Source organism: Prionailurus viverrinus, chromosome B4 (genome assembly GCF_022837055.1).
Source record: "Prionailurus viverrinus isolate Anna chromosome B4, UM_Priviv_1.0, whole genome shotgun sequence".
NCBI lineage: Eukaryota > Metazoa > Chordata > Mammalia > Carnivora > Felidae > Prionailurus > Prionailurus viverrinus.
In genome coordinates this window covers 111,595,199-111,883,556 of record NC_062567.1, presented here as the reverse complement: position 1 = coordinate 111,883,556, position 288,358 = coordinate 111,595,199, and the positions used below count along the sequence as shown (strand labels likewise).

Here is a 288,358-nt window from a genome sequence, read left to right as displayed (position 1 = left end):
TGATAATTTATGGATCTACAAGTAATCATACCTTGACTGCCACAGAAATAACTTTCTTCCCCATCTATTTTTCCCCTCCCTTCCTCTAATTAGAGCTCAGATTGCCCCAGTGGAAGTCATACAGATTGCGTTTCACATGAATAGCTCACCATGTAGCACAGTAATGACTCTGCACATGAGTGAATGAGTCAGGTGAACTTTTCTGCAAGTTTTCTTCCATCTCAGCACTGACATCCACATTTAATTTGTTGCCTTATATAACACAATCTGCTTTCAGCTCCAAATAAATGAAAAGGCACATTGCCAGTAAAAACCAGTCAGTGGAACCTGCTTTGCCCAACTCCTCATTGCAAGTCAATTGTTTCCTTATAGTTTATGTACATAGAGGGAAGCTGCTGGTATCTAAGATGTAAGGCATTCAGAAAATTGTTCAGGCAATGGATTCACGGTGTCTAGAATCTCCATGATTCAGTTTTCCACAAATGTTCTGTTAGGGGAAATGCTCACAGATCAGCAACTGTGTACTTTTGTTGGCAGCACAAACATTGCTGATGTGCACAATTCCAAATTGCAAGCAGTTTCCCAGTGGAAACAATGAAAACAGAATCACAGCACTAAACTGTTGGCAGGAAATTTTAGAGATAACTTAATCTCCCCCTTTGTTTTGGACACGATCCTGTTTTCAACTCTTTTGAATAGATAAAAGTCCACTCTATTTTAATAGGTCTTCATCACTAAATGCCTTCAAATATCCCTGTCCTTCAAAGTAGGGAGTAATTCCTTCTGTCTGGAGAAGACAGTATGGTTGCCTCGCCAAGAGCCTTTGCCTGATCTCTCCTGTCTTGTTAAGAACCAGTTTGAGGGGCTTGTCTCTATCTCTTCCCTACTTGTCAGGATTAAATTCTGGTCAGTCTGAGCTTGCCAGTGATTGGTTTGTAAAGGGCCAGTGACCCAGTTCTATGCAATAAAATGCAATGAGATGTCAGTTAGAGGGAGTTTCTGGGTAAGGTTTCCTTGCTCCTGGAAGGAAACTTATAGGAAAAGTAGTCCTTATTTCTGGCTGGGCATGATACTTGAGCTGCGGAAGCTCCCTTGCATCCATGAGGGGACCCAGCCAAAGACAAATCCATACAGTGATGATGGGAGAAGAGAGATCTGGGAAGAATCTGTATCTTTCATAATATTACTGAGCCACTGAATCACTCAGCTTGCAGCTAAACTACCCAGATTTCTTGCTATATGAGATAGTATATTTTCCTATTGTTTACATTGATGACTATAAATTGGTGTTTTTGGTGTCCAGAATTTTGCTGAAGTCTGACATTCAAATCTCCATGTTCATATAAAATCGTTCCAGAGTATGGAACAACATTTATATGAAACATTCAGAAAAAGGAATGGTGAACAGTAGGACCTACTTTGGGCTTCCCAAGACTGAGTGTGCCAAACTAAAGTCTTTTTTTTTTTTTTTTTGGATAGAATTAGTAGATTACATATCAGAGAAAGTCATGGACATCAAATACTTGATATCAGCAAACAGTAGATAAAATTGATTATAATATTTTGATCAACAAGTTGGGAAAATATTGGGGGAAGACACAGATGTTGAAGAAAGACAAGATGCTGAAGGAAGACAAGACTGGTCAGCAGGTCATGGCATTTTAAGGGTATGGTGAGAGGGCACCTGGCTGGCTCAGTAGGAAGAACATGTGACTCTAGATCTCAGGGTCATGAGTTTGAGGCCCACGTTGGGTGTAGAGATTCCTAAAAAAAAATAATAAACTTAAAAAAAGTAAAGGTACTGTGATAGATAACAAATAGGTGATGATACAGGCAATCAGCATGGAGGAGATTGACAAGTGTCAAGTGTCTAATACAAATGGCAGGGCATACTAAAAGATGGGCAGTGTGTGGGAATCAGGTACAAGTGACAATTGGAAACCTAAGTAGGCAAGAGCCGGCACCACTGAAAAATTGACAGGTTACAGGGTTCCCATTTTTGTGTTGGAGCTTGAGACAGGGTGGAGGGGTATATCTTTGTATGGGGACTTAGAGGCAAGTAGATGAAAAGATCGCAAGTTTAACTTTTTTTTTTTTTTTTAAACAGGTCTCCACTCATAGGATAATAGGAATTAAAAAGCAGCTTATCAAGGCAGTACTTTAAGAATAGGCCACATGGCAGAAGCCTACTTGTTACACCTTGGGTGAGGGCTAGTACTAGGAGAAAACATGACCCATGCTGAGTTCCAGAGTTTTGGTCTGGAGACCTTCCTAGGATTGTTCCTACACATATGGGGAGGCCAAGCCCACATATAGAAGTGAAATAAGTCGATAAGCCTCAGCTATAGAGAGAGTAAAGATACAAGGGGAAGGAAACAGGAAGTTGCTTTCCCCAAACATTGTTGGTTAATCAATGGATTCATATTGGCTTTGTGTGAAATCTCGTAACTATTTGTCTGAGAACTTTCGCCATGACCCTGATCTATTCAAATGTTTTTATCATGAACTTGAATGAAAACAAAGAAGATATGAAAATCAAATTTGTGGACAATACAAAGTTGAGGAAAAGTACTAATATATTGGACTCAATAATCAAAAAGTTGAGTGTAGTAGTTAAACCTGCATCTGGTTTAGTAGCTCCTAATGTGGCTTTTTTCAACTTCATAATAAAATACTTATGAAGACAAAAGAAAATTTGAAAAGTCACAATATAGTGTAGTGGGACCATATATACAAGGACTGACTCAATGTGAGTACCCAGAGGAATTTCCGTGAGTTGTGAGGCCAAAACAAAGTAAATGAAGGAGGGAGGTGTAAATATCATGTGCTCGTGTGGGGACCCAAGTTGCCTGAAAGGGGTTGTCTTGCTTCTGCTTCTGGCTCTGGATCAGAAGCCCCAGATCAATTCCAACCAGAAACATAGACCATTGCAGGGTTTTGCTCTGTGTGTGTGTGTGTGTGTGTGTGTGTGTGTGTGTGTGTGGCAGAGTTTAAATTTTTATCCTCTCCATATGGTGAGCCAGTTTTCTCCACATCATTTACCAACCAATTTATCTTCTCCCTATTAAGTGTTGATACCTCCTCTTTCATAGATCAAGATCCTGGGATCTGTTTCTGGACTCTATTCTGTCCCATTGTTTTATTATCTGTTCCTGTGCCATTGCTAAATTGCATGTTAATTACCTTGGTTTTATAATATATTTTAATATATGGTAGGGGAATTTCCCTTCCCCCCCCACTCTGCTCTTTTTTTCTGGGAAAAAAAAATCTTGAATTTTTTCTCATGTAAATTGAGCAAATACCCTCTAACCCCAAATTTTATTGAGATTTTGGTGGGAATGATATTAAAATCATAGACTGGTTTGGAGAGAATTAGAATCTTTGTAATGGTTAGGTTTCCCCACATGAGCATACCTTCTATTTCCCTTTATCCTTTAACTGTTACAGTACTGTGCTACTCAGTGTGTGGTCCGTGGCCCAGCTGCTTGAGTCTCTCACCTGTGAGGTTCTGAAATGTCAGCTCTTAGGCCCTGCCCCCAAACTAGAGAATCAGGATCTGCTTTTTAAACAAGATCCCCAGGTGATTTGCATATACATTAAAGTGTTAAAAATAATACTTTCAGGAACGCCTGGGTGGCTCAGTCAGTTAAGTGACTGATTCTTGGTTTCAGCTCCGGTCATGATCCCACGGTTAGTGAGTTGAAGCCCCACCTTGTGCTCTGTGCTGACAGCATGGAGCCTGCTTGGGATTCTCTCTGTCCCTATCTCTCTGCCCCTTCCCTGCTCATGCTCTCTCTCTCTCTCTCTCTCTCTCTCTCTCTCTCAAAATAAACTTCTTAAAAAATGTTTTTAAAATAGTACTTTTGTAGAAAGTACTTTTTAAAGATTTCTCCAAAATTTTGTGCATATTTGTTGGGTTAGTTCCTAGGTTAATACCATCAGAAAGATAGCAAGACCTTTTGCTGAGTTCTATTAACGATTTTCAGTAGTTTTTCTATCTAATCTCTTTTTGGTTTTCTGTGAATATTTATATCATCTGTAAATAAGGACAACTAAATCTCTTGACTGTCTGACCTTTATATCTTTATTCCTTTTCCTTTCTCTTGATTTATTTTATTGGCCAAGACTTATAATATCACATGTAAAGTAAGGGTGAGAAAAGGCACCCTAGTTTTATTCTCAACCCTAAAGGAAATGCTTCTAATATTTCTTCAATAAATATTAAAATCATTGCTGAGTTTTACTGGATAGACTTATCAGGTGATGGAACTTTTCTCTATTCCTAGTTTTCTGGACAACCTTTTTCAAAATTTCACAATTGATTTAAATATTGTTTTCTGCATGTATAAGAGAAAAGCATGTGATTTTTGTCCTTTGGTCCATTAACATGAGTCACATTGCTATTTCTGTCTTAGAACCATCCTTACATTCCTGGAATAAATCATACACTGTTATAATTCACCCTTCAACACTCTCTCTTTTATTAGGTCATGTAGAATAAAGCATGTAGCTTTTCATATTAATTAAATTGTAGGAGTAAAAGTGCAACGGAACTGAATTTTGCTGAAAAAGTATGTTCTCATTCTCTGCCTCTTTAATCAAAAGAACATGGGCCAAGACAGACACATAAAACTTCTCATGGAGATAAATTGCTCTTGTTTGTGAAGTCAGTAAACATTTGGAATAAAAGAATGAATACAATTGTTGCTTTTTTTTTCCTCCATGGTTTGCTTTCATAACCTGGATAAACTTTGCATTTAATCTATGGTTGAATGTCCTCACCCATCCCTCGCATGCAGCTAATTCCACCATGTGACAGAGTGGTTACCTTGTGGTCAAGTTCCTCCTTCACTCTTTGTATCAAAAGATGATGCCCATAACTTCAATGACCAACACTGTGTAGGTGCACAAAAGTCCCAGGCACAGCCATTTTATATATTGCTCCCGCAAGATCTTTGTAGCTAAAATTTCTGATTAATAAAGCCCAGTGTGCTTTATAGTTACATATGGAGTGGACTGAGGTCCCCTGATGTGTAACACACCAGGCCAGGATTGTCTGTGTTCTTGGCGCAAAGCATCTGAGCAAGGTGCTTGCAAGTCAGGCATCCATGGGTTCTTCTCTGTTGATTGATTGTGACAGTGCTTCTCCTCTATCCCCAGTTTATGAGTATCTGCTTGGGGCAGGGATTCTTTCAAGAATCCACTAGAAACTCTTTCCAGAAAAAAATGAAAAAAAGAAAAGAGGCACATTACTTCCAGAAGTTCACAGCCATGATTTCAAAGCCATGGTTTGAGTAGGAGTCTGTGGTCTATAGGTGAAAACTCTTGAGATAGAGCCAGAATAGGGGAGGAAAAAAAAAAAAAAGGCCGGAAACATCACAGTGTGGTTGACTTGACTTTCAAAAGAGTCACTCAAGGGAAATGCTCATTTTCTTGACAGTTCCAGTTTTGTAGGCAAGCAGTTCAGGTGACAGCTAAACTGAGTAGCAGCTTGCCAGGGATTTTGTGTTTGTGGTGTGGTGGAGTCTAAGGAGTGCAGAGGTGTGCAAGATCTTATCAGGCCTTTAGGCCCTTTGAGAAATTGTGCTAACAGCCAAAACCACGCATAACCTTTTGCAGATTTACTTTTGTACAAAGCTTCTAGAGTATAGTCATCACGAAGTATTCCTGAAAGGCTCGGCAAGGGCAGTGGACGACACTCAGAGCCTTCCCAGAACTGGGTATTGATTCTGACACCAGTTTCCTGGCCATTTGTTACATCCTGGGTTATGGACACATTCATGCATCTGCTTATTCATATGGTCATTCATTTACAAATATTCAATTGATACCACCATAAACCCAACCAGGCCCATTCCTGGTGAATTTTCATCTTCTCCTTTGCCAGGAAATGTACAATGAAAAAAGATATCCTTTGGGGTGAAGATTAGTTAAAGAAAAAGGAGTATTATTTTCATTTCACTGCCACAGCGTGAGTCTTCATGCAGAGGAGGAAACATGTTCTGGAGCAGAGCAGAGCAAGGGAGAAAAGTAAGATGAAAGGTCTGGCAATTAATTTTTATGTCTGACGTGCGTTGTGGTGGGAAGAATAAAATGACAAGGACATAGTGATTTTATACCTGATCCTAAGCTTAGATTTTAGATATTGAAGGCTTGTATACATTTTAAAATGAAACCAAAAAATATACAAGCAGAAAAGGGCACATCTTTCATTTGGGGAAACATAATAGAAGTGCCAAGACATATGCCCTCAATTCAATTTTAATAAAGCAAATTATACTTGAATCAAATCCATTTGTTGCTTCAAAGACCTGAAATAATTAAAGCCATTGAATGGGATATCCTACTATTTATAACGTAATGATTTATACTTTAAATTAACTTTAGAACGTGTGCTTATTTTATTTGGGCTCTGAAGAGTTTGCCTACCTTGGATGCAGAACAAAGCACTGCTAGAAACCACAGTTGCTTGACATATGATTACATAATAGAAAATCCCAGCAAGGTATGAATCTGATCCTGACTTTGATTTAGTCTTGTTTTGTTTGTCTTTAAATTAAAACCACATATAATTCTTAAATTAAGACTAACTTTTTTTTTTTCCCATTTTGGAAAGCTATTAGGAACAGCTTTTTCAGAACCAAAATATGAAGGAATCTAAGAAAGGACTGACCTTTTTCTCCTTCTCTAGAACCTTTAAAAATGTAAAAGTGAGATGTTATAGTCTCAATTAAGCTAATTGTTAACAGTTGCTAAACTGTAATACTGTTTATGTTGAATTTCTGCAAACATGGGAAGTCCTGACAAGAATAGGTTTTACGTAAGAAAAAAAAAGTATATATTGGAAATGGGGTATAGATTAGAACAATGCTATATATCATTCTCCTTGACCTGCTCTGTCTGAAACTGTAGGCACCAGCTATATGTGGCTATTGAGTGCTTGAAATGTAGTGTTGAGAAGGAAGAATCTTCTCCACCCCCTTAGGTTCAGTGACTGGGGACCTGCAGAATAAATTAACTAAAGACAAGTTAGCAGGATAAAAAGCAACAGAATTTGTATTATGGTTTATGTGCACAAGAGTTCCCATAAAGGAAGTGAAATTCAAAGAAGGGGTTACACTTGGGAGCTCATATACCATTTTAACAAAGGAAAGGGGGTTTGGACTTGAGGGACCATAAGTCATGGAGAAATGGCTAGGAAATATATGGGGGAACTAATGGAAGATAAGGGTTATCTTTGTAAGGCCTGTTGTTGTGAATTCATCTCTGTTATCTCCAGTGATAACAGTGGCTCTTCCCTTCCTGGCACAGGGAGGTGCCCATCTTTACAAAAGGAAATGTATACCCTTGCTTTTAGGCAGATAAAGGAGAACAGAGAACTCTTCCTGCATCTGTTGATTCCCAAGAGCCTTTAGTTCAAATAATCGTTATACCAAAGTGGCATATTTGGGGATAGCATATCCTGATTCCCTTCAGTAGCAAATCTGAATCCAGATGTACCATAAATGTAAAATACTACCAGAGACTTAGCCTGAAGAAAAAGAGAATGTAAGATATCTCACTAATAATTTTTATATCAATGACCTGCTGAAATGATAGTATTTTTTATACACTTGGCTAAATGAAATGTATCATTAAATTAATAATTTAATTTCATCTGTTTCTATTTTTTTTTGTAATGTGGTTACTACTACAACATTTAAAATGACATGGGTTTTGCATCATGTTACTATGAGACAGTGCTGTCCTGGACGTCAAGTTTAGGGTGTACTTGGATTTTAAGAGAGTGGCCTTTATTGCCAGACAGACAGCAGATGTTAACTTATTTACTAGAATGACAACAATTTATACTCACTTAAACAATGGGAAGACCTCCTAGGATGTTTAGAACAGCGGAGAGCATTTTTGTTGTGTTTGTTGTTTTAAACTTTCAATGATATATAGGTAGTCTATTTGGGGTGACACTTCCCATGTCCACTTCAAAGACAGCCGTCCATTCTTTAGAACATCAGCCAAGGACAGTAAATCCTGAGTTGAATGGTAGGGATGAAATTAAGTTAAACAGGAGGAGAATCTGATGAAATAAAAGTTGATTTAAGGGCTATTCCTGAGTGGCCAACTTTCATACAAGGAATGTGACCATTTATACAAACATAACACAGCAAACATAATGTCCCAGATCACATCAACCCGAGACACAGTGAGGGCATAAGATAACGGTAATGAAAAGAAAACTATTATTTTGCACAGGCCCCCATTGTCACCAATTCCTGGAATTTGGGGGAGTCTTTCTCGATGGCTCAAGATGGCCATGGAGATGGCTGTGAATGAAACCCAAGGAGTCTTTTTGTCCCACATTTTCTCTTGGCTCCTTGATTCTGAAATGGCTCCCAATCATTTCCAGGGATTTTGGGGACCAGAGACCAATGACCTGTGACCTCCAGTTCTGCACCTGCTCATAGGACATTGGTGGAGCTGATGTCACCTGCCATAGCTCTGCCCTCAGCAAACCTTAACAGCTTCTGTGTTCCCCGGGGTCCGCAGTCTTGAGCCTACCACAGCTCACCCCTCTGCACAAGAAACTAAAACCTTCCTGGTTTCTTTCCTTCCCTCTTTCCTGCGGGGAACACTGACCTTGGACTTAACTAGCTTGAGCCTGGGCAACAGACCTGATCCTACCATAAGTCTTTGTCCATCTTATGCTTATGTTTTGACAATGTTGAGTTTTACCTGGAGGTTAAGAAAGACCCTCACCCTTTTGTGTCAGGAAATGGTTTTCGCAAGAAACACCCCTCCCCATGTGACTTGCATGAGACTTCTGAAGCTCCCCCTTGCTTCCCTATCACAAGGCCAGACATAGAGCCCCCAAATTCTGACTCTTTGCCTCAGAAATGATTAGTTGAGCTTGTTCCCACTGATCAATCAGGACAAAGTGTTTGTCAACCAAACTTTGGTTAAGCTTCCCTCCCAGTCTCAGGTCCCTGAATCGTGGCCCATCCTGCAGCCCTTCCTTGAGGGCCCCTCCTTAAACTAGGCTGGCCTCAGGGTGGGACATTCTCTGACCCGCTATCCTTCCCTTACCCTTCACTTCCCCACACCCAGCTATTGTTTACCCTTCTCCCAGTAAGAGAGAAACACTTTTGGACTCTTTTTTTTTTTTAATTTTTTTTTTCAACGTTTATTTATTTTTGGGACAGAGAGAGACAGAGCATGAACAAGGGAGGGGCAGAGAGAGAGGGAGACACAGAATCGGAAACAGGCTCCAGGCTCTGAGCCATCAGCCCAGAGCCCGACGCGGGGCTCGAACTCCCGCACCGCGAGATCGTGACCTGGCTGAAGTCGGACGCTTAACCGACTGCGCCACCCAGGCGCCCCTGGACTAACTCTTGAGACACTTGCAGATCTTATGGTCAGAGCTTTCTCCCTATTGCAATAGTCCCTGCATGCTCCTTTGCAATAATCCTTTTGAATGAAGCCTCTCCTTCCCAAACCCGAATTTGTTTTTTGTTTGCCAGTTTTTATAGGTGGAGGAAGGATATACCACAGAGGAGGCCCAGCCCTGACGCTGACTCCCTTCAGAAACCAGTGGTTACTTGCCTTTGTTTACCTCCTATTAAGTTGGATCAATGTATTGTGACTAAAAAACAAGGATTTTGCTACATTTGCATACATTAAAAGGACTTCATAGATGTAACTCATCAGCAGCATGTGTCTGTAGCTAAGAATGGTGCAGTCAGGAAATCCTGGGCTCTGGGAAACTTGCCTGTCACCTGCCACAGCTGTGCAGCATGGCGACATCACCTTCCCAAGCCTTATTTTCACCCCAATACCAGACATAACCAAATGGTAGTCCCTGGGCGAGATTTAGCCTCAGATTTCCTTTATGTGCTCCATGTAGCATTGGAAATATCTCTTTTAATTAGTTACCACCATTTTTTGAAAATCAGGAGACTCATATAAATCTTCTAGCTTCTCTTGAAAAATAGGAGCTGGAAACGTTTGCATCTGTCCAAAGGGCAACAAGTCTTCTTAACCCACCTGCTTCTTCACTCATTTACATTGCCAGCCTGGTCTGTGGCCTTGAATTGTTAACCCTCGTCATGGCATGGAGCAAACGGTACTACTCTCATTTAGTTGTTTGGAGGTCAAAATAAGATAGAACATAACGTGTCTCCCAGTAAGGCCTCAGTAACTGGTGCCTCTCCATCTTTACTTGCTGGTATTTAGGCTTGTGGGCTTACATTGACTTTTCAGCATTTAAACAGATTTTCTACTTTGAATACATGGCTAATGGTTACAGATAACCACAAAAGAGGTTAGAAGCGCATCTGAGAGGAAGCAAATCCTTAGGAGAAAAGAAGCTAACTTCAGAATCTTGAAAATTTGTTTGAAACTTTTTTTTTTAAGATTTAAATCTTGGACTGTAGTTATATCTTCCAAATGAATCATTGAATCCATGAGATTGTTCATTGGTAGAATAGATGTTTTCCCTACACTGTGCCAAATATCTGATTTGATTGATTTTACAATTAAATTGAGGGAGGTGGCTGATTATTTTTGCAAACTCATTCCTTGTCCTTTATTGATTTGGCTTAAATTTTAGCCATCGAACATTACAGTAAAGCGACTAATCCACCTTGAACTGACAAAAGCAAAGACAGTCACCAGTTGAAAAGACCATGCATAATAAGACGCGTCACAGCTCTCACTCTCACGGAGTTTTGAGTCCAACTTTTCCTTGAAAATTTGCATCTGTTCACTGGAATATGAAGGCTAACATCCCTATCTTGACTTTAGCTCTGGGCCATCAAAGCTGCCTCAATTGATGCTGTTCATCTAGAGGGCTGAAAAGTTTTTACAAGAACTCACTTGCAGGTTCCATTTCCTTCCCTGGAGATTTCTTTGCAGATCCAAACCTTTAAGAGACTTCTCTCCCCTACCGGGCTCGCTTGTGCTTCCTACTAAGCCTACTGTGACCAACTGCGTATTTCAAAATTCTCAAGTGGTTCTTCCTCCCCCTAATGCTTGCGGAGCACTGACACCAGCGTCAGTTTCAAGAATGATGCACTTAGTTAAACAGCCGTCAGAAGAACACCCCCCTGCCCACCATTCAGAGTCTACAGACACCTCACACCAGGCCTTCAAGGCCCCATTTCTTGGCCCGAAGTGCAGGGTGGGATTTGGCAGAGGCCTGCCCACCTGGCCTCCCGGACTTGCAGCTTCTTCCAGCCTTGGGTTTCTCTTTCACAATACATATGAGATTCTCTTCTAGATGCTTCTCCTGGCCTGGCTTCTCTTCTTTGCTTTTGGAAAATGATGCCACTTCTTTTTCCCAGGGGAGGTCTTTGAATGCGTCCGGCATTTTCACAGATTTGCTTTCCTTCTTTTCTTAAACTTTGGTTATGGAGCAAAATGTTGCAAATTTAGGTGTTTCATTAGCTCTGGCTGAGCTGCCTCTCTGCTTGCTTTGTAAACTCTTTCTAGGACCCAATGAAAGTTTAGGCACTAACTTTGGTTTTTTGAAGTGAACTGGCACCCTCTATAGGCCAGTCTTTTCATAAGCATGAGAAACCACATCTGACAATGGAGTGTTCTGTTTCTACTGCCGGTGCCTAAAGCAAAAAAAAAAAAAAAAAAAAAAAAAAAATGCCTTTGTCAAAATTATCCGTGAAAATCCCTGAAATTATCAGCCGGTATAAAGGCCAAAAAAAACCTGGTTATTTTGCCTCTCTTTCAGTCTGGTGGCTGCTGCCCTTTACCTGAAGCAGTGACACTTCAATCGGGGAAGAAAGATGAGGTTAAATAAAGAGATAGTCTCTTTCTCCACCCCTCTTTTTGTCTGTCCTGCCCCCAATTTATTTTGAGAAGCTCATGGTCTCCAAGTCCCATTACAGTATATTCACTCGGCAATATTTTTACTGTCTACTGGGTGCTCACCACCCTTAAAGGCTCTAGCACAGAAAGATCCCTGCTTTCATGAGGCTTACATTCCAATAATGAGATGAGTAAGATTGACTTTGAAAAGAGATGCTTCTTTCAGAGAGCGATGAGGACTCTGACCTTGCTGTTTGCTTGCCTTGGCTGCGTTTCACTCCTGTGGTGGCTCTCGTCACCCTTTTCTCTTTTGCTAACACCGATGGCCACATCAAGCCTTTTCTCTGCTGCCTCCCTAGCTGTGGGAGCATCTTTCACACCCAGGTTTGAGATGGGCAAGGCTTCCTCAGTGGCTGCCTGAAAGGGCAGTAATAACCACTGGGAAATATGGGGAAGTATTAATAGCCCACTGGAAGATTTTGACCACCAGTGAGAGGCAAAAAATCAGAAATCCCTGCTGCGTAAATTCCTCTCCTCTCTTACCCTGCTCGCCTTCTAATGCCTTGCCTACATTGCCTTCACCTGGTAGCTTGTTAGAAATGCAGCAGACCTATGGAATCGAGTCTGTATTTTAACAAGATCCCTGGGAGATTCATATGCACACCAACATTTGAAAAGTGTTGCTGGAAGACATAGCTGTCCCATAAACAAAACAATACCAGCATCTAGACACATTCTCCCAAACGACCGAAAACCAAGGATAAAGCGAAATCTCCAAGGCAGCCAGAGAAAGGAGACATTTTACAGGGGATCAAAGATAAGAATTACAACAGTCTTCTTGTCAGAAGCTATACAAGCCAGAACACGGCACAGCGACATCTTTAATGTGCCGAGAGAACGAAACTGTCAAAAATATCTTTCAAAAATGAAAGATGAAGGCTTTTTTCCAACAAACAAAAAACCAAGAGAATGAGTTATAAGCAGTCCTATGCTCCTAAGAAATCTTAAAGGAAGTTCTTCAGATAGAAGTGATATTATATCAGCCAGGAACTTGGATCTGCACAGAGAAATAGTGCTAGAAATGAAGTGAATATGAACATTTAAGTTCTATTTTCTCAAAAATTGTAGCGGTTTACCGAAGAAAAATTAGTATCACCATACAATTGTATACAGCACATGTAAAGTAATATGAAGCACGATCGTAGCACAGAAGGTGGGAGGCGTGAATCGAGAGTGCATTGTTATAGGACATAATGTTATTTGAAGTTAGAGTGCAGTTAATTAAAGATCAACCAAATTGACCTAAATGACTTTGTAAAACACTTTCAAAAGAGAATACCTTTCAGCCATAACAGAAATAAACCAGACATTAATAACAGAAAGATCCTTTACAAATATTTGGAAATTAAACAACACGCTCCTTTAAAAAAAAAAAGCTTTTTAAATTAAAAAAAATCGCGTGTTTCTCTATTTTTTGGATTTTAATTTCAGAATAATTAACATAGTGTTATATTAGTGCCAGGTTAAACAACACACTTCTAAATAACTGCAATAATAAGCCTGAAAAAGGAAGTGATAAGGGAAATTACAAAATATTTTGAGTTAAATGAAAATGAAAAATGTTAGTGACATACAGTTAGTGGTATAGGGGAATGATTAAATTATACATCCCACCCATTTTCTGGCCACACACGCACACACATACACACACACACACCACCACCACCACCACCACCACCCCACCTCTCTGTTGGTTTCTAGGTCACTGCCTAGGTGCTTCTTTGTGGTAGAGAATCTAAGAAATAGGGTAAAGTAAAAAAAAAAAAACAACCAAAAAACAAGCAACAACAACAAAACCCTAAAAAAAAATTCCAAAAACGCTTGGTTGATAGCCACGATAGTAAACTGAGGCACAAACGAAGGAAAGTGTCAAGTAGAGTTCTGGTTTTTTTTAATTTATCTTATTTATTTCATTTTATTTTTTTATCAAGCGGAATTTTCTGAAATAGAGACAATGGAGAACATGAATCTGGGGGAAGCCTCTGTAGAGCACATAAGAGAATTTGGTGATTAAAAAGGTCTCTGAAGTGTATTTCAAAGAGTTTTGATGTATGTTAAAAGTATACCCTAACTTCAATATTTTATCAAAAGACTAAGCAAAGATTTAAATTTCGTTTGACTTTATTTTTCTGAAACCGGCTGTTTCACTGAATGTGACTCTGAGACAGGACCTCACGAGGCCCAGTACGGCCAGAAATAGGCCACCCTCCTCTCCTTCATCCATTTTACCAAGCAGCACTCTTCCTTCTTTTCCATTCTCCTCAGGTCTACAGATCGTTCTTTTGTCCTTTGTAATTTATGTTCTTCCTGAATGCCTCTCTGGATATTCATTTGTTTCCTTTCCTTTACAAGGAAAAGCCTTTATAAGGAAGAGGCCTCATGTACTCCCCTGCCCAGGGAGGATTAAATCCCTCAAGCCCTCTAGGAAGGGCCCTTGACATCTCACATTTAGTTTGAGAGTATACAACCTTTCATTTTCATCAGGCACCCGAGTCCCATACGACTTCCCTTCCCTGACCCCAGAAAATGATGAGCATGTGACCCAAATGAACCCGGGGAATTTGAATCCAGGACACAAAGACACACAGTTGGAAGGTGCCCCGGGCTGAGTCATTTTGCTGGCAGCCTCCACAATGTCCCTATTCCAGGAATTCCTGGTACTGCGATCCTTGGGGCTGTCCCGGTTTGTTTCTTTCTGAGACTGGTTTTCTTTTTCAAGTCTGCATTTTCCTGTATTACTCCAATCAGTTCTTTATTGCTCGAGTTAGCCAGCATCTGTTTCTGCTGTTTGCAAGCAAAGGATCATAATGTTATGTTGTCAAATGACAACATAAAAATGGTACTGGGTGCTGTGCCAGATTCTCTTGAAGTGATCCTGCTTGTGTTGATGCAGGCTGTGTAATGAATGACTCAGTGCGTCCACATATTCTGTTTTCTCCACATATTCTGCTATGACACCTCTGCTCTTAAGTGGACAATGTATTGGGACATCACTTATTCCTCACTTGGCGCAAACACATCATTTATGTTTTGAGTGCACATTTGTTCTTCATTGATTAGTCTATTGACACCATACGAAACCATTTGGATCATCAAAGTAAATGGCATCCCTCAGTTATAAAGCGGCCATTCAAATGATCCAGAGTATGTTTATATTAATTTTTTGACATTATCATTGAAAGGAAAGCACATCACTGAAAACACTTTAAAAAGGCTGTTGTGGTAGACCTGTACTTTATGTTGTATTTCAGACTTCATTTTTCTCCCTTCATTCTCAGTGGGGATCATGTTCACCCTTGACAGATGTCTGGTTGAGTTTCCTAAGCTTAAAAAGTTAACACACTGAGACACGAACAGAGAATTCACAAAAAAGGAAGCACAGTGGTCAAGAAGCCTAGGAAAATGTGTTTCATTTCAGTAAGATAAAGATGTTTAACGCATCAGTCATGATGGCCTAGGTAATGCTCGTCAACCCCAAATCACAGTGGCTTAAAACAACAGAGGTTTATTTTTTGCTCATATTTTTCATGGTTTAGCTGGAGCCTTTGTTCCATGCAATTTATTACATTGGCCTGTCCATATTAATCAGTTATTCGAAGGAGGCCAGTTTCTGGGATGTTACTGCTGGTAACCAATAGCCCAATCGAAAGAGGGCTCTGTAGGGTCTTGTGCTGGCAATGAAATACTCGGTCCAGAATGATATATATCATGTCTAGTCACAGCTCAGTGACCAGAACAGGTCACCTAACCTCAAAGGCCATGCAATTCAATCCTACTATGTGATCAGGGGGTGGGAAGTCAGAAATATTTGGTGTGCAGCATTAACAACTACAACAGGTAGCCAAAACAGTAATGAACCATTATTTGTCGGCTGTCAGATTGGTAACTTTATAAAAATAAATAAAACCTGGTCTCAGCAAGCATGTGGTAGCCGGTGCTCTCATACATCAGGAATGAAAGTTTGTGTACCATTTCTGAGGGAAATTTGACGGTACACACACACACACACACACACACACACACACAGAGTGTACATATACGTTACCTACAATTCCCACTAGGAATTTGACCTAGAGATAGTCACAATTGTGGAAAAGACAGATTTACAAAAACCTTCATTACAGCTTTGTGTGTAACAGTGGACAAATGGGAACAGCCCATAAATGCAACAACCCATAAATGCCACTGTCATGGCTGAAGAGCTTAGTTATAGCTGTACCGTACGTTATGCTTACCAAGCATCTGTAACTAAGCAGTATCTCTATTTTCTAAGGTGAAATGACTGAGCAGCCTATATACATTCAGTGTAACTGCTCACTGCTCTCTGCAAGTGGGAAAAAGTACCTCAGAGTTCTTCCTGTCTACCCTCCAGTGATCACAGCCCCTTCAGCAGAGCCTGTATGTGTGCTATTAGGACTCCAATTAGGGCTGGCCTTCCACGGGGAACTCAGTCTATTTTATAGCTTAGCTGTTCCCCATCCACAGAAGCTATGCTCCATTTCCCTTGAGGCTTATTTCTGCTCAGGACCAGGGAAGAGGTGGAAGTACAAACTCCATTCCCAGAGTCCCTTTAGTTGAGTTTTCCTTCCCTCCTGCTCTCTAGGGATTAGCAGAACACTCTGATCCTCTCACTTTGGTTCTCCCTCCCTCTCTTCTTCCTTTCTTCCTTCTTTCCTCTCCCTTCCTTCCCTATTTCCTTAAGAGAAACACTGAATGTTTTCAAGTTTCAGGCACCGTACCCTGTGCTAGGAATACCACAATAAATAAGATACTCTCTCTGCCCCCATGGAGCATTTTATCCATTAGGGAAAAGAAGAAAAAGAGGCAACTGCAATATGTCCCTGTGCTAGGCACCTGTGAGATCGCCCAGATAATCCCTGCCTCCTGCTAAATGCCCTTGTATAATCCCCTCTCCTGAGTGTTGCCTGGATTCAGTGATTTGCTTCTAACAAACAGAAAATATGGCAGAGATTAGGTGATAAACAGACTGGCTTCTGTCTCCCTCCATCCTCTCTCCCTCTCCCCCTGCTTTAGGGGAAGCCGATGCACTTGCTTCAGCACCGTGCGACACAGCCAGTGCCATTTGTCAGAAATAGAAGGCAATCGTAAAAACAATCACAAGGAAAACAGAACAATTATGTTCATCCTAACAAGACTGGAGAGATTGCCCACCCAAAGCTCTGAGGCTAAGACTCCCTGCTCCTCTCTGCGGCACTCCTGAGAGGTGGTGAAACTTTACTGGTACCAAACTGGAATTTTCTCTTTGATGTCATCAGGATTAAAGAGAACTGAAAAAGGAATCACGTGATTCCATTTTAGTTACTGCTGCATCCATACACTACTAACATTCACCTCTTGCTTGTGACACCCTGCGTGAGTCAGCTAAGACCCTCACCCACAAATACAGCTCAGTGCTCCTCAGCCAAGGAAAGCTGTGCACTTTTTTGTTTCGGTTTTTAATGTTTATTTATTTTGAGAAAGAGAGAGAGAGCAGGAAAGGGGCAGAGAGAGAGGGAGACACAGAATCTGAAGCGGGCTCCAGGCTCTGAGCTATTAGCACAGAGCCCCAATCAGGCTCGGACTCACAAACACCGAGATCATGACCTGAGCTGAAGTCCCACACTTAACTGACTGAACCACCCAGGCGCCCTGGAAAGCTGTGTTTTTAAGCCAGACCCAAGGCAGTTATTCTGTACCTGGGTGCATGGAGCAGTGGTGTCCCATGAGTTTTTATGGGGTGTTACCAGATTTTGATCAATACATAAAATAGATTTCCCCCCTCCAACTAAGGATATGTATTTTTATGTATGTATGAAGGCTCAGCAAAGTGAGTTGCTCTCCCTACTTAAAAAAAAAATCAGCTTTAAAACAAAAAACGAAAGAATCCTCACCTTTCTGTGGGAACTGTGAATTGGAACACTAGTCAGTACTATAACCCCCCAAAGGCTACATAGCAATAAAGGGTGACCCAGCAAATTGTAAAATAACTCAAGCCTTTTCAGTTTTCCAAAGCTTGCTTTAAAAGAACAAAAACAAAAACAAAAACATTCACCTCTTAATGCCTTTGAGCACACTGTCCAAACTTCTAGAATTCAAAGATATACCTAATCCTTCCACTTTAGGGCTGAGACCCTCCGCTAAGAATCAAGTCAAATTTCAACATTCTTGCAATAGGGGTTGTGTGCTTGTGGGAATGAATCCTTCTTATTCATTTGTTCTGTCACAGCAATAAAACATGACTAGTGATTTGTGGGGATAAAATTCTCTCTGAAATGCTTCCTAACAAGCAACTGCATTTTTTCTCTCTCTCTAAGATCTATGACAAAAAACACTTTGAACCTGTAAATGATTCGTTCCAAGTGACAACAGAAAATAACGTGTCCTAACGGAATAGTGTTTTTCCCTTCTCAGAATTTTGGAATATGCCTGATGTATTTTTAGACAAGGGAGATCAAACAGCATGGTCGTGCCCTGGAAATGCAGGGGTGGGGGAAGAGGAGGTGCAGGGCAACAGTTGGGGGTGCAGTTTCGTGCATAATAACAAAAGAAGGAGGCACAGGGTTAGAGAATTGTGATTTCTCCTCCAGTGCAGAACTGGGCCACGCTTGGGTGCCTGCAGTGAGCTTGGCAGAAAGTCACTTGCTTCCTCGAGCTGTTGTCGCACAGGACTTTCTGTCTACATTACTGTCTTAGTGAATGGCCTATTTTGTACACTAAATGCCACAGTAGTTCCACACATCCAAATGAGAGGAAATATGCTGACCTAAAATATGAAAATCTATTGAGATAGCACACTTGATTATTTTCTTGCTGAGGTTCTGATAGCGACACTTGCCTAGCAATCCCGAAATGATTTTAAATGAGTATCTAGCTTGGATTGAAATGTTTGAGTTCCAGACAGGAAAAAAATAAGTCATGAGAAGAGGCTGGAGAGGAGGGATTAGGGTAATGCTTTCTCTCTTAAGAAAGATTTGTGACTCCCTCATCCCTATCTTCTGCCCTCTAAGAAGGAACTTTACAGAAGCAAAAGGAGTCCTATTTGCTGGAAAGTACAAATCAATAACAATTACATTTAATTGGGACATTAATAACTAAGGAAAAAAGACAGCTTGCCATACTCTAGCCGGTCAGCCTCAGGGCATGCAGGACCTCAGTGTCTGGCTGGTGGGGAGCAAGTGAAGGCTCAACCAGGCTCAGGAACACCATTTGGCTGTGGCTCTGACCCCCACAGATGCTGGCTGGTGGTCCAAGTTAATGTTCAAAGGGGAGGAATAAAAAAATGTAATTGCATCCAATGCTGGTACCCAAGGGGGTCTAGTTGACAGGTGGAGCATTTCAGCAAAGGGCTCCACACACAGGGGATGCTTCAAGTTAGCAGGGAATTAATATCATACTTGCAGATGCTTTTAGAGTAAAACACCCACTTGCACCTTGGGAATCAGTGGAGAATCTCCAGACCCTCAGGAAGAGGAACAGCGAGGCTTGGCAGTGCTCTAGCAGAGTAGAGCTGGGGTTGAAATCAAGGCAAATTCAACTCCCACAGTGAGATTTAGGGAAATGTTATAACTCCGTGGGTGGACCCATCAAATGCATCACAGACGTTGGGTCTACAGAAAAACAACGATTTCTAGAACCCATCCACCTGCAAAAATGAGTCTGAGTTAGAATGTAGGAACTGATGTTAGTGTGACATAACAAAGGTACTTTGCCATCGCAAGTACTCATTGAAAGTGTGCTGAGGGGATAGCCCTGTACTGTATTTTATGAAAAGAAAGTATAAAAGAATTTCTAGAATCCCAAAAGGCCAATAAGCAAATGAAAGATGCTCAACCTTATTGGCAATCAGGGAAATGAGTTAAAACCACTATTAGGAGCATTTCAAACCCATCAGGTACATGAGAGCATCACTGCGGCGTCGCAAAAAAAATGAGAATTACCTAAACATTCATCAGTAGGTTGGGTATTTGACTCAGCAATAAATATTTATGGTAACTGAAACTTTGTATTCTAGTTTGCAATACAATGCTATAAAAATGCTATAAAGCGGTGAACATGAATGAACATGAACTACTGGAGAAAATTGAAAGCACACTTGTGAAACAAGTCATATATTTCTAGAGCAACACAAGCTTAAGTTATAGAGTGTATCTAAATACTCAAGTTAATTCCGAAAAGCACTGTATTCTTACTTCTAACGTAACACTTGCCAGATTCTATTGCACACTTTCATTTAGGCACCCAGTCACCCAATATGACAGCAAGGATTTTATTAAAGTATAATTGACAAAAAGCATTATATTCGTTTCAGGTGTACAGCATAATGACTTGATATTTGTATACATTGTGAAATGATCACAGCACTAAGTCTATTATTTACCATCCATCACCATGGGGAGTTACATAAAAATATTTGTCTTCTGATGAGAACTTTCAATATCTACTTTCTTAGCAACTTTCTTTTGTTTTGTTTTATGTCAAGTTTTCATTTCAATTCTAGTTAGTTAACATATAGTGAAATATTGGTTTCAGGAGTGTGAATTTAGTGATTCATCACTTGCATATAATACCCAGTGGTCCTCATGGCAAGTGCCCTCCTTAATGCCTATTACTCTCTTAGCAACTTTCCAATATGCAGTCCAATATTATTGACTATAGTCACCATGCAGTACATAACATCCCCATGACTTATTTATTTTATAATAGTATATTTGTACCTCTTGATCCCTTTCACCTATTTAGTCCTCCCCCTCCCCTGTAGCAGCCACCAATCTGTTCTCTGTATCTGTGAACAGCCACCAATCTGTTCTGTATTTTGTTGTTTTGTTTCTTTGTTTTGTTTTTCAGATTCCCCATATAATTGAAGTCATATGGTATTTGCCTTTCTCTGACTTAGTTCACTTAGCACACCATGCTGTTGCAAGGTCCATCCATCTATGGTGTTGCAAATGGCAAGATATTTGCAAGCGACATATCCAATAAGGGGTTAATATCCAAAATACATAAAGAACTGAAACAACTCAATAACAAAACAAAAAAAAAAACCCCAATCTGTTTAAAAAATGGGCAGAGGCTCTGAGTAGACATTTTTTCAAAGAAGACATCCAGATGGCTAACGGGCACATGAAAAGATGCTCAACATCACTCATCATCAGGGAAATACAAATTAAAACCCCCGTGAGATATCACCTCACACCTGTCAGAATGGCTACTATCAAAAGCACAAGAAGTAACGAGTGTTAGCAAGGATGTAGAGAAATGCAGTGTTTGGTGGGAATGTAAATTGGTGCAGCCACTATGGAAAATAGAGTGGAGGTTCCTCAAAAAGTTAAAAATAGGGGCACCTGGGTGGCCCAGTCAGTTGGTTTCAGCTCGGGTCATGATCCCAGGGTCATAGAGCCTGCTTACGATTTTCTCTCTCTCCCTCTGCCCCTCCCCTGCTCGTGTGCGTGTGTGTGCACGTGCCAAGTGCACGCTCTCTGTCTCTCAGAAAAAGTGGTTTTTAATTTAAAAATTAAAAATAGAACTACCATAAGATCCACTAATTTCACTTCTAAGTATTTATCTGAAGAAAATGAAAATACTAATTCAAAATGATACCTGTGCTGTTATGTCCATTGCAGCATTATTTACAATAGCAACATATAGAAACAACCTAACTGTCCATTAATGGATGAATGGATAGAGAAATTGTGAGACACACACACACACACACACACACAATAGAATACCACTCAGCCATAAAGAAATAAAATCTTGCCATTTGCAACAGTAAGTTTTTTGAAGACAGGAACCAAGCAGAATGCCTTTACAGAATGGATACTGAATAATGTTAGTGGGGAATGAATTAGTAAATGAATGAAGAGTTAAAGACACAAGTTGCAGGGTACCTGGTTGGCTCAGTAGGTTAAGCATCCGACTTAGGCTCAGGTCATGATCTCAGGGTTCTTGAGTTCCAGCTGGGTCTGGCTCTGTGCTGACAGCTCAGAGCCTGGAGCCTGCTTTGGATTCTCTCTCTCTCTCTCTCTCTCTCGCTCTGCCCCTCCCCTGCTCGGACTGTCTCTTTCTCTGTCTCTGAAAAAGAAATACACATTACAAAAAAAAAAAAAAAAAAGACACAAGTTGCTCAGCTGTCATCTCTTGGACCAAGGTCAAAACCATCATTGCTAATCTTTGGTTCCTGCTCCTCGTCCTGTCCAACCTGGCCTTTTCCTGGAGCCCCTGACTTTCCCTTCCCATGCTCTTACTGGACCAGTCAGGACAAGTTGGGAGAGCAATGATCTGTCCCCATTGCTCACTCTTCATCCACATTTTTCATCTCAGCTTGGATAGTCTGGATACCTTTAAGAGAACCTTGCAAATAGACTGTGCTGTTTCTATGATACGTATTTGTGTTTGTTTATGGGTTCTCATGTGCATGTGCATAAAATACAGGCCAAATGCATGGGCTGGATGTTGAATTTTCCCTCTACTGTATCACTTCTAATTTTAGGTACACTCAGAAAAGTCACACACAGAAAAATAAATGAAACATAAACACTGTGGCTACCCTCAGAGCACTTTGGTGGGCCTTCACTTTAAGAGGCATTTCAGGGACGTCTCTAGAATAAATCCAAAGTATAGCGTGTGCTAGGAGGGATGGAGGCCTTTAAAAATTCTAAAAAGGACAATAACAAAAAGAATGTTCAACGAGTATTTAAAGCAGGAAAAACAAGAAAAGGAATAAACCTACTGCCAAGGGAACATGAACAGATGGTACCAGAGAAAATGGAAAAAACCCACTTTTCCTTTGATTTTCCAAAGCAGCACTTCTCAAAGTGGGTTCCACAAGATGCTAGCTCTTTGATTTTGCAGGAAGAAGAGTTGCATGAGCAGATACATTTGGGAAACATTGGGAAAATACTCAGATTTCTTTACTGCAGGATTTTTTGAGTGCCTTAAGGTGCTACAACATTCTTTGAAGCCCTAAGGGAGGGATAGAGTCTTCACCGCCATTCAGATTTATGTAATAATTGACACTAGTGTTTTGTGGAACATACTTTGGAAAACAGTCTTTAAGGCAAAGAGAATGGTTTCTAACCAAAACTTGTAGAATAAACACTGCAAAGACAAAACTACATTAGGAAACTCCTTTTGTCTTTGAGGAAACTTTGAGAGACAGAAAAAGAGAACTTGACTGTTTTCAAAGATTTCAAATCTTTCAGTCCCCACAGATACATTCCAACTGCTAAAATTAGTTGTGAGGAGTAAAAGAAAAGGTTAAAATTTCTATTAGGTTGGAAATAACCAAGTCACATATCCAAAGAAAAGTTTTAAAAACTTGAGGCCAAAATACCATCTCCACTTAAGACTAAAATAGATTTTTATCCCATTGTGATTTTTCTATTTCAAGCAACAGAAACCAACAGTGACCATTTTAAGAAAAAAAAAAAAAAAGTGGATGAACTAGTGGGACTTTTACTGGGAAGAAAAATGAGAAACTAGAGACTCAGGCTTGAAATCAGGACAGGAATTAGGGATGCCGAGGGCACCAGAGCCTGAAGTACATGCTATCTTTTAAACTTGGCCATGGCTGAAATGAATTTCTTCAAATATTTCTTCCCATCAGTTACTCTGCTAAACATGCTAAAGTCCCAGAAGAGGGAGTCCGGTTGGAATCTGCCTCTTGGCCATGGGATTGCTGGCCACCAAGGATACATAAGTGGGAAGATGCATTACCTAACATAAAATGAACTGTTGGTAGAAAGAGAAAAATGAATAGTGAGTGGCTGAAAAGCAACAAATTCCTGCTTCATGTTTCCTAAGAACAAGCTATATTGAATTAACCTAATTGCCTGGGGTTGGTAAAACTCTGAAATGGCATAGAACTGTATCATTGATTCATTGTGTATGTTTAATTTATTCATTAACTTGTAAATATTCAATACTAACTAGGAAACACAAGGCACTTAAGCACACAAATCACATTAATCTCCTGCTTAAAACCTTCAATGGTTTACACTTAGGATAAAATACAAAATCCCTAATGTGGCCTCAAAGGCTCCAGAACATCTAGATCCCCGACTGTCTTCATCCCTGTCTGCTTGGCCCGGCCATTCCAACCTGTGCCCCCACCACCCGTGGGCCGCACGTCCCACACACTGTTGTGTCTGGCGGGCACTCTTTTCACTCAGGCCTGAATAACCTGAGTAACTCCTGAGTAACTTGGGCCTCAAGTTAAACACTGGTTCCTCAGAGAAGCTTTGCTAAACCCTCAGTCTGATTCTGTCTCTCCTGTTGTTCTGGCCCCTTGGAGCCCTGGATTCTTTGCTCATAACACAAATTGCATTCTCCTGTTTTTCCATGTAAGACTCTCTTCCTCAGAAGATGGCATATCTCCAAAATCCAAAGACCATCACCTAGTCTGTTCGGCTCTAAATATAATATCGATCACAGACCAGCGTCAAAGCAGTGTTGGCACACAGCAAATACTGTTCAATGAGGGTTCAGAAGTGGGTACGGACTCTATTTACATGGAGTCTGTGTTCTAGGGACGAACATTATGATGTCCACTAGAGGGTTGTAGAAAAAGTACCAAAGGAGCACCCTGAGAGAAGGTTACTTTGGCCATGAGGCAATTCCACGAGGTCTCTCTTCTGGTCCTTGAAGAGTTCTCCGAGAGGGTGAAGTGGGAGATAGAGAACACCGGGTGGCAGAGGCACAGAGGCGGGGAGGAAGGAGAAGGAAGTCTGACAGGTGTGGCCTTCAGCAGGGAGCCACGGGATTGTGGCTGTTGCCCACTCTGCAGTCGGTATCCAAGACTTGGATGAAAACAGAAAGGATGAAAACAGTCGGTTAAATGTCTGAGTCTTAATTTCAACTCAGCTCATGATCTCGCTGTTGTGAGATTGAGCCCTACGCAGAACCCTGTCAGTGCCGAGCCTACTTGGGAATTTCTCTCTTCTTATCTCTGCTCCTCCCTGCTCACATGCATGTGGGTACTCTCTCTCAAAATAAATAAACCTAAAAAAAAAAAAAGAATAATTATGAACTCTGCACATGACACAGAATTGGAAAGAATTATTAATATGCTATCTTGTCCCAAAATTGTTTTATCAGGTTTGCCTTAAAAATGCAGTCTACAAATAATCAGCAAAACTAAAAAGCAACCGACAGAACAAGAGAAGATATTTGCAAATGACTTATCAGATAAAGGGTTAGTATCCAAAATCTATAAAGAACTTACCAAACTCAACACCCAAAAAACTAATAATCCACTGAAGAAATGGGCAAAAGACATGAATAGACACTTCTCCAAAGAAGACATCCAGATGGCCAACCGACACATGAAAAAATGCTCAACATCACTCATCATCAGGGAACTACAAATCAAAACCACCAGGAGATACCACCTTACACCTGTCAGAATGGCTAACATTAACAACTTGGGCAACAACAGATGTTGGCAAGGATGTGGAGAAAGAGGATCTCTTTAGCATTGTTGGTGGCAATGCAAGCTGGTGCAGCCACTCTGGAAAACAGTGTGGAGGTTCCTCAAAAAACTAAAAATAGAACTACCCTACAACTTAGCAATTGCACTACTAGGCATTTATCCATGGGACACAGGTGTGCTGTTTCGAAGGGACACATGCACCCCCATGTTTATAGCAGCACTATCCACAATAGCCAAAGTATGGAAAGAGCCTAAATGTTCATCAATGGATGAATGGATAAAGAAAATGTGGTATATATACAATGGAGTGTTACTCAGCAATCAAAAAGAATGAAATCTTGCCATTTGCAACTATGTGGATGGAACTGGAGGGTATTATGCTAAGTGAAATTAATCAGTCAGAGAAAGACAAAAATCCTATGACTCCACTCATATGAGGACTTTAAGGGACAAAACAGATGAACATAAGGGAAGGGAAACAAAAATAATATAAAAACAAGGAGGGGGACAAAACAGAATAAACTCTGTGGAGTTGTATGGAGAACAAACTGAGGGTTACTGGAGGGGTTGTGGGAGGGGGGAATGGGCTAAATGGGTAAGGGGCACTAAGGAATCTACTCCTGAAATCATTGTTGCACTATATGCTAACTAATTTGGATGTAAATTTAAAAAAATAAAAAATAAAACAAGTTAAAAAAAATGACAGGCAGTTATAACAAATAGCTTTATGCGACATCATGTTCTCAACAAAAAAAGTCCTTACAATGAAAGCAATTTTTAGTCTTTACCATAATCCACTAGCCTAAGACCCCATATTTGCCCATAGCCGTAATTCCCAGTAAGGGACTCTTGCTTCTAAATTTATGAACCAAATAAAATCACTTTAAATCAATCTCCCCAATTCCCTATTCCTAACAATATCTGTATTTTCAAATGTGGGCCATTACACTGATCTATGGTTTAATGTTTTGTCAGACAGGAAAGTAGAGGGATAAGAGAACAGAGAAACTGAGGGTATCAGAACGAAAGTGAATAAAATGGAGATCTTACATTCCTTAATGGAACATTTGCTTTCTATTAACGAGTAGTGTCTTTGTGTTTAAATATATCTGTAACTTACTTCAAATGACTTGGAAAATGATGTTTCTAACAGAACAGATCAATGGCTTGATATTCTGGACTGTTGAATACGTTACAAAGCTAATTTGTGATGCCAGTGTTAAAAACAAAAACATAAAACCCAAATGCTTAAGATTTCTTTTTTCAACTCATATGCTGTCAGCCTTTCCGTTGTTACCATAACATGATTTTTATTAACTTCTTAATTTTCTTTCACTTGTACAATCAGTTCTAAATACCACGTTAAACACACTATCGAAAGACCATTAACCAATTGATGCTTACTCAGTTGTTAAAATGAATAAAAACCATTTTCCCTCTCCTCCCTCCATCTTTCCCTCACTTCCTCCTTTCCTCTCTTCTTCCACAAACATTTATTAAATTCTAATATGAGGCTGGAGCTCTACTAAGTGCACACATTTTGAATATCTAATACTTGGATTCAGGCGTATTTAACAGCTTTGTCCATGATGAACATGATTTAACATGATTCAATTGATCCATTACAGTACCCCTCCAGAAACCTCTCCTTCATGTTTAAACTTCTTATTGGAGTCTAGTCTGATGTAACAGAGTTGCCCCTACACACACACACACACACACACACACTCATCCATGGATAATGACTCATCACCATGCAGTTCTTGGTTAGTTTATTGTTCACTCCTCACTCCTCCTTTGGCTGAGAGCTGAATAAAAATGTACTCAGCTGACTCTTGAGTGAGTCAGTAAGCCTCCTTTTCATTTCCTAGTTAAGGCTGGAATAAGCAGTTCTCCACCCGCAATTCTAATTAAACCCACTAATTTAAAGAAAATACATGTAAACCTTAACATGTTAATTAGAATGGTTATAGGTTGTATCTAATAAAAAATGGGAATCTAACAAGTACAAAGTTCTGTGTATGACATATTAAACAAGACTGGGTGTATTTAATTCAACTGAATCACTGGAGACCTGCTTCCTTGTCCTCTGCTGTTTTTAGAAATGTTTTCCTTTCCTTGCTTAATTGTTTTTGATATTTATTTAGTAGACCACCGGGATCTTCTTGAGTAAGGACCAAAGACAAACATTTGTTAGCACTGTGCTTAATGTTCACCAACATCCCACTGACACATGCAAAAGTATCCTGGAGAGGATTATTTAAGTTTGAGTTTATCTCAATCATTTATTTTAAAATAAAGTAGGAAATTCTGTAGGTTTAGCAGAATTACTTTATAAAGCCAAGTTGAGGGTAAATGTTAATAGATTGGATGTAGATGGAAATTTTTCTGTTGATAGTAATTTAAAATACAGCCTCAGAGGTGTAGGAGATGAGTGAGAAGCAGCCCCATATTTTAATTTTTAAAAATTTTGTTTATTAGAGAGAGAGAGAGCATGGAAGTGGAGGAGAAAGGCATGGGGGGCGGGGGGAAGAGAGAGAGATCTTAGGCAAGGCTCCACACTCAGCACAGAGCCTGACTTGGAGCTCGTTCCCACAATGCTGGAATCATGACCTGAGCCGAAATCAAGGGTTGGATGCTCAACTGACTGAGCCACCCAGGTGCCCCACCTCCCATATTTTAAAGAAGGGTTCTCTATACATATACCCAGGCCTTATTATGAGTCTAGCAACCATCCCTCCACAGCCATTAGCAGAGAAAGCGAAAGATTCAGTTGGGAAGATGCATCTTTAGAGAGACTTCCCAACAAGAGAGAGCACAATAGCATTTCTTCCCTACATGCATGGGACATTGCTCTTCCAACCAGAGCCAAGAGACGGAGGCAGTGAGGGAGCCATGTAGCGAATTGTGAGTGCTAGCCAGACAAAAATGCTGGATTCTCACTCCTTGGCCAGATGCTTGCCAGGCTTAAGGAATGTGTACACCTGCCCTGTGCTGTTACAGGAGTGGAAGACAAGTGAGTTTTGGGGGAAGGTACTGAAGCTCCCCTGGAGTTTGAGGAGAATAGAGAGACAGTAGACTGGAGGCTGGCTGGAACTGCCCCTAGTGGCTGGATGAGGACATAGGGTTCTACCATTCAGCTGGATAAAAATATGCAATGTTTCTCATGGACCTAGGAGACAAGGTGGAGACTGTCTACCAAATAAGATAAAAGGGCAGGGAGAGAAATGGGGAGATTTGAATTAGATAAAAAATTAAAGTTAATTTAGGCCAGACTGGAATTTTCTACAGCTGAAAATGAGACTCTTTTCACATCTGAAAGTGACCCCAAAGGTAAGGGATCTGCCTGAAATGTCATTGGGGGCAGAGAAGGGAGATCTTATTTAAAGATAGCGGTGGGTGGGGGCACTGGGCTGGCTCAGACAGTAGAGCGTGCGACCCTTGATCTTGGGGTTGTAAGTTCGAGCCTCACATTAGGTGTAGAGATTACTTAAAATAATTTTCTTTAACTAAAAAAAATAAAATTAAGGCAGAGGGGGGAGTAGAAAAGCTGTTTACTGATTATAATCACTGACTCAGCACATTTAATGGAGCAGTACACAATTTATTTTAAAAGGAGACTTTTTTTTTTTAATTTTTTTTTCAACGTTTTTTATTTATTTTTGGGACAGAGAGAGACAGAGCATGAACGGGGGAGGGGCAGAGAGAGAGGGAGACACAGAATCGGAAAGAGGCTCCAGGCTCCGAGCCATCAGCCCAGAGCCTGACGCGGGGGGGCTCGAACTCACGGACCGCGAGATCGTGACCTGGCTGAAGTCGGACGCTTAACCGACTGTGCCACCCAGGCGCCCCTAAAAGGAGACTGTTAACACCACCTATGGAGTAATCTTGCCAAAATAAACAAACAAAAATTTTGAACCTGAGTTTAATCAAACGTCTTGAACCAACCACCAGATTATGGTAAAGATGGGAGATGAAAGAATGAGCTAATGACACCGGGAGGATGCCATCAGCCAACTGCAATTAGAAATACCACAAGACAGAACCTTTTGTATTTCACAAGTGTGATGATTGGGTGTTCAGCCACTGTGTGGGATGTGCTTCCTTCAAACCTTGTCATAACATAATTGGCACCTTACCCATCGGGGGCACCTGGGTGGCCCAGTCGGTTGAGCATTGGAGTTTGGCTCAGGTCATGATCTCAGGTTCGTGAGTTAGAGCCCACATCGGACTTGCTCATCAGCACAGAGCCCACTTTGGACCCTCAATCTCCCTCTATCTCAGCCCCTCCCCTGCTTGTGCTCTCTCAAAAATAAATAAAACATTAAAAAATTTTTTTTTAATTGGCACCTTATCCATCTGATGTGAAAAGAAAAAAAAAATCCCACAGGGACAAAATCCCCTTCTTCAACAAACACACAGTGTAAAAGAAAAAAAGAGAAGGGGGATTGTCATAAGGTAAAAGAGACCTAAGAGAATGTCTAAATATGTAATGTACACACTGTGTTTGAATTTTTATTTGACAACCGTAAAAAGATATTTGTGAGACAAACAGGGAAAGTTGAACTTGGATCGGAAATTAAATATATGAAGGAATTTTTGTGAATTTGAGAAGGCATGATAAGGCTATTATGTTTTTTTTCTTTTAAGTTCTCATGTACTAGAGAAACATTCTAAGGTATTTATAGGAGATGAGATATGATGTCTGAGATTCAGTTTTAAATACTCTAGGATAGGGGTACCAGGGTGGCTCAGTCAGTCAAGCGTTGACTCTTGGTTTTGGCTCGGGTCATGATCTCATGGTTCATGGGATTGAGCCTTATACTGACAGCACAGAGCCCCTCTGCTGCCAGCGTGGAACCTGCTTAGGATTCTCTCTCTCCCTCTCTCTCTCTGTCCCTCCCCTCCTTGTGCATGCTCTCTCACTCTTTCAAAATAACTAAATAAACTTCGGGGCGCCTGGGTGGCACAGTCGGTTAAGCGTCCGACTTCAGCCAGGTCACGATCTCGCGGTCCGGGAGTTCGAGCCCCGCATCGGGCTCTGGGCTGATGGCTCGGAGCCTGGAGCCTGTTTCCAATTCTGTGTCTCCCTCTCTCTCTGCCCCTCCCCCGTTCATGCTCTGTCTCTCTCTGTCCCAAAAATAAATAAACGTTGAAAAAAAAAATTAAAAAAAAAAAAACTAAATAAACTTAAAAAAAATTTTTAAATAAAGAAAATACCAGAATAAGAGAAAATAAAGTGAATTTGAGGAGAGGATTGATGAAAAAATAATGGTAGAATGGGAATAGTTATTGAAGCTAAGTGATGGGTACACGAATGCTTCATTATACCATTCTATTTTAGTACATGGAAAATTCTCCATGATGAAAAGATAAAAATTAAATTAAAAATCTGTTTAGATATCAATTTTTTTTAAAGGTCTGTGGTGTAGCAGAATGTAAACAGTTTAAATGCAGAAGTTCAACTTGGTTTTGAATGCTAGCTACAGCTGTTATGTGACCTTAGGCAAGCCACTTAACTTTCTAAGCCCCATTTTCCCCATCTGGAAAATGAGGAGAATAATAATGCCTATTATTATTGCTGCAAGGGTTTAATGAGATAATACACATAAAACTTAACAAAGTACAGGGTTTCTGCAAGTATTAGAGAAATTAGTAATCTCTGCAAGGAGGCACAGAGTAAGTGCAAATATTAGCTTAGTAAGATTTAATTTTCACTTCTCTCTCTGTTTCCCTTTTAAGCTACTATCTCTGGACCTATAGTCATCCTGTTACTTTTAAGTCTTAAAACTGCAGTGCTGAAGTGAAAATGTGCTTAGGAAGAAATCCTCAGAGGTAGAGAACTGGTTTTCTATCTCTTCACCTTGGAATACATCCAGACTTGACCTTTGATCATTTGGAGTTCTATTGATTGCAAACCAATTCTGAAGACTTCAGGGGGAACAAAAGATACAGGATCCAAGGACAATCTGGATGTGGGAGGGCAGACTGGGGGGAAGCTCAGGACCAGAAACTCTAGAGATCGGAGTAACATAAAGCCATAATGTCTAAATTTCTCAGGTCACTACAACTGGGATGAATGAACTTGAGTTATTTGAAGTCTCTGTATCACTTTGCTCAAGATTTTGGTTCAGAGACAGAGGGGCTGAGTGGAATGGTTTGGGTCACATACCCACCCATTGGTTGGAATGGGGAAGTGGACTGGCTACCACTAGCAACTGTATTTGGTGATGGAAGGATTGTTATCTGTGTCAGACTACTAGCTGTTTTGTAATAACCATTCTTCTGAAATAGGGCTTCTCTGGCTTTAGCTGGCTGGCTACCTGCTCAACACTTCACTTCCTAGCCGACCCCAAAAGCTCCAGGAGGCCACGTGACTAAGTTCTGGCCTATGGGATGAAAGTGAAAGTATGTGGTATGTCCACGTTCTGCCCTTTACAGAATTGGACATGTGCTCCTCCTTCCCGTGTGGCTGAAAGAAAGCGAGAACTGGAACAGCCACTGTGGGCCAAAGACAGGAGGAGGGCTATGAGATGTATTAAATAGAAATACCGGAGGCCCCATTAAATTTGAATTTCAGATAAACAAGGAATCCTTTTTTAAAAACCTAAGTATGTCCCATCCAACACTTGAAGACAGAGAAGCTCAATATAAATTGTTAAGTGAGAATAGAGCAGGGAGCTGAATAGTATGTATCCACCGGTTAATGACCTGTATGCTAGTGTATGTTTAGAAAAGAGTCATTTATGTTTAAATATGACCATTCGGATGGTGATATGAACAATGACTTAGAGAGGAAGGAGATGAAGAGAGGCAAGAGATAATGGTGGCCTAGACCAGTTGGCCACATTAAGAATGGAAAAGAGTAGACAGTTGGTGATACGTGGCGAATATACATACATGTGTTTTGAGAATATGCCATGTTATTACCAGTGGTTTTCACAGGGTAGGCAGAGTATAAAAATATGTGGGAATTTCACATTCTAAATCCTATACTCTTAATAGGAAAGATTAATATTTTTTGACTTCCTAGAAATAAGAAAAATTCTGTGCCATGAAAAGCTAGAAGAGGAATGCAAACTTGAGAAAATCAGTTGTAAAATATATTCTGGACAAAGGATTAATATTCCTAATATATAAAGTGCTCCTACAAATCCAAAGGACAGAGATTAACATACTAGTAGAAAATGAGCAAAAAACATGAAAAGTCACAAAAGAGGGGTGCCTGGGTGGCTCAGTCAGTTAAGCGTCTGACTATTGATTTCCGCTCAGGTCATGATCTCATGGTTAATGAGTTGGAGCTCCACGTTGGGCTCTCTGCTGACAGGTGGACCTGCTTGGGATTCATTCTCTCTCTCTCTCCCTCTCTCTCTGCCCTCCCCAACTCTCTCTCTCTCAAAATAAATAAATAAGCTTAAAAAACACACACAGAAAAGTCAAAAGAAATACACATTTCCAATAAACTGAGAACATTCTACCTTGTTAATCAGAACAGAAATTCATATGACAACTAGATAGTATTTTCCTCCTAAATTGGCTTTTTTTTTTTTTAAGGAACAATATCAATGTTGGTTATGCAATTTGCTTGAGTAAGATTATCAGAAAGTGGGATTTGGGAGTTTGGTTTGTCTACAGTGAAGTAACTTCCCGTGAGAAGTCCAAGGTTGTCCCCGCAGTAGGTCACACTTTGTGAATGGGATGACAGAGGCTGAGGAATCAGGAGATCACGATATCAGGTGGATTATCAATGTCTAATACAAGTAACAGCAACCATGTGTTATGGAGTATTGAAGATGTGCCATTCAAATGCTAAATGCTCACAAAATTCTATTAAAGGAGGTGCTAATGTCCTTCACATCTTACCAGGAAAAAAACCGTCTTAGAAAAATTAAGTAACCTGCTAGCTTTTCCACATTTACATAGGTAGCATATCTGAGATTTAAAGTACTTAACAACTCTTCACTCTTAACTACCACGCTGTACTTCATTCATGCATACAATATTAATTAAACATCAAGTATTAGACACTCCATTAGGAAATGTAAATACAGTGGTGAACAAAATCCTTCTCTTTGTGTAGCTGATCAGCTAGAGGGAACTAGAGAGAGTTAAGTAGGCAATTATAATATAGGGCCATATGCCTCGTACTGGCTCCTACCACCTCACAAGAGCGGATTGTTACAGCAGCATTATTCATAATCTCCCCAAAGTGGAAACAATCAATGTTCATCAACTGATAAATGGATGAATAAATGTTATCTATCCAAACAAAGAAATATTATTCAGTAATGAAGAGAAATGAAGTATTGATTTATGCTACAACATATAGGACATGTGCTAAGTAAAAGAAGACAGTCTCACACACACACACACGCACACACACACCATATTGTATGATTCCATTTATATGACATGTTCAGGAGAGGCAAATTTATAAAGAGAGAAAATAAATTAGTAGTTATTTAGGACTGGGACCGGAGGATGCTTGGAGGTTAGTGAGCGTTAGTAAGTACAAGGTTTAGTTTTGGGGAGATGAAAATGTTTTAAAATTATGGTGGTGGCAGTTGCACAAGTCTGAATATATTAAAACTGACGAATTGTCCATGTAAATGGGTGAATTGTATAATGTGCGAATTACATCTTAATAAGAGTTATTTTAGAACAAGCTGATTGTGAACATTTCTTCCCAACTTTTCTTTTTTTTTTTTTTTTAAATTTTTTTTTTTTTTCAACGTTTATTTATTTTTGGGACAGAGAGAGACAGAGCATGAACGGGGGATGGGCAGAGAGAGAGGGAGACACAGAATCCGAAACAGGCTCCAGGCTCTGAGCCATCAGCCCAGAGCCCGACGCGGGGCTCGAACTCACGGACCGCAAGATCGTGACCTGGCTGAAGTCGGACGCTTAACCGACTGCGCCACCCAGGCGCCCCCTTCCCAACTTTTCATTCAATGACATGTTGGTGGGAGTAAGGTTGCCAGATTTAGCGAGTAAAAATACAGGACAACCAGTTAAATTTGAATTTTGGATAAATAGCAAATACTTTTAAAATATAAGCATGTTCCATGCAATATTTGGGACATATTTATATCAAAAATTATTCCTTGTTTATCTGAAGTTCAGATTTAACTGGGTGTTCTGTGTTTTACCTTGCAACCCAGGTAGGAACACTGACACAACAGAAGCAAACTCTACAAATCAGACCCCACTCCCCCTCCCCAGAGAGCTAATTGTTAAGTATCTGCCAGCACACCACTGCCTAAACCATTAAAAAAAAAGAAAGACTAAAAGTCAAAAGATGTAAAAAATATATATACTAAGTAAATACTAACCAATACAAAGATAGTATGACTATATTCATATCAGACAAAATAGATTTTAAAGCAAAAAGCACTACAGTGATAAGGATAAACATATTGATGGAAGATTAACTTCATTGATATTAATAATTCAATAGCTATGGGCTTCATAGCATAGCTTTATTTTTTTAATTAAAAAAAATTTTTAATGTTTATTTATTTTTGGGAAAGAGAGAAAGAGCATGTACAGGGGAGGGGCAGAGAGAGAGGGAGACACAGAATCCAAAGCAGTCTCCAGGGTCTGAGCTGTCAGCAGAGAGGCCAACATGGGGTTTGAACTAATGAACTGTGAGACCATGACCCGAGCTGAAGTCAAACACTTAACCGACGGAGCCACCCAGGTGCCCAGACATAGCACAGCTTTAACATACATAAAGTGAAAGTTGCCAGGACTGCAAAGAAATTCAACAAATCCACAACCATAATGGGAGACTTTGATATATCTATATCAATAGTTATAAAAATAAACTTTAAAACAAAGGGGGACACCTGGGTGGCTCAGTTGGTTAAGTGTCTGACTCTTGATTTTGGCTCAGGTCATGATCTCATAGTTGTTGAGTTTGAGCCCCACGTCAGGCTCTGTGCTGACAGTGCAGAGCATGCTTGGGATTCTCTTTCCCTCTTTCTCTGCCCCTGCCCTGCTTGCTCTCTATCTCTCTCTCAAAATAAATAAAAATAAACTTAAAAAATAGTTAATAGGTCAGTCACAAAAGATATCAATAGAAATATAGAAGATTTGAAAAATATAACTAATAAGCTTGATCTAATAAACACATATAGACCCCATACCCAACAACTGAATTCCATAAATTCCTGCCAGGTACCCATACAACATTTATGTGAAAACTTACCAAGCCAAAAAACAAGTTTGAATAACATTTTTAAGAACTGGCATATGCAGACTCTATTCTCTAAATACAATGTGATTGAGTTAGGAATGCATGTGAAGAGATTTTTAAAAATCTTACATGTTTGGAAATGTTATAAACATACTTATTAAAGAAACACATGTTTCAGAGAAGAAATTGTAGTGGCAATTTAAAAATACTTAAACTTGGATGGTAATAAAAATATATATCGAACATGCTGGAAAGGAATTCTTAGAGGAAAATGCATAATGCTCCATGCTTACATTAGAAAGAAAAATGTACCAAAAGGTTAATGAGCTGCAGTAATCTCAAATCTATGAGACTGGAAGAGAAATCAAAAGAATAAAACCAAAGATAATGGGGAAAATGGAAATAAAAATGATAAATTAAAAGGAAAGAATGCACAAATGAACAAATTTAGGAAAAATGATTAAAATAATAAAAATTTGAATCGGCATTTTAAAATCTTCCCACGCATGAAAGGAAACCCACCAAGTCCAGACAATTTTATCCATGAGTTCTAACACACTTTCAAGGGATAGAAAATGAGGAGAAACAGTCCCTGACTCATTTTCTATAGGTAAGTATAATAGTGGTATCAAAAATAGACAAGTTCAGGGGCGTCTGGGTGGCTCAGTCAGTTGAATGTCAGACTTTGGCTCAGGTCTTGATTTCAGGGTTAGTGAGTTTGAACCCCAGGTCGGGCTTGTTGCTGTCAGTGCAGAGCCTTCTTTGTTCAGATCCTCTGTCCCCCTTTTTCTCTGTCCCTCCCTCGCTTATGCTCCCTTTCTCAAAAATAAACAAACATTCAAAAATATAGACAAGTTCAGTGTAAGAAATGCAATTTATAAGCCCTTGCACTTATGTACAGTGATGCCAGAATCCTACAAGAAAATATTAGCAAACTGAATACCATAAGACATAGATAATCAAACCATATGACTTTGCTAAGTTAATTATAAGAATGTTGGTTGGTTCAACATTAGACAATCAACTCGTGTGATTTGCCACATCAAGAGATTAAAGGAAATATGATTATTTCAATAGATAAAGAAAAAACATTCAATAAAGTTCAGTAACAATTCATGGTTTAAAAAGCGATCTTAACCTGATAATAAGTACCTTAAATAAAAAAGGCATAGAGCAAACAACATATTTTAATAGTAAAATCTTAAAGTCATACTTTTAAAATCAAGAATAAGACCAGGATGCTTGTCATTGATGCTTCTATGTAACATTACAGTGGAGGTCAAAGCAATCCACAAGATGAAGAAATAATGACTGGAATTCATTTTTAAAAACTGTCATTATTCACAAAGGAAAGGACACCCTATAAAGAAAACACAAACGTGGGGCGCCTGGATGGCGCAGTCGGTTAAGCGTCCGACTTCAGCCAGGTCACGATCTCGCGGTCCGTGAGTTCGAGCCCCGCGTCAGGCTCTGGGCTGATGGCTCAGAGCCTGGAGCCTGTTTCCGATTCTGTGTCTCCCTCTCTCTCTGCCCCTCCCCCGTTCATGCTCTGTCTCTCTCTGTCCCAAAAATAAATAAACGTTGAAAAAAAAAGTTAAAAAAAAAAAAAAGAAAGAAAACACAAACGTATGTGTTGATTTATTATTGGATATAATATGGGGGTCTTTAGATTTAAGTTCAAAACACAAAAGGATAGTTACATTTTGATACAGCAACTAGAATCAGAAAACGCAACAAAAATATATTTAAGAATAATTTTAACCAAAGATATAGAAGACCCTTTTGTAGGAAAGTGTTGATTTTACTGAATGGTATTAAAGTAGATCCAAATAAATGGAGAGATAAAACATGTTTATGGATTGAGGATCCATAATAATAATTTTGATATTTAGTTCTCCCAGAATTGATTAAGTTGATTGAAATCAATTTCGATTAAAATCTCAACAGAATTTTTTTGGTAGAATTTGTCGAAATGATTCTAAAATTTATATGAAGAGCAAAAGGCCAATACTAGCAAAGTGAGACTAAAACAAGATCAAGCTGATATCAAGACTTATTACAAAGTTGTAGTAATTATAATAATGTGAAACTGGCAAGAGACAGTAAATAGATCAATATAACAATATAGAAAACCACCTTCCCAAATTACATAGATGTTTACGTAAAAACCTGATGTCTGACAGTGCTGAAAATGTGCAGCAATGGGAGAAAGCAGAAACTATTCAATGAATGGTACAGGCACAACTGGTTATCCACATGGAAAAAAATTTTGAGAATTGGTTTTCTAGTTTAGGTCATAAAATCAGTTTCAGACTGACAAAGGAGTTCAATGTGAAAAACAAAGCTCTACAAACTAAGAAGGTAGTCTAATATCTTTATGACATCACCATAGAAAAGGATTTCTCAAACACATAAGGAGAAATATTAATAAATTTAAATTTATTAAAATTAAGATGTTTATTTGTTTAAAAATAAACTAGAGAGGGGCGCCTGGGTGGCTCGGTCAGTTGAGCGTCCGACTTCGGCTCAGGTCATGATCTCGCGGTCCGTGAGTTTGAGCCCCGCGTCGGGCTCTGTGCTGACAGCTCAGAGCCTGGAGCCTGTTTCGGATTCTGTGTCTCCTTCTCTCTCTGTTCCTCCCCTGTTCATGCTCTGTCTCTCTCTGTCTCAAAAATAAATAAACGTTAAAAAAATAAATAAATAAAAATAAGAATAAACTAGAGAGTGAAGAGACAAGCCACAATCTAAGAGAAGAAGATATTTATAACACGCATGACCAACAAAAATACTAACATTCAGAATATGGAAAAGAACAAGAGACATCAATAGGAATTTCACAGAAGACACTCAAATGTCAAAAAAAGGAAAGAAAAGAAAAAAAAAGAAAAAGTGCTCAATCTCCCTAAAAAAATGCATACTAGAGGCACGTGGGTGGCTCAGTTGGTTAAGCATCCAACTTCAGCTCAAGTCATGATCTCACAGTTCCTGAGTTCAAGCCCCACGTGGGGCTTTGTGCTGACAGCTCCAGAGTCTGGAGCCCTGCTTCGGATTCTATGTGTCCCCCTCTTTCTGTGCCCCTCCGTGCTCTCTCTATCTCTCAAATCAATCAATCAATCAATCACTCAATCAACTAACTTATCTCTCTCTCAAATAAATAAACTTTAAGATGTAAACAAAATGCAGACTAACACCATACTGATTCTCCTTTGGCCTGGCTCTAGATATACTACCTAGATTAGGAAGATTCCAACCCTTGGGGTCCTGTGAGCCATCATCACATCGAAAGCACTGGAATCACTGGGAGGCCATGGTCATGCGGGTGTCACGGCTTACCACAGGGTCAGTTATGACGAAAATTGCCAGGTTACTTTGGGAAAAGTGGTATGAGGCATCACCACCCCTGTGCCCGACTGTCGACCTCTGTGAGCCTTTACTTTGTCTTATATACTATTATGTTGGCAAACTATAGCCCATGGGTTAAATCTTGCCTGCTCCCTGTTTTTATACAGCTACAAACTAAGAATTGTTTTTACATTCTTAACTAGTTGAAAAAAAAAATGTATCGCACATGAAAACTCTATGAAATCTAAGTGTAGTGTCCACGAATGAAGTTTTATTAGAACACAGGCATGCCCGTTTCTATAGGTATTTTCTATGGCTGTTTCACATTGCAACAGCAGAGTTGCGTAGTTGACCCAGAGATGATATGACCTGCAAGGCCTAAAATATTTACTCTCCGGCTCTTGACAAAGAAATTTCTCCAATCCTTGCTATAAAGCTCATAAATGTTACACTTACAAATAAAATCATATCATAAATATATTAGCATTTAAAAAGTTATGAGAATTACTGCCTTACTTTGACAGATGCCTATAGGGGCTCCTGGGTGGCTTGGTCGGTTAAGCGTCCGGCTTGGGCTCAGGTCATGATCTTACAGTTCATGGGTTTGAGCCCCACATCAGGTTCTGCTGACACCTCAGAGTCTGGAAACTGCTTCAGATTCTATGTCTCTCTCTCTCTGTCCCTCCCAGCTCATGCTCTGTGTCTGTTTCTCAAAAATGAATAAACATTTAAAAAATTTTAAAAAGATGCCTAGAGACTAGAGATTTGATTTTACAAATCAGTCTTTATGCTAAAGACTGGATGAAATGTTGTATGTGTATGGGTTTTTTTGAGGGTTTAAGGAGCTGTTTAAGAGCCACATTTTCTATTATGATATGAAATAAGTCTACAACTGAGACAGCAAAATGTTTATACATAAAAAGATGGTCAACTTGGATTTATCTTGATAAATTGCTTCCTTTCATATAATTATCAAATGTTTTGCACTGAAGTGAGTTAATATATTATTGATAAAGTGATTTAAGATTATTTAGGTAATAGCCTAAAAAATATTATGCCAAAAATATTACCCCATTTTCAGAGACAATGCCAGCAAGGGAGATTAGTGGCTGGAAAATGTAGGGGATGAAAATTGTTTTTCCTCTACTCTCTTAAGTTCTGTGCCTAGAGCCCTGCAAACTGCAATGACCAAAGACAGATAAATAGAAAAATGTTTATTTTATATATGTATGAGAGTCCTCACAGAAATGAAGTGAAAGCCCCAAAGAGAAGATCAGACCCAAAGGCTTATATATTCTTTTAACAAAGAACAATATATTTGCGGAGAATTGACAAGACAAAGGAAAAGGGATTTGCGCTTCTAGGAAGAAGGAAGTAAGGGGATTTTGCAAACTGTGTCATGCAGACTCGTCAGGTAGCAGTCTCTGGTCTGGAGCTGTCTCCAGTGATTCAGAGTCCCAGGGATTAACAGTTGTTTTTCTCTTCCTGGTACAGGAGGAGACACCTCTACGAATGGCAATATTTGTCCTGCTTTTAGCTAGATGAGAGGAGGGCAGAGAGATTTCCCCCAAGACTGCAGTTCCTTAATTGCCTTCAATTCAGAATAGTCATTTTGCCAAAGTAGCATATTTTGGGGTGGCATGTTCTGGTCCTCTTCAACTACAAGTGGCTTCCTGAGACAGGATTTATCTTGGTGAGTTTTACAATCTGGATCTGCTCCCCTCCCCCGACCCCAGCCCTCTTCAGAGAGCACAGACATTTCTTCTCCACTTTGGAAATGAGAGGCAAACAGGTTTTCCCCAGATGCTCCTTATTTTTCTACTTCATCATATGTCGTTTCTATTAATCTTTGCATAGAAAGTTGGGCGGGGAATTTCCTCTATTCAAGCACTGCTATTAAGGGCTTGAGTATCTTTCAGGCATCCAGCTTAGTTTACTTTTTAATTTACCTTGGGCCTAGGTACATTTTTTCAGTTTTTCTCTTAAAATGGTTTGTGTTCTTAAGGCCAAAGTGAACCACAGCCTTCTTTGATTTTACTCATTTATTCATTCAAGGCATATGTTTGAATGCCTGTTATGTGCCAGGTACTGTTTTAGGGATTAGGGATACTATAATGTACAAAAGGGGGAAGATACACTACCTTTATATTTTAATGGAGGGAGTAGACGATAAACAAAATAAATACGTAAAACATGTACTGTAATAGTGACAAATGTTAACAATGACTGTAAGAGTAGATGGTAAATCGTAGAAAACGAGACAGTGATTGATGCAAATAATCCCTAAGTTTAGGGATATGCAAATAACCTTTGTCCCCTAGAGATTCAAATGATTTGTGTCAGGTAGAATACTACAACCCAAAGATTAGATTTATTGCCCAGTGGGGTGTTAGCCAATTTTTATGTCATTTAGTAATCTTATTCCAGCATTCCCCCCACCCCAGTGACTAGAAATACTTTGTATGTCTTACTCCTTTTTGAACCTGGGGTGTCATCTTTATGACTCTCATTAATGAGGTAAACAGCTCTTTGACTCTATATGTGCCCTCTGAGCATCATGGGCTTAACTTTCTGAAAATTCTATATTAAGATATAGAAGTGATTTATATAGCTCTGATTTGCCAACCATCTTTAAAAAAAGTTTTTTGGGGCGCCTGGGTGGCTCAGTCCGTTGAGCGTCCGACTTCAGCTCAGGTCACGATCTCGCGGTTCATGAGTTCGAGCCCCACGTCAGGCTCTGGGCTGATGGCTCAGAGCCTGGAGCCTGCTTGCGATTCTGTGTCTCCCTCTCTCTCTGACCCTCCCCCGTTCATGCTCTGTCTCTCTCTGTCTCAAAAATAAATAAACATTAAAAAAAATTTTTTTTTAAGTTTTTTTTTCATGCTTTATTTATTTTTGAGACAGAGAAAGACAGAGCATGAACGGGGGAGGGGCAGAGAGAGAGAGAGGCACACAGAATCCTCAGCAGGCTCCAGGCTCTGAGCTGTCAGTACAGAGCCCGAGATGGGGCTCGAACCCACAAACCATAAGATCATGACCTGAGCTGAAGTTGGACGCTTAACCAACTGAGCCACCCAGATGCCCTGACCAACCATCTTTAATGAGCAAACAAATAACTAAAATATATATGCTAAAAATATGTATGTTAAAAAAATAAAACTAGAAATAAAAAAACCTTATGGGTTGACTTTTAATATTCTCATGTTGATGGAATATTAGGCATTAAAAATGGAAATCCTGAAGACCATGGAGTTATAAGGGATGAAAGGTTCTGAGAATGTTTCAAAAATATGTAGTGTTAAGAGATACATGGAGGCATATTAAACTTTTTAAGTTTATTTGAGCAAAAATCCATTTGAATCTGGCAATGTCAAATGAGATGTGGTTAGCAGTGCTCTACCAACAGGAGTAGGGGGAAACTTACATAGATCGGGTGCAAGTGCAGGAGGAAAGCAAGGGAATTATTTGATTGGCTACAGCGTAAGCATTTGCCTTACTTGGAAAAGTCTATTTGGCTGTTTGTGATTAGATGTCCTTAGGTTTTGATTTCTTAATCTTGAAGCATTTCAGGTATAGGCTTTGGTTTGCTTGGGTAGGCTGCTGAGGTGTTAAAGTCACCTCATCAATGACCTCTTTGTTTAAGTAATTTAGGCAAATAAATAAAACATTTGAACCCTAGAATAATATCGGCTACTTCACTGGTATCTTATACCAATCCACTAGATATTGAAGTATTTGAAATCATTAGTAGTACAGGCTCTGGAGTTAGACTGTCTGCATCTGGAGTGCGTGGGCAGCTCAGTCGGTTGAGCGCCTGACTCTTGATTTTGGCTCAGGTCAAGATCCCAGGGTTGTGGGATGGAGCCCCCTGTAGGGCTTCACACTGAGCACGGAGCCTGCTTAGAATTCTCCACCCCCCTCTCCCTCTGACCCTCTCCCCAGCTCACGCATGCATGCTCTCTCTCTAAAATAAATAATAATAATAACATAAATAAACAAATAAATAAATAAATAAAAAAGACTGCCCACCTTCAACCACTGCTCAATCACTTCTTGGTTCGGAAAAGTTTATTTATTTATTTATTTATTTATAAAAATGTTTATGTATTTTGAGAGAAAGAAAGAGTGTGCCTGTGCCCATATGGAGCGATCAGGGGAGGGGCAGAGGAAGAGGGAGGGAGAATCCTGAGCAGACTCTGTGCTGTCAGCATGGAGCCTGATTTGGGGCTCCATCCCACGAACCTCAAGACCATGACAGGAACTGTTAATCAACTGAGCCATCCATGAACCCCTGGAAGAGTTATTTAATCTCTCTCAGTCTCGTAGGATTATCATGAGGAATAAATGAAGTAATGTAGGGAGTTCTGAGCAGTGCTAGTAAGTGCTCAATTCATGTTACCTGTAAGCTGTCTGTTGGGTTACTTTGTCCTTGAAAAGTTATGATACACAAAGCAATGTAGAACAAGTAAGTAACCATTGCAACTTTATTTAAAAACAATACACAGAGACACCCGGGTGGCTCAGTCCCTTGAGTGTTGGACTCTTGATTTTGGCTCAGGTTGTGGGACTGAGTCCCATACTGGGCTTCTGACTGAGCATGGAACCTTCTTTAGATTCTCTCTCTCTCTGTCTCTCCTTCTGTGTCCCCCACTCACACACTCTGTCTCTCAAATAAAAAATAAAATAAAATAAAATAAAATAAAATAAAATAAAATAAAATAAAATAAAAACAATACACAATGTTTGCAATGTTTAACAGAATGACATTTCTCAATATTGAAAAATTCTAGTTACCAAATCAAATCTTTCAAATCAATATGGATTCTCATCCATCCAAATAGTCCTCTATTTTATTTTTATTTTATAGAATAACAGAACATTTTACAACCACAATTAAATGTTGTTTTCTAGTCAAATCTATGTCTCAAGAAATAGTACTTTTTGGCATGAAAAAGAAACCTCCTAAACTAACTGTTACTTGAGTAAGCGGTTGGCAATACAAACGAAAGATGAGGCAAACATTTCTTTGGAGTGTTTATGAGTGAACCCACTTCTGCAAAATGTTAGCAGTTAATAATTTCCCAAACAGAATAAAATACATGCCCCAAATTAAATACAATAAAATGAAACAAAACAAAAATAGATACAGCTCCCTTTAGACGGTTGACATAATGATTCAAGCCAACGTACTAATTGGGTTCAGCAAATACTATGCAGGCTGGAAAAGTAACTTGGTCTTTTCAAGTGTCTTCAACTTTCCAGGTCACAGCAGAAGATACAACAGATCCCTTGATTCTATTCTACCTCCTGGTATTTGACACCCAGATTGTCAAAATCGAGGGACAGAAATCTTGATGTACTAACAATTCCTTTAACTTTCCATTTTAAAATTGCTCCACTAAGTTGGTGACACATTACCTTAAAAGTTTTCTTCCATATATAAAAGGATTTAAAGATGGTTTTTGTCGATTATTTCTCATCACAGGATGAAAGTATTTATTATTAGCTTTCAATTTGTTAAAAAGAAACAATGGGCCCCAAATAGTCACTTTTGCTAAGCCCTGCCAAGACTTAATACCTAACCTAATGGCAGTTCCAGCCTCTCCCAGGGGTGGAATTTTAATCCAATCAGTCTGGAATTTCCTGGTTAGCACCAATGAGGTAATCTGTCTGATGCATCCCTGCCTTCCTCTGGGGGAAGGTAACCCTGCTTGAAGCAATCCACTTTTAACTTCCTTGTCCCACCCTCCTTCTGCCCATAAAAACTTCCATTTTCTACAACTTGTGGAGAGCTCCCCTCTCTTTGCTATGTGGGGTGCTGCCTGCTTCTGAAGTCATTGCATAAAGCCAATTAGATCTTTAAAATTCAACTTAGCTGAATTTTTTTAAAAACAAATTTCATCTTAGGATGTTATAATCCAATTGTGTTATATGTAGTAGTTTCTTGAGTGAACTGTAGGGGAGGAAAAATAACTTTCCCTTCACCCTCTGAGTTGTTGGCTGAGACACCCTGTAATAAAAGGCAGATGAAGAGAAAAACAAATAGAACTGTATTAACATGTACCTTTGTGTACACATGAGAGAGAGATGCCAGGGAGAAATGAGCAGCTTCCCAAGGAGGCCTAAGCTGCCAGTTCAAAAACCATCTTCAGGGGCTCCTGGGTGGCTCAGTCAGTTAAGCATCCAACTCTTGATTTCGGCCCAGGTCGTGATCTCACTATGATAGGGGAAAATAGGATAGAATAGGCAGAGGGAGAAAGGATTGGCACCTGAGGTCCCTGGGTGGGGGAAGACATACATTTTGGAACTATGCTGGGAATGTCTGACTACAGCAAACTGCCTGAGCAGTTTGGGACCTTATCCCTGTTAAGAACATAACAGACACCACCTACTCCCCCTCAGGTTCCCCTCAGGAATTTGACAATCAAAATACCTAAACCATAAAACTTATGTTACATGAGGGATAGTAGGACCAGTCTGACTCCTCACACAATGGAGTCGAGCCAATCAGGAATGGACAACCCAGCACCTAGAGTTGTCAAGCCAGTAAGGGTGGGACCTGAGAAGGAACAAGGGGGAAGGAAGGGGGCGGTGACCAGAACCTTATAAAACAAGGACCCTTGCTTAGAGTCCTGGGACATTCACCTTCAAATGTCCCCTTTCTGTTAAGAGAGCTTTCCTACTAATTCTTTCTTTCTAATCTTATACTCTAATAAGCTTTTGCCTGCAGCTCACTTTATTTTGTGTCCACCTCTTCATTCTTTGAAGTGGTAAGACAATGAACCCTGGGTACTGAGGTAAAATATCCTGCAACACCACGGTTGTGAGATCTCCATGCCCTGAGTGGGGCTGCTTCAGATTCTCTCTCCCTCTCCCTCTGCCCTCCCCTGGTCACCCACTTTCTCTCTCTCTCTCTCTCTCTCTCTCTCTCTCTCAAAATGTCTCAAAATGACAAAACAAAAGAAAGCAAAACAAAACAAAACCCATCTTCAGCTAAAGATGAAAGAAAGGCAGACAGATGTGTTGGTTGCTGGTAGGTTGTGAGACTTAAGGGAGATGATTCATCTTCAGAAATACCAAATAAAAGCTGTGCTGTCTAGTTAACAGCAGGTTTACAACCTATTGGAAATATTGATGAACCCCCTCCTCCCCACAGTGGAGTCCCAAACCCTTAGACACTTTACTTCCTGATTCTTCCCCTCTCCTTTTTGAGGACTTATTTTTGTGGGCTTTACAATGAGCATGCACCAAAAAAACAAAGGGAGGAAGGAATTAAAGTCTCTGCATCACCTCAAGGAATGTACATTTGCTCCAATCAGACTACTTTTTGCCTTACGTGGGCACAGGTGTTGACTGGATTAATGCTGTAATCTCTAGTACTCAGCCAATGAGGAATGGGGGGGAGGGGCTTGCATGCTAGGAGATAAATTGTCTGCTGTAACTGCCCCAAGTGTGCCTGTCCCTCAGACACTTGCTCTTGTAAGAATGTTGATTAAAGCCTTGCTTCACTGTGCTCTAAGTCTCTGTGTCCATCCTTGGACTGGGTCGGTGGGCTTATTTCTCACTGGGTGGGGGAGGGAAGCCAGTTCTGGGAGGTAACCAGGAAAAGCCATATTCCCTCTTCCTGGTACTGAGAGAGGACACTCTTACAAATAGAGACTTCCTTACAAAATGATAACTTATACCCTTTTTACACAGCATCTCCATCGGCCACTTTTTTTTTTTTAAGTTTATTTATTTTTGAGAGAGACAGAGACAGTGTGAGGGAGGGGCAGAGAGGGAGCGAGACACAGAATCCCAAGCAGGCTCCACACTGCCAGCACGGAGCCCGATGCGGGGCTTGAACTCACAAATTGTAAGTTCATGACCTAAGCTGAAACCAAGAGCTTAACCAGCTGAGCCACTCAGGTGTTCCTGCATCAGCCACTTCTCAAAATAATCAGTTCTAAATAATCCTTCTGCCAAAGAGGTATAGTTTGGGGTGACAAATCCTGCTATCTATGAGAACAAAGTTCTCATCTGGATTTCAAGTTGAATGGGGCAAATTAACCATTGTTTTTGAAAGCCCCACCATGCTCCACACCTTGAGCAAGATGTATGAGGTTGAAGGGGATTGGAATATGCCGCTTGAGTGTATTAATTATTTTGAGCTAAAGGCAACTGAGAAATAGCAGAAAGAGCCAGAGACGTTGAAATAAATTTCTGGGCCCAAGATGGAGCTGCTTCTGTAGGGACCAGGGAGGGGTGGGGACTACCATGTAAGCAAATCAAAGCTCAGATAACCTTTCCAGTGGGAGCCCGACCAGACACATAGCATACCCAGTTAACTAGTCCCTTAATGCCAAGGCAACCATGGGCCTTCTCACTGAAATTGATGACATGGCCCCCACCAATCAGATATTTTCTTTTTTTTTTTTTAATAAATGAATTTTCTAAATTTTTTAAATTTTTATTTTTTTAATGTTTATTTATTTTTGAGAGAGAGACAGAGCATGAGTGAGGGAGGGGCAGAGAAAGAAGGAGACACAGAATCCCAAACAGGCTCCAGGCTCTGAGCTGTCAGCACAGAGCCTGACATGGGGCTCGAACTCAATGAACCGTGAGATCATGACCTGAGCCGAAGTTGGAAGTTCCACCGAAGTTGGAAGTTGGAAGAGCCACCCAGGTCCCCAGATGTTTTCTACTTGTCTCTTCCTGTTCTTTGTTCTTTATCCTATAAAAGCCTCTCGCCTTTTGCTCCATTTTGCCATTCTCTGAAACACTGTCCACTTAATGAAATGTTAAATAAAGTTCATTCATATAACCTGAATTGTCCAATTTATTTTATTTTTAAGGTTATTTATTTATTTCGAGGGAGAGAGAGAAAGCATGAGCAGGGGAGGGGCAGAGAGAGAAGGAGAGAATCTTAAGCAGACTTTTCATGCTGTCAGCACAGAGACGGACCTGGGGCTCCAACTCATGAACTTTGAGATAATGACCTGAGCTGAAATCAAGAGTTGAACACTTAACCGACTTAGCCACCCAGGTGCCCCAGCTTAAATTGTCTTCTTGAGTCATCTTTTTTTTTCAAGATGTTTAATGTTCTTAAAGCAATCTCTACACAATCTTGAACTCACAACACAAGATCAAGAGTTGCACACTCCACTGAGTCAGCCAGGCACCCCTTCAATCATCTTTTTAGCATCTTTTTCTGCCTAAAAGCAGGTTATAAACTTTCCTCCCGGTACCAGCTAAGGAAAGCTCTCTTTACTACTTGTTAAAAGATAAACTGAGGCTTATTAAAAATTTTAAGAGTTTATTTGAGCAAAGTTTATTAGCGTTGGGCAGTTCCAAATCAGAAGTGGTTAGCATTCTACTCACCTAGCCAAGGGCAAGACTTATGTTTCCTATTCTTGGGGAGCAAGAATTCCTGTCCCCTTCAAGAGCCTGCTAGCTGAACTAAGAATCAAATTGGCATGAGACAGATTAACATGAGAAAACCAAACTTAAAAGTGTTATATATGGGAAATCCACATAGACTTGGAAATTCCAAAGACAGGCAAATGAGGTGTGTTTGAGGAGGGGTAGGGGTCTGGGACTTCAAAGGGAAGGAATGCAATTCACAGGAAGATGAAAAAGAGTAAACATGTGGTAAACAAATATTTGCCCTGGGCTCCTGAAGGGCCACTCAGATAACATTCGTCTCTACTAATGGTTCTTATTCTGGAAAAGACCTCCAATTTACATTCTTCTAGGTGATTTAAGGAGGGGTAAAAGTTTCCTTGAGCCCTTGGGGTCTTGATTGCCTTTAGCTCAAAATAATCCACATGCTGAAGTGGCCTGTCTAGGGGCAGCCTGCCCTTTCCCCACCATTTATCTGCCCAAGAAACCAAAACTCTTTTCCCTTTGCATAGTCACTTCTCAAAGTCACCCTATATTAAAATGATACATAAGCCTGAAAATCCAACCGCTTCTTTGGGTTTTTCTCTCCCTCTTCTTCTTCCTCTTCCTCGTCCTCTTCCTCCTCCTTCTTGTCTTTTTTCCTTCATGAAGACCTTATGCACATATAAATGAGTATCAATAGAAATGGTCTGGTTCTTCTGTTAATCTTTTGTTACTTTACTTTGCACATCCTCAGGTAGTACTTAAGATGAGAAAGTAGAGGAAACGTTTTCTCAAAATAAATAAACATTAAAAAAGACAAGAAGAAAGGGTGCATGGGTGGCTCAGTTGGTTAAGCTTTTGACTCTTCATTTCGCTCAGGTCATTATCTCACAGTTGGTGAGATCGAGCCCTGTGTTGGGCTCTGTGCTGACGGTGTGGAGCCTGCTTGGGATTCTCTCTCTCCCTCTCCTTCTCTGCCCCTCCCCCCTGTTCCCTGCTTTCTCTCTCTGTCTCTCTTTGAAAATAAATAAATATACATTTAAAAAAAGAGAGAGAAGGGAAAGGGAAAGTTTTTCTTCTTCTACAAGGTAAAAAGGAGAGGAGATGGTATTTCCCCAAAGTTGCCTTTAATTTTCTCACCAGATTACTTTGTTTGCTTGTCCATTTTATATATTGACTGAAATCTGCCAAATGAAATGCATTTTTGGATCTCATTTTTTAGTCAACTAACCTGTAAAAAGCATTGTCCTTAAAGCATTTTTTAAAGGTGTACCTTGTATTTTTTATGTAATCTTGCAAGTGCTGATATTAAATATATGTAGAAGTGACAGCATGAATGAGGTGATTGCCCTAAATTATAAGGTTGATTTTTTTTTCTCCTGTAAAAAGAAAAGAGGTTTTTCTTTTTCTATTTTCTTTTTTGAAGTACAGGTAGATTTAGAGGAAGGAGAGAAAGTGTGTGAGAAAGAGCTCCTCTTCCACCCAGAATATTTTCTACATAATAATAATTTAACTATTAATAATAATAATATTAAGTAAAGTACTTTATCATCTCTCATTTCTTATTCATCCCACCTTTTCTGTGGCAAGGCATTTTCAGATTAGTATATTATAAAGGATCATTTATTTGAGTCCTGACAATAATATTCTACTTTAGATTTGCAGACAATTCTAAAGCAATTCATGCTCTTAAGCAATGTAGTGTTTGAAATAGATGGCCTCTGGAATCTTCTAGCACTGAGTTTCTATCAACTCATAAGGAGAGATGGAAGTGAGGTAGGTCTAAATTCTATACAACTTATCATTCTAATTATGCAGCCCAGGGAAGGCAACTGGCTGTCAAGAGACCTCGGGAAGTTCATTTACATTGGTAAATTTGCTGTGGTACAAGCTCTGAATCTTTGCTTTGCAGGCTCAGAACTTGAACTTTTGTCAGCACATTGAAAGTAAAGTTTTCTCTTGGCAAACTCATATTATCCAAGCTCACCGAGACTGAAATGTCATTTTATTAATTTACAGTGGGCAATAAAATATTCATGCAGATTGTTACGCTTGCATCAACAGGACTGGGGCATTTACTCTTTACAGACAACACTTCCTGGGAAGCCAATTATAATTGAAAAATTGGCAGGGGTGGGGAGGGGGTCTGTATTCAGAACAAGAGGAGGCAGTTGAAGGTTGATGTACCTTAGGGACAGACTTGCCCTGTAGCCTAGAGTGTTTTGAGACCGCCAGGGTCTCTTTTCCCCCAGAATAGGATTGAGTACAAAATTGGGGTGCACATAGGTTGTGTAGCTTAGTTGGGGGTATGTGGTGGGGATAAGAGTTGGGCATGAGTGGGAATTGGACAAAGGGAGGATGAACGTAGGGAACATTTCAAGCATATGTAATGACCAAGAGTAGGGGAAAGACTGATGAATCAGGAAACTGCAATAGTTCAGCATGCCTGAATTGTATAGTGCAAGGAAAATAATGTCAAGAGGTAAGAACTCAGAGGTAGCTGGAGCAAGAGCATGTGATGGCCTTGTAAGCCACAGTAAGGGATTTGAATCTGTATCCTCAAAATCATGGGGAACTCATGAAAAATTTTAAGCAAGGGAATAATGATGATCAGATTTGTGCTTTAGAAAGATCATTCCAGCAGCACTGTAGAGAATGAATTAGAAGAATGCAGACCAAAAACAGAGATAAGCTGGCATCTCAGGTTACAATGGAATGACTCAAAAAATGGGATGATGCGAGATAGAATTTGCAGGACTGGGGGGCACATGGGTGGCTCAGTTGGTTAAAGCGCCTGGCTCTTGATTTCGGCTCGGGTCATGATTTCCTGGTTCATGAGAGCCCCTGCGTGGGGCTCTGTGCTGGCAGCATGGAGCCTGTGTGGGATTTTCACTCTTCCTCTGTCTTTGCCTTCCCCCACTCACACTCTCTCTCTTTCTCTCAAAATAAATAAACGTTAAAAAAAAAAAAAGAATTTGCAGGAGTGGGTGATTAATTGAATATGGACAAAATAAAAAGGGAATAAAGAAGACAATTTCTGGCTTGAGCATGCCAGCACTGATACAGGAACCCTGGAGGTCACAGGAAATTAGATGAAATTGTGAGCAGAAGAGGCAGATGATGAGTCAGTTTAGAGTTTAGACATATTGAATTGAGCTTGAGGATTCTGTAGATTGAAGTGGATTTGTCTAGCAGGCTATTAAATATTTAAGCTTCATATTTAGAGGAGAAAGCCAGACTGCAGATTTGGGGATCACCAGCAAATAAATAGTATGTAATAGAAACCATAAGAATGTGTGGTGACCCATTGAGAAGATATAGGAGGTAGGTAATAATAATAATACCAATCACTCTTCTGGGTGCCTTCTGGCAACCTTCTTCCAGAGTTGAGTAGTTCTAGTACATGACTAGAGGCTTTGAGTCTGTTATGCCCAGAATTCGTGATCCCCAAAGACCACTAGGGAGCCGAGTCCGATGCAAAAGCAAAGAGCCTTTATTCGAGCTAGCTCGAGCTCAATCCCCTACCTGCACCGACGCAGCGGTGAGATACCAGGGAAAGAGCGCGAGTTTCAAAAGGACAAAGGTTTTATTGGGGCCTGGGGGCAGTTGGTGAGGTAATGGCTATGGCCTCAGCCGATTGGCTGGGGAGGGGTCCCGGGGAAGGGTCTGGCAGGTGAGGGAGGGTTTACTCAAGGGGAGGAGGTGTGGTCAAGGTGAAGGACACAGAACAAGATGGAGTCGGCTGGTGTAGGCCCGCCCTTTCAAGTCCGGGTTCATGACAAGATTTGTTTTCAAACAAGGCAACCTCTTGGAAGACTTATTGAGCTAACAATCACATAAAACAAAAACATTTCACTTGTGTTTGTTAAACAGCCTTAAAGTAGCTTCAGAAGTCACACAACAACTACTCATTTGGAGCAAGTCACTAAGTCCCGCCCACTTTCAAGGGAAGAATGAGAGCCTACCTTTTGGTGGGAGGAGTGTCAAATAATCTGCAGATATAGTTTAAAATCATTACAGTCAGAGAAAACATAGGCTACATGTTTTGGAGGCTTTACCCAGTAAGTTTACTATGAATAAGTAGCCTGAAATTTAATCCTTCCTTCCTTCCTTCCTTCCTTCCTTCCTTCAAAACTTATTTACAGAGATTGGCTACCATCTTGTCACAATAAAAAAATTCCAAATTGAAAGCACATATCTTTCTTTAAAAAAATTTTTTTAAACAATGCAAATTTATTATCTTATGGTTCTGGAGGCAAGACATCTACAGTTCACTAGACTTAAGTCAAAGGTGTCTTCAGGGGTTGATTCCCTCTGGAGACTCAAAGAGAGAATGTTTCTCTGCCTTTTCCAGCTTCTGGAGCCTGGCTGTACTCCTTGGCTCATGACCCCTTCCTCACATCATTCCAAGACAAGGAAACTGAAGGGAATCTGCGAATAACAAGCTGTTTTTTTTTCCTTTCCTTTTCTTGCTTCTATTCTACCTAAGACTTGCACCCCTGCCTTCCACATACCTTAATGTATGTCCTCCTTTTATTTTACTATTTTTTAATTTTTTCTTTCTTCCTTTCTTTCTTTCTTTCCTCTTTATGAAGGTCAAGAAGTTAAGGATTTCTTTGGACCCTTCCAGCCCAACAGACAGAATACGTACAGAGTGATCAGTTGAGGTCATCATGTACGTTTTCTAAGACCCCTGGCTCCAGAGCATAAGTGGCATATAGAGGACACCTGAGCAAGGGCTTGTTCGCTAAGTTCCCGGATGCCTGTGAGGACATGTGCCCCAGATCATCATCCTCCATAAAAGCCCTAGACCCCAAGCAAAGACGACATTCATTCTTTCTTTTCTGAGTCTCCCAGACATTCGTTCCCTCTGTATCTGCTCTCTCTCTTTAGGTCTTCAAAAAACTCTGCTCTCGCTTCCTGCTGGCTTACATTTGATTTCGATCCTGCATGCAGCCAAGGACCCCCCCTTGGCTGGTCCTGTGGGACGCCCCCCTCTCTGAGTCCTTGGACCCGGCCTGCTGGCATCAGTTCCAACCCCTTATTTCCGTTGTCACACATTCCACTTCCCCCTGTGTCTCAAATCTCTCTGATTTTTTTAATTGTGGTAAAATGTCCCTAACGTCAAATTTAGCATTTTAATTATTTTTAAGTGGCATACAATACATACACATCATTGGATAACCATTCCTACCATCTATTTCCAGAACTTTTTTTTTTAATTTTTTTTTTTAACATTTATTTATTTTTGAGACAGAGAGAGACAGAGCATGAACGGGGGAGGGGCAGAGAAAGAGGGAGACACAGAATCGGAAGAAGGCTCCAGGCTCTGAGCCATCAGCCCAGAGCCGGAGGCGGAGCTCGAACTCACGGACCGCGAGATCGTGACCTGAGCCGAAGTCGGCCGCCCCACCGACTGAGCCACCCAGGCGCCCCTATTTCCAGAACTTTTTAATTGAAAAGAGTTTTAAAATGTTGACCCTTATTATTATTATTATTATTATTTTGAGAGAGAGAGAGAGAAAGCAGAGAGCATAAGTGGGTGGAGGGCAAAGAGAGAGGGAGAGAGAGAATCCAAAGCAGGCTCCATGCCCGGTGCAGAGGCCGACAAGGAGCTGGATCCCACAACTGTGAGATAATGACCTGAGCTGAAAGCAAGAGTGGGATGCCTCACCGACTGAGTCACCCAGGCACCCTGACCATTATTTTTATCATTACCTTCAATGTGGTATATGGGAAGAATCAGAGCTTGGTAGGCATGGACAAGTTTCCAACTTCTGATCCTCAGTGAATTCACCTATGATACTTAGATAGAGTTGTAGACAGCATAAATGAGGTGTCTAGAACTAGGCCAGGCTCTTTGCTTTTAATAGTTTATTTAGATCTAGTGTATATGAACATATAGAATCTAGTTTATTTTCTTTTTTTTAAGATTTTTTTAAATTTTTTATTTTGAGAGAGAGAGAGAGAGCAGAAAGAGGGAGAGGGGCAAAGAGAGGAGAGAGAGAGACAGAGAGAGACAGAGAGAGAATCCAAGCAGGCTCCATGCTGTCATCACAGAGCCAGACATGGGGCTCGATCTCATAAACTGTGAAATCATGATCTGAGCTGAATCGAGCTGAAATCTGATGCTTAACCAACTGAGCCCCCTGGGCGCTCCAAATCTAGTTTATTTTCCAACAGTTCTCCAGAAGGAAGATAGCTCGACTCCTATTTAATGTGAGATCTTAACTGCCCGGCTTCCGGAGACTGAACTTGATCTGCTCGCTACGTCCACTGGCTCCCTTGCTCTTTGGCTCCTTGTTTGGCTGGACCAGTGGGAAGCACCTGCGGGAAATCCTGAAGGTGGAAGGGAGAGAGGACAGGACGTATACTTCCTTGGTATCCTCCCTTTCATGTCTAAGTGTTCTCTAAATATTCCTTTACTGAAGGTCACAGCTCCTGTCCTGCTGCCGCCAGTCTGTCGCATAGTTCTCCTTGAGTTCTGGTAACGGCTTCCTCCTCTTGCCCCTTTAGGCACTAGTCCAACTAGATCTGCGGGAACTCCTTCTGTTGCTAACAAAGGTGTGCTTTCCCATTTCTTACTGGTTTTCTCAACCTCTGACCATACCCATTTAAACAGTTCCCTCCTTCAAAATATTTTCTAATTTTTTTTTAATGTTTATTTATTTCTGCATGAGAGTGAGACAGAGCGTGAGCTGAGGAGGGGCAGAGAGGAAGACACAGAATCTGAAGCAGGCTCCAGGCTTTGAGCTGTCAGCACAGAGCCCGACGCAGGCCTTCAACTCGTGAACTGTGAGATCATGACCTGAGCTGAAGTCGGAAGCCCAACCGACTGAGCCACCCAGGTGCCTCCAAAATGTTTTCAATTACACTTTTTCTTTCTGGGCCCCTGATTGATATGTTCCTTTGTTTTTTTGTTTTTTGGTTTGTTTTTTTTTTTGTAACAAATCTTACTCAGAATTCTATTGTGCAAAAAAGATAAAAATGAAGCTGCATCAGCTGATGCAAGGGTGAATAATACAGGGCCTCAACTGCTTGCTTCTCCCCATCGACTGAGGTGACTTCTGAGAACTTAGGGTTTGGAGGGACACACTTAGGAAAACACTGGACTGAGAAAATCCAAGGAAATGCCAGCCCTGACCCATGTTTGGATGGCGTGTCTCTACCAAACTCATGAAATAAATTCACCTGACCTCACACACACACCCTTGGGAAACATGTGAGAGCACAGCTTTAGATCCTGGTTCCATTTCTACAAGGCATCCTCACTGTCTCTTATAGTAGTCCATGTGCCTTACTTATTACATTTGGTTAGCTGTTTCAGCGAGGGGGTCTACAGGTTGGTTTCTCAGTCTAAAGGCTGATAAGAATGATGATTTGGGGGTATCTCGGTGGCTCAGTTGGTGGTCTCTGACTCTTGATTTTGGCTCAGGTCACGATCTCACGGTTTGTGAGTCCCAGCTCTGTGGTGTCAGCCTCTCTGCGTGGACAGAGCTGAGCCTGCTTGGGATTTTCTCTCTTCGTCTCTCTCTGCCCCTCCCCTGCTTTCTCTCTCTCGCTCAAAAATATACAAATACATTTTTTTAAAAGTGATTATTTGGATTTGGCCTAACATCAATTTCACTTTGATTTACTATTGAATTTTTTCTTCAAATACACAATGTAGAGAATATTCACAAGATAAAAAAAAAAATAAGTTATCCTAGCTTGCCACTGTTTGCTTAGTTCCCAGAATGTGTGGTTTTGGAAAACCCATGCAGAACGAGAAGTCTACCAGGTCAGAAATCCCAACCATAAACTTTGGATTGGATGAACCATCTCAGCACTCAAGAGTTCTGCCCTGTTATCATAAATGGGAATTTTTGTTGTGCCACCTCTACGTGATCCCCTGGTTTGTTTCATTGTCCATGAACGTGTGGTTTAAATGCAATTGGCCATGGCCTATCACATATATATTAAGGGCGTCATTTTTATTACATCTTAAAATATAACTGTTATTTTGGATCTTCCCTAAACCTGCCTCCAAAGAAATTCAGTGGTGACCTGATACTTTTTTTGAGGTTAATCAAGTCAACTAGAATATGGAAAAAACCAACAGAGACTTCTGGAGAATTCACGTATCTCCCACGCTTTGGAAGTCCTTGCCTTTGCCTCCCTCCTCATGATCCCCTCAAAGGCTAAAAGAAGCACAACTTGAGAGTAGGCTTCAATTGGTTCAGTGCTGCTAATATAATTTGTTCAAAGTGAACAATTCAGTTAAGTTAAAAAAAAATCTAAAATCTACTTGATGACAAATAGCTGTCTGGTAGTCCTGTGTATATACCTTAGGATCTCTAAACTATTTTTGTCTTACATATACAAAGCCGTCATCTGCATTTTGCTTATTGTGTTGTGAATTTTCATGGGTTTTCTTTGCTTCTAATTGCAAATGAATTATTTGGTTGTCACATGTTAAATTGACAAGAAGAAAAATGTTTTAATTTACAGAGGGTCAGGAATAGGTTGTTTCCCAGAAACATTGGGAAATTTTCAAGAGTCAAGCAACATACATACATACTAAAGGAAAAGAAAAACGATGACCAAATAGGATTGAAAGATTATTGAACTGCTCTCAAGATTGTTGGATTTGGACCATATCTTCACAAGAAGGAAGATACTAGTTTGAGGTACCTTGTAAGGCAGCCGTTATAAGAATAATTGTATACCCTTCTATCTTAGTTTGCACTGCTGTAACAAAACTCTACCGAGCAGGTGTCAGAAATGTATCACTCACCGTTCTGGAGGCTGGAAGTCTGAGATGAGGGTGCCAGCATGGTTGGCTGAGGGCCATCTTTTGGACTGCAGACTTCTTGGATCTTCACATGGAGGAAGGGCCTAGAGAACTCTATGATTTCTTTTATAAGAACACTACTCTCATTCATGAAGCTTCCACCCTCATGACCTAATTACCTCTCAAAGGCCCTACCTACTAGTATCACCTTTGGGGGTTAGGATACATGTGAATTTTGGGTGGGGGCACAAACATTCAAACCATAGCCCCTTTCCTTCCTTTTTTCTTTTCCTCCCTCCTTTCCTCCATCTCCCTTTCCTTCCTTCCTCCCTTCCTTCCTCCTCTCTTCCCTTCCTCCTTCCCTTCTTTCAATCTTTCCTCCTTTCCATCTTTCTTCCCTTCCTTCCCTCCTTCCTCAACAAATATTTATTGAGCACTGTTTAAATTATTGAGGATTCAGCAGTGAACAAGAGTCAAGGTCCTTATACTCAGGGAACTTACATTCTTTGGGGAGACATAAATAGACAAACAAGAAAAGTCAGAAATGATAGGTTTTTTTTGCTATGCAGAGAAGTAAAATGGGTGATGTGATGGACTGGAGACCCATTAGAAGAAGTGATCCTTGAAGATATTTCTGAGGAGGTGACTTTTTTTTTTTAAAGCTTTCAACTTTTTTTTTTTTTTTGTAATATCTACACCCAGCATGGGGTTTGAACTTAGAACCTGAGATCAAGAGTCACATGTTCTTCTGACTGTGCCTGCCAGATGCCCCTGAGGAAGTGACTTATAAGGTGCAACATGAATGCCGTAAAGTTAGCCATAAGATCTCAGGGAACAACATTTCCTAAATCGGAACAGGTTGGCACAAAGGCAGGAATGACCTCTGCGCAATGGAAGAATAAAAGTTCAAAGTCTGGGGCATAGTAAACCAAGGGGAGACTGTTATAAATGGAAGACAGAGAAGCGGGCAGGGCCAGATGGACAGGGTGCGTGAGCCAGGATAAAGTCTTTGGATTTTATTGTGATTGTAATTGGAAGCTTCAATGAAGGAAGACAGTGACATTATTTGATTTGCATTTTAAAAAGTTGTTCCTAGTTGCTCTGTAGTTTATGGATGATAGGGAAGTCAAAGTGAAAACAGGGAGACTGACCAGGAAACTCTTACAGTGGTCTGGACAGGAGATGAAGGTGCTACAGACTAGGGTGATAATGGAAAGAAGTGGCAGATTTAGAATTAGCTTTGGAGGTAGACCTGTTGGGATTTTCCTTCAGATGGATTGACTGGCGGAAGGGGAAGTGATAAGATAAAGAGAGAACTCAAACTCCAAGATTTTGGGTTTGATCCACCCAAGTTCCTAGTGGAAGTATATAGAGAGACAAGAAAACTGGCAGAGAAACATTTTGATAATAAAAATGAAGCCGTTTTGTTTGGGCCATGTTAAGTTTGAGATGCTCATTAGACATCCAAGGAGAACTATGCAGATGGTTTGTTGTGGAGGTCTGGAAATCTGGGGAGAGGTCAGCGCAGGAGATATAGATTCGGGGATCTTTGGGCAGACAGATGAAATTTAAAGCCAGGAGACTGGTTGAGATCACTTCTAGGCTCTGTGGGACAGGTAAAAGGAGGGACCCTAGAACAGAGCAGGGACACTGTAACATTAAGTTATGCAGTAGAGAAGTCAAAGGAGTCTGGAAGGAACGGCCCTCAAGGAGAAAAGCCAGAAAGTGGATTGTCAAGGAAGCCAAGAGAATAAAATGATTTGAGGAGAGAGTAGTCAATTGTTCTCAGTGTCAGTAACAAAGTCAAAGCAATAAACTTGTCTGTGGATTTGGCAACAGGTAGGTCATTAGCATTAACATGAGTAGTCTCATTGGAGTAGGTGAGAAGGAGGCTTGATTGGAGTGAGTTAGGAAGAAAATACAAGGTAAGACAGTGAAACCACTATCGGTGTGATAGCCATTGTGGACAAAGACCAGAGAAGAGAAGGAAGGTGGGGAAAGGGTAGCAAGACTGCTGCCAGATCATGTTCAGTGACTCTCTGAGCTCTGTGGTATTTTCAGTTCATTTATTTATTTTGAGAGAGGGGGAGCACAGAGAGGGGCAGAGAGAGAGAGAATCCCAAGCAGGCTCCCAGCTGTAAGCACAGAGCCCAGAGCAGGACTTGGGGCTGGACTCAGGAACTGTGAGATCATGACCTGAGCCCAAATCGACAGTTGGATGCTCAACTGACTGAGCCACCCAGGTGCCCACGAGCTCTGTGGCTATTAATGTAAAATGAGCACAATAGCCCCTGTGGTACATTTGTGTGCACCTCTAACAACATTCAGCTCCTCCTGTGCAGCACATAGTAGATGGGTAGTTGGGTTTGGGTTCTGCTAGATGAAAACAGTGGAGGAAGTAGAGGGAGGTGAAGGTGTTAAGTATATTCATAAGGGGGTGGGGGTGGCTATGAAGCTGGATCGTGGCTTTAAGTTAGGTTTTGGTGGAAGTGAGGATGCTAGGGAAATGATTGATAGTTAGAAAGTGAGAGGAGCCAATGGAGTGAAGATCTTGACGGAGTCAAAGAATTAATGGAATATTAATGTAAGAGAGGTGAATAGATAGGGATTAGTGGCCAGAGAGAGTAAGCAGTTATGTGTGGGAAGATGCTAAATTAGTGAAGATTATTCTTACATTATTATGTCTCACCCAGTGTTTATTTACTTTTGAGCAATTACATTCTCTAGTGTATTATTCCAGTCAGATCATAAGCTGCAGGGGAGCACACAAACTTTTGAAAAATCCACCTAGCTGAGCAGATGAGTCTCTTATATTATTGTTATATTAATTACATAATAATTATATTATTATTATATTAATTATATGTTATTATTATATTAACTACATATTATAATATTATTATATTCCACAGGAGGGGCACCTGTCTGGTTCAGTCAGAATAGTGTAAGACTCTTGATCTCTGAGCTGTGAGTTCAAGCGCCACGTTAGGTATAGAGATTACTAAAAAAAAAAAAAAAAAAAAAGATTCTGCAGAATTCCAGTGTAGAAGGCCTTAGCATGTGACATTAACAAACAGCTTTAAACTAAATAAACTTTTGGAAAATAAACAAAAAAGAGAAACAAATGTCACTTAAAAAAAAGAAACTTGTTGGGAATGCAAGCTGGTGCAGCCACTCTGGAAAACAGTATGGAGGTTCCTCAAAAAACTAAAAATACAACTACCCTATGACCCAACAATTGCACTACTTGGCATTTATCCATGGGATACAGGTGTGCTGTTTTGAAGGGACACATACACCCCCATGTTTATAGCAGCACTACGAACAATAGCTAAAGTATGGAAAGAGCCCAAATGTCCATCGATGGATGAATGGATAAAGAAGATGTGGTGTATGTGTACACACACACACACACACACACACACACACACACACACAATGGCCTCTTACTCGGCAATCAAAAAGAATGATTGCAAAGTTGCCATTTGCAACTATGTGGATGGAACTGGAGGGTATTATGCTAAGTGAAATTAGTCAGTCAGAGAAAGACAAAAATCCTATGACTCCACTCATATGAGGACTTTAAGAGAAAAAACAGATCAACATAAGGGAAGGGAAACAAAAATAATATAAAAACAGGGAGGGGGACAAAACAGAAGAGACTCATAAATATGGAGAACAAACTGAGGGTAACTGAAGGGGTTGTGGGAGGGGGATGGGTAAGGGGCACTAAGGAATCTACTCCTGAAATCATTGTTGCATTGTATGCTAAGTAATTTGCATGTAAATTTTAAAAAAGAAAAAAGAAAATTAAAAAAAAAAAGAAAAAGGGTTAAATAAGAAAAAACAAAAAAATATATATGTTGATTTCACAACTACAAAAAACACTTGTTTCCTTTCTCTACTTACAACCCTTTTATTTTTTTAAGATTTTTTTATTTTTATTTTTAAGTAATCTCAACACCCAGCATGGGGCTTGAACCCACAACCCTGAGATCAAGAGTCACACACTCTACTGAATGTATCAGTCAGGAACCCCTACTTCTAACACTTCCAACACCCAATGTGCGGGGTTTTATTCCACACCAGGTAATTTGCCAGTTTTCTGGATAGCAGCTGGGTGTCTGTTGGGAAAATGAATAAAATTTTACACCACAAGATGGCTGATGGGACTAAAACAAGCTCTGGTCTCTAGTTTAGAGACCCCTCTTCCGGGTTCTTTTTGCCGTTTGCCGCGCAAGTGAAAACCCATCACAGATATGGAAGCTGACAACTATAAATTACCCTTCCCCCCTTCATTCGGGGCTCAGATCTTGGAGAAACGGTCTCCTCTGAGCCCGTTGGTGCTAAATAAATCTCCGATCCACCAAGATCTCCAAGTGCCGCTTGGTTTTTCCACCAGCGTTCCGGCTTGGTTCTGTAACATGTCCTACAATTTAATTCGATTCTGATACAAACTACCTGGAGCCCGTGCAGACCCTCCAGGTTCAGGGCTCAGTCCACAAGATTGCCCCCACTTCAGACACCATTCACAAGGCTCAGGTTGTCACCTTTACTTTGGACCAGTTGGCTATAAATTGGAGGTTCCCACAACACCCTCCTCAGGTTTGATAATTTGCTATAACAGCTCACAGATCTCAGGGAAACTCTTTACTTACCATTACTGATTTATTATAAAAGATGCAACTCAGGAACAGCCAAATGGAAGGGATTCGTAGGGCAAGCTATGGGGGAAGGGGGAGGGGTTCCCTCTTTGGGCATATCATTCTTCTAGTACCTTCGTGTGTTGGCTAACCTGGAAGCTCTCCTGGGTTTAGGATCTTTATAGAGGTTCTATTACATAGCTATGGTTGATTAAATCAATGACCATTAGTGATTAACTCTTTCAGTCCCTCTTTCCTACAGGAGGTGGGGGGGATGGGGGGCCTCAAAAATTGCAACCTTCTAATCATGCCTTGACCTTTCTGGAGATTAGCTCCTATGAGAAAGCTATCTAGGGACCCCAACCACCAGTCATCCCATTAGCACACAAAAAGACACTCAAGGGGCACCTGGGTGGCTCAGACCCTTGAGCATTCAATTCTTAATTCAGCTCAGGTCATGATTCCATGGTCCTGGGATTGGGCCCTGTGTTGGGCTCTGAGGTGAGCAGACTCAGTGTTCCATGCTGATTCATTCATTCATTCTCTCTCTCTCCCTCTGCACCTCTTCCCTGCTGGCTCTTGCTCTCTTTCAAGGGTCTTAGAAGCTTTGGTGTCAGGAATTAGGGTCAAAGATTAAATATTAGAACAAAAGATGCTTCTAGCATCCTGTCAGTCAGGAAATTACAAGGGTCTTACAAAGTCTGTGTCAGGATCTTGGTACAGAGACCAAGTATGTATTTATTATGCCACATAGTTTTATCACCCTATGTTGGTCAAAGTATTTCCCATGTTGTCTGAAAATAAAGCACCCTGTGTCTGGAAAGATGGAAAAGTGTGTGCTTTGCTATGTTTGTCTGGAAATATTTAAGTGCAATAATCAATAGTGATTAATAATGTATTAGTTTTAGGTGTGACTATTTTGTTGCACTATAGACACACACACTAAAACACAGAACATGTTTGGAATAGAAACATATTATATCATATGCTTTACACTTTAGAAAAAAACACTTTTACATTAACTCATTTGAAAATAGTATTTGCTGCATCTTTTCAAACAATCTGGAAGTACTTTCCAAAAACCACTCCATTCATTGCTTGGGTAGACAAGGTCAATTGCATTACTCCTTCTTTTCCTATTTAAATAATATTAAAGTTTTCTCTTCTTCTCAGGGTAAAACTTCTGAACCTCTTAGCTTGTGAATATTAGCAGAATGGTAGGACTCTGGAGCTGTGATTGTTGAGTTTAAATGATGACATGGTGCCTGGAAGTCAATTTGAAGTCCACGTCCTTGTTTTGGCACACTGTTTATCTGTGACCTTCTTATTTTTTCTTTATGAAACATACGCATTAATGTTGACTCAACTCATATACCTATTATTCGAATAGGACTTAAAATTCCTCAGGAGAATGGGCCACACATGTGCTTTAGAAAGACAAAGTGTATCATGTTAGCGACATCAGTCCATTAAATGTTGTTATGGTCCAGAAAGGAGAACCCTAAACTTCTCTTGCCAACTCAAATTCCAGTTTCTTCCTATCCTTTCTTCTGATTCTATACTTTCTCTTTGGCTGAAATTGGAAGCAAAAAGGGAGTAGAGAAAGGAAAGCAGGGGTTGAAGAGGAGGAGGAAAGCCCAACAGACAGGTTAATCCTGTCTGCGATTCTCTGCTTTCACCCAGGGGCTAAGCTCTTCCAGCAGAAATGAAGATGCAGTCCAGGCTCGGTCGAGACCAGGGTCACGTTGACAAATTTGACGAAGCAGCCTGAGTTTTGGTCGCAGGTGCGCACCCCGTAACCTCTTCACCCGCCGAGGTCTGGGACCACCCCAGGCCGCGGCCCAGGTCTCCCCATCCACCTCCCCGGCGGGCACGCGGTCGGCGCGCGGGCACGGCCTCTGACGGAGCGCGGGCGTGCGCTCGGCGGCCGCGGCGTCCCCTTGCCCGCCGGAAGGAGCGGCGGCGCCAGCGTCCTGCCGCCTGTCCGTCACGCAGCCGCCCACGCCGCCGTCGCTTCGGATTGGTCGCAGGCCGGGCCGGGCCCCTTAGGGCCCCGCCCCCCGCGGATGGACAGGCCGGGAGGGCGTGGCGCGACGGGCGGGTCCGCCCAGCTGTCAGTTACGGGGGCGGCCCGGCCGGCGGGCGGGCGCTCGCTGGCTACCTCGTCTCTCGCTCGCGCGCGCTCCCTCTCGCCGCCTGTGGGGAAGTCGGGGCCGCCCGAGCGGCTGCCGCCACCGCCTCGCCCCGACCTCCTCCCCGGTCCCTTCCCGGCTCAGTCTCTCCCGCCCGCGCACCCCCGAGTAGTGAGTGGTCCCGCGTAAGGTCCGGAGAGTCACCGCGGCGGCCCGGGTGGTGTTTAAACCATGTTTAGGAGGATTTTGCAGAGGGTAAGAGAGTGAAACCGTCTTTCCGGCAGCACGTGAGCGGGAGAGCCCGAGTCCGGGGCTGCGGGCGCCGCCGCCGAGCTGAGGAGCCCAGGCGGCGGCGTGGACGCCCCTCCTCAGCGCGGGCTCCTTCCTTCTGTAGGCCCCGCAGCCCCGGGAGGCGGTTAGGCCTCGGCCGTCCTCTCCGGGGGCGGGCCGCGAGGGCAGGGAGGGCGGGTGGGGCGGCGGCGGCGGGGCGGCAGGCCGGAGCCCGGGCCGGCGCCGAGTCCCCGGCGGCCCCGCGCGCCCAGGCCCGGCGCCGCGCTCCCGCGCGGGGCTGTCAGTGCGACGGGCGGCGGGGCGGGAGGGTGTGGTGCCGGCGCGTTCCTTCCAGCTCCGGGAATGGCAACGCAAAGGGAGTTAGTGCGTCCAGACGGGTGGAGAGCGCCCCGTGGGAGATCGCGGGAGGCTTGCTCAGCCTCTGCATCCTTCGCGCCCACCGCGCCCCCCAACTTTGCACGCACCTGCCACTCTCGGCTGGACAGTATTGCAGGGTAATGTGGTTAAACCCGGCCTAGCTCGGGCCCAATCGTGGTACCGACACTTACTGGCAAAGTCAGCTGAGGAAGAAGATATTACTCACTCTTGGAACCCCCGCCCCCCAACCCCCAATTAAAAATGCGTTTCCCCCTCTCAGCCCAGGACCCTTTTTGAGCTCTCCAAGAATAAATTCGCAGTAAGCCTTATCCAATGATATACGCATACTCCTTCACTTTCTGCCAGTGCTACTATCCCTATTGGAAATCTGGGGGGGGGGGGGGGGGAACAACAACAAAAACCCCTTAAGATATAAAAAATACGAACATTGGAAAGCTGTAGGTGTGTTGTTTAGAAATCAGTTCCTGGAATAATAATAGGGCATATTTTCCTACAAGAGTTACTGTACTCAAGTTTTTGTTTTGGATAGCTTTTTTTTTTTTTTTTTTGAAAGTGATGGGGGAGCGGTGCAACAAAATGTAAATGATTGAAAAGTTGGGGCCAAACTCATTAGATGGTTGCTGGGGAAGTAGCCTCACTAGTTCAAAGGACAAAAGAAATTAGTGCGTTTGTAGTATTCAGCCAAGGAATGTGCCAAAGACAGTTGAGTCATCCACTATATGGAAAGGGAGTGTTCTTGGCTCCTGCATAGCTTTGTGAAATGTTCAAGTCATGTGAAACTTGGTCATCCGTCTGGGGGAGAAATAGTTAACTTTTGAATCTACCACCCTGTATTGACATTTGATGATTTTCTGCAGTGGTTTTGTCAGAGTCTTTTAAAATCTTGATAAGCTGATGATTTTGGCAGTAGCAAGGGCATGCCCTTTACCCTTGCCCTCAGTTCCTGTGTTCAATAGTAAGGACATCTGTGCGTGATTTGCTTGTAGTACTTGGAGATTTTTCTTTTATGGGACCTGGAGGAACGGATTAGCTCATGCTTCAGATTGTGTTTCTGTCGTAGTTCCACATCTGAAAATTAGTTTGCCTATGGTCTGCTTTAAAGTTTATAAATAAAACAAAGTGTTTACTGACTTACCAGCAGCTTCTGGTAGGGTTGCCTGGCTGGCTCAGTCTGGGGAGCATGCGACTCTTGAGCTTGGGTTCAAGTTGTGAGTTCGAGCCCCATGTTGGGTGTAAAGATTACTTAAAAAAAAACAAAAGATTAATAAAAAAAAAGTATTCTGGCATTTATAGATTCGTTTTCAGAAATATGGAATACTTTCCAGTACTCTTGGTTTAATGTTGTTAAGCATTACCATCATATTAGGACTATTTTTATATAAAGACCACGTGTTGATACATACACATCAACTGTGACCGAAGTTTTAATTAAAACTGCAAAATTGGAATTTGTTCTGGTTATTACTGAGATGTGGTATAGAATCATCACATATGACTAAGTCAGTTGAAGACTGACTTTCTTAACCAAGGCATTATTGACATTTGTGACTGGATAATTCTTTGTTGTGCGGGGCTGTCCTTTGAATTCTAAGATGTTTAGGAGGATCCCTGGCTTCTCCTCACTTCAGACCAGTAGCACCCTTCCCCCATTCCCTTTCCCCTCGTGGCAACCAAAAATATCTCCGTACTTTACCATATTCCCCTACGGACAAAATTGCCCTTGATTGAGAGCCACTGTGTTAAATATGTATACTCTTTTATACGTATAAAATTTGAATTGTTTCTCAGTTACTTTTTGTTCCCTGTGTATTTATTGAGTGTCAGTAAATGTCAGACATATGCAAGGGGCTGGGATACACTTGATAAATGGGTCCTCCCTTTAAAACTCACAGCCAGATAGAGGATGTTGACCATTCAAAAGTAATTACAGAGTGCCCTGGGTGCCACTCTGGGTCAGGGTGTTGGGACCATCAGGAAAACTTCTGGTCGGAGGGCATATTCCTACAGTATATACTTTATTGACTCCACAGGTGGTATTCACTAACAAGTATAACTAGAATCTTTAAATTATGTAACATGGCAACCATTTTATTTTACCCCACCCTGATAATCTTATTTCTCATCGGAGGTGATAAGATATTAAGATGAAAGTTGCTAATTTAGGGATTTGTTTGAAATGGTCTCCATGCTTTAGCGTTCTCTTTTTAGATGACCTTTTCATTTTAACTGCTGTTATTTTCTTCTGAATAGTGTCCTTTAAAAAGCATTTTTAAAGAAGAAACAGACAATGTGCTTGCAGTCAGTTGTAACTCTGAGTCACTGAACATCACCAATAAGGTCCCAGGGTACTTTACAGAAAATGTTTCTGTTTTCTTCTTCCTTTTTCTTTTTTTGTTTCCATTAGCTTACTATAAGTTGTCTTTCTGAGGCTTGAAAGGGTCTGATTTAGAAAAAAAAATCTTTTTATGGTTGCTTCAACATGTATGTATTGACTATTTCGCTTAATGGTCCTTTGAAGAGAATTACGAATTTAAAGTGCTTGATGACCATGGGGTGTCTGGCTGGTTTAATTGGTGGAATATGCAATTCTTGATCTTGGGGTTGTAGGTTTGAGCTCCACGTTGGGTATAGAGATTCCTTAAAAATAAAATCTTAAAAAAAAATAATAAAGTGCTTGATGACCAGACAGATAGATGATCAGCATTTAGTACTTTAGGCAGTATGTAAACTTCGTTGCTATTTCTTTCTTAAGGAATTTACAGTGGTTTAGAGTATTAGATTTCCTTTTGCTGGTATATGCCAATAACATTGCTAAAGAAAAAAATGGACTTAAGTATTCTAGAATTGTAGAAATAAAAGGCTTCTTTTATGGTCAGCAGGTCTATTTGATTTTATTTTTATTTATTTTTTTTTATTTGATTTTAAAAATGAGGAAGTATAAACAGATTAAGTGATTTATCTAAGGGCAACACGGTTAGTAGATGTCAAAACTGAGCCAAGAGCCAGATTTTCCCAACTCAATCCATTTCTCTTTTTCTGGTACCTTGTTGCCCTTTCCACTACTCCTCAATTGATATGGTTAGCACTCTGCTAATCACAGTGGAAGATATTGGGAAAATATGAGACTTAACTTCTTCCTCAAGGATATGATTAAGTGCCAGAGAAATTGGTACAGACAATGAAGGCTGTAGTGGTACAGAAGAGGAAAGATCCGAATGATCCTGTGTGAGTGGGTAGTCTCCTTGGAGAAAATGAGCATGAGGTGGGGTTTTGGAGAATGTGTGTGTGTAGGAGAGGTCTTAGGAAGGTTTCTTTTTAGGAAGGAGTTACAGTATAAGTAAAGATGCAGAGATGGGAATGAGTTCATTCTTCCTCCTTCCTTTACATATTACTTTTCAGTAAGCAGATATTTGTAACACTTGGCTATGTGCTAGAAACTGGGGATACAGCAATGAATAAGATACAGTCCTTACACTCAAGTAGCTTACACCAAGTGACTTTTAGAGAGAAGAGATCTGTTTACAGCACGGAGAAATTGAGAGAGAAATTTACAAAGATAGTGTGACACCCCATTGTGGAGATGCTTGCTTTTCTAGCTCATCCCTGTTCAATGCAAATGTGAATTTCATATGTAATTTGAAGTTTCTAGTAGCCACATTTAAAGTAAGAAGAGGTGAAAAAAGATAAAGTAAAAAGAGGTGAAATTAATTTTAAAACATTTATTTTGACCATGTATCTAAAATATTCAATATAAAAATTATGATATATCTTACATTCTCCCTCTCTCTCTTTTTTAACTAGGTATCTGAAATCTGGTGTGTATTTTGTACTAACAGCAAAGCTCAATTTGTACTAATCATATTTCAATTATTCTATAACCCTATGTATTGGGTGGTGCCGTTTTAGTTGAATACATATTTAACTTTAAACTTTTTATTTGGAACTAGTTTCAAACTTACAAAAAGTTGCAAGAATAAAATAATAGGAACAAGGAACAGCTTTTTAAATTTTTTTTTCAAGTTTATTTATTTATTTTGAGACAGAGAGAGAGAAAGGACAGAGGAGGGGCAGAGAGAGAGGGAGAGTGAATCCCAAGCAGGCTTTCAGATGTGGGGCTTGAACTCACAAACTGTGAGATCATGACCTGGGCTGAGATTAAGAGTCAGATGCTTAACCTACTGAGCACCTAGGTGCCACTACAAGGAACATTTTTCTCACTTTCTTCTCTCTTCTTTTTCTTTTTTTTTTTTTTTTCTTCTCTGACTCATTTGAGGATCAGTTATGGTCTTTTACCTCTGAATACTTCAAGGAAGAATAGGGATATTTATTTACATAGCCACTGTATAGTTGCCAACTTCATAAATATACTTTGGTTCAGTTACTATCTATAATTCCAGTTTTGTCAGTTGATCTGGTATGTCCTTTGTAACATTTTGCCCTCACCAGTTTAGGGTCCAGTTAGGATTAGGTAGTATATTTAGTTGTCATATTGCTATAGTCTCTTTTTATCTGGAACATTTCCACAGCATTTGTTTGTATTTATGAAGAGTACAGATCCCCTCCTGCTTTTTTTCCCCCTACGCTGTTCTTCATGTTATGTTTATGTGATATTTTCTTGTGATTAGATTGAGATTATGCATTCTTGGCCAGGATGTTGCCTAGAAGATGTTGCCTCACATCTGGAGACCCAGGGTGTCTTTCTGTCCTCCGTAGGTGCTGTTAGATTTGATTACCTTGTCAAAGGTCAAGGTGTAGCCCATTTTTGACTGTATAATACTATTCTTTCTTTTGCCATTAGTAGGCATCTACTTATAAGACCCTGCAAATATCTTGCTCCTTATCAAAAATTTCCCTTAAATTTAGCATCCATTGTTCATTCTTTGTTGTTCATTGCCTATCTAGTCTTCACCATAATGACTGCAAAATGACGATTTTCCCACTCCAGCATTCCCTTCTCCTTCACCAATTGGTCATTGGGTTTCCCATTCCTCCTTCCCTCGCTCCCTCCCTCTCCATTTCCTTTCTGTCAGCTTCCTTTTTTCTTTACTAATTTCAGTTTTTAAAAATGGTTTATAACTCATCACTGTTCTTAATTATTTTGGTGCTCTAATTGTGTCAGATTTGAACAGTGGGAGCCCATTAGGGTGGCCCTGTGTCCTTTTGACATTCTCCAATAATTTTTTTTTAACCTCTTTGCTACTTTTTGGTATAACAGTGTATTCTAAGCTCATCCATTACTCTTTCCTAGCCCTGAAAATAGCCAATTCTCTGAGGAGCCCTGTGTCTTTTAGTGGGGATCCAGATCTGGGGTAACTTTTCTTCTTGTTTATTTCAGCAGACAAATCTGACATTTTGAACTTTATTCTGTAGGCATTATGAAATCAGTAAGATTTTATTAAGCAGGGGTGCCTGGCTGGCTCAGTTGTAAGAGCATGCAATACTTGGTCTTGGGGTTGTGAGTTCGAGCCCATGTTGGGTGTAGAGATTACAAAAATAAAATCTAAAAAAAAAAAAAAAAGGTTTTATTAAGCAGTGAAATATATCTGGTATGCAAGACAGGCAAAATTTTCCTCTACCTTCTTCGGGTGTGTCTGGCTGGGCCTAAGAATTTAACTGACATAAGGCAGACTAACAGGAGAAAAGCATGCAAGTTTTATTAAATTTTTGCATGTATATGAGAAGCTTCACAAGAGTATGAGGACCCAAAGAAGTGACCAGACCAGGTGTTTATACCTTGTAGACAAAGAAACAATACGTTTGTGAAGAATTGACAAGACAGTGGGTTTGGGTTAAGGGTAGTAAATGGTGAAGAAGTAGCCAAGAAGATAAAGCTTAGTTGAAGAGGTTTGTTTATGCAGATTTCTCAGTTCCAAATTCTCTGTGTCTACTGATGAGAAAATCTTTTTTCCTCCCGGTACAGCGAGGGTGCCTTTCACATGAGAGTTTTATCTCTTGCTTTCAAAAAGAAAAAAGAGGGTCAGAGTGTTCTTATACCTGCTGTTTTAGTGCCTTTAATTAAAGATAATCAATATGCTAACCTGGCATATTTTGGAATGACATTCTGGCTTTCTTCAGGCACAGAGTTGGGAGTTAAAAAGTTTGTGGAATGAGTATGAGAGGAATGTTTTAAGGAAGAGCAATTTGTCAGTGTTGCATGTGATGGATTAAAACCATAGGAGAGTATAGGTAGAGATGAGATAGGAGAGATTTTGATATTTTAGGCGCTCAGAAATTATAATTTACATTAGAATGACGACAGTGTGTGCAGAAAAAGGTAATGTATAGGGAAGACCTTTTGAACATATCTCTTCCTCACATGTCTGGTGTGGGCCCACTGTGTGGTGTGGGCCCACTGTGTGTTGTGGACACACTGGTGAGTAAAAGACATAAACCCCCGTGGAGCTTGGTGTAAGAGAAACTGTTCAAAAATCCCATAGCTATATGGTCATGTGGGTGAGTCTTAGGAAGGAAAAGCACAGGGAGCCCTAAGAGCATACAGCAAGAGGGACCTGATCTAAACTAAGATGTTAGGGAAGGCTTCCTAGATTGGTTACACATTTAAGTCTGATGCAGTTACTACTAATTTATGAAACACATTTTAAAAAGTGGTATTATTTTCTCTCTGTGGAGATTTATTTTTAGTGTGTTAAGAATAGCGATTGAGATACAAAAGAACCAGGGCTTGAACTAAGTTTTCTCTTCTTATCCTGGTGGTCTTTTGCTTGAGCTAAAGAGACAGTATAATTAGTGGTTAACAGTCTGAACTCTCGAGCCAGACTGTCTAGGGTGATATTGTTTCCTAGTTACTAGCTGAGTAGCTTTGGGCAAGTTACTTGATTTCTCTGTTTCCTTAATAATAATAGTACCTGTCTCATAGGGTTGTTGTGAGGGGGGACTGAATTAATACACGTAAACGTCTCTGACAGTATCTGGCACAGAGTAACTACCTCTCTATAAATGTTAGCTATTGCTGATGTTGGTATTTTGTTACTATATACTCCAGGTTCCTTCAAGGAACACTTTTCTTATCAATCTCCTTGTGTATGTGTGTGTATACATGTGTGTACAGTCATTCATCATACTATTGGGCATTTATTCTGTGCAAATTGCTGGGCTTGGGGATAAAAATTCTTGCGGAGTTTTAATGAGGGAGACAGATACTTAAATAATTACAAAGTAATTTGGAAGATGTTGGGGCACCTGGGTGGCTCAGTTGGTTAAGCCTCCAACTCTCAGTTTAGGCTCAGGTCATGATCTCACAGTTTGTGAGTTTGAGCTCCACATCGGGCTCTGGGCTGACAGTGCAGAGCCTCCTTGGGATTCTCTCTCTCTCTCTGTCTCTCTCTGTCTCTCTGTCTCTCTCTTCCTCTCTCTCTCTCTCTCTGTCCCTGACCTTCCCTGCTCATGTGTGCTCTCCCTCTTTCAAAATAAATAAATAAAAACTAAAAAAACCCACAATGTAATGTGCTAAGTGTTAATAGATACACAGAGGAAGAGTTTGTGAGCACAAAAGAAAGAGGAATTCTGTGAGGGGAGGGGTGGGTGGAGACTGTTGAAGGCCTTACTGATACTGGCAGTGACAGGCCAAGAGGAGCAAGGGAGAGAAGCCATCTTTAGAGACGGGGGCCAAGCAAATGCAAGATCATGAAATAGCCGAGCACAGCATTAGGGGAAGAGCCTTGGAATTTTTTAAATGATGAAATCTGTAATAAGGAAAACCCTCCAAAAATATTTTTTCCAGGTAATCTTTATAAAAAGTAAATTGGGTAAACCACTCTTTTGTCTAAAATCTGTTGGTGACTAATCACTGCCCACAGGAGATGTCCAAACTTTTTACTTTGGCACACAAGGCCCATAATGCTCTGATCCCTTTATAGGATTCCAGGCTCATCTCCATCTACTGCACATGCTCTGCCCCTGCCTTTCTCACCAGTTGTGTTTTCCACCAGTTGTGTTTACCCTGTTCTCTCATCCCTTCATACCTCTGTAGAAGTGCTTCGTTCTGCTCACAGTGTCCTACCATCACTTGTAGGCATTGCTCAGTTCAGATGACACTGGGACTTACTTGCCTGCTTTTTTTTTTTCCCTCCTCTTCTCCCAAAACATCCCATACCAATTAGGAGAACAGGCTTTTGGTATTAGACTATCATTTAAGGTCTGGGCTCCTCCACTCATGAGGGTGAGATCTTGCACAAAATTTCAGGCTCTCTGAGACCCAGTTGCTTTATCTGTAAATGGAGGATTTTATATACCTCAAGTGTTGTGGAAGGATTAAATGAAATAATGTTCATGAAGCACTCACCACAGTATCTAGCATTCGGTACACATTTAGTATTTAAGAGCTATTATACTTCAGGTCTCTAGAAAAATTTTTATGTTGTTTTTGTAATTTGTTTACTTGACTATTTGTCTACTAGACTTGAGCTCTCTTATGGTGGGGATTTTGTTTTCTTTTTTAGTGGGTAGGCTCTAAGTTAGTGTTTGATGCTTGGTGGTTTTTCACTAACATACTCTGACTACTTGGTGGCTGTGTAGAGAGGATGGCTACATTAGGGGAGAGACTGGCTAGAGAATAATACCTTTTTATTCCTAAAATTGCTGCACATTAGAATCATTTGGAATTCTTATCCAAATTCTTCCATTGAAACAGAATTTCTGGATCTCTAGTTTTCAGTTCAGGAGATGGTTAAAGCTTGAATTTAGACAATGGCTTTGGGGATAGAGAAAGAATATAATGATTTTCAAGAAAATTAAGGTGTAAAATTGATAGGGTTTTTTGGACTTGTGAGTAGTTTGGGTAACTGAGAGGATGATGGAATGGACTAAGGTAAAGAGTAGAGGAGGAAGAAGAGCAGGTTTGGGGAGGAAGATGAATGTGAACTAGAGGTGTGGCCATCCCAGTGGAGATGTTCACGAGGCAGGTGGAAATATAGGTCCAACACACAGGAGACAAGTGGAGGCAAGTATTAGATACGTACAGATGTTGTAGAGAAGTCAAATAAGTACAGAGAAGTGTCCACTGAATGGAACAGTTGAGTCATACCTAGTTCAGTTTCAGGAGAGTCATAGGGATAAATTGGGAAGTAAGGAAGTAGAAGCAGGGAGCACAGATTACTTCCTGAGGAATATAGAGTAGAGGAAGCAGAAACTAACTTAATATTAAACGCATGAATGAAATTTGTCATCCTTAGACCACATTCTAATAAATGATTTTATCTTATTTTAAAGGTTTAAAAAAATTTTTTTTAATGTTTATTTTTGAGACAGAGAGAGACAGAGCATGAACAGGGGAGGGGCAGAGAGAGAGGGAGACACAGAATCTGAAGCAGGATCCGGGCTCTGAGCTGTCAGCACAGAGCCCGACGCAGGCCTGAACTCACAGACCGTGAGATTGTGACCTGAGCCGAAGTTGGATGCTTAACAGACTGAGCCACCCAGGGACCCCTGTTTTTTTTGAGAGCGAGAGAGAGAAAGAGAAAGCACAAGTGGGGGAAGGGGCAGAGAGAGAGGAAGAGCAAGAGAATCCGAAGCAGGCTCCACACACACTGCCAGCGTGGAGCCCGATGTGTGGCTTGAATCCATGAACTGTGAGATCATGACCCAAGCCAAATTCAGTTGCTTAACCAACTGACCCACCCAGGTACCCCTAATGATTTTTATTTTCAAGAATTATAAACATCCTCAAATCAGTTTAAGTTGAAAGGGGGATTTATTGTAAAATTTCAAAGTGATCCATGAATAAGAATTGCTATACAGTTGGGTCTGAAGAGAATGGTGTCAGGGACAGAGGGAGTTTTTCTCTTTGCCTCACTTTTTCATGGACCACTGGCATCATTGTGTCTCTGTGTGCATCCTCCTCATTGCTGCCTACTCAGTATGCTCAAGACCCCAAATGGTCATCTGACCACACAGTTCTACTTACTTTTCACCTTAGTTTTGTGTAGCCAACTGACTCAGTGTCTCAATTCCCAAAATCCAAGAGAAGACTAAAATGTCCTCAGCATCTTTTCTTGTTGGGTTGTGCATAGGTCTCTGGCTGGCCAAAGGTGTTCATTGATGGTTTAGTCAACTGAGGCTGGAAGTGGAGTTGGTCATATGATACTTAGGACTGTTCCTTCTAAGAGTGGTATCATGAAACACACATTTTACATATCATTCTTCTAGAAATAAGCTTTACCATGGCTCTGAAATAGTGATAATAGTTATGATTAAGTTCATTTGGTTCTAGGAATAAAGGATCCATCAGCTTAGCTCAAAAATAGCATAGTAGTGGTTATAAGGATGCACTTGGCAATAAGATGGAATTTCGTAGAATTTCAAAACCAAACATTTAATATGGTGCTGAGCCTCTCAGACATTTTTACTGGAAGGCTTTGAAGGCTCTAAGGCAGTGCTATTTGGAACTTCATGACAGGGCTTTATAGATTATCACTCTAGAGTTGAGCTATTAAAGGACTCAGTAACTCTTCATATATTTGTGTCCCCTATATCTATCTACTTTTGATTTTGCTCTCAGCTAATTTTCTTACCCTCTATTCTAGTGTTTTGTTTTTTTTTTTCTTCATGGCTTCTACATACTCAGAGTCTATGGTCTTTTGAAACCTTAGCTGGTTTATAGCTTTGATTTGCTGAAGTCTTTCATGTACTTTTACTTTATCTCCTGACTACACTGTTTATCTACTTAGTGCCAGTTTATGTGGCTAATTGATCACTTTTCTTCATGGTTTGCAGTTCAAAGGCCTAATAAGCATGGAACTCAGCAGTAGTTCATTCTTGGTATTGGGGTGCTTTTTTTTTTTTCTTTTTTTCTTTTTCTTTTTCTTTTTTTTTTTTTGCCACGCGGCCATGTTATTGGCTGCTAGCTAGCTTGTGAATATTTGCTGTTTGGTCCAGGTGATCACATCTTTTGTCATGGCAGTAGACATGGGGTCATATAACCTGGCTGTCTTGGACTGTATTCTCAACCTGGACTATGGTAGGATAGTTTACTTTAGGATGGAACCGTAGCCATTGCCTGTACTATGATTGATTGACATATTTAATACAATAACATGAATAATTTAGTTGCACTGACATCTGTTTAAGTGTTGCATGGACTGTAGCAGTAGTTGAAATTTAAAACCACCCTTTCCCCCATCATTTCAGTTTCTAATATCAGACTATGGCTAAGTTTTACATAAATATGCTAATATAAAAGTTTTTAGAGTTTCATTGATACTTTATTTGGACTTTATTGGCTAAATAATATTTGGAAAATGTATTAAGAATTTCTGTCTTTATACAGTGCTATGTCAGAATACATTGTCTTGTGAGATGGATTAAATGGTAAATCATACTGAGTCAGATCTCTGATAAGGAAGTACGCATTTATTTTGTCCTGTGAGACATTTTTTTTAATTTAACCTCATATCTGCTTGTACCTTTTTTTTTTTTTTTTAATTTTTTTTTTTCAACGTTTATTTATCTTTGGGACAGAGAGAGACAGAGCATGAACGGGGGAGGGGCAGAGAGAGAGGGAGACATAGAATCGGAAACAGGCTCCAGCCTCTCAGCCATCAGCCCAGAGCCTGACGCGGGGCTCGAACTCACGGACCGTGAGATCGTGACCTGGCTGAAGTCGGACGCTTAACCGACTGCGCCACCCAGGCGCCCCTGCTTGTACCTTTTAAATATTTGAAGCAATGATCTAGTTTTGAAATAAAAATATTTAAAAATAATAAAATATGTTTCTGGTTATGAAAATAAACCATGTATATCATAGAAGTTTGAATATATCAGAAAAGGAAAAGTGAGAAGCAACAGGGCTATAGCATTGTGGATGGTTTAACATTAAGAGCACAAGCTTTGAAGTCAGATGGAATCCCAGCTTTATGCATTATTACATTAAAAAATACATTTTTTAATGTGTATTTTTGAGGGAGAGAGAGAGAGAGAGACAGTGTAAACAGGCAGGGGGCAGAGAGAGAGGGAGACAGAGAATCCGAAGCAGGCTCCGGGTTCTGAGGTGTCAACACAGAGCCCAATGTGGGACTCATACTTGCGAACTGTGAGATCATGACCTGTGCCGAAGTTGGACACTTAACTGACTGAGCCACCCAGCGCCCCAGTGTGTTATTATATTTGTAAGCTTAGCTGACAATTTATTTAACTTTTTTTTTTTTTTAACTTTTTTTTTTTTTTTTTTCAACATTTATTTATTTTTGGGACAGAGAGAGACAGAGCATGAACGGGGGAGGGGCAGAGAGAGAGGGAGACACAGAATCTGAAACAGGCTCCAGGCTCTGAGCCATCAGCCCAGAGCCTGACGCGGGGCTCGAACTCCCGGACCGCGAGATCCTGGCTGAAGTCGGACACTTAACCGACTGCGCCACCCAGGCGCCCCTATTTAACTTTTTTTAACTGTATTTCCCCCCTTGGCTAAATGGGAACAATCCCTTTGACTTTATTCAAGGATTGCTAAAAGCATTAAATGATATAGTGTAGACAAAGTGCTTGGCATTATGCCTGTCATAGAGGTTATATGTTAGCTGTTGTTAACAGAAAGATAGAATATTTCATTTAGCAGACGACCGATTGACATTTTTTTAGTATAAAATTCAAGTTTCTTACTTGTATCATTTTAAAAATGCAAATAATCTAGAAGAAGTGGATACTCTGAGCTTTACAATAAGATTCATGGGTTATTTTGATTTTGTTAAATTTTTGAGTATAAAAGCACCTGGGCAAGTAGAGAAATCCCTGAATTTGAATCAGAAGACTTGAGTTCATGTTCTCTATCTCTGCAGTCAGTGTGATCTTAGGCAAATCATGGAGTTTCTCTTGACTTCACTTTCCTTATCTGTCCACTGAGGGCATCATCACCTAGGCAATTTCTAAAGTGCTTTTCAGGGTAAGCCTGTTACTTGAAAACCAAAAGAGTACCAAGATTTTGAGTCTGCAGATCATTTGCAGCCCTGAGGTAGCATTTTAAGTGTTATATAACAAATCAAAATAACTTTTAACCTATTTTCTAGCATCTTTGCTAAGGAAAAAAAAAAAAAACCTGTCTTTAGAGCAAGAATTCAGTGATAAATTTTGATAACTCGTGTAAGGTTACTGTCACAGCACTGCCATGTAGTAGTTTCCAGAAGATAGTAGGTCCCCTTCTCTACTGAGATCTTCCTTGCCCCCAGCGTGTAGCCCTTTATAAGTATCTCAGATGCAAGTAAGGGACATTCATTGCAGTAGATGCTTTGATGCAGCACCTAGATCTTCCTTTAAGATGGAGTCACATTCCCCTAGCTGCCTGGAGTCATGGCTGCCGATGGCTCTTGGCTGCATCCTTCTCTGGGAGTTGCCCTAACAGAAAGAAGCTGCCTGATCCGAGATTATGTCCCTTTCCTGGAAATAGCCTGTACTTCATTACTGGTTGATGTGGAGAATACAAAGAATCCTCCTCTTGCCTTGGTTAGGGACTTCTGTGAAGGGCCATCCAGCTTTAGGACTCTTGGTGGGATTAACTAAGGCCACTGTTACAATTGTGCTACTGATTAGTACTTTCGTCTGCTTTCTCTGCCCTGTCATATTGCCCCTGTGCCCGTACAGGTGTTCTTGGGAGCACTGTCCAGTAAAACTGCTTGTAGTTTTCAGGGCCTCAGAGTCTGTTTCCTTGGGAGCCCAGATTATGAATCATCTGCTATTTGGATAGTGTGTCTTAGAGATTTTTGTGTCATAAAACATGATTATATTCAGGATGGATTTTAATTTTATTATCTTTGTGTTCTACTTCTTTAAACTGATCCTCTATAGATCTCTTAGAAAAGGAATCTGTAGTCAGTAGATTAGAATTTGTTAGATTCTAAAGTACCATGCAAGACCATTTGCTGGGATTTTGAGTGTAGCACACTGATGCTCTGTTCGGGAGGTTTTATTATCAGCACCATTCCCAGTTCCCTCAACAGATTTTAAGACTTAAAGAATGAAAAGTGGCTTCTTCTTTTTATTTTTGTAATGTTTATTTATTTTTGAGAGAAAGAGACCAGTGTGAGTGGGGTAAGGGCAGAGAGAGAGGGAGACACAGAATCTGAAGCACGCTTCAGGCTCCGAGCTGTCAGGATAGAGCCTGATGTGGGGCCTGAGCTCACGAACTGTGAGATCATGACCTGAGCTGAAGTTGGACGCTATCCAATTGAACCACCCAGGTGCCTTGAAAAGTGACCTCTTCTTAAAACTAGATTTTGAACCCTATTTTGGTATATTTTTGTGTCTGCCTATCTGTATTTTTTGAATCAAAACACCTGATACTCTAAATTTGTTTCAAATATATAGCTCAATTGTGATTATATGTTAGATATTTAAAAAATGTTGGATATTAAATACCTTTACTCCTTTACTTAATATTGACTTAATTGTATGATGTCTGTAAGCCCAATTTAGTTACTAATAACTTATCTGTAATTAGTTTTAATAGTCTCAGTCTCTTACTGATTTGACTGCCTTTTTCTTTTTCTTTTTGATTGGCTGCTTTTGAGAGATGTTAGTTTCACATAACCATTAATAACTGGTAAAAGTTTTAGAGTTTTGAAAATGTCCATAAGAAAGTAAAGTGTACATAGAGATTGGAAATATGGTTGATTGTTTCTGTGTTTTTCTTCCTGTTTATTTTGAGAGAGAGTGAGGGAGCACAGGGGAGGAGCAGAGAGAAAAAGAGAGAGAATCCCAAGCAGGCTCCTTGCTATCAGCACAGAGCCCCACATGGGAATTGATCTCATGGGCCGTGAGATCATGACCTGAGCCAAAAAGGAGCTGGAAGCTTAACTGACCGAACACCCAGGCGCCCCTGGACGTGCTTTTAAGTTAGCCAGTTTAGGACTCAAATGAATCATGGAATGAGAATTTTAGAGCTGGAAGGACCCGTGATCTTGTCCTGTCCCTGTAATTCTTCCTTGAAGAAGTTGAGATTAGAGAAATTGTCTTGATGGGGATCAGACAGATGACCAAGAAATATTTTGGTTAGTAGAGAGAATATTGAATTGGGACCTGGGAAACCTGTTTTAATTGCAACTTTACCATTACCAGAGTGATGTCAATCAAGTAAGCTTAGTTTCTAGGGCTAGTTTCATCATCTATGAAGTGATACAATTGGAATATAATTTCTGAGATGTTTTCCAACTTTTAAACTTTGTTTCTTGTCTTAATGATATGAATGACTACTATGTACAGTATATCTACCAAATGCTAGGCAGTGTTTTAAACATTTTAAGTGTATTATTTCATGTAATTCTTACAACAGTTCTGTGAGGCTGACATTATTAGTTCCACTTTACAAATGGGAATTTGGGGCTTAGAGAAGTTAAATAAGTCTACAAAGCTTCTTAGTGGGTAACTGGAATGAATGCAGATCTGTGAGACTCCGGCTTCTGTATTCTGAATCACTATTCCTAGATTTAGGTGGACTTTTGCTTTTGGAACACTTAATAGGCGCTGCTGAAAATAGGAGCCAGTTGCATTAGGTAAATATATGCTTCTGACACCCGTCTCTGGCATAGGGTAGTATTGCGTGTCAGTATGTTAGCCAGGAAAGACTTAGGATTCAGAAGTATATTGTGTGTTAGTACTTAGGAAATTTTGGAGAGGATTGAAATTAGATACAACCGGGGGATAGCCTCTTAGAAGCCCCTTTGAAAGACAAATTGAATAGGAATTGCACTCAATTTAGCATTAATAATTTAACAACATGAGTGATTGTATTTGCTTACTCATTAAAGTTGTAGGATGGTTCCAGGTTAGGTGGAATTGCTCACATTTCAGAAAATAGGAATTGTTCTCAGTTGAAAGCTGATGAAAATGAGTTAGTTAAATGTGGTATGTTGGCAAAGAAGCTTGCCATTTTTAAAAATTATTTATTAATTTATCTTAAGTAACCTCTCCACCCAGCATGGGGCTGGAACTCATGACCCCGAGATCAAGAGTCACACGCTCTACCGATTGAGCCAGCCAGATGTCCTGAGAAGCTTACTATTATTTTATGTGGTTGTATGATGGATAGAGAAGCTTCCGTGAAGTCATTGGTACCATAAGTTTTCTAGGTCATATTATTGCAAAAGTCTGAGTAAGCTTTCTTCCTTCAGGATATATTCTGTTTTAAGAAGGCAGAGAAATAAGAAGGAAGTTTCAGGACAAAAAAAAAAGTAATTAGCAAAAATGAATTATGAAACAAGTTTAAAGGTGTTAGAATTATAATGGAGATGAGAATAAAGAGTATTAGTGACCATTTTCAAGGTTGAAGACTTAGAGCAAGTAAGAAGGACTTAAGAGACAAGTTTTATGTGAAGTTTGAGGCTGACAGCCCGGAGTTAGAATTAGGAATACAGGAGGTGTGAAATGAAAAGTAGAAGGTCCCCTCCCTAGGGAACAGTGGTAATAGTGTCTTTGTATTTTCCCACAATTTTCTGACGCATATATCCATTAATATTATACAGATATGATCATAGTCTTCATATTGGCTTTGAATTTTTTTCACTTAATATAGTTTGGAGATCTTTAAGTACCAGCACTTTCAGAACTACTTCTTTTATTATTTGTTTGTTTTTAATAACTGCATTATATTCTATGGATTAGCAAAATATGGCTAGTCCCCTGTTCTTTCCTTTTACTCCCTAGGCTTCTTGGGCTTACTTAGGTCTGTTTACTAGGACTATTTTTGGCAAACTTGATAAAAGATTTTTTTGCTGGTGGTAGTAGGATTATGTAGTTATATCTTTGACTTGCTTACTTTTCTGGGAAGGTAAATCCCAGAAGAAAAGCCACCTCTACTCTGGAAAAATAAAGGATACAGAAATGGGGAAAATGTAGTTCTTGGGAGGTACAGCTTTTGTTTCCAGTGCTTTTGAGGATGGGGTCACTAGTTTTAAAACCTCTTGTGGGATGAAACTGTTGAAATGTTGATGGGTCAAAAATGAATTGCTAGTTTTATACAGTTCTTTATACTAAGTATGTAATTTAAAGGCTCTTTAACTTTTTCACCATTCAGCTCCTTTCTTTTTTTCTCAGATGCAGGAGTTGTCATCAGATCCAGATACCTGACTTTTATTTATAAATTCATGTCTCAAGCATACCATTTTGGGAAAGAATCTTACTATGTTTTTTAGAGTAGGGTAGATAATAGATGGTAGAATCGTTAACACATGAGAATCTTATGGATTTTAAATGAACACAATAAAGACAGACTCTGGATAAGTTTAGAACGTTTTAGAAGGTTACATTTTGGGAAAATGTGACAGGAATGTGGATCATCTATTGAGGTTTGCTTCTTTTTTCTTTTTTTCTTTTTAATATCAAGAAAAGTTTCACTGTAAAAGTAATTTGACTATGGATCTAAAATTCCGAAAAAAAAAAAAAATGAGCAACACCAAAACCAGAAAAACTAAAAACCAAAATATCCATAACTGTTTTGCTACAGAAATCATTATTTATATTTTGGGATATATATCCTTTGAATCTCTCATATAAATAGTTTTTGTACACAATTATAATTACAGTGTGTATGTTTTCTTTTTTTTCTGTGCAGCTTTTATAATCATTTTAATGGATGAATTTGAAAGTAGTATCACTTTTTCCTTACTTGGCATTTTATGTTAAGTATTTAATAGTTATGAATAGGATGTTTGCTTGTTGAGACAAATGTGTAGTGAATTGCTCTCAGTCTTGGGTGCTTACGGTGCATCTCAGTGGAGATGTCCAGCAGAGAAGCAGTATGGTTTAGTGATGATGAGCTGGTTTGCTCAAGTTAAAATCCTTTCTTGCATTAATTAGCCATGTGACTTTGGGCAAATTACTTATTTCCACACCTCATTTCTCTCGTGTGAAATGGAAATAATGATAGTATGTACCATTAATGTTTTTTTGCTGAGGATTATTAAGTTAGTTGTTGTGCTCTGAATCTTGCCCATTGTTTTACTAGATTTTCAGTTCCTTTAAGGTAACATCTAGATAGTAATGAATGATGATGTTATAGGAGAAAAAGAAGACCTTTAATCCTCCAGATTGTATGGAATCCTCCAGATTCCATCATTGGGATGGAATATCAAGTATTAGAGACAGATTGGTAATGGTTGGCATGGATGGCAGATGGATGGGCTGTGTTGATCTTTTTAGCAACCCTCAAATGATTGTAGTTTAGTTGGTGTAGTAGAGAGAGCAATGCAAGAGGAATCAGAAGATTAGCATTTTAGATTTTTTTTTTTTTAATTTATATTCAAGTTAGTTAACATACAGTGTAGTCTTGGCTTCAGGAGTCGAACCCAGTGATTCATCTCTTACATATGATACCTGGTGCTCATCTGAAAAGTGTGCTCCTTAATGCCCGTCACCCATTTAAAATCCCCCCACCCCCTTCCAGCAACTCTCAGCTTGTTCTCTGTATTTAAGAGTCTCTTATAGTTTGCCTCTCTCTGTTTTTATCTTAGTTTTCCTTCCTTTCCCCTAGTTCATCTGTTTGTTTTTTATATTCCATTGATGAGTGCAATCATACAGTATTTGTCTTTCTCTGACTGACTTATTTTGCTTAGCATAATACACTCTAGTTCCATCCACGTTGTTGCAAATAGCAAGATTTCATTCATTTTGATTGCTGAGTAATATTCAATTGTATATATATACACCACATCTTCTTTATCCTTTCATCCATTGATGGACATTTGGGCCCTTTCCACATTTTGGCTATTGTCAGTAGCACTGCTATAAACACTTGGGTGTATGTGCCCCTTCGATGCAGTGCTCCTGTATCCTTCGGATAAATATCTAGTAGTGCAATTCCTGGGTCATAGGGTAGTTCTGTTTTTAATTTTTTGAGGAACCTGCATACTGTTTTCCAGAGTGGCTGCACCAATTTGCATTCCCATCAACAGTGCAAAAGGGTTCTCCTTTCTCCACATTCTTGCCAACATCTGTTGTTGCCTGAGGTGTTAATTTTAGCCATTCTGACAGGTGTGAGGTATTATCTCATTGTGGTTTTGATTTGTATTTCCCTGATGATGAGTGATGTTGAGCATCTTTTCATGTGTCTGTTTGCCATCCGGATGTCTTCTTTGGAAAAGTGTCTATTCATGTTTTCTGCCCATTTCTTCTCTGGATTATTTATTTTTGGTGTGTGTGTTGAGTTTTGTAAGTTTTTTTATAGATTTTGGATACTAACCCTTTATCTGATATATATCATTTGCAAATATCTTCTCCCATTGCATAGTCTGCCTTTTAGTTCTGCTAATTGTTTCCTTCGCTGTGCAGAGAAGCTTTTTATCTTTTTTTTTTTTTTTAATTTTTTTTTTTTTTCAACGTTTATTTATTTTTGGGACAGAGAGAGACAGAGCATGAATGGGGGAGGGGCAGAGAGAGAGGGAGACACAGAATCGGAAACAGGCTCCAGGCTCTGAGCCATCAGCCCAGAGCCCGACGCGGGGCTCGAACTCACGGACCGTGAGATCGTGACCTGGCTGAGGTCGGACGCTTAACCGACTGCGCCACCCAGGCGCCCCGAGAAGCTTTTTATCTTGATGAGGTCCCAATAGTTCATTTTTGCTTTTGTTTCCATTGCCTCTGGAGATGTGTCAAGTAAGAAGTTGATGTGGCTGAGGTCAAAGATGTTGCTTCCTGTTTTCTTCTATAGGATTTTGATGGTTTCCTGTCTCACATTTAGGTCTTTCATCCATTTAGAATTTATTTTTGTGTGTGGTATAAGAAAGTGGTCCAGTTTCATTCTTGTGCATGTTGTTGCTGTCCAGTTCTCCCAGCACCATTTGCTAAAGAGACTGTCTTTTTTCCATTGGATGCTCTTTTCTGCTTTGCTGAAGATTAGTTGACCATACATTTGTGGGTCCATTTCTGGGTTCTCTGTTCTGTTCCGTTGGTCTCCGTGTCTGTTTTTGTGCCAGTACCAAACCATCTTCATGATTACAGCTTTGTAATATAGGTTAAAGTCTGGGATTGTGATGCCTCTAGCTTTGGTTTTCTTTTTCAACATTACCTTGGCTATTCGGCATCTTTTCTGGTTCCATACAAACTTTAGGATTGTTTGTTCTAGCTCTGTGAAGAATTTTGATGGGGATTGCATTGAATAAGTAGATTGCTTTGGGTAATACTGACATTTTAACAATATTTGTCCTTCCAATCCATGAGCATGGAATATTTTTCCATTTCTTTGTGTCTTCTTCAGTTTCTTCCATAAGCTTTCTAGTTTTTAGTGTACAGATCTTTTACCTCTTTGGTTAGGTGTATTCTTAGGTATTTTATGGTTTTTGGTGCTATTGTAAATAGGATCGATTCCTTGATACCTCTTTCTATTTTGCTTCATTATTGGTGTATAGAAATGCAACTGGTTTCTGTACATTGATTTTTTATATCCTGCAACTTTGCTGAATTCATGTATCAGCTCTAGCAGTTTTTTGGTGGAGTCTGTCAGGTTTTCCATGTAGAGTATCATGTCATTTGCAAAGAGTGGAAGTTTGATTTCTTTGCCAACTTGGATGCCTTTTATTTCTTTGTGTTGTCTGCCTGCTGAGGCTAGGACTTCTAACACCATGTTGAACAAAAGTGGTGAGAATGGACATCCCTGTTGTGTTCCTGATCTTAGGGGGAAAGCTCTCAGTTTTTCTCTAAGGTCTTCTTTCTGATTTTTGTTAACAGTACAATCTTGAGAAGTCTTTTAGCCACTTTGAATCTGTTTTCTCATCTCTAGAGATAACATTTACCCTTCCTCTCTCAGAGATGTCATTATGACTAAAGTGAGTTGAAGACTTAAGGCACTATATACAAATGTAAGCTTTTTATTAATTTAAAAAGACTAAAAATGAGAGAATGCATACAGAGACCTTGATACAGTATTGGGCACACTCTGCAATGAAGGATAGCTGCTAGTGGTATTTGTCTTCTCCTTTTATGTGTAAGGCTAGCCCTGTTTACTGTTTAGATTATTAAGTAGTTTATGAATATATTATTAATACCTACTTTGAATTTTTTTTCTCTCTTCTCTGTTTCAGACTCCTGGGAGAGTTGGCTCTCAAGGTTCTGATTTAGATTCATCAGCTGCTCCTATAAACACAGTGGATGTCAATAATGAAAGCTCTTCAGAGGTATGGAAATAATAATTTGGCAATAAAATTTGGTATTATTAAAGGAAAACGAGCAGAGGCTTGAAGTAGTGGTCAGTAATTTAAACTTTCGTAGGAAAGGTCTCATCCTTCTTACAAACTGAAATATGACTTTTGAGTCACACTTCTCGAAAAATACGGTGTTTAGTTCTAAGACTAAGAAAGTGTATATTAAAATTGAAAATTAATATTGTTAATTTGTCTTCATTGCTAATGTCATCTGAACTTAAGGAAGATTTTGACATCTGTTTATAAAAATTACCAATTAATTAGTGTTTGTACTGGCATGAACTACTGAGTTAATGAAAAATTAGATTAACTTATCTATAAAGTTTATACATTATTTGCTGTCTTTACAACTTTGCAAGAACTTTTATCTTTCATAGTTTATTAAAAAGTAATGGGGAAAGTAAGAAAGAACTCAATATTTTTGAGAAGTTAGCCTTAGTATTTGCTTTATTATGATTAATTATTTTTAACAAACATTGTTTGCTCATTATAGAAAAATGAGAAAAGGGAAGAGAAGAACATAAAAACCACCAATAATGTCCTTAAGATATGGATGCACTCACATTCTGCTCTGACAGTTTTTGTCACTTGCCCCTTTCTGGGCCCAGTTGTACTGCCTACCTAGTTCCCCTTTTCTGTGCTCCCCTTTCCACACCTGTTTGCTGGTGAGTCTGTTTTCTGTCTTGTGTATTTCTGGTTTTGTCTCTATGCATTCATCTCCCTGTTTTGCCTCTTTCTGGCCATCTGATTTCATGTATATGGGTATTAACCTTGAGAAGATCTAAAAGACCATGAAAGTGAGAATAAAAGTATCAGTTGAACTTTATTAAGAGCAAGTTTAATTGTTGACCTCAGTTGGATCAAAAAAAAAAAAAAAAGTCTCTAGTGCGTAGTGAGCAGTGCCTGGTGATCCTGCTGTATTTTCTTAGGGTCATTTTCCTACTCTTTGAGATAGTTTTACTGCCTTCTATATCCTCACATCTCTCATGTGTGCTACCCTCTCCCATCTTCCCTCAGTCACCTTCTATATCATAGGAAGTATTGGCTGAATGTCCAAAGCTATACTTGGCACCTCTGTTCTCTCTTTTTTTAGTACACAGAAAACAGTTCCTTTTCTTATCAAATTTCAATCCGTTCTCTTGTGCTCTGGATTCCATTCTCTCACATTCTCATTTTATTTTCTGTCCCTCCTGCCACTAGTTTTTACCCATGTCATGAATTATTCCTGTTGGCATATAATACTGCTCTAGAGGTTCATATGCCCAGTGCTTGGGTACATATTTGTCAAGGTCTTGGGTGATCTCTATCTCTCTCTCTGTCTCTCTCTCTCTGTCTCTTTCTATCAGTCTCTTTTTCAGTTTGTTTCCCTTTTACCTTGGCATCCCACTTTGTACAAACCCTAGGTTTTAACTCTGTGCCCTTAGCAGCCATCTATATGGAATTTGAAATGTCTCTGGGACTTTAAAGAAATAGTCAGAAGGGCACCTGGGTAGCTCAGTCCATTAAGCGTCCTACTCTTGATTTTGGTCCAGGTCATGATCTCACAGTTTGTGAGACTGGACCCATGTCAGGCTTGGTACTGACAGTGAAGAAGCTGCTTGGGATTGTTTCTCCCTTTCTCTCTGCCCCTCCCCTCCTCAAAATAAAAAACTTAAAAAAGAAATATAAATAAAGCAATGCCTTGCTTTATTCATATGATATTTATGTCATATTTTATTATTTAAGATAATGTGTAATATTGTCTTCGTATGGGCTGTTATAACAAAAGTGCTATAGACTCAGTGGCTTAAACAACAAACATTTACTTCTCAAGAGTTCTGGAGGTTGGGAAGTTCAAGATCAAGGCAGATTCTGTGTCTGGTGAGGGCCTGCTTCCTGGTTTATAGGTGGCCATCCTCATATTGCTGAAGCGGCAAGAGAGCTGTCTGAGATCTTTTACAAGGGCACTAATCACATTCCTGAGGGTTCCACCCTTCTGACCTAATCACCTCCCTAAAACCCCATCTCCTAATACCATCACATTGGGAGTTAGGATTTCAATATAACTTCAACATAATTCCAATATGAGGATACACATTCAGTTTATATCAGACATGTAATGTGTATAATATGTAATGTAATAAGTGATTTTTTATATCCTTTAGTTATCACCAGGATGGTTGTTCAGAGTATTTAGTATAATGAATCGCCAGAAGGAGATGTCTTTGTTCACTCTTTATGCCTTTCTAGTCTGGCTTCCATCCTTAGTACCCACTGAACTACTCATTGATGACCCACATTTTCCTGCTCCTTTGGCTAGAGAGGGCAGGTTTTTTTGTAAGCGCTCACTGAAGTTTCCAGGTTGCCAGCTTCTCCAGCACCCAGTCTGGAATATATGATGCAAAAGAAAACCCAGAGTATTCATCATTGTATCAGTGCTTGGATCCCAAGATCCTTAGCTGGTCTTCCTTCTCTTCACCTTTCAGAGTTTTCTTATGTTTGTTTTATATATAATGTCTAGGGATGTTAGGTGTGCTCAACAGGAAGAATAGGGAAAAGTGTATCTATTCCTTTCTGTCTGCAACTAGAAATCTGACCACTTTAAAAGTTGGATTATTTCTCTTTTTATTATTGAATTGTAAGAGTTATTTATCTACTCTGGGTGCAAGTCTTGTCGATAGTTTGATTGCCTCCTATTTGCCCTGTTGGCTAGGGAAGGATTCCTGTTCTGGGCTCACAGGGATGGCTGAACATAAACTAACCTGACACTGGACAGATGAAGTCAACAGCAGTTTATTATTCAAAAGACTCATGGCCCAGGAGGACACTGTATGCCATGAAGGGCCATATGAGGATTGGACTCGGGAACGAAATGAACAACCGCGGGCTGAGAGAGGCAAGGTTTATAGTATCAAGAGGATGAGGTGCCCCTTGGTTCCTGGAGCATATGATTGGCTTGTTAGAATAATTCTGTGGGCTGACAGGGAACTGAAACCTGCTGTTTAGGCATACGCAGGCTCTGTGAAGAGGAGGGGTGTTTGACTGCAGGCCCCTATCTGTGGGAGCAGAGTGGGGAGGGAACTTGTAGTTAGGCCACGTGAAGCTCTCCCCTCACCTGTTGACAAAGGAGTGCATAATACTGGGTCTCAATTTTCGACTTTACACCACAATCAGATATATGTGATGTTATGTTTTTTTCTTAGTCTGTGGTTTGCTTTTCATTTTGTTCATGGTGTCTTTCAAAGAGAAGTTTTTAATTTTGGTGAAGTCCAGTTTGTCAGCCTTTTCTCTTATGGATAGTGCTTTTTGGGTCGTTCTATGAATTTTTTTTGCCTAGCTCAGTGTCATAGAGGCTTTCTCCTATGTGTACCAATGGTACTTAAAAAAATTCATTTTAATGTGTATATTTAAGTCTGTGGTTTCTTTTAAAATATTGTGTATGGTATGGGAGAGTGGTTGAGGTTCATTTTTTCCATATGGATATGGAAACCACAGCTTTTTATATAGTTGTTTCAGTACTATTTGTTGAAATGTTACCTTTTCCTATTGAATTAAATTTTTGCTTTTGTGGGAAATCAATTGACCTTATATGTATGGTTCTGTTTCTTTATGCTCTTTGATCCAGGCATACAGATTTCCCGCTTTTAAGGTGTGCCAAGTTTTTTCTTATCTCTGGACATCTGTATGCTGATCCCCATGTCTTACCTGTTCTTTTACTTTTCTGCCTGGTCAATACCTTATTATCCTTAAGGTCTCATTACAGATAATTACTTTTTCAGTAAACTTCACTTGACTCACATGTAGGATAGATGCTTATTCCATGTGCTTCTGGGGAATTGTATTTCCTATCCTTTTGATAATGATTATTCTGAGATACACTTATTTATCAAATATCTATTGTTGTCAGACACTGTTCTGGATGCTGGAGATATGACAGTGAGTAAAATAGTCAACAATCTTTATCCTGGTAGGGGCACCTGGGTGGCTCAGTCGGTTAAGCGTCCGACTTCCACTCAGGTCATGATCTTGCCGTACGTGAGTTGGGCCCTGCATCTGGCTCTGTGCTGACAACTCAGAGCCTGGAGCCTGCTTTGGATTCTGTGTCTCCCTCTCTCTGCCCCTCCCCTGGTTGTGCTCTGTTTCTCTCTCTCTTCCTCTCTCAAAAATAAATAAACATTAAAAAAAAATCTTTATCCTGGTAAAGCTTATATTCTTGTAGGTGGAAATAGGCAAAAACCCCCAAAACATACGAAAACGGACAGAGAGAAACAACTGGTGTTATTGAGAAAAATAAAGCAGGGAAGGAGGCATAAGAAGTGTTTTGGGTGGTTGCAATTTCAAATAGGATTGTCAGGGAAGACTTCTCTGAGAAGGGCATAGCTCAGGAAGAACTGAAAGAAGTGAGGAAATGAGTCATGTGGGTTTCTGGAACAACCATGTTTCATTCACGTGGAACAAGTGGAAAGTCTCTGAGGTAGGAGCATGCTTGGCATGTTGAAAAACCAGCAGGGAGGCTAGTGTGGCTCCAGCACAGTGAGTGAAGAGAGTTTGGGTCTGTGAGCTAATCAGGTCCACCTTATGCAGGGCCTTTCAGACCTTTGTACAGACTTTGGTTTTTTTTGTTTTGTTTTGTTTTTTTTATTTATTTTTGGGACAGAGAGAGACAGAGCATGAACGGGGGAGGGGCAGAGAGAGAGGGAGACACAGAATCGGAAACAGGCTCCAGGCTCTGAGCCATCAGCCCAGAGCCCCACGCGGGGCTCGAACTCACGGACCGCAAGATCGTGACCTGGCTGAAGTCGGACGCTTAACCGACTGCGCCACCCAGGCGCCCCCAGACTTTGGTTTTTACTGCTGATGAGATGGGAAGCCATTGGAGAGTTCTGACAACGGAAGTGACAAAACTTGTTTACATCTTTATAGGATACATTCTCACTGCTGTGTGGAAAATAAACTGTTCGTGGAGTAAGGATAGAAGCAGAGAGGCCGTTGAAAGGCTGTTGCAGTGATCCCTGTGCGGTGTGAGACTGACTGCGACAGAGTAGTTAACAGTGGAGGTCCTGAGGGTCTAAATATAGTTTGAAGGTGGTTCTACTGGGATTTTCTTTTTTCTTTTTTTTTTTTTTTTTTAATTTTTTTAATGTTTATTTTATTTTTGAGACAGGGAGAGACAGCATGAACAGGGGAGGGTCAGAGAGAGAGGGAGACACAGAATCTGAAACAGGCTCCAGGCTCTGAGCTGTCAGCACAGAGCCCGACGCGGGGCTTGAACTCGCGGACCACGAGATCATGACCTGAGCCGAAGTCGGATGCTTAACCGACTGAACCACCCAGGCACCCCTCTACTGGCATTTTCTGATTAGTATGCTCTAAAATGTAATTACTTTCTTTCATAACTTTTTCAAGAAGCCTGTAAGCTTCCTGAGGATGGGACTTTGTGCCTTATTTTATCATTTTGTTCTCAGCACTGTAGAATAATGGCTGGAACACAGTAATCACACTCGGTACACACATTTTGAGTGAATGATTGAATATTGTATGTGGAAACTTACAGTGAAGAAACTAGTAAAGTCAAAGGCAGAACAAAGCTATCATGGCAAAAAAAATATGCAAATGATGCATTCCTTTAAGGAATTACTATTCTGTGGTTCCAGCACTTTGGACTGTGGTTGCCTAGAAGACAACTCTTTCATCAGTAAAAAGAGAAAACCACAAAGAAAGAATTCACGTTCCTCACTTTCATCCTCTGGCTAATCTCCTTTATTAAGGGTTGTTAACAAAAGGAATTAATGATATTAATCATTGCTAACATTTATTGAATGTTTTCTTTGTATCAGATGCTATGATAAGCACTTTGCATGTACTATCTCATTTAATTTTCATGAGACCCCCCCCCCCCCATGAAGTAGGTGTTACTGTTACCCCATTTCACCGATGAGGAAATTGAAGGTCATATAATCTACTAAGAGTGGTGTGAATCCAGGATTCGAAGCCTAGCTCTTAACTACTGCCCTGCCTGCCCTCCCACTTTGGGTCCTTATTTACAGTCATCCTCTCCTTTGTTATATCCTTAGTGACATTAGTGACTCAAGGAACATCTAAGTCTCCCAGTTTTTATGTTTTCAATGCCAGTGATCTTTATTAATTTTTTCTGGCTACTCAAGTTCATGGCAGTACCTTCCATCTTATGCAGTAGAATAGTTCACCTGAGATGTCAAAACTGTATCTTTCCAACTACCTGTCTTCTCAAAAACTTTCTCATGTTCTTACTACTTCTTTGGCCTTGCTGAATATTTCAGGTTTTTAATTCCTATCTTCTGGTCTTTCAACCTTTCCTGGCTTCATTTCCTTTCCTCTCTAACCATACATCTAATGACAGAATATTTATTGAACAATGCCTTATGACTAGACTAAGCATTTTATGTACTTCATGATAACTCTAGAGGAATAGGTACTAACATTAACCCCATTTTATAGATGAGGAAGTTGACGTTTAGCAAAGTAAAGTAACTTCCTTAAGTCATATAGTTAGCATTGGTTGAGTCTCAAATCCACATTATTTTTTACACAAAAACCCATGGCGTTTATAACCTATTGTCCTTCACTACACTCTCCATTTTATTCACTTTCCGATACTCTCAGTTCCTCTGTTCTCTTATCCCTCTACTTTCCTGTCTGACAAAACATTAAACTATAGATCAGTGTAATGGCCCACATTTGAAAATACAGATACTGTTAGGAATAGGGAATTGGGGAGATTGACATAAAATGGTTTTATTTGGTTCATAAATTTAGAAGGAAGAGTCCCCTACTGGGAATTACGGCTATGGGCAAATATGGGGTCTTAGGCTAGTGGATTATGGTAAAGACTAAAAATTGCTTTCATTGTAAGGACTTTTTTTGTTGAGAACATGATGTCGCATAAAGCTATTTGTTATAACTGCCTGTCATTTCTCGATCGAAAATAAAAGCTAACTTGCCAATAATGGCTCTTAGATAAGTAAGGACAGACTGTCATAAACAAAAAGAATAATAATATTCCAACTAAAGCAACTGGTAATTGTAAAAAAATTGAACCAATGGGAATTTCCAGCATAAGGATGGGAGCTACTTTTAGACGTCCTACTTTGGATAGATCTTTCAGTTTTTGTATATAGTTACTACTTGAAAATTTCCCTTATGTATACTAAAAAGAGATATACTAATTATTTTCCTGTTATGTCTGTTTTCATTGTCTGTATTTTGTTTTATAAATAACTTTTTATGTATATCCTCCTAAAAGTTGTTATTTCACAGGGTTTCATCTGTCCATTATGTATGAAAAGATGTATAACTGCTAGTGATTTGTCGGAGCATTACCAGCAAGTGCACGCTGAAAATGAAACAAGAGGACAGGAACTTCTTAATGACTCCAGTGTTACTGTGGGTCCTGTATATTTTGCTTTAGCAGCTTGGTTATGGGTTGCAGAATAGCTTTGTTTTTCCTTGCCTTGGTGTTGCTTAACTTTTTCTGCTACAAAGGGAATATGGATTGCTTTAATCATGCATGCTTAAAAGAAGGTTCAATAAGGAAAGCAGGCTTTTGGGAAGTTGGGTTCATTGCTCTTACTGTTTGCAGCTGTCTTTTTTGTGAATCTGTAAACAAATATAAAAGTTTAAGTTAATATTTTTGCATAAATTTTGCCATGAAATTCAAAATATAAAGTGAATGATGCCTGATTTCACCATTTGTAAGTTGTATCTTTATCATTTAGTTAATGTTTTATTAAAGCATATTTAAAAATGCTTTGGGTTAAAATGCTTTATACTCGTATATAGAAAGAGAACTTTGCATATTAATTGTTGCTGTTTTTATTTGAGAAAGTATCCAGCATTAGAGCCTGGATGTACCATTGTTTCAGTCTTTGTTGACTCCCTAGACTTGAGGAAGGTGACAAATGGCACATACTCATCATTAACAGTGTATCATCCAAATGTCTCTCTGTAGTGTGTGGGACGGCCCATATCTAAGGCTGAGGGTGGAAGCCAGTGAGGGCCAGTATTGCCCTTTTGCAGGCTGGAAAAAGTTTCTTAGATGATCTTGATCTCTTTCTTTTGAAAATCACTGCAATAATCTAAAAACAAAGAGAAACATAGCTTTTCTGATTCTTTTGCAAGTCTCACAAAAGAATGAAACTCCTTGTACCCAGAAAGACAAAAGAAAAAAAAAAGACATGTGTTTTTCTGTCTGGCAATTATATATATAAGAAAGGATTTCACCAAACATTCACTTATTTGGCATATTTGTAGTGTACTTCTTATGCATCATATATTTTGGTAAGTAAAGAATATAAAAAAAGATATGATCTCTATCCCAGGCAATTTCTGTGATAAATATTATTTGTAAAAAGAGTGCAGTGGTGATTCAACCTGAGGAGAACCCCAGAAAAGCTTTACTGGGGAACAGTTAAACCAGACATTTTCTAGGGTGATACGGGAAATGGGTGCAATATAGGAAGACACAACTGGTTAAACTAGCTAACTGGTGCAAGCAAAAAGAGAGACCTAAAAGATTCTTGGAGCTCTCCTTAGCATTTTACCACTTGTCTTTGCCAACTTTTCTTCTTTATGGGTTAGCCAAAATCAAAAGTGACAATATCACCTACTTGTCATTTAAATAAGAACTTTATTTTTAACTGAAAGAGCACTTGGTATAAGAAGGATACCATAAATATCAAGTTAAGGTAAGTTCTTTAGTGTATCTGAGAAAGGATTAGAGATCGCTTAATCTTAAGTAGAGTGTGTGTGTATGTCTGGGTGTGTGCATGTTTGGAAGTTGGTGAGAAATTTGGAATTATTAAGGGAAAAATGTAGCTGGCTGTTTTTAGCGTTTTACTGTTTACTAACAGCATTTTTGTGGAAGTTATCGATCTACCCTTGAAGGTGGTTGTGAAGAAATAGAGAAGCAGTTTCTTAATATCCACTATTAGTATTACAAAGCCCATGAATGAAAGATCATGCACTGTATTCAGGGGGCATCCCTCAGATATTCACTCTGAGCTTATGTTACTTTTATTATAAATGAGTGATGTGGTCTTGATAGGCTTTTTTCTTTATCCTTCCCATCTATGTCAGGCTAGCATTACTAGAAATAGCACTTGAATAATATTTTTAAAACATTTTTGTCTGCGTTTATTTATTCTGAGAGACAGAGTCTGCAAGTGGGGGAGGGACAGAGAGAGGGAGAGAGAGAGAATTCCAAGCAGGCTCTGCACCATCAGTGTGGAGCCCAACACAGGGCTCAAACTCACCAACCGCGAGATCATGACCTGAGCCGAGACCAAGAGTTGTGTGCTTAACCGACTGAGTCACCCAGGCGCCCCACTATGTGAATAATTTTAAGAAATGATTGTGGAAAGACAAAACAGGGTGTAAGAAAAAACTATAAACTGTGGGTCCAGACATTAAAGAGGCCAGAATTAATAGAGTAAAAGTCACCCGTTCAGTGATAAATATTTATGCATCTGAAACACCAAACAACAGTTTAGTATCTTCTATTTAAGAAGGTGAGAAAGTATATGTATTTTAGAAAGATTTATTTTTATTAGAAATGTTCCAAAATTAAAGTGTTATTTAAACATGGAAAATTCATTTAGGTGAATCATATGGAAAATTCACTTAGGTGAAATATTTCTATGATTAAATATATATTACTGAATTTCTAAAATTTCTCTTTAGGGATGAATCAGTTCTTTCTGGAGTATTAACCTGGTAATATTTAGAAGCTTTAAGAAGGTATGGCATACCTTAATGTGATCGTGAGCTTTCTTGGTATCTTTAGATATCTAGACCCAAAATCTGGAAGTAGAGACAATAGTCAAAAAGCCAAAGTTGTAAAGATTAAATAGTGTAATTGGTCTGTGGCTTCTCTGGCGAACATTCTGAAATTTGCCTTCTAGATACTAGTAGAAGCTGACATGCAAAAGAGAAATGACCGGCTAAATAGTATAGCTATTGCACTAAAAGCATGTTAACTATTGTGGTGCAACAGTTACTGAGTAGAAGTTATAAGAATGGCAAATTAGGTATAAAGTGGAGCCGTCCTAAAACATAATGGTAGATAATAGATGATTTTGAAGAAAGAGCATAACATGAGCTAGATTAACACATAGGCTGGGGACATTCATTCATTCAAAAGACAGTGCTGCGCATCAAATATCTCTGGAGCCTAATGGTGTCATTCAGATGTGCAAAGGTACATCCTGAGTACTTAGTACTACTACCTTTGCTTATTGCAGAGTTTCATAGGTGATCATTGCGTTCACTCACCTGTTGTGCCCCTGCCCTTCGCTCTACTTCTATGATCAGAACATACCTCTGTTTTCCAAATGCAGCACGTCTGTGTTTCAAACCTCTTTCCACACCTTTGTTAGAATGCCTCTCTTTTATTTCTGACAAGTGACTCCCACTCGTTCTTCAGTACCCAATTCCAGTGTCCAGTGTATATACACATACATATAACATAAATGAGTTTCTGTGTAGTTTTTGTAAAACACTAACTCCTGCAACAGACAGAGTTGGATTCTTTTTTTCCTGTGTTCCTATAGTTCCTTATATTTACTTATGTTATACCACTGTCTGGTAATGTTTGTCTACATATCAGTATTCCCTAGTACTCAGTGAGCCTTCATTCTGCTACATAATGTACATAAATAAATGAATATATGCTATTTGTATAGCACCCAATTAAGGAGAAGTTTCTTTATTTTTAAGTTTTTACTTGTTCGGAGTACTTATTACTTCACTCTATTCCTTGGAAAGTTTTATAACCTGCAAGATGTTAAAGCTCTTCTGTCTTTTTGCCAAATTCTGCCCTGCCAGGTTCATTCATATTTTTGTTTTTTTATTTTTATCTATTTTTTAAGTAGGCTCCATGCCCAATGTGAGGTTTTAACTCACGACCCTGAGATCAAGAGTCTCATGCTCTAACAACTGAGCCAGCCAGTCGTTAATTTATTTTATTCATATTTTAAAAATAAATATATAACATAGAAAATATAGAGTGTGTTCAAAAATACTACGGTAGCCATTAGGGAAACATGGATGAAAAGCTCCAGTGTGTTGTGTATTATAGGGAATGTAGAAACTTGACAAGCTACTAAGGGTAGTGCTGGAGGGAAAATCAGTATATGCAAAGGCCCGGAAATGTGGGATACCGTGGTGGGTTTGGAGAACGTAGGTAAATCTGAATAGTTGAAAGTGTCAGTATAGTTGTGGAGAGTGAGAGGTGCCCCAGCATCAGAGTGATTATTAGCTCATTGAGGAAATATTCATGTAGGACCTTGTATGCCATAACCATATAATTCTGAGAATATTTATAAGTGTTTAATATTTTATGGGTCTATTAATTTTAGGCTTTTATAGTGTTCATCTTAGGTTAGCAAAGAATTTACTGATTAGAATACTTCTCAAGCATTGTGGATACTCTGTGGTAATTATGAGTTATTTAATACAGTACCTTTTCCCTCAGTGATCAGAATGCTTTATATTCTTAATTTTTTGGTTATCATTACTAGGAAGTAGATTGGAACAGCTGTTATTTTACTAAGGGGATATCTAGAGAGAGGAGTGGGAATATGATGGCAGACTTCTCAACTAGTCTCCTAGGTTAGAACTTCTCAAATTAGAATTCTGTACTCTAGCCATCAATTTACTCAACCTAAAAGATAGTTGTAAGGGTTTTTTGTTTTTGTTTTTTTTTATATTTTGTAAACTTCAATCAGAATAGATGGTGATGTACTTTTGCACAATACCTGAATTTGGGCTTAACATCGTAAGTTACAATTTACTAATGGCACCATTGGTGTAAGACATTAGACCGTATTTCATAACATACAAATTGCTATTTTACAATATTCAACACAGTTTTGTAACCTTTTTCTCCCTCTTTCTATAGGGTTTCATATGTCCCCAGTGTATGAAATCACTTGGGTCTGCTGATGAACTTTTCAAACACTATGAGGTAGTTCATGATGCTGGTAATGATTCAAGTCATGGAGGAGAGGCTCTTGCTCTGAAGCGGTACAGTACAATTGCTTTGAAGTGTAATGCTATTGTGAATGCACGTGATCTTACCTCTTTCCTGTGTTAGGGCCTTGAGAGTGTGCTCACCATTCCTTGTCAGACTGACTCTTAGGTGAGGAGAACAGAATGTAAGAAGTTTGACAAGACTCAAGGAACAGAAAGAAGCCAGTGTTGCTTGAGCTGAGTGAATGAGCAGGAGAGTGTTAACACAGGGACTAGATTGTATAGATTGTATAGTCCTTGTTAATGAGTTTAGATTTTATGCTAACTACAATAGGAAGGTATTGATCCTTATGGTTAGTAATTTAATGGGAGATATTTTGTTTCTGGCCTAAGGCAGTTAATGATTATATCATTTCTGTGATAAAGTGCTTTTCCATTTATGAATGAGGAGCTTTCAGAATAAAATTATTTTTCTAAGGGTTATATATATATGCCAGTATACATAAAATTCTAAGCAGCTTTTTTTTTAAGAATTGCGAAAACTAGAAATTAATGTGCAGTCACTAGCCATGATTTATTAAGAGACCAGGTTGTTAGAGAACATTAATTATTAATTCCTTTTTTCTCCAATATATGTTTAGAGATGATTTGACACTACTTAGACAAGAGGTCCAAGACCTTCAGGCTTCACTTAAGGTAAGAGTAGAAATGATTACATTTGTGTATTTTCAGTGTTTCAGATAATAAATCTTTTGAAATTTAATTAAAAATCTTTTTCTTTTTCCTTAGGAAGAAAAATGGTACTCAGAAGAATTAAAGAAAGAATTAGAAAAATTTCAAGGGCTGCAACAGCAAGTAAATGCTTTTAAATACTTGAAGTGTGTTTATTAGATGTTTATTTTCATTGTTAAAAATAAGCATTTTGTAAGCAGGTGGCCTGATATAAATAACTTCCTAATGAATTTATCTGTATTTAATAGCCTACAGTGTATAGCCTTTGTAATTCTAATGAATGCAGACAAATATTTTGGAAGCTCAGGTGTTATTTCTTAAAGGTGCTCCATTAAGAATCAGTTACCTGTGGGTTTTTTTTTTTTTTTCTTAATACCAGGCTGCATTATTCTTATTTTCTGAAATATCCCTAAATGGTTAAAAAATACAGGTTCAGACAATAGTGAGATTCTTCAGAGCATCTGTGTTGTGACAAATGGGAGATCACTAAATTGTCTACTAGTAGGGAAAGAACTATTATTAACTGTTTACTGTTTATATTCTTTTTAAAAAAATTTTTTAAAGTTTACTTATTTTTGAGGGAGGGAAGGAGGGGGAGAGAGATAAAAAGAGAGAGAGAGAATCCCAAGCAGGCTCTGCACTCTCAGCATGGAGCCCGACATGAGCTTGATCTCGCCAATAGTGAGATCACGACTTGAGCCGAAATCAAGAGTCAGTTGCTCAACCGATTGAGCCACCCAGGCACCCCTGTTAATATTACTGAAGATTGTTTGAAAATATGGGGAAATGGTTGTATTAACAATTTTAGTTATTTTTTTAAACAGTATTGGGTTTTAAAAAACAGAATAAAGGTATTTATGTATATGTGTATGTATACACACAAACACACACAGCTTTATATAAAAATAATATATAGAAAAAACGAAAATCATGGGTAACAAAAGTGGTTACTTTGGAGTAAGATTCTGTTGATACATAATTTAATGTATTTTCTAAATGTCTTAACCAACTATGATTTTTATATTAAAATTATATTGGCTTTTGCACTACAATTACATGAAGGATCATAGAGTAATAAATTTTACTAAATGTAGTTTTCATTTGTAAGAATAAAGTGGATAACCTTCAATAATAGTTCTAATATTTTTATAAAGTAATTAGTGATCCTGTGGCCTGTTATCTTAGTACATTGTGACTCTCAGTCTATCTTTTTGCCTTTTTGTTTTTTCACCAAAAATTGTCATTTGGACTAGAAAAAAAAAATCCCTAATAAATGGATAACAAGATATTATTAGTCTTATTACTACTCAGCTTCTCTATTTGAGGCTGTGAAAGAGGTTTTTAGTAATCTAAAGTACTTAAAGTTCATTTACTCTGTTTTACATAAATGCCATTAACAAATAATCAAACATGTGCTGTATTATTTTTTTGTACTTGAAAACAGAGGAAATTGTTTACCACATTTGAGATGACTATTTCACATTTAATAAATTAAATTCTCCACAGTGCAAGGAGAAATTGCCTTGGTAGGAAATTTACCTTGGGGAAAATGTATTTAAAATATTGATGGTTCTTAGCAACCAATATGTCTAAATCTAATGTATAGGAAAATAAGTCAGATACACCAGGAGTTGCTTTATTAAACTCTTGAAGATATGTGTAATTCTTTAGAATGTGGAAATAATGACTTGGCAGTATAGTATTTTATTCCTAATGCACATAATAAATTAAACCTTATGGAATATATTCTTTATTTCTGCTTTTTTAAAAGATGATTTATAATCATGAATTAAAAATTTGTGCTTTTAATGCCAAACTTTATAGTAGTGATAGTTCGTGGCATGTTTTCACTTCTGCAGATTTTTATATATTAGGGTATTGAATCTTATTTGCTGACTTCAGTGTTGGCTTTAGAATCTATATTTATAATTATAATTTATATTATTTTAAAATCTTTACTGAATTTATAGAACTTAAGATGGTACCTACTATAAGATTCACAATAATTTAAATATATGTTAACATAAAAAAAATTCTTAGAACCAGTGACTGCAGCTAGATCATTATGCCAGTCTGCCTAATGGTACTTTAGAAATCTGGAACATTGTGAACAGACCAAAATTTAATCAGAATCTTGCTACTTACCTGATAGAATGTGGCTTGTAGAGACTTTTTTCACATTGGCAATTATAATAGTATTATCTTTTTCTTTTAATGCGTTTGTTTATGTCTTGTTTCCATTGAGGAGTCTAAACCTGATGGATTGGTGGCTGATTCATCAGCAGGTAACTTTGAACTTTGCTTAAAGCAGATATTTCTTCATTTTTCTTTTTTTTCTTCTTTAAGTGTTTATTTACTTATTTTTGAGAGAGAGAGCTCAAGCAGGGGAGGGGCAGAGAGAGAGGGAGACAGAGAATCCCAAGCAGGCTTCACATGGTCAGTGCAGAGCAGAGCTAGAGGCTCAAACTCAGGAACCCGTGAGATCATGACCTGAGCCCAAATCAAGAGTTAGAAGCTTAACTGTCTGAGCCACCCAGGCACCCCTCTCATTCTTCTTTTTTACTTTTTACTTTCTTTTTCTCTGATCCCTGCTACATGAATTTGTATTGTGATTGTACTTTCTGGCTTTAAAACAGTGAAGCTAATAGTCATACTTTAGGTTTAGAATATTATTTGTGAACTTTATAGTTTAATCAGTTGATAAAAATCTTAGTGTTTTCTTTGTTCTGTATATTCTGAAGTTATAAACTTCTGAAATATCACATTAGTACATTTTAGTGAAAAGTTAAATCTAGTTTGAAGAATGATGTCCTCTTTTTCTCTTGAAATAAAATGATGAAGCTAGCATCTTTGTAATTGACTTTGGAGGAATGCTCAATGAATAATCAGATTTGTATTTTGAGGTTAGCTGTTGTATTTACTTTCCCTCTGAAATCTGTCTCGCCCTTTTTTTTTGAAATCTCTTTAGGAGAATGGAGTATTAGGAGTTGACTGCATATTTTAATTATTTTATTTAAGACTTGGATTGTTCTTAAACCATTTCTTTCTTTTTTTAATGTTTATTTTTGACAGGGAGATACAGTGTGAGTGGGGGAGGGGAGGAGAGGGGAAGAGAGTGGGGGAGGGGGAGAGGGAGGCACAGAATCTGAAACAGGCTCCAGGCTCTGAACTGTCAGCACAGAGCCTACTCTGGGCTCGAACTCACAAACTGTGAGATCATGACCTGGGCCAAAGTCGGATGCTTAACTGATGCTTAACCCAGGCTCCCTGTTCTTAAACCATTTCTAATTTTGTTTCTCAATATAATCAATTTTATTTAGAAAGCCAGAATATGTTCCTTTTTGGACAGTTGATGGTTATAGGAAAATAACTGAAATGTAAAAGCAAAATACTTTTGAAACAAATATTTATAGATTATTTGAGTATGATGCTAAATATTCCTTTAATTTGTTTTATATATTTATAAATTATGACTTGTGTTTAAATGAATCAGATATGCTTAATTCTTGAAATATGAAGATTCTCCATTTATAACTGGATGATAGACTCATGTTGATTCTCTTTTTTTGTTTTTTCTTTTCATGTTGATTGTCTTTAACTACAACAATGATTAGGATATAAGTAATAACAGTTTAGGAAATGTAATTAGCATTAATTATGTATTTAAATAGCTATGATACATTTTTGTAGAACTACAGTCTTTGGAACAACAATTAGAAGAAGCCCAAACAGAAAATTTTAATATTAAGCAAATGAAAGACTTATTTGAACAGAAAGCAGCCCAACTTGCCACTGAAATTGCAGGTAAATTGAATCAGATCTTTTTAGCCAATGATGAGTCTCGTTACCTTTTTGCCATTGTATATCCTGGAAATAAGGCATTGTATTTTAGTGTATTGTATTTTGGTGTGGTAAAACATTTGTTACAGACTATGGTAGTGATTATTGGAATTTAATAATAGAGTTGCTGTATAAATTATTTTGTTTGTCCTCTCACCTCTTCCTTTCAAAGGATCGATTTTCTCTGTAGAATTTTTCTTCTAATTTAGAAAAGGTGAATTTTCTTTGGGGCATGCTTAAAGATTAACAAGTAACATTTTGAAGAAATTAAATAATACAGTTAGATTTAAAATTTTTTTTTTTTCAACGTTTATTTATTTTTGGGACAGAGAGAGACAGAGCATGAACGGGGGAGGGGCAGAGAGAGGGGCAGACACAGAATCGGAAACAGGCTCCAGGCTCTGAGCCATCAGCCCAGAGCCCGACGCGGGGCTCGAACTCACGGACCGCGAGATCGTGACCTGGCTGAAGTCGGACGCTTAACCGACTGTGCCACCCAGGCGCCCCAATACAGTTAGATTTAACATTTGGTTATGCAATCAATTACTTTTTCTTTAACTACATGCTTTTAGGTTAAACTATTATATGTGATTAAGTATACATTAAGATGATAATTAGTGACAGTGCTGTATGGAATTTAGACAAAAACATCTGATTATTTTAAGTTCATCATTTAATCAGAAGTAAAAGTTTATTGTATATTTAGGGTTATCTAAGGAATGTGAATTTGAATTAATATTAATAATATGTACATATTAGTAATATGTAGTTATGCATACATAACATGTAATTAATACATATTAATAATATGTAGATATGCAATGTAATAGATAAGAATTTATAAAACTACCCTTTCCTAGAGTTTATGTCATAAAACTAATATTTATATAACTATCTTTAATTAGATATAAAGTCAAAATATGATGAAGAAAGGAGTCTTCGAGAAGCTGCTGAACAAAAAGCGACATATCTGACAGAGGAATTAAACAAAGAAACAATTATAATTCAAGATCTGAAGACTGAACTGGTAATTCAGAAACCTTATTGAAATGTACTTTTATAATTTTCTAAATGAAAAATATATACTCTGAAAAAATGTTAAAAGTATTGCTTGAGTAAAATGAAGGAAGGGAAAATTCCCTCTAGTTCTATCCTTTACACATATACCAATGTGATTTTTTAAATAAAAATGGAATGTGTGATACAAAATTTATTACCTTAACATTTTTGTTGTTTCTATCTTAATATCATGTGTCTTTTTACTAGTTTCCTTATCTGCGTCTCTGATCCTGACCTTTCCCTGCCCTTTAGTTTTATAAATCCACCTACTTTTAGAAAACTTCTGATTGCATTTCTAGCTTCATTTCGGATTCAACAAGTGTAGCATCAGGTCATCGTATTTCCTCCCCAACTATTTCTGTCATTGGTACTTTATGTCTTCAGTGCTCTCCCAAGGTGTACAACTTTGGATCTGTCCTTGTCTCCTTTCTGTCCTGTATGTATGTATGTATGTATGTTTATTTATTTTGAGAGAGAGTGAGAGAGCGTGAGCAGGGGAGGGGCAGAGAGAGAAATGGAGAGAGAGAATCCTAGGCAGGCTCTGTGCTGTCAGCGAGGAGCCCGAAATAGGGCACGATCCGATGAACCATGAGATCATGACCTGACCTGAAACCAAGAGTCGGACACTCAACCGACTGAGCCACCCAGGTGCCTCTCTGCCCTTTATTTAGCACTCAATAAATATATGAATAAAATCAACCATATGCATATCCATATCCATTAGCAACAGACCCTAATTATGCTTACATCTGCTCCTTTATTTTTATTATCAGTTTCCTAGGATAGAAAATGGGGCATTTATGCTTCAAAATGTGGCATTTATTAACTGATTGTTATAACCATGGAGTGCAGTTTGTGAAGGAAAAGAAAGCAAATAAAGCACTAAGGATAATTGTGAATTTGCTCTCTTTCACATTGTGGTGATACTATTAAATATGACAAAGATTGGGAAGAGGAAAGGCTTTTTGGGAAAAAGGTATCAGTGGTCAACATTTGCAGTCTAACAATTGATACTAAAGATTATTTTCATTTTGATTTCTTTGTAGTAAAACCATATTTTCGTTTTTCACTATAATTTTTAATGAACATGCTTCACAGCTTCAGAGGCCTGGTATAGAAGATGTTGCTGTGCTAAAGAAAGAACTGGTCCAAGTTCAAACACTAATGGACAACATGACGTTGGAGCGTGAAAAAGAATCTGAAAAACTCAAAGATGAGTGTAAAAAGTTACAAGCAGAATATGCTAACTCAGAGGTAAATAAGTTCAGTGTGCCTAAATGTGATTGTTGTTAACTTGTTTAGTGTATACTGTTGAGTGAAGCCAGCAGTTGAAATTTTTCCAAGCGATCTATCAAAACAATACTTGACTTTCATTTGCCCTGAGTGATATTTGTGTATAGTCAGTATAGTCTGAGAGACAATATTTAATTTTGCTTTATAAAGCTAGACATTTAGAGAAGAATGTATAAAAGAGTATTGTCCATTTAATAAATGTACATATTGTGGAGAAATGATTATTTAAAGTTAAATTTGATCCAGGCTAGTCAATAAGTGGTAATTGAGTTTATCTCAGTTTGGTGTAGGAGTAAAGGAAGCATGATTTCATTTTTTTACAATTGTATTATCAGTGTTGTTTAGGAAAAATATTTAGGAAAACTTATTTTCTAGTAGGCTTGTTTTTCACTTATCGATTATTGAATTATGTTGTTGAAAGAAATCTTAAAAAACTGTTAGACTAACACTTCACCCAGGACCCTCCTTTGTAGTCTCTCTGATAAGTGATCCCCAACTCTTGCTAGGTGGTGTAGGGATGCTTATTTCTTCATAAGTCAGCCGTTCCATTGAATTGACATTTGTTTCCCTAGAATTTCCATGCACTGATTCCAGTTCTCCTTAGGAATTACACAGAATAAATTGTTCCTTTTTTCCACATGAGATATTTGGAGACTGTTCATATTTACTCTGAGTTCTTTCTTTTTCAGGATAAACATTTTCAGTTCCTTCCACCATTTGTCACATGACTTGATTTTGACCTGTAAATCCTTGATATAATTATGTTAGTATATGGCAAGCTCTAGGATTTTTAGTAAATATATTTGCTTAAAAATGTAGCCTTTGTCTTTTTTACTAAAGTATTATAGAGGATATTTTGTTAACAGTTAACAAAATATTAATAGATATTTGTAGTTCTTAAGCTGCCTTATGTGACATGGACCTCTATTTTTCATATTTTCAGTTTAAGAGGTTGTTATAGTAACGTTGCAGTTTGCTTTTCTTAGAGTTTTTAAGCTGGTGATCTTAAAAGCCATTCTATTCATAATTAGTAACATAATGAGCTATGGAGTATAAATATTATAGATAACCATGTCACCCTTTATTTTACTTCTTCCTGTATCTTTGTAAAGGGGGAATGGTGAACCTTTGTAGGTACAACATGCATAGGCATGTGAAGCTTTATGATGCTTACTTAACACTTTAGACTTTAAAGTTTATGAACTTCAGGTGCAGACTTCCCAAAAGTGATCTTTTTAGCCCACTGACACTTGACCCCACAATTTTTCAAACAATTTTAGAGAGTTCATAAATTTATTGAAGGTAGTTAAAAGCTTTTAATGTGCAGTCAAGGAGATGCTGAATCAAAGAAGGCTCATGAGGAAAAGTCCCATTCAGATAATGTGAAAGTAGAAATGCTTGAATCTGAGTGAATCAAGTCATTTATTTCTGTGTTTTAATAAGAATTACTTTTGATTAAATCTGCCTGCCCACTGGTATTTCTCAAATTTTTAAAAAATTATACTCTCTTTTGGTTAAAAATTCCTTTAATATTATATGAGGTTTCAAATCAAATGTAACAGGTTGACTAAAATTGAATTACAGCAATGGCACTTTTAGAATATATCTCTTTTAAAGTATAATCCTTTCTGACTGTTTCCTGCTGAGAATTGTGGAGTTATACATATACTTGTTATACAAATAGAATTTGAACAGGGAGAAGAAATTTATATATTTGCTTGCATTTTGGGAAAAATATATGTGGGAAAATATTTCTGAGTAATATTTAAGAATTACTTTAATATGGAGGATTTTTGTAAATTTGTATTTTTATTCATGTAGATTGGATTATCTTCTATGTTATGGGAAGAAGTCATTTAAGATGAAAAAGTATAAATAGAGTTATAAGATTTGGGGGAAAAGGATTTAGTGACTTCCAGGTACTGTCCTCCTATCAACAAGAGTAATTGTGGGAAACAATTTTTTTTTCTCTCTCAAAAAGATGTTTCTGGAAAAGAAGAAAAATGGCATAGAAATTCATTCTTCACATCTTAACTTTTACATTTTCATAAAGGTTTATCTTTTTAAATGTTTTGAAATAAATGTTAAAATAAAGAGATTTGCTGAATAGCACTTAACATTTCATCATCATTTTAGTAAAACAAGGGTAATATTTACTTTCTAGTAGTTAACTAATAGGTGTGTAATGATTGAGACTTCAGATTATGTTGAACAAGTTTAGGAAGTGGTAGCATGAGTCAGAGTAATATTATTATTGGAAACAAGCTCTTAGGTTTTGAGCACCACCAAGTTTTGGATAATATGCCAGGTACTTTAAATATATGGTCTCTTGTTTCTTTTAACTCTGTAAATTAAGTATTAAGTTTGTTTTATGTGTAAGGAATCTGAAGCTCGGTGAAGTGAAATAACTTGTGTAAGTTCATGTACCTCATATAAAGGAAGCTAGGATTGGATCCCAGGTCTCCTCCAAAGCCTCAAGTCTTTTCTGAATCATGTTCTCTCTCATTTAGGGTGGTCTGATAATTGCCTTATAAGTAAATTTGTGCTATTAATTTTGACCTAATACTTACTGTTATTACTTTTTATATTTTGCCATATTATATGATGTAATATTTATATTGAGTACAACTTAAAATACTTTTGAGTTGTTTCACACCATTTTTATATTAAAACAATTAATGTCTAGATATTCCATCTCATTTGTTTATAACAATGTTATAAACCATTTGTTTTTAGCTTGTGCTTACTTTTTAAATATGTGGCATGTATTTTATTAATTTATTAAAATTAAATCCTGTTCTTAAATTTGTTGGTGAATTATAGCACTTAATGAAAAACTTACTTTATGTATTTATTACTACTTTACTGAACCTAAATACTGGTATCTGAAACAAAATACACGAACAGGAGTTAAAGGAGCTAAAAATGTAATGATTTGTTTGGTATTTCTAATTGAAGCTAAAGACATATGATGTAATATACATTGTTAAGTGTGTCCTTATGTTCCATTACATTCATTTAGATATGCCTATGAATTCATTGACAGGTTTTGTTTTGTTTTGTTGTGTTTTTGGTTTAGATATTTTAGAAGGCATATAGAAAAATAATTCATTCTAAAGCATTTGAAAGTACTTTATAGTTATCATCAGAAATTGAGGATTTAAGGGTTAAAATAAGTATTATTTTTAAAAATTTACATTACCGAAAATATCAAAGCTATAATCAACTTACATTTGGTGTGGTCTTTAATGTAAATGGTTTTTTAAGAATTTTATTTGAATTCCAAATAAACTCATTTTAAAAGCTAAAATATTTACAAAGATATGGAATAAAAATGGTTATACTCCTGCATAGTTATTAAAGAGTACTTAAATATCTTTTAAAAGTGTACTAATATTAGAGATCAGTTTTAGCAGTATGTTTGGACATTTTTATTATGTGTTCAGTGTGTACTTTTGTCAGTCTTCCACCTTTCATCCATCATTTTATTATTTTTTTTTTCTGCTTTCTAATGGAGATGCTTAAACTTGAGGTAATGTGTTTTGGGAAGGCTTTTTAATGTTAGTAATACCTTTAATATAGCTCCTTCTATTGTCAAATGGAAATTTTGTGTTGTAAGGCAATCTCAGAACTTCAAAGATATGCTTATTTTTGTTAATCAAGTGAATTTTCAATCGTCTTTAAATAATTACATACAAATTGTAGTAGAATATTATTAGGACAATAATTATAATTCTAAAACACTAGCAGGATATTTGCTCAAAATATCTCTAATTATTTTTTAATTTAAAATTTTTTCGTAAAAGTCTAACTTGAATTCAGTGACATGGCTTCAAGGAAATGGAGGCTATTTTATCGGGTCTCAGATACTGGGAACAAATATCTATTAACTCCTTGGAGACGAATCACTCATTCCTTTAGAGAGTAGTTTTTGAATGCCTAGGGTCAGTAGCTGTTTTAGGTGTGGGGAATACAACAGTGAATAAGACAGAGTGCCTGCTCTCATAAAGCTTATAGTCTTTTGTGGAAACCAGATAATACATGAATAAATCAAATCATGATGGAAAATCAGGTAATAATAAATGCTATAAAGAAAAATAAAGCAGGGTATGTATGGGCAGTAGTGGAGCTGGCAATAATGTATGACAGTTTTAGATAGAATGATCAGGGAAGGTCTTCTCAAGGAGGAATGTGTGAGAAGTAAGCAAGAGGGTGAAGAATTGGGAGTAAGCATTCTCAGGAAGAGGGAGTCCAACTGTAAAGTCTCAAAGCGCAGATGAGTTTGGCCTGTTAAACAGTGAGGAATGTCTTTGTGGCTGGAGTGGAGAGCCATTTTTGTTTGAATTTGACCCATAGTCATATTTGAACAGGGAATATATTTTCTTGCACATTTTGACTTTTCAATTTGTATATTCCCCCAATACAAACATAATGCATGATCATTGTAAAACATTGAAATGATTCATGATGTACAACAGAGAAAATGAACCTTATCTGTAGTTCATTCCCCTCCTTCCCCTCTCCATGACTAAAGTATACCTTTTGGTGTAAACTCTTCCCACATCTTTCTTTTTTCCACCCTTGAGTAAACTAAAAAATTTCAAATGGTTGCTTTTAAAAAAATTATAGTTAAAAATATACATATTTGTACAAAGGATAAATGATATACCTAATGTTTAATTCTTTAGGTATTATAATATAGTTATTTATAAGAACATATTTTAAAACTGTAAAATATAACAAGATATTGTTGAATATATTTGCTTTACATTTTGCTTGTTTAGTTTTTTCTACATGTTGGAGTTAATCAGCAAGACAGATGTTACTCTTGGCTTACTATATCTTATAAACTTTAATGTGGAATCATGGTTTTTTAATGAAATATACTCCTAATTTGCATCTTAATATGCACTATTATTTCTGTTTATTATGTGTCACTCTGCTAAATCCTTTGATAAGATATTTACAAGTCAAGATTTAAATACAATAATATATCTTCTTTTGTGATAAGTTGGCATCTATGCTAATGATTAAAATAGGGTAACTTAAAATAGCCAAACTGTTCCTAATATTTCTCTGAACATCCATAATGTTACTAACAGAAAATGATCCTGAGATTCAAAGTTATTAGGGATAGCAGTTTGAAATAAACTCCCAGTATCAATGAAAAGATTACATGATCAGTTTAAGAAAGAAATTATTAGGATATGCCTTTAACTTGAATATAGTTAAAAATAATGAATATTTAAACATTTCCTTCTTTGAAGCATAGGATATATATGGCATATATTATATATATATGTGTGTGTGTGTGTGTGTGTGTGTGTACATATATATATGTTGTTATATGTTGAAACACCCTGTGTAGAAGCTGTAACTGTAAAGCAATATGACAGATTGCCTGTCAGTATATCAGAATTGGTTTATTTACATGAATGTTTTCCTTAAAAGGTTAGGCCAGGAAGATATCTTAGACATGCTGCTATTTGTAAAAACTTTTTTGAAACCTCTTTTAGTTGACTTTAAACCAGTTTGGAAAACACTCAAAAAACTAGTTTCATCAACTTATGGTTATTAAAATAATAGAAGCCCAAGTGTTTAATCGTTCAGTTCAATCACTTACCTTCTTTACTAGATGGTTTTCCAAAACTTAAAACCAAAGCACTGTAATAGATGAAGATATACCACCAAAGAGAATCCTTTAAAAAAAAAAAAAAAAAAAAGTGCCACACATACTGGAAGGGTTTTTAAGAGAAGAGTAGCAGATCTCTTGGCGTTACTGTCAAAATAAATCAGTAGCCTTCTAAGGTTTCTCCCTTGAAGATGTATTTGTAATATTTGATGTAGATAACTACTCTTGTGTTTATTAAAAATTTTTTTAAAATGTTTTCCATAATAAAATTTATTTACTAATAAAGAATATAGACAATGAAAATGTAGCTTTAAGAATGTAAAAAGTGAAGTCAATAAGCTAAATATTAGAAATAGAAAGTTCTTTTGTTAATGTCACTTGCAAGAAACCATACTTAAAAAGCAGTACTTAGTCTCTCTCTCTGGTCACTGAAGCTTTCATGTATAGGAAGTTTCTATTTCTGAGACTTTGCTTAATTTTCTCTTACTTTTAAATGATCAAACCTTTGTCTTAATTTCGTTAAGATGCATTAAAGCAAATTTGTGTCCAGCTATTATACCTAGTCATGGAATGACCCAGCTTAATAAAATTATATCTAATAAAACTCTGTATAACTTCTTTGGACAGATACTTTCCATTACAGTCAAAAAGATGATTCGCTACCTTTCCAAGGTGATTCTGTATTGTGTGTTTGTGTTTATTTAACATGTTTTTAAAGTAAAACGAAAGGCTATCCTGTAGAAGTTGGGATAAAAGGTAGGCAGTAACTTGCATATGTTCTTTAAATTCAGAAGGATTAAAGTACAGAGTTTCAAAGCCAGTAAATTCAGGTTGGTAGTTTGATGCTGACTCAGATACATAAAGTAGGATGCCAACTATTCATTTCATTCATTATTAAATAAATGAGGTTAAACATTTTGGATAAATTTTAAAAATTAATTTTCAGTCAAAAATGATGTGGGGTGGCAGTAGGTTGGTAGGAAAAAGAACTAAATCGAAACTTCGAAGTATTATATCAATTTAACAACAACAGTGACAAAAATCTGTGTAACTTTAAAACCTTTGGATACTTCCATTCTCTTTTCCATTTTAGTTCCCTCTAATTTTTTTTTTCTTTTTTTTTTTTTTTTTTTCTTAAGGCCACAATAAGCCAGCTAAGGAGTGAACTTGCCAAAGGCCCCCAGGAAGTTGCTGTATATGTGCAGGAACTACAAAAACTTAAAAGTTCACTTAATGAATTAACACAAAAAAATCAGGTGAGTATTTAAAAACTACATAGAGTGGTGAATTGGTTTTATGTATCTTAAATTTTAATCTTGTGTATGTTATTTATATATTGGCATGAGTACAGTGTGACTTATTACTCTGTTTTTTTTTTTAAGTGTTAAGTACATTCACATTGTTACAGAACCGATCTTCAGAACTCTTTCCATCTTCCAGAACTAAAATTCTGTACTCTGAACAACACCCCATTCACCACCACCTTTTGTAGAGGAAAAACGCTCCTGTGTGTCTCCTCTACTCTCAGTACTTTACTACACCTTTACTTCTGACACCAGACATATGAGTGTTCCACATATCAGCAGTTCTGTGACACCAGTGGATGACCTACCGTGTAACTCAGTTCTACCACCATTTACTTGGAGATAGTGGGAAATAGTGTCAGATCCCACAGGGGTTTAGCTGCCCCCTCCCCCCACAAATACCAGTTCAAAGTCCAACTTGTTACCTGTACTTCTCACCAAATGGCTGTGGCTGTAAATGGGAGGTTCCCACAACCCTTGCCTTAGATTGGATTAATTTGCTAGAATGACTCACAGAACTCAGAAAAACATTTTACTTACTAGATTAATGATTTATTTTAAAAGATTATAATTCAGGGGGTGCCTGGGTTGCTTAAGCTTCCGACTCTTGATTTTGATTTGGCTTGTGATTTCACAGATCATAAGATGGAGCTCCATGTCAGACTCTGTGCTGACAGTGGAGCCCGCTTGGGATTCTCTCTCTTCCTCTCTCTCTGTCCCTACCCCACTCGTGCTCTCTCTCTCTCTCAAAATAAATAAATAGATAAACATTAAAAATAAAAGATTAGAACTCAAGAATAGCTAGATGAAAGAGATCGGTAGAGTAAGATGTATGGGAGAGGTCATGGAGCTCCCATGCTCTCTCTGGGTGCTTTCTATGTGTTCGCCAACCTAGAATCTCCCTAAACCCCGTCCTTGTGGGTTTTTATTGAGGCCTCCTTACAGAGGCATGATTGATTAATTTATTGGCCATTGCTGATTAATTTGACCTCCAGCTCCTGTCCCCTTTCTGAGGTAGGGGGTGGGGTTGAAAATTCCAACCCTTTCATTTTGGTTGGTTACCATGGCAACCAGCCCCCATCCTTAGGAGCTTTCTAAAAAAAAAACCACTTCATTAACATAAACTCATTGGTGGTTGAAAGGGAGTTGTTATGACTAACAAAAGACATCTTTGCTACTCTTTTCACTTAGGAAATTGCAAGGGTTTTTGGAGTTCTGTTCCAGAAATGGAGATGAACACCAAATGTATATTTCTTTTTATACGTTACTATCACACCTTTGATGCACAGAGTTTTTGATTTGATGTAATCTAGTGTCTGTTTTTACTTTTGTTGCCAGTGCTTTTGGTGGCATATTTAAGAGATCATTGCCAAATCCAATGTCAGGCAGCTTTTCCCCTGTTTTCTTTTAATGGTTTTATACTTTTAGGTCTTATGTTTAGGTCTTTGATTCATTTTTGAGTTAATTTTTTTTAATAGTGAAAGCTTAAGGGTTTAGTTTCATTCTTTTGCATATAGATAAACAGTTTCTCCTGCACCATTTGTTGAAAAGACTGTCCTTTCCTGTGGTCTTGGCACCCTTGTTAAAAATCATTTGACCATGTATGTGAATGTTTACTTATGGGCTTTCTATTTTTATACCATTAGTCGATATGTCTGTCTTCATGCTAGTACTCTACTGTTTTGACTACTGTAACTTTGAAAAAAAAATTTTGTTTTTAATGTTTACTTATTTTTAAGAAAGAAAGAGAGAGGCAGAGCATGAGTGGGGAGGGACACAGAGAGAGAGAGAGAGACATACACAGAATCCAAAGCAGGCTGCCGGCTCTGAGCTGCCAGCACAGAGCCCTACACGGGGTTTGAACCCACAGTCCGCGAGATCATGAGTTGAGCCCAAGTCAGACGCTTAACCTCCTGAGCCACCCCCGTGTCTTTGACTACTATAGCCTTCAGTAAGTTTTAAATCAGGGAATGTGAGACCTTCAGCCTTGTTCTTTATTTTGGAATGCTGTTATTTCCCACCTTGTTTCTTTATAGATGAGCAACAGATAATATTAAGTTTGGGGGCAGGGCAAGTATTGGTTAGTACTTTTTTTCTGTGTCTTTACTTTTTTGGTCGTGGGGGAGTAGAGTCACTAAACCCTTATATTCAATGGTATGGTGAATTTGTTGGCTTGCTTTTTAATAAGTTGAACCTGATATTTTGATGAAATATAGCAAGGGAAGAACCAAAGAAAAGAACATGGTAGAGGGGAAAAAGAAGTAAGTATAATTGGTTGGAAATATCAGGCCTCCTGCCAACAGCCAGGCGAATGGGCTTAGAAGCAGATCCTCATCCTCCAGTTCTTTTCAAATCATCAGAGACTGTAGCTCTGCTCTGGCCCACAGCTTACTACAACAGTCTCATGAGAGACCCTGAGTTGTAACCGTCAGCTGAGCTGCTTCTGGATTCCTGACCCTCAGAAACTGTGTGAGATAATAGACACAATTTTAACCTGCTAAGTTTTAGGGTAATTTGTTGCTTGTGCCCTTGGCCAACCTCAAACCTCTTGATCTCAGGAAAGCTGTATATTTTCAAAATTGTTATAGACTCCAAAGAGCTTTTATTTTTGGGGTTATATCTATGGATATTTAGTATATTAGAAATTAAAACATAAATTTAAAAAATATGTGTTTTTAAAACATTAATTAATAAATATTAACAATACTATTTCTTATGAAAGATGACTATTTTCTAAAACAAAAAATAGTGGTGGTGTTTTATATTTTTGCAAACCTCTTTAATGTCTAGCTTAATATTAGGACAGATGGATTCTCACATCTGCTTTTACATTTCATCTGTTGTGATATGGTTGAAGGGTATGAAGAAAATTCAATCTCACATAGGTATGTAGTTGGGAAGAAGAGGAATCTCTGAATAGCTTTTTTTTTTTGGATAATTATAGCTATTTTTATTTGATACTATACCAAAACTAGATAAGGCATAGTTTCTCATTAGCTAGATACAGTCTAGAATCTGAAACCATATCAATGCTGTTTATATATTTGTAACATTAAATTTATTAGGTTTTTTTTTTTTGCCTTTTGAGTGGGTTTTATAACATCATGTAAAATATTGGTGTAAAATATTGGTTATGCAGATCTTCCAAATATTAACACATTACCTTGTGCAATATAAAAACAGTATCATTTGTCAATATCTCCATCAGTCTCTGAATAGGCTTCAAGTATGAGGAAGTGTCAAGCTCATGGTGATGGATACTAGTTTTCCAAAATTCTGCCCTTCTTTGAAAGCTTGAATTTTATTATTGGAAACAAATAGTATCAATTCTGTTTTCTTACGTGATAGGTTCTTTTCCTACCAAGTATGAATAATCATAGTTTGTTATTCTTGCCAGTAAAAATGGTGTTTTATGAAAAACAGCAACTAGCTCAGCTTGTAATTTAAGACCATAAATGCTTTTCCATGTGACAATTCTTCTATTGTTTGGTATGCAGCAGAAGTGATCTATGCATACTTCTACTTTTTCACATAGATTTTATTTTTCCTTGCTATTACAAATATTGCAGCTGTGAACATTCACATATAAATCTCATGCATTTGTGCAAAAATTTCTTTGTTATGTCTCCCAAGTGAAATGGCTGGGGTGCAGGCTACACACGTTCAAGTTTAGTACATGACCTCAATTTTCTGAAGTAATTATATCAGTTTACCGTTGCCCATTTCTCTGTCAACTCTTGATGCTGACTTGATCTTTTTCTGTGGCTTTAGGAAAACCTGTCCATCCCCCTCCCCCTTTTGTCTCCTGTCAAGCTATATATGGAAAACTTCTATATACAATTTAGTTTTATCTTTCTCCCTCAGTTTGATTTTTAATTTCTTAAAAATTGACGTTCTACTTTTTGGAAATTGACCAAGATGTGTACATAAAGTGGATGTTTATGATCAGTGTCATTTATTATATAATTTTGAAGCATTAAACTATTAATAAAGGACATGATTTGACATTGATAGACTGAAATGTATGGTCAGATAATGAAGCACATATTGTATGTATACACACACACGTATTATTAAAAGAAGTACTATGAGAATTTGATAAATAGTATATAGAATCAAGATGATTTAGTGTGGTAAGACTGGAATATGATTGATTAGGGAATAATAGCATCTTCTACTCATCTTAATAATCCTTACATCAGTGTAAGACTTAACAATTTTTTTTCTAAAATGTTTTCCTGTTTAGGATTTGCTCACCAGTTAAAGTTAAGTGCAGAAATGCATCCTTTTCTTATTATCCTTGCTATCTGCCTCTCCCACCTCTCCTCATCCCATGTCCTTGGCAAACTATGATTGCTGACAGTGGTGATATCCACGTGTTTTGAATTTGGAAATCTTTGTATTTGGTCTTAGGAAGACCATTACATGAAATGCCTTGGGCATTTATTATAGGTTATATAGCAGCATCAAGGTGGATAGACAATATTTTAATACATAATGAATGGAAACAATAATTGCTTTTGCACTAATATCAAGGTATCCTCAGTATTAGACCAGTGTTTTGTAATTACTGCTTTTGAAAACTTAAAAATAAAAGGGAATGTTGAAAAAACTTTCTTCTTAGTTTAAAATAAGAATCATAGTCTGATATTCATTCATTCATTCATTTGTACACTAACATTTGAACACAGTTCTGCAACTCAATTATTTTTATGTAAATTCTGAACAAAATAATATGCTTAGTTAAAGCTACTAGATAGGTCATTGTAAGAGACTGAGTTATTTTTTGGGTTTTACCTCTCATCCTTTTTCCATCCTTTCATTGCTTTCCCTTTCCGGTAGTCCTAGTATTAAGGTGCTCATAGTCCAAAGCAAGAGCCAGATGTGACAAGTAGTTCTGTTGTTGTGTATTACCACTATATTTATTGCAGAGTGGTGCACTGAGGAATGGTGTATGTAGTACAGTGGTGGAAGGCATGTTTAAATCCCAGCTTTGCCACTGACTGACTGTGACAGCCTCTCCAAGTTTGTTTCCTTTCCTACCCATTTGCCTCTTAGGAGTGGCATGGGTCTTAAATAAATTAATAGATGTTTAAGTGCTTAGACCAGTGTCTGGCTTTTAGTAAACATCCCAGTCAATGTTTGTTGTTTTTGTTTTTATTTGGTAAGTGTTGGTGCAGTGTTGGGTCAAGACCAAGGTGGAAGTTTTCCTAACTTACTGCCTAGTAAATCAGCAAATGCTTTTGTAGAAGACAACTTTTTAGCTTAGTCTTCAAGGATGTTAAGGAACGTTTCACATGGCAGAGGGGTTGATGGCATTTATTTTGAGAGTTAGATATGCAGAAGGCATGGGAACATGTAAGAGCACAAGAGAATATGAGATGTTGGAGAGCTATAGTAGTTCAATTTGTTTTTTCTCACCAAGCTGTTTTGAAGAACAAATGAGATGCCTGAAACTACTTTGTAAGCTAAAAAAATGCCATCTTTTTGCATTCATTCTCATTACTTGGGCAAGTAATAAGTGAAAACTGGAGTCTAATATAAGGAAATTATCTCTGTAAGAAAATCTGTTGAGAGCAGTTGGTGAGGAAATCAAGAGGACGGGACAACATTTGGAAGGAAGGAGTTTTGCTTACCCAAACGATAATTATGTTATGAGTTAGGCTTAACAATCATTTTGGAATTTAAACTTGAATGGAGTGTTTTGGGGGAAGCATGAATTGACTCACTGCGTGTCTAAATTGTGTTGTGACAATTTACTGGACTTGGAATCATAATATATGACTCTGCCACTTGGCCAGGTCATAGAGGTTCTTTCAGTTTTCACTTCTTCATTCAGAAAATGGAGATAATAATGTATCTCATGTTTTGTTTTAAGAATTAATATGGACATGTGAAAGTACAATTACTATGTTCTTTAATGACTCTCACTATACTTAAATCAGTTTTCAAAAACCATGTATTTGCTATAATATTTTGCTTCAGATTTCATGGGAAGACTGTAGTAAGAATGAAAATTTGTAGTACTAAATATAGTTAGCCTTCTGCATGTAAAAATTATGCAGTGTGAGTGGATTAAGTCTTTTTTTTTAGAATATATTTTTTAATTTATTCATTTTGAGAGAGAGTGTGTGTGTGCGTGTGCATGCATTAGTGGGGGAGGGGCAAAGAGAGAGAGAGATTGAGAATCTCAAGCAGGCTCTGTGCTGTCAGCACAGAGTCCAACTCAGGGCTCGATCCCATGAACTGTGAGATCATGAGCTAAGATCAAGAATTGGTCACTTAACTGACTGAGCCACTCAGGTGCCCCTGGATTAGGTCTTTTAAAAGAAAGTGGTTGAGGTTCTTTTAAGGAAAATTTAATTATCTCTCATCTGTGCTATAAAGCCCGGTAGCTTCCAGTTAATTTTTTAGGACAAGTGAATTTTAAAGTCTACGGTTGTTATGTGCCTTTACTTCTTAAAGGTTGAAGCTGTCTGAGGGGTCATCTGTGTATAAATTGGTGGGAATATTTGGTCACACCAGAAATAAGCCTGTGGAGAAGCCTTGCTAGCTCATTACTAGCCTTCAAGTTTTGCAGCATGTTTTAAAATTATATCCTGCCCACATTCTTAGTATATGTGAGCATGGCGGCCTTCATGAATTTCAGTGACTTAGAATTTTCTTTAAAAAGATGCAGCACAGCTTTGAGTGGGGGAGGGGGGATGTCAGGGTCAAGGTGGGGGGAAAATGTAAAAAGATGCAATACAGTTATACATCAATGAATAGCCTTAGTTTAACATACAAAGTCCAAAATAAATGTAATTTTCTTAAAAGAAAAAAATGTAAAATTACATCCAGAAAGATCTGGAGTTACTAGCCAGTAACAAAGAAATGTTTATAAAAACATTTTCTTAACAGATAGTTTAACTCAAAAGTTGTTTTTTTCCCTCTAGTCTTTCGACTCTTACTCTTTCTTTGTTTCTGTTGGTTGGCCAAGGCACACATCTCTTCTGGGTGCTCTTCTTACCTTTAAGTTTGTCTCACATCTTGTCTTTTTTACATATACCTATAGCATCTTCTGGACACTGCTTTTTCTGTAGTATATTCCTGCCTGGTAATCTATCTACATTAATGTACCTTTTCTCAGATGGTGTTCAAGAATCTTTACTGCTAACTTTGCTACATTGGTACCTAGATTTATTACTCCCCTTGAGGTAACAGTGTTTGCTCTTTCCCCACATGTATGTTGCTTGTCTCTTGTTCCCTTGTGTCTTTTTATGTAAATTTTTGTGTCTGTTTCAATGACATGGTGTGAGTCATGCATACGTATTATTTAACTCCTATCACCACTTTACTAAGCTCAAACTTTATTTTCAAGTGATTATAATTACTAGTTAGCCCCATCTGACTTTGCTTATTTTATCAAAAAAGAAAAATTATTCACTTCTGACACACGTTTTGTATTCATTTTTTTAAAAAGCTTATTTATTTATTTTTTCAGAGAGAGAAAAGGAGCGTGGGAGGGGCAGGGCAAGAGGGAGAGAGAGAGAGAGAGAGAGAGAGAGAGAGAGAGAGAGAGAGAATCCCAAGCAGGCCCCACACTGTCAGCACAGAGCCCCATGTAGGGCTCAGACTCATGAACCATGAAATCATGACCTGAGCCAAAACCAAGAGTCTGATGCTTAACCGACTGAGCCACCTAGGTGCCCCTGTATTAATTCATTTTTGTTTGAGAGAGTTATGTTTTAACTTTCTTGGAAAAGTTTTTTTTTCTTTAATGTGTCTATTTCATTTAGATTATTTAGAGACCAGAGGCTTTGATTGTCCTTTACTATTTCTATATTTATTCCCTTCTAGCACACTGCATATAAAAAGTGAGTATAATCAACATCCACAGCTTGACTTCTCAGATGCTTATAGTAGCTTTTTATCCTAGCTATCGTTCTTTTAGCATTGAGTCAGAGTTCTGATTCAGGTCTTATATGTAAGTGTGTTGACTTAAAATGTTCTATATTAATTGTAACAACTCCACTGAGACTAGATGTCAACATTTGAATAGGCTAGTTGATCCAGATCTTTAATTGGAGGTGTCATTTTTTTGTATTTTGTACTTGATAGTACTGATTAAAATAATAAAACATAAGGCAAGTAAATTATGTTTAGATCACTATTTTTATACACCTAGAAAGAAATTTGAGTTAATCTTAAACTTGTGACTCTTATAAATGGTCTTTATCAAGAAGAGTAAAAATAAAGAATCAGTAGGATCTACATACTAAAGCAGCAAGTGGTATTGTTATGCTAAAGCTCTTATCAGCTATGAAATTACAACACCTCAGGGCGCCTGGGTGGCTCAGTCCGTTAAGCGTCCGACTTCAGCTCAGGTCACGATCTCGTGGTCCGTGAGTTTGAGCCCCGCATCAGGCTCTGGGCTGATGGCTCAGAGCCTGGAGCCTGCTTCGGATTCTGTGTCTCCCTCTCTCTCTCTGCCCCTCCCCCGTTCATGCTCTGTCTCTCTCTGTCTCAAAAATAAATAAACGTTAAAAAAAAAAATTAAAAAAAAGAAATTACAACACCTCAAATCAATTGCTGTATATTGTTATTCAGAGTAATTTTTGATGATAGAAGGTAGGTTTTTTTTAATGTTTATTTATTTTGAGGGACAGAGAGAGAGAGAGAGAGAGAGAGAGAGAGAATAAACGCATGAACAGGGGAGGGTCAGAGAAAGAAAGGGAAAGAGAATCCTAAGCAGGCTCTGAGCTGATGGTGCAGAGCCTGCTGTAGGGCTCAAGCCCACGAACTGTGAGATCATGACCTGAGCCAAAGTCAAGAGTTAGACACTTAACTGAGTGAGCTACCCAGGCACCTCAGTGATAGAAGGTAGTTTTATTATTTAACTCAAATGGGAGAGTGTAAATATGTTGTATACCCTAAAGAATCTAGTAGATTTTAGTGTTTCATTTTATGTCAAAATTCAGTTGGTAATCCTTGTATTAGTAGAGCTTAGTCAAGTGGGCCAATAATAAAATAAGTTAGTATGTAATAATTTAGTCCTATTTTGGCCAGAATATATTCAGCCAAATGTTTTTATATTGCAGTGTGGCTAATTTTAGTGGTATTGTTGTAAAGAGAGTTTGAATAATTAGAATAATTAGAAATATTAAGAAAGGAAATTGTTTCATCGATATTTCAGAACTTGACTGAAAAGCTTCGAAAGAAAGAACTGGAGTGTACTCAGTTAGAGGAGAAACATAACGAAGAATGTGTGAGTAAAAAGAATATACAAGCAAGCCTTCATCAAAAAGACCTAGATTGTCAGCAGCTTCAGTCAAGATTATCTGCATCTGAAACCTCCCTGCAGAGAATACAGGCAGAACTAGGTGAGAAGGGGGAAGCTACGCAGAAGCTCAAGGAAGAATTATCAGAAGTAGAGGCCAAGTACCAGCATCTTAAGGCTGAATTTAAACAGCTACAACAACAGAGAGAAGAGAAAGAGCAGCACGGGTTACAACTCCAAAGTGAAATTAATCAAGTAAGAGATGTTACTTTTATTTATTGGAATTCCTCCTGTGGTTTCTTGTGTGCTTGGTAGTTATTTGATCATAATATTGTTCATTAAAAAAAACAGTCATTTGAAAAATTAACTCTTAATTTTCATAACCGGTAGTACTGAATCAGATCTCATTTCCTTTCATTTGAGTTTTCCTTAATGAGAAAAAAATGTTAGCACCCATCATATAGTATTGCTGTGAAGTGTTTATGAATTAATACCTATAAATTGCTTAAGATGGTACCTGGCACAGGGTACTCCGCATGTATTAGTTACTATAATTAATTCACATCATTGACTATTCTTTAATTTAAAAATTCTTATGTTTTGTTACTAAATTTTTAAAATATAATTATGGTTAAATCAATAATTTAAACATTAGATATTTTAGTTATTTTAAAGTTTATTTGAGAGATAAATATTTATTTATCACGTGTGTGCACACGTGAAGGGGGAGTGGTAGAGAGAGGAGAATCCCAAGCAGGCGCTGTGTTAACAGCACAGAGCCTGACTCAGGGCTTGATCCCACGAACTGTGAGATCATGACTTGAGCCAAAACCAAGAGCAGGACACTTAACCAAGTGAGCCACCCAGGTGCCTCAAAATTAGATATATTAAAAGAAAAAACAAATTAGCCCTAATAACTTTTTAGAAGTAAATAATTGTCTATCAGATTAATCAGTAATTTGATTAATGAAAGTTTGACTTTGCCATTAACTTAAATTAAGTTCTGTATTCTTATTATTGCTTATAGATAACATTAAAAATCAGTTGAAGAATGGATATTTGGGAGACATTAAAGTCCTCAGCCACTTTTTTGATAATATTCACCTATTTTCACTTAAATATTGCAGTGATACTTGTTTTCATGGCATCAGTCCTTCTTTCTTGGCCTGAGATATTTTTCCTGTTCCTCTTCTCCTTGATGACCACATGGCTTACTTCAGTTGTCGCTCTTCTATAGAAATCCTTTCCTGTACATTGCCGCTTCTCCCACCCTGATCCCCCAGAGATGGCTTAAGCATTACTTACCACAGTACAGTATATTATCGTAGTTTATGTGTCTTTCTTCACTGGACTCTGTACTCTTTGGATGCACAGACCACGTCTTACTCATTTTTTACCTTCACTACCTGGCACATTGCATGTTAATGAGCAAATATTTTAGTGGATAACTTAGATATTTGATGTTCATTTCAGATAAAGAAATTGGGTACTTATGGTTTCTAAAATACATTATGTTTTAGTTGTTGGGAGATAGAGAACTGAAAAAAGAAACAGTAGTTACCTTAAATCATTATGTAAATCTTATTGAGGACAAGGCAAGTACTATCCTGTACCAAAGAATGTGAGGATTATAATAAAATGATCCTATATATGATTAAATTTTGCAGAGTTCCTCTTCTGTTTTCTTCTCCTATAGCACTTCATTTGTGTAATTATTTTATCCAGTATGTGATCAGGAAAAGCTTTGTGTGAGAGATAGAGGTGGTGCATGAAATTATGATTTTGGGTAGGTATTGACAAGTGGCAGTTTGAAGGTAGGAGAATCTTCCAGGCAGAAGGATTAGTGAGAAGAAACTAGTGTCAGCAAAGTATTATAAGAACCAGGAAGGGACACTGATTTCCTCTTAAGATAGGGTGTGTGTAATAGGAATGGACTATTGTGATTAGAAAGAGCATTTGGAACCTTATTGTGTAGGGTGTTGAATAGCAAGCTGAGGAATTTGGGCTTTATTTGGTTGTCAGTGGGAGGAGGGGTATCAGGAATTTGAGAACCTACTCAAACATATTTTTATACAAAGACTTGAGCATGTGATTAGTTGGCTTAGTCACAATTCTGTAATAAATAAAGAGGTCATACTGAAGACCTTGAGGTGACACCATTTATCTTCTTTTAGCCTGCCGTTTGCATTCTACCTTCAAAATATGTCTCAAATCTGTCTCTTCTCTTCATCTATACTGCTACCACTCTTTTTTTTTTTTTTATGTTTATTTATTTATTTTGAGAGAGAGAATGAGAGAGAGGGAGAGAGTGGGCATAAGCGAGGGAGGGGCAGAGAGGGGAAGACAGAATCCATCCCAAGCAGGCTCTGCACTGTCAGTGCAGAGCCCAGCTCAGGGTCCAAACCCACGAACCACGAGATCATGACCTGAGCTAAAGTCAGACACTTAACCGACTGAGCCACTCAGGTACCCCTGTACTGCTACCGCTCTTAATTTAAGCCACCATCATTACTCACCTAGGCCACTGTATTAGCCTTCTTAAAGTTTCCCTTCTAGTGATCTCCATAATCTATTCTCCTCCTGTTCTTCCTCCTCCTCCTTCTCCGTCCCCCCTTTTTTTTAAGTTTATGTATTTATTTTGAGAAAGAGAGTGTGAGCGGGAGAAGGGCAGAGACAGGAGGAGAGTGAGAAGCCCAAGCAGGCTATGGGCTGTCAGTGCAAAGCCCGCCATGGGGCTTTATCTTGTGAACCCATGAGATCATGACCTGAGCCAAAATCAAGAGTTGGACGCTCAACTGACTAAGCCACCCAGGCACCCCTATATTCTTCTTTAGAACACTTTACATTATATAATTAGTTTTACTTGCATATTGTCTGGCATTCCCATTGCATGCAATTCCCACATTCCTTAATGTGAGGAATTTGTTTTATTTTATACTGTCGGCCTCTATACTTAGGGCTTTCAGCAAATATTTATTGGAAGAATGGACATGAATCTTACCTTAAACCTTTTTTCATATCCTTAAAGAGTGTAGGCATGAATCGGGTTTGTCTTGCTCTCCATTGTATCCTCAGCACCCATTTCAGTAGTGACAAAGATAGATAGCTGGTGATTGTCATGAAAGGACCTGAAAACACAGCAGCCTGTATTCTTCATATTTGGGTTTATGACCACTTCTTAAGTAGCCACAAATGTGCAAATAATGATGTTATATAATTGAAAGCTTAGATGTCATTTTAATTTAAAAAAATTATCTAACATACATCTTGAATAGCATAGTGGATTTAGAAACCAGCTGCCTGGGTTCCATTTCTAAGGCTTGTAAGCCATGTGATCCAGGCATATTATTTAATTTGTGCCCAGTTTCCTCATCTCTAATAAGTAATAGTGGAATCTTCTTCATAAGGCTGTATATATATAAGGATTAAATTAGTTAATATTTACATTTAGAATAGTAAATGTTGGCACATAGTAAATGTTAGGAGTAAAATGAATAAAGAATTATATATTATCTATAGGTTTACAAAGTGAATTTATTATAGATTGTATATATATCTTAAAATGTACTTTAGAACAGACCATTCTATTAATAATTCCAGTGTATATGATTTTTACTCTTGATTTAGCCTCTTCTTTTTTAATATGTTTATACAAATAGTATAGACATCATTGTTTAAGTGATTTTGGCCTACTCCCACCATTGGACAGCCTTGATTTGAGATTCTTTTTAAATACAAGATCAGGGACTTACCAGGAATTGTGCCATAATGAATGAAAAAGTTATTTATAGTATTATCTCACCCCTTTAGTAAATCTTTAGAGCAATAGTTCTCTTTAATTCGGTTGGTTCTCAATTCTGTCTGCACATTAGAATCACCTGGGGAGATTTAAAAAATTACCATTATCAAGGCCTTACCCCTGGTCCTATTAATTTCTGATCGCTGGCATAGTCCTAGGCATTGTCATATTTAAACATTTCCCCTGTAATTGTACTATGCAGTTGAGATTGAACACTGCTGCTTTTTGAAGTGTTACTTTTTGGTAAGTCCTTTCTAAAGAGTTTCCTGAAACTCAGTATAATCTGATTCTTGTGATGAAAACATGGATTTCTGGGCTTTAGCTCAAATGTACTAAATCTAAATTTATATGGGAAGAGTCTGATTATCTGTGTATTAACAATGATATCAGGAGACCCTTTTATATTATTTTTTTGGTGCATGTATAGCATAGCGATTTGACAGTTTTATACATTACTGAATGCTCACCATGGGGAGTGTGGTCACCATCTGTCACCCTACCATGTTATTATAATATTAATATTAACTATATTTGCTGTGCTGTACTTTTCATCTCTGTGACTTATTTTATAACTGAAGTTTATACCTCTTAATCAGCAGGAGATTCCTATTCAACAAGTTTTAAGAACTAGATATGGGTGATGCCTGTTTGTAAGAGATCACACACATTAGATGCTTGAAATGTGAGTTTACTTTGAAGGCCTCCCTTTTACATATCAGGATTTTGCCTAATTCTTGTAATAAGAAGGAAGTTTGGGTACTTACCTTATAGAGCTAATCCACTGCATTTTAACAAGAAGAATCAAAAGAGAGACGTCAGGGTGCTGGCTAAGGACAAAGATAAAATAAATGCATTCTCTTTAACTAGTACTGATTCTTGTTTTAGTTAGATGGAAACATGTTTTACTTTAAAAATTGACTTTGGTTTTCCTTATTAAGGATAGAATATATTCTAATAGCCTCAGGGTGTTTCACAGCATAAGAAAATAGTGGGTGTCCACTTTTCTGATAAAACTTTTCTGTTTTTTCCTGGCCAACTATGAATTTTTATGGAGAAATATGCGAGTATAGAGCATATATATAGAAATATGACACAAAGGCTAGGGATTCTTAATATTCTCACCATTAACCTGAATAGCTTTGATTGAGAACAGTTGTACAGAATGCTTTTTATTAATTTCTAATTTTAGTGAGGCACATGCATGTGTTACGAGGCTGGTGTGGAGGAGCACTCATAGTGTATAAGCCTTGCCAAATGTCTTGCAACTTTTTCAAATATCATACAGCTCATTTTTGTTTTATATTTCCAGCACTTATGCAGTAATTCTTCTGAAATTAATACAAACTTTTTTTCTTTTTTTGATAGAACTCCCCCTCTCCTAAGAGAAACCGACTGCTATTTCTGGTAGTATTAGAGAAAATAAAGAATTTGAGAAAGTGATGGTTCTTAGCTCCTGGGCAGATCTTTCAATTAGTTTTAACTGGGTGGTAATTTTAAAGCTAATGAATGAGGGCCACCTAATATTAAAAAAATATATATTCTTTATTCTCTTTTATTTAGAAAATTATTTGCCAATCTCTGCTGTCAGGGCAGAGCCTGCTTTGGATCCTCTGTCCCCTTCTCTTTCTGCCCCTCCTTCACTCATGCCCTCTCTCTTTCTCTCAAAAATAAAAATTAAAACAAAAAAAGAAATTATGTGCCAATTTGAGGATTTGGGAGCGCTTTGTGCTCTATTCAATACCCAAATGTAAGAAGTTAATTGTGGTGGTTCATAACTGTGATAAAATAAGAACCAGTATGAAATTTAAAAAAAAAAAATACTGTGGAATAGTATTGTATGTGCCTTGACTGTCTTGATTTAAAAAAAAAAAAAAATTTTTTAATGTTTATTTTTGAATGGCAGACAGAGCATGAGCTGGGGAGGGCAGAGAGGGAGACACAGAATCTGAAGCAGTCTCCATCCAGGCTCTGAGATGACAGAGCCCAACGTAGAGCTTGAACTCACAAACCACAAGATCATGACCTGAGCCGAAGTTGGACGCTTAACCGCCTGTGTCACCCCAGGCGCCCCTGAGTGTCTTGATTTTTACATTTCATTTTATTATTTTAAGTTCCTCAGGTGATTGTAATACTTAAGTCCAAAAAAGAGCCTTTGGTTCACTACATTTTTAAGAGAACAAAAACCCCCAAAACTGTGATGCTTAATCACAGTTTTATGTGATCCATCATAATTTATGCGATTAAAATTCAGCTGGATCTTAGGTTCCCCCAAAGTATATGAAAATTAAGATTTAAAAAAAACACATTGTTTAGACAGTAGTGATGAGTGTGTGTTTGTACATAGGTAGTATACAACCTTTTTTTTTTTTTTCTTTTTTAAAGTTACATAGCAAACTTCTGGAGACAGAGCGCCAACTAGGTGAAGCTCATGGTAGGCTGAAGGAACAGAGACAGCTTTCAAGTGAAAAGTTGATGGATAAAGAACAACAGGTTGCTGATCTACAACTCAAACTTTCTCGTTTAGAAGAACAGGTAAGCTAACATTTCAAGTGAGTTTATGTTAGTAAGTTTATTGATAGATTTGAGGCATGTTAAATATTCATGATGGTTCAGTTTTTTTATTGTCGGGAGCTTTAATTGGACATTTTTTTTAACTTTAAATTGTGACATTTATTTCTCCCCACTAGAAACATCCTACTTCCTATTCACTATATATGGGTCATTTTGTTGTGACTATATCCTCTAAAGTTCTCAACTAAAATGTGTTTAAGAAGACTATTCTTTTAGCTTTAGGCAAGAAAGATTCTGGGAGTGAACCTTTCATAGGCTGCTGGGAGGGAAGAGTCTCCCTACCCAGGAAGGACTGCATCCCAATAGAACAGTGAAAAATGAACACAGTTGGTGAGGATCATTAATGACACATATTTGGTGCATATAAACCTTGAGTTTGCACTTATGGATTTTCACTTTCAATTAAAGCATAAGATTGAATGCTATTCTAATTAAAGGTGTGGTTGCTAAAAATGGTAAGTATTATTTGGTTAAAGTTATCATTAAATTATGTCTTTTATACTAAAATTGAACAAACAATGAGAGTTAAAATCTGTAGCTGCATCAAACTACATCTAGCTTCATCAAGCAAGGATCTTCTTCTAGACCCAGAATCTTGGACATGGTAGATGATTCTGTTTTTTCCCAATAAGCGATAATTATGATTGTTTTGGAAAAAAATAAAACAAATATTGGTACTGTGATTTAGATTGTTGTTTCATAATCATGAGATTAGGATTCTATAAGTAATGAGATATTGCTTTTAAAGTTGATTTTATACATTGTCTGAATTTAGGGGTTTTTTTCTAATGTTTATTTTTTGAGAGAGAGAGAGTGTGAGTGGGGAGGAGCAGAGAGAGAGGGAGACACAGAATCTGAAGTAGGCTCCAGACTCCGAGCTGTCAGCATAGCCCAATGCAGCGCTCGAACCCATGAACCGTGTGAGCCGAAGTCGGATGTTTAACTGACTGAGCCACCCAAGCGCCCCCTTGAATTTAGGTTTTTACTCAGACTCGAGAATTTTGAGAATTGAAGTAATGCCAGATATTTACTAATGATAGCATTATGCTTTTAAGTTGTTAACTAACAATCTACATTTTTTTTAAGTTGAAGGAAAAAGTAACAAATTCCACAGAATTGCAGCATCAATTAGATAAAACGAAGCAACAACATCAAGAACAACAAGCCCTTCAGCAAAGCACTACAGCAAAACTTCGAGAAGCTCAGGTGAATATTATTTGAATTATTAGCCTTTTAAACAGGAATTAACCAGGTCATTATTCTTTTGTTGTACTAAAACTGGATAATGCAAAAAACTTGACTCTGAAGGGTTTTGATAATTTTCAGTATCTAGATGAGCAGAAAATCTTTTTCTTTTGGTTGCTATGTTGAAATTTTCTATTTTAAAATTATTATAACTAGATTTGCTATTGTAAGGGTACTTATTTATATAAAATATTTAAATTTTATTAAATTTCTTTATTATGTAGATGAAATATATTACTGCTTATTATTTATTATTTTTAAAAGTACCTTATTTGAAAAATTAAAACAAGTACAAATTTCCTGATTTAGTTAGCCCAGTAAAAAAGAACATTTTGTATATTCTACAGTAGAACTTAGTATTTGTTGATCATGTCTTTCCTGCTTTAGAACCATCATAGGAACATTGGAATTGTAGGCATAGAAAATATAAGTGATTAGGTTAAATTTATACAGAATCTATAGCATAGCTTAGAAGATTGAAAGAAGTTAAATTTTCGTTTTGTTACAGCGAGGGGAAGAGGGTGCCCTCTTTTGACATTTGTTTATTCCTTCAGTCTTTCATTAATTCATTGAATGTTGTTGAGTACTACATGTCAGGCACTGTGGTAAGCACTGAAAATAGAGATGGGTAAGACAAAGTGCTTGCCTTCTAGAAAATGGTAGTCTAATGATGTGTAAACAGAAACAATGTTGGAGTTATTTAAAGGAGGCTATAAGTAAGATGTCTCTTTCCCTTCTGAGTTTGGAGAGTGGGATGGGAGTCAGATGGATAGAGATAAAACTATTGTATTCATGTACTTGTTCTTTCATTTATTCAGTAAACAAATATGTATTAATATCTACTCTTAGCCAAGGAAGTGATTTTATGGACGTGACAGCAAATGAAATAGACAAAGCTGTCTGTTCTCATGGAGTTTAGTGAGGGGGACCAACAATAGCCAAGGTAAATAGGCAAAATGTGTGGTGTGTTAGATGGCAGTCAGTGCTATGGAGATGACAAAGGAACGGAGATTAGAAATTATCTGGGGAGCTGTAGGTGGGACTGCAGTGTGAGATAGGATTGCCAGGGAAGACCTCTCTGAGAAGATAAAAGAGCCAAAGGAATAGAAAGTGTGAGGCATGTGGATATCAGAGAGAACAACATCCATACATTAAAAAGCCTTGAGGCAGGAACATGTCTAAGGACTATTGGGAAGCTGGTGACTGGAGTGGTGTGAGACATGAGAGGGTTAGAGGGTCACAGAGTCCTGGAGATCACAGAGGAGTAACATGTCAAGCCTCATAGATAATTCTGAGGATTTTACTGTGAGTGACATGAGAAATCATTGCAGGGTTCTGAGCAAAGGAGTAACATGATCTGACTTATAATTTCACGGGATTACTCTGGCTGCTGTATTGAGAGTAGACTGTAGGGACATGTGATTATAAGCAAAGAAATTAGCTATGAAACAACTACAGCAATCCAGATAGAGATCATATGGCTTGGATCAGAGTAGAAATAGTGCAAGTAATGGGAAATGGTCAGATTCTACATATATTTTAAAAGTGAAGCTGACACATTTACTAATAGATTGATGTGGGATATATATAGAGAGAAGTCAAGGATGATTTCAAGAAGTTTGGCCTGGTTAATGAGGAGGATGGAGGTCAAGCAAGATGAAGACTGAGAATCTATTGGATTTGGCAAGATGGAGGTCATTGATTACATTGATAAGAGCAACTTGGATAGAGAAGTAGGAATGGAAGCCTGATGTAAGGGGTTCAAGAGAAAATGGGGCAAGAGAAGTTTGATACAATGAATGTAGATAACTGTAGGAGTTTTACTATAAAGAGTAGCAAAGAAATAGAGTAGTAAGACTGAGGTAGAGAATTTGGCATAGGTCTGCAGCCGTGGGCTTTTTTTTTTAAGTTTATTCATTTATTTTGAGGGGTAGAGAGAGAGGTGCACACAAGTGGGGGTGGGGCAGAGAGAGAGGGAAAAAGAGAGAATCTCAAGCAGACTTTGCACTGTCAACATGGAGCCTGTTGTGGAGCTCGAACTCACGAACTGTGATTATCATGAGCTGAAATCGGACGCTTAACTGACTGAGCCACCCAGGAGCCCCAAGTGTGCTTTTTTAAAAAAAAATTTTGGGGCGCCTGGGTGGCGCAGTCGGTTAAGCGTCCGACTTCAGCCAGGTCTCGATCTCGCGGTCCGTGAGTTCGAGCCCCGCGTCGGGCTCTGGGCTGACGGCTCGGAGCCTGGAGCCTGTTTCCGATTCTGTGTCTCCCTCTCTCTCTGCCCCTCCTCCGTTCATGCTCTGTCTCTCTCTGTCCCAAAAATAAATAAAAACGTTAAAAAAAAAAAAAATTTAAAAAAAAAAATTTTTTTTTAATGTTTATTTATTTTTGAGACAGAGAGAGACAGAGCATGAACAGGGGAGGGGCAGAGAGAGAGGGAGACACAGAATCTGAAACAGGCGCCAGGCTCTGAGCGGTCAGCACAGAGCCCGACGCGGGGCTCGAACTCACGGACCGTGAGATCGTGACCTGAGCCGAAGTCGGAAGCTTAACCGACCGGGACACCCAGGCGCCCCCCAAGTGTGCTTTTTTATAGTGTGCCCCAGAATTAAATTTATTCATCCAATGACAGACAAAGCTGGAAATGACAGGCTTTCAACTTCTTATAGGCAGGTTGTCTCTTAGACTGAGGGGAGAGGAAGGGGCTGAATTAAACATGCTTAGCTTCTTTCTTTCTTTCTTTCTTTCTTTCTTTCTTTCCATTTATTTATTTATTTAATTTTTTATTTTTAAAAATTTACATCCAAATTAGCATATAGTGCAACAATGATTTCAGGAGTAGATTCCTTAGTGCCCCTTACCCATTTAGCCCGCCCCCCCTCCCACAACCCCTCCAGTAACCCTCAGTTTGTTCTCCATATTTATGAGTCTCTTCTGTTTTGTCCCCCTCCCTGTTTTTATATTATTTTTCTTTCCCTTTCCTTATGTTCATGTTTTGTCCCTTAAAGTCCTCATATGACTGAAGTCATAGGATTTTTGTCTTTCTCTGACTAATTTCACTTAGCATAATACCCTCCAGTTCCATCCATGTAGTTGCAAATGGCAAGATTGCATTCTTTTTGATTGCCAAGTCGTACTCCATTGTATATATATTTACCACCTCTTCTTTATCCATTCATCCATCGATGGACATTTGGGCTCTTTCCATACTTTGGCTATTGTGGATAATGCTGCTATAAACATGCGGGTGGATGTGTCCCTTCGAAACAGCACAACTGTGTCCCGTGGATAAATGCCTAGTAGTGCAATTGCTGAGTCGTAGGGTAGTTGTATTTTTAGTTTTTTGAGGAACCTCCATACTGTTTTCCAGAGTGGCTGCACCAGCTTACATTCCCACCAACAATGCAAAAGAGATCCTCTTTCTCCATATCCTCGCCAACATCTGTTGTTGCCCGAGTTGTTAATGTTAGCCATTCTGACAGGTGTAAGGTGGTATCTCCTTGTAGTTTTGATTTGTATATCCCTGATGGTGAGTAATGTTGAGCATTTTTTCATGTGTCGCTTGGCCATCTGGATGTCTTCTTTGGAGAAGCGTCTATTTGTGTCTTTTGCCCATTTCTTCACTGGATTATTTGTTGGGTGTTGAGTTTGATAAGTTCTTCATAGATTTTGGATACTAACCTTTATCTGATATGTCATTTGCAAATTTCTTCTCCCATTCCATCGCTTGCCTTTTAGTTTTGCTGATTGTTTCCTTTGCTGTGCAGAAGCTTTTTTATTTTGATGAGGTCCCAGTAGTTCATTGTTCCTTTTGTTTCCCTTGCCTCCGGAGATGTGTTGGGTAAGAAGTTGCTGTGGCCAAGATCAAAGAGGTTTTTGCCTGCTTTCTCCTCAAGGATTTTGATGGCTTCCTGTCTTACGTTTAGGTCTTTCATCCACTTTGCGTTTATTTCTGTGTATGGGTAAGAAAGTGGTCCAGGTTCATTCTTCTGCAAAACATGCTTAGTTTCTTATTCCAGACTTTCAGTTGGTTAAATTGAATTCCCCATTCCCTGGGGAAGAAGAATAAGAAAAGGATGACAAAGAGACCAGGCAAAGTGTCTCATTATGGAAATTTCAGAAGTCCTAAAAACTAATTAAAGAGGTAGAATCAGTGTCGTTCTAGGTGTATATATGTGTGTAAAATTATTATGGTAGCACAGAGGACAGTTCTCTAACTCAGTATGGAAAAGAGCAGTCATTGGAAACTTCTTAAAAGTGACAATTTGAGTTGCAGAGCATGTGCAGATGTTCCTGGGTTGTGAAGATGGTGATAGTAAAGATTATACTCCGAATCAAGGAGTTAAAAGGGCAAGGATAGTGAAGCTGATATGAACTAAACTGAGATTGGAGAAGAGACCAGAGCATTAGACATGGGTGAGTTTATAGAAGGTCTTGTGTGACATTTGTCCTTGAAGATAGAAAAGTATTGAATGTCATGAGAGAAGTGCCATAGCCAGATTTGATTATTGTTTTTTAAGTATTTAGAAAGAGAGAGACAGAGTGTAGGGAAGGGGCAGAAAGAGAGGGAGAGAATCCCAAGCAGGCTCCGCACCATCAGCACTGAACCCTATGTGGGGATCAAATTTACAAACCGTGAGATCATGACCTGAGCCGAAAACAAGAGTCAGACACTTAACTGACTGAGCCACTCAGGCACCCCCCCAGATTTGATTTTTAAATAAGTTATTCCTGTGGTTGTGTGAAAGGTGGATTTCAGAGTGAATATTCTGAAGCAGGAGATCAGTTAAAAGACTAATATATGCAGTAGTTTGGATGAAAAATAATAATGGCCTTAGTTCAAACAATTGTTAAAGATGTTATAGGGCAAATATGAATAATACCTGGGCAGTGAAAAAAAAAAAAAAGTAGGACTTAATAGTTGCAGGGAATGAGAAAGAAAGTAAATGACTTCCAGAGTGATAACACTGAGTACATGGTAAATGGAGGTGTCATCAACTTTGTTAGTGCATCTGAGACAAATGGCCATTTCATTGGGCAGTGTTGTGAGTTCAATATTAGACGTTGTTGAGGTACCTATAGTATATATTCATTTAAAGCTGTGAGAAACATCACAGTATATATGGGGTAAATGGAATTATTAGAATAGATGTGATCAGCCAGGGAGGGAGTGTAATGAGGAGAATAGACAACTGGTAACACAAGACTTCTGGGAAACATTAGCACCTAACAGGATGGAGGATTGGAGGAAGCGCACCCCAAAGGAAGAGCATGATCAGCGTAATTAAGGAGAACCTGCCAAGTGGAAGCCAAAGGAATGGGGAGAGTCAAAATTTCAGATTAATCAGCAACTTCAAATGTGCATGTGTAATAGGGATGCCAAGTATGATAAGTGAAAAATGTCCATGATATTAAGCTATAATTATTTATTATAAATGTATATTCTTATATACATGAAGGATTCTTATATAATATTCTTACATATTCTTGCTAAACATAATTGCAATAAAGTGATAGAGATGAAAGGCTGATTTTTGATGAGTAAATGAGAGATTTGCAAAAGTAAATTTGAATTCCTTTTGAAATTTAAATATGAATTGTATAAAGACTGCACAGTAGTGGGTGGGGCTTGGTCTGCGAAGTGTTTTGAAAACAAGAGATACCTGAACATGTTTATAGTCTGGGATAGTCTGGGAGAGAAGGAGTCATTTGAGGATATTGAAGGAGAGGTGACTGAAGGAATAGGGTATTGATAAGCTGTGAGGTCATTGATACAGTGGGTGGTGGTAAATTTGAACTTATTCTCTGGAGGATATTCTTTGAAGCTTGAGGAAAGGAACTAAATATGGATTTATCTGTCTGTTGTCTATCTTTGTAGATAAGAGAGTGAAAAATCAAGGTGCATCATCCCTGAAGATACCCTCTCCCTCCCTTTTTTTTTAATGGATAAAGTTGGAGATAGTTGAATGGAAGGCAGGCAGAGATTTAAAAATCTAGAGAGAATATTGAAGATTTTATTTTATTTTATTTTATTTTTTATTTTATTTATTTATTTTGAAAAGGAGAGTGAAAGTGGTGAAGGGGACGAGAGAGAAAGAGAGAGATAATCCCAAGCAGGCTCAACACCACCAGTGCAGAGTCTAGTGCAGGGCTCAAACTCACGATCTGCAAGATCATGACATGAGCTGAAGTCGAATGCTTAACTGACTGAGCCACCCAGGTGCCCCTTGAAGCTTTTAAATAGTTATTGAGGGGAATGTTTGGGGGTAAGAATCTTACTCAAGTGAAAGGATTGACAAGATGATTTTAAGTATATAATGGAGGTTGCGATCTAGAACTTTGTAGTGGCACCAATCTCTGAAGGTTTATGATTTTGCTCTAACAGTTCTTAGAAATGAAGTTGTGGAGTAAGAAGATTGCAACACTGATCTAGGATTGGGCTTTTTTAGGGTGGCTGTGTGGGGAATTTGTAGGTGAAAGGAAATGGAGAATGTTGAATAGTTGAGAGGATAGTTAAGTTAGTTCATATCCATGTATGAGGTTCAGGAAGAGAAATGAGGCATGTGCTATATAAGTCAGAAGAAAATTGAGGTCAGTGTCTCTTTGGCATTGCATTGAAGAACAGAAATGAGGTCATGAAATTGGAAGATGGTCAGGAAGTTGTGGTCACAGAGTAGGACAGTTGAAATTTTTCATCTGGAACAATTTCAAGTGATTACAAGATTGTACATGTGAGTGAGTGAATAGAATGAGGTCCAGGAATTAAGATGATATGACTGTTGAGGCTGTGCTCTTAATTCTTTGTGTATTTTGTATTTCCCAGGAAATTGGCAGAAATTGGGATTGAGAGAAAGACTAAATCAGGTCTCAAGTCTTCAGTGAATGAGGTAGGGATTTATAGATAATAGCAACACAGAATAGAAGCTAGAATAAATGAACGACATACTTCCCAAAGCAGCATGAAGCTTTTACATGAGGGGGAGAGTTATGGTGGTGAAAAACCAGGAAGAAGTCAACCTCCCCTGCTTGCCCAGCAGAATGGTCCTTACGTATCTGAGAGTGTTGAAGGGGAATCAGCATCTATAAAGGGTGAACTAAAAATTTCAGTTCTGACTGTTCTGGAAACAAAACTTAGGCCTGGAACTGTGGTTCCAGAAGATGAGTGGGATGTGGAGAAGAGGGTCATTAGTGGCAGGAGTAGAGAATGAGAGCAGAGAGGTAGGTTGCCTTTCATCATTTTGTGATTGAAACTTAGATGAGAAACATGTTTGAAAGTGATCTCAAATAGTGTAATATTGGTGCAAATTTTGGAGAGTACCAGTACCAGGTGGTTGCTGACTCTGTCCGAGCAAGGTGGTATGGGGTATAAGGTTTGTGGAAGGGCTTGTTAGGACCTGGTTCTGGGGAGAAGTGAGGCAGAGCCAAAGAATGTGGGTCGGATAGCTCCAGAATATTAATGGACATTGTTCTGGATGTGGGCTAATACACCGTGCTCCGTGTAACACTAAGACCCTCGGTAAAGTAAAAGAAGTAAAGACTAAGTAAACACTTAGTAAAAAGTAAACACTAAGACCCTCGGTAAAGTAAAAGAAGAGGGATCCCTTGATGTATCGATAGAAGATTCCTCTTGGGGTATTGAAGTGAGCCTTCATGAGTATGTGTGTGTTAGAGTGCAACCCTTTATTTTTCTGTTCATTCAACAGATATCGTAGAACATTTGTGTCTTGGATACATCAACGAATAAAACAGACAAAAATCCTAATCTTTGTGGAGCATATATTCTAGTGAGGTGGAGGGAAGCAGATAAACATGAAAAGTAAATAAATTATTTATTGTGTCAAAAGATAAGTGCAATGGAAAGAAATAAAATATTCAGGAGAAGGAATATTGGGAAAGGCTGCAATTTTAAATGTAGTGGTCAGGATAGGCCTGATTGAGTAGGTGACATTTGAACAAACATTTTTTTATTTGTAAGTTTATTTATTTATTTATTTTTTGATAGAGAATGTGCACTAGTCAGGGAGGGGCTGAGAGAGAGAGCGAGAGAGAGGATCCCAAGCAGGCTCTGCGCTGTCAATGGGACTTGATCCAATGGATCATGAGATCATGACCTGAGCCAAGATCAAGAACTGGATGCTTAACCAACTGAGCCACCCAGGCATCTCTTGAACAAACATTTGAAGGAGAGGGAATAAGCCATGTGACCTTGTGGGAGAGGTATTCTAGACAGAAGAAACAGTGAGTTCAGAGGCCCTGAGGTGGGAGTGTTCCTGGTGTGATGAAGGAATAAGGAGAGTCCGATGTGTCTGAAATGGATTAAACAAGAGGGTACTGGGCAATGAGGTCAGAGTGTTAGAGTAAGAATGTGGTTAATTGAAGGTTTGGGGGGGTTAAATTCTAGTTTACTATTGATAATGTAGATTTATATTATTAAACACATAGTTCTAATTACTTAAGTTTGCTGTGTTAAAATGTAACGAGTAGAAAAAGACGTAAGACTCAGAATTTGAGTTGTACAATGTATTATCAGTCATTTTCTGTTTGAGGAATAACTTTGTAAGTTCTCTATCGTTAAGGTAGTAGTTTTTACTTCTTTACAGAATGATTTAGAACAAGTACTACGTCAAATTGGCGATAAGGACCAGAAGATCCAGAACCTTGAGGCCTTGTTACAGAAGAGTAAAGAAAATATTTCCTTACTAGAAAAAGAAAGAGAAGATCTTTATGCAAAAATTCAGGCTGGTGAAGGAGAGACTGCTGTTCTCAACCAGTTACAAGAAAAAAACCATACCTTACAGGAACAAGTAAGCCTGTCGAATGTGTTCTATTTCTATTTTTGTTTGTTTTTCTTTTTAAATTTATTTATTTTGAGAGAGAGAGTGTGCATGAGCACAGGAGGTGCAGAGAGAGAGGGAGAGAGAGAATCTCAAGCAGGCTCTGCGCCATCAGCATAGAGTCTGATGTGGGGCTCAAACTCATGAACCAGTAAATCATGACCTGAGCTGAAATCAAGACTTGGACACTTAACCAACTGAGCCACCCAGGTGCCCCAAATGTGTTCTGTTTCTAAAACTCACTTTTATCTTTCTAAATATTGCTGAGTACTTTATTTAAATGCCTCTTCATTCTGGTTATTATTAGTACTTTTTAAATATTATGTTTTTTTTTTACAAATACCATCCAATTTACCTTAGAGATGGGTTGCTATTGTAGTAAACGTAAGTTAGCATGATTTGACAAAGACCTCAGTTCATGTCCCAGTATATAACCTACTACCTGTGTGACCACAAGCAAGTAATTTCATCTTGTTGGCTCATTAGAAAAATAGAGATGGTGCTAATAATACATACTTGCCTCATGGCATTTTGTGATGTTTTGAAAAGAAAAAGAATAATAAATTATATTTATAAACTAAAAGCACTAATCAACTGCTAGTTATTATTATGTATTGGTTAATATGTAGGCTTACTAGTTACTTATATTTTGGTAGTTATGTCTTTGGAACACATAGCTAATAATAATTTTGATAAGTTGCTTATATGTAGTTTAAGAGAAACTTAACAAAATTTGGCTTAATCCATTTTCAAACTGAAAGAATTTATAGTTGCTTTTTTGGAAGAATTGCCCAGTAAGAGAGTTATAATTATCTAAATGAGAAAATAGTAAAACAAAATATCAGTAAGTAACAACCACTTTTTAAATTTTATTTATTTATTTATTTTATTTTTAAAGTTTATTTATTTTGAGAGAGAGCACAAGCTGGGGAGAGGCAGAGAGAGGGAGAGAATGAGAATCTCAAGCAGGCTCCACACTGTCAGTGCAGAGCCTCATGAGAGGCTTGAACCCAGAAACCATGAGATCATGACCTGAGTGAAACCAAGAGTTGGACACTTAACCAACTGAGCCACCCAGGCACTCCTCTAATTCTTTTAAAAATAATAAATAAAAATAAATCTATGTTATTTGTGCTTCTGGCCATGTTGAAGTAACTGACACCTATTTTGTCCTCTCACCATAAACAACTAGAAAAGAAAAAAAAAGTATCAAATCACTATTTTCAGATACTGTACAACAAGCAATGCAGGGGTTTGATTCCTGAGAGAAGAGAAGCAAGGGAAGTGAACCTTTTGACCATTCCAACTTCTGGTAACCCAGAGGCATTTTCCAGACTGGTATAGGTTGGGGGAATCCAAGGAAAGCACGGTGGTCTCATTGAACAGAGTACTAAGAGATTAAAGTTTAGGAAGGTTGAGGAACCTCAAATTGTGGGGCAGAATATCAGAGAGGAGGGAACAGTGGAGAGAAGAAGCTCTAAAAATCTGCATTGGGATCAACTTAAGCCTTCAGCTGACTGCTAAACTTTGCATTCTTATGTGGGATTTCATGTGGCCAGGCAATGAACAATTGTTAGGAGTTGCAAACTGAAAAATTATCAGAGCTTGGAGATGTTTATGCAAGAGCACAAAGACGTGATTGAGCACTTTGGGGCCATTTAGTAGAAACCCCGGAAATGTCACACCTTGGGATAAAGATAAACCAGCCCCTAGGGTAAAAGCTGGTGTACACCTGACTTAACAAAGCATGAAAACAAGCCTCAGAGGATCCAGCTGAGCCATATGTGGGTTAACTGCCTGCTGGGACAAAATTAAGCATTTTTGAAAGAAGGCAACAAAGTCAAGATTTGTTTCCATAAATATCAAAACTTTCTAGACATTCAAAGAAGAAAACATGTATGGCTCTTAAAATATGCTTATGGTTGTAAAGGAAAAACTATAATGGAAATAGAAGTGGGAATGATTAAAAAAAAAACTTTTCTCTCTATATATGGAATTAAAATTTCATTGGATGTGCTTAATCAACCAAATAGAAAACAAAAGTGAACATTAAGACAAGGCAATTGAAACTGTCCAAAAGGAAGCACAGAGAGAAAAAAGACTGGGCTAAAAACCAAAAAAAAAACTATGCTTTAGTGACCTGTGGGACAAGATCATGTAATCTAACATACATATAATTGGTGTGACAGAAAAGTGGGGAGGGGAAAAATATTTATTGAAATAATGGCTGAAAAAAATTTAAATGTGATTAAAAATATGAACGCACAGATTCAAGAAACTCATTGAATTCCAAGCAAGGTGCACCAAAGAGACATTAGATGAATTGGATTTCATCTAAATTAGAATTGTTTACCCTTCATAAGATACTGTTACAAAAATAAAAGTCAAGACAGAGTGGGAGAAAATACTTGAAATACACATATCTGACAATTCAGAAATACTCAGAATATATAAGGAACTCTTATTAATTATATCCATGATTGTCTGGGGCTAGAGATGAGTGGAGAGTACTGACTGCAAAGGGGCATGAGTAAACCTTTTGGGGTAATCGAAATGTTCTCTATCTGATTGTGGCAATGGTTAAGTGAGTGTATATATTTGTCAAATCTCCTCAAGCTGTGCAATTAAACTAGGTGAATTTTATTTCATGTAAATTCTAGCTCAGTAGAGATGGTTTTAAAAATAACAGGAATCTCTGAATTGATGTTGTTTTCTTATGATTTTGAAAGATTATTTACTTATTTGTGGAAAGATGAATAAATTTTCTTAAAAATATGAGATAACTTATAGAGCACTTTAATACTCTCATGGTCCTTAAATTTGTTTTTTTTTTTTTAATTCTTCTTATATCATGTGTGACCTTCATAATTAGTCTTCCTTGTACAATAGGTAACTCAACTAACAGAGAAGCTGAAGAATCAGTCAGAAAGCCATAAACAAGCCCAGGAGAATTTGCATGACCAAGTGCAAGAGCAGAAGGCACATCTTAGAGCTGCACAAGACCGTGTCCTTTCCTTAGAAACTAGTGTCAATGAATTAAATAGTCAATTAAATGAGAGCAAGGAGAAGGTCTCCCAGCTTGACATACAGGTAATTTTGAATTATTCAATTTAATGTGAGTTTTTCTGAATAAAACACCAATTGTAGGCCATCAAAAATTTAAGACTGTAGATTTTTTTTTAATTCAAATCCAAGTTAGTTAACATATAGTGTAATAATGATTTCAGGAATAGAATTTAATGATTCATCACTTACATATAACACCCAGTGTTCATACCAATAAGTGCCCTCCTTAATGCCCATCACCCATTTAGCCCATCCCTCCACCCAACACCCCGTCATCAACCCTCAGTTCTCTGTATTTAAGATTCTCTTATATAAAGTTTGTCTCCTTTTTTTAATTTTTTTTATTTTTTTTAATTTTAATACTTATTTATTTTTGAGACAAAGAGAGCACAAGCAGGGGAGGAGCAGAGACAGAGAGGGAGACACAGAATCTGAAACAGGCTCCAGGCTCTGAGCTGTCAGCACAGAGCCTGATGTGGGACTCGAACTCCGGAATATTGAGTTGAGATCATGACCTGAGCCAAAGTTGGATGCTTAACTGACTGAGCCACCCAGGCGCCCCTATCTCCCTCTGTTTTTATCTTATGTTTCCTTCCCTTCTCCTGTGTTCCTGTTTTGTTTCTTAAATTCCACGTATAAGTGAAATCATATATTTGTCTTTCTCTGACTTAATTTCGCTTAACATAGTATACTCTAGTTCCATCCACATTGTTGCAAATGGCAAGATTTCATTTTGTTAGATTGCCGAGTAATATTCCATTATAGATATCTACATATATATAGATAGATATTTATATATATATCCCACATCTTCTTTATCCATTCATCCATCGATGGACATCTGGGCTCTTTCCATACTTTGGCTCTTGTCGATAGTGCTACTGTAAGCATTGGGGTGCATTTGCCTCTTTGCATCAGCACTCCTATATCCTTTGTATAAGTACCTAGTAGTGTAATTGCTGGCTCATTGGGTAGTTCTGTTTTTCATTTTTTGAGGGACTTCCATATTGTTTTCCAGAGTGGCTGCACCAGTTTGCATTCCCGCCAGCAGTGCAAAAGGGTTCCTCTTTCTCCGCATCCTCACCAACATCTGTTGTTGCCTGAGTTGTTAGTGTTAGGCATTCTGACAGGTGTGAGGTGGTATCTCATTGTGGTTTTGATTTGTATTTCCCTGAGGCCATCAAATGTTTTAAATTCTGTTTCTCCCTGTGTCTCTCTTTCCGTCTCTCTTTCTGTCTCCCTGTCTCTTTGTCTCTCTCCCCCTAATCTCCGACCTCTCTCTCGCTCTCTGCTTTACTTAGTAGTGGAAAAACCTTGGGAACAAGAATTAAATAAAGGTGCTATCTAGACAGTTTGTTTAGCTTTCCTGTTTGCCTTTTTCCCTCTTTATCTCTTCTGGCAAACTACACCTTCTGAAACCACCAGAGCCTTTTGCTTTTCTTTTTTTTTTCCATGAAGTCCTTATTATTGTTTTTGAAATTCAGTCATTTGATATTACACCATTAGATTTCTATGTTAAATACTTTTTGACTTTGATTTTTAAATTTTACTTTAAAGGTTAGATTTAAAAAATACTTTTATATGCTACCATTATATATTTTTAATAACCTTCTTTCAGAGGCCAGTACAGAATTCACGTTCAATGCATCAGTGACGGGGTGGGAATTAAAACGTGTTTTTCCATTGTCATCATTGGTTTCCTATTCTATACTATAGTAGAGAAAGTTATAGAAACATATCTAAGCCTTGATTTTCTTTATTTTAGGAAGACAATTCTATTGAAAGTAAGAAATATAAAATAACAGGCATGCATATTAACTTGGAGGAAGAGGATACACATTTCTTTCTAATTAAAATATAAATATTTGTTAGGTGGGTTACATGATAACCCAGTATTTGGAAGTCCAGTTTGAAAGAGGGAGAAGTGTTTTGGTGTCATATAGGGACCTATATATCATCATATATATCATAATAAATCTCATCATTTGTCCAAACATTGTTAGGATATTCATTCCTGTTTTGGGATTATTACATACTTATTTTTCAGTGTCTAAATCCTTATGTTTTTTTTTGACAAAGGGCTTAATTTTTAAAATAATTTGACAAAAGCAATGCATGTTGAAGCAAGAGAAAATCAAGAAATAAATACACATTAAATGACTGGCAAATTTTGTTACAGATTAAAGCCAAAACTGAATTATTGCTATCAGCAGAAGCAGCAAAAACTGCTCAAAGAGCAGATCTTCAGAATCATTTGGACACAGCCCAAAATGCATTACAAGATAAACAGCAGGTAGGTGAACGTGATACAGTCTCATCCCATAACCTAATGTTTTGGTAGATAAATTAATTGCAAACATGTATGAAAGTGATACTCAATTTTATTAATATTGTGATCTACTTGTTTATTCCCCTTAATTTCTGCCTGAGTTCAGAACCAGTTCTAGATGCAGGAGTCAGACAGATGAAGATAAAAATATCATTTTTGTTTTTGATAAAGCGCAACTGGTTTGTAAGCATGGTTGGGCTTCTTAATTTTGTATTAGTCCTTAGTGTTGACTGAGGTGTGCAGCTGAAATATCTGTTCCTAATTGTTGAATTGTTGCTTCATTGCATCAAGTGCCAATGATTGGTAAAGGGAGACAGACTCTCACACCTGTTCTTAGTAGGTAATCTGGGCCATGACCTAGATTTACTTACCTCTTGGAAGCAGGAAAAGAGCACCATGTATTCCAATGCAGTAAGAGTTCCTCTTTTATTTTGGGGATAAGAATAAGTAAGGCTGCAGGGAATACATAAGTTACTTTTCTCAATACTTCTAATAGAATAAAGGCTTCCTACTTAAGGGCTAAGTCAAAATGCTGATAGATTTTTCTTCCCTTTTAGCAAATGACATTTTTTAAATTTACTTTTTATCTGAGTGGTAACACTGGTTGTTGGCCCAATTTTTTTTTAATCAATTTAGTAATATATCAAGTTAACAAAATAAAAGCTTTGTTTTCTATATTTACCCTAAACTTCAGTCCTGTTTTCCTTCTTAGAGGGAATGTTTGCTCTTAAATTTGGTATGTACCTGTACAGAGATCTATAAGCATTGGGCAAATATGTGTGTGTATGTTCATATATAACACACACACACTAATATTTTCTTTCATGCACGTAGAATTACTGTGTATGCTTGTTTTGCAACTTTTGACTCATTGCTGCATACATCTGGAAAATATGATCTAATCACAAGATCAGTGCTAGAAACTGTAATGAAAAGATTATTGATAAGAATAATCACATAAAAGTTTAAAAATTTTTTGGCAAAAATATTACTAACAAAATTAGAAAGCACATAGCAAAAGAATAATACACTTTCTGAAATATGTCCAATGAAGGATTAATATCTTCGATATTTAAAACAGATAGGAATTGCATGAAGCTACAGAAGAGTAAATGATCAAAAATATATTAGTGAATGTTCAGATTAAGAATCAATTGTAAATTAAGACAATCAATTGTAAATTAAGACAGTATGCCCTTGTTGAGGTGAAATGTGTTTGTTTAATACTGGAAGGATTGGAGATGGTGTAGAAGAGGAAGAGTAAGTCACTTTCATACGCTGCTGGTGGTAGGTAAGTTCAACCTTTTAATGGTGATAGGGAGAGCTGTTTGCCAATGTATTTCAAGAACTTTAGGGTTTTTCATATTCCTTAGCTCACTTTTAGTTGTTTATGCTAAGGGAATAATCATAGCTTTTAGGATGCTATTTACATTTCTGTTAATAAAATACGGAAAGTTTAGTAGCAATCTAAGAATCTAAAATAGGACATTTGGCTAATAAAAGGTCTGAATCAATAAAATGGGAATTTATGCAGTCAAATACAATATTTTAGAAAATAACGACACAATTTCATGATGCATTGTTATGTAAAAACAAAGGTTATAATAAAACCTTTGTATGGCTTACAAACCTGTAGTATATAAAGTGAGGTTCTACTTCTATTTTAAAAGTGTAAATATAAACCACAACTTCTTTATCCATTTGTCAGTTGATGGACATGTAGGCTCTTTCCATAATTTGGCTATTGTTGAAAGTGCTGCTATAAACATTGGGATACCAGTGCCCCTATGCATCAGCACTCCCATATCCCTTGGCTAAATTCCTAGCAGCTTGGCAATGAGAAAGAATGAAATCTGGTCTTTTGTAGCAACGTAGATGGAACTGGAGAGTTTATGCTAAGTGAAATAAGTCAGGCAGAGAAAGACACATACCATATGTTTTCACTCATATGTGGATCCTGAAAAACTCAATAGAAGACCGGGGCGCGTGGGGGTGGGGGGAGGAGAAGGGGTGGGGAAAGTTACAGAGAAGGAAGGAGGCAAACCATAAGAGACTCTTAAATACTGAGAATAAACTGAGGGTTGATGGTGGGAGGGAGGGGAAAGGGGTGATGGGCATTGAGGAGGGCACCTGTTGGGATGAGCACTGGGTGTATGGAAACCAATTTGGCAATAAAGTTCATATTAAAAAAAAAGAAATAATACCAATAGTAAATCAAGTAAAAACAAAAGTGTAAATTAAAAAATGGAAACATACAGAAAAGACTGAAAGGAAAGTTATCAAAACATTAATAGTGATTATCTGTGTGTGGTGGGTTTACTAGTGATTTTAATTCTTTCAGTGCCTCTAGATATTACAAATGAACAAGTTTCATAGATGTAGTCACCGTAATAGTTTTTAAATGTTATTTTTAAAAATAGCATCTTTTTTTAAATATGAAATTTATTGTCAAATTGATTTCCATACAACACCCAGTGCTCATCCCAACATAAAAATAGCATCTTGAACATTGAAAACATTTAATTATAATATAAAAGTGTTATTTTATTATTAGTATATTTAAGGTTCTATTGTATCTTTTGAGTCCTAAAATAACTCTTCCTAGAAAAAGTTAAGTGGTGATGCATATAAACTTAATATCTCATGCTATGTACAATTTCAGTTCAGGTCCTTTGTACTAGTGAAATAACCTCTGATAGTTTCTTAACCTTCAAATAGTTTCTTAAATAGAATTAGAGTTTTCAGTAGTACTTTGATCAAACATTTGGGAATACAAGAAAGAAAACCTTACCAAAGTTTTCAATTGTACTTTTCTATAGGAGTTAAATAAGATCACTACTCAGATGGATCAAGTCACTGCAAAGTTACAGGATAAGCAAGAACATTGCAGTCAGTTGGAAAGTCATCTTAAAGAATATAAAGAGAAACACCTTTCTTTAGAACAAAAAACTGAAGAATTAGAAGGTCAAATTAAGGTTTGTATAAAAGATATTGAGTGTATTACTTATATTTTCTGCTACTGTAGTAATGGAAACTGATGACCTAGAAGGAATCAAAGGTTTTAAATTTGCAAACAAAGGTGAAGTTGTGTTATAGAATTTTAAATTACCTGGAATTTTTCTGGTCTTAATTTTGAATTCCATTCTTAATTTTAATTTCTTTATTAATGAGTGGCTTTTACAAATGACAGTTATACTGGTTCCTTTGTAATGTTTCACAAAAAACAACCAACCAGGGATTTACTCTGTAATTACAAGGAACTTACCATTTTGTTGTCGTCGTTGTTGTTGTTATGAAGCCTCTTCTGTTCCATCATTCCTATCTCCTTCCCTCCTTATTTCAGAATACATTTCACATATGACAGACCTCTTCACTTTTTAAATTTTACATTTATATCTTTTGGATTTTGTCTTTAGTTTAATAATAAGTTTATGCTGTGGTAAACTGCTTCTTAACTTCAATTCCAAGTGAAATTGTTGATGTACTAAAGAGATTAAATGAGTAGACCTATCAGACAAGGGTTTGACCTGAGTCCTTTGTCCTTGAAATGGGATCTACTATTGATTAAACAAAGATTTCTCAAATTACTATATATATGTAAATTATACCTTCACAAACAGAACACTTCTGTAGACATGTATATGTGTATATCCACACCAATATAACATGGAAAAAGAATTACATTTTTAATTCTATTTATGAGTTTCTTTTTCTTTATGGCCAGTGATGATAGTAATGACACATTACTTTTTGTAATAATTTGAAAAGAACAGAAAAACGATTTTACTGAAAAGTATCCAATGAGAATTCTTTTTGGGTATCTTTTACAAATAATTGTTTAGAACCGAGAGTGTCTCTTGTGATAATCAGATCTTTAACATTTGGTAATTATTTTAGGGAGTATTCCATATGTTTTTTGTAATTATTTGTTACAAAATTTTACAGTTGCATCAAAATCTATTGTAAGAGTTGCATAAGAGCTATAGATACCTAGGTTGGTTTATAAGATATTTAGGGTGCAAAATTATTACAACTATGCAAGAAAATGCATTACTCCTATATATTCAAACTTTATATTTAACAGTTTGATTTTGCAAATTTGCAAAAATGCACACAGTTATATGTATATGTATGAGACAGAAACTACACTGTGAGGAACAACAGTCTCTAAACTGAGAATTTAAAGGTGCAATATCAGGAATTCAGCTGTCTTTATATTTAGCGGCAATAGGTACTAAGGAGAAGGATGATATGACAACTCCATTTTAGTTTTGAATATTTACAATTACATCAGTGTCGTTTACTGGATATAAAGGATAATATATGTTAATGAGCCTATGTATGAACCTGTTACCTAGTTTTTTCGTACTTGACTTAATAACTTTTACCCTAGCAATAGACACAATTATTTTAAGTTTATTCTGTTATTTAGAGTTAATTTTAAAAAACAGAAACTTGGTGACTGCCTGTCATGTACAAAGCCTGCTGGTAGGTCCTCTGAAAGATTCCAAAATAAATAGTTCCTTTACTTAGCAGTGGCTTCAGAATGGAAAATGTGTTTTTTGTTATAACATAAACATTTTATGGTTATTACTCTGTTATGTCAACAGAGTATGCCAATTTGAGTATAAACAAAAATGTTATATTTAATAATAAATGGATAATTATTGACATTAAAATGGTTACTGTATTCTGTTTCTTTCATAGAAACTAGAAGCTGATACTCTTGAAATTAAAGGAAACAAGGAGCAAGCTTTGCAGGATCTACAACTGCAAAGACAGCTGAATACAGATTTAGAGCTTAGAGCCACAGAATTGAGTAAACAACTTGAAATGGAGAAAGAAATGTAAGCTAAACTACTTAAGGGAGAGGATTATAAACTAAGTGTTAAAATCTTCTGATTTCGGGTGTGCCTGGGAGGCTCAGTCAGTTAAGCGTGCCACTCTTGATTTCAGCTCAGGTCATGATGTCATGGTTTGTGGGATCAAGCCCTGTGTGAGGCTCTGCGTTGACAGAACCTGCTTGGGATTCTCTCTCTGCCCACCACCCCCATGTTGTTTTTGTGTGTGTGTGTGTGTGTGTGTGTGTGTGTGTGTGTGTATGTGTATGTGTGTGTGCGCGCGTGCGTTCCCATTTTCTCTTTCCCTCTCAATCATTTTAAAAAACTCTTGGGATTTCAGTTTTGCTATCACAGTGCTTAAAGATTTATTAAATGTTTTTTCCTATTGGTTCTATAATCTGATGTTAATATTGAATGAAAAATAAAACCATCATAGTATGGTTAAATTTACCTTCACTAGAAAGGACTGAAAATTTGGGTCATCTAGTCTCTTTTCAACAGTAATAGGGTATTCATTTATCTGGGTTAAAGCAATTGTTTTGAGTTGTTCACTGATTTGAATAAATTACTCTGAAATTAACAAATAGAGGAGTATTTATATATATCACCCAAGAGCAATCAGGCTTCTGCGTTGAGGGACTATACCAAGTAGGGAATGTATACTTTCTTACAAGAAATGACTTATTTTAGCTTTGTGGTACATCTTGACAGATCGTATTTATGAACACAAGGGAAACACCAGAATCAGTGTACCTTTTAACAATTATTGAAGTAAAATTTACATACTGTTAAATGCACAGATCTTACATATAAAATTTTGAGTTTTAGTAAGTGTATACTCTGTGTAATAATATGCCCTCCCACCCACAACATTTTCATACCCATGGAGTTTCCTCGGGTGCCCTTCTAGTCAATACCTTGTAGAAAACCACAGTTCTGTTTTCAGCCTTCATAGATTAATGTTGTGTGTTTTTGAAATGAAATCATACAAGTATGTTCTTTTTTTTATGACTGGCTTTTTTTTTTCTCAATGCACTATTTTTAGTTTTGTCTGTATAGTTGAATATTATTCCACTGAATGCATTACAGTTTGTTTATCTGTTTTCTGTTGGTGAGTATTTTTAGGTTTGCAGTTTTTAGGTGTTATGAATAAAGATGCTATCCGTTCTTATACAAGTATTTTTGTGAAAGTACAGGGCCGTGGTGGAGTAGATGTATGTTTAACTGTATGAGAAATTACGAAACCTTTTCCCAAAATGGCTGTACCATTTTATACTTCTACTGGGAATGTTTCATTGCTTCATATCCTTGCTAGTATTTGGTGTTGTTGGTCCTTTAATTTTAGCTATTTATTGAATATGAAATGGGGTCTTATTATGGGTTTAATTTGCGTTTCTTCACTGTGGAGTGTCTGTTAAATTATTTCACCTATTACAAAATTTTTCCCCATTGGGTCTTTTTATTACTGATTTGTAGGAGTTCTTTATATATGCAAAGTTCTGATTCTTTGCCAGATAGCCAGTGAGTTAACCAAATAGATTATCAAGACTTTTCCTAACAGCTTTTTTTTGTTTTGTTTTTTTTTTTGTTTTTTGGTGATATCTTTAAGTGAAAAGTTTTAAATTTTGCTTGAATTCAATTTGCCATTTATTTTTATTTTATGTTTAATGTTTTGTGTCATTTCGAAAAAACCTCTGCCTATCCCCAGGGTTTATGAAGAATTCTCTTATGTTTTCTTCTGGAAGTTTTACACTTTTAGTTTTTACACTTAGGTCTAGGATCTATGTTGAACTTATTTTTGTGAGAGGTCTGAGATGGAGTCCAGGATCACCTTTTTTTCCTGTACATCATTAAGTTGTTTTAGTACCATTTGTGGATAAAACTTTTTTCTTCCAGTGAGTGGCCTTTGGTGCCTTTGTCAAAAGCAGTTTACCTAATATGTGTGAGTTTATTTGTGGGCTTTATTCTGTTTTATTGGTCTATGTGTCTATATGATATCCTGACATCAATACCGTCCTATTTTGATTTTTGTATCTTCTTGGTATAGGTATTGATATCAGGCTGTATCGGCCCTGCAACTTAATTCTTTTTCAAGGTTGTCTTGGTTAAGTTCATTGCTTTTTACATATAAATTTTAGTATTAACTTGTCCATTTCTACAAATAAAATTATTGGGTTTTGATTGGAATTTCAGTGAATCTCTAGTTCACTTTGGGAGAGAATTAATGTTTTAACAATGCTGAGTCTTCTAATCTGTGAACATAGTATATTTCTAATAATTATGTCTTCTTTAATATCTCTGGTCAACATTTTGTTGTTTTTAAAATAGGGATCTTGAATATCTGTTGCTAAATTTAATTCTAGAAACTTTGTTTTTCAATTTTATTGCAAGTGGAATTGTTTTTTAAATATAAATTTGTGATCACTTGTGGCTAGCATAAACATACAATTGAGTCTTATCTGTTGACTAGCCTTGTTAAGTTTGCATTTTTGTTTTCTAGAGTTTTTAGAATTTTCCAAGTGGACAGTCTTGATATATGTGAATTAGCAACAGTTATCCTTTTTTTTTTTCTTCAGTATGTAGGTCTCTGATGTTTTTTCTTTTTTCTTGACTTAACTGCTAGCCAACACCTCCAGTGAACATTTGAATGTAAAAAGATAGTAGATATCCTTGATAGGAAAGTAGATTCCTTTCCAGCCTTGAGCAGGAAACATGAAATACTTCATTGTTAATTTTGAAATTAGCTGTAGATTTTTTGTGGATTCCTTTATCAGATTGAGCACATTTCTGTATATGCTAGTTTTCTTAAATTTTTTTATTAACTTCTTTCTGCATCTATTGTCATGATCATATGTTTTTTTCTCCTGTATTCTGTTAATATGGTGAATTTTATTGCTTTTTAAATATTAAATAACTTTGCTTTCCTGGGATAAATCCCACTTGATCATCCTGTATTATTCTTTTTATATATTACTCTATTTGACTTGATAATACTTTGTTTAAAATTTTCTTTGCATTCATGAGGACTATTGGTTTGCAGTGTTCTTTGGAATCATGGTTATGTTGGTCTTAAAAATAAATTGATAGTATTCCCTCTTCCCCTCCTTTCTTAAAGAGTTTGTATGTGATGAGTATTATTTATTTGTTAAATGTTTTATTGAATTCACCAATGAACCAACTGGCCTGAAGTTCTCTCTGGGTTGCTTCTTAATTTGGAGTTCAATTTATTTAATAGATACAGGGCTATTATTGTTTTCTAACATTTTAGTTGAGTCAGTTTTGGTAATTTGTGTTTTTGAAGGAATACATCCATTTCATCTAAACTTCAAATTTATTGGTATAATGTTCATAGTATCATTATACTTTTTAAGGTCTGTAAGGTCTATAGTGATGTCTTATTCTTAATAGCAGTAATTGGTGTTCTCTTTTTCTTGATCAGTCTAATTTGGGGTTTGTCAATTTTCTAAAAGAATCTTATAATTTGATTTTGTCACTTTTGTGTTTAATTTATATCTCATCTTCTCTTTAGTAGTTTCTTCCTTAGATTTTGGGTTTAGTTTGCTCTTCTCTTTATAGTTTTTTAATGTGAAACCTTCCCTGTGAATGTTTACCTTTTGTAGTATCTGTTTCATTTTTTCAGTTCCTCACCCTCTTTGTATTTTGTCAATGCCAGATGTCAGGCTTCTGCAGATGGTAGTTACATGTCTTAGTCTAGTGAAATCAGTATAGTAGACAGTTTTTTAACAGATGGAGTAAATTACCTTGAGGAAGATTGTCTTTTTTCTATTTTGCACTAAGTGCTTAATGGGCTTATGAAACCTCTGAGTATAAGGATGAATTAGTTTAGAAGATATTAGAATCTAAAATATTAATTTATGCATGAAATTTCAGATGTCCTTGGTGGCCGAGAGGGTATGTGCTTCCAGACATAACCTAAATAGTGATTAAAGCTGCAAAGATGAGCTATCTTTTGTTCACTACGAAGATAGAATTAATCTCTTAGCTTGTTCTTGATGTTGATGCTTGGATTGGGTCTTGCTACAAGATCTACAATGGACACAAAACTCACTAGAATTATGATGGGTAAAAACCAGTTCCACCCCATTCATCTGGATGTCTTATGGGAGGGCTTGTGACCAGTCACATTACAGTCGACTTTGCCTTTAAATGTTAAGTAGGCCACTGTGAGTTGACAGACTTGATCTGTAACAAGGGTATGAAGAGTTTTGACTCTCAGTCCTACAGATGGAAGCTGAGAGCCTGGGAAAGGTACCCTTCAGGAAAATGAAATAAAACCCATCAGACTGATGATAATTAAGTTGTTTGACACCTTCATGGTTTTGTCTTTGGAAGTGATGATGAAAGATTTCTTGTTTTCACATCTAGTGGAGTGGATCCTGATGCTTTGAATTTGAGGATGTAGAGGTACATTAGATACCTTAAATGGCATTCCTTCTCACACCAGTGCACAGGTATTTGGGGAGCACATCTGATCCTTCATATCACCCATTGAGTAGTTTGTCTTCTCTGGAACCCAGTCATCAGTTCATGAAGATCACCTCTGAGTTAGTTCTTATTCTCCTTCCCGAGGTCCCTATGGGCCCAGTGTTTCTTTCTATTTCTAATGGGTTCAGTGTAAATGTGCCCATTTCTAGTCTATGTTCTAATAATGTATGGTTCAGAACTCACTCAGAGACTTCTATATCATTTTGAGGTAGGGAAACCTTTTAATATTAAAGGGTTTTTTTTTTTTTGCCTATATACTTTATGGAAATGTTCTTTATGTGGAGTCTTGCATTTCTACTGTACTACATAGGAAAAAAAGGGCCCAGGAAACACATCTGGGATTTGACTGAACCTTATCTCTGATCCCAGGGCTCAACCCAAAGAACAGGGTAAAGTTTTCCCTTTCCCAAGGCCCACCTACACCTATGTATCTAATTCTCTTTCCATCTCTCATCTTATGATGTATTTTCATTACTGTACAGTTAATATTTTTTCTAATCTCCTTTGAGATTTTTTTTTTGATGCATGGGGTTATTTAGAAGTATATTGGGTTAGTTAAAAGTATATTGCTTACTTTCCAAATACTTGGAGATTTTCTAGATAGCTTACACTTATTGACTTCTAATTTAATTCCATTGCGAACAGAGAACATACTCTATAAAATTCAGCTTTTCAAACTATCTTATTTATGACCCAGTGTATGGCTTATCTTGGTTAATTTTCCATGTGCACATATGTGTATTCTGTGTTAGATAAAGTGTTTTATAACTATCAATTAAATCAAGGTGGTTGATAATGTTTAAAAAAATTCTTTTTGTTTGAGTATAGTTGACAGACAATGTTACATTAGGGTACACAGCATAGTGATTTAACATCTCTGTATGTTATGCTGTGTTCACCAAAATGGTAGCTACCATCTGTCACCAGACAACATTATTATAGTACCATTGGCTGTGTTCCCTATACTGTACATTTTGTTCCCTTGACTTATTCATTCCAAGTAAAGTTGTTTAACCTTCTGTATCTTTGCCATTTTTTTCCCTCTGGTTGTTCTGTCAGTTTCTGAGAAGGGGTGTTAAAGTTTCCAACTATGATTGTGGATTTATTACTTTAGTACCCTTTTTAAAAATAAAGTTTTATAGTGACCATGAAAGCCTTTATTTCTGTTTTGCCTTCTTTGGTTTACATAATCTTATGATTTTATAATAATTATTTATGGGGAAGTTAAGTAGCATAGTAATATATATCAAGTCCTAATTTACGGTTGCTTGATAGGAATTATAACTGTATTAAAAAGGTAAAATAATATTAATGTAATGACTTTTCTGATTGTTTTTTAATTAATTAATTAATTAATTAATTAATTTGTGTAATTAATTTATTTTATTTATTTAGAGAGTGTGAACAGGAGTGGGATAAAGGGAGAGGGAGAAAAAGAATCTTAAGGAGGCTCCATGCCCAGCACGGAGCCTGATGTGGGCACGATCTCATGACCAACCATGAGATCATGACCTGAGCTGAAATCAACAGTCTGTCACTTAATCGACTGAGCCACCCAGGTGCCCCAGTGTAATGACTTCTGTTTATACCTTTGAAAATCGGTGAGGTGCAGTATCCTATGAATGCACCCAACTCCCATCTTTTCTAGCCACTTAGAAAGTAAAAGTAAGTTTCTGGGACTAAAAGTTGAAAATTTTCAAAGTGTAAATATTCTGGTATTGTATGAATACCCAACTCCACAAATATGTGTTTAGTACATCTTTTAACAACCTCTCTTTAGCATATTATTGAATTTATGCTGATTATAAAGCATCAGAAATAGTATGTATTCAAGAAATATTACTTTGCATCCAGTTTCATTTTCACTTTTAGAATTGTTTATCTTTAATGTGTTTTTCTTTTAGTGCATAATTTCACTGAATTTGGTTCATAATTTTGTTCATAATTTTGTCAAAACAATAGAAGTTTTTAACTTTCTTGAAGCTATATTTTCATTTCCTTATTCTTACAGCTTTTTCATTCAGGTGTAGCAAATTTATGTTAAGGGACAAATGATAACAAGTTTCTTGAATAATCTGTTAGGCTCTAGGATTAAAGTAAACCTTTTTTCTCTGTGCTTGAGATGAAATTTGCCTTATTTTTTTCTGGGTTAATCATGTTTGAAGTTTAATACCTAAAAGCATAATGTGTTGTATGTTTTCAAGGAATGAGGCAAAATTCTCTATATGCTTGGGGGCTAACAGTGAGTAGGTTCTTTAAGGTACACGAAAAACTTTTCTGGCTATTGTAGATTAGAGAGTGTGCTATATGTTAGAAGGTCTGCTATATGTACAGTTTGGGGGGGGGGCATCTATTGCAATAGATAAGACTGGATTAAGTCAGGAGAATTGTTAGGTAGTCTTAGCTTTACCACTAACTTATTTGACTCAAAGAAAATCATCTCTGTTAAATGATCAGATCACATTTAAGGTTTTTTCAGTTGTGTGGTTTTATGACATTAATTTATTTTTATTCTGAGCTACACAAGGAAGTTTCAAAACTCAATAATTATTAATTTTTCGTGGTAAATTATGCATCATTTAAAAAGTTGTTTCTTAAATATCTAGAGTATCCAGTACAAAGTTGGAACTACAGAAAAAATCTGAAGCTCTTGAAAATATTAAGCAAATGCTTACCAAGCAAGAGGAAGAAAAAAAAATCCTTGAACAAGAAATTGAAAATTTAAGTCAAGATGCAAAGATGCAGCACAAGGAATTGAATAACAAAATTCAAACAGCAGCAGCAGAACTGCAAAAATCGAAGATGGAGAAAGAAACTCTAATGACAGAGCTTTCTGCAGCCAAAGAGAATTTATCAAAAGTTTCTGATTCTTTGAAGAACTCCAAAAGTGAATTTGAAAAGGAAAACCAGAAAGGAAAAGCTGCTATATTAGATTTGGTTAGTTGTTTATGTTTACTTGGTTAGGTAGAAATGATTTTTATTTAAAACGTACTTTTGTTTCTGCTTAATTCACTGATGACTTTTTATCCTACATTTAAATGATTTTCATTCTTGCGAGGAAATGAACTGGGATTGCTTAACCTGAGAAAAAGATATTGGTGTTTGTAAGTATAATTTTCCAGAGGCCCAGGAAACTTTCAGTTGAATAAACAGTTTTTCTTTATTGCTGGTATGATGCTAGATTTGGGAGACTGCCTCCTGTTTGTCCTCAGAGAGATTTTCACAGAGAATATAGCTGCTGGTTCAGACATTATTCACTTGCCTAAAAACCAGAAAAGGATCAGAAAGATCGTGACTTTTAATTCTGGCACTATAAACTTTCTACTTCTCGACTGAATATTCTAAAACTCTAGATAATACCATGCCTTGGAGATACCATAAAACACATTTAAACTATATGGAAAAAAAGTCACACAGTCGCAGGAAATTCTTAATGGGGAATGTATTCTCAGAAATACTTTAACCCAGAATAACAGAGTAGCAGCAAAGGTAAAATTCTTTTGTTCTCAATGTGAAGATCAGTGAAAGTGTTTAGTAGCACAAAAGATATATGGTATTAGTATGTTACTTTTATGTTTCTTTCTGTTTGGAGAAATCATCTCCTACATGTACATCGTCCCTCTTAAGTTATATGTGATTATTCCTTATTTATTCTTTTAATGCTTTCTTTCACAAAAATTTCCTTTTTTCCATTTTCTTAAGGATTGTTATGCTTTTAAAATAGCATGACAAGTTAATTATAATTAATTATGTGATATAAAATGTGGATTCCAGAGAATTCCAGAGTATTCTTCTGTTGGTTGATGATAGAAGTTCTTAACCTTTTCCCGTCCCTCTACCTTTATTGCTGTAATATTTGCCAGTTTTGTAACTGAAATGGATGATTCTATCCCATTCTAAACCATCAGTGATTCTGGTTTATTTCTATGTGTGGATCTTACTAAGTGTATAAATCAGAGTTCTTAAACCTACTACAAGTATCTTCTGCATAATGTAGTTTTTTGTTTGTTTGTTTGTTTGTTTTAGGAAAAAATTTGCAAAGAATTAAAGCATCAGCTTCAAGTACAGACAGAAAATGCACTTAAGGAACAGAATGAACTGAAAAAGTCACTTGAAAAAGAGAAGCAAGTAAGATTTTCTTTTTCTGTAACATAAAATATGTAAAGAATAATAAGTTCTATATTTACAAAATATTTTCACACTGATACTTAAATCAAAGGAGGTTTATTTCTCTGAAACATAATGGATCACAAAAAGATAGTATAAAATTGTCATTTGCGTTCTACCTACTACTAAAAAGATTTAAGCTAGTTCATAATAAAAGACCCAAAATAAAGGATTATAATTAATAAAGTTAATTGAATCAACTTACTATAGAGTTATAATTAGATAACTTAGATTTGGGTACATTATTATGATTGAAAAAATATCTAGATAGGCTTTTAATAGAAATAACATTTTAAGGGCTCTTTATTTCATGGACACTTATATTTAATGGTATGTTAATGGTTGTATAACAACAGATTCTTTTATGGTTAATGCTTTTATTGCTGTCCATAAAAAACAAACCAGCAAATGAGTAAATAAATGGGTATAATATACAGCTGTTATTCTCTGAAGACCTACCTCTTGCGGTTAGAACCCAGGTATATAGTTTTTCTAGAGCTATGATTTGATAAAAGCAGCAAAACCTAGTCCTGAGAAATCTTTAATGTGATTGTAGTCTGGTTGTTGATGGAGAGAAGACACCTGTGTTTTATTTTATTTTTTATTATTTTTTATTTTTTTTTTCAACGTTTATTTATTTTTGGGACAGAGAGAGACAGAGCATGAACGGGGGAGGGGCAGAGAGAGAGGGAGACACAGAATCGGAAACAGGCTCCAGGCTCTGAGCCATCAGCCCAGAGCCTGACGCGGGGCTCGAACTCACGGACCGCGAGATCGTGACCTGGCTGAAGTCGGACGCTTAACCGACTGCGCCACCCAGGCGCCCCTGACACCTGTTTTTAAATGCCAGCCTTTAAGTGGAAAAATTATGGTGACTTACTACCCGAGCTCTGAGTTCAGATTGTCCAGATTTATATCCTGCCTGTGCCATTTGCTCGTTATGCTGACTTGCCTTGCTTTAGGCACATTAATTTCTCTGTGTTCCTGTTTCCTCAGCAGTAAAATGGGGCGAATAAGAGAATCTGTGCCAGAGGATTATTATAAGAGATAAATGGGTTAATATATTTCCAAGTCCGTAGAACACTTAACAAAATAAGCAAATAAAAGCTCAAATGTTAGCTGTCAGTTTCTCATTGGTTATCATATTATAATCATCATTATTGTTACACTACCCGTCTTCTGTTTTGCACAAAAATACTTCCCTTTGTGTTGGAGGTGAGCTGAAGCAACCATATGTAGCAGTGAAACTTTTCAAAATTAACTTTGAATATAGTCAAATGCTCAAATTAGGTTCATAATATGTATAAAACATGAAAACATGACTTTGGCTGGAAGGATGGGAGATCATAGTGGTTCACGCTGACCATAGAGGAACCTCAGTGTGACTTTTTATGATACCTAATTTTGAACAGAAATAGATCCTAGTAGACTGTAAAAACAAAGTAATAGCACAATATGTCCCAGATCTCTAAATAAGGAAACTATTGAATGGTATAGTTTAGTGTCATCAGACAGATACTAAACATACTTGCGAAAAATGATTTTAGTTTTATCATAGTTCATATGGAGCTGTTCTTTTTGGTTAACCATGGCCATCAGACTAAGTTAGCATTTTGAGAATATTCTTGAAAGTCAGTAGACATTCCAGCAGTCTAAAGATTGATGTTGATATTCCTATTTCCTATGATACAAGGTAATAGCAGTTTCGTTCATTTATAAGCTCTATCCAAATATATATTTACAAGTTAGAAAGGAAGGTAAGATTAAACAAATATTGACGATTAATCCAGCATGTCATCTAATAGCAAATAGTGTCAGTTATGAAAGCTCCATGAGGGCAGGGTTTTTTTTTTTTTTTTTTTTTTTTGGTTACTGTTGATCTCCTATGGCCATCAGGGGAGTGGTGGTTTCTACCTGAGTAGTGCTTGGTGTGTAGTAGGTACTAAATGTGTCTTCATGGAATGAATGCTAAACAGATTTTATTTTCTTTAGACCTCTCATCAGTTGAATTTGGAACTCAGTTCAATGCAGGGACAAGTGGCACAGGCCCAGAATACTTTAAAACAAAAGGAAAAAGAAGAACAGCAACTTCAGGGGAACATAAATGAGCTAAAGCAATTGACTGAACAGAAGAAAAAGCAAATTGAAGCACTCCAAGGAGAAATTAAAATTGCTGTTTCACAGAAGGTAGTAATATGATATGTGTTTACTTTCTATGGGAAGACAGTCTTTGCAGTTAAGATAATATAACACAGATGAGTTGCAACAGGGAAAAATTTACATGTGCTCACAATTTTTTAAAGTATTTTCTAATGTATAAAAGCACTTAAATATGTAATTAAATAATATAAATCTGGATTTCCATTCACTATAACCATGTTTTTAGATAATGTTTATTTAAAATTCTAGTACTAATGATTTGATAGACATAAATAACAACATTTAATGAGATGGGAGTAATTTATATAACCTCTCTAGTGTATTAGAAAATTTTAAAGGAATTTAAAAATAAATTATCCTTACCAAGGGAAGATAAGAACAAAAACCACAAAATGGTATGCATTTAAAAAATTAAGGAATGTAGGTTTCATAGAGTTATAACTATTTGATATTTTAAGTTACATCTTTAATGGTTTCCATTTCTAAACTATTCTAATTTTTTATTAAGTGTCTATTTTTTTATTCTTAAGTATGTTTTAATACTTGTCCACACCAAGAGTTGACAGAGTTGTATTATACTTAATATTTGAACAAAAAGCTTTTCCCTACTGTTGGTATGTGCATATCAGTTGGTCCATGGAAAAGAGAAAAGTGAAATCTCTATTATGTAGAACAAAGTATGTCATATCATTAAGAGTTGGCTATCATATTACTAGAGAAAATAAAATTAACCTTGCAAATAGGTAATTTATGTTGACCACTGTTTTTATAACCATTATTAATGCCACTTTACAAAAGAGTAATTTTCTAATAAACAAGAGTAGACAAATTTGCCTGTGCATTTTTGGTGTTACATATAATTCTAAGTCAGGATGTAATTATCACAGTACATATTTTGTTGTATGATTTGATGTCTTGAGGTCATTCTTTTCTCCCAAATCTATTAGCCTCATGTTCAGGTATTCCCCAAATCTTCATTTTTATAGCATCATAACTTCATGAATTAAAAAAAAAAAAAAGCCCAACTATTTGAACACATTTTCTCTTGAATTATTCATTACAATATGATTTCTTTTAGGTTTATGATTAATGTATGTGCCCATACTTTGTATGACTTTACTAGTTGACACCATAAGAATTATGAGATTTAAAGGAAATGTTTTTATTGATAGTTGTCTTAGTTTGGGTTGCTATAACAAAAATACCATAGACTAGGTGGCTTAAACAGTAAATGTTTATTTCTCACAGTTCTGTAGGCTGGGCAGTCCAATATAAAGACACTGGCATATCCAGTGATATGAAGACCCATTTCCTGGCTTGTAGGTAGATGCTTTTTGCTGTAGCCTCATAAGGCTGAAAGAGAGATTATTTCTCTTGTGTTTCTTCTTTTAAGGATACTAATCCCATGTATGAGGGCTAAATGACCTAAAGGTCCTACCTCCAGGAGCACCTGGGGGCTCAGTCACTTAAGCATCTGCCTCTTGATTTCAGCTCAGGAAACCATGATCTCATGGTTCATAAGTCTGAGCACCACTTCTGGCTCTGCACTGATGGTGTGGAGCTTGCTTGGGATTCTCTCTCCCTTTGTCTGTCCCTCCCCCATCTGCATGTGTGTGCACTCGCATGTGCATGCTCTCTCTCTGTCTCTCAAAAGAAATAAGTAAACTTTAAAATATTTTTTTAAAAAAAGGTCCTATTTCCAAATATTATCACATTGTGGATCTAGGTTTCAACATGAACTTTTGGAGAGACACAAGCATTCAGCCATGGATATAGTTAATTTATGTTAGTGTATGGATGCTAAAATAAGGAGCACACTTTTTAAATTGGGGGGAATTTTGAATGGCTAGCCAGTCGCTATAAATTAAGACTTTAAATTTAGAGTAACTAGGTGCCCCTGGGTGGCTTAGTCAGTTGAACATCTGACTCTTGATTTCAGCTCGTCATGATCTCACGATTCATGAGATCGAGCCCCATGTTGGGCTCTGCACTTTCAGTGCAGTGCTTGGGATTCTCTTTCCTTTCTCTCTACCCCTCCACTGCTTGTTCTTTCTCTCTCTCAAAATAAATAAAACTTAAAAAAATAAATTTAGACTAACTGGAGAATCACTGAAAGGCAAGTATGGTTTGGTTTTATTGAGAAGCAGTGTAGTATGGAAAGAAGGACATGTTGTAGCTAGTCAGATCTGAGTTTAAGTTTCATGTGACACACCTTAGGGTTATGGTCACAGGGAAGTGGTTATCTTTCCGAGATAAATGAAATAGTATCATAGAGTTGTTGTAAAGATTGAGAAAATGTATTTAAAATGCCTACTACTGTGCCCAGTGCAGTACGGAAGCAAAGTGGTTCTTGGCTATTAAGTGGAAATATAGCAAACTATGATCTAAGTGTGTCAGTGTGCATGGTCGACTATGCAGCGATGGTCTGTGACAGTTAATCACTGGCCCACAGTGAAATAGGAAAAACAAAGATAATGTTTAAATGGGTATAAATATGTGTGTGTGTACACTTACATAATGCGTGGCTACACACACACACTTTGGAAATGATTGTTTGAGAGCCAAAGATCAAGAATTCTGCAAGTAGGTTATAAGTCATTGGCCCCTGCACCAACTTTATTTGGAATCTGTTATGGGAATTCAGAATGAATAAGATATGGCCCCCAACTCTCAATCAGTTTGTAATTTAATGAGGAAGTAGATATGTAAAGAGAAAAAAAAAAAAAAACCCTAATGTATAAAGGAGAATGAAACCAGAACTTAAACAGAAATAGAAAAATTATAACTTAATGGAAATTTTGACTGGCTTTCTAAGGAACTAGCATTTGCACTGGGCCTTTGAAGATGATTATAATTGTGAAAGGTTAAACAAGAGGAATTTAGATATTTCAAGGAGATAAAACAATATTAGCAAAGTTTGCAAGGCTTAGAAAATGTTATTATAGAAGGTTAGCTGTTGGAGTACATGATAAGTGAAGAAGCAAGGGGAGAATAGGGCGAATAAGGGAGAATAAGAATCAGGTGAAGTCAGATCACAGTAGATGTTGTATAGTTGTTTCCATTTTACAATTTTAATATTGGAATATTAAAGATTTTTAAGAAGGGAGGAGTGTGATCAGACCTGTTTTACAGCAAAAACTGGTCGGTTTGTGAAGGATGAATTGTAAATGACTGACCCTCCTGTATCCTTCTTTGGAAGTTTGGGTGTATATCTGTTAAACCAATTATCAAACTGCTGCATTGGTCTGGTTTTGTTTTTGTTTTTGTTTTAAATTGACTTCTCCACTAATAGATTTGAGTTTCTCAAAGTCAGAGAACTGTGTGTTTTGACAAGCCATTGATAATTTTTTTAAATGAATGAATCAGCCTGTCAGAGTAAAGATAATGAAGGCCCAAGTATGAACCCAAAGGGCTTTTAGGGTCATTACTGAGACTTTGCACAGGGCTTGGTTGAGAGCCATGAAGGTGACTAAAGGGAAAGAAAACTAGATTTGTGGGGAGGAAAAAAAAAGAAAAAAAATAGTATTCTATAAAAGAAAATATATAAGTGCAGTATAGTCTTCAAGATGAAGAAAGACGTACAGGAATTCTTCATCATGAAGAATCTAAATTGGAGGGAATGAAAAGGAGGTGACATGGGGTGTTCTGAGATAACATACAGGGAGATCAAACCCCCTTTCCTCCATTGGCAGTTAGCACACCTCCTGTCAACCTACCTCCTAACTCTCTTGAATCCATTCCCTTTTCTCATTTCCCACGGTCACAGTCTTAGTCCAGGCCATTTTGTTCTCTTAACCAGGCTATTATAACAGCCTCTTAAGAGTCATTCCATGCTTTTCCACCTCCAATCTATTTGCCATTCATTCCCTTAAGAAATATTACTAGGTACCTGGATTATGCCATGGCACAGTTTCGGGTTCTGGAGATCTAGTCATGAACAGATAAGGAACCTGTTCTCGTGGAGCTTACACTTTCCTGGGAAAGAAACTAAACAGGGTGATGGGAAAGACAGTGATGGGACTGAGTCCTGCTAAATGTTGGGTGACCAAAGAAGCTTCCCTGAAGAGATTTGAGCTTGAAAGACAAGAGCTGTCCATACAAAGGTCCAAGGGGACAACTAGTGCAAAGACCTCAAGCTATGACAAACTGGGTATTTTCTAAAAACAGAAGACCAATGTAGGTTAAGTGTGGTGGAAGAGAGGAAGAGTAATATGAAATGAGCTCAGAGAAGTAAATAAGGGCCAAAGCATATGCATGAAAATTTATAGATTAGAAGGTAACAGAGAATAATATACTTTGTTCTAAGGATAATTAGAATCGATTGGAGAATTTTGAGCAGAAAATGGTGCAGTCTAACTACAGAGAGATAAAGGAGAAAGCAGAGAAGACATTGAAAAATGGTTGCAATAGTCCAGACAGTACATGATGATAGAATGAATTAAAGTGTTAGAAGTGGATGATTTGAAAATCTATTTTGGAAGTTTGGGTCATCAGGACTTGCTGATAGATTAGATGATGAGAGGTGATGGAAAGAGGAATCAAGAATAACTCTACAGGGGCATCTGGGTGGCTCAGTCGGTTGGGCGGCCGACTTTGTCCCAGGTCATGATCTCGCAGCCTGTAGGTTCGAGCCCGAATCGGGCTCTGTGCTGACAGCTCAGAGCCTGGAGCCTGCTTCGGATTCTGTGTTTCCCTCGCTCTCTGCCCCTCCCCCACTCACACTCTGTCTCTCTTTTCTCTCTCTCAAAAATAAATCAACCTTAAAAAAAAAAAAAACTCTACATTTGTGGCTTGTGCAAGTGGATAGATGACCATATTTATTGGAGGAAAGAAGCTTTTTGATGAGCAGCCTTGCTGTCAGGAATCAAGAGTTCTGCTTGAGATAGATCTCTGTCAGTTACTGAGATGGAGAGGTCAGGGAAGTACTCAGTTATAATGAGCCCAGAGTTCAGGCAGAGAGATCAGGGCTAGAGACACAAATTCTGGAGTCAGTTGTCAATAAATGATATTTAAAGCCATAGTTGAGTATAGTTGAGATCTTCTAGAGAGAGAGAGACTGTATATGGAATAAAAGAAGGTCAGAACCCTGGCATCCTACAATATTGAGAGGTTAAACAGAAGAAGAGGAGCTGGTAAAAAAATTTAAGACGGAATGACCAATGAGGTAAGTGCCCTGGAAACCAGGTTGAAGAATGTTTCTAGGAGGGAACATCATCAACTGTTTCAAGTACTGCTGGGAGGTGAAGTCAGCTGTGGACAAGGACATGAATAGTGGGTTTTGGAACAAGGGGGTCACTGGTCATTTAAATAGAAGTTGCATTGGGGTAGTGTATTTATTTTAAAAGCCAGTGCTTATTTTCATACTCTGCACACATATATTTTAATTATGTCATAATTTGTGTATATCTTCTGAGTCTTCGTAAAGACTAAAGACAGGTTTAGCGTTTAGAGGAGTTAGATCTTTGCAAGATTTCTTTTTTTCTGCCTTGTTGTTAATAAACACAATCTTGTAGAAATGTCCTAAGTTATTCTAGAATTTCAGGGAGTAGAAATGATGAACGCAGTAATGACTTTTTTCTTTCCTATAGAAATTTCCCTTAGTTCAACCTTAAATTATATCATCTTTAAAGCATCTAGCACTGTATCTTCCATCAGAATGTGGTTGTTACTCTCAGTCTCCTGAGACATTGATACTTGGGACTATCCAGTGAAATGCTTTTTTCTGTATGTAATGCTTTTTCATTTTTTGGTTTTTAAATTGGGACTTGTTGGATTTTGTATTTTGTAAATCTCTTAAGTTTTTTAGGGCATAAATACAGTTTAATTTGTTCTCAGGGATCTTCTTGTGTGGATTTCATTTTGTATTTGTGACTGGTTTGTGATATGCATACTGTTCTAAATAACTATTGTGTGTTCCAGACAGAGCTTGAGAATAAATTACAGCAGCAGTCAACACAAGCAGCCCAGGAACTTGCAGCAGAGAAAGAGAAAATGTCAGTGTTACAAATTACCTATGAAAAAAGTCAGGAAAATCTAAAACAGCTTCAATCTGATTTCTATGGGAAGGAATCTGAACTTCTTGCCACAAGGCAAGATCTTAAGGTATAGTAAAATATATCATAAAAATATTAGGAAGTTGTTTATAGGCATTCATTAAATGGTTGATTTGAGACCAGATAGACAAGGTAATGTTAGTATTTGTGTAATATCATGCTTGTTTTCTATTAAATTATTATTTTTGGAGTAATATGCTTTTTAATAATGAAATTGTTTTATATTATAACAAAATATGATATATGTTAAATATGGGCATTTAAAAATAACATCCATAACAGTAAAATTATTTGGAAATATACTAATTGCTACATTATTAGCTTATCTAAAGCTGTCTTCTTATAAATGTAAAAAGATAACTTTGACTTTAGTTTTTATGTTGGTCAGCTTCCCAAGACTACCAGAATGTTTAATGATTAAAATTAGGAGATTATAGCTCAAAGTAAACTTAACCTTAATCTAATTATCTAAACACTTTTGGGATGAGCACTGGGTGTTGTATGGAAACCAATTTGACAATAAATTTCATATATTAAAAAAAATAATAATTATCTAAACATATATTGTTTGTTCTTGACAAATCTATTTGATTAATGTATCATGTTTATTAAAATGAAGAATATGGAAAAAAGATAAATAATTTTTATGCAGTGTTATTAAAGTATGAGTTCCCTAAGATAAATGGAACGTTTGTGTTCTGTCCCACAAGATTCAGCTAGTTCTTTTTTTTTTTTTTCTTTTCTTTCTTTCTTTTTTTTATTTTTTTGTCATCATGAAATGTTATGCTTTTTGTTTCTTTCCTTTCTGGTTTCTTTTAATTTGTTAAAGTACATTATTGAAGAATTTTGTTGAAAATCACAGGATATTTTTAGACAACATAAATATACTGTGTCTATATTTTATCATAGGCTGTTATAAGGAAGGCTTTCTGAAGGAGGTGGGACTTGAACAGGTGCTCAAGGATATATAGAATTTGAATATATAGAGAGTCCTGAGGAAGGTCATTTCACTCAGGGGCACATTTGAGAAAAGGTACTGCAGGGAATGAACAAAGGCAGGAGACAGTTACCAGTTGCTAGCATGCTGGTTTGTGTTTGGAGGATAAATTTGGAAAGATTGGGAACAAATTGTGAGGTTTCTTAGATGCGGAGCAAAGATGATTAGAGTTTATATTTGGGGGTGGAGAGGGAGTGAAGAGTCTAAGCAGAGGAATAAAATGAAGAAGACAGTACTTTGGACAACTTAACCAGGAAGAGGTTTATAGATAGCTTGGATTGGACCCGGGGAAACAAGACGTAGGAAGATTAGTGAAGAGGCTGTCTCCCTTCCTCCACAAATTCCATTAATCAAGGTGTGAATTGACTAGAACTGGGCTTAAAGTTCAAGAGGATGGAGCAGAAGAGATTAATGAGAGAGACAGGATGAAACAGGAGGGCTGGATGCAGACAGGTTGCAAGGGCACTGAGGGAACTAGGAGTGACTAATGATTTGACAAAGAAATAGGAAACTTGGGTCAAAAAATTTTCATGGTGCCCAGTTGTTATAAGAAAAAAAATACCACCTGACATTTAGAAAATGTCTTATTTGCTATGCTCCCTTAGTAGCTTTAAATTCTTTTTCTTTTTTTCTTTCTTTCTTTCTTTTTTTTTTTTTTTCCTTTAGAACACTATTAAAAGTCATGGAAGGTCTGTGGAAGAGTTTGGGCTTTATTGTAAAAGCAGTAGGGAACCACAGAAAAGATTTGCTCAGATCTGTAGGTTGGGCCAGTGACTGGCTGAGAGTAAGGAGTGGATCATGGAGCAATAGGGCTGAGTGTAGAGACTTGGTCCTACACTTGGTCCTACACTTGGTCCAGGTGCACACGATGGCGGTGTGGGCAGTAACAGTAAGGATGGGGAATATGGATGGATTAGAAGGGTGTTTAGCTGATCAAGGAGATGAAACTTAATGATGGATTGTACAAGTCCTATAGAAATCACACTTTTTTTTCGTACAGATATATTATTTACCCAAGGGCATTACATGGTGACAGGACTTAGATCTTTGATCAGTATTCTTTCATTAAGCCAACAGTGGTTTTTATTATGCTCGAAAGCTATGTTGTGTACTAATAATTTTATACATGAAAACAAATCAAAGGCATGGAGAAAAAAGAGAAGGGCAGAGAGTCAAGCCTGCTGAGGAGTTTTCCAGTTGTTAAGAGGCATGGCTAGGTCCTCTATTCCAAAGCCTCCTTTTGCAGACAAGACTGAATGAGGCCTGGCATGGTTTGTGACAGACCCAGAATTGCACAATAACAGAACCATGATTAGACCTCAGTTCTTGTGATTCACAGCCCTTTACTCTTTTATCATCACTAGGATTTTTAAATATGAAATAGAATATTGCTAAATTCTATTATTAATGTTTCCAAAATGAGAAGTATCTGAACTACTTAGGAAGCTAAAAAAAAAAAAAAAAGAAGAAGAAGAAGAAGTAAACTCCTTGAGAACTTGAAATGATATTTATGGACCAGAATAAGAGATGGTTATCAGCCATTATTTTTCTTTTGCTTCAGTGATGAATGATCTTGTTGCATGTGAGAGAGAAGGGGAGAGGTTGAGAACTTTGTAGCATGACACCTACCTAAGTCAAGGCTGCCATCTGTGGGCTGACATTGTACATCTAGATACCAGTAGAATGGAAAACAGGCTGGCCTGATCCATGCTTTTAGCCCCATCTGCTGGATTATTTATGAAATACTTATGTTGACTGTATATTTCAAAATGGCTGTGCTGTGTGCTATATTCTTTGCTGTCGAAGAAAGGTAGAAGTGGAATGTAACTGTACATTTTGCACCCTGAGTAAAGTGAAAATTCTAGGATAACAAGTTTAGAATTAAATATAAATCTTTATACTATTCCTTATATCATTTAATCAGACATCAAGAAAATAATAAACATTTTAAAAGTTTATTTTGAAAGAAGAGTAAAATTGTGGAGCAGACAAAAAACAATAGCTACCAGAAAACACTGCAGAAATTTCTTTTTTAGCTACACTGCTGTAATTTGATTGTGGTATTCAGGGTCAAGATTGGTAGTTGATCTACTCAGGGATTTGCTTGTTCCAGTGGGAGTCAGTGGGTTAAAGATAGGCCCACAAAACTGTTGAATGGGAGACGGGAGTTCCCCAAAGGAAGATATGCTGAGTAGGTGAAAATAAAATGGCCTGTAACAAGAAAGATAAAAGGAATATTTAAAATACATGGCAGTGTATCACTGAATCGCATTGACCAATATTCAGAGACAAGAGCAGTATGTCAACATAGCCCAGATTTTGAGCTTGACTTTAAAGATTTAGTCATTGGGTCTTGGGAGTTTAAAATTTTATTGAGTATTATTTAAACCGTGGGCAGTTTGGAATTCTTGTGGTCAGAGATTGGGGGAGCTGTTAATTTCAGGCTCTAGCAAGCCTTGGTATTCTTTAGTATTAGATCACGACCTCTGTTACCTGATAATAATTGCTATAGACCGTATGGGCTAGGCTTTGTCAAATTTTATTATCTTTATTTGAAATCATTCTCACCCTTTGTGATGCTTATGTCAGTTCCCACATGTACCATGGAGCCTTACATAAACACATTTCAGGGAAAGTTCTCGCACTCACTTTTTCTGTGCGTTTGGCATTATAGCAAGTGCTCTTCTGCTACGTACAGCTTCCATTTTATGTAGTGGTTCTGTTTTTCGGGCTACATAGCCAGCTTCTTTAAGTTAAGGACTGTCTTTTACCTTACCAGTATACTCAGTTAATGGCTAACAGCTTGATTAGTAAAGGACTAGATGACTTTAGGATTCTTTAAAAAGAAGCCTTGGGATTTTTAGTGTTCTCTAGAAGCCACTGGAAATCAAACTTCATTGATATCAGAAAGACTTCAGAACTGGGTTTATTTGTAAGGAATAAACTGTCTCTTTAGGGAACCTTGAGAAACCCTTTAAATACAGTCTTCATTTAAAAAGTATTTATTTATTTATTTTCCAATGGATGCTTACTATAGTCAAGCCTAGCCAGCAGGGATCCTTCCCAAATTAGATCTTCTCCCTCCTTTTCAAAGGAACTGTATCTCCAGAATAAGAAAGATTAACTTCTTCCAAATGGTAGAAGAGCATCGTGGAGTTCATTGCCTTCCCTTCTGATTCTTTGCAGTTGCAGCTGAGAGTGGCAAGGTCCCTGCCAGTTTCCACTACTCACCTGTTACCATATCTACCCCAGTCTGAAATCTAAGGGGCCACAAAGCTTGCCCTTTTCATAAGCTTTGGCTTCTCAAAATATCTGGGCTTTAGAACAGTCAGTAACTGTGGGCATTGTTAACTGACAACACTGTTTCTGCCACATCGATGGGAAGTAAAGAGGATGGGGTGATGGCCTTCTCAGAAACAGAACCCCATGTATCTGGTTGACTTGCTTCTGTTGGTTCACTTGATCAGGTTTGCAGATGTGAAATACAGTTGTTGGTTTTTGTTTTTTGTTTTTTTTTTCCCAAGACAAAAACTATTTATTGGGGATTTCAGCATGTCAAAGGACATATATGTATATATTTTCATATATTACAAGTGTGTTTGATATGATCCCTTTTTATTTGATATTCCTTAATATCACTTAGCTAGTAATACTTACTATTCTAGAGGTTTTGGAATTGCTTCAGTTTTATTAAATATTTTACACTAAAATGTTTTTCGTAGGCAAGAGAGTTAATGGTCTAGTGTCCTTTCTCTTTTACATGATATTACTAAAGGGCATAACAAGCTATCCTTTTATAGTATATTGCTTTCTACTATACTTACGCTGTTATGTTTCTGTTGAAATTTGCTAAAAACAACAAAAAAAGACATACAATAATTTGGGGAAATTGGTTTTTTGTTTGTTTGTTTGTTTTTTGTAAGTCTGTAGAAGAGAAGCTTTCTCTAGCACAGGAGGACTTGATTTCAAACAGAAATCAAATTGGAAACCAAAATAAATTAATTCAAGAACTGAAGAGTTCCACGGCTACGTTGGAGCAGGATTTAGCAAAGAAAGAGCAACAGTTGAAGGAGCAGTGTAAAACGCTACAAGATATTAAAAAAGAAAAGGTATTTCATTTTCTGACTGAATCTAGAATCTGAGAGTTGCCGTATCTTTAGAAATCATCTAGTCAAAACTCTTCTCCGATATGGGCATCACTTTACTTCAATAGCTCTCCTTAGATGGACTTCTAGTTTCTGATACAACACCGTGGTAATTGGAATGTTAATGCCGGGAAGTACTTCTTAACAGCCCCCTTGTCATTTCTACTCATTTTTCTTACTGCTCTTTTTAGTTTTATAAACAAATCTTTTTCACATTGTAGACCCCTGGTTATTTAAAAACAGGTATTGTAGCTCCACCACTATTATATAACATTCTTCAGATGTGTGAATGAGATTAAAAGATCTAGAAATACTTCTTATGCTTATAATTCTTTTTTTTAAATTATTATTATTACTTTCTTTTTTTTTTTTTTTTTTTTTGTCAGCAATTTCTACACCCAACATGGGGCTTAAACTCACAACCCCCAGATCGAAAGTCTCATGCTGTTCCAACTGAACCAGCCAGGCTCCTCTTATTCTTACAATTCTTAAAATTTAGAGCCAGCTTTTTCTTAGGGAAATGGGAGTGTATTTTACATAAATGATGCTGAGTTATACGGTTGAAAGCCTTGGGACCTGGGTCACTCAGTTGGTTAAGCGTCTGACTCTTGATTTTGGCTCAGGACATGATCTCCCTGTTTGTGAGCTTGAGCCCCATGATGCTAACAGTGCAGAGCCTGCCTGGGATTCTGTCTCTCCCCTCTCTCTCTGCCCTTTCCCCATTCTCGTTCTCTCTCTCTCTCTCTCTCTTTCTCTCTCAAAATAAATAAAAGTAAACTTAAAAAAAATAAAGTTAAAACCTTGTATTATAAGACCACTATGTTTAAAAGTTAAGATGCTATATGAAAGAGAAATTCAGATTCTAGGAAGCACTTTATTTTTGGTTTCATGGTTGAAATATATTTCCACTAGCTGATAAGATATTATTCTGAAGTATACAATTCCAGAAGTTTGTGGTGTATCTTAATTGTGCAATTCCTGAAAGTCTTTTTAGTTAAAAAAATTAAGGGATGTTTTTGTGGGGAGGTAGAGGTATTGAAGCTGGTATGATATTCATGATTTGTGTCTTGGGTTTAGAAAATTCTGAGAGAACTATAGTTTCATAGGCCTTTGTTACAAGGGCTTTAGCTCAGTCAGAACTGTTGTAATTTTGACTATATCTCTAATAGATTATTTCACCTCTCCAAACCTTTATTCTCTAAACCTTTGTTCCTTATCACATGAGGATTAAAAAGAGCTATTTATATTTAGTATTGATATTAAATTAGGTAATATGTCACACTACTAGCTAGGCGCCTTAAATAAAGGCATTGATAGTAATAATAGTAATAATGATAACAGCATTAAGAATAAGAACGATAGGCTAAATTTTATAGTGTTCTTTCCTTGCTTAGACACTATTTATTTCACAGTATTAACAGTAACTAATGCTTATGAAGATCTTATTAGTTGTTCACATTGTGTAAATAAGGACACAGAGGCAAGTGAAGGTAAGTAGTTTGCTCACGTTAACTTAGGCAGAAAGGGGCAGAGACCATATCATGCCTAGTAGCAGTTATTCTCATGACATTAGTTTTAAGCTAAGTATTTACTTAAAATTATTTTTAAATTATTTTTCTACAGTCACTGAAAGAAAAAGAACTAGTAAATGAAAAGTCTAAATTGGCAGAGATAGAGGAAATTAAGTGTAGACAGGAAAAAGAAATTGCTAAATTGAGTGAAGAACTCAAGTCCCACAAGCAAGAAAGCATAAAGGTATGTTAAGATAATCATTGTCCCTCCTTCTATCCTGTATTATTGTCATTTAAATAAAAAATATGTATATATATCTTACTGAGAATCTACTATGTGCTAGACGCAGTTTTGTTGTTTTGACAAATACTCTTGCTCTCATCCCTGTGTTGTGTGTTATCCATATACATGTGTTGAAACTGTGTTCCTTTGGTTTGCAGATTAGTGAATAAAGCAAAGTAAGTCTAAAAGTTTAGATTTGTTGAGATGATAATCAACAGAGCTGTTGATTTAGAAAATTGTGCCTATGTTGGGGCGCCTGGGTGGCTCAGTCGGTTAAGTGTCCGACTTCGGCTCAGGTCTTGATCTCAGGGTTCATGGGTTTGAGCCCCGCCTTGGGCTCTGTGCTGACAGCTCAGAGCCTGGAGCCTACTTTGGATTCTGTGTCCCTGCCTCTCTCTGCCCCTACCCCACTCGTGCTCTGTCTGTCTCTGTCTCTCCAAAAATAAATGTTAAAAAAAATTAAAGAAAATTATGCCTATGTTTAGAATTAAGATTTTTAGGGGATTCTGTTGTTTCACTTGTTTTTCTTCCTAAAATCTTTTAATACTCTGTTTGGAACATTTTTCCTGTCATAAGTGTACCTAGGGTGCCAGCTGAAGAAACTAATTGTCTATCATTTGCTTTGTAAAAATGTTATTCATTTTCTCAACGGTTAGATTCTCTCTTGAATGCTCTCAATAACACCTTTTATGTCTATCAGTATACTTCCCATTTTGCTTTATAATTTATTACCTCTTTATGTTATTATATTCTTACACACTGTGACTTCCTTAAAGCAGGTAATGTATATAATCTTTATCTGCATCCTTAAAACCTAACAGTGTGTGATGCCTCAGTGGTGACCAATAAATAAATGTTGCTAAGTGAGAAAAGGGAAAATAAGGGGTAGAGGTTCTTCACATAACTTCATCAAAACGTGCATGTAAAGTGTCACTTGAGTTTAAATGATTGTTGAGCAGGAAGTAAATAATCTTGCGTCTTTTTAACCAGTTGTTTGAAATACTGAACTTTAAGAATCTCATAAGAGAAGAGGCTAAAACTCTTTTATATTGTTAGGATAAGTTGTATAAATTTCAGCTACATTTTGAAATATTCACTGTAAAGGATGATTTCGTTCCGGCCTTTTTCAATAGGAGGTAACAAATCTCAAGGATGCCAAACAGCTTTTGATTCAGCAGAAACTCGAGCTTCAAGGGAAAGTAGATTCCCTGAAGGCAACCCTTGACCAGGAGAAGAGAAACCAGCAAATGCTAAAAGAGCAGGTGAAAAAGGAAGAAGATGAACTAAAGAAAGAGTTTACTGAGAAGGAGGCTAAACTGGTCAGTAAGTTAATGGTGGGGAGTGTGTTTTGTAATTGATTTTGTAAGTCAATCCAGTAAGAGAGGATTTTTCTACTTGGAAGTTAGGAGTTAAGTGCTCTTACCTAGCATTTTACTTTTTGATTGAGAAAGGAGATCTGATTTGTTTAAATAGCTGATATGTGATTGGAAATATTTTAGTCTGTAATTATATTTTGGTTTAGAGAAGTGAAAATTCAATGAAACATAATTCATAAAATAAACACACTTTTAGTGCCAGAAAAACAAATCCACAGCTATGTAGATTGAGGTAAATGGCGTGAATGCTGATGATGTTAAACTCATTTGTTTGGTCGAAGTGAGTGTTGATAAGGGAGAACGGAAACTTCAGTGTGGAATTTTGATGACCAAAGTCTACTTTTCCTTCCCTAAATTGTGCATGCCAAAATGGGAAGCATCTGGCTTTCCTCTGTTGAATTAAGTCCAAATATCCCCACATAACTTGAGGGCTGAATGTTTTAGTTGAAGATTTGTGATTTCAAGTTCACACAGTGAGTTGAATGGCTTGGAATTGGTTTTTTGGCAGGTTGATAAAAGAAAAGGTACATGTGGATTTTGAGACTGAAAATGCCAGCTTTGTGTCCAGGGCACCTTGCTATCCCTGTGTTATTCCCCTGTTCTAGTGAGGAAAACGAAAACCTCAAATTGCTGTATGTTAGTGGTTCTTCTTAGAGGCTTGCTGACTCTCATTTCAGCATTATGGCCTTTGAGCCAGTTCAGATTACACAGATGTTTGTGGAATCAATTTGATTAGTATGAGATGAATACATTCTCCTGCCTTCTTTCCTGAAGAAGTAGTATTACTTATGTTGCCAGTATTTTAAGTTCAATAGCTAACTTAAATTTATTTTGCATTACTTTAGGAATAGGTTTTTTCCTCACTGTTCTTCCTTTTCTCAGCATTCCGAAATAAAAGAAAAAGAAATAGGAATGAAGAAGCATGAAGAAAATGAAGCTAAACTTACCATGCAGATTACAGCATTAAATGAAAACTTGGGCACCGTAAAGAAGGAGTGGCAGTCTAGTCAACGTAGAGTCAGCGAGCTCGAGAAACAGACGGACGACTTACGGGGTGAAATTGCAGTATTAGAAGCCACAGTTCAGAATAATCAGGATGAAAGGAGAGCACTACTAGAAAGGTGATTGATGTCTAGTAAAATTAGTGTGTTTCCATTCTAAGTGACAAGAAGATTGTCTTTTTTCACATTTTTTTAAATAGAAGAGTCTTGAGAAGAGTACATTGGTCCCGCAGGTATTTAAGCAGCCATTTAAAAACTAACTCTTAAAACAATCAGATAGTTGAAATTAAAGTATTATATTTGAGGTTACGAAGTAGTTTCTTATCTCTGTTCTAGAAGGATCTTTGATAATTTTTTAAAAAAATTAATGATTGCTTTGCAATCTGTTCTAGATGTCTTAAAGGAGAAGGTGAAATAGAAAAGCTTCAAACCAAAGTACTAGAATTGCAAAGAAAGCTGGATAATACGACCGCAGCGGTGCAGGAGCTGGGCAGAGAAAATCAATCCCTTCAAGTAAGTCATCTGGTAATGTGAGGCTGTTTTTCAGTCTAGAGTTAACTCTTAGTAAAAAGCATATTTGCAATCTTTTTTGTTTTATATTTTTTGTTTTGAGAGAGAGAGAACCTGAGTAAGGGAGGGGCAGAGAGAGAGGGGGGAGACAGGATCCCAAGCAGACTCCACGCCATCAGCACAGAGCCCGACATGGGGTTGATCTCACAGATGGCAAGAACATGACCTGAGCCAAAACCAAGTGTCAGATGTTTAACCACCTGAGCCACCCAGGCACCCCAGCGTATTTTCAATCTTTAAAAAAAATCTCCTGTATTTAATAAATAACTTTTGAATGGTTACTATCTGTATAGCAGTATTGTAGGTGTTATGGATAGTTGAATAAAAGTGATAAAGAATTAATCTGAGAGACCCCAGGGATCAGTTAGAAAGCCTTGTCGTTCACGAATTGGCAGCTCTGGGAAAATTGAGGAACATCAAGGAATAGACGAGCTGCTATGTGTTAAAGAAGTGATCTGAATATGTGCTCAGGGTACTTAGGAAGGATTGATCATTAGAGTTAGAAGGGATGGGAAATCACCAAAGATTAGAAATTGCCGGTGCCTTTGAGGGTAAAAATTTGACTTAATTTGTCATTCAGACTTAAGAGTGTAGCAGCTTTTGACAATGGAAGCCAACCAAAGTATTTCTGATTTTTAAAATTTTATCCCATGGTGCCTATAAGTCTAAATTTTGAGAAACTTGGGCACCAATTAGAAATTATCCATCATTCTTTAAAATGTTGAGTATTATAATGTATGGACGCCCCCCCTTTTTTTTTTTTTGATAGATCAAACACACGCAAGCATTAAATAGGAAGTGGGCGGAAGACAATGAAGTACAAAACTGCATGGCCTGTGGGAAAGGCTTTTCAGTAACAGTGAGACGGGTAAATGATTTTGTTCATATTGCTGTGGTTCTGGATTTTATTTCTCAGTATCAATTAATGTTTTAACCATCAAAATCTTGTATTTGACAGATTTAAATTTTTTTCTGTTTATTGGTTAACTTTACAACTACATAGAATAATTAAATTTTATGCAGTCTAGTTTCTGGTCAGCATATGTATTTCAATTTTAGTTTTAAGTATAGTTCTTGCCTTCCTACTCAGTTACTCTCTGGAATAGTCATTTTCTGAACCACTGGGCCATATGTTTAGTCATTATGTGTTTAACTCATATGTTTTAGTCATCATTGGGTTATTTTAAAGAAAAAGCAGAGATGAAAAAAATATTTATTCTGAATAATACCATGTGAAGTTTATATTCCTATTGAAGAAATTATGCCTGAAACACTTGGCAAATAGAAATGGTTTTCAGCTGGTCGAGGTGCTTTATTACCACTTTTTAAATGCCTCTGAAGGTTCTTTTGAGAATTCTTGATGAATTTTATATCAGATGTTTGGCACAGTATCTGAGAAATAGAAAGCATTCAAATTAAGAGATTAAATTGACATGTTGAAATATTACTAAATAATACACTAATCCCTTGAAAGTTAATATACCTTCACAGTGCAGTTTGCAGTATTCTTATATCTCATCATGCTTTTGGTGTAGTTTTTATGCTTGAAATTGTTTAATTTTTGTCATTTACAGCATCACTGCAGACAATGTGGAAATATCTTCTGTGCTGAGTGTTCGGCCAAAAATGCCTTAACTCCATCTTCTAAGAAGCCTGTTCGTGTCTGTGATGCATGTTTCAATGACTTGCAAGGATAATGGGTTATCACAACTTCAGAATAGTATTACACTAACATTAGATTTTTAATAAATGCACTTAATAGAGGTCTTGGACTACTATTTGATTTGGACAGTGGTTGCAATATTAGACCAAATTAGAATTCAGATATTTTGGAATGTTATCAATATCAAGTAAAACTCTTCTATTTTTGTGAGACTTGGGCTCATCTTTCATTACTTTTTTCCATTTAACCCCTGGAACAGCTTTCATGCCAAGTTTAGGATTAGCCAATGAAATGTAAATAAACTTTGGACAGAAAATAGCAATGTATTTTTTTAAATATGATTTCATTGTTCACAAATGACATGAATATACGCTTCCATAGCTTACTTTTTTCTCCCAAATTTAGTATACAAAAATGTACATGGGTGATGTTATCACATCATATATGTTGCACAATAGCACATTATATTATTATTATATTAGATACTCTCTTGGTGAAGTCATGCACAGAACTATAAAACTTTCTTTTTTTCTTATATATAGGTCCATAGCTCAGTTGCATTGTTATGTTATAAATTTACTACTCATGTGTTCTAAGTACAGTTTATGTTGAAATATGTACTAACCATGAATTTGAACATGGTTTTTGTTTTAACGATATTGATTAAATTCTCTTGGGTAGATTTTATGAAAACCTCTGTAAAATCAGTTTGCTTACTTTATGGTTATCCTGGGGTTGTATTTTAAAGATTAGGGTTAATTTTTCTTTGTCTTTTTCTATCTCATGTTTAAACTCTCACATACTGTTAAGAATTCTATAAAACTACCCACCCTCACCCCCCAGCTGGAGGATGAATCGTAAAAATTGTATAATGGTTCTATTGTCAGTTTCTTGTAAGTAGGAAGGTTTTGGAGATTAGCCTTTATGTTATAACCTCGGATTGTCTCTCCAGCATTTTGGGAATCTGAGTTTGTTTTTTTTAATGGATCTATTTTTCCCTTTATTTGGTTTAACCTTTCGAACCATAGCTCAGCTTCACTGTAATAGTTTTATAATTTTGCATCTTAAAGCCAGTAACTGATATTGCTGTAGTCTTATCTGTGAAAACAAATACACGTGGGAAGGAGACATTAAATATTCGACTTTACATCTTCTTACCTAATAGGGAAACATTTTTCAAAGTTGTGAAGTTGACTTAAATTTAAAATGGTTATGAATTTGGGGTTCCATATTAACTGGTAAATCTTTTCACTTTGCAAAAATACTGCTATGAAATTGCTTTAAAGTAACAGCTGGAGAATAGAATATCACCAAAAACAAATATATTTCGGAATCCCAAAGTTATAATCAGAACTGAAACAGAATGGCTAATTAAGGGTAATTAAAAGTTAGCTTATTGGTATGCTGAACAATGGAATTGAACTTTAATTTATCATAGTCTTCTTAATTTGGGAAACATCTGTAGAGAGGTCATTAATATTGGTTTATTCTTTCTAGAGAAAAAATATAAAGTTATACATTTGTGCAGTGTAATCATCTGGTAATAATAAGGAAGAATGGGAGTTAATATTTCGTTTGCAATAGTCTATAATATACACTTGCTTTCAAATATCATGCCAAAATAAAGTTATCGTGTTTATGCTTTACCTGTAACATCGATAAATGAAGAGATTGTCATATTCATTTAATTATTTTACAAAACTCAGTTAAGTAAATCCTGCTGTCAGTAGCTATTAAGGACCCTGATGGTGTCCCTAGACTAGGATAGACATACATCCTTGAGCATACATAAAGAAGAAATACAATGACTCTTTATTAAAAACAACAGCTGGATGATATAAATTGAGCTAAAATTATTTATGCATTTTCATATGCTTATAAATCCTTTCAAAGAGTCTTAATTCTACACTTTAAATATAAGGAAGTTAATATGAAACTTAGAAATTTTCTATGTTGCAAAAATAGATATTCACAGTACCTTTTTTTTTTTTTTTAAGATAGTAAAACTTCATGAGGATTCTAGGTTAGAATGTTTGTTCATTCTTTTCCCATCTTTTCCTTTTCCCATCTTATCCACCCACCCACATATTCACAAAAAAAAATGTCGGGAGGTATGTGTTTGAGTAATCACTAGTTTTCATCTAGCTAAATCTCATTTTATAGGTCCTGAATAATTTACCATAGGCTACTACACTAATGCTATCAGAAATGAACCTTTTTTGTGTGTGTGCTTATTAACTCTCACTAATTTAACGTGTTTTTAAAGAAAACAAAAAGGGTTTTCTTTTTCTTTTAACTAAAAAGTCATCTTCTGAGTTCTTACTGGCTCTACATTTTAGATGTTTGCTGGTACTATTTGTCAGTGAGTTAGGGGTGGCACGTCCCAGCTCTTGGCTCTAATGCGAAGCCTGTTGGCATCACATGTTAGTAAATTCCAAACCCCAGCATAGAAATGTGAATTAAAATCAAGTTTTGCTGGGTTAGAGTACAATAAAGTATACCTACAGATTTTTTTTTTTAATAGGAAGAAGACAAAGCTGCTGGTATAGGATTAGTTCATTTTGAAGAAAAAAGAGGGAAACACAAAGACCTCAATGCAGTGTACAAATAACATTTTGTTCAACTACCTCTTAATGTGGAATTAGCTAGTTTGATAGTTTCCTCACAGTAATGTTAAATAGTAACTGCCAAATTTGTTAGTTTCCCATCTCTCTTAGAAAGGCTTTGGATTATTTTATAGTTTTAAGAACTTTGAAGCCACTTTTTTTTAACTTGGCATTTGCATAAAAATGTTTAGCTTCTAAGTGGAGAGCAAATTATGATCATATATTTTGATATTCATGACCTATTTGACTATAGCAATTTTTTTTAATGCACTTTGGCTATAAAACCATGGATGATTTGATCCATAAGAGTTAAATGTGCCATCAATTTAGTATTCCTAGACATGAGCTTGATGAATGGCATTCTGTAATTATAATGTGCCACACATTATCGTGTCTTAATTGCCCTTTGCCTGAATTTTAATGATCAATTTGTTATTGTTGCAGATGTGAATATTGTGCATAAACTTACTAAATTTATGTAAAATTGTATAAAATAGAATTGGAAATAGCTAAGTTCTTTCTGTGTAGAAGTAATGAATTTATTGTAACATGATGCAGTTATGTATATGACATTCTGTACTTCCTTGAACTGGATCATATATTCATAGTTTCTATAGAAACTTTTGCATGAATATTTTCTCATTTAGGTTTTGGATTCATTGTTTGTATTGTTTACTACTTGTGATCATGTAGTTGTGCCTTATTTTGTGAGAGAGTTTAGCTCAGTAAATACTGTAATTTCTAAACTCAGTGAGTGGAAGGTTATCGATTATAAATGTAACTGATAAATTACACAACAGCATTTAAATCTGTATAAAGAAAAATGGAAGGATCCTTATTGAATTGTTGATTTTGTTTTTTTTTAATTTGTTAAAGATGATATTAAAAAAACATTTCTTTCTAGTAGATGTATTCTGTGACTGTAAATTATTTTTTTCTATTAAAAAAAAAAAGTACATGGGGCACCGGGGTGGCTCAGTTGGTTGAGCGTCCGACTCTTGATTTTGGCTCAGGTCATGATCCCAGGGTCATGGGATCAAGCCCTGCACTGGACTCCTCACCGAGTGTGAAGCCTGCTTGAGATTCTCTCTCTCCCCCCACCCCTCTCTCTGGCTCGTGCACACCCTCTCTCTCTCTCAAATAAAAATAAATGAAAAAGAATACAAAATATTAAGCATTTTGTACTTATTTACAGATTGCTAGAACTTTCCACATGGATGTAGACCGTGGGTATGCTTTGATGTTCAATTTAGGAATTAGTAATGAAGTTCATAATTGCAAGAGAAATTTCTAAAGCCATTTTGCTTAAGACATTCCCTTCTTATTCCATTCATTATTGTGAAGAATTAACAAAACTACAAAGAAATACTAAACAATATTAAAGTCATTCCTTCTTTCATTGTTCATCTAAGTTTAGTACCCAGGTGACCATTTAAAGACACTTTTCTGAGGACTCAGTATACCAGTCGCTTATTACCGTGTTTTTCCTGGGAACCAAAATTCCAGAAGTGTTTTTTTTTTTTTATTTGACTCTAATGTGCTTCCCTCTGAAGAGTTCAATGTGTATATCCTCAAGAACTTCCTAGATTATATATTAGACATGTTCTTTTGTGAGTGCTATAGAATTTCAGTTTAAATATGTAGCATATTCTTTTTTAAATTTTATTTTATTGTGATCACATTTAACAGATCTACCCTCTTTGACAGCTTTTAAATTCTAGTAGAGCAGACCTGTAGAGCTTCCTCATCTCACCTCACTGAAACGTTATGCTGTTGACTGGTGACTTCCCATTTCTCCCTCCCTTGGCAACCTCTATTCTACTCTGATTCTATGCGTCTGACTACTTTCGATACCTCACGTCAGTGGAGTCATACAGTATTTGTCTCTCTGTGACTGATTGACTTCTTTTAGCGTGATGTCCGAGGTTCATCTCTGTTGTTGCAAATTGCAGAATTTCCTTCTTCTCAAAGGCTGAATAGTATTCCATTGTATGTATATGCCATATTTTCTTTACCCGTTCATCTGTTGGTGGACATTAAGGGTTTTTCCACTTCTTGGCTATTGTGAATAGTGCTGTGATGAACATGGGAATACTAATAGTTCTTTGCGTCGAGTGTATTCTTCTTCAGCTGTTTTCCATCTTGATGTTAATTTACTCAGTCTTTCCCTTTAATGAGATTTAAGGGTAAATGAGTTCTTTATACATATAATTACCTATTGGACTCACAGGATTTTTTAAAAAAATTTTTAATGTTTATTTATTTTTGAAGGAGAGACAGAGTGTGAGCAGGGGTGGGGCAGAGAGAGGGGGAGACATAGAATCTGAAGCAGGCTGCAGGCTTTGAGGTGTCAGCACAGAGCCCAGCTCGGGGCTCGAACTCATAAGCTGTGAGATCATGACCTGAGCTGAAGTTAGACACTTAACAGATTGAGCCACCCAGGTGCCCCTGGACTTAGAAGACACTTATTGTCCGTGTCCTTCCTCTTAGGTTGGTTTTAAATACTTAAAAGTTTCTACAAGATGATTTTTTTTTTCTAAAAATATATATATTATTTTTTGGTCAGATATTTCTTCCTAAATCTTCTCTTGCACATATCTGTATTGTCTTCTGGATGTAATTGCTTTCAATCCCATCCAGGTCCCCTCTCTAGGAACTCATCTGCAGTCTAGTCCCCATTCTTGGCCCTCCCATTTTTTTTTTCTCATTTATTCTTAGACATTAACAGTAGTTAATTGCTTTCGAGATTCTCCTTTTAATTCAACTTATTCTTAATAAATATCTGAAATTATATAGAGACTGCCCCTCCCTTCCAATAGTGCTTGGCCCTTGGACAAGAGCCTTTATGCTGCAGTGCGGCGAAATCTGTGTTTTCCTCAAAGAATTAACTGCACGTCATGACTTCCTCAAGCCCCATCCTCTCTGTCTCATCCTCCAACTTAAGGAGATCAGTTAACGTATCACTTATCTTCCAGCCCAAATTGAAAAGTGCAATACGTCCGTTTTGGAAATTGCAGAAGTTACCATTCCTGAAATTGAAATTTGTGGATTTCCTTTTGATATGATCTGACTATAAGAACCCGTTTTTTTAAATGAAGTTAATAGTATATTCCACCATGACAGTATAATTCAAGCTACTTTTACTTGATAAAGATTCTAATGACATTTCAAGTGCTCTCTGCCAAATAAACTTGGCTGTTCTATGCCAGCACACACAACACTCAAACCAGAAAGTGGTTTCATGACAAACTTCATCGTTCATTCCTCAAAAAGTGAGGTTCAGAGAAAGCTACCTTAACTATTTCAATGAAAATCTTCCATATAAAAGTGTTAACTGGTGAAACTGGAACAGACACTTGCTTTTTTCCCCCTTAAAATAAGGGCATTTAATCTCTGGGATTTTCTACTTTCAATTTAGGGTATTACCAAGTATACCTGAGGTAAGTAAACTGTTGGCAAATAGGAATTTAAAAACTGTTAAATATAGACCTTATTGATTGCTTAATCTGTTAAAAAAGCAACCAAAGTTGTATCAGAATTATCAATGCGCTTTAGGGGTGCCTGGATGGCTCAGTGGGTTGAGCATCCAACTTTAGCTCAGGTCATGATCTCACGGTTCGGAAGTTCAAGCCCCGCGTTGGGCTGTGTGCTGACAGCTCAGAGCCTGGAGCCTGCTTCAGATTCTGTGTCTCCCTCTCTGCCCCTCCCCTGCTCATTTCTCTCTCTCTCTGTGTCTCAAAAATAAACATTTAAAAAAGTTAAAAAAAAGAATTATCATTGCATGTGAGGTAGGACTGTAAAGCAGTTAAGACTGGTTTATGAGCCATGTAGGAAATATGGTTTCATTATTGACATACACAAAAGTGAGATGCTAGAATTCACACTGAGCACAAGCAGTGGACATTGCTTTCCTTCTGACCCTCCATTCATCTGATCTTTCACCCTTTACAAATTCTAATAGCACCATACTTCACTCAAACCTCTTGCGAGCCCTACTGAAACATGATAAGGTATCAGTTATATACCTGCCAAAAAATTCCTCAGAGTTCAAATTTGTTGCGGTCATTATTCCTCTATAATGAGGATTTTCCTAGCTCAAATCCTCAGATTCTGGAACTCCTTTAAAATGCACATTTTGGGGCGCCTGGGTGGCGCAGTCGGTTAAGCGTCCGACTTCAGCCAGGTCACGATCTCGCGGGGTCCGTGAGTTCCAGCCCCGCGTCGGGCTCTGGGCTGATGGCTCAGAGCCTGGAGCCTGTTTCGGATTCTGTGTCTCCCTCTCTCTCTGACCCTCCCCCGTTCATGCTCTGTCTCTCTCTGTCCCAAAAATAAATAAACGTTGAAAAAAAAAATAAAAATAAAATGCACATTTCTTTCTAGCTCATCATTAAATAAGTGTTAGAAAAGTTTGAATGAAAGAATACCTTAATCCTAATGTCTAAAAAATGCACCATTTGTTTTAGGTTCTTACATTTCAGAGGATTCTGCAGGCGACGTAAATAAAGATATCTTCTTGGTTTCCTGGTTCTTGGTGAAGCAAGATATTGCTGCTGTTATTTGTGTCATCCATGTTTTCTGTTAAAAATAATATATAATACATATATACTATATATATAATATATAGGGAGAGAATGTTGACAATTATTCACATATTTGGACTAATATTTTCCTTTGTATTTATTGACTTGCTCTTTAAAACTGAAGACTAACGAAACACTTGCATGTTTCCCGTTTTCTTTAATATGTCATAAATACCTCTAACGAAACACTTGCATGTTTCCCGTTTTCTTTAATATGTCATAAATACCTCTAATCATCTGAAAATGGAAGTGGATTAAATGAGAATGGTATGGAAGTTGGGAAAAGAGTTATGAATAATCAAGGAATCATAATAGTCCGTGATGACTAGAAAAACGAGCACTGAGAATATAAATAGTTTGAAAATTGAATTCCTTGAATTTCCATTTTGTATGGAAATAGTTCTTAACAAGTGGCATAATTTGCAAAGCCGACTGAGGGAGGTGACCCTGGAAATTGAGTTATTAGGGCTAAAGCAACACCGCGTTAATTGTCTGGCTACGTTGTTGCCGTGATGAAAACCTTCCTGGGGAAAGAAAACTTCTAAGATGGAGAAACCAGTCAGGCGGCTGCTTCTCAGTGCCATAGCTGAGTCAACACTGGCCTCTTTTCTGAACACTGGCGTATCTTCAAAGGTGGTTCGTTATTGCGGTGGCCCCTCATTTGAGCTGACGTCACATAATTTGCATACCAGGACGTTCACAGTCGGAACACCTTAAAAGTCAATCATGCAATCCAAAGCAGTTCTTTCCCATTGTTTCACGTAAGCTGTGCAACTCCAAGGCTGCTTGAGGTTCTGCTCCAGGCGAAAATGAAGGAGCTGTGTCGGCTCTGTGAGTGTGAAGAGGTGGTCAGTTCTTGAGATTTCTGAGCATGATAGGGACTAGATGTCCACATCCTTCCCCCTCTTAACCTCTGCCCTTCCCAAAGCCGGCGAAGGAAATACACAAACTTTCCCATTTCCCATTACTTAAGAGGCTTGGGCGGGGGGGGGGGGGGGGGAGATTCTTCCTTATGTCAGGTCTGAAGAATCAAAACCTGCACAACTGAGATACATACTTTGATATTTTCTCTTTGGGTTTGGAATAAGAACATTGCTGTACACACCGTCGATATCTGTTTTCATGTTGTACAAGGAAAGCATTTCTCAGCCCAAACGCTAGAAAAAGGTTACATAGGCAAAAGAAATCGTTTAATATTAAATCCAGTTTCTCAGGACAAGAACCTAGAGTTTTTGAATATTCTCAATGAATATGGAAAGTTTATGTAGATAACAAACAAAAAGAATTGATTCCGAGAACAAGACTTCACTACCATGCCCAAAGAGAGCCCACTTAAATATGAGAACCCTTTCTTCCTTAGCTAACAACTTCTGCAGCTTGATGAAATGCAGTTATGGCTTATGTGATGGAAAATGGGCACCTTCTAGAAGAAATTTAGCATGCTAGGTGGATAGTGTGTATGTAAAATACAGATAATAAAAAGATGGAAAACAATGTAACTGTTGTCTCTTTCATCCACCACTCCTGTTTAAAATGTTACTGTTGTATTTAAAGTGAAATCCCATCGAAGCAAGGGCTATAGACAAAGTAAGATGTACCAAAAATACCAAGTCTCCTGAGTGCTTCATTAACAGGCCAAAAAATTGACTCAAAATTCAGCATCTACAAATTATGTGAGATGTGAAACAAACAAAAACAAGTGTTGGTGTGGTTTCTGTGCTTGTAAAAGAAAGTCTGTTCTGTCATTACCTAGCTGGTCTCTTGGAGAAATGACAGGAGATACTGAGAGAGTAATTCTCGTGTTTTTATTTTGTTTTATTGTTTGGTTTTTTTTTTTTTTTTTTTTGATGTGGCAGGTGCTTTTAAAATAAAAACGTCTTCCTTGAATTATTAATACAACACAGGGAGTAAAATTCTGCAGTCCATGCAGTTAATTTATGTGTGGGAACAAACAAAAACCAAACCAGGCTTGTCTTCTTTCTGGTCATACCAAGGAGTACTTCAGAGAGAAGGAGGAGAGCACTGACTTTTTATTCCTGGAGGATCATAAGCTGATGCATGTCCCCTGTCATTATTTGTATTTGATGAAATGTGTGGGTTTAACTCAGACTCACCGGAAGAGGTTGGGCCTCATTTCAAAATCAGAGCAAATGCAAGACTTTCTTTCTTTCTTTCTTTTATTTTTTTTAATTTTTTTAACGTTTATTTATTTTTGAGACAGAGAGACAGAGGGAGGGGGAGGGTCAGAGAGAGGGAGACACAGAATCTGAAACAGGCTCCAGGCTCTGAGCTGTCAGCACAGAGCCTGGCGTGGGGCTCGAACTTGTGAACGGCGAGATCATGACCTGAGCCAAAGTCGGACGCTCCACTGACTGAGCCACCCAGATGCCCCAAGACTTTCATTTTCTTAACTGCAAGAACTATTCTAGTATCACAGGTAATACTCATAGCAGTCTAAAGTTCCTAATTCCTGAATTCTACCACAACAAAGTCTGTTAAGGGCATGACATTCTGTCAGCTTCTCTGAGATGGGAGGACTATTAAAATAACTTTCTGGGGAAAAAAGATCTGAGTGAATTTGTTTTACCCCTTGATTTTTCTCCTTATAAATATTCTGTAGGGAGTGAGGCTTTTCAGATGAGGTGGTTGTTCTTGGCTGGATTTTGGAATCCGTTATCCTCAAAAATTGTAACTGTAGTTCTCAATTATTCAAGGTATCCGTCATCTGCTTGATTTGTAACATGGGTACAGGGAACATTATAAGCAGGGGAACTGGTCCAGCGAGGCTGGTAAAATAAAACGAGGAGAGAAAATATGTGGTCAAGAATCGCCCTTTTTCTTGCCTGACATTCTAATATAGCAATTAACAATAATTAATACAACTGACACCATTTATTAAATCCTTATTCCTGGGCACTGTATATTTTTCCCCCTCCTTTTTGTATCATTTAAACCACACAGCAACTGAGTAAGTCATCTAGTTCCTACTTACGAATAAGGAAGCAGATTTCATTTTCCCCAGGTCACACAGCTTGCAAATGATACAGCCGGGATTTGAAACTAGGTTGTCAATCACTCCAAAGCCCCATCTCTTCTTTTTTAGCCCTTTATTCTCTCCCATCCTACAGCTATTTTGGTTCATGTACTATCTGGACAGTCAAAATAATAGATGAGAGGAATGAGGAAAAAAATACATGAATGTATAGAGGACGAGATGGTAGTAACAAATTAGAAAATAACAAAAAAATGGTGGAAACACAGCTTTAAAAAAAGATAGTTTTTATTAAAAAAAAAAAAAAAGGAATAGAAAAGAAAAAACCTGCATCTCCCAAGGTAATCCAGGGATGTGAGATTTCCCAGAAAGTCGAGTCCCTAGAGGCAGCAGGGCTGACACTAACCTGAGCCCCCAGCCTAAGTAAGCCGCTTCCACTCCTGCCCTGGGGTTCTGACAGCCTCCTGCCCTCAAGTCCGTTTACCACCTTCTGACTGTGGCCGCTGGAGTGACAAAAATTTCCTGCCCTAGGATGGCCTCTGATGATGGCATTTTTCCCCATGAAAAAGTAAACTAAGCAAGCAGACAAAAGTACTTCTGGGCCCCGGTGCTGAGTCTCTGCCTATCAACACCCCCTCTGCCATGGCTGACCAGGGAGGGGGGCTCCCCGGGGGCAGTGGCAGGGATGGGGCTGGGGAGCACACTCACGGACAAAGGCTTTGCTCCCCTTTTTAGGGGACATTTCCTCTAGAAATGTCTTCTGGCCTTAGGCAGACTTCAGCTTACACAGACCCCAAGGGGTCACAGTCGATTCAAATACGAGGCCTTTCAGCCTGCGCAGGTCACGTTTCAGCAAATCCCAGCAGAAGTGGAAAGAACAGACAAGAGGGCAGAAGGCTCGGGTTCTAGATGTTGCCTCTTCGTGGAGCCCATCTGCTCTTGGGGAAAGTTTGCTTCCACTCATGAGTTAACATGCAAAGCATTGACATATATAACTTAGTTACATAACACAACGATGTCAATGTTTGCCATTATTATTCAGGTGTGTTTTCATTCATTCACTGTGTAGTGTTTCTCTGCCGTGTTTAAGGTCACCCTACGCTTGTCAGTAAAGCTCTGGGCTTGGCTGCTGGTTTGGGAGTTGAGAACCATGGGTAGTGCTCCTGTTTTTTCCTGCTCCTCCCTTAGGACAGAAAGGTGATCCCCTCACCCCCACCAGCCTGGCTTCAGCAGGTCTCCTAGGAGCCTGTACATGCGGCAGAATCCCCTTCTGCTTCCTTCTGAACACAGGCCATTCCCCCAGCACTGAGGAAACTGAGTCCCAGGGCTTCCACATCAGGGTTTACTATTGATCTTTGATTATTCTGAGGACTCCCCCCAAAACAAGGGCTGTTTCTTATTTGTCTTTCTAACTCCAGGGTGCCCACAGAGTGCCTGGTTCTCAGGAGACACTCAGGGAATGCTTGAGCAAATGAATAAGATGATATGTATTTTTGACATATACACCTACATTTTTATGTGCACGTGCGCATCTCTCTCTCTCTCTCCATCTCTCTCTCTCTATATATATATCTTCATTTCTGACATATTTCTTTCCACAGAGCTATTATAACATCTTAGACTTGTAAGGCAGGCATATCATTGTTTACCAGTGCTTTAACAATACCAATTGTACTAATAGTGATATCAAAATACTGACAATAGTGTATTGAGTGCTTTACAGGCGTTATTCCATCTCACTCTCCTGATCACAGAGGTAGATATTCCTGTTTCACCAGGAGAAATCTGTGGCTGAGAAGATTCAAATGCCTCGCATTTCTTGACATCCTTAAGAAATGGAATTTGCTTTTGGTATTGTTTTTCAGTTCAGAGCTATGGGACTAAAAAAACCCCACAGTTGGGGCACCTGGGTGGCTCAGTCTGGCTAAGCCTCCAACTTCGGCTCAGTTCATGATCTCACAGTTTGTGGGTTCGAACCCCACGTTGGGCTCTGTGCTGACAGCTTAGAGCCTGGAGCCTGCTTCCGGATTCTGGGTCTCCCTTGCTGCCCCTTTCCTGCTCTCTCTCTCTCTCTCTCTCTCAAAAATAATAAACATTAAAAAAAAAAAAGCCACAGTTAGTGAGTGGTAGAGTTGAGTTATCCAAGCACTGGAAACCAAGTCCAACAGTTTTTTCAGAATTAATTCATAGAGTGAGTGCTAGTCACATAGGAACCAGGCGTATCTTACGAAGATTTAAATTGGATTCACGTCTTATTACCAAAACAAGGCCAATATAAAACTCCATGACGGCAAACAGCTAAGCTGACTGATGAAAATAGACACATGCCAGACACGTGGAGTGGATCGATACTTTTGACCACCAATCGGTCTAGTGGAATGGGCTGATCAAGTACCATACACGAACCACCCTCTTTTATTACTGTTCACGGCTCAGCAGTAAGCGAAGGACACATTAAACCAGTGCCTGAACCTCCAAGTTTCCCAAAGCAAAGAAGAAAATAATGCAATAAATAGGAAATCGACACTGATGCACATACCTAAGGTGCGTCCTTAACCAAATCAATTTTTAGAAACAATTGCTTAAACTCCAGCTAACGATTCTTTCTGGATCTTGGAAAGCACTTCCCTCCAATACATAGTGTATTTATTTATTTATTTATTTATTTAATACCACGTATTTTTTTTTAAATTTTATTTTACTTTTTAAAATTTACATCCAAATTACTTAGCATATAGTGCAACAATGATTTCAGGAGTAGATTCCTTAGTGCCCCTTACCCATTTAGCCCATCCCCCTTCCCACAACCCCTCCAGTAACCCTCTGTTCTCCATATTTAAGAGTCTCTTATGTTTTGTCCCCTCCCTGTTTTTATATTATTTTTGTTTCCCTTCCCTTATGTTCATCTGTTTTGTCTCTTAAAGTCCTCATATGAGTGAAGTCATAGGATTTTTGTCTTTCTCTGACTAATTTCACTTAGCATAATACCCTCCAGTTCCATCCATGTAGTTGCAAATGGCAAGATTTCATTCTTTTTGATTGCCGAGTAATACTCCGTTGTATATATATACCACATTTTCTTTACCCATTCATCCATTGATGGACATTTGGGCTCTTTCCATACTTTGGCTATTGTGGATAGTGCTGCTATAAACATGGGGGTGCTTGTGTCCCTTCAAAACAGCACACCTGTATCCCATGGATAAATGCCTAGTAGTGCAATTGCTGGGTCGTAGGGTAGTTCTATTTTTAGTTTTTTGAGGAACCTCCATACTGTTTTCCAGAGTGGCTACACCAGCTTGCATTACCACTAACAATGCAAAAGAGATACTCTTTCTCTGCATCCTCGCCAACATCTGTCATTGCCCGAGTTGTTAATGTTAGCTATTCTGACAGGTGTGAGGTGGTATCTCATTGTGGTTTTGATTTGTATTTCCCTGATGATGGCCATCTGGATGTCTTCTTTGGAGAAGTGTCTATTCATGTCTTTTGCCCATTTCTTCACTGGATTATTTGTTTGTTGGGTGTTGAGTTGGATAAGTTATTTATAGGTTTTGGATACTAACCCTTTATCCGATATGTCATTTGCAAATATCTTCTCCCATTCTGTTGGTTGCCTTTTAGTTTTGCTGATTGTTTCCTTCATTGTGCAGAAGATTTTTATCTTGATGAGGTCCCAGTAGTTCATTTTTGTTTTTGTTTCCCTTGCCTCTGGAGACGTGTTGAGTAAGAAGTTGCTGTGGCCAAGATCAAAGAGGTTTTTGCCTGCTTTCTCCTCGAGGATTTTGATGGCTTTCTGTCTTACATTTAGGTCTTTCATCCATTTTGAGGGTTTTTTTTTTGTGTATGGTGTAAGAAAGTGGTCCAGGTTCATTCTTCTGCATGTCGCTGTCCAGTTTTCCCAGCACTACTTGCTGAAGAGACTGTCTTTATTCCATTGGATATTCTTTCCTGCTTTGTCAAAGATTAGTTGGCCACACGTTTGTGGGTCTGTTTCTGGGTTCTCTATTCTGTTCCACTGATCTGAGTGTCTGTTCTTGTGCCAGTACCATACTGTCTTGATGATTACAGCTTTGTAGTATAGCTTGAAGTCTGGGATTGTGATGCCTCCTGCTTTGGTTTTCTTTTTCAAGATCGCTTTGGCTATTCGGGGTCTTTTCTGGTTCCATAAAAATTTTAGGATTATTTGTGCTAGCTCTCTGAAGAATGCTGGTGTTATTTTGATAGGGACTGCATTGAATATGCAGATTGCTTTGGGTAGTATCAATATTGTAACAATATTTGTTCTTCCTATCCAGGAGCATGGAATCTTTTTTCCATTTTTTGTGTGTGTCTCTTCAATTTCTTTCATAAGCTTTCTATAGTTTTCAGTGTATAGATTTTTCACCTCTTTGGTTAGACTTATTCCTAGGTATTTTATGGTTTTTGGTGCAACTGTAAATGAGATCGATTCCTTGATTTCTCTTTCTGTCGCTTCATTGTTGAAGCAGAGGAATGAAACCGATTTCTGTGCATTGATTTTATATCCTACAACTTTGCTGAATTCATGAACCAATTCTAGCAGTTTTTTGGTGGAATCTTTTGGGTTTTCCATATAAAGTATCATGCCGTCTGCGCAGAAGAAAGTATGACTTCCTCCTGGCCGATTTGGATGCCTTTTATTTCTTTGTGTTATCTGATTGCAGAGGCTAAGACTTCCAACACTATGTTGAATAGCAGTGACAAGAGTGGACATCTCTGTCTTGTTCCTGACCTTAGGGGGAAAGCTCTCAGTTTTTCCCCATTGAGAATGATATTAGCATTGGGTCGTTCATCTATGGCTTTTATGATCTCGAGGTATGCTCCTTCTCTCCCTACTTTCTTGGGGGTTTTTATCAAGAAAGGATGCTGTATTTTGTCAAATGCTTTCTCTGCATCTATTGAGAGGATCATATGGTTCTTGTCCTTTCTTTCATCGATGTGATGAATCACATTGTTTGGTGGATATGGAACCAGCCCTGCATCCCAGGTATAAATCCCACTTGGTCATGGTGAATAATTTTTTTAATGTATTGTTGGATCCGGTTGGCTAATATCTCATTGAGGATTTTTGTATCCATGTTCATCAGGGAAATTGGTCTATAGTTCTCCTTTTTAGTGGGGTCTTTGTCTGGTTTTGGAATCAAGGTAATGCTGGCTTCATTTAAAGAGTTTGGAAGTTTTCCTCTTCCTCTTCTGGGACCCCTAGGATTCTGATGTTATTCCTTTTTAATGAGTCACTGATGTCTCTAATTCTTAAATCATTCTCTTTTGCCTTAATCTCCCTCTTTTTTTCTGCTTCACTGTTCTCTATAAACTTGTCCTCTATATTGCTGATTCTCTGTTCTGCCTCATCCATCCTTGCCGCCGCTGCATCCATCCGTGATTGCAGCTCAGTTATAGGATTTTTAATTTCATTCTGGCTATTTTTTACTTCTTTTATCTCTGTAGGAAGGGATTCTAATCTATTTTCAACTCCAGCTAGTATTCTTATTATTGTGATTCTAAATTCTGGTTCAGACATCTTGTTTGTATCTGTGTTGGTTAAATCCCTGGCTGTCATTTCTTCATGCTCTTTCTTTTGGGGTGAATTCCTTCGTTTTGTCATTTTGAAGGGAGTAAAGGAATTAATGAGGTAGAAAAATTAAAATAAAAAAAATTACACACACACACACAAATCGAATAAATGATGCTAGATCCTAGGTGTGTTTTGGTCTGGGTGTTGAAAGTGCTTTGACAGAGAAAAAAAATTGGGGGGGGGGGAGAAACAAAAAGGAAATTGTTTGAGAATTTGAAAAAATGAATACACTGAAGTAGACTAAAATGAGATGATGGAGGTAAAATAGAATTTGAAAAAATATACACAGAAGTAAAGAATGTAGTAGAAAAAAATTAAAGAAAAATATTTTTATTAAAAATTAAAAATAAAAATGAATTTTTTCTTTTTCTATATTCAAGAAAAAGAAAAGAAATGAGAAAGAGAAAAAAGAAAAAAAAGAAAAAAAGGAAAAAAGCAAATCGTTTGAAAATTTGAAAAAGTGAATACACTGTAGTAGACTAAAATAAAATGATGGAAGTAAAACAGAATTTGAAAGAATTTACATAAAAGCAAAAAATATAGTAAAAAAAGTAAAGAAAAATATTTTTAATAGAAATTGAAGGTAAAAATGAGGTTTTTCTCTTTCTGCATTCAAGAAAAAAAAAGAAATGAGGAAAGAAAAAAGAAAAAGAAAAAAGAAAAGAAAAAAAGGAGATCACTTGAAAATTTGAAAAGGTGAATACACTGAAGTAGACTAAAATAAAATAATGGAAGTGAAATAGAATTTGAAAAAATTTACACAAAAGTAAAAAATATTGTGATAAAAATTAAATAAAAATATTTTTAGTAAAAATTGAAAATAAAAATGAATTTTTTCTCTTTCTGTATTCAAGAAAAATAAGTTTAAGAGAAAAAAAAGAAAATTGAATAGATGGACCTATTAACAGACTGAAGTAGGACTAAAATTACTTCGTTTTCCCCTAGAAGTCAGTGTTTCATAGTCAGTGTTTTATAGTTTAAAGTCCGTGCTTTATAGTTGATAAACTAAGCCGGCAATGAGACTTGTGTCCTTGAAGATCGAAGTTGGCCCGGTTGGGTGGGGCTCAGTGTAACGGCGCCACTTTCCACTAGATGGCGCTGCTAGCCTACTGGGGTGGATTGTTGCGGCGCTCATAGGTGCGTGTGCGCTTGCGCAGGGGCGGTGAAAAATGGCGCCACTCAGTCTGTTCTCCAGGATCAGCAATCGCGGACCCGTCCTCTGTCTTCAGCTTTCATCCACTCCCCGCTTTTTCACTCTCTGTGACCAGGCCCCAGGCAGTACCTCTCTCCCGAATTTTGTCTCAGATGGGGCTGTTTTCTCCGGCTCCTTACTTCTGAAGGACTACGGCTTTGACCCATTCCACCTCTCTGCAGGAGGGTCTCACTGAGCAATGGCTGAATGAGCAATGGCCGAATGCCGGTTGCACCCAGGAATGCCAGCTGGACCCTGCTGCTGCTGGTGCCCCAGGACTACAGCCAGGTGCCAGCCCGCCTCAGAAAAAGTTCGAGAGATAGTGTTGCCGCAGCGCATCAGGGATTATAGAAAATCACAACACACATCGGGCACCAGGCTTCACCCTTAAGGACCTTGTTCCAGCACCAGCGAATGTGGCCGTTTTCTGGGGTCTGCTGGGACCAGGTGGCTTCAACAGTCTCTACCAAATGTCCTTCCAGCAGTGGAACTGCTGTTCCCTGTGTGGCCCGAGAACCTCCCGGACCCCACTCTGTTCCTGGGGATTTGCCCTTCCCACCAGAGCGCCTCCAGGTATGGAGCTGTGGAGTTGCAGCCTTTGCGCTCCCCTTGTTTACAGTCTTAATGGAATTTAAACCCTCTCCTTCCTTCTTTCTCCCTTTTTAGTTTAGTCCCTGCGGCTGTTTCCAATTTTCTACTTTCTCTCCAGCTGCTTTTGGGGAGGGGTGCCTTTCCCGTATTTTCCACCCCCCTACCCCACCCAGTTTCCATCCTCTCTCCACTCGCAAAAGTACCACCCTTCCTGCACCTTCTCGCTCCCCAAGTTCACTTCTCCGCGCCGCGTACCTGCTGAATTCTGTGGTTCAGGTTGTGCAGATTGTTGTGTTAATTCTCCAATCAGTTTTCTAGGTGTGTAGGATGGTTTAGTGTTGGTCTGGCTGTATTTCATGGACGCGAGACACACAAAAGCCTTCCATCAATACATAGTGATTTAAAGCCGTAAAGTACACAGTGTTCCAGGTACCCAAGTTTAATTGTCTGTATAAATAATGGGTGAGGTCCATGACTGGGAAACATTTAAATTTCCATCACATGAGTGGGAAGATTTTCAGTTCCAGTCTCTCTAGTACTATGCTAGATGAATCAGAAAGGGGAGCCCCATTTTGGCCAACTCCATCCATCCGTGGAATCTAACACTGATAAATAGATTCCATGCCTATTATTTGTAAATAATTGAATTATTTAAGACGCTGAATATAAGATGCTGAGTTTTTTAAAAAGAATGTCAAAGATTGTGATTTGCACGACATATATTGTGCATCAAATAGCAAAGAGGAAAAAATAGAGAGAGGAATTTAAACATGCCATTCTTTGTTTTGGAATCCGGTTGTGAAGCATGAAACCAGCATATTAGCTTGTGGTTAATACGGGCTGCCATTAGTTCACTTGTTCTCATTTCTGCCACTATTTGAAGTGAAAGCAAGCTGTGTTCGCGTCAAGGTTTGTGAAGGGGATAGAGATTTTTTAGGGCTTGACTTATTCAGATAGGATGGTCTGGGTAGCTTAAAATAGGAGGCCATCTGACCTTCCAAACTGTGACTCTTCATATTTGGTGGCACCGTTCCCTTCCCAAACACCGATCAGCTATTCATAGATTGATTAATGGGTATCTATTTTATTGCTTAAAGAGCCTTAAATTATTTAGCGCAGCTTACCACCATGCTGCCTAGAAGCTTAGGTTATTAAAAGATGTGAACTATCTAGTTCGCGATCTTATATCTGTGCAAAGCTAGTCATTTGGTAAAGAGGCAGAATGAAACAACATTGGACATCTCCAAGGACCTAAGACAGACCGTAGCTCCTCCTCCCCACTCTAAGGGCAGGTGTCTGAGAGCCTTTGAGGAGGCCCCCCTCCCGCTACCACTTGGAGCACACTAGGAAGTGGGAGATCAGAAAGCCTTTAGTAGACCCCAAGGCTGTTGCTTAACGTGCGGTAACAACAACCATCGTGGTAACCATCAACACTTAAGTGATGGGAAAAATCCCTGTTCTCAGAAGAGATTTTGTGGCATTAGCCACACACACACACACACACACACACACACACACACACACACACTCTTTTGTGACGCCAGCCAGCCATGAATTGGCTTCTGCAGCTCTTATATACAAGTAGGCACTGAGAGCTCGGGACTCTCTCCCACCCCTGGCTCCCAAATCGTCATTTCTCAGAACCCCCGTGAGCTTTCAAATCAGAATGAGGGATGGAGATCACCTCAGCACAGGACAGCAGCTGCTTTTGCTGTGGCGGACAACCTGGGGAGGCACTGATGCGCATTGCTATCCCAGCAAGGCCGCTGTGGTGGACAAAGGCCACCATGGATGAAAGTGGTTTGTTTTTGTTTGTTTCATTTGCTTAGGCAGGTGAGGCCAAAAGTCCAGGCTTCTGGGACTTACCTCACTAGTACACAGACGAAGTCGTTCTAAAAATGTGTGCATTGTTTGACGTCTTTAAGAAATGTAATTTGCTTTTGGTATTGTTTTTCAGTTCAGAGCTGCAAGACTAAAAAAAGCCTCCATTTTTTAGAGGATGCCTCCGTTTCATCATGCCTCCATTTTTTAGAGGATGAAATCCAATCTTATGTATAACAATCTTCTATATTTTTTAACACAACTTATTTAGAAATATTTCTAAGCTTATTTAGCAGACTTATTTAGAAATAGCAGCATTTTACCTTTTTGTTGCAATTAGTTTTCACAACTAAGAGGAAATCATCAAAGAGAAACAGATAAACACCTAGGAATCTTGTGCTTTCTGAGGAGAAAAAGGTGTAATTGGGGCTGGAAATAGTATGCAGAAGGTGGTGTTTTTTGAATCAAAGAATCCCTTAGAAAGCAAGACAGGGCAGTGTCAGGGCACAGGAGGCTCGCAGCTTGGGAAACTCCAATCATGTGGATCAGAAAATTGCATTACTGTTAAACCGATTTCCCCCTCAAGCAGAGACTTGATGTGAGCCCATGCTTCCGCCTTTAAAGACATTGTATTTGTGATGTATTTCATGTGGATCCAAGGTAACTCAGTTGGTATCTGCAATGGTTTCAGCTAAGCCTAGGACACATCTATCCACTAATGGAATTTGCAATATTTTCGCCTCTCGACCCATCCGGGTGGTCATTGGCCAAGGTATACTTGACCAGAAAAAAAGGCATTTTTTTAATTGTTGTGAGCTGAATTGTGTCCCCCGCCCACTCCCCCAACTCATATGTTGTAGCCCTAACCTCCAATGTGGATTTACGAGGGGTAAGTAAAATGAAGTGAGGGCTTAAGGGTGGAGCCCTGGTCCATTAGGATTAGTGCTGTCGCAAGAGGATGTACAAGCCAGCCGATTCTCTCTGCCACGTGTGGGCACTGAGAGTGAGGCCATCTGCAAGCTGAGAAGAGAGCCCTCATCAGTCACTGAATTGGCTGGGAACTTGATCAAGCACTCCCAGCCTCCAGAACTGGGAGAAATAAATTGCTGTCCTTACAGTGGCCCCGTCTGTGGTATTTTGTTATGACAGCGTTAGCTGATTAAGACAGTCGGTAAAGCGACCTGCCCCTCGAGTTTTGCAGTGTGTCCATCCATGTTTAAACGTTCTTCATGTAGCTTTATATTTATAAACTTTTCTGGTATCACTTTTCATAGTTACTTAAAGCAAATGGCCTTTTATATTTTTCCCTAAGAAAGGGATAGTAGTAGAAGAGAAATCAAATAGAATGGGGAGGGGCGCCTGGGTAGCTCAGTCGGTTAAGCGTCTGACTCTTGGTTTCCGCTCAGGTCATGATCTCACGGTTCATGAGTTCGAGCCTCGCGTTGGGCCCTGCGCTGACAACTTGCAGTCTGCTTGGGATTCTGTCTCTCTCCCTCTGCCCCACCCCCACTCTGTCTCTCTCAAACTAAACAAATAAACTTAAAAAAATAATAAAATGAGGAATTGCGCCTCCCTATTCTACTCTATCCCTTAGAAATTAGAAAAATAAATGGTTAAATATAAATGATTTCAGAGGAAAAAGCAGTCCATTCAGAGGCAGATGTAACATATGTTTAAAATAAATATAAAAAAATAAGTAAATTAATTAAAAAGTTAATTAATATTAGTCTAGGAGTTCTTTCTCAGGTGCTGTAACCCCAGGAAACTATGTGGCTTAAGGTTAAGTTGGTAGATAAAATATTTAGAATTCAATTCTATTTTCTCCTCTCCTTTAAGTTTAGAGGAAAGATTCTATATTTGCATATCAGATATTTTATTCAATCTGGAATTGTCCTTGAATATATTTTTTAAGTGTTTATTTATTTTGAGACAGACAGAGAGCATGAGTGAAGGCAGTGCAGAGAGAGAGAGAGGGAGAGAGAGAATCCCAAGTAGGCTCCCCACTCAGCACAGAGCCCAACGTGGGGCTCAGTCTCACTAACGATGAGATCATGACCTAAGCTGAAATCAAGAGTCAGATGCTTAACCAACTGAGCCACGCAGGTGCCCCTATCCTTGAATTTTTTAAAAAAAATTTGGGGCGCCTGGGTGGCTCAGTTGGTTAAGCGTTTGACTTCAGCTCAGGTCATGATCTCGCAGTTTGCGGGTTCAAGCCCTGCATTGGGCTCTGTGCTGACAGCTCAGAGCCTGCTTCAGATTCTGTGTCTCCCTCTCTCTCTGCCGCTCCCCCTTCATGCTCTCTCTCTCAAAAATAAACATTAAAAAGAAATTAAAAAAATTTTTTTTAACATTTATTCATTTTTGGGAGACAGGGAGCACGAATGCGGGAGGGGCAGAGAGACAGGGTGATACGGAATCTGAAGCAGGCTCTAGGCTTCGCGCTGTCAGCACAGAGCCAGGTGTGGGGCCCGAACCCATGAACCATGAGATCATGACCCAAGCTGAAGTTGCACGCTTAACAAACTGAGCCACCCAGGTACCCCTGTCCTTGAATATTTTTTACAAATTTTATTTCATCACTACGAAACTTACTTTTTGCAAATGAGGTTGTGGCAAAGACTGCTTGCTGGTTGTCCCTCAAAAACTTTTCACCCCTCCTTTGTAGTAGCAGCATTTCTGAGTTTTAGTGGGTACATGTCCACTTCCAATAAATACTACATCTCCAAGCTCCCCTGTAGTTAAATATGACCAAGCGACTAAATCTGACCAATGAATATGAACAAAAGTGTGCAGCTTCTGGGCCATGTCCTTAAACAGCAAGGCTCTGATCTCCTGTCCCCCTTTCCACTTCCCCCCGGCTAGAATGGAGACATGCCGGTGACTCGTCTTGGACCACACAGAAAAAGCGATTTCCCGGGGATGGCAGAGCCAGCATCCCATCCAGGTTTCCACGACAAACACCTCGCTCCCACATGACATGTGAATGCACATCTTCACGTGGCTCTTCACCGAGAGATGGTCATGGGCATGTCCTCCAGCTTCCACCTGACTTCTCATGATGCCCAAACCCGAGCCTCAAAACTGACTCTCTGACCCACTCTCTCCGCCAGTCTCAGTGTTGCTCAACCAGCCTTTCAGCACATAGATTAGGACACCCGGGGACGGCTTCGACTTGTTCCCTCTTCACCCACTGTGTCCATCAAAAGGTCCTCCTGCTTTTGCCTTTGAAACATCTCTCCCATTTATTTTTTTCTATTTGTGTCCATTTCTAACATTTTAGGATAGGTCAGTGCCCCTTACAGTGTTGGGAATTTGGTAGATAGAAGGCAGGGGTCCATAAAAATCTCTGATAATTCCAGGTGGAGGCCGATTTTGGAGGGAGAGTCATGTTTGAGCACAGAGCTGTGTTTTGCTTCATTACTTTGGTTTGGTTTTGTCACAATGCAAAATTATTTTTAAAGTGGTGATAACATCAAAGAAAATTAAAATTGTCATCTTTTCGAAAGGAAGTGGGAGGGGCGTGGCCTGCAGGTCAAGAACAGTTGAGAAGCCCAGGCCCGGCTCCCCACCCTGCTTCACTGAGGAATTTGCAGCGGGTCTCTGTGCTCTGGTACCCTCCTGCAGCTCCGTGCCGTTTTGTGCTTTGCTTCTGATAACTCTTTCTTCAACAGCCCTTTAAACCTATCATGCTCCTATCCAAGAGCTCAATGACTTCTTGTTGCCAGTAGTTTTCTGGCTGGGTCCCTCTGCTTGGTTTCCAAGGTAGTTGCTGTGATTCTGGAAGCCTGCTATGCTGAGGTGGCCTGGTGCAGGTCTGATCTCTGCCATTTAATCAGCCAGGTGGCCTTGAGGACGATTCTAGAACCTCCCTAAGCCTCAGATTCCTTACCTATAACATGGGATTAAGTGTAACTTCTCTGCATAACTCACTGGAAGGAGAAAATGCATGAACCGGCCCCTTGAGGTCCATTGCTGGGCATGTCTATCTTTCCTAAACGGCAGTTGCCAGGTGGGCATTGTGTCCTGAACTGCCATCTAGCTCTCCCTGAATACAACGAGGTGTATTCAGTAAGGAATTAGCGCCCAGCTCCGCCCCCTGGATCACATGACCATAAATAGGCAACCCCACTTCCGGCAGGGCTTCACACACAGCAGGTGACTAATCAAGAGTCTATGCAGACATGAATAAATGAGTGAATGCAAATCTTATTTCAGTCTGGCAGCCCTTTCTGATCATGATAGTATTTACTGAGCACCGGCTGGGTGCCAGCCATTCTTTCGAGTGCCTATCCATCAGCTCATTGAATCCACACAACAAAGAGAGGAAACTGAAGTGTGGCAGGATTGCTGTAGGGGCCCGAGGTCACACAGGCACAACAGGCTGAGCCAGGAAGCGAGCCTGGCAGTCAGCCTGGGGGGCTCGCCCTCTGGACCTCAAACCATGTTGCTAGAGTCTCCACCTGCCGGGTGGCTTCTGCCTCCAAGCCTTTCTTCCTGCTATGCTTCTCATCTGGGATGTAATCCCTCCTGTCCTTCCAGGGACCTCTATCCTTTCTATACCCCCAAACCCACCTCCAGCCCCATGGACCACCCCAGTACGCCAGCTTCACAGACTCTTAGCTTTTCTGAACTTACGCTGCAGGTCTGCTCATTATGGCAGAGCTTCTCAGCCAGAGGGAAAGGATTATACAGAACAATTACTTTATATTCTCCAATGGTATCTACCTAGCACAGCGTGTATTACATAATAGGGTCCCAATTGACAGGGTGGCCGCCCCAGTCACTGGGGGAGTAAAATGATGATGATAACAGGTGATGTCGAGTGTTTACTGTATTTCAGACCATGAGCGAAGCTCTTCATGTATATTACTTCATTTTAACAACGGCCTTATGGTCATCCCATTTCATAGGGAGAAAATGGAGGGCCTGGAGCTAGTTATGCTGTGAAGTCTTTGATCAAGCCAGAGTCTGCATGAGTCCCTAGGATGCTCTGATCCACATTTTCCATTGCCTCAGCCATACAGAGCAAATGCGATTCCTCCCACACTTCAATTAGTAATGATTGGACAAGTTACATGATAGCATAGATGTTGAATCAAAAAAAATTTTGTTTTAATGTTTATTTATTTTTGAGAGAGAGACAGAGCACAAGTGGGAGAGGGGCAGAGAGAGAAAGAGATACAGAATCTGAAGCAGTCTCCAGGCTCCAAGCTGTCAGCACAGAGCCCGACATGGGGCTCCAACCCACAAACCATGAGATCATGACCCAAGTTGAATGCTTAACTGACTGAGCCACCCAGGTGCCCCCAAAGATGTTGAATTTTTAAAGGAAGCAGCTATTTGCCTGCAAGAGTTAATTTTCCTTCATAGAAAATGTGTCTGGTGGTTGGTGACAAGATGTTTTCTGCCATGTGTTCTTTAAAAATATGTTTCAGGCAAAACAAGGAGAGAAAATCACAGAGATACTGTTAGTGATTAAAAGAGAACATATTCCAGGAACCGGGGCAGCACATTTTACCTAGAAGGTTTGCAACATTAGGAAATGCTGGAAGGTGGACCTGAGAATGGGAAAGAATGGAAAACTGCTCAGAAGGGCCACCCCACGAATGTCTGATGATGTCAGCCTCCCACATACAATGCCATGTGGATGAAGGCTTTACTTCTGGTTCATAAAATTAGATTTATTATTCAAGTGGACAGCTGGGGACTTTGTAAGACTAGTTTAACAATTTCCATCTACATACCAAACTTCTGGGGAGGGACATAAGTCCTAATTGAACATTTGTGTACCTCTGGAATGAAGCTTTTTGTTTCTATCCCATAGTAGAGGCCACACAATAATCTTCCGTAGATGTCTACATTTTTGGCAATTGTCAAGCCACTTCACTTTTCCTTCAAGGATCCCTGAAAAACAAGACACAATCAATATATTTTTAAATGCATGTGACATTGCAGCATAAAAGTTAACCAAGATCCACAGAAATCATTTAGAAACACTGACTATCCCTGGAGCCAAACCGTATCTTAGGTTCATTTAACATATTGCTTGTTGTTTAAATGTCTTAGAAAAATGCACTACTTTGAAATCAGCCTCTTGAAGAGAAAAATGAAGCTTAATTAATTTAATTCAGTAAGTTGGAAATGTATTGTGCATTTTTATTTCAATAATATTAATAAAGCCTTTGTAGGTTTCTCTTCGTCCCTACACCATATAGTCTTTAATTAGAGGTGGGAAAATCAGACAAACAAGGACAAACGTATCTTTTGTACTAATCGTAAAACCTACATTAACTTCATAAGGATGATTATTGCTTTTTGACAAGAACTCATTTTCTCTTCTGAAGGTTTATATTAATTTTCCCACATTAAAATAACATGTTACTAATGAGCTTTTGAAATAATTTTTGGAAGTATGGAGGGCAAGTCATAGACCCACAGAATCACATGGTGGGTGGGATTCTTGAGAATTCATCTTTAAGCTCATAGACTTATAGGAAACCACAGGAGTCTCTTCCCTCAATGATAAGGATCTATTTTTTTTTATTGAGAAATCTCCAGAAGAGATGCTGTTCCCCATCTCACAAACCTATCAAAATGAGTAATAATCTGCAAAGTTTTAAAAAGTCTTGCTTTGAGTTTTTGTCTTGTTCACTTAATAAGCTCAATTCAAGTTCCTAGGGTCATTTTAGAATTTGAACAAAAAATTTAGAAAGAGGGAAGAAACTCCCAACTGAATGGCCATTTTACTTTGAAACTTGCAAAAAAGTATTATTTCTGTACAGCTGATAATCGTCAATTTGAGTTGCTCCCTTTGGATGCTTCCCAGAAAATCTTGGTTTATGGGCATATATCAAAGATTTCTTTATTTGAATTTAGTCATAGAAAGCTCCACAAATAAACTTAAGGCATCAGAGGACTTGCTTAGTTCCTATTCCCAAATTTCAGTTCTCGAGATTGCAGCTGGCATAATTTTAGATGAGCTCTGGATTTCAGTGACCTAAAAAAAAAAAAAAAAGATGAATGATAATTTAGCCTCCGGAAAGGCTCCCCATGGTGTTTACCCCCATTTGCTTTGTGTGTGGGTTCAGCATGGATGTGAAACACAAAGTGCTTTCAATCATCTGGGAAGTAGGTCTTTCCTGCCTGAACTCACTTCTGAACGTCTTGGAGACAGAGCCACGTCCTGCACAAACTTGGCGTGGGAGTTCTCATCGGGTCTGCCAGGATGTGACTGGAGTCCATTGTTTTGTGTGTTTGATTTACAATGCGCTCCCACTCGAATCCATGTTTCCGAGAGCCATGACCTCAAGTCAATGGAATTGCCTTCTAGTGTGGAAGTCCAAATGGTTCCCAGCAGCCACGGGGCCCTCCATCGCTTTGAGTAAACTTAGACTGGAGCTCTGGGTCACCTATCTCAGGGGCTTACTGATTGACCTTTCCATCTTTTCCTTGATGCTGTAGATCATGATTTTCTCCATAGAGTCTCTACTCCATTTCCAGACATTCTTCAGCAACAAGGTGCTGAGTCACCCCACCTGTCCAGTGGGGCCACCAGCAGCTCAGGCAGGTGGAGCTGTCCTCACTGTTCATTTTGCTCACACCACTGCAGAAGCCAAAAGCAGACTTTCAGAATATCACTTCTCCTATTAAGGCACTGAGAAGCCTGGACACGGGAAACTCTTAGAGACTTTATTCAGTAATTCTATGACATACCTGTGAGATTGCTAGGAAAGTTTATAAGCCGCGGACTAGACTTTGGTTTTGAAAATTCCATATTAAACTGTCTTTAGCAAGTATCTACCCACCAGTGCCAAAATCAGGGTTGGAAATGGGGTCGATAAATATGGTTAAGAAGTACTATTGAGGGGCGCCTGGGTGGCTCAGTCAGTTAAGTGTCTGACTTCAGCTCAGGTCATGATCTCAGGGTTTGTGGGTTCGAGCCCTACGCCGGGCTCTGTGCTGACAGCTTGGAGCCTGGACCTTGATTCTGATTCTCTGTCTCCCTCTCTCTGCCCCTTCCCTGCTTGCTCTCTCTCTGTCTCTCTCACTCTCTCTCTCTCTCATAAATAAACATTAACAAAACTAAAAAAAAGAAGTATTATTGAATATTACTGACTTGTTACTTTCCAGTTAAAGAAACGAAAGATTCCTTGTTCAGATGTCTTGTCTCCCCAGTAATGGTGATGAAGGCAGCCGTCCTCAGCCCTCCATGTGACACCACCCAATCCTCCTAAATAGTTTGGAAATTCATCATGATTTTGATGTGCTGGAAAAGTGTGAAATTTGTTAAATCTCCCAGAGAATGCATGGTCTACCCATGGCAGTGATAAGATATATTAATATACATGTTCCAGCTTTGTCTGCCCTTCTCACTTAAGAGTTTAGTTTCACCCATTGGTTTCTCCCTTCTCCCTGGCCCTTGGTGGAGATTTCTGGTTTCACCAGCTCTGCTCCCATCCTCACTGTGATGCACAGTTAGGAGAACTGAGGATGCACATGGGGGTAAAAGGGAAAGGAAGGAATTTTGTTCCTTGGGGCAGTTCTTCAAGTCTCCTTTGTCACTGAGATTCAGGGCAATGAAGAGAAAGTGAAAACAGAAGTCAAGAGGCTAAGTTGATCTACATGATATAGAGCAGAGACAGGAACGAGGAGGGATAAAGACAGACAATTTTCAATAGGGAGAGGTTGGGCCAAAAGGCAGTTGCAAGGTGTGCAAGCACCGGGAAGATTTTAGTAAGTACTGCTATGGGTTATACACTGAATTTCCATCAAAGGCATTTGAGAGACACAAGTGAAGGTGCTAACGACTCTTCCATTTCTTTCATCTGCTGGACTGTTTTTTGGAATGTGACATGGTCCTGAACGGAGGGGCCCTGGCTTTTGATGACACATGACGAGTGGAACCCAGTGTTTGGCTGCTATGCACACAGGTGCATCAAAAAGTACTATTAGTACTGTTAGTGTGTTCTCTCCCTCTTCTCTTCTCCCACCTGAGTTGAGCTGTAAAAGGGTCCTACCCTTAACTAAATGTTTTTCTTGGGGCACGTGGGTGGCTCATACAGTTGAGCATCTGACTCGATTTCAGCTCAGGTCATGATCTTATGGTTCGTGAGATCGAGCCCCACATCGGGCTCTGAGCTGACGGCGCAGAACCTGCTTGGGATTCTTGATATTTTTTCTCTCTCTTCGCCCCCCATGCTTGTGCTCTCTCTTCCCAAATAAATAAACATTAAAATTTTTTTAAAACATTTTTTTGTGCTGCAGGCTATTACCCCTTTTCCACTTTTATGCTCAGTCCAGGCCCAGGTTAAATCCTTTGTCTTGTGACCAAGGCACTCCAGGACCAGCCTCAAGTGGGCTAAGGCACACTATAGAGATTCTCTTGGCTTCCCCAAAGACAGCTGCATCCATCTTTATGCCCACATGTCAGCCCTTGCATTTTGGAGATCTGGGTACAGCTGACTCAATGGCCCAGGGAAGTCCAAAGCCCTTATGTAGATATTTAGAAACTCACTGAGAGACACGGAGATTCCAATGGCTTTCTCTGGCCCCTGGACTCCTGTTTGCACACATACTTCTTTTTTGAACAGCATGGGACAAATGCCAAGCCAGGTCCATTGGTTGGTTTCCTATGTTGGTTTCCACTGTTAACCCCCTCCTGCCAAACACTTTATGAATTACGTTATTTATTTTACTGAAGATTTTGTGTTGTGGGGAGGGGTCAAATACACGGCCCACAGCCCTCCGCCATTTTTCTGGTGCCATTCTCTTCTCTGAAAAGAGAGCTCTTTGTCTTCCTTACCCCTGAACTTTGCCCCCTTTCTCTCTCAGCCTCTTGCTTAGCAATTTATGCTTGTCTTTCACAGTTTGACCTTGTCCACCACGGACAGGCTTCTCATCTGGCCAGGCTAGCAGCTTTATCAAAGTATTTCTTCTGAAAACATTCAGGGCTCATTCCTCACAGGAATTCTGCCAGACACAGTCTTTTCCACTTCCCCATATACCAATGGCAGGTCATGAAAGTGAGTACTTGGGTGCATGATGAATGGAACTCTAGGAGCAAGGCTTCAAGGTTTTCTGAGGATCCCCTTCCCTTCTCTGCACCCCAGATTCCTGTTTTGGAAAACTGCAGAAGTCTCTAGACCACCTCCAAGTTCTCATCTGGTCAAAATGGCTGCGATTCTCATCAAGGTTGGGAAGGATGAGGAAGGACGCTGGAACTGCAGGTGTGGAGAGGCTGGGGGTGGCAACTGTGAGAAGAGGAGTGGGGGGAGAGGGCCTTCATTTGTGGGCTTAGTGGCTGATTTCTATGCTGACTCACTGGCAGCTGCATTCCAGCCAGGGTGGCTGGGAGCTCCAGTAATGGATTTCCTCAAAACACACAGACCCAGGCCATCGCCCCATATTTCCACGCCTCGGGGGACAGCTCTGGTGGCCAGCACCCACTTTTAGTGCAGGTAAACGTAGCAACACGCAATCTCCCCCACATAACAATATCAGGCAAGAAGTATCAGTGGTAAATAATTTAGACAAAGATCCAGGCAGGTAATTGGAAGCTTTTAGAGTTTTGAAAGTCCTCAGAAGAGAGAATAAAGCTATTTGATGATTCTAAAAGTAGCTATGAGTTTTTCTTTTATCTCCCGTTTTGGCTTTATTTTTCAGGTGCATTAGGGAAGAAAAGAACATCTCTATCAAGAAAGAGTGGACATAAAAGGCCTTTCAATGGATAGGTCTAGATCAATAGGATCTGCTTTTGTTTTATACTAAGTATCCAATGTGTTTAGGGGATCAGTGAAAGGAATTCAGGGCCCCAAATCAAACATTCTTCTCATAAATCTGTCTTGGTGGGACACAGCATGGTGCTGGGCAGCCAGTGTTTGTGGGATCTTGGGAAATATGCTTAAGCTCCCTAAACCTCATCTGTGAAATGGATAATGAGAATGATGATTTCATCAGGTTGGTGAGGGGTTTTGATGAGCTAATCTACGCAAAGTGCCCAGAACAGTGTCTGGTATTTCTCAAACACTCGGTCTATGGTAGGTAGAGAGAGGTCTTAGCCATTGTTTAGTCGAATCGCACAAAGAGACCTAGTATAAAGTTTTGTCTCTTTCTCTGTCTTGTCCTGACTGTTTAGGAAAGAGCAGGGAGCATTCTATTCCCATCAGTGTTTGCCAACACAACGTACAGACACTCATAGAGCCCAGGCCCATGTGGTACGGGGGTAAATTCATCCCAGTGCATTCAGAGCCCAATTCCAGGCAACCCATAGCATGACACAGATTTCAGTTCTCCAACCACGCTGTTTGTTGTCTGTTTGTTTGTTTGTTTGTTTGAGAGAGAGGGTGCAAGTGAGTGAGGGGCAGAGAAGAGAGAGAGAGAGAGAGAGAGAGAGAGAGAGAAGCAGGGCTCGTGTTTTACCTGAAGTGGGGCTCGACCTTACCTGATGTGGGGCTCGAGCTCACAACCCATGATTCAGATCATGACCTGAACTGAAGTCAGACCCTTAACTGATGAGCCACCCAGGTGTGCCAGCCATGCTTACATCAGAGCATAGTAGGAGAACGAATGTCAGCTTCAGACAGGACTGAACTGGAATCCTGCCGGCCTCTTCCTTGAACGACTGTATCTTCCAGCAAGTTGCCTAATTTATCTAACCTCCTGAAAAATGAGGATAATATCAGATCTCACAGGGGCACTGTATAGACAAAGAGATCATAGATGTCTAGTACGCAGCACAGTGCCTGGCCATAACAAGGGCTCAAGAATGAGTCACCTTTATTATTTTTACTTACTATTACATTATTAATATTATTATTTTCTAATTATTACATGTTATAAGCATTATAATTCTTATATGTATACTTATATGTATTGTATATCTTATATGTATTGTAATATTATGATTAACTACCTGTGGTGATGCTTTTGCTTCGTACCATGGGGCTGAGGAAGGCAGATGCACCTTCCATTCTTCCAGAGCCTCTACCTGACTCCTCAGTTTTGTTTCATGAGGCTAACAGCTCCCTAGCAATGGGAAATTTACCTGAGGAGTTGGAAATAGTTCTGGTGGAAAGACCATTGGATTTTTTTTTTTTTTTTTTTGCCTGAAGACTTTTATCCAGGTTCTTTTTTGCCACCTACTGGCCATGTGACCTTATAAAGTCACATAATCTTTCTTAGCCTCAGGGACTTATGGGGAACATGTAATCAACTTCATAGTTTTGTGCTAAGGATTAAAAGAAATGCTTGACAAAGTGCCTGGTAAAGTATTATGCATTGTAAGGGTATGGTATGTTACCATTACAACATTTCACCCCCTATTTCTTTTCCCTAACTATCTTTGGCTGCTATATATATTTCATGTGTAAATGTAAACCAGTTGATATGAGATTTTTCCACAGTCGTTTGGAAGCAGTGGCTGAGCTTTGTTAAATTAATCTCTGTCCTAGCTTGGAAGGGAGAGAAATGGACCTGGATTCTTCCCAGTTTGGGTCCCTGGCTAAGAGTCTAATCCATCAGCTTCCAGGGAAAACTTTTGCAGTAGGGTTATTCATATATTTGGAAATCTAATGAGCTTCAGTTTGAGTAGCAAATTAAATACTGAAAGGCTGAAGCTACAAAAATGGAGCCAAGTCTCTTCCCAAAGATCATTTTTCTTTTCTTGGGTCATTCCACATCCAGGCTTTCTGGCACATCTGGGCCACGGCAAAGGTGCACTGATCCACAGCGAAGTTTTTGGGGAAAATGGCAGCCTTTCCTCCTTTGCTTTGCCTCTGAGCTGATGCTCTGGCGGGGCTACTTGCAGCTGCAGGGAAGAGCTGGTTTTCTGGAAAAGCTTGGACCATTTTCTCTGGATCACACAGAAGGGCTCTGGCATGATACTGAAAAGGTACAGGTCAGACTAAAGAAATATCAAAGGGAAGGGGGTTGGTCAAAGGAGCTAGAGAAGTCAAGGAAAATTCCTTCAAGATTTGCTTATTAACAAATGTTTAAGTTCCCCAGCAGAAATTCCTTGTTCTGGCACTTTGGAAGCCACTGCTGCCATGTTGTACAAGGTCAGGGCCAACATTTCCATTGTGCTCCATGAGGTGTCCAAGGGGCCGCCATTCACATAGACTACAACGTAAAGGGTCCTTCAGGCTTTTGCGCACTAGGATTTTCCTGTAACCAAATCGCACAATAGCCAAACTTCTGGTCACAAACAAAGCCTCGTTTTTTGTTCTATTTTCTCCTTACACTGTACCAATTTCTTCCACAAACAAACCAATGAACAAAGAAAACATTTTTAAGCCCTACCCAAATTTCAGGAAAGAAAGATGATGTAATGTTTCCAGATGTGCACCATTTAAAATTCCAAAGTGTGCAGTGGACCATGTATTTATGGGGAAAGCAGATTTGTAGTTAAAATGTATTGTTGAGCATTCGTCTTCTTTCCCATTTAATTGGGGTGTAATAATTCCCAGTACCTGTTATGTCCAAAGAGTCTTAGGAAAAATATAAAAGAAAATGGTACTTTCCTTTTAAATAAATTCCAAAGTCATCTCTTTGCCTCAGGCTCTCAAGATAAAAGACAGTGACTAAGTAATTCAGGCAGTAGGTCTGGTGGCTCTGACAGAGGCTGCCTCAGAAACACCGCAGGAAGAGAAGCAGAAGGAGACTCATAGTCAAGGAAAGCATGGACTTTCTCTTCACCTGTACCGTTAATCACAACAGGGAAAACTGGAAAGTCACAGTTATCAAGCAGGAGCTGTGACTGCATGGATAGAAACAGGTCGTCTTCATTATAAACATTTTAAAAACCTAAATGGTATTCCCATAATAAACAGTTCACTCCTCAAGAAACCAACTCCCCCCATCTCCCACATGCTTAAAGAAAATTCTACTTAAGACATCTTTTTTTTTTTAATGTTTATTTTTGAGAGAGAGAGAGAGAGAATGAGTAGGGGAGGAGCAGAGAGAGAAGGGACAGAAGATCTGAAGAGGGCTCTGTGCTGACAGCAGTGAGCCTGAGGTGGGGCTTGAACTAATGAGCCACGAGATCATGACCTGAACTGAAGTCCGAAGCTTAACCAACTAAGCCGCCAAGGTACCCCTCCTTTGGATATCTTAATTTAATTCACCATTTACCTCTGGTTGGCTTGTTGAGGCCTACATATCCCGCATGGTTTCTGATACAAATATCACCTTTGATTTCAGTGCTCATGTTGGTTGATTAGTTAAGCTGGTGTTAGTAGTAAGTGATTAAAGTAGCAACATTTTACACTTCATCCAATAGTCCTCAAAAATATCCATAAAGTTAATTTTCCTGCTGGCTTCTAAAAATATAGCATTAAATTTGGGGGGGGGGCATCTATTAAATGTACTGGGCTTAGCACTTCTCTTCCCTTGTCTTCATTGTTCTTGTTTAATGTCTGAAACCTGCTCTACAGACTTCACATTTGGGGGGTGTCTGGGTGGCTCTGTTGGCTAAGCGTCAGACTCAGGTCGTGATCTCACGGTCCGTTAGTTCGAGCCCTGCATTAGGCTCTCTGCTCTCCGCACAGAGCTTGCCTCAGACCCTCTGTCCCCGTATCTCTCTGCCCCTCCCCTGCTTGTGCTCTCTCTCAAAAATAAACATTAAAAAAAAGACTTCACATTTGTAAGCCATCTCAAATTTATTTTAGCATAAGGCAGATGGCCAATTCATATGTATATGTTCATATATCTAAGGGTCAAACAGAACACATCATACAAAGTGCCACCAGCCTAGCAAAGTGTGTCTTTGGGATGACAGTCACTCTTTTCTTGTTGCCAATGCTTCAGACACTCTTCTTCAGGATTCCATAGTGCCTACCATGTTGCTAAACCTACGTGCTCCTTGATAGACCTATTTATTAAAATAATGAGTAATGTGTCCCATTAAGAGTTTTCCAACAGTGTGACAATGTGATGGAGCGAGAGAAGGAAGACAGATGTGCTTCTGATAATGTTACCACTCTAGGGAGTAGAGACAGCGGACCCAGTGTAAAAAGCCACTAAAGGAAGTGACAGCAGTAAAGACAGAGATAACAAAAACCCAGAAAATATTTTTGTTATAGGACCTCGGCAGACAAAATGCTATGGGGAGAAAGGTCACAGTTTGGCTTCAACAAAAAGTAATTTGAAAGACAATGATGTGAATTTATTTTTGAGTAGCGGGCTTTGATGCCTGGGCGGGGAAATAGAGAGCAGGTCTTCTCAGGAGGCACTGAGATGCTTGAGAACTGCCATTGCCCAGAGGCTATCATTAAGACCACGCAGACTCAGGCTTAGATATCCAGGTCCACAACCTATTAGCTCTGTGACCTTGGCCAAATTATCTAACCTCTGCAACCCCCATTTTCCTTCATGGTGACGCACTAAATGGCTCCCGTGTGAATAACAAATGTCCCAGTCTTGCCCTGGTGAGCTTCTTGTGAGGCACTGTGGTATTACCCTTCGTCTGCTTCCCCTTCCTGGGGAGGATTGCACGTACCCACTCCACTGAGGGTGAGCTTGGCCACGTGCCTGTCTTTGACCTTTGAAGTATCAACAGACATGCCGTGCGTTGCTTCAGGCAGAAACTTGAAGAGTCAGTGAGTGCTTTGCCCTGATCTCTTATGTCTTTGCCATGAAGACTGGTAACATTCCAGGTGGTGGCTGCTCCCTCAGCATGGGTCCCAGAGCGAGGTCAGTGACAAAAAAATGGAAACAGAGCATAAGTGAGATATGAGCCAAGCCACTGAGATTTGGGGACTGTTATTGTGGTACAAAAATGAATTTAACCTGACCGATAGAGGACTTTTTAAATTCAGGAAAAGCTTTTATAATCCATCTTTGCACACTTGTAACATTATGTGAAGCATTCACGTGTGGGTTATATTATAGACTTTGGCAAACAGTCTATTGATGCACCATGCTTTAGTAGTCTGTAAAGTGCTCTCATGCTGTGGTCTGAATATTGGTGTCCCCTCAAACTCATATGTTAAATACTAACCCCTAATGTGACAGTATTAGGAAGTGGGCCCTTAGGAGAATAGGTCATGAGGGTAGACACCTTGTGAATGGGATTAGTGCCTTTATAAAAGATGCTCCAGAGAGATCTCTACCTCCTTCTGCCCTGTGAGGATACAATGGGACCAGAAGGGACCCTCACCTGACCACGCTGGCACCCTCATCTCAGTCTTCCACCTTCCGGAACTATGAGCAATAAATTTCTGTTGTTTCAAAGCTGCCCACTCTTGTGATATTTTGTTATAGCAGCTGGAGCAGATGAATACAACTTATGTGTTTTGATGAGAAGTTGCTATTTCTCCAGACTATTTACTAAAAACTACATGTAAATACGTTCCGACTCTGAAGGATTGAGATTTTATCTAATTCCCAATGCTACATTCTTCCTCTTGTTTTTCAAAGCATTTCTTATTCAAATCTGTTTTCAAAATTTACTAAAGATCTCCTTACTATCACCTAATTTCATGCTTGTTTCACCTTAGTAAGTACTCCCTCCATATCTCACCTCGAGCATCACTGCCTTCCAAAGAATCTCCTATCTGTAACTACTTCACCATCTGCCCCAACCTAGAAGCTTTCTTTCATAATATCTATGTTCCTTTCCTGCCCCCCAGCATTTATCTCAATTTGATTGTATCATTAGCATCATTATTGGATTAATTTCTCCCCTACTAGACTGAAAACTCCCCGGGACCAGGGAGTGTATCTAATTTTGCACATTACCATGTATAGGGTCTCAGCTCCACACCTAAGCACTTAGTAAGCGCTCAGTAAATCTCAATCTATGTTTATTTTACTTTATTTTTAAATTTTTTCCTACATTTTTTTTAAATGGATTGTAAAAATTTAAATTTTGCTGAATGAGGATATGGATTAAAAAGGTCAAAGTGGAAAAGTGGGGGAGAAAGTCCAAATATCTACTCAGGAAGTAAATAGCATTTATCATACCAAAGGTACAGACTTTCCTCTTTTCTTCTCCTTCCATACAGAAGTCTTATTAAGGGTGTTGATAAATGTGAAGGTTTATTTTGTTCCTTTCCGAGAGCCAGGAACCTCGTTAGAAGAAGAACTGAACCATGTAATTAGCCTACACTAACTATTGCCATGAATATTGCTGTAAGTTGAAGCAATTTAAAAAAACAGACTTGGAAATGGTTTTTCCATGAATGCAGAATTTTCTGTTAATAAAACCCACACAGGAGAGGTGACAATGGCAAACAGAAATCTGCCAGTTATTTTTGAAAATGTCAACTGACAGAGCATCAGATGATGGTTCCTTTGTGGGAGGGTGCTGATGGAACTTTCTCAAGCACAATAACACACATGCACACATCAAGGGGATGTAAACAGCTATCCTGGGAGGTGGGTGAATTTACTGCATGAAACTGGGATGTCCCAGAAGGATTTTGCCTTTGTGAGCATGGAGATGAAATCTACCAGTAGTGAGGTCTCAGAAGGCTCAGCATAGTCCTTGATGATGCCAAAAACACTGTTTACAAAATCGAAGCTTGTCTAGGGTCAGAGAGAAAGAAGACAAGAGTACACATACTTCCAAGGGTAAGGAATAAACAATTTTTTAAACATTTTTAACATTTATTTATTTTTGAGAGACAGAGACAGAGCATGAGCAGGGGAGGAAGAGAGAGATAGGGAGATACAGAATCTGAAGCAGGCTCCAGGCCCTGAGCTGTCAGCACACAGCCCGACATGGGGTTCAAACTCATGAACCTCGAGATCATGACCTGAGCTGAAGTCAGAAGCTTAACTGACTGAGCCACCCAGATGCCCCCTTCTGGTTAATTTTAAAACATGGCTACTGGAACCTTCCTGCTTTGACTCACCTGACTTAACTCTTCTAGGTTTGCAAAAAGTCTCTATAAATCTACATCCAGAAGATATTCATGAGTTTGTAGATATTTTAGTGTATTCATGAAGATCTTTTTAGAAAATGCAATGCACATTACTTTATATTTTTCAATTTTGAAACTTGCCCTTTGGGAGAACATTGAACATAAACTTGAGTATAACTTTACAAAACAAGGTAGCAACCAGTATTTTCAAGGTTTAAGAATTTTACTAAATACAAATGATGACATTTAAGCTCCATAGAACACATATGGGAAAGGTGCTGTTCTGTACGAAGTCGCTGTTGCTTGCATGAGCCCCCTCAACAGTCCTGCTGAACATAATCTGTTCAAATGGGCCTTCTCTGCTTCTGGGGGCCAGAAAAGTCTCAAAGGTTCTCTTCCTGCCATGGCACTAACTTGAGACCAAAACAACATTCATACTAAATTTTCATTTGTTCCTTCCTCTGCAAAAGACCCAAATATCCTGTACATTCAGGAAACTAAAAATAAACAATTAATGAGTTAATATCTGATAACAGGGAAGATGTTTAGATTTGGAGAAAGGCATAAATATTAATGAGACATTAAGGGAGTCTTTATGTTATTATTACTTGATCAGATGCTTTCATACAATAGGAAAGCAACAGCAAATCAAGAAGGAACTATAGTTCTCCAGATAACTTGCCCTCATTCTATACACTAGAGATCAATTTATTGAAACAGGACTACTTTGTAAAAATATGATGAAACATTCAAAGGGGCCAATTATTTCAAAGAGCTTAGGTGTGAAAAAACTAGACTTTAGACCACCAGTCTTCTCCAGTTTCCATTTTCATATTAATTAATGCAGTGGAGGCGCCTGGGTGGCTCAGCCGGTGGAGCGTCCGGCTTCGGCTCAGGTCATGATCTCGCGGTCCGTGAGTTCGAGCCCTGTGTCGGGCTCTGTGCTGACATCTCAGAGCCCGGAGCCTGTTTCAGATTCTGTGTCTCCCTCTCTCTCTGACCCTCCCCCATTCATGCTTTGTCTCTCTCTGTCTCAAAAATAAATAAAGGTTAAAAAAAAATTAATTAATGCAGTGAATGGTTCTAGAACTTGCATCAGAATCACCTAGAGGCCTTGTTAAATCAGACATTAGTGTCAACCCCCAAGTATCTGATTCGGTAGGTCTCTGATGGGGTCTGAGAATATATATTTCTAGTAAGTTCCCAAGTGATTCTGATGTTGCCAGTGTAGGGACCCCCACTATGAGAACCACTGACTTAGAGCTTCCCAAAGTTCATGTACAGGCAAACCTCATTTTCTTGCACTTCACAGATATATCATTCTTTACAAATTGATGGTCTGTGGCAATCCTGTGTTGATCAAGTCTATTGGTGCCATTTTCCAATAGCATTTACTCACTTTCTATCCTTGTGTCACATTTTCATAAATCTCATGTTTCAAACTTTTTCATTATTATTATATTTTGTATGGTGATCTGTGATCCATGATCTTTGATGTTACTATTGTGATTGTTTTAGGGTGCCACGAACTACGTCCATATAAAAGGGTGAAGTTAAAATCGATCAATGTTGTGTGTGTTCTGACTGTTCCCCCCAAATCAGTCATTCCCCCCATCTCTCTCCCTCTCCTCTGGCCTCCCTATTCCTTGAGACACAACAATATTGAAAGTAGGCAATTAATAGTCTTACAGTGGTCTCTAAGTGTTCAAGTGAAAGGAAGAGTCAATTGATGTGACAAACTTCATTGTTGCTTTGAGAAATTGTCCCAGCCTACTCAGCCATCAGCAACCACCACCCTAGGCAGTCAGCAGCCATCAACACTGAAGCGACACCCTCTACCAGCATGAGGGTTATGACATGCTGAAAGCTCAGACAGATGGTGGTTAGCATTTTTTAGCAATAAAGTATTTTTAAATTAAGGTAAACCACTGTTTTTTAGACATACTGCTATTGCATACTTGATAGACTACAATATAGTGTAAATATAACTTTCATATGCACTGGGAAACCCAAAGATTCATTTGACTTGCTTTATTGCCATATTCATTTATCATGGTGGGCAGGAACCAAACCCACAATATCTCTGAGGTATGCCTTGAGTATTGTTGTCTGGAAATCTGGAAACATCCAAGTATTTATTTATTTATTTATTTATTTATTTATTTTATTATTATTTTTTTTAACGTTTATTTATTTTTGGGACAGAGAGAGACAGAGCATGAACGGGGGAGGGGCAGAGAGAGAGGGAGACACAGAATCAGAAACAGGCTCCAGGCTCTGAGCCATCAGCCCAGAGCCTGACGCGGGGCTCAAACTCACGGACCGCGAGACCGTGACCTGGCTGAAGTCGGACGCTTAACCGACTGCGCCACCCAGGCGCCCCCATCCAAGTATTTAAAAACCATAATTGTAAGAGACAGAAGTCATTGCTACAGAATCTTTGAGAAAATTTAGAAGAAATAGTATTTCTGCTATAAGATTCTTAACCTTATACAAAATTTTGCCACTTAAAAAAATAGTGAGTCCTCTGGTAGATTTATTTTACCACTTGACTTATAACAAATAACTTTGGGAAACTTGTATTGATTGTGTAAAGGAAGATATGTATCCTCTAAATACACTGGGACATTTGAAAATAAATAAACTCAAATTGACCTTAAAAAAAAAACCCAGAAAATGCTAGTTTGAAAAGCTTCTGTAGCTTACAGTGGGATTAAATAATTCTTAGGCTGTTTATTAGGGCAAGGGCGGTAGCATAGCTCAGGGGGTTAGTGCTCCATAGTGAACATCTATTGGTTACCACCCAAAACTCCCCTTCCCTAACATCTTCTGGTTTTCACCTCAGGATCTACTCGTCCCTATGCCTCGGATGTGCCATGTATCACAATGACCTTACTCTTAGAGATGGGTCTTCATTGTTTTAAGCCAATTAGCACTTTCCTTCCTCATCAGAGTGGTTGGTTCAGGAGAGGGCATGTGATTTAAGCCAGTCCAATCAGAATGAAAATGAAGACTTTGGCTATGAATGCTGAGAAGAGATCTCCTCTGTCCCTCTCTCTCTCTCTCTATGGCCTCAAGGACAGCAGCCAACTGTGACTATAACAGAAGCCTGTCATAAGATGAGACTGATGTTATGGAAAGCAGAGATAAGAGATGGAAAGAAATTTTTCCTTGGTTTTGAATTCCTTGATCAAACCAACCTTGAACTCTCTCCAACCTGTGACATTTACAGCCACATGGGCCAATAAAATCCTACATTACTTAAGCTAGTTTTCTGTACCCTAACAGATATCATCTCTAAGTCTTAATTTTCTGAGTGTCTTTGTGGTTTAAATTTTGCCAGTAAAGTACATAACATTGTGACCTACCCAATCAATATTATTTACATTTTAACTGACATTTATATAGCACCTGATAGATGTCAAAGAAAACTAATCTGATCATGGCAATGATTAGATGTTATGAGATAGCCAGAGATGGTATCGTCATCCCTCTTTTATATCTTAGGGGAGGGATTGGTAAATGACAGCCTGTGGGATCAACCAGGCCTGCTACTCAAATAATGTTTTATTGTAATACAGCTATGCACATTATTTTTCTTTTTCCTTCCTTCCTTCCTTCCTTCCTTCCTTCCTTCCTTCCTTCCTCCCTCAGTCTTTCTTTCTTTCTTTCTTTCTTTCTTTCTTTCTTTCTTTCTTTCTTTCCTACAAATTATCTATAGCTTCTTTAGCACTGCAACAAAAAAGTTGAGTAGTTGCAATAAAGACCACGTGACCTGCAAAGCCTAACATATTTACTGTCTGGACCTTTATGAAAATGTTGCCAACCCCTGATTTAGGAAATGGTGGACTAGACTTTCTTAAGGTCAAAGCCAGAGGCAGATCCAGAACTTGAACCCAAGTCTCCAAGCACAGCATTTTTTACTGTGTAAGAGAGTAGCCTGAGTGCCAAAGCCTTATGGGCAGAGGCAACCTTGGCAGCAATGTGGCTCTTCCTCCCCTGTCATCTTGGAAGGCAGCTGCTCCCTGCCTATCCTTTGCCCTGGAAAGGAATCCTTTGCCAAGGAATTCTCTGCTCATAACTGCACTTGATCATGGCTGCAGCAGCACACAACATCGGGGGCACCATTTCTCCCACAGATACCACGAATATACTGTGGAATCTGACCCCACTGCATCGCGTGTGAATGGTTGCCCCAGAAATCTGTGACCTGTGGCTGATAAGAAGATTTGCTTGGCATTGTTCAGAGGGAACAAGAGCTCCAAAAGAGGGAACTGACTGAAGGTAGGACAGGTACTTTGAGGATGGCGGTGAGCTCCCCCACTCTAGAAGTGTGTGAACATGAGGTGAGAAGGCAGAAGAGATTCAGACATCAGATGGGGAGCTGGACTAGTTTACTCAGAAGATCTCACACAAACCAAACAGGCCATGTTTAAAAAAAGGAACAAAGAGACACCAAGCAGCAGATAAACAAAAATACACCATAAATGCAGTTTTCTTCAGATTCCCTGAAAGAAGGGACCTTACCCCCAACTTCCTTTTTTCAGCATGGCAGGGAGAAATGAGTCCCCAAAAAATCAAATTAATATTTTCCATCTACTATGAAACTGAAAGCCGCATTACCATCTTAGGAACTGATAAAATGGTCCAAGAAATCAATGCATTCACCCGTGAAGACTTCCAACACGGCCACTTGCTGCTTTCTCAAGTCTAATTAATTGGTAGGAAGTTTTTGATATGTTTCCATGATTTCATTCCAGGTTTTATCCAGGACATGGGAGAAAAGGGAGAACAAAACATTTCCACCTCGGTGAGTTGACTTGCAAAGCAGCAGGAACAGATGATTTCCAAAACCATGTTTCCCACTGCAGGCCCCGGGCATCCCTCTTGCTAGTGGTTCTGCAAGCTACTCAGACTGTAGAACTTACATATCAGTTAGAAAGAAGTTTCCTCTCTCTGAGGGACTTTGGGGTGCCAATTCCTCCTGATGCAAAGCATGGGAAGCATAGTATCCATAATGAGAAGAAATCTAAATTGATGTTGTTTTGAATTATGCTTCAGAATTTAATGAGCCCTCTCCAGTTTATTGCCCCAAACCCTCAAAGAACCCCAACCTCAGAATTGGGAAGTCTGATCCAGGTTCCACTGGCAATGCTTGTTGAAATTAACTACTGAAGCATCATGAAATAAGAGTTTTAGCGTTTAAAGAGACCTTGAGAATTTGTATTATCAACACTGAAAAAACAAGCAGTCTAGTGAAGAAATGGGCAAAAGACATGAATAGACACTTTTTCTTTTCTTTGTTTTTTAATTAAAAAAATTTTTTTTAACATTTATTCATTTTTGAGAGTGAGAGAGACAGAGCATGAGCAGGGGAGGGGCAGAGAGAGAGGGAGACACAGAATCTGAAGCAGGCTCCAGTCTCCAAGCTGTCTGCACGGAGCCCAACGCGGAGCTTGAACTCATGGACGGCGAGATCATGACCTGAGCCGAAGTCAGACGCTCAACCAACTGAGCCACCCAGGCATCCCTTAGACACTTTTTCAAAGAAGACATTCAGATGGCCAACAGACACATGAAAAGACATTCAACATCACCCATCATCAGGGAAATACAAATCAAAACCACAATGAGACACCACTTCAAACCTGTCAGAATGGTTAACATTAACAACTCAGGAAGCAACAGATGTTGGAAAGGATGCGGAGGAAGGGGAACCCTCTTACACTGTTGGTGGGAATGTAAACTGGTGCAGCCTCTCTGGAAAACAGTACGGAGGTTCCTCAAAAAATTAAAAATGAACTACCCCATGACCCAGCAATTTTACTACTAGGTATTTATCCAAAGGAGACAAAAATGCTGATTTGAAGGGGTACATGCACCCCAATGTTTATAGCAGTGCTATCGACAATAGCCAAAAGGTGGAAAGAGCCCAAATGTCCATTGACTGATGAATGGGTAAAGAGATACATAAAATGGAATATTTTATATTTATGTAAAATTTATATTTCCATTTATATGTAAATGGAAATCTTGCCATTTACAACAACATGGATGAAACTAGAGGGTATTATGGTAAATGAAATAAGTCAGTCAGAGACAGAAAGATATCATATGATTTCACTCATATGTGGAATTTGAGAAACTCAACAGATGAACTAGGGGAAGGGAAGGAAAACTAAGGTAAAAACAGAGAAGAAGGCAAACCATAAAAGACTCTTAAATACAGAGAACAAACAGGGTTGCTGGAGGGGGATGGTTGGGAATGAGCTAAATGGGTGACTGTCATTAAGGAAGGTACTTTCCAGGATAAGCACTGCATGTCATACATAAGAGAGGAGTCACTGGATTCTACCCCTGAAGCCAAGACTACATTGTATGTTAACCAACTTGAGTTTAAGAAAAAAGTTATCTTATCAAAAAAGGCTTAGAGGGGCCCCTGGGTGGCTCAGTCAGTTGAGCGTCCGACTTTGGCTCAGGTTATGATCTCGCTGTCCGTGAGTTCAAGCCCCGTGTTGGGCTCTGTGCTGACAGTCAGAGCCTGGAGCCTGTTTCAGATCCTGTGTCTCCCTCTCTCTCTGCCCCTCCCCCACTCATGCTCTGTCTCTCTCTCTCTCTCTCTCTCTCTCTCTGTGTCAAAAACTAAATAAACATTTTTTAAAAAGGCCCAGAGATGTGAATAATAATAACTTTCCACATTTGTACAGGGATTTCTGGTCTACAAAGTGCTGTTATAGCCATTACCTTTGTTAAGATAAAATAGCTTCTCCCAGATTTCAGTGTGCATTAGAGAGAGCAGACCATGTTCTGCTCAGCCTCAGCTTGTCTCCTGCTTTCTGCTGGTATTATGAACAAGGGAATAATCTGACAACTTAAAATAATGACTACAAGAAAAAAAAAAAAACCCAGCCTTGCAGCAAACAAGTTGAGTTACGTTATGGCAGTGGAACTCACAGTCCCTGAAGTCTATAATTTTCACTGAGGACAGGCAGTTCTCCAGGTCAGGTATGTGCCTGTATTTGTCTTTGCCCTGCTTAAAGAACATTAGAAATAGGATTTTCAAACACAAATTCTTTAAGGACACAACTTTAGTAGCCACAGCATCTTCCATTCTCTAATATGCATGAGAAAAGATTCCACATTTTGTCTGTAAGCCACTAACACTTGAAAAGCCATTTCTGGGGCTCAGGTCATGATCTCACAGTTAGTGAGTTTGAGTCCTGCATTGGGCTCTGTGCTGACAGCATGGAGCCTTCTTGGGATTTCTCTTTCCCTCTCTCTCTGCCTCTCTCTCTCTCTCTCTCTCAAAAAATAAATAAACATAAAAAAATTAAAAAAAAGCCATTTCTGAGTCATAGTCTGACCCATAGAACCACAGAATTTTAGATCCAGAGGACATTGACCGCTGAGGATGTCTAGTCTAAGTATCTTGTTTTACTTATAAAAAGGAAAAAAATCCAAGACTCAGGACAATCATATATAGCAGACTCAGCAGACAGATAAACTTTAGTTTCTCTCTTGCCTTGTGGGAGACAGAACGTCCTTCTCAATCCTAACTTCTCCAAATACTGGATCATAGAACTTTAACAGAAGGTGCCTCTGATGTCTTATTTCAACTCATCATTTAGCAGATGACTAAATAAAGCCCAGTGTTAAAGGACTGTCCAACATGATAATTCTGTGCTAAAGAATATCAGAATATTCTAGAAACTCTAGTTTCCTTAGAATGGAACCACCCACATTTTTTGTTGTCATTGTTGCTATTGTTACAATTTTTTAAAAATAATGTTAGTTTAAAAAATCTGATTACAAAGATAATCATGGTTATGACAGAAAATTTGAGAGACACACAAAATCAAAGTAACCCATAATCCCTATGTCTAGATAACTCCTGAAAACCTTTTTCTGATGGTATTTATGATTCATATTTAATGGTGTCATATTTACCCATCCTTTTGCACCTTGGTTTTTAAACTTAATATGTTGCGATCTTTTTATATTTTTATTTGACTCATTCAGTAGTCTGTTGCAACATCATGAATTATCCACTTAAACAGTTCATTTTACCAACGAAACCGGGAAGAAACGCTCATAACAATGTGGAGGGCTTTCTGAAGTCTACTTGGCTGCATTTCAAAAGAATGTTTATCACAGATAATTTTTTAACTTGTTCTGTTGCCTCAGGGTGCATGATGTATGGTGCATAATGGTGGATCTAAGCAGTTTGGTGAAGTTACTCAACTTTACGTTAAGGAGCAAGAGAAGGCATGAGTTATCTGCTGTTGTGGGCAGACGGCTCCCTGTATATATGTGAAAGGAGAACTGTAATAGTTCTAGAATGTGCTCACGGGCTGTGGCTGGTTTTTCTGGTAGGGTTATGGCACTGGAGAAAGAAATCTATTAGAGGCTCATTAGCTTCCACAGTAGCAAAGGAATCTTGCAGCCAGCTGGAGACCTCCTACAGGATTTAGGACATGTGCCTTTTGTTGCTGTCTGAAACCATAGTGACTGCATGTTGTGGAAATTAAAAAATCAGCAGGCAGTGGGAAAATAAAGAAACTGAGACAATAGAAGCAGTGTTGGAGCTATGGGAAAGTGGGCACCAGCCCTCTATCTTCAGGGGCACTCACTGTTACTTTCCATGGGTCTGACCAACCTCTTGACCAAAATGCTTGGTGGACATACCAGTGAGGAGGGAGGGGACAGTCATTTGAGAGGTCATATTAGCTCTTTAGGGTAACAGACCCATTGTTGGAAACCTTGTTGCTTCTGCTTTGGTGGTATTGGCTAGGAGAGGCAATGAGAAGCATTTGAAGCATATTTGAAAGGATATAGAGGGTAAAGAAAAGGAATAAGCCAAGGTTAATTTTGGGGTCTCAAACTTAATAATTACAAGGTGGATAGAATGGAAGTTTGCAGTAGCCACTGGTATCTTGGAGCTAGAGTAAAATGGACATATGTGGATATATACATTTTGGAGTGGTTGACAAAAATGACATTGAATCGGTAGGAACAGGCAAGGTTTTTGAGAGCTCTGATAAGAGAAACGAATGAAGACTGTTCAGGTCTGGTCGTGAAGCCCCACGTTTGGAGAAGCAGGGCAATATCAGGACCGAAACAGACTCAGAGCCAGATTGTCTGGGACTGCTGGGGAGGGGACAAGACCCCACCCTACCATTTAAGAGTGGTGTGACTCAAGCAAGCTATTGAGCCTCTCCAAACCTTGACTTACCCATTTGCAAAAGGGGATAGTCATGTGACCTACCTTGTTGGATTGTTGTGAGAATTAATGAATCAACATGTGTAAACTGTGACATATAAACAGGAACACGTATAACAGAATCAGTGCCTGGTAGCTGGAAACATGATATATGTGTTTGCTTTTATTGCTAATATTGTTTTTTTGAAGTTTATATATTTATTTTTGAGAGAGAGAGAGACAGAGAGAGAGAGAGAGAGGGAGAGAGAAGGGGCAGAGAAAGAATCCCAAGAAGGCTCTTCGCCATCAGTGTGGAGCCCGATGAGGGGCTGGGTCTCACAAACTATGAGATCATGACTTGAGCTGAAACCAAGAGTCATATGCTTAACCGACTGAGCCACCCAAGCACCCCACTAATATTGCTGTTGATCGTTGGGAAGAAATGAAGGAGAGAAGGAAGGATGGCAAGAAAGGAAAAATCTGTAATAGATTGGGGGAATCCGTTACAACATAGCAGTGCGTTTGTTATATTCTTGTGGATTATCATTTATGGAGATATGAATTACTTGATAAATAAGGCTCCAAAGACGAAGGAGCGAGTAGACAAGTCAATTTGAAGAGGAGAAAATATTGCATCCTTTTGAAAATGAGGCTTCAAGAAATGAATTTCCCTTCACTACTGAGAACATTTGCTGAACGTTTTGTCATTCCCCTAATTATTCTCTTTGTGGATCTCCACCACTGCCTACTCACCTCCAACATTGTGCAAGCCATTTAGCACGTTCTTTTTTTTCTCATTTTCATGTCAGTCCAACCTTCTTAATTGTGAGTTAGGAGAGGGCATCTTGGTGTCTTAGATATCTAGCCCAGTGCTTGGCACATACAGTCACCCAGCACATGTGGAACATGTTGCTCCTTTAGGGGGAAAACTAGACCTGTCAGATTTAAAAATAGATTGGACATCTTCTAGGAGTAGACTTGTAGGAGCATCCCTTCCTTAGGTAAGTCTCTCTCGTCTGATGGCACGTTCTATCTCCCTGGCAGGTCTTAGAACTTCCCTGTTCTGGAGAAGAGCTGGTGGGAGATTCCCCTTCTCCTGGCACCTCACACCCGACTAGTAATGGGCCCTGCCTCCATTTTTATGAGGAAGGAGCCCAGGAAAGGCTGCACTGCAGGCAGTCTCAGATCTGCCAGGAAAACAGCCCAATCATGTCCCTAAAGAAGGGTTAAATGAGAATGAATGATGAGCAACAACCCTGGTGCAAACAGTGTCAGAACTGAACCAGTAGTTTATGATTTGAAGCTTGTGATGTTTAGACTGTGTCCCTACAAACTGAATGTGTCTTTCCCAAACTTGTATGTCAAAGCCCTAACTGCCAAATGCATTGGTACATTTGGAGATGGGGCCTTTGGGAGGTAATTAGGTTTAGATGAGGTCATGAGGTTGGGGCCCCTGTGATGGGACCTGGGTGCTTATAAAAAGAGGAAGAGATACCAGTGTGCTCTCTCTCAGCCATGTGAGGCTGCAGGGAGAAGGTGGCCACCTACAAACCAGGAAGAGAGCCCTCACCATAACTCAACCATGCTGGCACCTTGATCTTGGACTTCCTAGCCTTCAGAATGTGAGAAATAAGTGTTTGCTGTTTCGGCCAGCCAGTCTGTGGTATTTTGTTATAGCAGTCCAAGCTGACGAAGACACTCATATAGATTTCTTATGCTTGAAAAAATTATGTGAAAGTCATTCATATATTCAGTTAGGAGAACAAGTAGTTTTACAAATTCCAATTAAAAAAATACTGCCAATAATGTGGCCAGTACTGACTGAGTGTCTACCACATGCCCAGCTCTGTGGTAAGCTCCTACAAACATTATCTGATTTACTCATCATGACCACCTTATGAGACAGGCACTATTACCATCCCTTCCTTACAGGGAAAGACCTGAAGCTGAGAGAGGGTAATTCATTTGGCCAAGGTCACAGAGCAGTAGTCAGAACAGCATAGATTGGAACCTCAGAGGGCTTTTGATTTCACTATAGGACTTATAAAAAAAATATCAGTGTGTGTGTGTGTCCACGGATGACAAACTGATTGGAGGCCACGTGGGTAGATTTTTTATTAGAACGAGGCACAGCCACTACCCATAAGGCCTACCGCTCTGCTGGCTGTAGGCGTGTCGATATGTCAATGAAGCAGGCCTGAAGGCTGGATTATGGCCAGTCCTTGTCTGAGGTAGTAAAGAACCAGGGATCATTGATCTTGACTTATAACTCTTCAATAATTGATGGAATCAAGAATGAATTTTAAAAACCTATTAGGATTAATCCAGCTGGCTTTCCCAGAAGTAGATGTGTACGTGTGGAATGTGTTTCTGTAATAGCTCATTAATTTTTCAGCGTTCCCAATGTGCATGGCGCTGATTGCAAGCTGGGGCATACGCTTGTGCAAGTTTACTTCAACGAGCGGGCTGTTTCCTAAGCTGTATCAAGTTGTAAATCTGGGGTTGTGAAGCATCACAATATTAGGATTCCTTGTTTGTTTGTTTGTTTTTGCAGAGCTCATTAGCCACTGGCAATTAGCATGTTTCGCTGCACAAAATGGCATCATTTGGCACCTTCTGCGGCCACTGTCACGGATGCGATGATATCAGTTAAACTCCACGTGCCATCTGCTATCACGCAAAGATAAAGTGGGATGAAGGGGGCTCTTTGGCCATCTCTTACTTTCTTAGCTACCAGAGGCTTAATGGAAACAAAAATGACTATGTGCAACACTCTCCGTGCCTCTCTGGGAGAAACACCATCTTGGCTTTTTGGATTCTGCCAGGTGAAATGAAAGAACATATATTAGTAATTCAAGTAACTGGTGACAGATCATTACAGCGGTTTACTAAACCTGCCCTTTCAAATAAGCCCAACAGAATTTATCCTGCTTTGATTCTCCTCTTGAGAATCACAGAATGAATATTTATATTTATGCAGATGAGCAAATAAAGCAATGTCACAACTTAAAGGTCGATGTCCTCTGGCTACCTTAAGGTGACATTGCCCTGCTTCTTTACTCTTGTAGTATTGTTTAGCTTTCTTCCCCCATCACTTGAGGAGAAACTTATGAACTGCGTTAAAGATGTCCAGTAATTTCTTGAAGTCAGAAAGTCCTGTTTCTACCATTCTACCATACACCAGGCCAGCACCTGCAACTTCAGTAGCCTGGCCAGACTTGATACATGGAGATTGCATGGACCTGATAATCCCCAGGTGTGGTTAGGAGGACTCCTGAAATAGGAGCCCTATTGTCCTTGACCACCATCCAAATAATCCTTGGGAGTTTCTTTCAATTGAGAAGAAAGTCATTTTGGGGATTATCAGGAAGTGGGGATTAGATTCTGGCCTCTCGATTTTTATGTCATTTGCATCAACTTGCAATGCTACTCAGAAAAAGCTGGGAACTGTCTCTTAGGTTTAGACGAAATGCTCTGATGACTCAGTCTACAAAATGAATGTCTTGTGGGTCTGTCTCCTATCTATTAAATTCATCAGGAGACTCTGCAGAATACTTCAATCAAATAGAAGCAATTACCCAAGCAGCATTTACTACAAAGGATGCGCTTGAGGGACTTTTCCTACTGGAACCCTGAAAGGCAACTGTCTAGCTGATTATCTCGCTCATTCTGACCACCTTATTGATCTTTTTAAAGGGGAGATGGTGGAATCTCGGTAGGGACGAATCAGCTTCGCAACTCTTAGCCCTCGAATGCCCAGTGGTAAATTATTATGTCCAATTTGAACGGCAATAATTGGGGTCTCTGGTCTTAGCAAATTTCTCTCTGCTTTTCTAACTTTGGGGATAATTTTAGGGCCTTGGGGAAGAGACACAAGTGTTCAGGAGAAGCTTGAAAGTCTTTATTGAATCCACAATCTTATTATCTGTATCAAGTACTGAGTTTTGCTGAAACAGAATCTCTATTTCAACAATATCTTTAAATGACACATTTGCACATCAAAGCTTGGGAAGCACTGCACGTACCATGATTTTGGGACTTGGAGACTCTGTTCGAAACTCCTTGAAAAGGAGATGCGGTGGGGTACCGTGGAAGATGTTGCATATCTTATACTATGTGGTATTTCCCATGATGGTAGGCACACAAGAGAGAACAATTAGTATGATTTAGAAGCACCATGAATGGTGCAGACTTTCCTGGGCTCCTTCCTGACATAAATGCAGGCAGGGCCAGTTACCGCTGAGGTCTGAGGTCCCAGGGGAAGGGACATCTCCCATTTGCTCTTCAAAGGGCCCCCCAGTAAGGGCTGCATGGGAGATCGAAATATGACTGTGTTCCTTAGTGTGGAGGTTCCCAAACTTTTTAGCTGGCATCAGAATCAACTGGAGGTCTTGTTAAAAAAAATAGGTTGCTGTGTTTGGGGCTCCACTCCTGAAGTTTCTAATTTAAAAGGTCTGGCATGGGCCCCGGAATCTGCATTTCTGACAGTTTCTCAAGTTAATATGGAAGCTCTGCTCTGGGGCCACCAGTCTTTGGGAAACACTGCTCTGGGTGTTAATCCATGCAGAGCATTTGCTCTCAAAGTGTACTAACTTGTGCTAAGCGTCTGCTGTGTTTAGAATGAGTTCTAATTTCTAGGGATCTGTCCTTGAGTAGATTGCTTAACCCCACTTGATTGTTTCATTTGGGTTATTATGTCCTACGAGACAGTACATGTTCATGTGGATTTGTTATGCCCAGAATTCGTGATCCCCAAAGACCACCAGGGAGCCGAGTCCGATGCAAAAGCAAAAGAGCATTTATTCGAGCTAGCTCGAGCTCAATCCCCTACCTGCATCGACACAGCGGTGAGATACCAGGGAGAGAGAGCGAGTTTCAAAAGCACAAAGGTTTTATTGGGGTCTAGGGGCAGTTGGTGAGGTAATGGCTGTGGCCTCAGCCAATTGGCTGGGGAAGGGTCGGAGTCCTGTTATGCAGGTCACCGGGTGTGTTTTGATCCGGAAGTTTGAACGGGTGAGTGGGAGGTTACTCAAGGGGAGGAGGCATGGTCGGTGGCATAGGTCCGCCCTTTCAGATTGTTGTGTCATATAAGACAGAAGAGGTGAAAGGGATCCCTAAAGAGTGAGGAGCAAACAAATATTAGCTATGATTTATTCACTAGTGGCTTCCTGGTTCCACACACAGAACCTGCCGCTGCCCATGCTGAGTGGCCGAAGCAAGCTGGCTGGAGGGGGAAGGGGGGAAAGGGGACGGAGGGGGAGGAAGGGTATGGTTAGCAGTTAAAAGCCTACGTGCCATTTGTCTGACTCAAGCCGTCCGACACCAGGCCTAGATCACTTCCGAGTCTCGCTTTCCCCCTTTTGTGAATGAGGAATGAGCCTGGTGTTGTCAGGGGTCCAGGGCTTCTGGGGATGCCTTGAAGGTGAGCCTGTGGGACTTTCCACAGCTTCCAGCAATGCAATTCCACCTGGATTGGATTTCCAAATAAGAATGCTTTTGTAAAGAGGGCACCGCTAAAAACAAAACCCATTTAAAGACTACCAGGAAGGATAACCTTCAGCTTTCAAAGTTCACGTTCAGACTCATGGAGGATGTCCCCAGAACAGCATGATTGTTCTTTTCTTTCACAACCAAGTTGAAGATGCAGACAATTTAGCCCTAAACCTGCCCCTCTCTAATCTGCTCTAACAGTAATCTGTTGTCACCAAGACCTCTGCCTCCACATGCCACCACCCTGGATGGAAAATCAGTGCCAGTCTGAAGGCCAGGAGGGAGGTGGGGTCACCAATACAACAATGATGCGAAGGTGCCCCCCAGCACAGAGAGAGCATTCTGCTCCCCGATGGTGACTGTCACTGGTGAACCTATTCTAGGTCCTAGACCTGGGGTAAATTATTTGACAAGAGGAGATTTTGAGAGAAGACCCATACCTTATACATCTCTGTAAGTTAACGCCTAATACCAAGACTGGTACTCAGCTGGTTCCAATAATTCATGGCCGATGCCTGTCCTGATTGGTGACACATGCATTCTAACTGGTTGCTGCACACGTTCTATTAGTTATGAAATATTTTGAAGACCCCCTTCCCTACTCGTCACAATAGCTGTCCCCATGACATGTCTGCAGTGAAAGGAGAAGGAGCAAATGGGACCTGAATTCGGTAGCAGAAGGGGGTGGCACAGGTAATCTGCAGCTACATCTGACACCAGAATGTTCCCACGGGAACACCTCAAGTCCAGGGAAGTTGAGCACCGCAAAACCCTGCCCATGCTCATAGAACCTGTGCTTGAGAGATGAAAGGAGAGCTTAGAGCTGGCACACAGAGAGGGTCCTCCCTTGGGCCTCCTTTGGGCATCTGGAAATGACTGCCAGCCGCCTGGTTAATGGCCGCTTTCTCAGAAGGACTTGGAGGCCACTACACATTCCAAGCACAGGAAGGCTGTGATCTCTCTCTCTCTCTCTCTCTCTCTCTTACACACACACACACACTCACTCACTCACTCGCATGTACTCAACACCTTTGGGAGGCTTATTGACCATTCACGATTTTGATTGACCCGCAAACGGGAGAGCTCACCTGGAAATGTCAATGCAAACATACCTGACTGAAATGTTCTGACTCAGAAGGATACCAGGAGAAAGCCCTCAAAGGCAGAAGTAAATCATGTGCAAAAGATGCACACTGCCTCCCAGGTGAGTAGGATCCATGGATGTGGCCACCAGCACCCCCCTTGGAATCCAAGTTATCTAAAATGTATGCGTGACCAAGTCCTTCTTGGCTTTAGACACTTCAGTGGCTCTTTGTCTTGTACCAGAAAGACATGTTTTTAAGCACACACATGAGCCTCTCATGATGTGGCCCATTTACCTTCTTGATATTCCTTACTTTGCAATTTGTTTTCTGGAAACAGGGAATGGATTGTAATTTCCACACAGAGCGGCCCACACTGGCGGTGTTTGCCCTCTTCCTGTCCTCCCCAAGCCCGACTCCTAGTCATCTTGTGAGATTTAGGGCCAGGGATTATCTGTTAAGTAACTTAAAAGGGAAAATACTTCACATTAGGCTGGTGTTTAATTAGCTGTGTGCCCTTGAGTTTTAAAATCTGTTTTGACTTGATCTTTCTCTGGTCTTCTCCCTCTCTATTATCTTCATTGGAAAATTTTAAGATAATGGTGCAGGTACTGCTAGGCGCTAACCCAACATGTGTGCTCTCCATTTTTCTTGCTACAAAAACCCTGCTTTGCTTGGCGGCAGGTGCAGAATTAACATGCTGACTTGCTCTGAGGCCATGTGACTCAAATATGGCAATGAGGTTTAAGCAGGAGTTGCAGGATGCGGCTTCTGGAAAAACTTTCTCAAAGGGGACAGAGTTGGTAGCTTCTGTCTTTTATATATACATATAGCCATAATATATATTAAAAAAAATATATATAATATTTATATATATGGTATGTTTATTTATTTTTGAAAGAGAGAATCAGAGAGCAAACAGGGGAGGTACAGAGAGAGGGAGACACAGAATCTGAGCTATCAGCACAGAGCCTGACATGGGGCTTGAGGTGAGGCTCGAACTCATGAACTGTGAGATCATGACCCAAGTCATGACACTCAACCAACGAAGCCACCCAGGCATCCCTGATCTTTGCTCTTCTTGTGGTCTGGAATATGGCTTGATATCTGAAAGCATACCAGTGGTCTTGCAAAGATAACAGCAGAACAGAAAAACAGAAGGAGCCTGGCAGGTTGCTGACACCTGGCCTGGGCTCTGGTCATATTACAGGAGAAACACTCTTTATTTGTCTAGGTCATTCTAGTTGGATTCTGTTACCTGCAGGCAAATGCTATCCTAACTTACACAGATCTCTCCATCCTGGACTTTCTTCTCTAAGAACAAGGTCATCTTTTGGCATTTGGACCTCTTGTGACTCTTTTACCATCTATATATGATGAGGTTTCATAATAAGATCATTAGAGATGATTCGAAAATCATTAACTTCTTACAATTCTCCCCTTCTTGCTATTTGCCAACCCAATGCCTATAGTGGTTATGAGGATAGAGGGGGCTGAATTAGGAGATGGAAAAGTTACAGTGATTTGAATGAGAAATATATTCTAATTTCATTGGATGTAAGATAATTCGACTGATACATAATAAATGAACAGTTTGCACATCCGGCCAGGAATTTTCACAGTGTCATTCCAAAGCCATTAGATAACATAAAATGCTGGGAGCCTGTAAGGGGATCCCTGAAAAGAAATATTAGCAGTTTCCCCATTAAATTTATACTTCTCTTGATAAAGATCCTAGAAGCATATGATTAGAGTTGGTATTTGAGGGGATAGATGAACCTGGATTGGATGGGGCATGGAAAAATTTTAATCATGTGAGTGAGAAATGTAACCTAGTTGGATTTTGGGGAAAAGGTTTACCCTTGAACTTGAACTCTAGATGTTTCATAATCTGGTGAGTATCAGAAGTTTGGTAGTTTCCTAAGATTCTATAAGCTATAACTATAATCCTATAACTACTCGTGGAATAAAAGGACGAGTCTTCCCCAGCCATGTCTAGGCTGGCTTGTGTTTCTCTCCCCTGCTTTCATAGTTCTCTGGAGTGATGGGTAAGAATGTAGAGACAAATTGTCTGGATTTTAATCTTAGCTGTGATTGAGGGAGTTAATAACCTCTCTGGGCCTGATGTTGCCATTTGTGAAACGTAGACAATAATGATATTTACCTATTGGGTGAGGACGATTGAAGTTAATCAACATAAAGCACTTAGATCGGTGTCTGGAACTTACTTAGTAAGCTGTCAATAAATGCTATTACATTGCTTATTGAATAAACTGTGATATGATGTTCTATTTATTCTACTAGATTGCCAGCTCCTTGCCAAACATGTCTTATTTCTTAATGTAGTGAGTATCCATTTAGTATTCAATCCATCGTTATTGAGGCACACGAATGAAATACCTCTCTGATGTTGCCTCCCTCGTGGAAAGTGTCTTACTTTATAAGGTGGTTTGCAGATTTATGTCTTATCTCCTCCCTTACCCTAAGCTCCTAGCTCCTGTTCTAAATCCTTCTGTTTAGTATGAGCTCAACAAACATTTCTTGAATAAATGAAACATAAGCATTTCATGTGAGGGTTCTCACACGCCCAGAATCGTCATTTGTCGTTTCCTGATATGAACTCTTGCAGAATGTGTAATCCAGTGATAGCAAGCTGCTCGCTGTTCTTTAAATGTACCCTGCCCTTCACGTCTCCACACCTTGGCTCAGGTAGCTCCCATCTGCCTTCCGATCTCCATTTTGCCTGGCAAACAAACCCACATACATGTCTAAATTCCAGCTTTGACTCTCTTCCTCCAAAAGTCTGTTCTGATCCTCTCAGGAAGAGCCATCCCTCTCTCTCCCTCCCTCTTCTACCCTCACCTTGTCTTTTTACTCTATAATGATTTCAGGAAGGCTTATGCTGTGTCTTATATATTACAGAACCCAAGTACCTCGCATAGCACTTGACATAGAGCAGGTATTCAAATAAGCTTCTTAAAGGAATAGACACGTTGATCTATAGAAAGATACACAGACAGTCCTCTAATGAATGTGCTTTCCCATTCTAAGTCATAAATAAATAATCATATGCATTCACAACAACAAAGTGCAGTATGAATCCTCCTCCCCCCTCCCCCCCCCTCATTAGAGGTAGTTAAATTACTCTATCCATTTCTACCTTATCCAGGATACCTTCTGACATAAAGCATCCATTTAGGAGCACACAGGCCAGGTTTGGGAGTTCAGTTTGCACATATGGAGCAGGGGGAAGACAACTGGCTGGCACAGCCCTTGAGCCCTGACCTCGGCTTTGTTGCCTTGGTGTTCAAAACCCAATGATGCTCATTCTGGAAAGGTGGGCATGCCCTGGAAGGGGAAAACAGAATCTGTGTGGACATGGCCCTTTTATGTTCATAAGAAGCAGCCATGGGTTAATAAAAATATCAAGAACCACAGGGTAATTATATGAAGACCTAGGAAAACAATAAGAAAGAACATCTGCATATAGTAACATGAAGAGACACGAATTGGTATAGAAAACCTGCCCCTGCATCACCCATGCCTGACAGTGGATTAGATTTCTGGGTACTCTCTCAAGAACCCCATGTCTGTGGCAGCCAGGCCTGTTAGGATCATTGGATTAATGACGTTAATGCAAATGGTTGCAGAGAATTCAGAATGACTTTGAATTTAGGTCTCATGGTAAGAGGGGTGTTGGTGATTCCAAACTGGTTATCTTCGTTTTGTTCTTACAAATAGAATTGCTTTCTATGGAAAAATAGCATGCGTGCAGGATCCTTGTGTCTAGTTCTGGACTGATTATTCACTAGAAACAATTACTGGAACAAATTCAGAATTTTTTATTTCCCTCTCCCAAACAAAATGGTGTGTGCATAGGGTAGTGGCATACTGTGTGGAAGGGGGTGGAAGGAAGGTTTTGAAACCTAATTTCCTCACAGAGAGGTCAGACTAGGAGATGGACTAACAATAAATACAAACATGTTTGGGGTTTGGGGTGTGGCTGGCAGTCTGTTGTCTCTGTGTAAATACAGTATAACTTATGCTGCCTTTATTTGTTTGGAAGCGCACAACTAAACAAACATCCTTGAGAAACGCATTTTTCTTTTTTGTTTGCTCGTTCGATGCTTGGCTATTCTGGTTATTTGCTTCAGGATGAAATTCTGGACCCAGGAGGTTGTGTAACCAGGTACCTGACCCAGACTTTGCAGCCCTCTTGGGCTGGTCGGCCTATCCCCCCTCCCCTCCCTCTCCACCCCACACAGCATCCAGAAACCCAAACACAACCACTCTAATCCTGAGTTGCGTTGCCCCAGGGGAGTCATATCCCAAGGGACTAGTCCCATAGTTGCTGGAATAATCTTGTCTCCTTTCTGGTACCAGAACGTCTCCTTATTCTATCTTCCACTGAAGATTCAAAGGTCCGTGGTGTGGGCTGGGACAGCAACAATTTAGAGAATCCAGAGAATTCTCCTCCCACTGCTGAGCAGGCCACACACCCATGCATCAACAGTCAACAATGAGCCTACTCTTACACGTTAGTGCCAGAAAAGTTCCTGGCTGGTGGAGATGTGTCCCCAACCCCCATACCGTGGACCTCCAATGCATACACATGGTAAAGAACAGATTGGTCTTGGTAAATATTTTATTCTAATTTAAAATCAGCTGGCACTTATTGGCCACTTAAGTATTTTAACATCATTATCATGTAGATTTTCCCAAGCACCCTGCAAAGTAGAATTTACTGTTCTCATTCTAGAGCCAAGAAAGCTGAAGCTTATAGGGAAAGATAAACAACTTACTTAAGGTTGCCTTGCTAGTGAACACAGAGCCAGAATTCAAAGTTTAAATATGCAAGTTGGACTTGTAAATAGGGGGAAGAGAAAGATACTACAAACCATGTTAGAGCACTACATTTATTTATTTATTTTTTAATTGATATAATGATGGTTACATTGGGTAGAAGAAGAAACGGAGTGGGTTGAATGGAAGCTCCTCGAAAGATAGGTCCATGTCTTAAACTCTGGAACCCGTACCTGGGATCTTATTTGGCTAAAGTCTTTGCAGGTGTAATTAAATGAAAGAACTAGAGATGAGATTGTTCTGGATTATCTGGGTGGGCCCTAAATCCATCTACACGTGTACTAATAAGAGACAGGGTGAGAATAGACATAGAGAGGAAAGAAGGTTATCTGAAGATAGAGGCAGAGATTAAAGTGGTGCAGCCCCAGCCAAGGAACACCCGGATGAAGAAGCAAGGAAAGGTCCTTCCCTAGAACCTTCGGAAGGAGCCCAGCTCTGCCAGTTCCTTGATTTTGGATTTCTGGCTTCCAGAACTGTGAAAGCGTAAATTTCTCTTTGTTTAAGTCTCCTGGTTAGTGGTAATTTATTATAGAGGCCACAGAAAACTAATAAAGGGGGTAGTGCGAGTGAGTGGCAAGGGCACTGGCCAACTTGATTCCCAACTCTGACCTTCATTACGTTTGACCTTGGCATGGGGTCTTCCTGGGCCTCAGCTTCCTTATGTGGAAAACACCTGTAGTGAGACCCTTTCTGTCTCTGGTGAATCAAGGATTTAGGAGCACTGCTCTCAGTTTCCATGCCAGTGGCCAGTGGGTGGGAGCAGTAATTATACAGTGACCTTTATCTTGGCAGAAATGTTTGAAGATGAATAATTAAAGCTCCTCCTTTAGAAATATGACTAGTGCATCATTTGCATTTTTTTGCAATGGGCTTAAACCAAGAACTGTTGGCTTCTAATTCCTGGGTGCAAATTTTAAAGGAAAATAATGAAAAATACTAGAGATTACGGGGGTTACTTGCTGCCCTATGGTGATATGTGTGTCTTAATGACGTAAAAATCTTATTGAAGGTACTATATTTTGGATAAGGCATAATCTAACTCTTCCTCCTGCTATGAATGTTGCCCAGTGGTTTCTTTCTTACCAGGCAAGCTCATCAGGCTGCATTCCTCGGATGTGATATCCTTGCCTGATAGTAAAATTCATGGTAAATACACCTTTTCCAGCAGGTGGTTTTCCAGTAATTGTGTGACTAGACAAGGTAGGTATTCTATTTTAAGAACCATGGTGTTTTACTCTATGCAAGAGAGACAGTGCAATTTGGAATGCTTGCTTAGAACTATGGGTTGATTATACAAGAGGAGCAAATTAAGAATCAGCAACAATCTTAAAAAATATCTATCTCCTTTTATTTTTTCTTATTTTTTAATTTTAATTTTTTAATTATTTTTAATGTTTATTCTAGAGAGAGAGAGAGAGAGAGAGAGAGAGAGAGAATGAGAGGGGGAGGGGCAGAATGAAAGAGAGACAGAATCCGAAGCAGGCTCCAAGCTCTGAGCTGTCAACACAAAGCCTGACGTGGGGCTTGAATCCACAAACCGTGAGATCATGACCTGAGCCGAAGCTGGACACTTAATGGACTGAGCCACCCAGTTGCCCCTAATTTTATTTTTAAAGAGAGAGAATAGGCAGGGGAGAGAGGGCCAAAGGGAGAGAGAGAGAGAGAGAGAGAGAGAGAAAGAGAGAGAGAGAGAGCACATGAGCTGTGGAGAGGGGCAGAGGGAGGGAGAATCTTAAGCAAGTGCCACACTCAGCACGGAGCCTCACATGGGCTTGATCCCACGACCCTGGGATCATGACTTGAGACAAAACCAAGAGTTGGACTCTCAACTGACTGAGCCACCCAGGCGCCCCAAATATCCCCTTTTAAAATAATCAACAGAGAAATGACAGATTGCCAGTCGGTGAAATCTGGGATATATTTTTCCATTACGAGTCTCAGAAGATAATTGGGAACGTTCCTTTTCCTGTTTGACTATAATTTCCAGCTCAACTTTCCATTTTTGGAAATTTCCATTTCCAAAAGATTCCATTTTCTAGAATCCAACTGAGACTTCAGAAAGGACAGTGAGCCTGTGGCTCTTGTCCAGGGCCTGATACATAGTGGCCCCTTCATGAATGTGGAGTGAACATACAGAAGACTCATCCCTGACAAGCCAGTTTCAACACAGAACAGAGCCAGCCTGTGGAGTCTCATCAGTGTGGAGAACTCCCAAAGCTGTGACCTCCAGGGCTCACCCCGCAGTAGTTACCAAACACACGTGCGGGCCAGGCCCCAGGGCAGCTGCTGGTACGGGTAGCTGCCCGCTCTCGCCAGCTTTTCAGGCTACTATCCTTGTGGAATGGAAGTCGCAATACAGCCCAGGGGGAAGAGGCAATACTTGTGCAAATGCCCAGCAACTCTAGGTACACTTAAGAGAGAAACACAATTCAGACTGGGAAGATGGGGAAGGTTACAAGATGCTGGAGGGAGAAAAGTATCCGGAGGAGAAAATATACAAAACACAAAAAGGATCATACAATTTCCCCTACCAGGCTTGTCCTAACTTAACTAACTCACCGACTAACTTCCTTTTTTCTTTAAAAAAATTTTTTTTTTCAACGTTTATTTATTTTTGGGACAGAGAGAGACAGAGCATGAACGGGGGAGGGGCAGAGAGAGAGGGAGACACAGAATCGGAAGCAGGGTCCAGGCTCTGAGCCATCAGCCCAGAGCCCGTCGCGGGGCTCGAACTCACGGATCGCGAGATCGTGACCTGGCTGAAGTCGGACGCTTAACCGACTGCGCCACCCAGGCGCCCCCTTTTTTCTTAAATAAACATGCACTATGCGCCAGGCTGTGTTCTAGGCACTAAGGATATAGGAATGAACAAAACAGACATGATCCCTGCGTACATGGAGCGTCCATTCTAGAGGAGCCGATGCCAGTGGAAGAGTAACACACGGTTCCTGCTGTGAAAGGAAGCTGGCCGGCAGCCTTGCCCTCCAGCCACGCCCAGCTCAGCCTCCCTGAGACCCCAGTCTTGCCTTCTGACTAATTAACAACATGCCGTCTATCTTACCACAAAGGGCAAAAAAGTTACAACTATATGAGGTGATGGATGTTAACTAAACTTATGGTGGTGATCAGTTTGCAATATATACATATATCAAATCGTTGTAATATACACCTTAAACTTACACTATGTTGTATGTCAATTATATCGCAATAACATGGAGAGAAAAAGAGAAAGTGCAATCCAGTAAAATATGATGCTGTGGAGTGTGAAATCTTTCAAAACAGCTAAAAAAACCCCAAACAACCCAACGATCAATATACAATCTATTAGTCTCTAGTTAATACATTTCTAACAAGCTTCTAGGCTCTGCAAGAGCCAGGACAGGGTGTTCTCCCTCTTGGGTGCCACCCAAGCTTTAGAGACAGTGCTACGTGTATGTCAGGTTTTAAATAAAAGTCTGTGGAGGATATGACATTGTATTGAATCTAATGTTCAGACACCTCAGGTGAACTTCGGGTGATAGACCATTTTACTCTGAGATCAGAATATCTTAGAAAGAATAGGTCCGTAACTTGCATACAGGAAGTGCTTAATGAATGAATGAGTACATGGTTTAAAAAAAAACAAAACACTAATATTTGTGTTGCTCTATTTACCACATCCAAAGCCTATTAGATGAGTACTATTTGCATCCCCATTTCACAGCTGAAGATTTTGAGGTTTTGAGTTAAACCATGCCTGAGACCACACTGCCAGAGAGAAACAGGGTTCAAACTCAGGGAGTTTGATTCTAAAAGCTCCCTAACACTATGTTGTGCTACTTCAGATCTGACTTGGGGGTGGGGGGGTGGGTGGGGGATGTCTTACTGGCATTCAATGTTTTTGTCTGGTTTCTTCCTCGAGAGATTTTTGAGTATCTTGCTATTTGGGTTTTGTGCCAATGTTACTGTTGTAGGGCTTTTTACCACAATACTCAGGATTCATTGTCTCACCGCTTCAAAGAAAGAAGAGGTGGACACGAAATGAGCAGCAGGCAAAAATTTATTAGAATATAAGATTAGAAAAGGAGAATAGTAGGACAGCTCTTTTTACAGAGAGGGGACATTCCAAAGTGATGCCCCAGGAGTATAGGGGAGGGTCCTTGTTTATAAGGTTCCGGTCACCACCCCCTCCCTTCCCCCTTGTTCCTTCTCAGGTTCTACCCCGAGAGCTCTAGGTGCTGGGTTGTCCATTCCTGATTGGCTCATTTCCATTGTATGAGGGGTGGTCTGGGGCCATACTTAGGTCTTTTGTCAAATTCCTAAGGGAAACCTCAGAGAGAGTAGGTGGGGTCTGTTACATTCTTAAGAGGAGCCTATGCCTGAGGGGTTTGCTGTGGTCAGACACGCCCAGCATGGTTCCTAGAGGTGGTTTGTCCATTTCCGTTTTCAGCTTCAGGGAAGACTGAAAAATTAAGTGAGGCAGACGGCTTTCTGTTATAAATTTTAAGGGGGCTAGAAAGATCTCCCTGCCCATAAAATCTCCCTGTTTGCTTCCTGATGTTTGAAATCCCACCAACACACCTTCATCATTTGGCCTCAAGTCATGTCCTCTGTCAAAACACAAATCAGGGATTGATAAGTGACACTGTAAGTCAAGTCACCTGCCAGCCTGCCTGCCAACCGACTACGTGACCTAGGCATCGCCTTACAAAGATTAAAGGTAAATAAGAGGTCTTTGCCCTCAGGAAGGTCTTGACTCTGGAAGCGGACAAATGGAAAAGAAATGCATCAGTGTCTTAGACATAGGTTTAAGGAGGAATTCCTCCCCCAAAAGGAAAGGATACACTGCTCTATTTGGAAAGATGAGCACAGATATCCCTTAAGCCTAAAGTCCTTCACACTTTAGTAAGAATGAACTATAAAGACTTTTTTTCCAGAAGGTGTATTTTGGTGATAGGAGAAGGTTTGGAGTGAGTGTGAGTTCAGAGGGGAGAGAGGGAATGGCAGCAAGAAAAAAAAAGTTCACGAAAACCTGGAATCAAGGTCATAACCCTGAGCTGATTTCAGAACTGAGATGAGCCTGCTCAATTGTCAGGCCACATGTTAAAACCCCATAATAAAAGAAGAATCAGTATTTTTACAAAAGGGTTCATGTCTATTCTATAAGGCAAAAAATGTTGTGACTGACTGATACACATATAGGCAAGCACTTCTTCATTGAATATCCTAGGGGTCAGCAAACTTTTTTAATAAACTGCCAGGTTGTTAACATTTTACGCTTTGATGGGCACTATGGTCTGTGTAATGACTGTAGTGCAACTCTGCCATTGACTTGTAAGAGCGGCCAAGACAAGTTTTCAAATCAGAGGGTGTGGCTGTGTTCCAGCGAAATTATTTACGAAAACAGATGGAGGACTGAATTTGGCCCAGAGGCCGTAGTTTGCTAGCTCATGGTTTATATCATTTAATAGACATATTATTTAGTCATTCATTCATTTATTTTATTAAAAACACTTTTTTGAGAGAGAAAAAAACAGAGCAGGGGAGAGGGGCAGAGGGAAAGAGAACTTTAAGTAGGCTCATGCTCAGTGTGGAGCCTGATGCGGGGCTCAATGTCACCACCGTGAGATCATGACTTGAGCCAAAATCAAGAATCGGACAAGTAACTGACTAAGTCACCCAGGTTCCCTGCCAAGTTGTTCCTTTGAATTTACCAAAACTAGTTTTGTTATCATCTTACAAAGATTCTGCATGTCAGTAAAAATTACCTGCCTGCTATCTTTTGCAACTGGCTGGTTGTGTCCTATCACTTAAACTGTATGTCTGCTAACTTATCTTATAATCAGAGCTACACACAGATTTTACCTGCTCTAGGAAGCATTCTTTTTTTTTAAATTTTAATTTATTTTAATGTTTTATTTTTGAGAAAGAGGAGAGAGAGAGAGAGAGAGACGGAGAGAACGAGAGGGGGAGGGGCAGAGAGAGAGGGAGACAAAATCCGAAGTAGGCTCCAGGCTCTGAGCTGTCAGCACAGAGCCCAACATAGGGCTCAAACTTGTGAACCGCATCATGACCTGAGCTGAGGTCAGATGCCCAAACTTGACATCAAGACCTATAACCCGCCCTCCCCAATTCTTCTCCTCCCTCACCCGTCCACACATGGTTACCTAGATTGGTCAGTGGAACTATCTGCCACCCAGAGATGCAAGCCAGAAGCTTGGAGATCATTCTTGACAACTTCCTTCCTCTCACCCTGATGGTCTACTATTCCCAAAGTCTAGATGATTCTACCTCCTAATACCTCCTCAACTGAAATACTTCTTTTTAATTCCAGTGTGTTCATCAGAGCCTAGCCTACTAACTTCTCATATCTGAACATTCTAATTGTTCTGCTGGAGTCCTCTCTCACCTAAATGTCATGTCTACCCTTTATCCATCTGGCCATGTCCGTCCAGTCAGTGGTTTCAGACTGCTCTTAGGGTAAGGAACAAAATCCCAAACACCCTATTAGACTCTGCATGATCGACTCTAACATCATCATCTTCCTCTGAGACTGCTCTCTCTTTCCCTTCCTCTGACACACCTGAATCAGGTATTATTTTAGAGCTTTATTCTCATTTGTGTTTGTAGAAGATTTGTATCAATAATTCCATTCTTCACCAACTTTTGTATCCACACCCTTTACCAAGTAACACTTCCGTGTTCTCCCATGTAGGTGACACATAATTTCCTACCCCACCCCCACTGAGTTCAGTCATGTGACTTGCTTTGGCCAGTAGAATTAGGACAGACACCGAGCCCATGCTGCAAGTGTCTTCCCGAACCTCTCCTTTCACCATAAGAAGAATATACCCTTTGGTTCCATGAAAAGGATGAGGAACACGCAGAATGGATCTACCCAGCTGAGACCAGCCTACTTCAACTCACACCTGATAGATGCACAGATACATAAGAAAAAATAGCTGGTTGTTGTTTTAAGCCCCTGAGGTTCGGGGTGGTTGGTCATATAGGAATAGCTAATGGAAACACTAACGCGATAATCTGCATTTTCCCGTGTGGCTTTGTAAATGTCCTCAGCCTTAGTCGATATGTTTAGGTCAACTGGGGTTAAGAGGGTTAGGATCAACAAAGATGGCATAAACGGATCTCATTCCTCCGACTGAAAACAGTAATATTTTGCTTGAGGATCGAGGTCCTGTAATAAAACAATGGCTACTTCCTGACAATTTCTCTGTGACTTTCCAAGTGAAATAAGGGCTTTCCTGCCCAGCTTGCAAACGGGGTGGGTGAAACTGAGCATGGATCTTTCCCTTGCTGTCACAGAGGCTCTTCATCCCCGGGAAGAATGGCAAGCCCCCCGGCGCATCCCTGGGGACCATGCTGAAAATCCAGAGCTGGTTTCTGACACAGCCTACCTGCTTCTCAAATACAGACACGATCTGTCAGAAGAGACCTTTGAAAGGTCGTCCTAGCTTCAAACAGAGCATCTTGCTGTTTTTATCCTTGTCCTCTGAGTTTCTCTTTGAAGAGCTGTTGAATATTTCTGGCCTTTATATTTTCTCAGCCTGACAAAACCAATTACTAAGTGGATGTTAATTAAGCCACAGGGCCAAGTCATTGGCAATTCAAAATGAAAACCATGACCGCATGTGGCCGTCATACCTTGCCCCAAAAAGCCACAGCAAAATGCTCTGCCTTCAAGGAGACTCTTGAAATTAAAACTCTGTCACCCATAAATGTTAAGCAACTCAGGGGCTGTAAAGCAAAGTGCCCTGATTAATGTGCCATCAGGTTTGCTATGTCAGAACAGCCACAGAGAGAGAAAAGTCAGCAGTGGACAGTTTTCACAGCATTAGAGAAAATAAAGACGTGCCCAGCTGGCTGGGTGCAATTCTCTCTGAAATAAGTTTTTCAAATGTATGTTTCAGTTTTGCTTAAATCTACCCCAAATTCGAAAGCAGACATCTGGAAAAGAGAGGCAATGAACTTTCCTAGCTAAAATGTTCTGGATATTTTCTTTTTAGTGAGGAGGGGGAGAAGATTAGATATTTGAACAATTTGTTCTTTCTCTGCTTTTAAACCAGCCCTACCAGGTTGTCTTCAATGGCCTGGATCGCAAGAGGGCTGCCTTTACTATACCTAATGGCCGGCAGACCATCGCTAACCTGACCTTCTACTCTAGAAGAAGAAAGTGAACTAGACCTCTGTTCTCCCTCTTCTCCAAACTACTTGGAGCCAACATGTCCTGAAAAGTGTGTGACTTCCTGTGCTGTCTCCCATCATAGGACCTCGTGGCATTTGGGGTAATATGGCAACCCAGAGACCCATCTTGCCTTGTAGTGCTCTGATCGAGCATGGGAGGTCCGACACCGTATTACCCGAGAACCAGGAGGCCTTGTGGCAGGGCTGGGTGGTGAGTGGCTTCCTCTCTCTGGAAGAGAGGCCTGGGAAAAAGACCCCCTACTGATGGGCTGAAGCAGGGGAAGGGGTTCAGATAAGATTGGATGTGTTCAGGGTGGTATGGCCATAGATAGGAGAAGGGGTTCAAATGAGCCAGTTGTGTTGAGGACCTTTGGGGATCTGGAGGGAATCTTGGTTGGAGTCTCAAGGGCGATAGAGAATGTGAAGAATTCTTTGGGCTTCCAGGCGGACTCTTGGAGAGGTAACATGGAGAGCCTGCAGGCTCCTGCTGGCTTCCAGGCTCCTTCCAGGTGAGCACTTCCTAGGTCTCTTGCTGAGGCAGCAGTGTGATGCTCCACAGACATTGCCCCTTAATCTCCTGTAAGTGGGAGACGTAGAGATGCGGTCTGGGGCTTGCTGGTCAGAGTGGAGAAGATTGTCCTGGTTCTCGCAGTGCTTCTTTGACCGACTCCTCACAGAGAACCGAGGAGACACCCCACAGCCTCTTATCTGCACCTCTGGGCAGGGTGGCTCCATCTTTCCTATGCAGCTAAGAGACCCTATTGCTGGAAGCTTCCAGGGACATTGTTGGACTTGCTGTTCCTGGGACCACACTGGGGTTGTTCAGTTTCTGAATTCAAGTGCCACTCTTCCTCTGGTATGTCTTTGCCCTTTTCCAGAGGAAAAATTTACATGCAGGTTGTTGCATTTTTTAGTGAGGAAGACCAGAGTGTGCAGTCTTTTGCAAATGAGGGAGAGCAACATGAGAAAAAAAGGTATCTGAAATTTCAGGTGAAAACCTCTAATTTGTCACGGGACATCGGTAGAGACCAGTTATTAGCATCCTTTAAGTTTTGAGGATAAATAACATAAACGATTCCAACCTTCCCATCTGAATAGTTTGTATGTTGAAATTTGTATACTGTTTACTTATGCCTTCCAGGTTGAAACAAAGAATGTTTTAAGAACCTTAGTGACCTACGAGACTTTCCAAAGCCACAAAGCTCAACACCTTTTGATTATTCCATTTTAAGACAATTAAATATACATTAACATTTCTTACATTCTCTATCTATCTATCTATCTAATCTAATCTATCATCTATCTATCTTATGCTTTGGTGTATTTCAGGGATATAAGGCTATAAGAACAAGGAGAACAGGGAGCCTGGGTGGCTCAGTTGGTTAAGTGTCTGCTTTTGGCTCAGGTCATGATCTCGCAGTTCTTGAGTTCGAACCCTGCATCAGGCTCTCTGCTGTCCATGGAGAGCCACCTTTGGATATTCTATTCCCACTCTCTCTCTGCCCCTCCCCGGCTCATGCTCTCTGTCTCTCTCTTTTAAAAATAAATAAATAAAAGTTTAAAAATATATATGTATTAAGAAAAAAACAACAACGACAACAAAACCCTTTCCCTCAAGATTTAAATTACAGGATGAAGCATGGTTTCAGTCATCGCTGTAAAGAATTTTCAAAAGGCATTCTAGGTTTTTGTCTATCCTTGTATTTTGGAAAAATAACTTGCAAATCTGAAAAGAAAAACCCATATGTCACCCAAATGCCCTACTTCTTGTGATTAGAGGTGCTTTCTAGGACTCACTAATGCAGAATGATCTCTCAGTTATACTTTTCTCATCCTCAAGGTAAACTGATTCTACCATTTGACAAGTTGATCCATGACAACATGGAAACGACTTACTACAGCTCTGTTATTTTGTAGTTTACCGTATGAAGAAAGTAGCTTTGTGTGGGAAAGCATTGATCCTTACTCATCCTGCTAAAGATTGTGTAAGAGTCACCTCTCAATTACTTACAGGCCTGGTGTGGGGCTGTGGATAAGATACTATCTTCCTTTGCAATGGACAATGTGGGAAGCGGTTTCAGACTGTGCATGGCTTGTTTATAGATGACGTATCAGTAATTGATCACATATTATGAGATCTCCAGTAACAATTTTAGCAAGTCTGTAATTCTAAAGCAAAACTCAGCCATCTGGAATGCATTGGGAATGAACACATTTGAATGGCCAAATTTTAAGGATAACTAATAATTTTCTTTAGTACTCCATGATTTTAATTGCACTGACAACACTTTTTAGTAGATCTTTTTCTACAGTGTATTATTTACCTCCTCAACTTGATAATAGAGAACACTGAACAGCTGTATATCTTTTCTTGATGACCTAGCCTCTTTATGTTGATTATCACTCATAGTACTAGTTGACATGCAATGGTTGTTACTATGTTTACCATAGCTTTATGAAGAATACAATAATTGTTACAGATTTTTATAGCATATGACTAAATGGCTTCACACCGATATATTCTCAAATTTTTATTCATTATTTCTCATTACAGTTGGGGTACTTGCCTAAAGCAGCCTCTCTCCCCTTTGTTTCTTCCAGTCTGTTTCAGGCATAGAGGTCCAATGACCCTATGTAGAGAGGATTCATAGGTTCTTACATCAATAAAGAATAGGAGTCCAATGTTATGATGTTGTCATGACAATACTGTGACATTGACTTGGGGGACTCCATGTTCTCTTATGTTTACTGTCTGGTTCTCATCTGGTTTAAGGCCAAATGAAACTAACAGATACTAGATTTTAGACTGGAGAGTTGTTCAAGGAACTTCTTAGATACAAATTAAAGTCAATTCAATTCTTACCTACAAAAGAAATCTGCAGTTCTTAATACTGAGTTGCTGAGGGGCGCCTGGGTAGCTCAGTTGATTCAGCATCTGACTTCGGCTCAGGTCATGATCTCACAGTTCGTGGGTTCAAGCCCTGCCTCGGGCTCTGTGCTGACAGCTCAGAGCCTGGAGCCTGTTTCAGATTCTGTGTCTTCCTCTCTCTCTCTGCCCCTTCTCCACTTGCGCCCTCTCTCTCTCTCTCTCTCTCTCTCTCTGTGTGTCTTTCACTTTCTCTCTCTCTCTCTCTCTCTCAAAAATAAATAAACATTTAAAAAAATATTTGCTTTAATATTTTCAGTGGAGTTACAAAACTTCACATGTAGGACAAAAATGTGTGACGTACCTTGTGACGTACCTTATTTTGGGGACGATGGAAGAGGGTGATACCAGCGAAGAAACTTACATTTTATTTTTTATTTTTTATTTTATTTTTTATTTAAAAAAAATTTTTTTTTTCAACGTTTATTTATTTTTGGGACAGAGAGAGACAGAGCATGAATGGGGGAGGGGCAGAGAGAGAGGCAGACACAGAATCGGAAACAGGCTCCAGGCTCTGAGCCATCAGCCCAGAGCCCGACGCGGGGCTCGAACTCACGGACCGCGAGATTGTGACCTGGCTGAAGTCAGACGCTTAACCGAATGCGCCACCCAGGCGCCCCAGAAACCTACATTTTAGCTACAATGGGGTTGAACTGATTTTGTTCTAAGATTAATAATTTCTGGCTGCTGCTTGAAAGGCTGCTACCAGCTTTGATGGAGAAGAATGAGAGGTCTATTGTCACCATTGATGATACTAGGTTTCTTTTCAGCTCCTGAATTGGAGCGGCCTGTTCCTCATTCTCTCAAGGAACAAATGGCCAAGTTGAGGTACAGGTACTTTTACATACATACACACCCAGGAAATTGTATTATTTTCTCCTTTATAGCCACGTCCAAGTTCTAGGCAGCAACACCACTAAAGGATTCAGTACGTTTCCATAGGCACTTGCAGAAGAGCTTTATCAGAATTCTTAGTCCTTGGGTTTCCCCTTGGTCTTTGTGACTTCTTTCTCCTCCTCTGAGGGTTAGGACCCTGCTTTGGATTTTGTTTCCAGTTGTTGTGGCCAGTAGGAAGTCATTATGTCCCATATAATGTAAGGATCATTAAATACTATTTATTGGTCGGTGTCTGAACTATTGGAACTAAAGCAGTAGCGATGGCTGACATGATTCACCGCAGAACCGGAGAAACTTTAAATATAGCAGGTCTCTGGATGGCAGTTTGCGGAGAGCAGAGAGCCCAGCCTCTGGAGTCTACCACCTGCTGGCTATCCCCACCTCACTGCCAGCTAGCCTGTGACCCCCTCTGTCAGCCTCCAGGCCACATTTATGAAAGGGCGTCAGAGTACCTCCCTCCCTGGATGGCTGCAGGGATTAGTGGATATAATGCATGGGCTCCTGGGAGGCCCTCCTCAAATGATTACCCCCATGGATCTGGTAAGGAGTCAAAAGGTATCAGAAAAGTAAGGCTAACTCTTCTCCTTTATATTCTCTGAAAGACAAACACAACACATGATCATTAAAAAGATTTACCAGGCTTTGACCTCCCAAGCATTGTAAGAACCTAGGAAACACCACCCACACAGTGGGGGAAGGAATCTCCGTGTCCTCATATTTAAACCACACAGATTAATGATTCACCGGTTCTACTCAGACCTGAAGAGACCAGCCAGCCAGAACCAAGAGAAACTGGTAGCAACAGGATCTAAACAAATGGAAAGTCTGAGAGGGAAACAGCCCCAGAATGTTGGCTTTACCACCATTGGGATGGTCTACCTCCGAAGGTGACGTTGTCCCAGTGTGGCCTGACAGGGGAGTTAGCAGATCCAGAGTGAATGGCCAGGCAAAGGCTCGGAAGAACAGGTTCCACACCTGTAACTATGGACTCTCCAGGCCGAGTGCAGGTGAACTTGAGGCGAGTTTGAATGAGGAACTGGCCTTTCTCCTCCTTAGAGACTTTTCTAGTTATTTGTTTATGAAAAAGCCCAAAGGAAAGAAAGTTCAGAATCTAAGACTAAGACCGGCTAAGACAAAGTCTGGTGATTTGTTTTTGTTGAACAATGGATGATCCGATTCAGAAATGATGCAAATGTGGCTTTTTCCTTACCTCCAGGTGTTCAGTAATAATCACTGATTGTTCGGCGAGGTGGTTCTCTTCTCTTTATTTTCTCTAAAATTGTGAGAATCATTCCTTTCAACTTGACTTTGCTTGCATCTGAAAACATTTTGTGTGGCTCTATTTAATTCGTGGGCTGTTTTGATAAGCACCGAATAATAGAAGAAATGATCATCGTACTTGGGAACAAATCTGTGAATGTTAATCTTCAAATAATTAAAATGGGAATGGAAAAATATGTGCAGGTACAGCATTCCCATTTAAGCAGGACCCAAGAATGTATGCAATGCTACAGAATATCTGCGGAATCTTTATAAAAACAAATTCAAACAAACTTGAATTAAGCCTAACTTACTGATGTGTTCATTGCTTAGAATCATTACATGTACTTCTTGTGAAGGTTTCTGCTGTCAGTGGTTCTCAGAGTGGGGTGCCTGGGTCAGCAGCATGAGCATCTCTTGATAACTCCTTTGGAAGGCAAACTTTCACCTTCCCCCACCTCCTGCACTGGAAATGCTGGGGTGGGGCTGCCTGTCTGTGTTTTAACAAGTCCTCCTGGGGGGATTTTCACATTTGTTAGAAATTTGAGAACTGTTGCCATAGGGAAAACCGGGTCTAATTTTATCCATCTTGGCTTTGCGATAAACTTTGCATTAGTCTTTAATGTTCCCCTTTTGGCCTTATTAGAACATCACTCACTTAGAACTGTGGAAAATGACTTGAACTCCTCCCTTTTCAACCATTACCACTCTCCCTACCACCGTACCAAAAATGAGGCATCAAGGGCATTTCTCTATTTTACCAGCATGAAGCCAGTACAAAAAAGAGTCTGAGTCCCTGCCAAGGCTAGAAATGAATTGTTTCACTTTAGGAAGAAAGAAAAATGAATAGAATGTTTCAGCTTTTGGTTTGTAGAAGGAAGGTCGTCCTTTATCTCCTAGTCTCCTCATGCATGCATGATTATAAAACTGTCTCTCCCGGGGGACATGATAATGGAATATTTGATCCCCATCCAGAAACTTCCAACCTCTGGTTGTAACTTAAATAGGAAAATTAAGAGTCTACAGAAAGGTCACAAAGGTATTACCAAGAAAGAAAATAGCGCAACTTCTAAGGAGAAGGGCAGTTGGGAGGAATTTTGGATGGGGAGGGGGAGCCCTGGCTGACCAGGCAATCCCTAGGTCAGCTTTTCCTTCAAGACCCTGGGGCAACTGCCTTGAAAATGAAGGTGGCCCTTTAGGTCTCAGTGTGACACGTGAAGATTCTCTCCTATACTGTAGAGGGGGAGCTCTCTGCATGCTTTTGTCTCTGGTCTAGGTTATTGGATCAGGATAAATCTTGGTTGTGGAGAAAGCCACCCGGGATGTGTCCCATGCAGTCTAAAGTCCACAAGCTATTTTTCTTTCATCAATATCTGCATCTGAGACAGAAAGCTCTGGAGTTCTGATTGGTCCTTTAGCTTAAAAAAAATTAACCCAACGTTAAAAATTAAGAGATTTTACAGAAAAATTTGGATTGCAAGCTTTTTAAAGAAAATGTTTATTTTTGCATTCCTTTTCAAAATAACACCAGCATTCTTCACAGAGCTAGAACAAACAATCCTAAAACTTGTATGGAACCAGAAAAGACCCTGAATCACCAAAGCAATCTTGAAAAAGAACCAAAGCAGGAGGCATCACAATCCCGGACTTCAAGTTATACTACAAAGCTGTAATCATCAAGACAGTATGGTACTGGTACAAAAACAGACACTCAGATCAATGGAACAGAATAGAGAATGAACCCAGAAATGGACATACAAATGTATGGCCAACTAATCTTTGACAAAGCAGGAAAGAATATACAGTGGAATAAAGACAGTCTCTTTAGCAAATGGTGCTGGGAGAACTGGACAGCGACCTGCAGAAAAATGAACCTGGACCACTTTCTTACACCATACACAAAAATAAACTCAAAATGGATGAGAAACCTAAACGTAAGACAGGAGTCATCAAAATCCTTGAGGAGAAAGCATGCAAAAACCTCTTTGACCTTGGCCACAGCAACTTCTTACTCAACACGTCTCCAGAGGCAAGGGAAACAAAAGCAAAAATGAACTGTTGGGAGCTCATCAAAATAAAAAGCTTCCACACAGTGAAGGAAACAATCAGCAAAACTGAAAGGCAACCGACAGAATGGGAGAAGATATTTGCAAATGACGTATCAGAAAAAGGGTTAGTATCCAAAATCTATAAAGAACTTATCAAACTCAACACCCCAACAAACAAATAATCCAGTGAAGAAATGGGCAAAAGACATGAATAGACACTTCTCCAAAGAAGACATCCAGATGGCCAAACGACACATGAAAAAATGCTCAACATCACTCATCATCAGGGAAATACAAATCAAAACCACAACGAGATACCTCACGCCTGTCAGAATGACTAAAATTAATCACTCAGGAAACAACAGATGTTGGTGAGGATGCGGAGAAAGAGGATCTCTTTTGCACTGCTGGTGGGGATGCAAACTGGTGCAGCCACTCTGGAAAACAGTAGGGAGTTTCCTCAAAAAATTAAAAATAGAACTACACTATGACCCAGCAACTGCACTACTAGGTATTTATCCAAGGAATACAGGTGTGCTGTTTTGAAGGGGCACATGCACCCCCATGTTTATAGTAGCACTATCAATAATAGCCAAAGTATGGAAAGAGCCCAAATGTCCATCGATGGATGAATGGATAAAGAAGGTGTGGTATACATATACAATGGAGTACTACTTGGCAATCAAAAAGAATGCAGTCTTGCCATTTGCAACTCTGTGGATAGAACTGGAGAGTATTATGCTAAGTGAAATTAGTCAGAGAAAGACAAAAATCCTATGACTTCACTCATATGAGGTCTTTAAGAGACAAAACATGAACATAAGGGAAGGGAAACAAAAATAATATAAAAACAGGGCGGGGGACAAAACGTAAGAGACTCAAATACAGAGAACAAAGACAGGGTTTCTGGAGGGGTTGTGGGAGGGGGGATGGGCTAAATGGGTAAGGGGCATTAAGGAATCTACTCCTGAAATCATTTTTGCATTATATGCTAACTTGGATGTAAATTTAAAAATTAATTAATTAAAAAAAGAAAATGTGAATTGTATTAACTAATCTGACAACGCGATGTCCATATTCCAATACTTCCATATCTATATAAAAGGAGTAGACCTGAGGACAGGCTTTATGTTTCAGATGGGACAAACAGCATCCATTTCATCACGTTCTCTGCCAGTTCCTACAATATTCCTGAGGCTAGTGTTGCGTCCTATTTGTCATTGTGTATGTGGTCTTATTTCTTCTGACAACACTACAAATAATAGCCCCAAACTGGAAAAACCCCAGTGCTAATTTCAATATCATGTCCATCACCAACTGACAGATACACTGATATACTCACCTATGAAAATAAAGGAACAATTGCTCTAGCCTCAAACATGATGTTCAATGAAAGAAGCCAGACTCTGTGATTCCATTCACATGAACAAGAATGGGCAGAGTTCATCAATAGTCTTACAAGTTAGGATGATGGTTTTTATCTTTGGGGGGAGGCAGGAGCGTGGCTTCTGGGATGCTTATATGTTCAATTTTCTGATCTGTGTGCTGGTACCTGGGCATATTGTCTTTGTGGAAATGCATTCTCTGGTATGCTCATGCTAGGAGCACTTTTTTGTTTATGTATGCTCTGCTTGAGTAAATAGTGTCCTTAAAAAAGTATGTCTGGGCTGACAGATTATATCCTGGTTTGCTTACTTGTTTATATGACTTGCTGGCTAATACATATCTTTGAATTGGCCAATTTCTAAAAAAAAATTTTTCCCTAGTGTTTGAAAGAGGTAGGATTTTTATTTGAGTTTTCTTGTAGGTTTTAGGGTTATACAACTCAATGAAACCAGGTTTAAAATTATTAGTCTCCATGCCTCTAAATATATCTCAACCTCCTTGAGGTACTTATTTAAGAAAGTTTTCTAGGCTGGGGCACCTGGGTGGCTCAGTTGTTTAAGCATCTGACTTTGGCTCAGGTCATGATCTCATGGTTCATGAGTTTGAGCCCCATGTTGGGCTCTCTTTTGTCAGCACAAAGCCTGCTTCAGATCCTCTGTCCCTCTTTCTCTCTGCCCCTCCCCTGCTAGCACTCTTTTTCTCTCTCTCTCTCTCAAAAAATAAATAAAACACATTAAAAAAAAAAACAAAAGGTTTCTAGGCAGTACATATTCCAAACAGTTTCATATCTGAAATTGTCTTCATTTTGCCATCATCTAGGAATCCTGGATATGGAATTCTCATGTGGTTGTCAGAAGAATTCAGTTCCTTGTAATGGTAGATCTGAGGATCTCCAGTCCTAGAAGCCACCCATAATTCCCTGCCATACTCTCCTCTCCATAGGCAGATCATACTACAGCCTGCTTCTTCAAGGCCAGGGGGCAGTTTTTCCCTCCAGTCTGGTAAGATAGAGTCTTGTAGATTTATTGTAACATAAGCACAGGGGTGACATTCCATCACCTTTGTCATATTCTATAGATTAGAAGCAAATCATAGGTCCTACCCACTTTCTTAGGGAAGGGATTACTCAAGAGTGTGACTTGGGGAGGGGGGCCCAATAGGCGGTGCCAACTACAGTCTTTTCGATAGTAATTTAACTTTTGAAAATTATTTTAAAATTTAAAATTTAAATTTTAAAGTATTTAAAAAAAATGTTTTTGAATTGGTATGTAGCTATGCCAGAGACATCCCCAACCTCTTGAGCCATATCTTTCTTTTACTCTTTGACATCAGATTGGCCTGAAGTATGATTTTAGTGTTTCTGAGGGATAGAAGCCAGTTGGAGAAGTGGAAATAAACCAAGCAACCACACATCACAGAAACCCACGAAGTAGGCACAGCTACGATTTCACAATTCCTTAGGCTGGCCCTGGCTCTGTACCAGCCCATCTGTGTTTGCCTACACCCAACGGAGGCACCGTGGGGTCTATTTCTTTCGTTTAATTGTAGTGTGGGCTGCTTTGAATTTTGCTTTGACGTTCAACAGGGGCTTACAGTAACACTTAGACTTCCGTGAATGAATTTCTACTGATGTTGCTTAAACCAGCAGCAAATCGCCTACTTTGGAAAGAGTGGAGATGAGATTTACGTGTGAAATTCATTTCTGTCTGGTGCTGAAGTCCTGAGCTGCTGCTGGCTTACCCAGCACATTTCATCCAGCTTGACTCAACCAATTTTTCGTAATGACATTTTAAAAGTGACTGAGTTTGCCTCCCTTGTCAGAATTCTGGCTGTGAAGAAGTTAATGACTGCAATAATAACCCTAGAAATGAGTCTTAAAAGCCCAATAGGGGGGAAAATGAGTCTGTGAATTTTATTTGTAAATGTAGTAAAGCTAGAACAGATAATTTGGCTGAAAATTATCCTGGTTTTGGTTTTTCGTTGTGGTTTAGGAACCATTGTAAGACTTCCCCCACCTCACTATGTTCTCTGTCCCCAAGTCATAATTCTAGTGTGATTATGTCAAAATTATCTCCACAGTAGCCAACTGTGGTGTTATAAACAGAGAATTAAGACTTCAGGAGGTGAATAAGCAGAAGCAGCGGGAGCTCTAGAAACGGAGAGGCATAAACCTTCTGCTCTTCTGAAAATGTTCCTGAGGACAGCAAAGGAAGTGGGGGGTGGAGAGAGAAAACATGGTTTGTTACATAAACTAGAATCATTTCTTTTGTTTGTTTGTTTGTTTGTTTTGACAGAGAGAGTGCAAGTGAGCGAGGGGCAGAGAGAGAGAGAGAGAGAGAGAGAGAGAGAGAGAGAGAGAGAGAGAGAAGTGGGGCTCATGAAGGGCTTGTGTTTTACTAAAGTGGGGCTCTAGCTCACCCAGAGTGGGACCCAAACTCACGAATGGTGAGGTCATGACCTGAGCTGAAGCCAGATGCTTAATGACTGAGCCACTCAGGTGTCCCAAACTAGAATCATTTCTAAATGGAAAGAAGGTGGATCCATTTTCTCAAATGACAATTATGAGTCCTTCTCAAGCAAAGGGACTTTGTGAGATAGGTCATATTTCTGTCTTGTTGTATATAGATGGAACTATTTTTCAAAATGTAATAGGTATATACTATTTGTTGTACAACCTACAGTTATTATATAAAAATAAAGTCATCTTTAAACTTTTATGACTAAAAGCACCTTACCTGATAATATTTTTTATTTCTTTGCATGCAGGAATATTTCTCAGGTTGTTGTTCCGGAGATTATTATAATCAGAAACTGATTAGCATGGCAAGTGCATTTGTTGGGGAATTATCAGTGTACAAGGCTGATAATACATTAGAAAGTTAAATAATCACTTGGAATTACTTAGTTTCATTTCTTGTTTCTTTTAGCAGACAGAGATAGCTGTATTTGGTGGCTATCCAATTTGTTTTAGCCTAGGAGTGCTCTTTGTACATGGTTAGAAACTCAGCTCACAGGGTCAATCAACTCAGGAAAGATTCCAGGGATCTATATGTCACTGTCTGAAAAACCAATGCTTTATATTCTTATTTTCTGCTTTTCATATGTAAGGAGAATTTTGTATGTGTATGAGGTATACTTTAATTTTAACGTGGAAATTAACAAAGATTTTCCAGCTATCTTTCAGGGCAAATGTGGGCTAAATTGGAGTTCAGGTAGGATAATGGGGACCAATTGTACCCTGAAAAAACCCATGAAGGTAAGTTGGACAGCAGGCTATACAGAGGGGTCACAAGTTTCTGTGTCAATCAACATTTTTATAAATGTTTGTATGATGGATTAGAAGTCCTGTTTATCAGATTTGTGGATGCCCCTGATAGATGGTGTGGCTGATGAAATGGACAGATGATCAAAATTACACAAGACAACCCCCCTCACTGATTGAAGTAGGACAGAAATCCAAGAAAATGGTGTATGACTAGGATACACAATGAAAGAGATTAAAATTTTTCTTTATTACATTTTATTTTTAGATACTAAAAATGTATCAAAATTGGGGTGCCTGGGTGGCTCAGTGAGTTAAAGGTCTGACTTCGGCTCAGGTCATGATCTCACAGTTCATGGGCTTGAGCCCTGCATCAGGCTGATTGCTGACAGCACAGAGCCCATTTCAGATCCTCTGTTCCCCTCTTTCTCTGCCCCTCCCTTGCTCTCTCTCTCAAAAATAAGTTTTTAAAGAAGTGTTTAAAAATCATACAGGGGCTCCTGGGTGGCTCAGTTGGCCGAACGTCCAACTTCAGCTCAGTCATGATCTCACCACTCATGAGTTCGAGCCCCGTGTCAGGCTCTGTGCTGACAGCTCAGAGCCTGGAGCCTGCTTCAGATTCTCTGTCTCCGCCTCCCTCTCTGTCTGCCCCTCCCCTGCTCACGCTCTCTCTCTCCTTCAAGATAAATATTAAAAAAAATTTTTTTTAAATCATACAAAAAAGAAAATAAGTTTCTCATGTACTCACTTCCTAACTGTAGCATTTCAGCATGCTTTATAGATTTTTAAAAAGAATATGAGCGTGTATGTGTGTGTACATGCTCATACATGTATTTATATTTGTATATTGTGGATGTATATAAGCAATACAGAAACGTGTTGCCCTGTGACAGACTTTGAGTCTGGAGTTCTCTCTTGTCAGCCAGACAGCAGATGCAGAATTGAATACGAGAGAGGCTAATGTCTAGGAGGAGACAAGACCCCCCCCCCCCACCCCGAGCAAGGGTCCTTGCTCCATATCTATTAGGATCAGAAGGCTTACAAACGTGATGGACATGCAGAAAGAGACAGAGAAACAGTGATTATTAACTCATGTGTATGAGAGAAAGGGGAGTTTGAAGATATGTGGTGTTAGGGGTTTGGGTCAATACAAAACAAAATCCTGGTGCTGAGCAGATGGCTGTCTATGGCAGGCACCGGGTGGCGTGTCTGTTGATCTTAACTTTTCGAGGGGATAAGATGGACAGCACATGCTACCTCAGGCTTAACAAGGTACCTTTCTTTTGTTAATTATCTCCAGGCAATTTCACGCTGCTGTGGTGGTCTATCACCCTGTTTACCTGTTTGCCCGTTCTATACGCTTTCGTCCGAAGCCTTGTTAACCCATTGGTGCAAGCTCAGGGAACTCCTAAACTTATTCCCCACATTGCTCTGTGAAAAATATATAGGTGAAGTTAGGTCCCGTTATAGTCTGCACATGTCCTCCCCAAATCCATATGTTGGAACCTAACCCTCAAATATGATGGTATTAGGTGAGGACTCAGGGAAGCGATTAGGTCATGACCCTTATGGATGGGACTGGTACTGTTTTCTCCCTCTGCTTCCACTAGTCCTACTCACACCAACACTCTGTACCCAGATATGTGGGTTTTTTACATGCTGACCAATTCTCTGACACCAAGTTGGTGTCCTACAACTCAGTGCAGGTCTGACACGATCTGCCTGGAATTCGGCAGATTCCACGAGTCAGGGGCTCAGCCCACAAGACTGTGCCCGCTTCAGACGCCAATTACAAATCCTAGGTTGTACCCTGTGTTGCTGATCAATTGGCTGTAAATTGAGGTCGCACAACCCTCTCCTTGGGTTCAATAATTTGCTAGAACAGCTCACAGAACCCAGGGAGATACTTACATGTACTGGTTTATTATGTAATAAAGGCTATGATAAGGAATACAAGAATGACTCTGTCCCCATGGATTTGGGGTATGCCACTTTCCTGCCACATACATGTATTCACCAACCTGGCAGCTCTCCAAACTTCTACTTTAGAGATTTTTATTGAAGCTTCATTACTACTGCCTAGATTATTACTCCATATCTGGTCTTTCTCCCCTCCTCAGAGGATAGAGGACGGGGTTGAACATTCCAGGCTGCTGATTATGACTGGTCTTTCTCATAACCAGCCCCATCCGAGAGCTATTCTGGAGCCCACCCAGAGTCATCTCATTAGAACAAAAGACATTGCTATCACCCAGGAAATTCCAAGGGATTTAGGAGTTTTGTGTCAGGAACTCAGGTCAAAGACCAAATGTTAGAACAAAAGATGCTCTAAGAACCCCTACTGCTTAGGGGATGACAAGGGTTTTAGGAGTTCTGTGTCAGGACCCAGGGGCAGAAACCAAAATATATATTTATTATTATTTCACAAGTTCCAACACCATTGTGCAGACTTTAAAAAATGTAATCAAGACTGTTGATATCACTGTAATCTGTAGCAGGACATTGCTAGATGAGAGTGGTTTTCTTCAGCCCCTTCTGGTAATTGTATCCCTTTTCTTTTGGTTGGAATGGGGCTGATTTTCCTTCCCTCTTCCACTCAACACAGAACCAGGGCTGGTCAGTCAGAACAGTTTATCACCAATGTCATTGGTTGGTAGTTGACAAGAATTACCATCCAGCTCAATCAAGACTTTTGCTAGGGTTCCAAGAAGCAGGTACTGCTTGATCGTCAATCACATGCTGTGAAGATGGCATCAACTGGGCTTTGCTCGTGGCCATACCTGCTACCATTTGGGAACACCTTCTCCAAAGTGACGTCAACTCAAGGAAAATAAAGCATATGGATGCATGAAGCCAGTTCTAATCCCTTACATTTCCCAGCTGTGACATAAATTCTCCCTTTTAAAGCCGAGGTTAGCTAGGTTTCTATCACAGATATCTAAAAGAGTCGCAATTAACAGAGAGGTAAGGTTTAGTCAACAGAAATGGAGATGTTTAGCTTATATGAGACAGCTGGGAGTATATGCGTTTAAACAACTTTTGTGTGGTAATAGTCTTATTCTGGATAGCTTCATACCAGAATTAGGTTGTAATTTAGAGAGAGGCAGATTTTGGCTCTAAATAAATAAAAACTTGTAACACTTAGGGCTGTGTCAGAATGAAGATCTGCTTCATAAGTGTTCAGAAGGCTACATCCTAGAGCAGTAATATGGTAGCAAGAAACTTCTATGCTAACCAAGGATACCTGTGGCTGTGGCCCAGCTCCTGGTCCTCAGGTCTTTAAGGGTGGTGATAATGGGATGAGGGAAGCTCAGGCTCTAGCTTGGGGCAAGCCAAGGGATGTCAGCTGTAATGTTTTGACCTTCTAAGAGGGGAAAGAGCTGGACTGACATAAGTTGGAGAGGCGCTGCTCGACTGCAGTGGGGGTGGCTTATTCTAAGAATTCAAAGAATATTCAAAGAATATTCTTATTCTAAGAATACAAAATTGTTTTAACATTGGAACATTGTTTTAACATTCTCTTCCCACCCCCCCTTTTTTAAACTTCAGGGCTTCAGTCTGCAAATTTTTTATTGACCTATTTTTGATTTTACTAATTCTGTCTTCCACTTTTAGTCTACTGTCAAACCCACCCATGAATTCTTAATTTCAGATATTTTATTCATTCAGTTCTAGAACTTCCATTCTTATTTTATTTAATAGATACGATTCTGTGTTACCTTCTTTTTTATTTTTCTCAGCTTTCTACCATTTGGGGGGCACATTTATTATATTTATTATAGCTATTTTAAAGTTTTTGTCTGCTGACTCCAATGTATGGGTCATATGTGGACCTAATTGTATTGCTTTTTTCTTGCTCTTGATTACTAGCCTGTTTTTCATGACTGTTGACATGTCTTGTAGTTTTTTGACTTGGTATCACATATGTAAACACTGAATTTAGTTAACTTTAGTCCACCTCTGTTAGATGTCTCAAGGATGAGGTCTATGGCATGCTTGTCACAGAGCACTCCTTTCTGTGAAATTTCATCACCTAAGCATCGTGAGACTGTGGGAAACTGCATAAATGCCTTAGGGAAAAATGGCCATGCATTTAGGGCTTTCTGGATTTCATCTGTAATGCCAGCTCATGTAACTATCAAAAACTGGGTTGTTTTTTTTCTCAGCTTCTAGCTGTGTCCCTCTGCCTCTGTCAAGCCAGTCTTCAACTCATGCAAGATTTAGCGTATGTCTCCAGGGAGGAACATAGCTAACAGTCTCAGTTTACATAGAAAGGTCTTTTCATTTTTTCTAGTATTTCAGCTGAAATGATGCCTCGTTACTAGTACTGTTAGCTACTTCTGCTACTACTGCCACTACTAGATGAAAGAAATATCTTGGACCCAGTAATTCATAGCAGCTTCGCCCAACCACCTCCACCCTGAATTCATATAAGGCCCATATATTTCAACCCTTCTAAGTCACTGGGAACTCACAAACAAATGGATATACACATAGCTTTTTGGTATTTAAAAAAAAAGTCTTCCAGGACCATGCCCATGCGGGTTATAACAACAACAACAACAACAACAACAACAACAACAACAACAAGATAAAAGCAATCTATTGTCCCTGTATTATATTTTAGGTAGTCTTCTAAACCCATGCTCAAAATCCACAGGAGGAAGGCACTATCATATCCTTGTTTTATAGATGTAGAAGTTGAAGTTCCGAGAAGTAAAGTACATTGTCCAAATTGTCACTCAGCTCTTAGCTAATGAACGGCAGAGCTGTAACTCAAACCAGATCTATCTGACTTCTGCTTCTCTCAGTCATTGGACTAGTAACATTTGTCAGGAGAAGGACGTTGGAACTTATAAGTCACAAGGCATAATAATGGCACCTTTGTTATATGGAACGAACCTATTCACACTACAAGCAGATGTACTCCAATGGCCGTTCACTGCCATATATATTTCTCACTTAAAAGTGTCCTGGGAAGACCACAGGAATAGAGTCTTGACATTTATCAGGACAGATCCTTCATATTATTTATTTCTGGGATTATTTCTTTTTTTTTAAATTTTTTTTCAACGTTTTTTATTTATTTTTGGGACAGAGAGAGACAGAGCATGAACGGGGGAGGGGCAGAGAGAGAGGGAGACACAGAATCGGAAACAGGCTCCAGGCTCCGAGCCATCAGCCCAGAGCCTGACGCGGGGCTCGAACTCACAGACCGCGAGATCGTGACCTGGCTGAAGTCGGACGCTTAAGCGACTGCGCCACCCAGGCGCCCCATCTGGGATTATTTCAAGTGAATTCTTGTTCTACTCCCAAATGACTGGATTTCAAAATGTTTAAGGCACCACTTTGATGTCCGTGACATTTTCTCATCAGCAGAACCCTGTTTTTTTTTGTTGTTGTTGTTGTTGAAGGATATACAAGCAATTCTAATTTTTTTAAATGTTTCTTTATTTTTGAGAGAGACAGAGACAGAGTGTGAGTGGGGGGAGGGGCAGAGAGAAAGGGAGACAGAATCCGGAGCAGGCTCCAGACTCTGAGCAAGCTGTCAGCACAGAGCCTGATGTGGGGCTCTAACCCACAAACCGTGAGATCATGACAAGTCGGACGTTTAACCGACTGAGCCACCCAGGTACCCCTATTTAAGCAATTCTAATTCAATGGATCCATAAACTAAGGCTAACTTTGCTAAGTTTTGGCTCTAATTATTCTCTCCTGATATTAGCATTGTCCAGAGATTAGGGAAATGGAAGCATCCTTCACTCATTGTTCCAACATGTTTTCCTTGGTTCTGAATGTGGTTTTACTTCACTGTTTTGCAGACACAGTTGTCTCATTAGAAGGTCCATGACTGAGTTATCCTGGCTCATTATATCTATTTTTTTCTCATGTTTTTATTTCTTAGCTTCTAGATACCTTTGGTCAAAACTCCTACGTGCTTCCTTCCTTTCCCGTGGTTTCTGCCGGCAGCAAAATCAGTCTCAAAAATTTCCATTTGGCTGAAAACAAAAAGAAAGTCACCGAAAATATGGATGGTGACAATGGCTTCTCCTCCTGGCACAGCCTTCTCAAGAGAACTTCCTCGGAGGAAGGTACAGAGTCACCAGTCAAAACACCTTCATTTTTCAATCATGGAAAGAAAGCCCAGTGATATTAAATGGATGACTCAGCTTCCAGTGTGCTGCTGGCATCGAAACCTGGGAATCCTGACTTCTGGTTCCGTGTTCAGTGCTCTCTCCAAAGCCTGTCACTGGCCAAGCCTTTGTTATAAAGCCACTCATAGTAAATGTTGAGGACGATGATACCACCATGTATATTTTATGAGTTTTCCTTCATCAATTAGCATCTCAGGAATCCTCATTTTTACCTTTTTCAGGTAAGCCAAGACATCCACAGGCCTTATAACCACTATCTGTGACACCAAAGAACTTAACGGCAACACTTATTCTGGCAGCTTTGTCTTTGGCCATGTTTTAAGAATTTTCTATCCTGTGGAGGTCTGAGCAACAAAGGAGGGGTCATTCTTATCAGAACTGAAGAACCATCTCAGGGCGTAGTCTTGTGTGAGTTCACAGCACCTGTTGCGCCCAAGAAATAGTGAGAAACAATGGCTTTTGATTTGGGAGAAGCAAAATGACTATGTGGTCATAGAGTATCTCTATTTTATGGATCTAGGTATTAGATTTTTATTAGTAGTATTTATTATTATTTATTTTATAGATTTCTCTGATCCTTTCTTGCTCCCCTGCTTCTGTCATTATCTCTGAGAGTTGGCTCCAAGAAGCTTACTATAGATTGTTCTGATTCTAACATTTGGTTCATTAGCCACGGTACTTCCTGATCAAATATACACCAGTAAGTGTTCCAGTGCAAGAAAAGAGTTCCACATTGGAAGTGAAGACTAATTTACTACTTCAGGATAGCAAGCATTTAAATATTAACAAAAGCAATAACAACAATAGTGGCAACAGCAACGAAGAGTTCTTTGTGCCAAGATTCAGAGGCAGAATGATGAATAAGACACAGTTGCTGCTAATTTGCAGGCTCCTTGAGGGCATGGCTAGGCCTCGTTTATCTTGGTGTTTGTCCCAGCGCCTGGCCCAGTTCCTGTCTGCAGTAGCATTGGGATTTGGCTAAGCACAGAGAAGTAGAAGGGCTTTCCAATAAAACCTGGAGTTGAGTATGAACAGGATGTGCTGGGGAAGGAGGTGGGCACGAGGTGGTGACAGGGCAGAAGGGTGTGCTGACAGGAAAGTTGAACAGACCTGGGGTCAGCCATCTTTTATCACTGGCAAGGCCAGGATGAGCAGCACCCTAACGTGATTTATGTAGGGATCCTGATGCCCAGGAAGGTACAGTAGGAGAGACCTACACATGGCATTTCTGCTCAATTCCCTAGCACCTTGGTGTAGGAAGAGTAAGGTGACGATAATGATGAAGATAGCTTTTATTTAGTGAGCATTTCATATTTGCATACGTTGTCTCTTTGTTTGACAGAGGTTCACTCATTTAATCTAGGCTACAATTGTATCTGGTCCTCAGAAAGAAGTTAATTGACCTGCTTGTGGTCGCATGGCTGGTAAATACAGAACTAGGTTTAATCTCAAATCTGTCCCACTCTAAAGTCTATGTACAAATTGTTCGTGTATCAATAGTCAGATTGCACCCTCTCCTATGTATTATGCCTTCAGACACCTTTGCAACTGGCAACTCCTGGCCAAAGTCTCTTCATAGTTAGGAGGAGTATCACAGGCAGGGTGAGATCCTTGTTCTATTCCAACTTGGAGGAAAACTACCAGCGGTAAAATCGTAATCAGTGGATGATCACAACTGTTGATGGACAACAGTGGCAGACACGAGCGATTGCTTACCTTGTGGTCAGCACAGTTAAGGAGCTTCCTAAGGAGCCAAGGAAATGGTCTGGAGAACTCTTGAACCTGAACTCTGGTCTTCCTTCATCCTTCGTGCACATTTCTTTGCTATTGTGGAAAGTTATTTCTGTGCTGATAAATGATCTTCTCTATTTCTCATCCCTACTCTGAGACTGTAAAATAATTTCCTGCTCAAAAATAGCTTCCCACTTCCTATAGACTGAAATGAAGTTCTCTTCAAACCCCTCCACACTCTGACTTCAGAGTGCTTTCCCCATCCTTTCCCCCATTTCTATCTCTGTAATCCTGGGTCCTGGAACAAACATCTTTCCCAGGTAGAACTGCGCCCCTTTTCTGCTTATGGGGTCCCCATTGCCTGGGATTCCCTTCTGCCTTCTAACCTCCTCACTTTGGATTTCAATATCTATAACTGGAAGTCTTCCTTTTCTTTCTATCTACAAATTTTGTTTTATCTTCTTAAGCTTCTCAATCAACCTTGGAATAATACAGTTGTAACAAGGTATTTAGTGGATTATTTTAACAGCTGGATTATTTGAACAGCTGGACTAACTCTTCAAGAGGAAAAAACACTGATACGCTGATAAGGTTCTTGCAAGCCAAGATGGTGCTGGTGTTCAGCAGGAGCCAAGAGAACAAAGGTGATGGTTATACTCCTATAAAGGGGACAATCAGATGAAGGTCTTGTGCTTTAGGAAAGATAAATGGAAGGAGATAAGGACAGAGGAGCAAGAGGGGTGTGTGTGTGTGTGCAGGTAGTAAGAAGACATCCAGACAAGCACTGTGGCTGGGTTTCCTCAGGGGTGAAGTGGCCAAACTTCCTGGATGCTTGGTTGGCTAAAAGGCATCTTAAGAACGGAGAGACCTACTGTCTAACCTGAACCGGCGGTTGAATTTGAAGTGGAATGCACCACTAGATGTTAACCTTGCTATTGTAAACCTTCAGTAAATTCTACCATAACCAGAAATCTTTTCGGTGTGTGGCCGTGTGCACATGTCTGTCTGCTGCAGCGTGGTCCCAAAGTGAGCCAGCGCAGGCAGCAAAGAAAGAGCTTGGATGTGCCCACTCCCACTGGACCCGGCAGAAAGCTTGGGGCCCCTGTTGAATCTTGGAAAGTGGTTCAAGCCAAGCTTGTCCAGGTTGCAGCAAATAGTTATTTATTTATTTATTTATTTATTTATTTATTTATTTAGAGAGCAAGGAAGGGGCGGAGAGAGAGGGGAACAGAGGATCTCAAACGGGCTGACCGCAGTGAGCTCAATGCGGGGCTTGAACCCATGAACTGCGAGATCATGACCTCAACCAAAGTCGGAGGCTTAACCGACTGAGCCACCCAGGTGCCTGCCCCACAAATACTTATTTATGTACTTGTCTTATTCTATTTCCCAAATGATATACTCCTGCAAGGCAACGCTCATGTACATTTTGTTCATCTAAAAGATCTTAAGATGCAATATTAGCAATAATAACAAAGTAATGAAAACAGTCATAGCATTGCACCGTTATAGACACTTTGTAAACACAGTAGATTCCGTCTACTGAGTGCTTTTACTTAATGATAGAGAGAGGCATGAACTCAAAAGTGAAAAGATCAGATTTGATTTCCAGATTTTCTAATTCTTTGTTATGTAAGTTTAGACACTTTTTTCCTGTGAATCTCTGATTTCCCATCTGTAAAATGGAAGAACACCAGCTCTAATTCATAACTTGTTGTGAGAATCAAATTCAGTGGTTCGCTCAACGAGTATTTACTGAGTGCCTTCTATGTGCAGAGAATTGCCGGGCTGACAAAACCGTACATCGCCTGGTCCCAGCCCCACCTTTAACAGCTGTGTGTGCGTGCAAGCACAACACACATCCACACTGCATCGCCTCATTGTTAATGGTAACCTGGCTGCCTGTTTTTCCATCTTATTTGCATAGATGGCTCTAATGAGACGGAAATTGCATCAGGCGGAAGCATTGTGAGGAAAGGGTCAATCTGGTGACAGTTTTGTACACAATGTTTGCTTCCAGAATGTGCAAATGTGATCCCTAAAGCATGAAAGTCAGTGCCTCGTTTGCTTATGAGGCAGGATATTTTACCTGCTTTCTCCTCTGGGAAAGTTAATGTGTGGCATTACAGAGCCTATCCGGCTTTGGAAACTCTCTTGTATTTCGGGAGATCTTAAGCATCACATAGTAACCAATTACGCACTGAGGTTTAAATCCTTATCACTGTTCAGATTTTAATTGGGAAAAGTATAGCTACTTTGGGGGAAGAGATTGAGAGTGTGTGCATATGCCTCACAAGAGCAAGGATATCTTATTCTGTATTCACAGTGGTGTTCATCCTTCTGACCCACCATGGAAGACCAATTAGTTGTCTTTCTATAGTAGGGTTCATTTGTAGAGGATCCTCATTCTCTCTTTTCCAGAGCCAAATGGGGTCATGAGCTTTTCAGAGTTTGAGAGTTGAGTTTGAACAAATGGGAGAGAGTGTTTGTTTGCAAAAATTATTTCTTTATATGAGGAAAATAAAACTCATGGAGAGGCAGCTATAATGGGAAAGTGAGAGATGCTGAAAAAGAACTCTTACTGATGAACTATTTGGTGATGAAATGACACTTAACGATTTCTGTTTTCATATTCGGTTAGGAGGTAAATTGTTCTATGTGGTGCAAATCTGCTCCATTGCTCCTTAGTAAAGCAAAGGCAGTTTTCCATTCCTTTTTTGCTACAGCACTTACCAGTTAGCACAATGACTCTGCAGTTTCCCTGTGGATAAAGGCACATCTTTATTAAATGTACAGCACATTTAATGCAATCCTATTCATTCATTCATATAATTGAGCTGACAGTTTGTATCAATATATAAGGAAAATATGTCATATACATGCTTATGTATAGAGAGACTTAAAGAAGAATAGAAACATACAAAAAAAGACACTTAATAATTTAGGAGAGGTCCTCAGAAAGGAAGCTGATGACACAGACATGATTTGCTCTTCTAGAAGAGGCAGGTGCTAGGCTAGACAGGGGCAGATAAGGACAGGAAAGCAGAGCTTTTTATATTTGAAATTTCAAGTGCAAACTCACCAAGCCCTATTTGCTACCATGTCAGGGACCCAAAGAAATTCTGCTCCCCCACAGATAATAATAGGGAGAAGAGTATTAACAGGTGAATCTGTTAGAAGCATTAGGGGTCACCATTTCGCGTTCAACCATGGATTTGTCTCCTCATTATAGATCAAATTATCCCACAACTTAGTGACTTTGAAACAAATATTGGGGCGCCTGGGTGGCTCAGTCGGTTGAGCATCCGACTTCGGCTCAGGTCATGATCTCACGGCTCGTGAGTTCGAGCCCTGCGTCGGGCTCTGTGCTGACAGCTCAGAGCTCTGTGTCTCCCCCTCTGTCTCTGCCCCTAACCCACTTGCATTCTGTCTCTGTCTCTCTCAAAAATAAATAAACATTAAAAAATTAAAAAAAAAAACAAACAAAAACAAACCAAGAAATGTTTACTATCTCACAGTTTCTGTGGGTCAAAACCCCACAGGGGTAGCCTAGCGGGGAGCCTCTGACTCAGGCCTCTCAAGAGGCTGCAAGCAAAGGGTTGGCCAGGGCTGTGATCACCTTGAGGCTCCAGTGGAAGAGGGTCTCTTGGCAGTCTCAACTCCTTCCTGACTGTTGGCTACAGACATCACTTCTTGCTAAGTGGGCCTCTCCCTAGGGCGGCTCACAACATAGCAGCTGGCTTCCCTCAGAGCGGGTGTCCCAGGATGGGCTGAGTGTTCAAGACAGAGGTCATGGTCTTTTTGTAATCTAATTTTGGAGGTGGCAAGAAGTGAGTTGCTAGGTCCAGGCCACACACACTCAAGACGAGTGCTAGGGGGTTAGGTTCACTGGGGGCTGATGAGGTATTTGGGGAGATGGTGGGGTGGTCCAGAGCCGACGACCAAGAGGGAATTTTTGAAGACATCTTTGTTGCCAAAAGGTCATTTTATTAAAGCATGGGGACAGGACCTGTGGGCAGAAAGAGCTGTCCGCGATGGATGGAGAGACTGGTTATATACTATGGGGTCGAGGGAGGTAAAGTCCAGGGGAAGTTTCCAATGAGATTTTCATATGCTACAGAAGACTCACAGGATACTGAAGCCTAGCAATTGTCAAGCTAAGCTTTTTCCCTCTAGCAAAGCATCAGCCTTAAGACAGTAGGGAGTGCCTAGAGAAACTTCCAGTTTGCCTGCTTCAAGTATTTGTCAATGGGCTTCAGGTTATAGGGAAATTTAATTTTATCTGCCATTTCCTTCTGCCTTTGTTTCCCACATCAGGGCCATCTCAGAGGGTGCCTACTTACACCTAGGGATGGACCGCTTGCTTATGAAGTGGGCAATCTGTTCCCCCCAAATCACATCTCAGGGGAGCTCGAGGGAACAGAGTCCAGATGAGCTCCTGCTTTGTGGGCTCCTCCTTATATTGGCCTCTGAGACATTCCACCTGAAGCAAACATGGGATTTAGATCCAGCTACTGTGAGTAACGTCTCCAGCCCTTGGCTCTTCGTCCAACTCTGAAGGCCACGCCCTTGGTGGTTGGGGGCAGCGGGCACAGCAGGTTGTCAGGCACTGGTGCCTTGCACTGTCACTGGTAGCAGCTGGGAAACCAGCCACACAGCTTTGAAAAGTCTCCCCACATAGGCCGAAGCCCCTGAAAGACTTTCTTGGCCCCTGGGAGTCAGAAGCACTTACTTGTAGATAACTTCATCTTCTAGTTTATAATCACAGACCCAAAGTCTTTCTTTTAGCACTAATTCTTATGGTGATCAGACCTTTGGGTTTACTTAGTGGCCCCATTTTAAGGCAGCAAAGAAAAGTGGTTGAAAATGGTCTTCAGGGTCAGACCCTGACCCTGAATGTGAGTGCTGACCTACTAACTCTGTAGATAATAAGTCAATTAACCTCACAAAGTCCGGCTTTTCCCACCTGTAAAATGGGGACTGGAATTAGCACTGCCCTCCTGGGGTTGACGTGAGCTCTGGCATCCTTGGTGATAGGTAAAGGTTAGCCTGTATGGCTGTGGTTCCAGTGCTGATTACGTCTGTGGGAAAGTTCCGTACCTCTTGGTTTAGTAGAAGGACTGGGATTTTTACCCCAATCCCCAGAATTAAAAAAGATCAGGAAGAAGACCTCCACCTCCTCTCTGTGCCTCTTCTCCCTCCTTCCTACAAGCGGAGGAATGGCTTCTCTGACTAGAGATTGCGGAGAAAAACCGAGCCTGCTCACCTCCCTGTGCATTGGGAGCACCTTTTCACTTGCTCCTTACTGTACTGAAAGTTTATCTCGGTACATTCTGTCCTGTCAATGGGGATCCTTACTGCTTTTGGGGGGGGGGTAAATTCTTCGGAGAGGGGGATTCTCAGGTAGCCCTAATGTCACATTCTCCCGTCCAGCTGTCAGTAATAAAACTGCTACTCTGATCTTTATCTATCTGCACGTTCCGAATAATTCCGCACAGAGAGAAAAAGCGTCCCTTCTGCGCTCCCCTCACCACCCCCCACCATCATCGTTGTTATTGGTCAGTCAGGGGCGCAAACTGGCCCAGGTATTTGTGAAGGTCAAAACGAACACGAAAACATGCATTTCTCTGGAACCAACTCAACCTTCTGTTTCTCAGGAGACATCTTGCACCTTTGTGGGGGCGATTCAGGCCGCATTTGGGGATTAAGTGATCCGTGGTGCTTTTCTCCGGTTCGCTTTCGAGTGAATAGAGCTGGTGTGACTCCTGAAGGCTGATGGTGTTACTGCAAGCCCTGGGGACCGGGGGACTTCCCACGCAGCGCTCCCCTCCTCCCAGGCCAGAGGGGGAGCAGCCAGTGCGGGAGGGTGGCTGCCTGATGGTGGCTGAGCTGAGCTCCGGGAGGAGACTGCTGGGCGGGTGGCCAAAAAGGATTTTAGTACCTGATCATTAAATCTTCTAGCTCCCGGTTCTCATATAAAAGTCCTTTGCATATTGAATCATCTCCTCATCTGCGAGCAAGCTGTCATTTCACTCCTGCTTTGTGGAAAAACATTTTCTAAAATTAGCTGTTCAAGTTTGTCATAATTATAATTGCAGCATTACCAAAAAGCCACACCTGACAGGGGCAGAGAATGCTACAGAGAGCTTTCGCTGATGGGTTTAAAATGCCACCACCCCTCCCCTCTTCGAAAAGAAAAAAAAGTAAAACAGGAAAGGAAAATAAAATCAGTGAAATTAATTGCTAAGAATTTGAGATTATCGTTGGATGGCTTCATGATGTCTTTGCTAAAACCGCATGGAAATTTATTTTCATCTGCTAACGATCCACTAAGTTAAGAGGGACTTTATGAGGAAAAAATGAGATAAGATATGTGAAGCACTTAGTGTCAACCACCTATACAGCAAGTTCTCAATAAATACTAACTAATGGTCATAATAGCAATAATGGCAATAATAATACTGTCAATAGGACCATCATTTACACACATTGCAAGGAAAGCTGCCTGCTAGGAACTGTGGGAAAATTCAGTGAATAGGTCTGCCCTGGAGACTTTATGTGTGGTTCACACACATAAACACCTGAGTAGCCTGGACTCTAGTTTAAGCCTAGCCAGTGTTTCCCAAACTGGTGTTCCAAGGAACAATGTTTTAAGAGATGATCATAGATGGCTTGAAAAGGAACAATTAGAGTTCCACGGTCAAATGTGTGAAAATCTGCATCTTAACTGCCCCATCTCCCTAGAGATCCCCATGCATGTTCGATCTTACAGACTTGGAGAAGTCTCATAAGAAAGGAAGGTGGATTCCCTTTGCTCAACTTCCCTTTGCTTTCTGGATTAGCATAGACCCTGCATTCTCCACCCTAGAGGGACTGCTTCAAAAGACAAATAACCTGCCCGGTCTCCACTCAGCGCCCTTCAGTGACTCCCCATTGCTCTCAGGATGAGGTGAAATCTCTTCAACACAGCCCATGGGGTGTTCTGGCTGCCACCTCACTTCACACTGTCCTTTGCTCTCTGTGCTGTCACTCCCTGGCCGCCTGAACGTGACGTGGTCCTTTCTGCCACAGGATCTTTAGACAAGCTTCCCTCCCTGTGGAGAATTCCTTCGTCCCCTCCCATATTCGCCTGTTACCCTCTTCACCTTCCTTCTGCTCTGTTGTCACTTTCTCAGGCTTCCAGTCGCCACAGTGCTGGTCCTGCACAGCACTTATGGCGGCTGTGTTCACTGTGGCCCCATCCCCCAATACCATAAGATCCATGAGGGAGCCCTTCCTCCAAAATTCTGACTACCTTTGGGAATAATACGGACTACCTGGAGGATCTGCATATCAGGTGGGGTGGACCCATGAAGTAGCGTCTCTGTTGTTTTTGTGTTGTTTACTGTGATTAAGAGTCTTAATATTTCATCTTGGGAAACACTGAAGTACAGAGTAGAATGTGGTGAGGGTCTATGGGAGCTATATAGAAAGCAGGGCTCTGCACATATGTAGGAAAGATACATCTGGAGGTAACCATGATAGCCCACGTTTGTCAGGTACTCTCTGTGGGTCAGACACTGCTCTAAACACCTTTCAGCCTATACTTAGTTAATCCCCAGAGCATCTCTGTGAGCTTTCACAGAGGAGGAGAACAACACAGAAGTAAGCTGTCAAATGGCCTACTTGTAAATGGATGGGCTGCTGTCTTAACTGAGGCAGCTTGAGCTTGATTCCAGAGTCTGCCATGTTGACCATAGGCATGGCTTCCTGGAGGAGGTGGCCTTTACCATGGACCTTGGAAACTAGATAAGGTTTGGATATTGGGAGATGGGTGGTGGTTGGGGGAGGGGAGGATATTAAAGATAAAGGCAAATGTCAAACACTGGGGATAGGAGGGCATAGACTCCTGAGCTTGGTGGAAGTGGCAGGGAAGGAAGAAAGGTAGCGAGAAACCATGGGATGGAGGGCTGGGGCAGAGCTTTGAATGCTATGTTCTTGAACGCTGTGTTAAGACATCTATTTGATATGTGCCAATGAATTAGCGCAGGTTTTCATTCAGGCTGTGCAAGATCAGAGTTCAGCCTTAGGAAGATCAGGCTGCCCAGAAGGCTATAGGATCAACGTACCCATACATCCAGAATAGACCTGGGTTACGCCTGTTGTCCCGGGGTGATCACGTATAGAGCCCCTTCCACTCAGAAGAGTCCTGGTTTGGATGATGAACTGAATGTGCACCCTATGCAGGCAGGGTCAGTGGTAGGAAAGAGGCAGGCTGGGAAAGAAGTTGTTGCAATACCCTAGGGAAGGGTACAGAGTTCTGGGACTGTGAAAGGGCTTGCAGAGAGAGAGAGAGAGAGAGAGAGGAGGTGGATTCAAGGATGAGGGTATTTCACAACTACGCAGATATTTAGCCCATGTGTGATCATGGCTGATTAGTCATTAGTCCATCGAGATGTCCCATTTGAGAGGAATCACAGGTGGCTTGGAGTGTTGGTGTGGCTGAAGGGTGGACAGTGATCATCATGCTCTAAGTCAGGAGTGCAGGGACAGTGCAAGTTTGGGACGGATGCGGGGAGGAGGGCTCTCTAGGGCTCTGGGCTCTGCGTGCCATTTGCTCATCGGGCACCGGGTAGAGATGTTGAGCAGAGAGCCGAGCCAGCAGACCTGACTGTGGGACAAAGCTTTGGGCCTGAACACTCAGGTTCGGGGATCCTGTTCACGGGGAGAGTTAAAGCCTGGAGGCTGGTTGAGATTAAGGTTGACCTTGTTTACTTACTCATGTGAGTGTTTAGTTATTTACTTCTACTACTTAGAAAAGTGGGCTTGGGGTGGCTTAAAACAATGAGCGGCAACCCCCCAACCACTCAAATGGGAGGGAAGAGATGGGTAAGAAACGGGAGGGGGAAGAAGAGGGTCTTCTGAGGTTGCTGAAAGTGTGGTAGAAAGCAAGACAGCTGAGAATAGGATGTGGGGAAGCTCTTCGAGCCGGGACCCGTGAGGGGTGGAGGGTGGAGGAAGTTCGAAAGTTCCTGTTACCACCCCTCCCACGATCAGTTTTTCTCCCTAGCTTTGGAACTGCTCCCGGTTTCTCTGTCACAGTCCCCCAACCCGGGCTCCGGAACGCTCACTTGCCAGAAGCCCGCTTTCCTACTTAGGACTCGAGGCTCATCTCGCTCCATGATTCAGATGGCAGTCACCAAGAGGAGACATTGAGAGTTGGGGTGGCATACCCCCGGGGAAACAGGGGTCCATGGGCTTGGAGCCGCAGCACTGGAAGGGCATTGTTTTCAATCTTTGGTTTCTTATTTTGTGTCTTGCTCGGGGCACGGCTTTCTCCTTTAAGGACTGGCAGTCACATCCAATGCTTCAGCAAGAAGCCACATCACCGAAAAGCAAGATGGTTTTCTTACAGAGTCGCCAGTATGCAGACTGGTCCTGCTCTTCCTCTCTCAGTCTCTCCCTCCCTCCTCACAGTCCTGAGTTAGACCTCATGTATCTGTACACTTCTCCTCCTCCACAGTTTTCCAACATCTGCCCAAAGAAGAAGAAAAGTGTGGCCTTCTGAGAAGGTCATAATCATCTTCGTGATTATGTGGTTGAGGTTTTCTGGCTAAATGTCTTCAGGTTCCGCTTGTGTCCTGGCCAGTGCTTACAGTGTCATGGTGCCCTTTGCAAGACTGATGTTGCAAGCTTTCCCAAAGTCTCCCTGGGGTTTTTTCCTCCTCTTTTGCAAAAGATGTTAGATCCGGCAGAGAACTGGCAAGAGGGATGGGAATGGAGTGCCAACCCAAACACCAAGAGCTGGAGACTAGAGTCTCTGATTTTTATCCAAGGAACGGGGCTCAGAATCACCCCACAGTGGGAGAGGTTCTATTTAGGAGCCATCAGAAGGAATATGCCAGTCAAGCCAAAGGTCAAAGCTAACTTTGATATAAAAAACTCCACTCTTCCAGGAATTGTTTGTCTTCTGGAGTTAAAAAAAAAAAAAAAGTCCCTATGTGTTAAAGGGCATCTTTTTCCTGACCTCTATTTTCCCTTTCCAAGTTTTTATTTGGACTGCTTGTTTCTAACTTACATTCAGATCACGTTGACAAAACCAGAAGACAACAGAGCCTTCTGAGCTCCAACTGGCTGTAAAATCTCTTCCATGGTTAACAGTTCTTTACATTGAACAAGGGAACCCACAGATGAATGTCCTTCAGCTCAGTGGTCAATGGAAGAAACAGGGAAGGCCTTCACTTCCTTCCATTACCAGAGTTCAAGTGAGAGTGGGGAAAACACAGATGCTAATCTGAGCCAAGTTGAGTTGATTTGGTTGATTCAGGGGGCAGGAACATGTGATTTCCTTTGCAACCACATCTTTCTTGAACTCACCCTCATCCATCAGCGGCTGTCAACTGCATACTGGCTGGGAGTTAATTTCAGCCTTGCTGTTACTTTCTAAAAGCTATCAATTCTTCTGACACTTAATAATTGCATGATGGTGTGGCATCCAAGGTCAAGGCTCATCAATATCCTAAAATATCCCACCAGGGGGTCATTAATAATAATGAAAATAATAATAGAAAAGTACTAAAATATTCACTTGCCTTTAGTCTGGTTTCTTTTAGACTCTTTTAATATCTTTCATAATTTAAGATCTATTAACTTATGTTAATCCCAACATAGGTTGGGAACCAATTTATTATATTTGCCAGTGACGTGGAGTTGAAGTCCAGGGATTGGATCCTAATGATGGTGTGATTTTAGGTCACTGACTTCACTACCATGAACCTCAGTTTTCTCATCAATATAAGGAGACATATACCCACTACACAAGATATTAAAGGATAAAAAGGAATTTGGCAAGTATTAACAAACCACATATAAGCACATTAAATTATTGTTGTCCTTTCTTGTCTTACCTTGACAAGTTTTTTAAAATTTAAAAGTTCATTCCAATATCAAATACCAGCAGAACCTTGTTCTCATAGCAGGGGAGGAAGTGCACAGATAACACAGGTCTCTCAGCCTTGAGGGTGGGCCTAGGAGGGGGAGGATGGGAGAGTGGGAGGGGCCTGTGCCGATGGCCACTGATTGACAGAAAAGCAAGCACCAAACGGGGTCCGCTTTCGGAAGGAAGGTTAACTACCATCTAACTACAACTTTCACCTTACATTCCTTTTTGTGATGATGTTTAGTACATCTTAATCATTATGTCAACATATTGGCTTAAAATTTTTGAAAAGGCATCAGTTTGGAGAAAGTGATCAAATTGAGCAATCTTTTGCTCTACAGCAACCCTTCCTTCCAGTCTTGTCACCACAGTCACGTCCCTGCCTCTGGGTCACATGTGAACAGAGGGTCAGCTTGGCAATGGATGGCCATGAAAAGACAGTGATCCTCACCCAACTAGGAGGGCCATGACACAAAATGATGCGTAACCACAGATAGCAAAATTGACCAGGCTGGGGGGTTCTGGCAAGCAGACGGTTTCATGGTTGACATTTTTTTTTTTTTTTTTTTTTTTTTTGTGGGGAGAGAAGATAGAGAACTAGGGATGGAAGTTGGGGGAGGGGGTAGAGGATTGAAGATACAGCTTTAATAGGAGAAAAAAAAAAGAGCCTGGGCATGCACATGAAGTCGTCCTCTGTGAGGGGGAACTGGACAGGAGGAGAGGGGGAGGCAGTGATCTGAGAGGCTCATAGGCAAGGTGGGAAGGAAAATCATGTTTCTAAAATTATTATTATCCCTCGGTTGTTATTTTGGCCATATTTGATGGGTTGTTAAAGAGCAATAAAAGTCTTCAGAATCACTTGTTCGAGCACTGAAATCCCAAGTAAACAGCATTATTCAAGACCCACAAATCTAGTTGCTCTGCCTCTACTTGCTGCGGTCTGTGAGCACGTTTGCAAGTGCCTGACTCCATAGACATGAAAGAGGTTTTGCAAAGGCCTATATTGTCCCAATAATGATGTCTCCTAGCTAGAACTGAGACAAAGCGTATTGTTTGGTGTAACAGATCGATGTTGACTCCATTTCCCATATGCCCTTTTCATGTTCTTTAATGAACAGCAAATGAACAAGCATTTGTTTTTTGCAACTATAAAGGTTATAACTGTGAGAAAATTATTAAAATCCCTTAATTTATGTGGGGATATAACGAATGCAAATTTAGATGGAAGGGGAGGGAATTGAATGTTACACTTCATAGATACTACACTCCTATTAATAAAATGATAGTGATTACTTATGTTTTGGGAGTCATCAAATCTGTTGATCTCCTAGATCATTCTCAAGAAAGTTGTGCAGGTTCTTTTGTTGATTTTTCCCTCTTAACAGAGCTGGATGATTAAGACTTATCCAGTGTGCTATTTTTTAGGGCTTCCTGAGCGATATTTTGCTTATTCTCACTCCATTCTCTTGTGTCATATACTTAAACTGTATACAAAAGATACACATTGGTCAACACGACAAGAAAACCATTATGAATCTACCACATTCGAAGAGGAAACTGACATGATGGCCCAAACTAGCATGAATTATCTGACTTTGTCCTTACACATGCACTCAGAAGCAAAGATCTAATAAAGACAAGCTTTAATCGTTCACCATTTAGGGCTGCAGAGGGTTTCATTGACTTGCTCCGAGTCCCATGGATAGTTGGTATAGAGGAAAGACTGTCCACTCGTGTCTTGGGAGGGCAGATTCAGTGCTTTCTCGGGGCCTCCCTGCCTTCCACCACTGCTCTGCAGCCCCTCAGAGCAACTGTGCTTGGGCTTTGCCTATGGTGTAGGATGCTTTTTCAAAGCCAGGAGGAAGAGTGTTTGCTTTTTCCCTTCATCTTCTGCAAAGGAGGCACTGTGGGAATGGGGAGCTCCCCACGGTGGGGATTTTGTTACATTTCCAACATTTGCAATAGATAATTAGGCAAAATCAATGAATGGTGCAAGTATCTTGTTTTTATTAAAACTATATAAAATGTTTTTAGAACAAATGAGGGCATAATTACTTTTTCTGAATAATCTTAAAGAAGTATTCTGGTTTCCAAGTCTCTTCCCTGGGCTCAATTCTGCCACATTTAGTTGGCTCAGGGGAAACATGAGGCATTTTATATCCTTTTTCAAAAGGACTTTAAGGATTAAAGTCCTTTAGACACTTTTCTCAATTTTAGTTTCCAATATTTGTGGTAAATATTTAAAAAAAATATGGCTCTTATTTTTCTAAAACCTTTGCTGTGAGTTTCTTATAAAGCATCACTAGTCCATTCTTGTGCAGCATTCCAGGTAATGCCATGTAGAAATTCTCCACTGAAATGTTTAGTCTTGTGATTTGTTTCCTGTTAAACATTTCTAAACTAAAATTACTGCAGGTAGCAGCCAGCATAAATTTCTGGATTCCCTTAATTTTTAATCTGGATTTCATGCAAAAAAGGAATGAATTTTTTTTTTAAAGTATAACATTCTGTGTGTGTGTGTGTGTGTGTGTGTGTGTGTGTGTGTGTGGGTTCAGCTCTTCAAACTTAGAATATTTAGTGAGATAAGAGTTGTGGGCTTCGATTTCTGACCTTGGTTTTCATTTGGAAACACCATACGTACTATTTAGCAATCAAACTTTGCATGATGTAATCCCTGCTATTTTAATTTGTCTTGTGCTCTATAATCGCTTTGGAAGCCTCTGATACACAAATCTCTTCGCAGTGAATTTTCTTTGGTGATGTTCTTCTTACAGCTTAAGCATGTGGAAATATGGCTCACATGAATTATGTTTCTTTTTGAAACAACAACTCAGTGGGGTCCTCCATCCGTGTCTCCATCTGGAAACTTCAGGTACTTTTCCAGCTCCTCTGTGTCTCATTGACCTCATCCACTCAGTAGCCAAATCTTGCAAATTCTAATTGAGAAATTGCTCGCTCTCTCTCTCTTTTCTTTTTCAGACAGACAGAGACTTAGCTCAGGCTTCACCTTCCTTTGCCTGCATTATTTCTATCATCTTCCTCTCTGGACCTCAGGTGTCTGGTGTCATCTTGCTCCAAGTCACCCGCTACACTCCATCAGATTACATCTTCTTAGACCTAAAACAACAAGAGGAACAGCAACAAAACTGAAACAAAGAGCCCCACGTGAGCCCCACATTGGGTTATTTTCTGAATCAAAAGCCTCCATTCCCTATATATATGGTAACGGTGGAAGATAAACAAAGCTGGATACTAGGGGAAGTGGTGAGAGCAGATTCTAGTCACTAATCTATTGCCACCCTGGGGAAAAGAGTCCAGCGTGAACTGAACACAATTTTGGTTTGTACAGGGGTGACTGGGTGTTTTAAGGGGAGAATGAGGAACAGGGAAGGATTGGTGGGCTCACTAGGGTCAGGGCAGTGACAAATTATAAAAGTGGAAAGGGGGTTGGGTCTGTGTGAAACCCATCTGGTTTTGCTAGTTGGCACTTATTCAAGTTAGGCTCCTCCGCATCCCTGGAGGTGAGGGGACAGGAAGTGGCTCTACCTTCAGGTGTTGGCTGGAACAAATAATAAATTCTCTTGGCAGCCTTGAATTTCCTTGGGCAGGCACCTTAGGAGGGACGAGGGTCATCCTAGGGGCACAGCCTTGAGCTGTTAGAGATCATGTTAGTTATTTGTTCATATTTTCCTCGGCCACATTGAGGCCTAGTTCAGAAGAGTCCTCAGTGGAGCCTGGCTAGAGTCTGGTCAAGGAGAGAGTCTAAGTGAAAACAAAATCAAACTCTTGAGCTTGGTAGAAAAGACCTTGTGTATTTAGACTTCTTTATATCTTTGTTGTTGTTCACTTACCCTGTGGCCTTTGTGGTCCAAATGCATTAATTTTCTCCTTCAAATGCACGTACGGTCTCAGTTCTATACTTTTCTGGACACTGATTCCTCTTTCTGAATGGCCCTCCTTCTGTAGAGGAATGTGACCATACCCTTCTGGGAAGTTCTTCCAACTCTGGGCCATGCGTGCACTCTTCTCTGGATTCTTAGAGCACTTTGTTTATAATTCTTGCATAACACACACCATCTTGTCTGTCTTCTCTGTTACTTGTATGTCCTCCTGCCCACAAAACATGAAGAGGGAGGGATCATGTTATCTCAGCTTTTCCTAAATGTTCACGCTTCGCATACCACCTTTGCGATTTCTGTTAGATGGGACTCCACTGGAAACAAGGATGTTTCGATGAATGGCTGAAACTGAATTTTGTGATGTAGAAGGAAAGTCAGTGTCTACGTCCTGCCTGCTGGCTACATTTATAAGCAATACGATGCCTGAGCATCCTGCAGATGACAAATCAAGCAACGAAAAAACAGCAGACAGAATAAGGCAGAGGCGAGATGGAACATGATAGAAACAAGGTAGGAAAAGAGAGTGTGAGAGAGACCTCTCATCACGGTGGGAGCCTGGACCCAGTTGTGCGGAATGTATCATTTCTGTCTCACCAGGAGTGAAGTCCAGTTGTGCAGAAAGGGCAATATATTCACCAAGACCCACTTCTTCCTCTAGTTCACACAGCTAGCCTACAGTTCCCAGCCCTCTTTGCAGTTGGATATGGCCTGGAGTTTTCACCAAATGTGGCCAAAGCACATATAGCCTCTTTCCAGGCTTAGCCTGCAGACACATCCCACGAGGGATCTTTCATTTCATGTCCCTATCCGTTGGGTGAGAGACCAGGGATCTGGGGAAGGGCGGCTCCTGCAGCCATCTGTCTAGGATACCGCCCTTGAACAGTTGCGTCAGCATAAAATAAACGTTCATTGGGTGAAGACACCGAGATCTGGGGATTTAACTTTTTAAGCAGCTACTGATGAACACCTTAACTAACAAATCTAGTAGTTAACCTTTCACTGCTTAGGCTAACTTAGTTTGCATTTTTCACTCACCACCACAAGAGCCCTGCTTGCAACTCTTGGCCGTTCCAATGTCATGAAGTGAAGCCGCGGCCATGTTGCGGTGGAAAAATACTGGCCTTAAAATCAGAATAGCCACGTTCCCTGTCCTTGCCCTGTCCACTTTGTAATTTCCATTCAGTGCATGTTGGGTTTACAGTTGTAAACTGATTTACTTTCTGGGGTTTGACTTTTACCATGGCTTTCCAGCTAATCTAATCGCCACCTCCATTACTTGATTTCTTCTGCTTCCACAGTGGCATTGTGAAATTTATTCCTATTTATTTGAGCAGACAATCAGGCCAGTGATTGTATTACATGGACTTTCTATTCAGTGATTGCTTTCTTTCCAGGTACTTGGAAAAATCCCAGAAATAACCTTAAGAACCTCTTCCCAGGTGAAATATTTTCAGAAACTACTTTGGAAGTTTTCAAACATATGCAAAAGAGAGAATAGTATAACAAACTGCCACGTGGCCATTATCAACCACCAAACATTATCACTGTAACATTTGCCTGTTTTATCTCTTATTCATTGCCCACCCCCCTTCTTTGCTTTACTGGAGAATGTTAAAGCAAATTCCAAGCATAATGCTGTTTTACCCCTACACATTTCTTTTCTTTTTTTTTTAATGTTTTTTAAATTTATTTTTGAGAGAGTGCAAGTGGGGGAGGGGCAGAAGAGAGAGGAACAGAGGATCTGAAGCAGGCTCTGTGCTGACAGCAGGGAACCCGATGTGGGTCTTGAACTCACAAACCGAACCTGGAGATCATGACCTGAGCCAAAGTCAGATGCACAACTGATTGAGCCATCCAGGTGCTCTGGCTCTTAAATATTTCTATGTGTATGTATGTGTATATGTGTGTGTGTAGGTACATGTTTAATATATATATATTTATATTTATTATATATAAATTAATTTATATTAGTTATTATTAATTAACAATACATGAATACTTTAATTAATATAATTATATCATATGATATAATTATATTTATAATTATATATTTATACAATTTAATAAATAATAATTTATATATATATATATATATATATATATATATATATATATCCCTAAGAGACAAGGACTTTTTATGAACCTAAGCACAGTGCCATTATTACATCTCACAACATTGGCAATAATTCCTCAATACTCATTTCATTTTAATTTCTCCCATTTATCTTAGTAATGTTTTTTTACAGTTGATTTCAATCAGTGTCCAGAAAATAAAAGATCCACATATCACATTTTGTGGTGTGTGTCTTTTGAGATTTCTCTAATCTAGAAGTGATTGTAGCACTTTTTGCTGTGCAATCCCTATAAAACTAAGTACATAAACACTTAAACACTCTTTCATTTAGCATGAGATTCCATAGCTTGGCAAGTAGGGCTGGGTGCGGGTGTGATTAGGTGCTGGGTCAGAAGTCTCTTGTCTCCCAGGAGGGTTGGTTCCCATGATGCCAGTTTCCCCAAAGGAGCAAGTGGGAACTCCTGCAAGTCCTCCTGAAGCCTAGTCGTGCACCACACGTGCCCTATGTCATGTTCTAATTGGCCAAAGAAGTCACAAGGCCAGCTCACATTCAAGAGCTAGAAGTAAACCTCACCTATTAATGGGAGGAGTTGCGAAGTCATATAGCAAAGGACGCGGCTATACAAGGAGGGAAATAATTTGTGGTCGTTTAGCAATCCACTTAGCTTCACCTTCCATTTATTCTCAGGCAAATATGTTTGAACTTCCGTAACCCCGACTAGCCGTCAAAGTATATATATTTCCTAAAGTTTCTATTTTCAGCTTAAACTAACAATTCTTAAACTACTAGAGATTGATCACTCATAAAGTTTTAAGATCCAGTGGATCAAAAGGCATAAGATCTTTCTGTTTCTGTATACAAATTTTTTCTCAAGTTTCCTTCAGACAGCAAATTCAGTTTATGAATGTGTTTTTTAAAAGTTTATTTATTTATTTTAAGAGAGAGAGAGCAAGAACATGCAAGGGCATGAGTGGGGGAGGGGCAGAGAGAAGGGGGAGAGAGAGAATCCCAAGCAGGCTACACACTGTCAGCGCAGAGCCTGATGTGGGGCTCGAATACATGAACCACGAGATCTTGACCCACGCCAAAATTGAGAGTTGGATGCTCAACCGACTGAGCCACCCAAGCGCCCCATGAGTGTGTTTATTTAAAACACACCTTCATAATATCAGAAATAAACTTGAGATATACAACAAGCACATAATAGAATGTTTTTAATTTTAATTTTAGCATATGAGTAGCAAATTTTTTCCCCCTCCTCTTTCCAGAGGGTTGCCAAATGCATGGGAACCATCAGGAAGGGAATTCTATTTCTCTGGTCCAAAGCAATATTCAATAGGAGACAAAGAAAGCTATTTATCTACAGACCAAGGGCCTAATTTATGTGGTGGGAACATTTCTGCCAAATACTTTGTAATAAAGAAAAATTATCAACTGTTAAAGACCTTGCCAGGTCAGCTTCATCTGGTAGTAAAGGGAAGTGATGAAAAGGTTGATAAAACAGCTGTAAATCTTTACTGAATATACAGCTTTAATTGTGTGGCTTTAAACTGATAGGATTTTCTTGCAATGTGCTGGAGCCAGCTTGGACCAGCTCGTGAGAGCCGACTGTACTCGTCCCCTTCTAATTCCGTGTTCAGAAAAGTCACATTGGTTGCTTGAAATTGGCCAGAGTGGGAATATTTACACCATGGCATTTGGCAATGCTACAAATCTGGGCCTCATTTTTTTGCCAGTTAGTGGTTAAACATTTATAGCACCCACTGGCCTTTATATCTGTAACAAATGACAGGTACCACTTTCTAAGACTATTTGGAGGAAGTTTCTTTCGTGATGGAGGACAGCCATAATAGAGGAGAACAGGGCTTCCTTTGGTATCTTTTCCATCAACCTGTGTCTCTAGATTGCTGGCAGCCCAGGTGGATATGAGCAAAGAGAGGGCACCCTGGAGAAATGCAAAGAAATGGAGATAATTAAAAAGAAACAGGAAGTATGGCTGGTCCTCTGCTTACCCTAGGGACTTGCACCTCCATCAGATGCAAGGTAGACATGCTCTGTAGCTTGTTTCCAAGTGTTTAAACGTCATCTGAGACTGTTAGCAAGGAAGGTAGAAATTGAAGCACTCTTTCTATATTAGAGAATTTTGTCATTTAGCTCCGCATGAGTCCCTTACCTGCCAAAGCGTTTCCCATCTGCAAGACAGAGATGGGACACCTGTTCCTCCCCACGTGCAAGTACTTATGGTGAATGCCATGTTGCCGCTCACTCTGGAATAGAAAACGGAACAGACTGAGATTATTGAGAAGAGCCAGGGCTCTCTGTGGAGAAGAGTTGGAAATATCAGAGGCAGTCTTGCTACTGCAAACGTAGTTCATAGGCGGGCAGCATCGACATCACCTGGGAGCTTGTCAGACATGCAAGAATCTCAAGTCCCATCCAGACCTACTGCATCAGAATCTGCATTTTAACAAGATCCCATGTGATTTTTATGCACGTTCTAAGTCCGAGACTGATCTCAGTGGTGGTTTATTCATGGAAGCAGAGAAATACTCATATATTGTCGAGTATGCATTTAAATCTTAAATTATTGCCAGCTCTCTTTTATTTCCTCGCCTTTATTTCTCCACTTTTAGATTCCCATTTAAGCTGCATGCTTAGCAAACTGCTTGGCCTTTCCAGAAACGACATATACATAATCATCACAGTAGAAAAATGTATATTGATTTACGTAAAATAGTGGTACACTTATCTAGGGAAAATGGGGAAGGTGAGTGTTAACTCCTCATTCATAATAGCAGAAATCAATGGATCTGGCAAAAAAAAAAGTGTAAAAATCAACAAATAGCAATATCAGCATATTATTAAGAGATAGGAAAGCAATAGCCAGGATTTGTCAAAAAACAGCTACATGATTTAAAGTAGTTGGCTTTGGGAAGTGGGACTATTTTTAAAATTCTCTTCAGACTATTTATTTTTTTAAATGTGTATATATAAATTACTTTGATATCGATTAAAGATGTCGTGCACTTGTATGTTATGCATTCCTGCAGATCCTTTCTGAGAATAAGTTGGAATATAAGACAGTGAAGAAACAAAACCCAAAATCTTCCCCAGGAAGGACAAGCTGCCTATAATGTTGGCGAAAATAGGAAACACCGTGGTTTATGTTGGGAAAAAGATGTCAAGTATGGTAATTTAGAGAGGAAATGAGCCGATCATACCAGCGATGACCATATATTGGTGAACTTATATTTGATGGAGGAAAAGAGGAAATCTGGGTTCAGAGGAGAGATGGACAAGCCATGCAAGGTTGTGGTAGGATAATATTCATGAGAGAAGTCTGTGTTCCAAGGAGAGGAACTATTTTCAGAGAGATTTCCCTGGGTGATTTATCTGCCAGAGATGAAAAACTCCATGAAATCTGGGAAAACAAACCACAGAATGGGAATGGACTTTAATATCATTTAAGGCAGGGGTGTCTGGGTGACTCAGTCAGTTAAGCATACGACTCTTTATTCTGGCTGAGGTCATGATCTCGAAGTTAGTGAGTTTGAGCCCTGTATCGGGCTCTGTGTTGACACCACAGAGCCTGCTTGGGATTCTCTCTCTCCCTCTCTCTCTGCCTCTTCCCTGCTTGCGCTCTCTCTCTCAAAATAAATAAATAGACATTAAAAAATATATTAAAATCATAGGGCAATAGTTTTCAAAATTCATTTTAGCTGTTGAATTTTTTTCCTTCAAATACTCTGAACTCCAAGGGATGCCTGGGTGACTCAGTTGGTTATGCATCTGACTCTTGATTTCTAATCAGGTCATAATTTCGCGATTCGTGAGTTCAAGCCCCACGCTGGGCTCTGCACTGATAGTGCCTGGGATTCTCTTTCTGCCTCTATCTCTGACCCTCCTGTGCTCCCTCTCGCTCTCAAAATGAATAAACAAACTTAAAAAATATTAAAAACAATACTATGAACTCCAATGTATTATTTTTTTAATGTTTGTTTTTGAGAGAGAGACAGACAGAGCATGAGTGGGGGGGGAGGGAGACACAGAATGTGAAGCAGGCTCCAGGCTCTGAGCCATCAGCACAGAGCCCGATGCTGGGCTTGAACTCACAACTGTGAGACCGTGACCTGAGCCAAAGTAGGATGCTTACCCGACTGGGCCACCCTGGTGCCCCTGACCTCCAGTGTATTAAACCAGAAGCAAGCAGAAGAACTGAGGTCAAAGTTGAGGGCAGAAGATCTGTGGCCAGCCTGCTCCCACAAGTTTCATCTTGCCTTCAAGATGCCCTGAGCTTAAACAGTGTGGCAGCTCAAAAATAGCCCTCATTTTACTAAGGGCTGGGGAGACCTATACGATTGGCTCATGGTCACACATAAGGTCAATGGCAGAGCCTAAACTTGACCTCACTTGCCTGGACTCTGACCAGAGTGCATGACCTCACTGCAGGGGCAGTCAGCTCCAAGGGACTGTATATTCTGTGCAGACTGAGATTGGTTTAGCGTCTTTGCCGTTGTAGAATGCTTGGCGTGTGGTAGGACCTCAAGTAATATTTGTGGAATAAATGAAATAAACTGTGTCATAAGTTGGCTTAACTCCTTGATGCTTTTAGGAAGTGACACGGAGTTAAAAGATGTGAGGAGTGCGGTTAATTCATCTTGTAAGAGTCTCTCTCCAGCAAGAGAGATTTAGTTCCTTGAAGATAAATGATTTACTATTTTTATCGTTGCAAGCCTCCCATGATCCTCCTGTTGTCCCTTTCCCGTCTGGTACTCCTCAGCTGGAGAGTTTTCACTTGTTCGGGATTAAGATCTTTCTGCTCGTTCTGTCATTGAGTAGCCCAGAATGCAGGCCATTTTCTAGACCAGCTCTTTGATAAGCTTTCTTTATTTCTGTGGAGATTGACTTTGGCTATGGAGACACAGGAGTTGGAGCCTTCCCACAGACCCACAGTTGGGTTGAAGGCAACCCAGCAGCGACTTCTCTCAGAAAAATCTTTATTCAGTTGAAACCAAGCCCTCTTTAGCTTTTGCTTTGCTCCCGGCAGCGGGGGCGCCACCCTGACATAATAACTCAGCTGTGATCACTCATTTTAATTGCCTTTAATGGCTTATCTTGAGAAGGAACTTGTGCACAAAATCTGTGCATTGGGGTCACAGTGTCCACTTAGCTCAGGTGAAGATGGCAGCTAAAGGCAATCTGTTTGACGACTTCCACCTGTGTCTTAGTGGGTGTCTCTCCCTCTCAGGTGCCCTGGACAACTGACAGTGAGAAGGAACCTCAGGAGAGGCATGGAGAAGAGAAAAGAAAGAGTAAGCCGTTAGTGCTTAAGATATCGCAGTTACTGGCGGTAGCTGAGCTTGGCTGCCAGCAACATTCTCTAGGGCCCCGGGGGTGTCCAAGTTCACTTTGTTTTTCTTTGGAAGAATTAGCAAAAGGTATTGGTTGGCTGACCTACCGGCCGCACTCTGTGGCTGAAACAGCCTGTCGAGGCCAGAGTGAAATGTTTACTTATTCCTTCTTCCCTATTAGTTATTCCACTGCACTGAAGTTACCTTTCCAAAGAAGCAACTACAAAGGTCATTTATCTTCAGTGCGAAGGGGTGGACCCAAAAAGTTGCTGCCAAGTCTCGGACTGACTGGGGATGATGGGCTGGTTTTTATACAGGAAAACTGACCAGGGGGAATTTTGAAAAGTTGGCATCAGGATCTCTCTCTCTCTCTTTTTCTTTCTTCTAACACTAATGAATGAAGCATGTTAGGCTTGTTTTCAATTAGGCAACAAGTCCTCATTCATTAGAAACCCAGGCAGCGATCCCGGCTGTACCTTAGTGACCGAATGTACCGGTTCCTACTTGGCTCAAGGTCGTGCAGTTTCAGTGTTCGGCCTCTGCCCTGCCAGCTCGGGTGTCCTGGGGGTGATTAGCTGTCTGCATATGCAGAAGAAAGTGCAAATCTTTCCCACCTGAGTTTAGAGGGCTCAGGGCTTGTCATTTGTTTCTGGGACATGGAGAAGTGGGAAAAACAAGAGTTCCAATCTCATTCTGTGCTGCAAGGGAAGAGGATCGTCATATTGCTGAGTGGGTGGGGCTGTTGGGTCCCCCCACCCCCTCACCCCAGTCTCCTTAGCATTACTGCTTCACATACAAGAGCATTGTACCTTTGAAATTCCTATTCATATGGCTAAGAACATTTAAGATGTCACCATAGATCCAGACTTTGGGATGTTAGGGTGGATGAAAGCAGAATCCACTTATATTCTTGAGTCCTAAGTTGTCATTAAATATAAGATTAACCTTGATTTAGTAGTACCTTTATATCTTTTTTTTTTTTTGAGGGAGTTAGGGGTTGGAGAGAAGAAACAAATATAGAAGTACCTATTGATTATAAAATATACTTCCATATTAGAAACATCAAAATGTGAGCAAATTGCCTTGAACAATTTTAGCCTTGAGAAAATAAATATGTTATGAAATCATGGGAAAATAATGTTTTATTGGAGCTGCATAATGAGACACCGGAAGGACTGGTTCTTTCTTTTCCAATTACTTGGTGGACCTTTGATGGGTAAGATGAGCTTAAAGGTTTTATTGCTTCTTGAAGGACAAGGGAAGGATTGGGGAAGGATACATACAGGTAATAATGACAATAATAATGATCACCATGAAGAATAAAACAACTATGTGATGGGACGCCTGGGTGGTTCTGTAAGTTGAGCATCTGACTCTTGATTTTGGCTCAGGTCATGATCTCATGGTTCATGAGTTCAGGCCTTGCATAGGGCTCTGTGCTGATGGTGTGGAGCCTGCTTGGGATTCTCTCTCTCTCCCTTTCTCTGTCCCTCCTTCACTCTCTCTCCCTCAAAATACATAAGTAAAACAAACAAACAAACAAACAAACAAAAAAACAAACTTAAAAAAACTAACAAAAAACAAAACAAAAAAAAATCCACAACTATGAGAAATACACTGAGCCAGATGCTTTGTATATGTTATTTCCAGTTCTTTCTATAATCTGGAGACATGGGTATTATTCACCCTATTTTACAGAGGAGGAAATTTGGGCTCAGGAAGTTTACATGACTTGGCAAAAGTCATAAACCTGCTAGAGGATTAAGATGAAATTTGAAATGTGTTCTGCTTGACTCCCCCAAAGTCACGCTTCAGGGGTAGGGAAAGATGAAATGTTTAAGCCTCAAACCAAAGAACAGCAGAGTGGGAAGGGAGAGGGTTAGGGTTAGGTCCCAGGAAGTGACAGGGAAGAGAGGACCTTTTCGAGCTTTGGAGAGGACAGCGTGCTTTCTTGTCTGGGCTCCACAGTAACAGCGAAACTTATGTGCCAGGCTTAAGGCCACACACTTTGCAGGCACGATCCTCATTTAATTCTTATAGCAGTCCTGAGACATTATTACTATTCCCATGATATAGACAAGAAAAATGCCCAAAGAAGGAGTTATTTAGTGGGTAAGTTTAAACTGTGGTCATCTGACTCCAGGTCCTGTACCCTTGACCAGGAAATTATTTTATGACATATATGACTTAACGTTTTTCCTGACAAATTAGGACATCTCTCCTATATTCTCTCCCAAACTTCGACTTCTTCAGCCCGAGTTGCAAAACTGGTTTCCACCACTGCTGGTTTTGTCAAGCTCTGGCTTTGTTTTTGAGCTCGCAACGAAGGGACCACAAGGTGGCAGTATAACATTACACAGTTCAAACATGGGGGACAAGGTCTGTACCTTCCCGACTGCTTTTCACCAGGTCAGGCGGAAATGTCAGACAGAGAAACCCTTGCTAGTAAGACTGGCCTTGGCAGTTTATCCTGTCATGCAAGCAAACACGTGGAATTCATTCCTCTCTGGGTAATCCAAGGGAAAAGAATCATCAGAGACCTCAGGTGAATAACAATAGTGGTCCCAATGCTGTGGGGTTTCAGGGGTAAGTGCTCTACCAAGACCTTGAAAAACCAGGACTTTATTTTTATTTACAAAATTTCTTTTTCCTCTTGACGTTGCACTCCCCCTTCCTATGTAGGCTTTATGGAATTGATGCTTGAAAAGTGCAGAAGCAGTGGAAAGAGCAAGGAGAATAGGCAGAAAGAAAAAGAGGCTTTATTGTCAAAGGACCTGGACACAGAGAGCATCTCAGCTGGCTCCATGATATTAACCACGATACCCAATACTCCTGCACTTATTTCTTCATGCATGACACAGGGGGGACAGTGTCTGCTTTGCAGATTGTTGGGAATATTAAATAAGGCAAACCCATGAAGTATTTTTAGGTGCTGAATTATGGAAACCATGTGCTTTCTTCAGATGTTTGTTTCCTTAGCTTAGGGACATATGGCGACTAAGAGAAAGACCAAGATTCCTATAAAAGAAGGGAAGAGGACAGCCCAGCCTCGGTAGAAATCAACGTACAGTCTATGGACAAAGAGAATTCCTGCTGTTGTAATAGCATAAAAAATATTTATGAGGCTGATGGAACAAAGGGAATTCCGTTTGTTTCTCTCTGTGTAGTTTGTTGTATAATGGCAACAAGAAATAATCATGTGTTTCAGGAGGAGTGGGAGGATACACTTAGAGAAATGTGTTTGATTTCTAAAGGCTCTTAGGCGCCGGTGAAGTCTTCCTGATATGTACCTCACAGATCATCCTTCATGTGTGCCAAGTTCTGTCTGGATGTAGACCAGGCTCAGGAGTGAGTGAGCTCTGTTTTCAAATACAGCTCTGTTATTTACTGGCTTTGTGACTCAGAGCCACTTGCTTAGACTCGGTTTTCTCCCTTAAAAAATGGGGGGCGGGGGGAGGCGTGCGGAATTATAGTAGTTCCTACTTTACAGACTGATATAAGGATTATATAGGATACTGCATGTAAAGTGCCCAGTGCATAGTGAGCCCCAGACAGGTACTGGCCATTATGATCCCTAATTTTGCCCAGTTGCAATAGCAAAAGTGCTTTTTGTGGGCCTGGAATTCAGTCACAGCTGGGAATCTGGTAATACCAGAGGAAATTGCTCAACTTGAATAATAAAGAGACAGAACAACATTCAGGTCTCTGCTGAATGACTTTCTCCCATCCTTTCACATCCTTTCAACAGTGCCCAGGATTGTGGTGTCTTCATCAGGCCAAACTGACTTTCGTTTGCACTTAAGTTGCATTTTGGGGGATCATTTGGGAGCCTGCCAATACTTTGAGACTTCACCAAGCCAGTAGGGTCAGAGGAATCCCTGGTTTCCACTGATTCACAGAAAAGATATTCCACAAATAACAGCATCTTGATCATAATTTCAATTTTTTTACCTCCCATTCCCCATCTTTTATGGCGATACTTCCATTTAAAATCAAACACCCTTGGGGCGCCTGGGTGGTGCAGTCGGTTAAGCGTCCGACTTCAGCCAGGTCACGATCTCGCGGTCCACGAGTTCGAGCCCCGCGTCGGGCTCTGGGCTGATGGCTCAGAGCCTGGAGCCTGTTCCCGATTCTGTGTCTCCCTCTCTCTCTGCCCCTCCCCCGTTCATGCTCTGTCTCTCTCTGTCCCAAAAATAAATAAACGTTAAAAAAAATAAAAAAATAAAAAAATAAAATCAAACACCCTTATATTCTGTAATGAAAAATTTCCTAACAGATAAAAGCCCACGACCATATGGCTTCATGGGTGAATCATACCAAACACTTAAAGAAGAATTAATTCCAATCCTTCTCAAACTCTTTCAAAAAAATTGAAGATGAAGGAACTCTTCCAAATTCATTTTATGAGGCCAGTATTACGCTGATATCAAGGCAAGGACACTCTAAGAAAATTATGGGCCAATATCCCTGATAAACATAGATGCAAAAATTCTCGATAAAATACTAGCAAACTGAATTCAAGAGCACATTAAAGGGGTCCTTTGCCATAATCAAGTGGGATTCAAGCTGGGATACAAGGGTGAGTCAACATATGCAAATCAATGAATCTGACATACCACAT

General features: G+C 39.3%; 2 protein-coding genes and 1 non-coding gene across 4 annotated transcripts; 2 read left to right on the top strand and 1 right to left on the bottom strand.

The window, feature by feature from the left end:
* The first annotated feature begins 29,346 nt into the window (after positions 1-29,346).
* LOC125171459 (small nucleolar RNA U13) lies at positions 29,347-29,452 on the top strand. Its single transcript, XR_007154362.1, has one exon. It is a non-coding gene; the product is annotated as a small nucleolar RNA U13 (small nucleolar RNA).
* Positions 29,453-63,751: 34,299 nt separating this feature from the next.
* EEA1 (early endosome antigen 1) lies at positions 63,752-179,287 on the top strand. 2 transcript variants are annotated; one of them, XM_047865741.1, is made up of 30 exons: positions 63,752-64,009; positions 85,435-85,527; positions 92,830-92,955; positions 97,469-97,593; positions 98,181-98,235; positions 98,329-98,394; positions 100,517-100,556; positions 101,962-102,075; positions 103,017-103,138; positions 104,269-104,424; positions 111,235-111,351; positions 120,575-120,913; positions 126,840-126,989; positions 128,115-128,234; positions 136,874-137,077; positions 139,997-140,197; positions 142,353-142,466; positions 145,322-145,477; positions 147,210-147,349; positions 154,456-154,786; positions 155,876-155,977; positions 158,009-158,203; positions 164,096-164,278; positions 169,150-169,335; positions 170,995-171,126; positions 172,299-172,484; positions 173,424-173,662; positions 173,935-174,055; positions 174,882-174,980; positions 175,687-179,287. In XM_047865741.1, exons 1-30 carry the CDS (start codon positions 63,986-63,988, stop codon positions 175,807-175,809), a joined length of 4,359 nt encoding a protein of 1,452 aa, XP_047721697.1. In that variant the 5' UTR covers positions 63,752-63,985; the 3' UTR covers positions 175,810-179,287. The 2 variants fall into 2 exon arrangements, with proteins under 2 accessions (XP_047721697.1, XP_047721698.1); XM_047865742.1 differs by lacking the exon at positions 92,830-92,955.
* A 3,561-nt stretch (positions 179,288-182,848) lies between these two features.
* On the bottom strand, positions 182,849-242,564 carry PLEKHG7 (pleckstrin homology and RhoGEF domain containing G7). Its single transcript, XM_053447933.1, is given in 23 exon segments — positions 182,849-182,956; positions 184,019-184,057; positions 184,060-184,118; positions 188,282-188,436; positions 195,478-195,556; positions 200,498-200,606; positions 200,957-201,057; positions 202,580-202,679; positions 202,682-202,758; positions 208,674-208,775; positions 212,218-212,233; positions 212,575-212,676; positions 213,006-213,127; positions 217,650-217,787; positions 219,954-220,044; positions 224,985-225,031; positions 228,366-228,432; positions 228,434-228,499; positions 235,886-236,058; positions 236,543-236,681; positions 241,718-241,805; positions 242,006-242,376; positions 242,379-242,564. Coding segments are annotated over 23 exon segments (2,535 nt in total).
* Between the last annotated feature and the right edge of the window lie 45,794 nt (positions 242,565-288,358).

Excerpts from the sequence above, each read along its gene's own strand:
- EEA1 (XM_047865741.1), top strand. The coding sequence starts at position 63,986 with ATGTTTAGGAGGATTTTGCAGAGG. Across the intron at positions 147,350-154,455 it reads CTTGAAATGGAGAAAGAAAT|AGTATCCAGTACAAAGTTGG; the intron begins GTAAGCTAAACT and ends TTAAATATCTAG. Across the intron at positions 154,787-155,875 it reads AAGCTGCTATATTAGATTTG|GAAAAAATTTGCAAAGAATT; the intron begins GTTAGTTGTTTA and ends TGTTTGTTTTAG.